Source organism: Cervus canadensis, chromosome 7 (assembly GCF_019320065.1).
Source record: "Cervus canadensis isolate Bull #8, Minnesota chromosome 7, ASM1932006v1, whole genome shotgun sequence".
Lineage (NCBI taxonomy): Eukaryota > Metazoa > Chordata > Mammalia > Artiodactyla > Cervidae > Cervus > Cervus canadensis.
The window spans coordinates 28,927,613-29,215,970 of NC_057392.1; the positions used below are offsets into that span (position 1 = coordinate 28,927,613).

Below are 288,358 nucleotides of genomic sequence, written 5' to 3' on the forward strand. Positions count from 1 at the left end.
TGTGACTAAATTGAAGCACCACTGACAAATCACATGTCCAGGTTACACAAGGGGCAAAGCCGGAGTTTAAAGCCTCACTGCTTAATTCCTGTCCTTGGCTTCTGATCCTGGTGGTCCCTCTTGGGTGGTAACAATCTAGTCAAAACCAGCAGCCCACAGGGCCTCAGCAACAGGTCATCCATGGCCTCTGGGTGTGTGTCTGGACAACCCAGCAGATCCTTCAGAAAAAAAAAAAAGAAGATGAATGTCCTCCTGCAACTTTTCTGACTTCTAAATTATACCATTTTTAAATTACACCCCACCCCCCGCCCCACCAAATCCCTTTGGCCTTCCTGTTAATATTTTCATCTTCTACAGCTAATGGCTTTTGTCTCCATGATAGCCAATTCTTAGGAATTTTTTTTTAAGAGCAATACACAGAAAGAGAAATAGAGCCAGTTCATCAATCTTTCTCACAGTATTCTTGTATGTGTGTGTGTGTTACTCAGTCTGACTCTTTGTGACCCCATGGACTGTAGCCCACCAGGCTCCTTTGTCCATGGGATTCTTCAGACAAGAATACTGGAGTGGGTGCCATTTCCTTCTCTTGTATAGATAAAACTAATTAATATGCAGGAGGAGCTGAGAACTTCTCGATTATCTTATTTTCCTATTTTTGACTTTTGGATTAAAATCTCATTGTGAATGGGGATTCCAGACCCTGAGAAACTTATTTTCTTCTCTGTGCCTCAGTTTTATCATCTGAAAAAACATCAGTTATCTATTTGAATTGTTGTAAGGATTAAATGAATCTATACATGGGAAGATCTTTGAATAGCACCTGGATCAATAAATGTGAGCTATTTTAAAAGCTATTGTTTCAAAGGAACAAATGCTAGATTTTTCATAAAGAAAAATGAAATTTAAAATGAGGCACACAAGTTGCATTTCCCCTGTAATGCTCCATTTTTAGACTTTAAAAGGGGGTGCAAATTAAGTCTTATGTTTTAGGACACAAGACAACTGGACAGTTCTTAATGGGATTCGACACAAATAGCCCAAGTGTTATAATACTGCTTTATTTAGAGCTCAGGTTGATAAAATGGATGGCTTAAGAAATCTTGCCAACATGCCCCACAACTTCCAAGCATGTTTAAATGGACTGAGAAATTAGGGGATCAGTTAAGACAATCATTTTAAATTGAACAACCATCATTTTTTGAGAAGCATTAGAATAATAAGTTATTCTAAAAAATAAAATAACATAGAGATGAAAGACAAAAAGCCCCACAGATCACCACAGGGAGCCCTCAGGCAGATGATTCAGAAGGAAAATTACAGGATATTCTCACTCTCCTAACTCAATTCCACAAAGGATAAAGCACAGAGTGGGGGAGGTTATGGGATGCAATCTGCCCAGTTGTGAAGAAATGAGGATTTTCTAAAAGGCTCTGAGGATGTGATTATTGTTTTTATGGTTTATCTCCTTGCCAATGTCACCAGAAACAAGGTCATTCGCTACATTTGAGCTAGCAAGTACTGCTTAACATCCTTCCTAAATGTTAAATTTAAGGCACAGAGTGATTCCTCAGCATCTTGGGACAAGAATATGTCTAAGGAATGAAGAGGAGAGTGGAACAACAACAACAACAAAAAAGGATAGAACTGAGATGCAAGTACCTTTCAGCTGGCAGTGAAATAAAAAGCTTTTGCACAGTGAAGGAAACTATCAACAGAAATAAAAGGCAGACCACTGAAGGGGAGAATATATCTGCAAATCGTATATCCAATGAGTATAGAAAGAATGCATATGACTCAGCATTGAAAAAACAACCTGACTACAAAATGGGCAGAGGACCTGAATATTTTTCCAAAAACATACAGATGGCCACGTATGAAAAGATACATGAAAAGATGCTCAACATCACTAATCACCAGGGAAATCAAAACCACAATGAAACGTCATTTCATACCTGTCAGAATGGTATCGTCAAAAAAAGAACAGTCATTGGTGAAGATGTGGAGAAAAGGGAAGCCTCATGCACTGTTGGTGAGAATGTAAACAGGTGCAGCTACTGTGGAATCAGTATAGTGGTTCCTCAAAAACTAAAAATACAACTACCATATGATCCAGCAATTTCACTTCTGGGTTTTTACCCAAACAGAACAAAATACAGATACAAAAGATACATGCACACTTGTGTTCGTGGCAGCATTATTTACAACAGCTATGAAATGGAAGCAACCCAAGTATCCCTCAACAGATGAATGAATAAAAAAGATGTCGTGTGTGTGTATGTGTGTGTGTGTCTTCCCTGGTGGCTCAGAGGGTAAAGAATCTGCCTGCAATACAGGAGACCCAGGTTCAATCCCTGGGTCAGGAAGATCCCCTGGAGAAGAAAATGGCTACCCACTCTAGTAGTCTTGCCTGGAGAGTTCCATGGACAGAAGAGCCTGGCAGGCAGGCTACAGTCCATGAGGTCACAAAGAGCTGGACATAACTGAGTGACTAACACTTTCCCTTTCACACTTTCATATATATCCGTGGACAGAGGGGACTATATACATATATAGGCTTCCCAGGTGGCACAATGGTGAAGAATCTGCCTGCCCATGCAGGAGGTACAAGAAACACGGATTCAATTCCTGGGTTGGGAAGATTCCCTGGAGTAGGAAATAGCAATCCATTCCAGTATTCTTGATAAGAAAACATCATGGACAGAAGAACCTTGTGGGCTACAGTCCATGGTGTCACAAAGAGTCAGACACGATTGAGTGACTGAACACATTGCATGCGCATGCACACACACACACACATACAGATATATATATATACACATACACACACACACATAGAGAGAGATATGTATACACATGCACACAATGAGCTATCAGTCATAAACAGAATGAAATCTTGCCATATGTGACAACAACATGGACAGACCTAGATGGTATTATGCTAAGTGAACTAAATCAGATGGAGAAACAAATTACAACCTGATTTCACTCATGTGTGGAATCTAACAAATGAACAAATGTAACAAAACAGAAAGACTTGTAGATACAGAAAACAAACAGGTGGTTGCCAGAGAGGGGTGTGTAGGGGGATGAGAGAAGTCGGTGAGGGAGGTTAAGACGTACAAACTTCCCATTACAAAGTAAATGACTCACAGGTATGAAATGTAGAGTATGGGGAAGATAGTAACTATGCAATATCTTTCATGGTGACATATCATGACTAGACTTACTGTGGTGATCATTTTGTAATGTATAAAAATATTGAATCACTATGTTGTACACACTTGAAGCCAGTAAAATATTGTTAAGTCAATTATACTTCAATAAAAATAAAAATAATAAGGCATAACTTGTCTCTTGGAAAAATTCTTTTTGCCTTTTTCTTGCTTCATTTTGTGCTCCAAGGCCAAATTTGCCTGTTACTCTGGGTATCTCTTGACTTTCTACTTTTGCATTCCAATCCTCTATGATGAAAAGGACATATTTTTTGGTGTTAGTTATAGAAGGTTTTGTAGGTCTTCATGGAACTGGTCAACTTCAGCTTCTTCGGCATCGATGGTTGGGGCATAGACTTGGATTACTGTGGTATTGAATGGTTTACTCTGGAAATGAACCAGGATCATTCTGTCTTTTTTGACACTGAACTAAGGCACTGCATTTTGGACTCTTTCATTGACTATGAGGGCTACTCCATTTATTCTAAGAGATTCTTGCCCACAGTAGCAGACATAATGGTCATCTGAATTAAATTCGTCCATACTCATCCATCTTAGTTCACTGGTTGCTGCAATAACCCCATGAACAGTACAAAAAGGCATTTTAATTCACTGATTCCTAAGATGCCAATGTTCACTCTTGCCATATCCTACTTAACCATGTCCGGCTTACCTTGATTCATGGACCTAACATTCCAGGTCCCTATGCAATGTTGTTCTTTAGAGCAACAGACTTAACTTTCACCACCAGACACCTCCACAACTGAGTGTCATTTGCTCTTTGACCCACTGGCTTCATTCTTCCTGGAGCTATTAGTAACTGTCCTCCCCTCTTCCACAGTAGCATGTTGGGCACCTTCTGACCTGGGGAATTCTTCTTTCAGTGTGACATCTTTTCGTCTTCGTGTACTCTTCATGGGGTTCTTGCAGCAGGAATACTCGAGTGGTTGCATTTCCCTCCTCCAGAAAATCATATTTTGTCAGAATTCTCCACTATGACCCATCCATCTTGGGTGACCCTGAATGGCATCGACTCATAGCTTCATTGAATTATGCAAGCCCCTTCACCACTTCAAGGCTGTGATACATGAAGGGGAGAACCACGCCAAAAACATGCTCTGGTCATAATAAACACCATTTTCCAACAACAACAAATCCTTCCCAACAATCCCTTTCCCACACCTTCTTCCAATACAAGAGATGACTCTACACATAGACATTACCAGATGGTCAATACCAAAATCAGATTAATTATATTCTTTGCAGCCAAAGATGGAGAAGCTCTATACAGTCAGCAAAAACAAGACTTGGAGCTGACGGTGACTCATTTCATGAGCTCCTTGTTGCAAAATTCAGGCTTAAGTTGAAGAAAGTAGGGAAAACCACTATGCTATTCATGTATTACCTAAATCAAATTTCTTATGATTATACAGTGGAGGTGATAAACAGATTAAAATGACTAGATTTGGCAGACAGAGTGCCTAAAGAACTATGGAAACAGGTTCCTAACATTGTCCAGGAGGTGGTGACCAAAACCATCCCAAAGCAAAAGAAATGCAAGAAGGCAAAGTGGTTGTCTGAGGAGACTTTACAAACACCTGAGAAAAGAAGAGAAGCAAAAACAAGGGAGAAAAGGAAAGATATACCCAACAGAATGCAGAGTTCCAGAGAAAAGCAAGGAGAGATAAGAAGGCCTTGTTCAATGAACAATGCAAAGAAATAGAGGAAAACAATAGAATAGAGATCTCTTCAAGAGAATTGGAGATATCAAGGGTACATTTCATGCAAGGATGGGCATGATAAAGGACAAAAACAGTAAAAACCTAACAGAGATTAAGAAGAGGTGGCAAAAATACACAGAAGAACAATACAAAAAAGGTCTGAATGACTGGGATAACCAGGGTGGTATGGTCACGCACCTAGAGTCAGACATCCTGGAATGTAAAGTCAAGTGGGCCTTATGAAACATTACTATGAACAAAGCTAGTAGAGGTGATGGAATCTCAGCTAAGCTATTTAAAATCCTAAAAGAAGATGTTGTTAAAGTGCTGCACTCAATATGTCAGCAAATTTAGAAAACTCGGCAGTGTCCACTGGACTGGAAAAGGTCAGTTTTCATTCCAACCACAAAGGAGGGCAGTGTCAAAGAATATTCAAACTATTGGGCAATTGCACTCATTCCCCATGCTAGCAAGGTTATGTTAAAAATCCTTTAAGCTAAGCTTCAGAAGTATATATACTGAGAACTTCCAGATACACAACCTGGGTTTAGATAAGACAAAGGAACCAGAGATCAAATTGCCAACATTTGTTGGATCATACAGGAAGCAAGAGAGTTCCAGGAAAACATCTACTTCTGCTTCATTGACTAGGAGAAAGCCTTTGACTATGTGGATCACAACAAACTGTGGAAAACTCTTCAAGAGATGGGAATACCAGACCACCTTACCTATCTCTTGAGAAACCTATATGCAGGTCGAGAAGCAACAGTTAGAAACTTACATGGAACAACTGATTGGTTCAAAATTGGGAAAGGACCTTGATAAGGCTGTAGATTATTTAACTTACATACAGAGTACATCATGGGAAATGCTGGGCTGGATGAATCACAAGCTGGAATCAAGATTGCTGGGAGAAATATTAACATCAGATATGCAGATGATACCACTCTTACAGCAGAAAGCAAACAGGAACTAAAGAGCCTCCTGATGAGGGGAGTGAAAAAGCTGCCTTAAAACTCAACATTAAAAAAATCTAAGGTCAAGGCATCTGGTCCCATCTCCTCATGGCAACTAGAAGGGGAAAATGGAAACAGTGACTGATTTCTTTTCATGGGCTCCAAAATCACTGTAGATGGTGACTGCAGCCATGAAATTAGAAGAAGCTTCCTTCTTGGAAGGAAAGCTATGACAAACCTACACAGCATATTAAAAAGCAAAGACATAACTTTGCCAACAAAGGTCCGTACAGTCAAAGCTATGGTTTTTAGAGCAGTCACTTATGGATGTGAGAGTTGGACAATAAAGAAGGCTGAGCAACAAAAAATTGATGCTTTTGAATTGTGGTGCTGGAGAAGACTCTCGAAAGTCCCTTGAACTGCAAGGAGATCAAACTCATCAATCTGAAAGGAAATCAGCCCCCAATGTTCATTGGAAGAACTGATATTAAAGCTGAAGCTCCTATATTTTGGCCATCTGATATGAAGAGCTGACTCATTGGAAAAGACCCTGATGCTGGGAAAGATTGAAGACAAAAGGAGAAGAGGGCAGCAGAGGATAAGATGGTTGGATGGCATCACTGAGTCAATGGACATCAATTCAGTTCAGTCGCTCAGTCATGTCCGACTCTTTGCAACCCCATGAACCGCAGCATACCAGGCCTCCCTGTCCATCACCAACTCCCGGAGCCTACCCAAACCCATGTCCATTGAGTCGGTGAAGCCATCCAACCATGTCATCCTCTGTTGTCCCCTTCTCCTCCTGCCCTCAATCTTTCCCACCATCAGGGTCTTTTCCAATGAGTCAGCTCTTTGCATCAGGTGGCCAAAATACTAGAGTTTCAGCTTCAGCATCAGTCCTTCCAATGAACACCCAGGACTGATGTCCTCTAGGATGGACTGGTTGGATCTCCTTGTAGTCCAAGGGACTCTCAAGAGTCTTCTCCAACACCACAGTTCAAAAGCATCAATTTTTCAGCACTCAACTGTCTTTATGGTCCAATGTATGTATGTCTCACATCCATACATGACCACTGGAAAAACCATAGCCTTGACTAGACAGATCTTTGTTGGCAAAGTAATGTCTCTGCTTTTTAATATGCTGTCTAGGTTGGTCATAAGTTTCCTTCCAAAGAGTAAGCATCTTTTAATTTCATGGCTGCAATCACCATCTGCAGTGATTTGGGAGCCCAAAATATAAAGTCAGCCACTGTTTCCCCATCTATTTGCCATGAAGTGATGGGACCAGATGCCATGATCTTAGTTTTCTGAATGTTGAGCTTTAAGCCAACTTTTTCACTCTCCTCTTTCACTTTCATCAAAAGGCTCTTTATTTCCTCTTCACTTTCAATGGACATGAACTTGAGCAAATTCTGGGAGGTAGTGGAAGACAGGGAAGCCTGGTGTGCTGCAGTCCATGGGGTAGCAAAGAGTTGGACACAACTTAGTGACTGAACAAGAACAACTTGTCTCACTCTGTCTTTACTAATCGATTCAAGGCAGTTACTGAGAGTTGCCACCATCCCTTACCCATTCCTGCCCAGACATCCTGGGAGGCAAGAGGGACTAATCCTCAGTATCTTAACTTAATTTCTGAAAACTAAAGATATTTTGTCCATCATTCTCAACAGTTCACAAGCTGTCACAATTTTACCTATTGATTCCTAGAAGTATGTTCACAGCTATGTCAACAAAATCTCTCACCTACCACACAAACTGCACACCCAACCTTCAGAGAAAGCTAAAGAGTCTAGTACAGATGACATTTTTAGCAATTATATTGAACCATATGACATTTCCATTTTTGCAGGTCAGAAACAGTTGAATATTGACAATGGAACATAGCTCCAACTTATATGCATCAGCCTATTGAAATCACTGAAGAAGGAAATCGTCTTTCATTCTTATAAATCATCCCAGATGTCCCATAAGAAGGTTTTACATGGGTTTTAGTTAAAAGGTAAAGTTTAGAGACTAGATCGATGAATACATTGTGGTACATGTAGAAGACTAAAATATGGTTACCAAAGGGGAGAAAGGAAGGAGGGATAAGTTAGGAGTTTGGGATTAGCATATGCACACTACTGTATATAAGACAAATAAACAACAAAGATCCACTGTATAGCCAGGGAATTATATTCAACACCTTGGGGCAATCTATAATGGAAAAGAATCTGAAAAAGACTCATATACATATATATATATGATATGCATATTCATATATATATATATATATATATATATATATATGTATGAATCAGCTATATACCTGAAACACAAAACTATAAATCAACTATCTTTCAATTTCAAAAAATAAAATGTGCTATATACATACAACACTAGAGAACTTTAGGTTTAAAAAATTACTCAATAAAAAATTAAACTATATGGATGAACAAGAGAACAGACAGTAAGTTGAGTGAAAGAAGCCAGATACAAAGAGAGACATGCTGTCAGATTCCATCTGCACAAAGGACCAGATCAGATGAAACCATTCAATGGTGACAGAAGCTGGAAAGGTCATAGGAGGAAACATACAGAATGCCTGAAGTATTCAGTTATCTTGAACTATGTCTTCGTCATTGGGCTTTTAACACATATGAAAATCCATCTTGCTGCATCCTTAAAATAAGCACCCCTTATCCACTTTGTATATGGATATGGATTTTAAGAGTGCATGTGCTGAGTACTTAGTCACGCCCAAATCTTTTGCAATCCCATGGACTGTAGCCCACCAGGCTCCTCTATCCATGGGATTTCCCAGGCAAGAATACTGGAGTGGGTTGCCATTTCCTCCTCCAGGGATCTTCCCAACTCAGGGATTGAACCTGCGTCTCCTGCATTAGCAGGCAGATTCTCTACCACTGAGCCACCAGGGAAGCCCCCATGGGTTTTATACCCCAAGTAAAATAGAGAAGATAAATTACAGTCTGTGGACTGCCTGCCCTGTCCCCTGCCTCATCATACAGGTTAGCAGAGTGGGTAAGCACAGGCTCTCAAGTTAGATAAAAATCAGCCTGCACCTAACAAGATATTTGACCTTTGAAGACATACTTAACCTGTCTAAGCCTCAGTATTCTTAACTCTGAAAAGGAGTTCTACAATGACATCTACCTTATAGAGTTTGAGGGGAATTCAGTAAGACTCTTTAAAAGGCACATGGCATGGAGTATATACTCAAGGATGGCCACTGGCTACCAGCAGTAACACTGGCAGCCGAGTCTGTAATGAGACATCCCTGCACCTGTCTCCCCCACACACATATACATCAGTTTCTGGAGAATTCTTCCTCTGACCAGCTCTCACTCCCCACATGCTAAGCACTAACCCCTGGACCCCTGCCCAGCCTCAGTCCCCCACTCACCAGCAGGGCATCCGGGAGGTTGTGGTCCTCCGTGAAGGTGATGACCACAGAAGTGATGTCCAACAGGCTGAGCTCCAGCATGGCAGTGCTGATAGAACCTGCATCCCGGGTCCAGCCTGCCTGGAAGAACACGGCCACCTTCCTCAGAAGAGGGCCTGCACACACGCGCTTGAATACGTGTCTAGCCACAAACCTCACGGCGTCCCCAAGGTGCCTGCTGCCAGATGAGCCTGCCGGCGAGAGCCCCCTGACCGCCTGCAGGAGCGCGGGCCTCCCCTTGCGATCAGAGAGGCGAACCAGGTAACTGGTTCCATTGCTGTAGGAGACAGTGGCCACCCGGGCACCCGTGGGGCAGTTACTCCTACTGATTTCCATCTTCATCAGCAGAGACAGTAAAATGTCTCTCACCCTCTCAAAATCCAACTGGGAGACGTCATCTGACATGTCCAAGGTGAAGACCACCTCGGTCGGGAACACCTGGCATTTGGAAACGCCCAGACATGGGTGAAGGCCAGAACGAATATTAACAAATGTTATTTACCTGCTGAACACGCTGGAAGGGAAATGATTTGGGAGAGAAAAGAGGACATTGTTAATTGACATAGGCAAAGACATGTTTGCCAGCATCAATATGAAAACCATCTCCTCTGAGAAATTCAAGCCTCTGTGACTCCCGCCTGAGTGTGGCAGAGACCTCAGCTTGCTCTCCAATACCCACTCCCCACTTTTGCCCATAGTGAAAGAACCCCAGTCTCTGACTGGGTGTGTGGCTGCCTGCAACAAAGGCTACATTTCTCAGTGGGATAGCATCTTACTCCAAAAAAGTATACTTTTCCTTTCCTTTACCTACTGGCTGAAGATTGACAGACATCTTGGGTCATGAGGTGATATGGGAAACGGCATCCCCGCCCCAATGCCAGAATAGGAAAATTTATATTATTATAATATATATGATATAATAAAGAGCCTGTACACTCCACCAACTCCAGACTGAACTGTCTCAGGCTCTGATCAAGAACTATGTTTGTGTCCTTGCTTTTGAGTGCTGAGTCACACTGTACTGAACTTAAATATAATACATTGAGCTACTCGGAAACTATACACACACACACATATGTATATACACACCTATCTTAAACCATATATATAGCAAAACATAGTAATATTAGTAATTAAGTATTAATATTGTGTGTGTTAGTTGCTCAGTCATGTCTGACTCTCTGCGACTCTACGGACTGTAGCCCACCAGGCTCCTCTGTCCATGGGATTCTCCAGGCAAGAATACTGGAGTGGGTTGCCATGCCCTTCTCCATGGGATCTTCTGACCCAGGAATCAAACCTGGGTCTCCCACATTGAGGCAGATTCTTTACTCTCTGAGACACTAGTGAAGCTCAAGTATTGATACTATATTATTGTTTATTAATGTGTTATTTATTAATATATTATTAATAACAATTATTAATATGTTGCATGTATTATGTATAAATGTGTGTACACACGCAATGTATTTTTATGGAAGATACTAGAAAACAAAAATTAAAATCACCCTTACTTTATCATATACATGTGTATATATGTATAATTTGTTTGGGGCTGCCATGGTGCCTTAGCAGTAAAGAATCCACCTGCCAATGCAGGAGACTCGAGTTCAATCCCTGGGTCAGGAAGATTCCTGGAGAAGGAAATGGCAACCCACTCCAGTATTCTTGATTGGGAAATCCCATGGACAGAGGAGCCTGGCAGGCTACAGTCCATGGGGTCGCAAAGAGTCAGACACAATTAAACAACAACAACACATGCTTTGCTTTGTTTTATTTTATAAGACTTGGAGCTTATGATATGTTTTATACTGAATCTTTTTTCACTTCATATATGATGAACATCTATTCCTTCCATCAATAAATTTAGAGCAATATAATCTGGAGAACTATGATGTCTCATGCCAACATCCCTTTGTAATGAGAATACTTGAACCTTGCATATCTGTCCAATTACAGCCCCAAATAAGTCTCTACAATTATGGCTTTTGATAAATATGTTGTCCAGTGGCTTTTCAGAAAAGTTGTGCCAATTGACATGCCTACATTTCTCAACCTTGGATAGGGACTTTTTTCTCATCTTAAAAATATTTCCAATTTGAAACAAAAGATATTTTAATTTGTATTCTTTGACTGCTTATGAAGTCAATCATTGTTACAGGTATATTATAATTTTTCTTTCCTGAGTCTTCCATTCATGTGGTTGACCCATTTTCAATCTAAAAGAGTTTTTTACACTCAGGTTTAGCAAATTATGAAATGTCTGTTTTTGTAGATGAAAATGATTGAGTAGCAGTGATTTTATATATTTCAACATGATAGAGTAAGGAAGTTAGGGCATTTCCCTGGGTTCCTGGCTTATATTGCATATGTTTTCCCTTGTTTTTTCTGTTTATTTTTTACTTCACAATGCTTTTGAATGTAAAAGGAGTTTCACTTTTAACTTTGAAACTCTTTTCCTTTGTGGTCAAGATAATAGTATTATTTTTTATGATTTCTAGGAGAAAAAAATTCAGAATCTTTCTGAACAGCAACTGAATGGGAAGGGACAGAACATGGGAGAATTAGTGTAAGAGGGGTGAGATGGTTTTGGAGAAAACCCAAACTAAGCCACTTGCCACGTCAATGCTCACTTCCTATCGCCAGTGGATATTGTGGAGTGCAAGTATCCTGGAGTACATTGAAGACGGTCAATGAATTTCAATCTGGGAATATGACAAACATTACTTCAGATCTGATGATTCATAGTTCCATTTTTAAAACCCAAATGTCAACTTAAAAGGGTCCATTAGTTACTGAAGGCTCATTGTTGATCTCCCTTGTTTAAATGGATGAAATCAAAGAACAGAGCTTCTCTTTGCCTGTTGTGTGTTAAGAAGCACCAAGAAAGGCAGGTATGCAATTACCATTGTGTGAGGGGCCATGCTGTAGTGGAATGATTCTTCGCTGTTGAGATAGCATGCCTTTTGTCCATTTCATTTGTTTTAATCTCATTTTATTGAAGTATGGTTTATTTATAATGTCATGTTCATTTCAGGTGTACAACAAAGTAATTCGGTTATACACACATGTGTATATATATTCTTTTTCATGTTTTTCCCTTGTAGGTTATTACAAAATATTGAGTATAGTTCCCTGTGCTATATACGGTAGGTCTTTGTTGGTTATCTATTTTATATATGAAGTGAAGTGAAGTCGCTCAGTCGTGTCCGACTCCTTGCGGCCCCATGGACTATAGCCTACCAGGCTCCTCTGTCCATGGGATTTTCCAGGCAAGAGTACTGGAGTGGGTTGCCATTTCCTTCTCCAGTGGATCTTCCCAACCCAGGGGTCGAACCTGGGTCTCCTGCATTGCAAGCAGACCCTTTACCATTGGAGCCAGTATATTAATCCCAAATTCCTAATTTGTTCCTCCCCATTTCCCCTTCGGTAACCATAAGTTTGTTTCATATGTTTGTGGCTTTATTTTTATTTTGTAAATAAGTTCATTTATAACTTTTTTTCTTAGATGCCACACATAAGGGATATCATATGAGATTTGTCTTTCTCTGTCTGACTTACTTAACTTAATATGACCACTTCACTATAATACCACATTCTTTTTTATCCATTCATCTCTCAATGGACATTTAGGTTGCTTCCATGTCTTGACTATTGTAAATATTACTGCAATGAACACTGGTGCATGTATTTTTTTTAATTATGGTTTTCGCCAGATACACACCCAGGAGTGGAATTGCAGGATAGTGTGGTGGCTCTGCTTTTAGTTCTTTAAGGAACCTCCATACTGTTCTCCATATCATCCACTTCATTTCTGAGATCATGTTGAAGAAGGTTACTTACCCAAGGGGGAACTGAGCCGAATGTATTATAAATTATAAGACCCTTCCAGGATGGACCATGCCTCTGCAAATCCCGGGTGACTTATGCTCCCAAAGCATGTTCCATCCCCACTTCACAGCGCTGTCTCCTTTCGAGCCTTTCTAACAACTTACGGCAATTTTCACGGGCGAACTTGATGATTTCACAAGGCTGTTAGAAAGATGGTAAAATAAAGAGGATTTAATTTGAAGCATATTCCTCCTCACCCTCGTGACTTAGAAAGCTTATAAGGAATCAGTGCCTATCTGACGCTTTTTAATCCACAGCAGAAAACCCCAAATTTGTCACAGCAGATGAAACTTTCCAGAAGTTATATTTCTGGATCCAGTGGATATTTTAAATATTTTATATATAATACACTGCCCATATTATTAGAGATAGGTAGATAAGGAAAACTCTTCTTTTTTTTTAAATCTGCTTCACAAAGGAATGGAATCAAATCTGATTTTGAAGAAGGTTAATCCAGGAATCTCAGCACAAAAGGCAGAGAAATGCCTTCAGTTCTTGGGTCTCTACATTAGTGACTCCTGTAACATTTCTTCAGAGTGACAGGCAAGACATTCTACCCCCAGCACCTCCCCTAGAACCCTTCAGGCTCCCTTGACCCCTTCCTCTCTGCTCTGTCCTCTTCTCCAATCGACCCCAGTACTTTCTCCTCCTCAGTTGCTCCACGCCCTTCCCTACCTCCCCTCACTGTACTTTTGCACTTGGGACATGAAAAATAATCATAAGGCTGAAATCCTTTTCAGGGGCGCCATAAGACACAGTGGCCTGTATTATACTATGTGTTGGCTTATAAAAACTCTATAAGCAAGTTTTTAAATTAATTTATTTTTTATTAAAGGACAGTTGCTTTACAGAATTTTGCTGTTTTCTGTCAAACCTCAACATGAATCAGTCACAGGTAGACACATATCCCCTCTCTTTTGAACCTCCCTCCCCATCCCACCCCTTTAGGTTGATACAGGGCCCCTGTTTGGGTTTCCGGGAGCCAGACAGAAAATTCCCATTGGCTGTCTATTTACATATGGCAACGTAAGTTTCCACATTACTCTTTCCATACATCTCACCCTCTCCTCCCCTCTCCCCATGTCCATAAGTCTGTTCTCTATGACTGTTTCTCCATTGTTGCCCTGTAAATAAATTCTTCAGTACCATTTTTCTAGATTCTGTATATATATGTTAAAGAGTGAAGTGAGTCAAAAAGAGAAAGATGAATACCAAATAAGCAATTTTTGAGCTTCACAAAAAAGACTTGTTTGTTTTTTGCACAGGGGTGAAAAGTGAAAGAAAGTGAAAGTCGCTCAGTCCTGTCCAACTCTTTGTGACCCCAAGGACTATACAGTCCATGGAATTCTCCAGGCCAGAATACTGGAGTGGGTAGCCTTTCCCTTCTCCAGGGCATCTTCCCAAATAGGCCTCAAAGTCTTCTTTTGATGCCAACTATATTCCTCAAAAACATCCAGATTTAAAATATTATTCCACTCTTTAAAATATTGTTTAAATGTTTAAAATATTATTCTATTCCTTTTACTTGATTTGGCTATAACCAACTAGAGTGAAGTCTATAAACTTTAAAATATCAAGAGACTGAAACTCCAACACTTTGGCCACCTGATGCGAAGAGCTGACTCATTGGAAAAGACCCTGATGCTGGGAAAGATTGAGGGCAGAAGAAGGGGACGACAGAGGATGAGATGGTTGGATGGCATCACTGACTCAATGGACATGGGTTTGGGTGGACTCCGGGAGTTGGGATGGACAGGGAGGTCTGGCGTGCTGCGGTTCATGGGGTCACAAAGAGCCGGACACGACTGAGCAACTAAACTGAACTGGAGTAAAGTCTACAAACTTTAAAATATCAAGAGAACTTACAAGAGGAGAAACTAAAGAATTTTTACAGATTTCTATCTTGCAAAGGTGGAAATTTTTGTGTTTAAAAAAAAATAAAGTTTAGAAATAAAATCTTCACACCCAGGAGAAACAAGAGATTCTGTAGCCATTTCAGATACTGGAATAATCAGAGAATACAAAATAACTATGCTTTGTATGTCTGAAGAAATAAGAAAGATCCCTGAAAATATGAAAAAAAAATCTTCACCTACCATCATGTCTACCATACCTTTGGGACCCTTGATGCCCTGGAAAAGACAGAAATGGGTTTCAAACGCAAGATTTTGGGAGTCCAGCACATTATTCTGAAGACTTGGCAAGAGAACTTGAGAAAGTTTACCAAGGTACAGAGACCACTCTTTGCCTCCCTTCTGGGCCTGAAGTTCTGTCTGACTCCTTAAGGAAGCAAGTCAGAGTGTCTAGGAGAGGTGTCCCAGACCTCAGAGTTCAGGGTGCCCAGGGAGATGGTACAGAAAGACCCTTAAGAGACCAGATCATTTCGAGAGCAAGCCACAGTTGAGGATCAAAATCAGGAAAAGGTCATTTGAGATTCCAGGACCACTGATAGGCAGTGCTAAAGTGGACCCCAGCCCTCCCCTTTCCCTCTCCTCCCACCCACCACCACCCTATCTGTTCTCGAGCACACACAAGTCTCCCCTGGAAACCGTCCCAACAGACCCACCCGGCTCCAGCCACCCTGGGACTCTGAAGTTCTCTGTTCTCATTCGGACTCTGTGAGGTAGTCAGTTGTGACTTCCTGCAGTTCACTATAACCTCCTCAGCCTTTGTTTCTTCATCTGTAAAATGGGCATGGTGGTCCTTCTACTTTTAAGATTTTTTAATCTATGTTTGAGATTTTTGTGCACCTCTCCAGCAAACACTAAACTGGAGTGAAGATCCCGGGTTCGACCCACTGCTGACTCACTGCACCTTCCTTCATGGATGACAGTCTGGCCTCGCAGGATGAAGCAGAAGGCAAAATGACAACCACCTCAAGTTTTTCTCTTTCATACTGAGTGATCTTTCAGGGAATTTTACAAGTATCTGTGGACCTGTAACATTGTCCATGCAGGAAAGATTTTATAAATGTCATATTTTGTTAGGATTTCTTCCTGGTTTTTGCATAAATGTTGTCACTCATCTTGTTTACAAGGACAAACTCACTCTCCAGTGAACTTTATGTATTGTTTTTGCATTTAGACAGATTCATGAATCTTCAGCCACTCTAACATCTGCCCCACATTTAAGTCAAAATATCTATATTTAATAAATACTATGGACTGATGCTGAAGCTGAAACTCCAATACTTTGGCCACTTCATGCGAAGAGTTGACTCGTTGGAAAAGACCCTGATGCTGGGAGGGATTGGGGGCAGGAAGAGAAGGGGACAACAGAGGATGAGATGGCTGGATGGTATCACCAACTCAATGGGCATGAGTTTGAGTAAATTCCAGGAGTTTGTGATGGACAGGGAGGCCTGCGATTCATGGGGTTGCAAAGAGTCGGACATGACTGAGCGACTGAACTGAACTGATACTGTGTAAGGACTTGAAGCTAACGTCCTCTAAAGCAAGTTTGGCTTATTCCCTATAAAGCTTCTCCTGTGCATTTTAAACGTTTATTTCTTCTTGGAGATGCCTCTCATCAAATCCTTATTCACTTTTACTTTCAAATAAAAGAAAGGAGAAGTCTGTATTACCACTGGTCCTGGAGGGCCTGGGTCACCTGGAGTTCCAGCAAATCCAGGAAGTCCAGCATTACCCTGAAAATGACCAGACCAAAGGAGTAAGCATCCCCCTTGAACACAGCTTGATTAAGACCAATAGACCCACTTTGAGATTCCAAGTTGTCCATATATACAAGGTCTAATGAGTCTGTGTGGACCAGTTAGTGGAGTGGGACATAGAGACTGGGGGGAGGTATCTCTTTGTGAGAACCACTTGAGGCCCCACTTTACATATTTAACTGCAGTCAATGTGTGTGCATTCACACAAATACTTCCAAACAGAGCCTTAAACTATGTCTCAGTCCTCAGCTGAGACTCCAGGTCATATAATTAAATGAATGCAAGAAATGAGTATTGAGGGTCAGGCATCAAGAGAATGGAAAAGTTCCTATTCGCTTCTGATCTTTAGTGTCTCAGAAGAAGTCTATGCTGTCCATGGACTCGCTGGTTATCTTACAGGTATTTGAACTGCTACTGAATTATCTGCATGTAACTGACACTTTATCTTTTTAAATTTTAAACAAGAGAGAGAAGTTTAACTGAGCAAGGTGATATTAGCCAGTATAGTCAAGGCTATGGTCCTTCCAGTAGTCATGTACAGAAGTGAGAGCAGGACCATAAAGAAGGCAGAGCACTGAAGAATTGATGCTTCCGATCAAACTGTGGTGCTAGAGAAGACTCCTGAGAGTCCCCTGGACAGCAAGAAGATCAAACCAGTCAATCTTAAAGGAAATCAACCCTGAATATTCATAGGAGGGACTGATGCTGAAGTTTGAAGCTCCAGTCCTTGGGCCAGCTGATGCAAACAGCTGACTCATTGGAAAAAAAAACCCTGATGCTGGGAAAGATTGAAGGCAGAAGGAGAAGAAGGCAACAGAGGATGAGATGGTTGAGTGGCATCACCAATTCAATGGACATGAACTTGGGCAAGTCTGGGAGATGGTGAGGGGCAGGGAAGCCTGGAGTACTGCAGTCCATGTGGTCATGAAGAGTCAAACATGACTTGGTGACTGAACAACAACAATATTAGCCAACAGCAAGTCTGGTTAGACACAGATCAAATTTTTCTTTATGTCCTTGCAAGTGTATGAAAATACCAGTCATCGGGTGCCCAGACAATACACACTCTCTTTCCATTCTTCTTTTCTACCCTGAACCCTAGTCCATGTTCTTAAAGACCTTACTCTCTAATGTGAAAGTGTTAGTCACTCAGTCATGTCTGACTCTTTACAATGCCATGGACTGTAGCCTGCCAGGCTCCTCTGTCCATGGAATTCTCCAGGCAAGAATACTAGAGTGGGTAGCCATTCACTTCTCTAGGAGATCTTCCCAACCCAAGGATCAATCTCCAAGGATCTGTCTCCCACATTGCAGGCAGATTCTTTACCATCTGAAAGCCACCAGGGAAGCCCCTTATCCATCAGCTAAGCACTCCAAGGTGTTGGGTATCCACCAATTACTTTTTCCAAGAAGGGCTGCCAGTGATTGTGGATCTTCAAGACAGAATCTTCCAAACATGAAGGTTTTAATGGTAGACTCCCTAAAGTACAGAGGAAACATGACTCTAAGAACACCAAGAGGGCAGCCACATTCTTAAGAGCCTAGTCCTAGAAAAACTAAGAGAAAGTCAAGGCTTAGAAGAATCTTAAAGAAACAGTAATGTTTGTCCTGCAGCTAATCCATCATTTTTCAAATAATGCCTAGATCTACCAAAGACAAGGGTATCCCTGAAGCTTTTCTTTAAAAAGTTGATACTGCATAACTGAAACTCCAACTTGAATTTTCTGTGTTATGGTTTGGTGAGCTCATTTGCATTCAGATGATAAATGATAATTTATTAATTATCATTAAGTGGGGAGTGACCAACAGAGGTGTAGAATATTCTGAGGAAGACATGGGTTTCCTGCTAAAAAAAATCCATTAACCCAGAGTCCTGTGAGTCACGATGTGGCCTCTGTAGACACGGGGAAATTCCTTTGGTTCTTACCCTCTTCCCTCTGGTTCCCTTTGCCCCCTTCTCTCCTTGGTGGCCTGGGTCACCATCTTCTCCCTTAATAGGATCAAAAGCAGAACCATGAGTGTAAAGAAAAATAAAGGACAAACAAACGATACATGTTGCATACCAGATGTCAGGGCCAAAAAGATATCTTCTTACTTGTGCACCAGGGTAGCCGGGAAATTCAGGTTCACCCTAGTGGCAGAAACGAGATAAGGGCTTTGTTTAGTGTCATATGATTAAAACTTTCTTTGACATTCCTTGGGGAGAAAAGAAGAAACTACAATTTTGAGGAAACAGACTCAGAAACAAGTGCCAGAAAAAACAATGATCACGGCTGTTATCTTCAGCTACTCCCTAGTGGCCATATTTTCCTTCTACAATTTAATGCAAAACACTGTGCACATGACTTTTACAAATTCTTCCTCCTTCCTTGATATATTGTGTAACGAAACTTTCTCCTTGTGCATTTTTTATCTATCAGTTAAAGTAACCAGAGGTATGATCCAATGGAAACCAAGGGAAGGGCCACTAAGTTGCTACAGGAAAGTAGGTGATCACTGTCAGACCAAAGACATACTGCTACCAAGCAAGCATTCAGTCAACGAGTATGTATTTAGCACCTACTGTCTGCCAGACATGTCTCTAGGCATTGGGAATTCCATGGTAAACAGAACAAAGATCCTGCCGTCAGGGATCTCACCTGCTAGTGAGAAAGGGACATACACTCTGCCAGGGTGAGATCAATGCTATTCCGGAAAAAAGGATTAAGGAATAGATATTGACATGTAAGGGTGAGGGGTGTAACTATTTTATATAAGGGTGTAAGGCAAAACCATTTTGGAGAGGTGGCATTTGGGGAAAGAATTCTTCCATAATTCTTCTAGTAAGAATTATGGAAGCGACCCAAACAGGTGTGCCAAAGAAGAGCATCCAGGCAGAGGAAGGAGTATGTGAAAACCATAGACAAGAGTATGAACAGGTGCCAAGTTTGAGGAACAGTGACACAGAATAAGGGGGTGGGGAGGGTGGATTACAGAGAGTCTTGTAGGTCACGGAACAGCACAGTTAACTCTGAATGCCATCAGGAGCCCCGGCTGGGCTTTGGGTAAAGAAGTGACATAGTCTGACTCTGTATTTTAAACATGGCTCTGGATCCTTCAAGCAGAGCTAACCAGGAGGGCAGAAGCAGGGAGAACAGTCAGGTGGCGATGACCGTCATTAAGGTAGCACAGCATGTTGGCTTCGCCTGGGCGGCAGCACTGGCCACAATGAAATGGGATGAAATCTCACCCCATGTATGTATTTTGAAGATGGACTCACCCACATTTGTTGATGGATTAAATGCAGGCAGGGAGAGAAGGAGACATTAAAGATGAAACAAGCATCTGTCGTGAGTAACTGGCAGGATGCAGTCTCTACTTCCCATGCTGGGGAAGGCAGGGTGACGGGCAGGTGAATCAGTTTTGACTGACTGCATGCTTGATATTAAAGGATTGAGAGAGAGAACCCAGGCTGGGAGTCCGGGGCCTTTTCAGGAGGAGATGAACATTCTCGCTCACGCTTTCCTTAAGCTGTGTGCAACAATGCATCTTGCCCAAGAACTGGCCTTTCTTTAGGTCTGGAGTTGATAATTACAGAGTGAGCCAGTGTCTTACTTGTGGAAATGCTTTTCTTAGGCTCTATGTTAATGACTGTAATTGTAACAAATCTTGCCTGGGGACCTCTTTCTCAAGACTTGTCCCCCTGATGACACAGCAACAGTCTGCCTCGCCCCCAGACGTTGCCTCAAACCCGTTCTCCCTGGCTAGTCTCGGGCCAGTTATCTCAGGATGTCTGCCTTGGGGAAGGGTCTGGGGGAGCTCTTACGACCTCGAGGTATTCTTTTTCTCTATTTTCAGCAGCCAGTTGAGAAGTATCCAATGCCCTGCTTAAAATAGTGGGAGTGGGTACTCTTTCTACCACTTTCTGATGTCTGTGCCAGAAACTATTTCTTTTTCACTTTTTCTTTTTCTTTTTTCTTCACGAAAAGTCAGACGTGATTTTTCACTCTTTCTTTTTCACTTTCACTTTAAATAAAAATCTTCGCTTCACAAAGCTTTTGGTGCCTGAGACTGTCTTTGGTCGTGGAGTGAAATTGTATCCTTCAGAGCTCAGAAATCTGGCAGCACCACCCACCGTAAGCTATCAGCATCATTGCTTCCTAGATGGCACTGGTGGCAAAGAAGCTGCCTGCCAGTGCCAATGAAGGAGATGTAAGAGAAACACATTCCATCCCTGGGTTGGGAAGATCCCCTGGAGAAGGAAAGGGCAACCCACCCCAGTATTCTTGCCTGGGAAAATCACATGGACAGAGAAGCCTGGTAGGCTACAGTCCGTAGGTCACAAAGAGTTGGACAGGACTGAAGTGACTTAGCATGCACGCAGGTGTGATGATGGTATTGAACATTTTTAAAGGATATTTAGAAATGCAAGCTGAAATATTTATGCATGAAATATACAGTCCTGAATATTCATTGGAACGACTGATACTGAAGCTGAAACTCCAATACTCTGGCCACCTGATGGGAAGAACTGACTCACTGGAAAAGACCCTGATGCTGGGAAAGATTGAAGGCAGGAGGAGAAGGGGACGACAGAGGGTGAGATGGTTGGATGGCATCACCAACTCGATGGACATGAGTTTGAGCAAGCTCCAGGAGTTAGTGATTGACAGGGAGGCCTGGCGTGCTACAGTCCACGGGGTCGCAAAGAGTCGGACACGACTGAGCGACTGAACTGATACACTATCAGGGATGTACTTTAAAATAATTGGGAGGGGAGTGAAGAAAAGTGGGTGAGACCACAAATAAAACTAAACTGGCCAAGTGTTTCTCATTGTTTGAGCTAGGTAATGTGTACATCGGAAGAGGGATCATTATGTTCGTACCTCCACTTATATATATGTTTGGATTTTTCCATAATAAGAGATTAGAAAATTTAAGAAGTAAAAAGTTGGTTGGGACATGCCAATTTTCATGTACCTATTAGAACCAAGGGAAACATATTTGGAACTTAAGAGACTGGTTCAGGAGAGAAATAAACTGAAGATTGGAGGGCGGATGGCACTTGATGCCATCAATCAGATCATCTCAGCAATAACTAACGGGGGAGCGAAAGGTGATGATATAGTCATCTCGAGTCTTCAACATTTAGCACTCGAGAACATTGAGAAGGTCCAGCCAAGCGCAGCCAGTGAAAACCAAGGAAGTGGTGTGTGCCGGAAGTTGGGTGGGGAAAGGTTTAAAGAACAAGCCCTTGTGATCATCGCTGTCAAATGCTGCTGAGACACGTAGCATGATGTGGGCAAAGAACTGACCGCTGGACTTAGCACCACTGTTCCTCAAACGCGGCACACATTTACCACGACTGCAGCAGACGTCATGAGAGGGGAGGGCCAAGGAGTGAAGGCTCAGTTGTCATCAGCTTCAGAGAACCAGAGGAGAGAAGGAGGTGTTCCCAAACCTTGGCACTACTGACATTTTAGATGTGATGGTTCTTGGCCATGAAGGGCTATCCTGTGTATCACAGACATAAAACGGCATGTCTGGTCTCCACCTACGAGATGCCAGCAGCATTCCTGCCCCAGCTCAGACAACCAAAACATCTCTAGATATTGCCAGATGCCTCCTGGAGGGTAAAATCACCCCTGGGTAAGAACCACTAGTACAGACTGCTCCTGCGGAGAGTTTTATCAGACAGGAATGGGGCAATGGGAGTACATAGTTAAGTGAGAGGGTTTTTTTTTCTTGGTTTGGGTGTTTTTCTTGTTTTAATGTGTTTGTTTGTTTGTTTGTTTGTTTGTTTTAGATGAGGGGTATTTCCACCTCTTTGTATACTAATGGGAATGGTCTATGGCAAGGGAAGAAAATTTAATGACGCAGGGAAGAAAGGTGACTGTTGCAAGAGCCAGGGCTTTAAGGAAACAAACAAACAAACAAAGAATGGAATCTGGTCTACAAGAGGCGAGAGGAGGCTCACAGGCAGATAATGGCAGGGACTCTCATCCAGGGCAAGGGAAGGCGGGATAAGCAAGCACGGAGGCAAGCAGGCGGCCTTCACGGTGGTGGATGCACGCCGCGGTTTTCTCCTCACTGATCTACTTTAATGAAATAGGAGGCACAGTCACCTGCTGAAAACGTAGAAGAGAAAGCAGGTCTTGGAGGCTTGAGCGGAGAAAGGAGGGTATGAAGAAGTCAACTTGGAGAGGATAGGAGTGAACCAATGAGGAAAAGGTCATAGGCCAGGCAGCATAAGGGCCCTGAGGGAGACTGTGACGTCTTGCCAGGAAACAATGCCGGGAAATGTAAACGGCAGCCCTGTGTCCCACAGGGTTAACTGTATCACAGTGACACGGGCTACCCTTGTGCTTAGTTTAAGCTGGCATGCGGCTCCAAACGTGCCGGTTTGAATTCCACCCAGAATACCCTCTCTGCAAACTCTAGCTTAGAGAAGACAGATTTAATTTGCCAGGATGGGCCTCCAAAGGCTAGCTTCTACACTCAGATCTGGCCCAAGCTGTGTGACCTTAGGTAGGTTGCTTCACTTCTCTGAATCTCCATATTCTTATCTGTACACTGACAAGGCTAAACAAGATGTTCCATCATTCCACAGATATTCACCAAGAACTGACAGCATTCGGGGCTCGTTTCTGATTGATAAAACGGCAGTGGTGCCATGTGGCAGCCGCGAGGAAACAAGAGTATTGCAGAAGAGTCAGCCCAGAGTCCTGTTCAGCAGCTGAGCACCATGGTGCGGCCCAGGGGTTTGTTATTTTGTGAGGCAAGAAATGTAACTTGTAGACTGAAGCCCCCAGAATAATGGTAGCGAATGACATTTGATTCAAGCTTCATGTGGCTTCCAAGCTTCAAAACCTCTGTCCCTGAGGTTTTGCTAAAATACTATATTCACATAGGAGGGGAAATATTCAAGTATACTTATTGAGCACCTATCCTCAGTGCCAGGCTCTGTTCCAGCAAAACAAAAATGAATAAAATGTCTAAAAAATGATCAAATGAATTTATTATTAGAAACAGACTCACAGACATAGAAAACAAACGTACCAAAGGGGAAAAGCGGAGTTTGGGATTAACATTTATACTCTACTAAACATGGGGGCTTTACTGGTGGTTCAGACAGTAAAGAATCTGGCTGCAATGCAGGAGAGCCAGGTTCAATCCCTGGGTCAGGAAGATCCCCTGGAGAAGGGAATGGCTACCCACTCTAGTATTCTTGCCTGGAGAATCCCATGGACAGAGGAACCTGGCGGGCTACAGTCCATGGGATCACAAAGAGTCGGACACGACTGAGTGACTAACACACACTGCTAAACATAAAATAGACAATCAACAAGGGTCTACGGTACAGGGTACTATACTCAAAAACTTGTAGCAAGCGATAATGGAAAAGCATCTGAAAAGGACTGGCTTTAGATGGACAGATGGGTAGATGAATCACTTTGCTGTCCACCTAAAACTAACACGGCAGTGTAAAACCAACCACACGGCAATGTTTTAAAGATAGATTAATTTAAAAATAAATAAATAAAACACGTAGCTTTTCTGTCAATGAATACGATGCAAGCCTGCTGGCAAGTTCACAAACTGGAGGTAACTGCAGGGATAAATTATAATCCAATCTAGATGGGGAAGCTTACTGTAGAAACATGGACCCTGGGCTTTAGGAACACAGAGAGCAGCACAGTTTCTGTCCGGGGAAGCCCAACAGGGCATCAGCAGAAAGAAGCTGATGCTTGAGTTGGCCTAAGAAAGTGAGTAAAAATGGTCCAAAAGAAGGAGATGGGGAGGCCATCCCAAATCGAGGCAAGAGCATTCCCAGAGACAAGGAGTTGCACAGTGCCTGGCATGCACAGTGCTAGGGTGGGGCTAGGAATTTTTTTTTTAAATAAGGGAGTGACAAAATCAGCCTTTATTTTTTAAGGAGGGAACTCTGGCAGCTACGATATATGTCATAAAAGAAAAAAAATACACGGAAACCATTTCTGGTACACCACTTGGATATTAACTCTTATTCTAGTCAAGCAAAAAAAAAAAAACTACAGCCTTTAGCTGAGAATAATCTGTAAGGTAACACTCACCTTTGTTCCTTTTCTTCCTGGATGTCCATATCCATTTGGACCGGAAAGACCCTAAGAAAAAGATACGTGATGAATTGTGGAGTCATCCACAACCACACTTGGTCAATAATATTCTCTGAACTCTTGGACAAACCAGCAGGGCAAGGAAGTAGGGAAGGCAGAAGGGGCTTGGTGGAGGTTGGAGGGATTTGGTGGAGATTTCTCCCACGTCTACAGCATAAACACTAGATGTCCTTCACAGGATAAGGAGGGGACAAGGGTTTAAAACTTTAAAAGACCACAAGATAAGTAAGTTCATATGTGTGTGTGTGTGTGTGTGTGTGTGTTCATTTTTTGACCACCTCTTCAGCAAGATTCTGACCTCAGCAAGATGCTATCTTGGTTATAGGAATCCAAGTCACTGTACAAAGTTCCCCTTGGGCTAAACTTGCTTTGTTTGCAGGATAAAATCACAACAGAAGAAGCTTCAGAACTTGTAAATCTCTAGGGATAAAGAAATTTTGGGGGAGGAGGGATGGATAGAGCCAATGTGGTCCATACGATATAAACCCAGACAGACCTGAATTTTCTTCCACTTACAACAGTGGTTCTATAAGTGACCTTGGCCAAGTTACTCAACCTCTATAAACTTCGACCTCCTTGTCTGTTACATGGGAATAATAATAACATCTACACAGCATGATTTTTCTTTTTGGAAAGACTAAGGGGGTGCCGTTATTCTGCCTCTGCAGGTGGCTGTGGTACTGGTAGTGCTGGTAGGGGAGGGGTGATGTGGTGGTGATGGTGATGTCGGTCATGGTGACGGCACTGATGATAGTGGAAGCGGTGATGGTGGAATTCCACACGGAGGTGATGACGATGGCAATTGTGAAAATGTTGACGATTCTACTGGGATCTATGCTGTGCATTTAGACAGTGAGCATCTTGTAATAAAGAGCCAATTCAGAACCTTCCATCTATTCTTTGCTGAATGGACAAAGACTGTACCCAAACCAACTGAGAAGATTTTTTTACATTTTAAGCCACAAAAGTCATGGCAATGACCTGAGAGGGAAAGTTTGAAATTTTAGAAAAGAAAGAAAAAGAATGCAAAAAAAAAATTGCCAGGAATAAATTACTGAAGGTGGAAAAAGATGCGAATGAGGCTCAGTTGCTTTACTCCAGCTCTGCTCTGCTCAAGGACAGGCAAGGCCTTCAGCATCTGTAACTCCAGAGGCCCAAAATGTATGTTTTGGAGATGTCCCCTCTGAGGGGACACCATCCAGAAAGGCACTGCTCTCCAGTGTGGCCTGTTCCAGGGAGAGGCCAGCATTATTTCAAGTCAAGATAGTCTAATCAACAGTGTTAACTTTATCATCTGACTTGTGTGTAGATGCATTTGACAGTAATCCTATTTTCTTCCCCTCTCCACATTTAAGTTTAAGCTTCTTAGGCCTGTTTTTGTTTCTTCTGCTTGCTAAAAAAAAAAAAGAAAAAATGCTAGTTCAATACCGAGGGCAAAACAGCAGCAGGTCCTTCCTACTGTAATGAAAAAATCTCAGAAATATGAGTTAGAATGATGGCCTTACTCTGTAATAGTGAGGTAGAGTTGAAAATGGTCATGAACTAACTAACTTGCTCTCACCTTCAGAGTAATGACTAAGGTGAAGAGGCACAGCATTGCAGATCATCTTTGGTCTCCAGAGATGATGCCAGGCTCTGAATAATCAAACCCAGACCTTTAAAAGTTTGCAACTCTGATTGACTGTCTTACTTGTTTTTCCAGAAAAAAAAAAAATGTTTCATTGAACATCTTTGCATTCTTGAAGACTCAAATGCTCATAAAATATCTGTCAAACAGAAGAGTCTTTTTGGAACCTCCCTCTCCAACAATAAATCCCAAGATAGCTTTGGAGTCTTTATTGGCATAAGGAGTCTGGGAATCTTTGAACTATGGAGATTTACAAGGCTCTACTGATGATTCATGCCATATTCGTAACCCTAAGTCTTCATCAAGAATGTTAGAATTTTGTGTGGAGCAAGAACAAGTGACATGAAATTCTATCAGGAGTCCAAAACAGAGAAACTAGACTTACAGGTTGCCCTCTTCGTCCTTGTAGACCTGGCAGTCCTCTTTCTCCTACATCACCAAGCTCTCCCTTTTATAATAAAAGGCAAACATGAGGTTAATTTTCTAAGTTCAATCAATTTTATGTCATTTTCCTTAGAGATTTTACATTCCTTTTAAGTCCTCGTGACATCATCCTGCAGTCTAATGTCAAATCTTCCTCTAGACTTTGAGAAATACAGATAACTTTATTACAGTAAAGATTTTGGTATTGAAAATTAACAAACCAGGTATGCAGCACCAGTTACAGAATTTTATATTACTATGGCTTTTTCTAGGTGTGAGAATGTGAATCTACACTGGTGGTGAGTCTGTATGTCTATCTAACTATCGATATGTCCATGTCTACTGATGTATGTGACCATCTATCCATCCATCTTTCTATATGGCTGTCTAAGCATCTTTCTTTCTCGGTCTCCATCTATCTAACTACAAGGTAATGAAGAGTCAGTGTCATCACCAAGCCCGTCAGACTCTCACGCTGGAAATGATCATGTAAGGAGACATTCGTATGAAAGAATCCAGTTGTACAAGAAAGAGTGTGCTTTCTGACACTTACCTTCATTCCCCTTGGTCCATCTTTTCCTTTTGAACCATTTGGGTCTGGAAGCCCAGGATTCCCCTGTAGTAAGACCAAAACCCAAATCAGCTCTGATGTTTGATATAATTAATTTTATCCTCCAAAGAGCATAACATGCACATTTAACCTCTGAGCAGGGGACTAAGGTGAGGGAGCAGGGTGATATGCAAGAGGCCACATCCTCCAGATACCAAGAACTGGAGCAATCACCTGGCTACTAGAGAAAGACACCCTCTGACTAAGAAATTTGGAAGGCAAATGTCTGAACTTCTACCCACTCCAAACAGGAAATATGATCAAATGAGAACAAAAATGATACGATCAGTTATAGGACTTGACCTTGGCCAACCAAGAGAGATATGGTGTAGGCCATTTTGAATCTCCAGATACTTTAATACCTGGCTCAAATGGTGCTGCTTGGGTTTTTAAAGCTGTCTCAAAACCTCCTTCCATAGGAAGCCACTTCTCATCACCTGCTTCAACCTCATCTGACCCTTCCATTAACCACGGGATAGCAACTGGGGGAGGCACTAAACAGGCAGTAGAAAGACCCAAGTTGGTGGCCAGTTCAGCCACTTACCATTCAGGTGAAAAATCATTAAATCCCTTAGAGCCTCAGTTTTCTCTTCTATAAAATTGGGATGATTTTAAGTAATGTTTCCTTATATGTTTATGAGGAATAAATCAGCCATTTACGCCCCTTTGATAGTACTATTTCTTGTACGACAGGTAAGCATGAGCTTGTGTTACACACCCTTGTGGCTCAAACTGAATCTACTTCATTACTGTATTCCCACAACCCTACATACCCTGACAGTACAAGGGGAACATAGCTGGTGGTCAGAGTCTATTTCCTCAAATTAACTATTTCTAGAAAGTCCTGATACCCACAGATCCCAGAACAAGCAGTGTATCTTTACATTATTTGTCCGGGGACACACAGGTCTATGAACTGGCCATGGGGAATGAGCAGCTGTGTTGAGCCGTGAGTTTGTCAAACCCACCTGAGCACCCACGAAGCCTTTTTCTCCAAAACCTCCTGGTGGTCCTTGCCTTCCTCTTGGTCCCTAGTCCAGAGATGACATTAAAATTCAACCAGTTTTTATAGAGTTATTTATTTTCCATGTAACCATAAAATCACCTCGGATGCCCATTAAAGCACCAATTAAGGGGCTCTGACCCATCACAGTCGGATTCATCACACTGGAGTCAAGCAGCCACTGCTCCCAGAAGCACCCGCAGCTCATTCATTCCACACTCCCTCTGTCTAAGCAGTATCTATATTCTTAGCCACTTCTCCAGTTGAATCTAAAGAACACTAAAATTTAAAAATCGCTTTTTTCACTCAACTAATTTTAAATCCTCAAAAATTTTAAGTCCTAAAAGAGAAATGAGAAGAGCAGCTGAGATACTGATCTCCTTTGAAAAATCAACTATGTCCTTATCCACACAAGGGCTGAGGGCAAGAGTTTGCATTCTGGTATTATCAAGAAACCAAACACATTTTAACTGGCTTAATCTCACTGGGCAATTGCTGGGGAGTTCTTCATTTTCTCTCCAATCTGTTTGACTTCACTGATTTTTGACATTTTAATTTTTCTTCAGCATTTCTGAGAAATGCTTTCCCACTAGAAGCACTGATCCTGGCTTCTATGCTCCTGAGTGAGGTATTATAATGATCTGTTTAAACAGACCATCCTATCCACACCCCAGTGGGAAGGTGAGAATCAAGTGAGATTTTCTGGATTATCTTACTCATGATCAGCTCCCCTTATGTTCAGCCATATAATAAAGTGAACTTAAAGAGGAAGTCCAGAATACAACAGTGGTGGGAGAGGTGGGGTCCACATTTGAATTAAACCAGTGAGAAAAAGGAAAGCCAAGAATATTTCTCAGTTGTTTTCCCTTAGGTTCAGACAATACTTTCTATTATAAAATATATACAATCTCTAATTACACTTTGAAGACCCATTTCTTTTGTTAGCACCTTAGTCAAGTCAAAAAGACAGCATAAACCTTCTCAAATGACTATCTGACACTCATACAAGTTTCAAAATTATGGAGATTGATTCAATGTGTTAGTAAAATCTTCTCCTTTTGAGGATCCCTGGGAACAATTTAGCTTTCCAAAGAAAGATGCAGAAAGTGTTCCAAAGAGGTTTATAGAATGACAGATTTGGATTACGCTTTGAAGACTGCAAAAGAACTGGCTGGAAGTGTAATTTCTGGTTATACACTCAGTGGTTCACAACGCCCCACTGGACTTGAACTTCTGAACGACTCAGGCATATCTGTAAAGTACCCTCTATATACTTAATGCTCAATAAACACTTTGCTGATTTTTCCTGCCAAACTGAACCCAATTTTAATGAAGTAAATACTATTTAAGTAATTTGCATACACAGCTTCAGAAGCAGTCGTTAAGAGCATAGATTTGTAACTAGGCTGCCTGAATTTCAATCTCATCTCTGTCACTTGGCCAATGTGAGCTTGGCCAATTTACCTGATTTTTCTATCCTCACTGCATTTCTCCCCTGTAAAACGGGCATGATAAAAATTCCCCCACTGAAGGATTAAATGAGCTAATACAAGTGTTGGGGGCCATACACAGGACATAGTAATTGCTTAGTAAATATTAGCTACTGCGATTTAACCTGCCCAGAAGAGAGGCTATACAATTTTCTTTGGGAGGCAGTTTCCTTTGGGAGGGCAGCATCCTGGACCATCCTGATATATGTCAAATCCTATCAAAGAACCTAAGTTAAAATTTCAAGCAAATATTCTTCAGCACTAAAAACAAGCTCAGGGATACAACCTGTGATCCTGGAGACCCAAGCTCTCCCTGGGAACCCTCTTCACCCGATTCTCCATGTACACCCTGTCAGAATGAAGAGAACTTAGTTGAGTTCACTCATACATCTTCAGTATTCCTGCAAGGCAGTTTTCCTTGCAAGATGGCACTTGAAAGCAGTAAGAGAAAGACAAAAAATATCTGCGAGTGTGTTCAGTCATCCTAGGATCAGAGTTGAAGAGGAAATAAGGAGGTCCCACCTACTTGGTTGGGAAAATGAAAAATCATATTCTTACTGTCTTTCCTAGTCTCTTTCCAATACCTAAGCTAGTGATAGAAGCAAAAACACTTTGTTTAAACAACCCTAACTCCTATTTTACATAATAACTGGTTCTTAAAAGTTCATCCACTCCTTTTAAGGGCTGTGAGCTAAATGCTCACTGGTGTTAAGGACCTTTATCCCATCTGAGGAGACACATATGTTGAACTCAGCGGCAAGTATGACATTTTGGAACAAAGCAAAAAAGCACACCAAAAAATCGCCAAAAAAACTGACTTTAAAACCCTACAAATTCTTACACATGAAGCTAGTTTTCTAGGCAAGGGGTGATCTGTTAAAATGATTCATCTGGTAACCGATTTAATACCTCCCTCAAATGAACACTTTCATTTCTACAGAGAAGATACATTTTCCATGACTGAGGGTGATAAACTACTTTGTGAATGATGGTGCCTTCTTTCTCATGCTGCTCACAAGTTGCCCAGATCATTGATCACTCATATAGATTTACAAACAGAAGAAATCCTATACTCAGAATTAATCTATCCATGGACCAATTATTTGTGTTTCATAAGTTTTGAGACCATTCAGATAAATGGGAAGCACATCTGTTAGTCCCTACTGTTAAATCATTATGTTCTTTAAGAGTTGATGTCTATATTTATAAATGTGGACCAGATTTTAGAGGCATGAAGCTAGAAATGTTGAAACTGGTTATGAAATGTTGCCTAATCTGCATATCACATTAGTGACATCCATGGTGTAACACGTCAGAAAATGATGTGGTTGTAGACAGCAAAGCCCAAACTCTTTTTTTGTAATTCCATGCCTATATATTTTTCAATCTTTTTTCATGGAAGTACAGTTAATTTACAATGTTGTGTTAGCTTCAGGTGTACGGCAAAGTGATTCAGTCATAAACCTTACTTTTGAGAATATTGGAGGCAATCAGTTTTGTCAAAGATCTTCATGATTAACTAGTAATAGTTGAACAGAACACAAAGCAAATGGGGAGAAAGTGTGGCTCAAGCAAGACCAAAGTTAAATAGCTATAAGTACTATGTGTCAGCCACCATCTGAACAGCAAATTGATTTGACCAATAGTGGAGAAAATACGTATATTGTAAGATGAGGTGGGGAGCAGCATGTGTAGGAGATGGACAGGTTAAAAATATTCTTCTCCACTGGAACAAATCAAAAGAAACACATCTAAAATTGAAAACCAAGAAATAACAAAGGATGCATGTTCTTTAGGAAAATGGCAAAAAATACCAAAAGGAACAGCCCCACGGGATGAAAATGAATGCTCCTGAATACCTGGGAAAGAACAAGCAGGGAAACATTTTTCACAACATGCTTGTGAGTGCAATTGGATTTTAAATTTATGTACAGGCTCAGCTCTAGTTTAAATTAAATAAAAAGGAAATATACAGGAGGTGGAGTTTAGGGATCCAAAAACCCAAGACCCATCTGAGAAGAAGACCTTCTATCAATGGCTGTTTAGATAAACTGCACATAGCATAGCAAAAGAATTAAATAATTCAAGAGTAGGAAATTCCTTCCACCAAGTAGAGCCACTGAATTTCTCCGAAACTGAGCCTGGTCAACTCACAGTCTATTTCTTTATGCCTTGTGTGGGGATAAAAACAATAGGCTAAAAGGACAGTTCAAGACATTATTTCTTTCACAAGTGTTGAAACTGAATTCAAAGCACAGAAACAGTCTATTTAAGAATTTATTTCAAGTTTTAACATTTTACGAGAAATAATACTTTAGTTGGTGTCAACAAAACTTGTTTGGATGTGTGAGACTTGGGATTTCTCAATAGATATGCTTTTGCAATATGTGTGGCTTGAAGACACACATGCACATTCACTCACTCACCCATTCCCAACCTCAGAGATGACTTAAATCAGTCTCTGACTTTTCCTTCATCCTCAAACAAGAGAATTCTAGAAAAAAATACGAGCACAGCATGACCAGAATCTGTTAGAAAGGAATCTACATAACAAATTTTACTCTACTTTGTACAAAAATTTCCAAGAGTAACCTTGATCTTTGGATTTGAATTCAAAGCTATGTGGCCTCTGACAACAACTTCACTTTGCTAAACTGATATTTCCTCTCTTAGCCATAAAAAGTAACGAATGGTGCTCATAACTCCTGGGGTTGCAGAAAGGTTTACAAGAGGCCATATAAATGAAGATCTAGTGCAGTGAGTGGTACTGGATAAGCGCTCAGTAAAATCACAGAGATGTCCCATTCCACCTGCAAATCCTACCATTCTTTCTTTGGAAATAGCAAACTCTCAGTCTTTTACCTTTATTTAGTGACTATGAGATCCCCTTATGCACCCATTGAAAGTCCCGCTTCTTTAAATGGAAAAATCATTACTTCAGAGGTAAAGGCAACCCTCTGAGGTATTAACTTATTTTCCATCTAAATGAAATAGCAGGTTGGGGAGGCAGCAGAGAACCATATAAACTTTCCTGTCTTCTTGGAAACTTCCCAAGGATGATACAGCCACCAACAACCCAACCAGCATTGGGTCCCCTTGACCCCAGAGAGGACTTAGATGAAATAGCCATGTATGTGGAACAGAAAAACAACTCTCCCAGCAAGCACTGACCTTCAGCCCTGGCAGGCCTCCTCTTCCTCTGGAGTCCTAAGGACGGGAGGGAAGCAGAGACCTTACAGAAGGAAACAAGGCAGGTTTTCCCCCAGCCTACCTCTCTCCTCCACAAAAGCAGATTAAATACATCCCACGAGCAGCCACACCTACCTGAGGGCCGACATTTCCTATTTCCCCCGAAGTCCTTCAATACTGGAACTGCCCTGGAAGGCAAGAGGTAAAGGGAAGATCAGTTTAGATGTCTGGGTTGACTCTCTAGATGTGGGCTCTCCCATACGGAATCCACTAACGAGCCCAACGTGGCTGAAAGTGAAAGAAAGTGAAAGTGAAAGTTGCTCAGTCGTGTCCAATTCTTTGCAACCCCATGGACTGCATAGTTCACAGAATTCTCGAGGCCAGAATCCTGGGGTGGGAGCTATTTCCTTCTCCAGGGGATCTTCCCAACCCAGGATCGAACCCAGGTCTCCCACATTGAGGGCAGATTCTTTAGCAGCTGAGCCACAAGGGAAGCCCAAGAATACCGAAAGGGCAGTCGATCCCTTCTCCAGCAGATCTTCCCAACCCAGGAATCAAACTGGGGTCTCCTGCATTGCAGGCGGATTCTTTACCAACTGAGCTATGAGGGAAGCCCTTGGTAAGAATACGTAAATTGGGAAAGTATATGAAATGCAGAAATGAAAACACTTTATGCAAAGCTGTTCTCCCAACTGTTATTTATAAAAGATGAGATTCTAAAAAGTTTACATATTCTACAATATGAGGGAAGTGTTATTTACATTATGGTAGGAATGCTTATTGAAATTATGTTTATCAGAAGTTTTTAAGGTAAGAAAAAAATGTGCTATCATGTTGTTCTTTTCAAGTATGCTAAATTTTATGAAAAAATAATTTATTCCAAATTAGGAGAAAGACAAAATGATGATTCCTCACTTTTTATATTGTTTTAGAACATTTTTTAATAAGCTCATGTAATCCTCACCTGACTTTCTCATGGAGAGAAACTTTGCCACCAACAAAAGTTCAATAGACTGATGACTTTCTTGGTTACTGGAACTACTGATTTTTATCCCTACATTTTACTTTCCTGAATTTCAAAGTATCTCTAGTAAATAAATTCTCTTTATAATGAGAATTTTTAAAATAATAAAGTAGGTCGTATGAGGGAAAAGCCTTTACTAAAGCACTCTCACAATTGCTCTAGATATAATATTCTTTCTTAAACTATCATTTTCTCATTTCACTATTATTTTTTTTGCAGCCAGCATACTAAAGGAATTATTTGGGCAGATGCTAGAACCATTGGATAAAAGAATGTACAGAAAGAAGAAATACACAGTCTCAGAGTGTCACTTCCCAGACTAGTTAATCCTGGAAAGAGGGAAAAGCATGTTCACCCTGGATAAATCTGGTGAACATTATCTTAATCAAGTGACAAAATCAATGCACCAATAATGAGACAGCCGGTAGAGAATCCGCCTGTAATGCGGAAGACACTGGTTCAATTCCTGGGTCGGGAAGATCTCCTGGAGAAGGGCAAGGCAACCCACTCCAGGATTCTTGCCTGGAAAATTCCATGGACAGAGGAGCCTGGTGGGCTATAGTCCATGGGGTTGCAAAGAGTCAGACATGACTGAGTGACTAAGCACAGCAATGAGATAAATGACAGTGATTCTTCTACTGACTGAGAAGGATTCAGGATTAATTAAGCTTCCAAAAATGTTCAGCCTGGTGGGCTATAGTCCATGGATCACAGAGTTGGACACGATTGAGCACACACACACATTCATAAGAAAACAGTTAGAAAAATCCTCATTAAGGGATATTTAGCAAAATAACTGGTTTGGAATGTCAGTGTCGTGTAAATAGACCAATAACTGGGAAACAGTTGTGACTAGGATACCTCAGAGCCAAGACAGCTCAATGCACCGTACAATGCTTGGCTGGGTCCCAGAACAACAATGGAAACAGCCTTAAGGGCATTCCTGGGACAAGTATGTAAATCTGAACAGAGACTATATATTAGAAAATAATTTTGCATCCATATAGACATTTTTTAATGTGATGACTCTACTGTGCTTATATAGAATATCCTTGCTCTTGAAAGATACATGCTGAATATTCAGAAGCAAAATGCCATACTTCCAATTGATCCTCAAATTGATCCTCAGCAAAATATGTACATATATTATCTATGTATTTACAGACAGACATTTAGCAAATATGGCTCAATAATAACAATGGGTGTTCACAATGCTGTTCTTTGAAACTACAACTTTTTTCTGTAGTTTTAAATTTTTTCAAAATAAAAAAGTTGGGGGAAAACTAATACGTGTTCATCACAGAGTATCTCAACAATTCAGAGAATAAGATTAAGGAAAAGAACTGTATAAACTGCTGGGTGTTTATCCTTCTAAGATAAATAGATATAGATACATTCTACCAATCCGGACCCTTTGTTGAATACAGAGTTTTGTAATCTGTTTTTTTCACTTGAGTATTATACCATGGATGTTCTCCTCATTACAAAATAGTCTTCTAAACTATTTTTCATGGTTTAATAATAGCCTAACGTGTGAAGGTGCCACTGTTTATATGAACAACTTGTCACTGGACTTTCAAGTGTAGAAGTGATTAAATGTCTCTATATCAACCATCCTTGGAGCTAAATCTTTCAGTTGGCCCATAATGAGTTTCTGGGTAAATTTCTAGAATTGTGAAGACTGGGTCCAAGTACATACACACCTCAAGCCATGATAAACACAGTTGTGACTACACAATGCTCTCTCAACCCTTTCTTCCTTGCTAAGAAATCCTCAGGTTTGTTCGCTGCAACAACACACCAGGCTGCAAGGGGCCAGTTTATGACGGGTCTAAACCAATCATCACGATCTCAGGACCTTTGTCAGAGACTTGCTTTCTCTGGCTCTCTTAAAATGGGGTGAGGGTGGGTGGGAAGAACAGAACCCAGCCAATGGGCCAAATGAGCTCTAAAGAGAATATTGCTGGGTGTACTCAGGTGAGGAAAAGCCCCTTTCCTTCTGGCATCTTATGTGCATCTTATGCAAAGGTGAAGACTAAATGCTTTATGGTGTCAAGCCCAAGAACCACGCTGAGGATGGCACTGTGGAAAGGAAGGGGCTGAGTCCCTGAGGACTGGGTTTTGATGACAACATTGAACTGGTGTAACAAGACCTGGAGTCACCCACCCCTGGACTATCAAACACATTTATTAGCTAAACACTGCCAGTCAGGCTTTCTGTCACTTGCATATTTAAAAAAAACAAAAAAACATGAAAAACAGCAGTCCTGATGGATGGGTGTTATCTGATTGCCTTCCAGAAAAGTCATATTGGTTTTCGTTTTCCCCAGAAGTGTGAAGCCATGACCGGTTTTCCCTTCCTTCCCCAAACACTAGGCTCATGGTCAAGTTTCTCTTTCCAGATTACATTGAATCTGCACTGCAAGTCAACTCAGAACTAACACCAAGGCAAGACTGCTCTCTAGAGGGCTCTCTTCTCATAGCACTTCACAGGCTACAATGTCAGCTCAGTTCAGTTCAGTCGCTCAGTCATGTCCGACTCTTTTTGACCCCATGGACTGCAGCACGCCAGGCCTCCCTGTCCATCACCAACTCCTGAAACTTACTCAAACTCATGTCCATCAAGTTAGTGATGCCATCCAACCATCTCATCCTCTATCATCCCCTTCTCCTCCTGCCCTCAATCTTTCCCAGCATCAAGGTCTTTTCCAATGAGTCAGTTCTTTGCATCAGGTGGCCAAAGTATTGGAGTTTCAGCTTCAACATCAGTCCTTCCAATGAACACCCAGGACTGATTTCCTTTAGGATGGACTGGTTGGATCTCCTTGCAGTCCAAGGGACTCTCAAGAGTCTTCTCCAACACCATAGTTCAAAAGCATCAATTCTTCAATGTTCAGCTTTCTTTATAGTCCAATTCTCACATCCATACATGACTACTGGAAAAACCATGGCTTTGACTAGACGGACCTTTGGTGATAAAGTAATGTCTCTGCTTTTTAATATGCTGTCTAGGTTGGTCATAGCTTTTCTTCCAAGGGGCAACCATCTTTTAATTTCATGGCTACAATCACCATCTGCAGTGATTCTGAAGCCCAAGAAAATGAAGTCTGTCACTGTTTCCATTGTTTCCCCATCTATTTGCCATGAAGTGATGGGACCAGATGCAATGATCTTAGTTTTCTGAATGTTGAGCTTTAAGCCAAATTTTTCACTCTCCTCTTTCACCTTCATCAAGAGGCTCTTTACTTCTTCACTTTCTGCCATAAGGGTGGTGTCATCTGCATATCTGAGGTTATTGATATTTATCCTGGCAATCTCGATTCCAGCTTGTGCTTCATCCAGCCCAGCATTTCGCATGATGTACTCTGCATAAAAGTTAAGTAAGCAGGGTGACAATATACAGAGTTTACGCACTCCTTTCCTGATTTGGAACCAGTCTGTTGTTTCATGTGTGGTTCTAACTGTTGTTTCTTGACCTGCATACAGATTTCCCAGGAGGCAGGTCAGATGGTCTGGTATTCCCACCTCCTGAAGAATTTTCCACAGTTTGTTGTGATCCATGCTGTCAAAGGCTTTAGCATAGTCAGTGAAGCAGAAGTGGATATTTTTCTGGAATTCTTTTGCTTTTTCGATGATCCAACGTATGTTGGCAATTTAATCTCTGGTTCCTCTGACTTTCCTAAATCCAGCTTGAACATCTGAAAGTTCATGGTTCACATGCTGTTGAAACCTGGCTTGGAGAATTTTGAGACGCCAGCTAGCTGCCTGCTTACCTAGCTATAGGAGTGACTTCTACTATCTGAATCTATTCAAAGAATACTTAGTTAAGATCTTTCTTTGAGCTCTGCATAGTAAAAAGTATAGGGAACCTAGATGCAATATGTTACAACACTGCATCAGTTGCAGCTCTTGTTTGCACACACAATTTGGGGATCTGGTGTTCAAGGTTAATAACCCTCAGCTAAAGTCAGCCATGGAGGCCTCTGAAGGCTGTGAGCAGGAGGCTCTCTGCCTGGCCGTGGTGCTGTGGTGGACACACACTAGACAGTTTGTACAGGGGCCTTTCTTCCCAGCAGTGAAACAGGAGCAAACCACGCTTTATACGGATCAGGTCCTTTCACCCACTGACTCCTGGAAATTTTGAAAAGATTTCTCTAATAGTCCAACCTTGCCGATGAGGAAACTGGGTCCCACACGGGTTAAGAGTTGTTTCCCTGCTGTTCCCTTAGCTCAACACCATAGCTGATGGAGTGGCTGGCTATTCACAGGGCCTCTGATCTCAATTCACCAAAGAAAATCCTCCCAGCTGGTCCAAAATAACTGCAATTGACAAAAGGATGAGACATTCTTGCAGCAAGTCATGGCAATTTTCTCACATAGCTACATGATAATTATCTTTTTACAAACTGGATTTTATTCAGTACCTGGATGTGTATCAAATGGTTGTGAACCAGTCATATTCCCGGGAGGAGACCCAGGAAGGTTTTGTGAAAGGATGCAAACTGGAGTTCAAAGTAAGAGTGTTTCCTCTATAGTTACATAAGCATGTGCTATGCAGACTTCATTCCTGGAAACTCGGAATGATGAACTGGGAGGACTTGGGTCATTTTAGTCTTTTTCCAGGTCATGCATTTTAGTGTCTAGGACATAAAAATCTAAAATTAACTTACAAAAAACTTAGTGTCTGCCAAGGTGTAAAGTCCTTTTGTTTCTGTGATGACTCCTGTCAGGACACTTCTAGTATTTAGAGCTAGACAAGGGTCTTATCTTTTAAAATGACTGGTACCTGATACACATCAATTAACACAGGCAGTAACAGAAAGCAAGCCAGCAGTGTAAAACCCTGAGCATTGTTCAAATTATAAAATTGGAGAATTTTAAAACTGGAAAGATCTCAGGCATCCTTGAGTCTAATGGTTTCATTTTGGAGATGAGGAAACCAAGGACCAGAAATGTAAATAACTTGTATTATTAATGCTGTGTAAGATAAGATTCATAAACAAACAAACAAAAAACCTAAGAGGCAAGGATATAGGTGGGGATTAGCATTCAGAGTTCCTGTCTCTGTGGATAATGGAGTCCTACAGGTTTGTTCTCTGGTTTTCTGTGTTGATCCAACCTGATGCCCAAGTCTTCTGCAGCAGCTAGCATCTGCTGCCCTGGGCCCCAGGCAAACAAGAGACCGGCTTACCTGGTGTCCACGCCTTCCCTTTTCTCCCTTAGGGCCTTGGATGAAACTATCAACTCCAGGATCCCCCTGAGAAAAGGAAAGTTTCTTAGCTCAACTGGGCAAGAAAGACAGGGAAAGAAAGTACAGGAAGTAAGATTGGAAAAATAAAAGTACCAAAGTGGTGTCTTTTCATTGTCTGGATCCACTCGGTCATCCCAAATACCCAAGGCAACTAAAATTCCAAACTTTTTAAGAACCCAGCTGTTCTATAAGATGGGTTTTCTCTACAATCTCTTATCTGTTGCAGTACTTAGATAGGCTGAACAGACACCTCATTAATTAGCAATTCATTGTTCTCTGCTGTTGTGCCCAAGAAAACAGTTCACAGTCCCTGGATGAAAGCAGCAGAAACCCCTCAACCATAACTCACAGGATCTCCCCTTAACCCAGGCGCTCCACGCTCTCCAGGTTGTCCGGGTGGTCCCGTCAAGCCCTTAAATCACATTGAAAGACAACTGTCACTTTTTAAAGTCACCTGTTGCCTAAAGGGAGAGGAGAAGTGAGACTTAAATTAAAAGAGCAATTTAGGACTTGAACTTTAAAGCATTCACTGCCAAAGAGGTGAGAAGGAGACACAGGGGGAAAAAAACACACTTTTATTGGAAATCTGTGACACCCCTAGCCCTAGATGTATATTACCTCATTTAACACTGACAAGTCAAGAATTAACCCATTTGGCTATGAGGAACTTGGACCTCACCTCCCCACCTCCAAATCCCTGGATCTTTCCACAGCTTCCTGCGCTCCTACGTATATACACATGCAACAAAAAGAAGAAGGCTTTCTTCATCACAGATGTGCACAGCATTAGCAGAGCAAGTGATCTCATGAGAAAAAAAAAAAAGGAGGAGAAAGAGATAAAACATGCTTGCAGAGGTCCTAACTGCTCTAGATGGGGAACGAGAGAGGTGGAACCACTTGCTATGAGACTATGACACGATGAGCAAATGGTTGCTTCTCTTAAAATCTGCCGTTAATGGTGCCATCTCCGTGTCCTAGTTCCTATAGAGCCACAGAGTCGGAGAGAGCCACTCCACCGCAGGAACCTTCTGCGGAGGATGTTATGTACGCGGTGAAGGACAGGGAGGCCTGGCGTGCTGCAGTCCATGGGGTCACAAAGAGTCGGACACGACTGAGCGACTGAACTGAAGTGATGGAGGGTATACACACTCTGAGAATAGTGACATGGGGCACCCCCTCTGAGATCTGGGTCTCAGACACACAGGAAACGGCTATTCTCTGGGCTCTACAAGAAGCCACTGCCTCACGTTACTGGAGACCCCTCCCCAACTCATCCCTGGCCTGAAATAGTGATAAGAGGGAATTCATGACTTCAAATTCCCATCCTGCTGATTAATTTACTAGCAAGGCAAATTTATTTGACTTCTCTAAGACAATCTTCTCTTTTGTAAAACCGATACACCTATCTTATTAGGGCTGTTACAGGGAGTCAATGGAAAATTAAAATGCTAAGTATAAAATCTGGCATATGGTTCCTGTTTTGTTTTGTCCAACAACTAGCTCCTCCTTTTGCTGACCCAGATGCTGGCTTCCAGAGTAATCCTACACATCTATGGCTTTGAATATGTTCTTCCTTGCCTATAAACCTTCCTGCTGAAAGTTTCTAAGCCAGCTGAAACTTAGCCTGAAATACCCTGTATGTGCCTCTCACAGAGGTCAGAGTGAAGACTGTCTTGATTTTCTGTGTTCCCTGAAATGCCTGAGTCCTGCCTGCCCTCAGCACATCCTCAAAGGCCCACAGGACATCAGTAGGGAGGTCTGGTCTCTTCCCCCTTCCTCGTTCCTCATCATTGGGTTGTTACTAATCCAAATTGCCTCCTGTCTTTACTTCCTCAATGAAGGCTTCCTGACTGCACAGGTTGGATCAGATGCCCCTGAAATTTACCTCCTCTTCACTTACTTATCTCAGCAGTAATCTTACATCTATTTCCATGATTGTTTCATTCATGTCTGTCTTTCCCCATGAAAGGCCAGTTCTGAGACACAGAACTCATGCCTGAATTACAATAGATGCTCAGAAAATATGATTGATTGGATGGAGCATACTCTCTTTTAGACTCCTCTCCAAGTCACTGTGTGTTCCCATTCTTCTTCATCTGCACCTTTCTTACAGATTTTATTTTACCCTATCTTGTGTTAGAGCTCTTCCTACACAAATCCAATCTCCTGCACCAGTTAACCAGCTCTTTGTTGGTCATAGGCTTCCCTGGTGGCTTAGATGGTAAAGCGTCTGCCCACAATGCCGGAGACCTGGGTTCGATCCCAGGCTTGGAAAGATCCCCTGGAGAAGGAAATGGCAACCCACCCCAGTGCTCTTGCCTGGAAAATCCCATGGACAGAGGAGCCTGGTAGGCTACAGTCCATGAAGTCGCAGAGTCGGACACGACTGAGTGACTTCACTTCACTGACTTTGTTGGTCATAACCATGACTTGTTTACCTTTGAACCATCTCTGTATCTACCAAAATGCCCTGCAGATAGGAAGCACTTGAAGGGCATTTACTGAGTTGAACAAAATTTGGTGGAAACTGAAGGCTCTCCAGTCTTGAAGGAAGTGTGGTATGCCCCACCTTCTCCGTAATTTTGGTCTACAAACTACAGGTTGGAAATTGAACCTCAATAAAAAGCCACACCTTATAACTCTCCATTTTACTTATCAGGAAATCAACGCATTATTCTAATTCCAAGAGGGGTACAAAGAAATAAATAAATTTCACCCCCTTTATCCAATCAACAGAAGCTGATTATGGTGCTGTGCCCTTCAGGCTGGATTCCATAATTGACTAGTGATGTCTACCAAAGGCACAGCAAGGGGGAGTGGCGATACTGACATCAGGTATCTGCCTTCCCTCACACAGAGAGATAACTTCAAGCTGACAGGGCGAACAGTACACACGGGAAGGACGGACAGAAGGGGGAGACCGCCAGACCGACAGGGCCAAGGAGGGCATCACAAGGGAGAAAGAAAGAAGATGGGAACTGAAGGAAAAGTGATATTCAAATAAGCATTGAAGATGGAGGCCGGGAAGAGATGGGGGAGCAGAGAGTGGGAGCTTGGGGTTAGCAGAAGGCAAACTAGTATCCACAGGGTTAAACAACAAAGTCCTACAGGATCGTACAGGGAACAGTAAATGTGATAAACCAGAATGGAAAAAATATGAAAAAGAATAAATACATATAACTGAATCACTCTGCCATACAGCAGAAGTTATTACAACTTACAATATTACAATTATTGCAAGTCAATTACACTTCAATAAAGTTTTTAAAAATCTTGTAAAAAGATGGAGTCAGGGAAAGGGTATCCAAGGATGGGGAGCTTGGCGCAGGCTGAGACACAGTGGCAGGGATGCAGAAGGAACCCTCAGGAGACGGTAGGAAGCACAGTCTGGCTGGGAAAGACGGGTTCTTGGCCGAGAATAGAGAAGGGTGTGGTTGAAAGGCCTTGGATGCGAGATGAAATCATTGGTGACAGGGAGCCACAGCAAGCTGGTGAGACAGGGAGTGACACATGTAATAAACCACAAAAGGCAGGCAACTTGGTTTACATATTCCTCTAACTATCAGCAGAGCCAGGCCTTCAGTAAAGATTCCAGATACTCACCTAATGTCTATTGCCCTTTAACTCCCAGTCTAGTATAAAGTCACTAGATGATTCTTTCCCAGAGCTTAAAAACAAGCTGTCAAGGTGAGTTTACACAGCAGGAATATGAAAAATAGGAGAGAAGGATATCCTCACACTTTACCCTATTTCCTCAATTTCCTTTTTCTCCTGATGACCCTGGGACTCCACGATCACCCTAGGAAAAGAAAAGGACACATACAAAGAATCCTTGTTACGTGAGTCACACCGGAAGCTTTCACACTCTTTCACATTCTAGCCAAGAGCAGGAAGATCTAACTCTGACTCTACAACAGACTAGATATCCTGAAAAATTATACCTTACCTACATCTATGAGCTGATAAATGAAAAGATAAATCCTTGGAGTTCCTAATAAAGAGAAAGCAGGAATCTAGGGGAGCAATAACCATTGGCTTCCCTAAGGACTTCTGATCATTCTGCAAGTATGTGGTGTGAAAACCACATTTATTTTAACATGCTTCCAGGAGGCAGAGCCACAAAGTACATGGCAGAAGCATTCTACTCAGGCTTCAGTGACTTCTTGCAGATAAAGTTCCATCAAAAATGAGTTTCAATCAAAAGTCACAACACACGTGAGAAGAAACCATGAGGGAGACACCAGCAGAACCAACAGACAACAAATCAGGCTTCAAATGACTATAGATACCAGAATTACTGTATCTTTACTACATTTAAATAACAAAAAGAAAGAGTAAAACAGCCACTATATTTTTTATTTTTAATAAAGATCAAGCAGATTTGAGAGAAAAATCAAATAGAACTTCTTGAAGTGGAAATTAGAATAACCAAAATTAAAAATCCAATTGGCAGGTTAAACTGTATATTAAATACCAGTGACAAAAGAATTGGTGAGCTAGAAACTGTAGAAATTACTCAGAAACCAGCACAGAAAGATAAAGAAATAGAAAATATAAAAGAGAGACCAAGCTATTGAAGATAAAATGAGAAGGTCCACAAATTTTCAATTAGACTTCCAGAAGGAGATCATAGAGAAAATGGGAAAAATAAAAACTTTGAAATGATAATCTGCTAAGGCTTTTCCAAAACTTAAGAGAAGGTAAAAATGCTCAGATTCAGAAGCTTAATAAGTCCCAAACAGGATAAGTGAAAAGTAATCCACACCTGGACACATCACATGAAACGGCGGAAAACTGGAAACAAAGGGAACTTTGTGAAGCAGCCTGATATTTTTTAAAAGACTGCTGACAAAAGAACAACAATTATTTGATGAATAACTTTTTTCCCCATAAGGACCCTTTTAATAAAAGGTACCAATACTCAAATGATATAATAAATATATATAAAACAAAAGTGAAAAAGTAAAATAACTATGGTGAGATGAGGTTCTTCCTAAAAAAAAAAAAAAACTCTGTCCTGTCAAGCACCTTGGGAATCTGAGCCAAGGAGACACTGCTATTTGGTTCATCTCTCCACCCACCCACGGACACTCCCTTTGACCCACCTGTGTCCCCAGCTAACTCCAGTATCTCCTCTGGGGAAGGTTCCACATTAGTCCTGGGCCTTGCAGGGGCCTCGCACGCCAACCGAAATGCCAACAGGTGAACAGTTGTGCAATGCGACTCCTGCGAGGAAAGGTACCGCCTGGCTAAGGAGAACTGGGCCGCAGGCAGTCTTCGTGGGGTCTCCGCCCTGCCACCACCGACTGTGAAACACCAGCAGGATTGGAAAGATCCCTTGGAGAGCCGAGCAGCATCAGATAAAGGCTAGATACAACTCACGGACAGAAGAAAAGCAGCACTGGAAATAAAGCGCAAGGAGCTGTTCTCCTGAAACTTGGCTTTGATAGATGAGAAAAGCAACTTTCCACTGTGCATAAAAGCTTCCCCCACTCAGCTTTGCCTGCCCTGAGTGCCACACTGCCTCAGTTCCTGGGATTCTAACAGCCGGTAGGCACAGCCCAGGGCAGACACTAGACACCCTCAACAGCTTCTCTTCACCAGGTTCTACCTGGAGGATGAATTCACTGTCGCGGTTCCTTTTAAACATTTTCACTCACACAAACTTAAAGCTATAGTTTCAGCTCTTAAAAGGTGGGCATCCACCCCATTCCTCTGTTCTTCCTTTGGAACAGATGCAGAGAAGCTAAAAATGGGGAGCAGTGTTTCCAAAGATGAGTTAAAGGAATGCATTGAAATGAGACCCTGGAAGTCATTTATGAAGATTAGTGAAGACCCCAAATAGACTGCCCACTTTGATAAGAAATGCCATTCTAATTCAGCCAGAGCCAGTGGCGTAGCATGTTGTTGTTAGCGGCTCAGTCATGTCTGACTTTTTGCGACTTTGTGGGCTGCAGCTCGTCAGGCTTCCCTGTCCTTCACCATCTCCCAGAGCCTGCTCAAACTCGTGTCCGTTGAGTTGGTGATGCCATTCAACCATCTCATCCTGTCACCCCCTTCTCCTCCTGCCCTCAGTCTTGCCCAGCATCAGGGTCTTTTCCAGTGAGTCGGCTCTTCATAACAGGTGGCCAAAGTATTGTAGCTTCAGCGTAAGCATCAGTCCCTCCAACGAATATGTGCTCAGTCACTCAATCCTTTGTCTGAGTCTTTGCAACCCCATGAACCACAGCACGCCAGGTTCCTCTGTCCATTGGATTTTTCAGGCAAGAATATTCCAATGAATATTCAGGGTTGATTTCCTTTAGGATTGACTGGTTTAATCTCCTTGCAGTCCAAGGGACTCTCAAGAGTCTTCTCCAACATCACAGTTCAAAAGCATCAATTCTTCTGCGCTCAGCTTTCTTTATAGTCCAACTCTCACATCCATACATGACTACTGGAAAAACCATAGCTTTGACAGACAGACCTCTGCCTTTTCATATGCTGTCTATGTTTATCATAGCTTTTCTTCCAAGGAGCAAGCATCTTTGAATTTTGTGGTTGCAATCACCATCCACAGTGATATTGGAGTGCAAGAAAATAAAGTCTGCAAATTTTTCCCCATCTATTTGCCATGAAGAGATGGGACTGGATGCCATGATCTTAGTTTTTTGAATGCTGGGCTTTAAGCCAGCTTTTTCACTTTCATGAAGAGGCTCTTTAGTTTCTCTTCTCTTTCTGCCATTCAGTTTAGTTCAGTTCAGTCGCTCAGTCGTGTCCTGCTCTTTGCAACCCCATGAATCGCAGCACACCAGGCTTCCCTGTCCATCACCAGCTCCCGGAGTTTACTCAAACTCATGTCCATCGAGTTGGTGATACCATCCAATTATCTCATCCTCTGTCATCCCCTTCTCCCCCTACCTTCAATCTTTCCCAACATCAACTTTTTCCAAGAAGTCAGTTCTTTGTATCAGGTGGCCAAGATATTGGAACTTCAGCTTCAGCATCAGTCCTTCCAGTGAACACCCAGGGCTGATCTCCTTTAGGATGGACTGGTTGGATCTCCTTGCAGTCCAAGGGACTCTCAAGTGTCTTCTCCAACACCACAGTTCAAAAGCATCAATTCTTCGGTGGTCAACTTTCTTTATAGTCCAACTGTCCCATCCATACATGACCACTGGAAAAACCATAGCCTTGACTAGATTAGAGTGGTATCATCTGCATATCTGAGGTTGTTAATATTTCTCCCAGCAATCTTGATTTCAATCCTAAAATTAGCAAACGTCATTCATCTAAACCTTACTACAATCTGACTGCAGTTAACACGACCTCAGACTAACTTAAAGCCATGAGTAGTGCTGCATGTAGGAAAATGAAGGGGAGCCGGAGGGAAGGGGAAGGAGTCACACAGTCAGACCCCCAAGACGCAGAGTACACTGCTGGTGGGTCTCTGGGGAGGATGGGTGTCTAAAGAGAAATGTCTGCAGCTCAGAGTGCTTTGAACATTTCCCTCCACTCAAATGAGTCCCACAGTCCTTTAAGTTATTATCTTGATGGATAGAATAAAATATTTCAAGATTCTGATTTTTTTTTTTTAATATCTGAAGTCAGGCCATAGAGTTCTTCAATAGCTTGGGCATCCATTTTCTCTACCCCATCATCAGCAAACAAAAGCCAGAAGCCATGACTTTTCACCACAGTAATATTGACATAACGCCATGATTAGGAGCACTGCCCCTGTGGACCACCACCACAACCAGCTCGTACATGCAGTCCAGATGTACCACATCACTGCAGGCATTGAAGAGCTGCAGTTCCAGCAGGAAGACCACCTGGTAAGATCGTTTGGTGTGTGTGGAGCACGTACTTGAACTGCTCGAGTTTCAGGGCCAGAATCATGGGCAGCTTTCTGACTCTCAGCCTTTGCTGGGCCTCTGCTGCAACCTGTTTCATGCCAATATTCCTGTCCTCTATGCAGTGTTTCTGTGTTGCTGAAGTCTCTTAGACAGGGAGCAATAGATATACCTGCTCCATGTCGACACAAAGGTCAAGAAAATCTTCATCTCTTGCTACAAACAGTTTCATAGCTCAAGCATCAAGTTTCATGGGTGAGTGCTCCCTGAGAAATCTCATGGACACAAGTGAGTACTGATTAATCATTCTCTGCTGTTCCTTCATACTGCCATTTTTTAATCTCCCATTTTGTTTCTTCTCTTCCTGCAGGATGTGCATGTTTAGCAAATAATTTAAACATTCATGAGTATCCTGCTGCAGGTAGTCATCTAAGAGATTGCTTTCATGTCTCAAACTTGAAATGCACTTCTTTGGTGGGGTCACACTAACCTTCTTCAGAGTGGCAATGCTGTAGAAACGCTCTCCCAGACAGGTCAACAAGTTTTCCTTCCTACTGGGTTGGGCCTTGTGTGCCAGAACATTCTCCCAGAACCTCTGGCAGGAGTTCAAGGCCACAGCATGGAACCACAGCAGCATGTGTTTCCAAAATTGACCAGTTCGAAGCAGTGTTCATTGATTGGAAACTGCACTGAATCAATGTCTTTTTCCAGAGCAGAGGCATTGGTGCCCTTTGAGGCACCACTCAAAATATTTGAGAATGAGGTGTCCTTTTCTGTCAAATCATCACAGAATACTGCAACCATATTATAGATGGAGGCAATGTTTCAGACAGTCATTAGCCTAAAGGTTACAGCGATCCCACACCACCGTCTTTATAAGGTGAAAACAGGCCTGGCTATGGTGGAGTGTTCAAGGGGAGGCCAGGCATGGTGGCCCTGGCCATCGGGAGGTGAGCTGGGGTTAAGTTTTCAGCTTAGTGGATACCTTCTTAACAGTAAAAGCTAACAAGAGAAGACAATAGAAACCCAGGAGAATATGAAATCACATTTCCAAAGTCTGAGAGAAAATAGTTTACCAAAGAACAATCTTTCAAGTAAAAGTGTGAAATCATGAGATTTTTCTTTTCCAGATAAAAAACAACCAAGGGAGTTTACAACCTTTATTAAAGAAAAACTCTAAAAGTTGTACTTTAAGCAAAAGAAACACCATCTTTTCATGTTCGTTTGAAGGTATCAGTGATAGCAACAGAAATGAGGGTAAAGCCACATAAGGATCAACTAAATTAAACTATAATTCTAACAATCTCTCATTTAGTAGAAATTAACAAAATAAAAAGACAGAAATAAAATACTGGACAATAACATGTGAAATGGGAGTTAAGTTTCTAAGGCCCTTGTATTTTGAAGATAATAGCAAATATATAAGCTAACTTTTGACATTGTTAAGCATGCATATTTACTTACATTTCCAGACCAGTCGTGACAACCATAGAGACTATTAATGCCAAACTAGTGGGGGCAGAGAGGGCTGGGGCCACAGAATGAGAGGCTTTCTGTACCTGGTCTCCATGCAAGCCATCAACACCCTCCTCACCAGAGTTGCCCTGGAAGGGAAGATGAGAACATTAGGCAAAGAGGGCCAGGGTACGTGTTCTTGTTCTGATGCTAATTTCTTTGCTAATATTGTTCTCAGTTGGTACAAGAATCTAGACCTCCTGAAACAACATTTATATACTGCATTCAAGCATTAAAAAGCAGTAATTATTTTCTTCCCGAGGTGGATAGTAACTCTATATACTGTTTTTCCTGACACCTCAGCTGCTAAAGAAAAGGAACTCAGATTTTGAATGGACAGAAAGACTTCCTTTTAAATTTTTACACTGGAACAAGTACTGTAACACCCTCACAAGACTGAATGAGACATTCCTTAAAGGATGTCTACATGCTAATGTTGGTCCTTTTGCCGTTGGGTTTCTTTTTTTTTTTCCATAGTTTTACATTCTTTTATTCTAACGCTAAGGCACACAAAAGCAGCCTGAGAATATGCTACTATTTTTTTAGTTTAAAAGACTGGCAAATATCCCTGAATGAATCTGCATAATGGAAACTTGGATCATTGTAGAATAAGTAGGAATTAAATGAGTGTGTATGCAAGTGCATGCATTTTGAAGGACTCACAATTAAAAAAAAAAAAAAAAAACTTCTTTAGAAAAGAACTGAGAAACTGGTGTTAACTAGTGACGAAAGTAAAAACTGGCCGCTGTGTTGTGATGGCTCACCAAGCATTCCATCACTTTCAAATTACGGATACTTCATTTTGCCAACTATCTCAGTGAGTGAAGTCACTCAGTCGTGTCCGACTCTTTGCAACCCCATGGACTGTAGCCTACCAGGCTCTTCCATCCTTGGGGTTTTCCATACAAGAATACTGGAGTGGGTTGCCATTTCCTTCTCCAGGGGATCTTCACAACCCAGGGATTGAACCCGGGTCTCCTGCATTGTAGGCAGATGCTTTCCCGTCTGAGCCACCAGGGAAATGTTTTTGAAGAAAAAAGTTTATAAAGCATCTTTTGAAGAAAAATATTTGCAGTTCTGCAAGCAGAATAAGATGCGTGTCGCATATGTGGGATGGTTGGTTGATTTACTCCTATTGGCCACCCAAGGAAATCAAGTTTCAGGCATTTTTTTTAGCAAACACATGACTGAGTTGGTGAATGAATAGGCACATATGAGCACATGAAACTGCTGGGCTAAAATTACATGCTGTGTTGGGCACAGGCCACAGGGGTAAATCAGTGGTATCAGGAGACCTGAGTAAAGGAGTTCTCTCAGCCACTGTTTGACTTTTCACCACTTTGGAAGCATTCTCAAGGGTAATGTGGGGAACAGAGAAGATACCTAATAAATTTTTCTGAATGAATGAGTGAGCAAGTGGATACTTTGCTTCTGAATACAAAGTCATTCCCTAATAGGGCAGCTCCTTTGCAGCCGTGTGCTAGCATCTCTCTCCTACTTGACACAGAGCTTGACCAGACCCTCCTGACCATGCCTTGATTTCAGGACAAACTCTTCCAAATAAACATGATAAACAGATGGCTCAATTATTACAGAACTAGCAAGGCTTAAAAGTTATCACATAGATCCAGGCTGTGAGCCTGAAATACATGCCCTACAACTAGCCATTCATTAGCATGGCAGTTTGGCCATTCATAGCATCTGACATATTCCCTTTTCTGAAACCTTTAAGTCCCCCCTCACTCAAGGAAGGAAAAACAAGTGAATTCATTATCATGTTTCCCAAAGCGTCAGTTCTCCAGTTTGAAAAGAGTAAGAAAGGTCACTCACTTTTTCTCCTGAAAATCCTCTTGCTCCCTACAGTTAAGAAGAAATAAAAGTGACTGAGATTGAATGAGGCTTTAAAACTATTGTTTCACTTAGAGAACCATATGTCCCTAATTTCAAGAAAATGTCATTTTTTAGATCAAAATGAAGACATCTCCTCCAGTAACCATGACGGACATTGCAGCCTTCTGATCACTACCACTTCCCTGCACCTGTGCTGTGAAGAAAATTGCACCTTGCCACTCCTCACACCGTAAGGGCTGAGCTGGAAACAGCAGTGACCTTCCACTTATAACAATCATATTTTGTCGCACAAAAATGAGAATACACTGGATAACAAGCGTGAGAAGGCTTCCAGGAACAACAGGATAAATTGATTGAAAGAGAAACTTATTAGACTATGCAGAATACGGTCATTGTGGTCAGAAAAACTATATAGGTCTCTGAAGTAGCAGACAAGGCTTTCCAGCCTGAAGGAGACTGTCTAATCCTGGAAGGTTAAGAAACATTTAAGGCAACGATGCCCCACCCATCAGCCTTTAACGTTTTAAGGATCTAAAGCCCAGCCTCCAGCTGGCAGTTCTATGACTCTTCTCCTGAGGGTTCTTTCCTGGAACCAGAGCCTGTCCACACACAAGGCGGTCCAGAAATACTGGGAAATTAATGCCCCTTGAGAGCAGGCCTCAGCTAATGCCTGACAGCATTTGGGTGCGTGAATACCCCAACCTCCCCCCAACCCTCAAGTGGGATAACACTGAAGTGCACGTTTGTTCCACGCCGGCTCCCACCGTTTCCAAGCAGAATTAAGCTCCGTCCACCCACAGTGGTTACTGAACAATAAGGCAGCCTTTTGAGGCCACCTTCCCTTCCGGCTCACTTCTCCACATCTCACACTCCACTTCTTTGGTCCCCTCCCAACAAACTATTTACATTGGATTCCTTTTCTCAGGCTCTACTTCTACTTCTAGGAAACCATCCCTGTGAGAAAGAGAGAAAACATCACAGCTATGTTGGAAAATTAAGATTTTCCTTAAACTCAAGGGATAGACAGAGATAAATCCACGAACCTATGGACACCTTATCTTCGACAAGGAGGCAAGGATATACAATGGAAAAAAGACAACCTCTTTAACAAGTGGTGCTGGGAAAACTGGTCAACCACTTGTAAAAGAATGAAACTAGAACACTTTCTAACACCATACACAAAAATAAACTCAAAATGGATTAAAGATCTAAATGTAAGACCAGAAACTATAAAACTCCTAGAGGAGAACATAGGCAAAACACTCTCCGACATAAATCACAGCAGGATCCTCTATGACCTACCTCCCAGAATATTGGAAATAAAAGCAAAAATAAACAAATGGGACATAATGAAACTTAAAAGCTTTTGCACAACAAAGGAAACTATAAGCAAGGTGAAAAGACAGCCTTCAGATTGGGAGAGAATAATAGCAAACGAAGCAACAGACAAAGGATTAATCTCAAAAATATACAAGCAACTCCTGCAGCTCAATTCCAGAAAAATAAATGACCCAATCAAAAAACGGGCCAAAGAACTAAACAGACATTTCTCCAAAGAAGACATACAGATGGCTAACAAACATGTGAAAAGATGCTCAACATCACTCATTATCAGAGAAATGCAAATCAAAACCATAATGAGGTACCATTACATGCCAGTCAGGATGGCTGCTATCCAAAAGTCTACAAGCAATAAATGCTGGAGAGGGTGTGGAGAAAAGGGAACCCTCTTACACTGTTGGTGGGAATGCAAACTAGTACAGCCACTATGGAGAACAGTGTGGAGATTTCTTAAAAAACTGGAAATAGAACTGCCATATGAGTCAGCAATCCCACTTCTGGGCATACACACCGAGGAAACCAGATCTGAAAGAGACACGTGCACCCCAGTGTTCATCGCAGCACTGTTTATAATAGCCAGGACATGGAAGCAACCTAGATGCCCATCAGCAGACGAATGGATAAGGAAGCTGTGGTACATATACACCATGGAATATTACTCAGCTGTTAAAATGAATTCATTTGAATCAGTTCTAATGAGATGAATGAAGCTGGAGCCCATTATACAGAGTGAAGTAAGCCAGAAAGATAAAGAACATTACAGCATACTAACACATATATATGGGATTTAGAAAGATGGTAATGATAACCCTATATGCAAAACAGAAAAAGAGACACAGATGTACAGAACAGACTTTTAGACTCTGTGGGAGAAGGCGAGGGTGGAATGTTTTGACAGAACAGCATCGAAACATGTATATTATCTAGGGTGAAACAGATCACCAGCCCAGGTTGGATGCATGATACAAGTGCTCGGGCCTGATGCACTGGGAAGACCCAGAGGGAGCGGGTAGAGAGGGAGGTGGGAGGGGGGATCGGGATGGGGAATACATGTAAAACCATGGCTGATTCATGTCATTGTATGACAAAACCCACTACAATATTGTAAAGTAATTAGCCTCCAACTAATAGAAATAAATGAAAAAAAAAAAAAACTCAAGGGATAGAACAGAGACAAGGAAAGAATGCCACAGGTCAAGGTCACACTCACCTTGCGACCTCGTGCACCCCAGCAACCTTCCTCACCTCGGGGTCCAGAAAGGCCTCGGGGGCCTCTTTCTCCCTGTGGAATAAAGGCACACATAGAGACAATCCAGCAACTATCTCAGCCACCACCCAATCGATTCCAACTAGCGATAACAGCCATCACAATGACTAAAATATGGCACGATCCTTATAATTCCTTTCACATCCTCAAAGACCCAATTGGATCACCTGCAAGGCAATCAGAATGTTCATCTAGCAACTGCCCACATTGATGACTCCAAATCATGCAAATCCAAATTATCTAGATTTTTAATCCATGCAGTCAAGCCACACTGGGAAAACTTAAGCATTCAAACAAAACAGAAGGTGCATTTGCACATTCCTCCAGGCAGCTAAAACTAGATGAAAGTTTCCTTGTGTTCCACAGAGAATAAACCACACTGTTTAACTCTCTCTTCTTGGTGAAATCCTGCTCACCCCTAAGGTGTAGACCATATATCACCTCTTCTCCTGAGAAGCTTTTTCTGCTATACTGTGTCACGGTCTGTTTTCTGTGTTACATTCCTGCTATAGTATAAGTTCTTAGAGACAAGGACAATGTCTCATTTCTCTGTCTCTGGGTTTCCAGTGATAGGCATAGTGCCTAGCACACAGTATCATCCAATCAAGATCTGAAGAATGACTTTCTGAATCCTACTAAGTAATAGGACCTCTTGATCTAATACTGGATGTGAAAGGGGATGGTAAATATCATGCCTTTTGCTGAACTGATTCAAGATAAAGTAGAAAGTAGTGAAACCGTGATGAAACCATGAGGTTTTCATCAAAAGAGGGTCTGCAAATATGAACAGCTAACTTTGACTTAATGAGGCCAGATAACTTCCCTACATACACTGCCCAGTAGAGTAAAAGGGAACATGGGAAAGGGAGAGGTACTCTGGGTCTAGAATGAAAGGAGCTGGGTTTGAGTCCTAATGTAATAAAGAAGAAACTTTGTATTCTGTTACAAGTATAGGGCTTTCCAGGTGGCGCTAGTGGTAAAGAACCTGCCTGCCAATGCAGGCGACATAAGAGATGCAGGTTCGATGCCTGGGTCGGGAAGATCTCCTGGAGAATGGCATGGCAACCCACTCTAGTATTCTTGCCTGGAGAATCCCGTGGACCAGAGGAACCCAGCAGGTGAGCTACAGTCCATAAGGTCACAAAGAGTCAGACCAACTGAAGCGACTTAACACACACACACAAGTAAATCACTAAAGGATGTTGCCTATAAATTAGACATGCCAGCCTCTCTCAGGGAATCCTACCTCCCATGCCTGTACATGTACATGCTCAGTGGTGTCTGACTCTTTGCAATCCCATGGACTGTAGCCCACCAGGCTCCTCTGTCCATGGGATTTCCCAGGCAAGAATACTGGAGTGGGTTGCCCTTTCCTCCTCCAGGGCATCCTCCCGACCCAGGGATCAAACCCAGATCTCCTGTGTCTCCTGCATTGCAGGCAAATACTTTACCAGAGAGCCACTGGGGAAGCCCTGAGTGTTAAACTAAAATATACCTGTTTAGCTCACAATGAGAAGGTAACAGGTAGGAAGGCTAGGGGTCCCCAAGCTGAGGAAATAGACAGCAAGTGGCAGATGATTTTTTTCTCTCTTAAGCAGGAGGAGGAAACAAACTGCAAGTGGCAAATTTTCTTTTTTCCTTCTCTATACAAAAATAAAAGAGGTTTCTTTTAAATTCTGTGTTGTCATGATGACACCTGGTTCCACCTGAACTTAACTTTCCTCAAACCTTGCGCTAACCAATGCATTTTTTCTTCTGGAAATGTTCTTCTTAAGCTATGTTAACAAACTATGTATTTGCCTTGGAATCTGCCTTTCTTCAAGTAGGTTCTCAGTAGACTCAAACCTTGAACCGATAATGGCTCAACAAACCACTATGTCTTACTCATGGAAATGTTCTCTTAAGCTATATTAATGAAACTATGCATTTGCTTGGAAATCTGCCTTTCTTTAAGATTCATGTCAATTGTTCTATGCCAAGGGATGACTCACCTTCTGCCAAAGCTGTCTCAAAATGCATGTTTCGGGAGAGGCACCTGATGCAACTCTCTCAGTTTTGAGGTGATTCTTTAACAGATATATAACTCCTTGCTTAAAATTAGCAAGGGGGGCACTCATTCTGCCCCCTTCTGAAGTCTGTGTCAGAAGCTTCCTCTATCCTTTATACTTTATTTTTTTCCCATTTATTTTTATTAGTTGGAGGCTAATTACTTTACAATATTGTAGTGGTTTTTGCCATACATTGACATGAATCAGCCACGGATTTACATGTATTCCCCATCCCGATCCCCTCTCCTGCCTCCCTCTCCATCCCATCCCTCTGGGTCTTCCCAGTGCACCAGCCCTGAGCACTTGTCTCATGCATCCAACCTGGGCTGGTGATTTGTTTCACCCTTGATAGTATACTTGTTTCAATGCTATTCTCTCAGAACATCCCACCCTCACCTTCTCCCACAGAGTCTAAAAGTCTGTTCTGTACATCTGTGTCTCTTTTTCTGTTTTGCATATAGGGTTGTCATTGCCATCTTTTAAAATTCCATATATATGTGTTAGTATACTGTATTGGTCTTTATCTTTCTGGCTTACTTCACTCTGTATAATGGGCTCCAGTTTCATCCATCTCATTAGAACTTTCTAACACCATACACAAAAATAAACTCAAAATGGATTAAAGATCTAAATGTAAGACCAGAAACTATAAAACTCCTAGAGAAGAACATAGGCAAAACACTCTCCGACATAAATCACAGCAGGATCCTCTATGACCCGCCTCCTAGAGTAATGGAAACAAAAGCAAAAATAAACAAATGGGACCTAATTAAACTTAAAAGCTTTTGCACAACAAAGGAAACTATAAGCAAGGTGAAAAGACAGCCTTCAGAATGGGAGAAAATAATAGCAAATGAAGAAACAAAGGATTAATATCCTTTATACTTTAATAAAACTTGATTACACAAAAGTTTCAAGTGGTCAAGCCTCGTCTCTGACCCCAGATTGAAATCCTCTCCTCCGGAGGTCGTGAATCCCGGCATAGCTCACAGCTCACAGTTGCAATCTTTCAGCAGGAAACCTCCTGACCAGGCTCACTTGTGGGTAACTGCAGGGGGATGACTGCAGGGGGAATAAGTTAACACATCCCCTCTGGAAGCTGACAGGAACCTGGAGGCATTTGACTTTGCTCCCTCCCCTTTCAGTATAAAAGAAGCCAGAATTCTAACTCAGGCAAGACAGTTCGTTGGGACATAAGTCCACCATCTTCTCCGTCCACCAGCTATCCAAATAAAGTTGCTATTCCTCGCCCCAACAACTCATCTCTCAATTTATGGGCCTGTCAAGAGGCAAGCAGCACAAGCTTGGACTCAGTAACACTAGCTCTGCTTGTTTTGTGAGCACATGACTCAATAAATTAGTTTCCTCCACTGATAAAATATGAATCTGGATGGTACTGATTCTAACCATTTATAGGATTGCTGCAATGCATACATGAAATACTACATTGGAAGTACTCCTCAAATTGCATGGAGAAGACAAATGAGGTGTTTTACACCTAACAGACAGCAAGAGATAATGAGACAAACACAGGTTCTGGCTTCAGACAGATGTGGGTTCAGGTACATCTCCAGCTCTTTGAAGAGTTCAGGATTTTGGGGTCCTGAGCCACTTGTCTTCTTGGAGGGCCTTGAAATAAACCTTTCTCTGCTCCAAGCTTGGTTTTGGTTTGTTTGGCCTCACTGTACATTGGGCACGCAGACTTGCACTCAGTAACAATTATGCTGAGTGAAATAAGGCAAACATTTTTATGATTCTATTTAATGAGGCACTTAGGGTCAAAGGCATAGAGACAGAAAGTAGAATAGTGGTTGCCAGGGGTTGAGGAGAGAGGACATGGGGAGTTAGCATTTAATAGGTACAGAGTTCCAGCTTGCAAAATGGAAAGATGTCTGGAGATGGATGGTGGGGAATGACTGCACCAACATGAATGCACTTAACACCGTTGAATTGAATGTTTTAAAATGGTGATGATATAAAGTTGATTTTATATTTTACCACAATTAAAAATTAGAAAGAAAATGGTGACGGAAAAGACCCCCTAGTCCTATTTTTAGTTTCTAAAAATAGAAACACTTGCTGTACATACATGATTGTGTGTGTGCTTTTTTTCCCCAAAATCAGTCCTCAGAAAAGAGTATTCCTAATTTTGAATCTTCCAAAGTTTTTACAAAGTTTCTCATATTTGGAAGACTCCATTACTTAACTTTGAACAGCATTGTATTGACACGCAGTCAGAGATAATTTGAGATATTTATGGGATGTTTATGGAGGTCACCCATCAGATTAGTTTAAAAAGGAGAAAAAAGGGTGTGGTAAGGAAATCTAACAGAGATTATTATGATTTAAAATGTTAGCTACCATGAAACAGTGACACTAAGTGGTAAAGAACCTGCCTGCAAATGCAGGAGACATAAGAGACAAGACTTTAACCCCTGGGTTGGAAAGCTCCCCAGGAGGAGGGCATGGCAACTCACTCTAGTATTCTTGCCTGGAGAATCCCCATGGACAGAGGAGCCTGGCGGGCTACAGTCCACAGAGTCACAAGTAGTTAAACGTGACTGAAGCACCTTAGCACACACCTTGAAATAAGACTTCTAACAGTCACTTTTACAAACAATAAATTTGTTTTATAGTGGAAACCATGAAAATATTCTTGGAAGGAAAGTGAGGCAAAGGGTTTTTGAAGCTGAATGCAAAATTTGCAAGGACAGTCTTCAAAAACAGACTTAAAAGTGAACACAATATACTCTAGAAAGCCAGGTGAGATGCTTCCATGAAGTGGCTTCAATAACACTAAAGTAACTGACATAGAAACTATGTGGGAAGAATTTTTAATAAAATGGTTTGATAAAACATGAGAAAGAGAAAAAAGAATAATTTCTAATTTAGTATACTTCTTATATAATGAAAGACTTTAAAATGTTTATGTGTAACTAAGTTAAATATTATAAGTAGACATTGGTCTCATTCACCTACATCTCTATAAATTCATATTTTCTAACTGGGCAAAACAATTTTAGAATGTTCTCATGAGAAAATAACAACTTCCCTGATAGCTCAGATGGAAAAGTGTCTGCGTACAACGGGGGAGAAAATAGGAATTGTCTTAAAATGGGCATATATGTTAAATTGTTTTGAGAAGAAAATTAATGCTTACTGAGTTTCTCATTCAGAATTTAGTTCTATCCTGTTTAAAAATTGGTGTTCAATTGCTCACAGCAGTTGCTTTATTAAAGCTAAAAATTATAGTCATGACTTAATGGAAGGAATTACATCACTAAGAGCTTTTCAAATGTTGGACTGGTGCAAGTTATTACAGGAGAAATGGAATTAGAAGAAGAAAAGTATCTTTATGTTGCACATGAAAAGAAGAAATGTGTATACAATGTATAGTGTGGTACCTATGGCAGGTAGGAAGCTCTCAACGAATGTTACCTGTTTTTGTTACTATGGAAGTAATGTAACTATTTTTTGTGACTTTAGAGAATCTGACTAATTTGACATAAACAAAGACTTGATCTGTGCCTAGTAAACCACCATCTCATTATAGGTTGTTCAGCCACTCAGTCGTGTCCAACTCTTTGTTACCACGAGGACTGCAGCATGCCAGGCTTCCCTGTCTTTCACTGTCTCCTGGAGTTGCTCAAACTCATGTCCACTGAGTAGGTGATGCCATCCAACCATCTCATCCTCTGTCGCCCCCTCTCCTCCTACCCTCCATCTTTCCCAGCATCAGGATGTTTTCCAGTGAGTCAGTTCTTTAGATCAGGTGGCCAGAGTATTGGAGCTTCAGCATCAGTTCTTCCAATGAATATTCAGGACCGATTTACTTTAGGATTGACTGGTTTGATTTCCATGCTATCCAAGGAATTCTCAAGAGTCTTCTCCAACACCACAGTTTGAAAGCATCAATTCTTCAATGCTCAGCCTTCCTTATGGCCCAACTCAGACCCATAGTAAGTACTGGAAAAATCATAGCTTTGACGTTTGTCATATGGACAGCAAAGGGATGCCTCTGCTTTTTAATACACTGTCTAGGTTTTTCAAAGCTTTTCTTCCAAGAAGCAAGCATCTTTTAATTTCATGGCTACAGTCACTAGTCCCAGTGATTTTGGAGCCCAAGAAAATAAAGTCAGTCACTCTTTCCATTTTTCTCCCCATCTATTTGCTATAAAGTGATGGGACTGGATGACATGATTTTTACTTTTTGAATGTTGAGTTTTAAGCCAGCTTATTCACTCTCCTCTTCAATCTTCATCAAGTGGCTCTTTAGTTCCTCTTTGATTTCTGCCATTATGGTGGTGTCACCTGCATATATGAGGTTATTGATATTTCTCCCAGCAATCTTGATTCCAGCTTGAACTTCATCCAGCTCAGCATTTTGCATGATGTACTCTGCACAGAAGTAAGAGAAGCAGAGTGCCAAAATACAGCCTTGATTACTCCTTTCCCTATTTGGAACCAGTCCGTTGTTCCAGACTAACTGTTGCTTCTTGGCCTGCATACAGGTTTCTCAGCAGGCAGGTCAGGTGGTCTCCTCTCTTAAAGAATTTCCACAGTTTGTTTTGATCCATACAGTCAAAAGCTTTAGCATAGTAAATGAAGCAGAAATAGATGTTTTTCTGGAATTCCCTTCTTTTTCTATGATCCAACGCATGTTGGCAATTTGATCTCTGGTTCCTCTGCCTTTTCTAAATCCAGCTTGTACATCTGGAATTTCTTGGTTCACATACTGCTGAAGCCTAGTTTGAAGGTTTTTTGAGCATTACCTTGCTAGCATGTGATATGAGTGCAACTATGCGATAGTTTGAACATTCTTTGGCATTGCCCTTCTTTGGGACTGGAAAGAAAACTGACCTTTTCTGGTCCTGTGGTCACTGCTAGGTTTTCCAAATTTGCTGGCTTTTTTTTTTTTTTGCTTGTTTAATTTATGTTTAATTGAAGGATGATTGCTTTACGGTATTGGTTGGTTTCTGTCAAACATCGACAGGAATCAGCCATAGGTTCCCCTCCCTCTTGAACCTCCCCCCACCTCCCTCCCCATCTCACCCCTCTAGGTTGTTACAGAGCCCCAGTTTCAGTTCCCTGAGTCATACACCAAATTCCCATGGACTATCTATTTTACACATGGTGATGTGTGTTTCCCTGTTACTCTCTCCCCACCTCCCCTTCTCTTCTTCCCCCCTCCCACTGTTTCCTTACATCTGTTCTCTATGTCTGTGTCTCCATTGCTGCCCTGCAAATAATTTCACTAGTACCAGGTTTCTAGAATCTCTTTCTGACTTACTTCACTCTGTATAATAGGCTCTAGGTTCATCCACCTCATTAGAACTGATTCAAATGCATTCCTTTTTATGGCTGAGTAATATTTCATTGTATGTATATACCACATTTTCTTTATCTTTTCATCTATTGATGGACATCTAGGTTTCTTCCAGGTTCTAGCTATTGTAAACAGTGCTGCAGTGAACAGTGGGGTACATGGATCTTTTTCAACTATGGTTTCCTCAGTGTATATGCCCAGTAGTGGGATTCTTGGGTTATATGGTGGCTTTATTCCTAGTGTTTTAAGGAATCTCCATACTGTTTTCCATAGTGGTTGTAGCAGTTTTCATTCCCACCAACAATGCAAGAGGGTTCCCTTTTCTCCACACCCTCTTCATCATTTATTGTTTGTAGACTTTTAGATGATGGCCATTCTGACTGGTATGAGGTGATATCTCAATGCAGTTTTGATTTGCATTTCTCTAATAATGAGTGATGTTGAGCATCTTTTCATGCATTTATTAGCCATTTGTAGGCCTCCTTCAGAGAAATGTCTGTTTCGGTCTTTTTCCCACTTTTTGATTGGGTTGTTTTTTCCTGGTTTTGACTTCTATGAACTGCTTGTATATTTTGGAAACTAATCCTTTGACAGTTGTTTCATTTGCTATTATTTTCTCCCATTCTGAGAGTTGTGTTTTCACCTTGTTTATAGTTTTCTTCACTATGCAAAATTGCAAAAGTTTAATTATGTCCCACTTGTTTATTTATTTTTTTTTATTTCCATTACTCTAGGAGGTGGGTCATAGAGGATCTTGCAGTGATTTATGTCATAGAGTGCCCTGCCTATATTTTCCTCTAAGAGTTTTATTGTTTCTGGTCTTGCATTTAGGTCTTTAATCCATTTTGAGTTTATCTTTGTGTACGGTGTTAGGCAGTGTTCAAATTTCATTCTTTTACACGTAGCTGTCCAGTTTTCCCAGCACCACTTACTGAAGAGCCTATCTTTGCCCCATTGTATATTCTTGCCTCCTTTGCCAAAAATAAGGTGCCCATAGGCATGTGGGTTTATCTCTGGGCTTTCTGTCTTGTTTCCATGGTCTATGTTTCTGCTTTTGAGACAGTGCCATACTGTCTTGATGACCGTAGCTTTGTAGGATAGTCTGAAGCCAGGCAGGTGGATTCCTCCAGCTCCATTCTTCTTTCTCAAGACTGCTTTGGGTATTCGGGGTCTTATGTGTTCCCATATGAACTGTGAGATTTTTGTTGTTGTTGTTCTAGTTCTCTAAAAAATGCCATTGGTAATTTGATAGGGATCACCTTGAATCTGTAGATTGTATTTGGTAGTATAATCATTTTCACAATATTGATTCTTCCAACCCAGGAACATAGAATCTCTCTCCATCTGTTTATGTTGTCTTTGATTTCTTTCATCAGTGTCTTACAGTTTTCTATACACAGCTCTTTTGTCTCCTTAGGTAGGTTTATTCCTAGATATTTTATTCTTCTTGCTGCAATGGTGAATGGGATCAAGTCCTTAATTTCTCTTTCTGATTTTTCATTGTCAGTGTATAGGAATGCAAGTGGTTTCTGTGTGTTGATTTTGTATCCTGAAACTTTGCTAAATTCACTGATTAGCTCTGGTAATTTTCTGATAGTATCTTTAGGGATTTTATGTTTAGTTATATGTCATCTGCAAAGAGAGAGATTTTTACTTCTTCTTTTCCAACCTGGATACCTTTTATTTCTTTTTCTTCTCTGATTGCCATAGCTAGGACTTCCAAAACTATGTTGAATAATAGTGATAAGCGTGGACGCCCTTGTCTTGTTCCTGATCTTAGAGAGAATGCGTCAGTTTTTCAACATTGAGAATAATGTTTGCTATGGGTTTAACATATATGGCCTTTACTACGTTGAGGTAGGTTCTGTCTATGCCCATTTTTTGAACAGTTTTTATCGTAAATGGGTACTGAATTTTGTCAAAGGCTTTTCCTGCATCTATAGAGACTATCATATGGCTTTTATCTTTCAGTTTGTTAATATGGTATATCACATTGATTGCTTTGCATATATTGAAGGATCCTTGCATCCCTGGCATAAACCAACTTGATCATGGTGTATGATCTTTTTAATGTGTTGTTGAACTCTTTTTTGAGAATTTTGTTGAGGATTTTTGCATCTAAGTTCATCAGTGATATTGGCCTGTAATTTTCTTTTTATGTGTCATCTTTGTCTGGTTTTGGCATCAAGGTGATGGTGGCCTCATATGAGGCCAATGAGTTTGGAAGTGTTCCTTCCTCTGCAATTTTTTGAAAGAGTTTTAGAAGAATAGACATTAGCTCATCTCTAGCTGTTTGATAGGATTCACCTGTGAAGCCATCTGGTCCTGGGCTTTTGCATTTTGGGAGATTTTTTTTATCACAATTTTGATTCCAGTGCTTATGATTGGCATCTTCATAATTTCTATTTTGTCCTGATTCAGCCTTGGAAGATTGAACTTTTCTCAGAATCTGTCCATTTCTTCCAGGTTGTCCATCTTATTGGCGTATAGTTGCTCATAATAGTCTCTTATGATCCTTTGTATTTTTGCATTGTCTGTTGTAACCTCTCCTTTTTCATTTCTAATTTTGTTGATTTGATTCTTCTTTTTTTTTTTTTTGGTGAGTCTAGCTAAAGGTTTGTCAGTTTTGTTTATCTTCTCAAAGATAACTCTTCTTAATACCCTCTGCATTTGTTAGCTCCACACCATTTCTGTCCTTTATTGTGCCCCTCTTTGCGTGAAATGTTCCCTTGGTCTCTCTAATTTTCTTCAAAATCCCTAAATCTCATTACAGGTAAAATTTGAAAATATACAGCATCCACGAGTCTGGCAGACTGTATTTTCCAAAGAAGGCCACAGGGAAACCTCCACACTCCTCTGTTCTGTGGCCTTTCACTCCCACATCAAGAGGGGGAGTCTAACCCCCCCCCACTCCGTCTGGAATCTGGTCTGGATTTAGTGACACCCTTGCAACCAACAGAACGTGGCCAGCAAGCTTCAGCCCTGGCTCTTGCATGGCCCCTCCCTGTGAGAACCTGCAGCCTTGCCACTCCCCCTCAGCCTGCCCTTCTGCCTCCCAGCCCCTCCAGGGATGCAGAGGAAGCCACCTCAGCAGCGGTCCTCCAGCCCCAGGCTTCAGGACAGGCGGCAAGTGAACCAAGGGGCAGAGGGAAGTGGGAGAGCCCCCAGAAACCCAGCAAACAGCAGGAAACAGTTCCTTTTTCAGTTTCCCCACCCAGCGTCCCAGGGGGTGACTGTTGTTTTGTACCACCGTGGGTGTTCTTGCTGTTGTTGTTGTTGGGATTGGGGGCAGGGGGAAATAGATACCTGAAACAGTTAGCTACTTGTCTTCTTGTAATAGGGAAGAACAAATCTGACTCCATGTTGGATGGGTTTCTTTTACTTTAATTGTAACCAAGCAGGACCCTACTGGGTATGGATCCCTCTCCTATACCCTCTGTTGTAGCTCCTCTCTACAGTACCTAGATAATGGTATTTGACCATATTTACCGAGTTCCTAAGATGCTAAAACAACCACCAAATGGAAGAAATTAGCTACTAGATAATCATGAGCAGGTAGCCCCCAGGCCTACTGGTGCCTAAGGGCTGATAATGTTAACCTAACAGCCCTGTTACCTCACTATCAGCCAATCAGAGAATTGTGCATGAACTGATCACACACCTGGGATGCCCCTCCCCCATCTGGCCTTTTAAAACACTTTGCTGGAACCCACGCCCTCAGAGAGTTCAGGTTTGGGGGGACCACCTGCCCCTTCTTCCTTCTTAACCTGAGATGAACCTTTGTGTGCTCCAGCTCCAGTGCAGTGTTTGGCTTTGCTCTGCATGCGAACACAGACTTGGGTTCAGTAAAATAACCTTTACATTCTACGGCTTCTGCTGCAAGTTAATCACCAAAGGGATGTTGCCTACAGCTTAAGTATACATAATGGCCCATCTCAGTTAACCCTGCCTCCCACTCCTGTGTTAAGCCAAAATACCTTTGTTTAGCCCAAAGGAAGCATCCTGACCGGACCTACCCATGAATGGATGTGGGAAAGAAAAAATTATCACAACCCCTCCAATCTGGCTTGCAACAATATACACCTCTTTTCCTTGACCTCTTCACTTGGCCCCTCTTCACTCCATAAAAAGAACTGGCATTCAAACCTGGGCTGGATGGTTCTGTGGGACTCTAGTCCACTCTCTCAGTCTGCTGGCTTTCCAAATAAAGCTGCTGTTTCCTGGCCAAACACCTGTCTCTCAGTTGATTGACCTGTCTTGAGATGAGCAGTAGGAACTTGGATTCGGAAAGACTCGGACACTTTGAACTTGAACTTACAAATTCTGGGCACATTCTGAAACCTGTCCGCCTGCAAGTGGTACTTCTGCTGTTAAGCAAAAGTCTAACCTTAAGTCGAACCTGACCTGCTTTGAAGGGAAGCAACTTTAAAAGCCATTCAAAGGACTACATAGTTAGAAGTCGCCTCTCTTGTGAGAAATGCAAAGAAGACAAGCCCTGCTGAGCTATGCTATCACATGGTGATACTGATGGCTTGAAACATGTCTGGTTCATTTGAGATGTGATCTAAGTACAAAATACACACTGGATTTCAAAGGCAGCATATTTCTTAAAGTAAGCTATCTCAACTTTTATATTAATTACATGTTGATTACACTTAGGGTTTATTGAGTTAAGTAAAATGTTACTAAAATTAACTTCACTTTTTTTTAAAGCTTTCTTTAAGGCAGCTACTTAAAATGTTTTAATTATATAAGACTATGTATAGCACTCACATTATATTCCTAGCTCTGTACTAGGGGGTCTTTATAAAATATCTTGATTTTAGGGTGTTAAGACATTAGAGAATGGGGACAAAATCATCACCCATCCTAGACACAGGCAGGCTTGAAGATGGTATTTGTTTGAAATTAGTATCAATGGCCTAACGGCCTTAGGGTTAGCTAAGTTATTCTCTTAAGCTTGACCAGGCTCACTGAACCACAAACCAAACAGAAAAAAATAACACTTAGACAACATCTTAAAACATCATAAAAACAGGAAGCAATATTATCACTACTGCTAAGTAAAATAACAAAAGTTCACAACTCACATTTCTGAATGTACTTCTAATATCTGAGACCATGCTTACCAAGACAAAATAAAAAGTTGAGCAATTCTCCCACAAATGTAATCAAACAGATCCACTTACATAGGTCTCAGCATTTTTCTTTAATTTCTGCTTACTTTGCAAGTTCAAACATTCTAAATGTTCACAATAATAAAGTGACATGCTAAGTGGAGCGATTAAAACATTAATACCTGTGTACACCCGTAGTATGAAAAGTTTGGTACTGGGACCCCTCAGGTCCCCAAGACCTTTTGAGAAAGGGTGCTCACAAAGCTAAAACTGTTTTCCCAATTACAATAAAATGCTGTGCTTTCTTTTTCATTCACATTCTCTCCCAAGTATATATCAGAGTTTTTAAGACGTCAACAGCCAAGCGACATCACAACAGACTCGGGACAGAAGCAGATATAGCGGTGCAGTTGTTCTCTAAGAAGTTAGACATTAAAGATGCTTAAAACTACAAAAAAAACACAGTCACTAAAACATTTTATTTTGGAAAATATATGGTGTTTTCATAAAGGAATGTCTCATTTCTGCAATGGGTTTATTTTTGTTATTTTGAAATAAAATGAATAATTCTAAATTATTTCAGTTTTGACCTCTAATGTGGTAAACTCCAGTCCCCAAGCTGACAGTTCTCTCCACAATACACATTGTTATCCATGGTCAATCACGTTGGAGAAGTTTTCCTCACCCCAGGATGCATCCAGGGTTATATGCAAACCATCAGTGGGTGACTATAACTCCATCACCTTTTCAGCCAGTCAGGACAGGATCTGAGTGATCCTGTAAGAATGGCTTTGGTTCTCTAATTTATTACTTAAGTGCAATTAAGTATGACTAATATTTGACCCCTTTTACCATATTCTTTTAAAGAAAAAAATAAGATTCGGCACTTACATGGCTACCTTCTTCACCAGGGTAACCAGGTAACCCATCAAAACCTCTCTCTCCCTGAGGAAAAAAAGAAATCAAAATAAATAACATGGACTTCAAATCCTTCACTTCTCAAATCTTCAGGAAATAAAAATTATTAGTGATAGACACCCTTGTCTCACTGAGTTGACATTTTATTAATAATCTACTAAATGTCAAGCATAATACACAGAGATATATAGAAACAAATACTCTTGGCCTGTCTTAAAGTGAAACAGTTAGAACTGGACATGAAACAACAGACTGGTTCCAAACAGGAAAAGGAGTATGTCAAGACTGTATATTGTCACCCTGCTTATTTAACTTATATGCAGAGTACATCATGAGAAACACTGGGCTAGAAGAAGTACAAGCTGGAATCAAGATTGCCAGGAGAAAAATCAATAACCTCAGATATGCAGATGACACCACCCTTATGGCAAAAGTGAAGAAGAAATAAAGAGCCTCTTGATGAAAGTGAAAGAGGAGAGTCAAAAAGTTGGCTTAAAGCTCAACATTCAGAAAACTAAGATCATGGCATCTGGTCCCATCACTTCATGGCAAATAGATGGGGAGACAATAGAAACATAACAGACTTTATTTTGGGGCTCCAAAATCACTGCAGATGGTGATTGCAGCCATGAAATTAAAAGACACTTGCTCCTTGGAAGAAAAGTTAGGACCAACTAGACAGCACATTAAAAAGCAGAGACATTACTTTGCCAACAAAGGTCCGTCTAGTCAAAGCTATGGTCTTTCCAGCGGTCATGTATGGATGTGAGAGTTGGACTGTGAAGAAAGTTGAGCGCCGAAGAATTGATGCTTTTGAACTGTGGTGTTGGAGGAGACTCTTGAGAGTCCCTTGGACTGCAAGGAGATCCAACCAGTCCATCCTAAAGGAGATCAGTCCTGGTGTTCATTGGAAGGACTGATGCTGAAGCTGAAACTCCAATGCTTTGGCCACCTGATGTGAAGAACTGACTCATTTGAAAAGCCCCTGACACTGGGAAAGATTGAGGGCAGGAGGAGAAGTGTACGACAGAGGATGAGATGGTTGGAAGGCATCACTGACTCAATGGACGTGAGTTTGAGCAAGCTCCGGGAGATGATGAAGGACAGGGAAGACTGGTGTGCTGCAGTCCTTGTGGTCGCAAAGAGTCGGCCACAACTGAGTGACTTAACAACAACAAGAGCCCATATAACTTATGAGAAATGGTTGTCTATTTCTGTATGACTCAATCCTTCACTCTCTCATTTCACTCTTCTTAGATTTCTAAATACACAAACTATTTCCTCTCAAGGAAGTTTGGCTTACCATTTTATAGTCAGAGATGTTTATTAAGTCTAAAATACAGTAAATAAAATGTGAGAGCCATAGTCTATTTGTAATTAATAAAGATGAAAGTAATACATCCAAGCACTAACAGACAGGGCAGAGAAATCAAGAATTCAGGACGTGTCAATCTTCGGTCTCAAAACAAGTTATTAAAAAAATAATCAAGGTTCCCAAGCTTGATTTTCTGACCTTCCAATCCTATATTTAAGAATAATAAGAGGGGGGGAAAATCTAGTGCTAAGGCATGATTGCAATTTATTTTTCAAAAAGTAATTATGCACTGTTCAAAATTAAGATTGATCTACAAAGTCAGTAAGAGCTCATTCCAACCATCTCATGGAAAACCTTAGAAAAAGACAATGTAAAAACCAATGGGTTTGATTCAACCTTCCACATGAATTTGCGATTACCCACCCATCATGAGGCTCTAGTCCTGTGAGAATGGAACCTTGTGTCCCTGGGTATCTGAAGACCATTTCTAATGAGACAGTCCCCCTTAAGGAACTGTAGGAAGCAGTAATTTTCCTATCACTTAACTACAGAATTAAAAGAGAGATGCAAATCAACCACCAGTAAACCAGTGACTGTATTTATCCTCCGAGGTTTCTGGTATAAAATAGGATATTAGATCAGAGGGGAAGAGGCTTTGAATACCGTAAAGAAAACAGATAGTGGACAAGTGAAAATTTTGTGGACGAGTGAAAACTTCTGTGTAGTGGTAGAACCTGCGAAAGTGTCAAATAAAAGTAAGGAGACAGCATAGTATAGTGGAAAGGATATGAGCCCTGGAGTCAAGCAGACACAGGGGTTGAAACCCTAAAATGCCTCTTTGTAACTGTGCAACTTCAGGAAAATGGTGTTCCCTCTCTGAGCCTCAATTTTATGCCTGTAAAAGAGGTCTGTTAAGAGGACAGAATCAGAAAAGGTGTATTAAAGATCTAACACAGGCCTCGAGTGTAATGGATACAAAATCTCTCTCCCCTCCCCCACACACACCCAGCAAGAACTCACCTTTCCCCCTGGGCTCCCACCATCACCTCTGTGCCCGTCCTCTCCAAAGCACTTAGCATACCTATTGCAGCATGTTCTTTCTACAATTGTGTCCTGAAAACAAAATCCATCTCACATAATGTTTTTTTTTTTTCCCAATGCTGTATTAACCTACAGCACATTACACACTAAAGAAACAAAATTCCCTCAAGGTTTTAGAAATATTAGCATGAACAGACTTAGGAAAGGATGATGTTTAAAAAAAGAAAATTTACAAGTTGCATGCTCGGAAGGGTGTGCAGTGTGATGCTCAGAGGTTGATTATATGCAAATCCTCTGCCAAATTCTAGCTCCTGGAGCTCCTCTAACTTATGGACACCTTCCAGGCCAATAGTCAGGAGTCCAAAGAATCCTTCAAAAGACCAACAGGTGGGCGATTTCCTTGCATGTCTTTCTAATAGTCTGACTTGTTTTGGCCCCAGATATCTGTCCATCATCCCATCCTTCTTATATCCTCATCTGTCTTTTTCTCAAACTGTGTTTTTTCCCTCAAATCAAAGCCACCTCACAACGTGCCTTCCTAAAGAATTGGTCTGATACCTTTCAATCCCAGCAGCTAAAAGGTAAACAGTTAGGTGGAACCAGGAAGGACTCTCAGAGCCCTCTTGTAGCCCATGTTTTTTGTTTCTGCCAACTTAAAAAATATTCGCAACCTAAAAGTTATGTTTTATTCAGTGGGAATTTTCAGAACTTCAAGCCCAGGAGACAGCATCTCAAGTGACCCTGAGAGAACTGCTCCCAGGAGGCAAGGGGAAGAGCTGGGTTATATAGAGGTTTTGCAACAAAGGGTGGCTAGTCTTGTTGCAGGAAGAGCCAATTCTGACTCCACCTTTGGATCTGTTTCTTTTTCTTTAACTTTGGTTTCCTGTTGTGTTTTTTTTTTTTTTTTTCACCAAAAAGATACTGTTTATACATAAGGCCTGCCTCAGGGAACTCTGCCCCTCTGAGATTTGAAGGTTGCACACTGTACTTAGCTTCTTCTATTGATGCAAGCACTAATAGGTCATCTGGATTTTTCCACAAAACGGAAAACACATGGAAAAGAACACTTCTTAAATTTGGCTAAAAAGTACTGTAGAATTTCAGAACAAATAATAGCATTAATATTTTAGACATCAAATTGATACACAGACCCACACACATGCCCATTAGCTTTTTGCTATTGTAAACAGGCTACCATAAAATCTTACAGTTAAAAGTTGTATACATATTCTTAAGTATTCCTTAAAATGAATTCCTAGAAATGGAATTGCAGATCTAGCAGAGAGGCAGAATTTGCAGTCCTTTGTCATTTACTCCCAATTCCCTTCCAGAGAAGTTATAACATTTTACACTTCCAGTGGCAATCTATGCATTAAATTCAGCTGAAAGCAAGTTGTCACAGAAATATTCCATTTAATGCAATACCTACTAAGATACCCATGACATGTTTCACATAACTAGAACAAATAATCCAAAATTTTATATGGAATGACAAAAGACCCTGATTTGCCAAAGCAATCTTGAGAAAAAAAGAACAAAGCTAAAAATACTATGCTCCCTGATTTCAGATGATACTACAAAGTTGCAGTCATCAAAACAGACACACACTGGCACAAAAACAGACACATATATCAGTAGAACAGAATAAAGAGCCCAGAAATAATTCCACATACTCATAGTCAATTAATCTATGGCAAGAGAGGCAGAACTATCTAATGGAGAAAACACAATTTCTTTAGTAATGGTACTGGGAAAACTGAACATGTAAAGAATTAAATTTGAACATTTTCTCACACTATATACAAAAGAAACTCAAAATGGATAAAAAGACTTAAATAGAGAATCAAAAACCATAAAACTCCTAGAAGAAAACATAAGCAGAACACCCTGACATAAATTGTTGTGTTATTTTTTGGATTTATCTCCAAAAGCAAAGGAAACAAAAGCAGAAGGAAAGAAATAGGACCTAAAATCAAAAAAGCCATCAGCAAAATGAAAAAAAACAGCCTACAGAATTGGGAGAAGATATTTGCAAATGTTATGACCAATAAGGGGTTAATATCCAAAATTTATAAACAGCTCATACAATTCAATATCAGGAGAGCAAACAACCCAATCAATAAATGGGCAGAAGACCTGCATAGATGTTTTTCCAAAACATACAGATGACCAACAGGCACATGAAAAGATATTCACATCACGAATCATCAGAGAAACGCAAATCAAAACCACAATGAGGTGTGACCTCACACCTGTCAGAATTGCTAGTATGAGAAAGTCTGTAAACAACAAATATTGTGAGGATGTGGGGAAAAGGGAACCCTCCTACACTGTTGGTGGGGATGTAAGTTGGTATAGCCACTGTGGAAAAGAGTGTGGAGTTTCCTCAGAAAACTTAAATAGAACTGCCATATGATCTAGCAATTCTACATTTTGGTATATATCTAAAGAAGACAAAGACACTAATTCAAAGATAAATTCAACCCAATGTTCATAGCAGCACTACTTACAATAGCCAAGATATGGAAGTAACCTACGTATTCATGGGTAGATAAATGGATAAATAAGATGGGGTTAAATACAGCTGACTCTTGAGCAACATGGCTTTGAACTGCAAGGGTCCACCTACAATGCAAATTTTTTCAATAATTAAGTACTATAATACTACAATGGTGTATAGCTATACATGTACTATAATGATGTATGGCCAGTTGAATCTGTGGATTCAACTGTGGATTAAATTGTGGATACAGCAGGCCAACCATAAAGTTATATATGGATTTTCAACTGCAGGGACAGTTGGCACCCCTAACCTCCAGGTTGTTCAAGGGTCAACTGTATACACAAGGGTATATTACTCAGCCATAAAGAATGGAATCTTGCCATTTGCAACAACATGCATGGACCTAGAGAGTATTATACTTGGTGAAGTAAGTCAGACAGGAGACAAATACTTTATGTTATCACTTATATGTAGAAGATAAAAAATAAAACATACAAGTGAATATAACAAGATAGAAACAGACTCATAGATACAGAGAACAAACTAGTCATTACCAGTGGTGAGTGGATTAAGAAATACAAACTCCCATGTATGAAAATAAATAGGCCACAAGAATATATTGTACCGCACAGTTAATAAAGCCAATATTTTACAACAACTTTAAATGGATCACAATCTATAAAAATATGGAATCGCTATGTTGGGCACCTGAAATAAATATAATAATCTAAACCAACTATATTTAGAGTATATGGATATATGTGTACTTTGGCCACCTGATGTGAAGAACTGACTCATTGGAAAAGACCCTGATGCTGGGAAAGATTGAAGGCAGCAGGAGAAGGGGACGACAGAGGATGAGATGGTTGGATGGCATCACCGACTCAATGGACATGAGTCTGAGTAAACTCTGGGAGTTGGTGATGGACAGGGAGGCCTGGAGTGCTGCAGTCCATGGGGTCGCAAGGAGTCGGACACGACTGAGCGACAGAACTGCCTGACATGTAGGTATATATTGTGCAGCAGCCCCTGGAGTTGACTAAAGAGAAAAAGTCAGGGAGAAGGCGGGAGGAAAGGCAGGGGAAGAAGGCGTAGGGTGACTTTAGTTTAGGAAAAAAGAGACATATGGCTCCCAGAGAGCCTAAAAGAACAGAGGCCACCTACTCCACAAGAAGCAGGAGCTGCCCCTGTAACCCTCCAAAGCAGACGCCAGGCTGGTAATTGGTCAGTTCTGTCTCACTCAGAGCAACCCTTAGCAAGTACTGAGGATGTGGAGTCTGGGGTCTCTCAGCCCTGAATAGTCCCCAGTTCATATGAAGAGGGAGACTGCACGTCAGCTTCAAGGGCATGAGGTCCCACGACCTGGAGTCAGCGTCTGGAAATCTGCAAGACTGTGTCAGCCCTGCGGCAGGAACACGGCCCCCACAGGGCAATGCCCTGCACTTACCTTTGCTGCTGAGAAGCTCAGATACTTCCTTCAGTTTCTCTAGATCATCATCTGGTCCATCTTTAAACACTAACAGGACCTGTTGTTTATGAGAGAGAAAGGGCTTGCAGAAGCTGGGAGAGAGAGAGGAGGAGGGGAGGGAATTGGGAAAAGGCAATGGAGAAGACAGGTGCTGTGAATTGCACCTCTCTTCATTAGGTCTTCTGGTATACCCAGCCTTTCACCCTGTTCCCTTTGGTTTTACCCATTCATCTATTTGTTACTTTATTACACATTCACTTACACTGCAATGTCCTCCCCTACATGCTCCCCACCCCCCAAAAAAGAATTTGAACCGGCTTAATGTATTCACTTAAAAATAGCTTCCAAAAATTTTTACAATATTCATCTTCATCAATGCAAAACTTCCCACATTTTAATGCATTTTCTACAAATAAAATGTGCTACTTCTACCCAGAGAAAATTAACTTAAAAAGTGAATTCCATTATTCAAGAAATAAACCCATTGGATACAGGACTGAAAGAAAAATTCAATGTAACTTTCAAAGTTCAGGGGATGTAATTTCCTAATACATGTTACACGAGACCTTTTCATTCCTGTGGACTCCTGTGGGTGCATAGTTCTGGGGACCCAGGAAGGGAGGTTTAACTGTAGGGAGCTTTTAACTGTCACAAAATATGGTTCAAGGGGGTGGTTAGAAAAACAATGAGCCTTACTCTACGTGACAATGAGTGACCATAGGAACTAATATCTTCCAAGATGTCTGGGATGAATCTGTGCCATGAACAAATCTGGATCACTAGCTGTGGGCAACCTGAGGGCAGGGACTATATCCTTTTATTCCTATTGGCATTCAGCAGAGCCTCCAGGGTTTGGTAAATATTAGATGACTGAATGAAAACACGTCTCTTCTTGGTCTTTACTGAGTAAGAGTACCTAGAGTTCTTCTGGGTAAGCTCTGCAGTGAAGAACAATTTAGTTGGCCTCAGTCACAAAAGTCTTACCCCTCCAACCCTGCCTAATGGCCCCAAAACAGATTTTCTTAGCATTTATTACCTTCACATTGGCATAAGACAGATGGATAGCACTCTCTGTCAGGGACTGCAAAAAATCCACATCCATATGGTTGCTCCTGGCACCCTGGTGAATCAAGAACTTCTGAATGGTCTCATCACTGTACTTTTCAAATCCTGAGTCAAAGATGAGCTGGCCCTTTGATGCTCCGTGGTAGCAGAGCATCACGTTGGTCTGGCCTGTAACATCACAGCTGATATGGGAAAGCACAGCCAGCTCCTGCATCAGCTTTGGCAATAACCACTGAAGCCTCAGCTGAACTAGCCTCGTGGAAGTGGAGAGATCGATTCCTACAGACACATCTACACTGCATCCTTTGAAGGTAGAGGAGAAAGAAGTCAAATTAGTCACCTATGACTGCACAACCCAGCCCAGAAGATATCAGCCAATCTGGTCCTTCAAGGAGAATCTCCAGCCAACCCACAGAAGTATAAGTGAAGTAATGGTGTGATGAAAGAAATTTTCACATATTGAGATATAGGGAAATCTGTCTGGCTTACACATGAGTTAACCTGAATTTTATGCTAACTAAAGTAGCCCATTTGTGGCCTATCAAACAGACGCTGTACATCAGCTTTAATTATTAGAGAAAAGGGACACAAAAGTAAAGAACGCCCTTGTTAAAAATAAAGATTAAATGCCTCTCTTCCTGGGATGCCAATGCTTGTTCTCCTTTGATGATAAGACACCCTTCCCATGTGCCAAGGCCATGCTGATATGCTGTGTCCTTGCTGGAATCTTCTTTTTTATAAACTCTGAAGAAATATAACCCTGACTTGTTTAATGTTCTTTGTTCTGATGGGATATAAAACTATACTGAAAACTCTATTTCTCTGGAGAAGTTTCTCAGAGTAATCTAGAGAGTGGGCTTCCAGGCTAGTCCTCAGTTTGGCTCAAAGAAAAAACTAGAAAACAAAATAGAAAAGACTTCTATTCTTATTGATTATTTTCATTGACAAATCTTTGTTGTTTACTTTGGGTGATGGCTTGTTACGCAGCAAAAACTAACTGATATATACTGTTTCATATAAGACCTGTTTCAAAAGAACCTCTGCACATCCTATTCCTTCCACCTGAAGTATCCTTTCCCATTCCCTCCATTCTAATCTGGTTAACTCACACATGTCCTTCAAGTTGAAGTTCAAAAGCCCCCTCCCTAAAGCATCTGTGATTCATGTCCCCACGCCCTCAAGTTGAGCTATTAAATGCCCCTGCATATCCACTATTACTTTACAAGATCTCTCTCTGAACAAACATTCCCTCATAGTGGAGACTATGTCATCTTACTTTCCCAGTGTCTAACGCAAAGGCTCATTAAATGTTCCCCAAATGAATGAAGACAAAATATAAAACAGCCTTGAGTCTCTTTTAGTACAAGCTGTACTATTCCCTTCTCCCCTGGAAGTTTCATTCATCACCCATGCAGACACCTTGTTTCAGAGAAGCATATTAGAAAAGGCCAAGACTGATTATCACTCTCAACTTTATGTTTCTCCTACCTGAAAACATTTAACCCCTCCTAGAAGGGTGTAGCTAGAATTGGAAGGCCCACTGATCTTTCAGGCTACACCTCAGTTCAGTTCAGTCACTCAGTCATGTCCGACTCTGTGACCCCATGGACTGAGGCATTCCAGGCCTCCCTGTCCATCACCAACTCCCAGAGTTTACTCAAACTCATGTCCATCGAGTCAGTGATGCCATCCAGCCATCTCATCCTCTGTCACCCCCTTTTCCCCCTGCCTTCAATCTTTCCCAGCATCAGGGTCTTTCCCAGTGAGTCAGTTCTTCACATCAGGTGGCCAAAGTATTGGAGTTTCAGCTTTAGCATCAGTCCTTCCAATGAATATTCAGGACTGATTTCCTTTAGGATGGACTGGTTGGATCTCCTTGCAGTCCAAGGGACTCTCAAGAGTCTTCTCCAAAACACCACAGTTCAAAAGCATCAATTCTTCGGTGCTCAGCTTTCTTTATAGTCCAACTCTCACATCCATACATGACTACTGGAAAAACCACAGCTTTGGCTACAGCTACCCATTCATAATAAGACCATCTACAAAATTTCACTAAGGAGGAAAAGTTAATGGTTAAAAATGCATTTGGATTAGAATTTGGGTGAAAACTTCAAAAGGTAACTTATCAATCACAAAAGGACTGCTATTTATTAACTATTTCTTGACAAGCATGATGTTGGATTGTCAAAGCAAGACAGGACATGCAGACAGGCATTTTCTCTTTAGATCAGCATAAACTGCAGTATTTGGCCCAGAATCACAAAACAAAACGGCAAATTTGGGGAGAAGGAAGTTTCAAGGAAAATAAATAAACATTGGACCCTTCACCAGTTAAAATAGTCATAAACAGTGGCTGAAGTTTCTCAGGGATCTGGGATCCAGGGCTGACTCATGAGTATTCAATCCCCTAAATGTCACATTCTGTGCGAGCTGTCCAGATGTCTTTCTGGAATTGAAAAGACAGAATGTGCCTTACTCCCATCCTTCCATATAAAATATCTTGGCTTTGTTTTGATTTTTAAGTCTCTAATTGAAATTTGCCATAAAGAGATTTCACAGATGTAAATCCCATTTCTATATCAGATCTGAATTCAGAAAGAAAAAAAATTTCTGAGTATGGAATATTATTCTGACATTTCTAATTTAAATTTTCCCCAGAAGCATTTTCACTGGGTTTTCCCCTGTAATGCAAGGAGCATTTTCTTTCCCTGTTAACAAAGAGGGCTGACTTTCACCAGATAACCTCTAAAGTTTGTCTGATTCAGCTTTATAAGTCTAGAACCAATTAGGTTTAGCCATTATTAAAGTACAAGATAACACAGAACTGGAGATAACTACAAATCCTAATTTATTAAATGGCTCAAAATGACCTGAGAAGAGAAGCTGGAATCCTGTACCTCTACTCCTCTCCAAGATAATGACAGACAACAAAAATGAAACAGAACAACAGCAAAAATAAATCAAAGTCTCCAGGACTCTGATTCCTGAAGAACTGAACTGCGGAAGGACATTTCATAATCCATGCTTATTTTAAACAAATAATTCTATACATGCACTCTTTTCGATCGATTTTTCTTTTCAACATTTACTTATTTGGCAGGGCCAGGTCTTAGTTGCAGCATAAGAACTCTTAGGTGTGGCACGTGGGAGCTAGTTCCTGACCAGGGATCAAACCCTGGATTATCTACTCTAGGAGCATGGAGTCTTAGCCACAGACCACCAGGGAAGTCCCTCGGTTGATTTCTGAATTTACCAAAAGCACTGCAAAGTAGTGATAATCTTGAGATTCGTTGTTGTTCAGTTGCTAAGTCATTTCTGACTCCAATTCCACAGACGATAGCATGCCAGACTCCCCTGTCCTTTACTGTCTCACAGAGTTTGCTGATTCAAGTCCACTGAGTCAATGATGCCATCCAACCATCTCATCCTCTGTCGTCCCCTTCTCCTCCTGCCCTCAATCTTTCCCAGCATCAAGGTCTTTTCCAATGAGTCAGCTGTTCACATCAGGTGGCCAAAGAACTGGAGCTTCAGCTTCAGCATCAGTCCTTCCGATGAATATTCAGGGTGGATTTCCTTTAGGATTGATTCTTGAGATAGTAGAATCAAAAATGTTCATTTAATACTCTGAAAAATTGGCTCTGGCTTTGACACCAAACTGCTGGGAAGTTCAAACTCTGCCTCCATTATTTCCCATCTGTGCTTCATAACCTCTCTCTTTATTTTTCTCACCTGGAGACTGAGTATAAGAATGAGAGGGCAACAGGTAGGAAGGCTAGGGCTCCCCAGCTGGAGGAAATAAACTTAAGCGGCAGACTTTTTTTCTCTTTCTCTATACAAAACTAAAAGGAGGTTTCTTTTAAATTCCGTGTTGTCGTGAGGACACCTGGTTCTGCCTGAACTTACCTTTCTTCAAACACTTTGAGCCAATCAAAGTGTTTTTCTTATGGAAATGTTTTTCTTAAGCTATGTTAATGAACTATGTATTTGCCTTGGAATCTGCCTTTCTTCAAATCTGTTCCACCTAAGGCTAAACCTTGAACCAATAATGGCTCAACAAGCCAGTACATCTTACTCATGGGAATGTTCTCTTAAGCTATGTTAATGAAACTATGCATTTGCTTTCAAATCTGCCTTTCTTTAAGATTCATGTCAATTGTTTTATGACGGGATGATTCACCTTGTGCCAATGCTATCTCAAAATGTTGTGGGAGAGGCACCTGATGGAACTCTCTCAGTTTTGAGGTGATTCTTTATCTGATTAGCAACTTGCTAACAGATATATAACTCCTTGCTAAAAACTAGCAAGGGGGCACTCTTACTACCCCCTTCAGATGTCTGTGTCAGAAGCTTCCTCTATCCTTTTTATACTTTAATAAACTTTTATTACACAAAAGATTCGAGTGATCAAGCCTCGTCTCTGGACCCAGATCAAAATACGGTCCTCCGGAGGTCATGAATCCTAATGTAGCTCACAGCTCACAGCCGCAACCTTTCAATAATAGCATCTGCCTCACATGGGGGTTGGCAATGGCAACCCACTCCAATACTCTTGCCTGGAAATTCCCACGGACGGAGAAGCCTGGTGGGCTGCAGTCCACGGGGTCACACAAAGTCAGACACGACTGAAGTGACTTCGCAGCAGCAGCAGCACATGGGGTTGATGCAGGATTATTGGGCTTTATGCACTTCGTTTTATATTCTTCCACATTGTTAGAAAAAACGCCGCGGGAGGAAAAAAGCCGCCTCTAAGGACCTGTGGTAAAGGCCTTTATTAAGCGTCGCCCTCGGGCAGAACTCCCGGGGGCAGGTGAGTGAGGAGAAGAAGGGAGTCTGCGAGGTATGAGGGGTGGGGAGGGGTTTTATAGTCAGGGCCCGGCGTCCAAGCCAGGTCTTCCCATATAAGGAAGAAATCGCGGGCTACAGCGGCGGTTGGTGTCCAAGGGCTCCGTGTCAGCACCCAATTGGACCAGGCTGCAGGGGGCCGGCCCCTGGAAGTTTAGCCAGCCTCCGGAACTTGCCTGCGGCACTTTTCCGGGGCATGCCTCAACATGCCCGACCTTTCACACATGACTCTACACTATATACTGTATTGTACCATACTGTACTTTCCTTTGGGCTTCCCAGGAGTCACTAGTGATGAAGAACCCAGCTGCCAATGCAGGAGGCATAAGAGACGTAAATTTGACCCCTGGGGTTGGGAAGATACCCTGGAGGAGAGTATGGCAACCCACTCCAGTACTTTTGCTTGCAGAATCCCATGCTCAGAGGAGCCTGACGGTCTACAGTTCACAGGGTCGCAAAGAGTCAGACACAACTAAAGCGACTTAGCATGCACACATGCACCGTGTCATATAACCTCCTACTCTAAGTGTTATTTGAAGCCCAGCAGGATCAGCATCATGTGGGAGCTTGTTACAAATGCAGAATCCCACCCCAACCTACTGAATCAGAAACTGCATTTTAACAAGCTCTCCAGGTTATTCAAATGCACGCTAAAATTTGAGAGGTTCTGTTGTACCCTTCTGTACTGTACCAAAAGGCAATATAGAACAGTATTTAGTATGCAGACTCTAGAACCAGACTGCCTTAAGTTCACATCTCATCTCTGCTATTTACCTGGACTAAACAACCTGATTCTGCTGTGCCTTGGTTTTCTCACTTGTAAAATATTGATAATATCTATTTATTAATTATTAACAGGGTTATGGGGAGATGTAATGTTTTAACCTGGTCTCTGGAAGTCCAAAGACCAGGCCCTATACAAAAAACACCACCTATGATGGAATGCTACTCGGCCATGAAAAAGAATGAAATAATGCCATTTGTAGCAACGTGGATGGACCTAGCAATTATCATACTAAGTGAAGTAAGTCAGACAGAAAAAGACAAATACCATGTGGTATCACTCATATGTGAAATCTAAAATATGACACAAAGTGAACTTATCTATAAAACAGAACCAGACTCACAGACACAGAGGACAGACTTGTGCTTGCCCTCTGGGCAGGATTGGGAAAGGGGTGGATCGGGAGTCTGGGACTAGCAGATATAAACTAGTATACAGAGAATAGATAAACAAGGTCCTAGTATAGCATAGGAAACTATATTCAATAACCTGTGACAAAACATAAATGGAAAAGAATATGAAAAAGTATATGTATATATATATATATATAACTAAATCACTTTGCTGTGCAACAAAAATTAATACAACATTGTAAATCAATACTCAATAAAATAAATTAAAAAAAAAAAAGATTCCCAGGACAAGGCTAAAAGTATTAGTTTTATTAAGAGAGCCAACCGGGTCCCTAATGCCTACTGTGGGCTTGTGGATCAAGAAACAAGCCCTCTGTCAGTCACCTTGTGGAATGCAGAACTGGTAAGGAATTTCCTTCTCCAGATTTTGCAGGGACTCAAATTTTTCTTCATAATACACTTTGCTCAGGTCATTAATGATCTCCAAAAGCTGGGAGAATTCGACTTTGCCCACCCCAATGGCAAAAATAATTATGTTTCTGTCCCTCAGGGCCTTGGCTGGTATAGCTACATTGTCCCCGGAGACCCCATCAGTGACCACAATCAAATATTGATGGACACTGGGCCTCCCTCCTCTTGAACTCCCAAAAAAAGTCAGAGTGAAGTTCAGAGCTTTCCCAGGGTATGTGCCACCACTGATTTGCATAACATCTGAGATGGCTCTGTGGACGTCCACCTTTGAGGCGTATCGGTTGAGCCTGAATTCTTCCTGGGGGTCTGAGCTGAATTGCAGGAGGCCAATCTGAATTTCATCAGCACCAATATTAGATTGTTTGACCATTCACTTCATGAACTCCTTCATCTTTTCAAAGTCTTTTGGCAAGATGGATTCTGAACCATCCATCAGGAAGATAATGTCCGTTTTCCTATTCTTACAGGCTGGAGGAAAGAAGAAGCAGGACAGAGCATTAAGTCTGAAACAATTAATTACACGTCCCCAGGGAGAGTCTGGGGTGACACATACACAACATGGCAATATTTATAAAGGGGGTGGAAGTGGAAGTCAAGGAAATAAATTTCTGTGACCCAGCACAAATCAGTCTCAAAATAGGACATGGCCATATGATAGAGATCTATCTATAGATCGATAGAGCTATCGATCTATAGATAGTTCATATGATAGATATCTGTCATATGAACCATCTTGGTTTATTCTAGCTCATGGTCACTCTGTGTCCAATACTTTTAGACCTGTGAATCCACAGTTCCAGAATGAAGCCTATTCAAATAGATTAGACATATATACTAAGAGTGAGATTGAAGAAAAAAATTCTTACTCTCTGAGGAACAGATGTCTTGTACCACTTCTTGTTGGATGGCCTTCAAGGACTCAAAATCATGCACAAAAAACATTCTGTCTTCAGCGACCTCTTGAAGCTCAACAATATTAGCATCTCTGACTCCAACTGCATAAATGGTGACTCCGTGGCCCCTCAGCGCCTCTGCAGCGTCAGCCCCCAGGTCCATAGATTTGCCATCGGTGACAATGATGAGATACCAAGGCACGTTGCTGCGAGCAGTGTCTGCAAAGACCTGGATCTTGCTGCCCAGGGCCTCACCTGTCTTGGTGGCCTCTCTCTTCTGCCGGATGCTGTCAACGGCTACCTCCAGCCCCGCCACACTGGAGCGCTGGCTGAGGGTGAACTGACGACTGACTTTATCCGTGTACTGAACGACTCCAAACTGGACTCCGTCGGGCCCAACATGGAACATCCTTATCACCTCATTCATGAACACCTTCATTGCAAGAAAGTCGTCTTGGTGGATACTGCCAGACCCGTCAATAAGGAAGTAAATGTCTGCCTTCTCGATGTGTACATAGCCTAGGCAAGAAGCAGCAGCAGCAAGCCGTCAGAATGGCGTGTGAGAGGGTATGGGACAAGGCTATAGGTCCCGATCCCCCAACACCCTCTCATTGCTGCCTTTCTCCTGACAGCACCTGAGACTCTGTCTGTGTGTATTCTTTGGCCAGAAACATGATCAGCAGTGAGTGAGAGCAGCCAGCAGCCCATGATTGGAAGCGGGTAATGGATAAATACCCCAGCTCCCTCGCCCTTTGGGTGGGACCACTCTGAGGACAGCTCAGCACAATCTCCCTGAGTCCCTGGCAGAGCCAAGCCCCAGGCGCCTCCAGCAATAGCCTGCTCACTAACTCCGCCCATGCTGGCAGGCTTCCCTTCCTCTCTCCATCCCCACTCCCCTAACAGTGTCACCGGAGCTCCACTCCCAGATAAGTCACTTGCATCCATAGTTCATACCCTCATCTCAGAGTCTGCTTCTGATGAACCCCACTGAAGGCATGAGATAAACATTGCTTGACATTTCTCAAATGGGGAAATTGACAACAAGCTAAAAGTAAAATATCAGCGTATATTTGTCAGGAAAGCTATGGCAAACCCAGACAGCATGTTAAAAAGCAAAGACACCACTTTGCTGACAAAGGTCCATATAGTCAAGGCGATGGTCTTTCCAGTGGTCATGTACAGATGTGAGAGCTGGACCATAATGAAGGTAGAGCACCAAAGAACAGATGCTTTCAAACTGTGGTGCTAGAGAAACTCTTGAGAGTCTCTTTGACAGAAAGGAGATCAAACCAGTCAATCCTAAAGGAAATCAACCCTGAATATTCATTGGAAGGACTGATGCTGAAGCTGAAGATCCAATACTTTGACCACCTGATGCAAAGAGCTAACTCATTGGAAAAGACCCTGATGCTAGGAAAGATTAAAGGCAGAAGGAGAAGAGGGTGATAAAGGATAATATGGTTGGATGACATCACGGATTCAACGGACATGAACTTGGGCAAACTCCAAAAGATGGTGAGGGATGGGAAGCCTGACATGCTGCAGCCCAACAAAAAGTTGGACATGATTTGGTGAATGAACAACAACAACAATTTGAAGCTATGGGTTGTCTCAGCATCTAATATTCCTGCTTCCCATGCAAGTTAAACTTTTTAAATACATGGGCAAAAGAGTGCATCTTAGGAAATTTAATTAATTAAAGTTAATATAAAACTTTGTTTTTTATTGAAGTATAGTTGATTTACAATGTTGTGTTTCTACTGTACTGCAAAAAAAACTCAATAGCCAAAGCAATCCTGAGAAAGAAGAATGGAACTTGAGGAATCAACCTGCCTGAAAAACTTGAGGAATCAACCTGCCTGACAAAGCTACAGTCATCAAGACAATATGGTACTGGCACAAAAACAGAAATATAGATCAATGGAACAAAACAGAAAGTCCAGAGATAAATCCATACACCTATGGACACCTTATCTTTGACAAAGCAGGCAAAAATATACAATGGAGAAAAATCAATCTCTTTAACAAGTGGTGCTGGGAAAACTGGTCAACCACCTGTAAAAGAATGAAACTAGGACACTTTCTAACACCATAATAGGTGTTAGAAAATAAACTCAAAATGAATTAAAGATCTAAATGTAAGACCAGAAACTAAAAAACTCTTAGAGGAAAACATAGGCTGAACATTTTCTGATATAAATCACAGCAAGACCCTCTATGATCCACCTCCCAGAGTAATGGAAATAGAAGCAAAAATAAACAAATGGGACCTAATTAAACTCAAAAGCTTTTGCACAACGAATGAAACTATAAGCAAGGTGAAAAGACAGCCTTCAAACTGGAAGAAAAAAAATAGCAAATGAAGCAACTGACAAAGAACTAATCTCCAAAATATACAAGCAGCTCATGCAGCTCAATACCAGAAAAACAAACAACCCAAAGAGTGGGCAAAAGAACTAAACAGACATTTCTCCAAAGAAGATAAACAAATGTACACATGAAAACATGTTCAACATCACTCATTATCAGTTCAGTTCAGTTCAGTCGCTCAGTCGTGTCCAAATCTTTGCGACCCCATGAACCGCAGCACGCCAGGCCTCCCTATCCATCACCAACTCCCAGAGTCCACCCAAACCCATGTCCATTGAGTTGGTGATGCCATCCAACCATCTCATCCTCTGTCGTCCCCTTCTCCTCCTTCCCTCAATCTTTCCCGGCATCAGAGAAATGGAAATAAAAACCACAATGAGGTATCATCTCACGCCGGTCAGAATGGCTACCATCAAAAAGTCTACAAGCAATAAATGCTGGAGAGGGTGTGAAGAAAAGGGAACCCTCTTACACTGCTGCTGTGAAATGCAAACTAGTACAGCCACCATGGAGAACAGTGTAGAAATTCCTTAAAAAACTCGAAATAGAACTGCCATATGACCCAGCAAGGCTACTGCTAGGTGTACAAACCAAGGAAACCAGAATTGAAAGAGACACATGTACCCCAATGTTCATCGCAATAGTTAAGACATGGAAGCAACCTAGATGTCTATTGGCAGAAGAATGGATGAGGAAGTTGTAGTACATATACACAATGGAATATTACTCAGCTATTAAAAAGAAGGCATTTGAGTCACTTCTAATGAGGTGGACAGAACCAGAGCCTATTATACAGAGTGACTAAGTCAGAAAGAGAAACACCAATATAGTATATTATTGCATATATATGGATAATTTCACATATATCTTAATCATATATTTTAATAAATAATATGTATTGACATGCATCTAATTTTAAATATATTTAAGCCATATATATTATATATCCTTATATATGTGCAAATCATATGCATATTTTAATCACATATATGTTATTTATATGTGTCTGAGCCACCACAGAAGCCCTTTATATGTGTGTGTGCATGCCAAGCCCCTTTAGCTGTGTCTGGCTCTTTGTGACTATGGACTGCAGCCAGCCAGATTGCTCTGTCCATGGGAATTCTTCTCCAAGTAAGGATACTGGAGTGGGTTGCCATGCCCTCCTCCAGGAGATCTTCCTGACCCAGGGATTGAACCTGCATCTCTTATGTCTCCCACATTGGCGGGCAGGCTCTTCACCACTAGTGCCACCTGGGAAGCCCTTATATGTGTTCATATATATAGTATTATATATCTTCTCATTTTAAACTTCCATATTGCATATGCATATGTGTGTGTGTGTAGACAGATAAAGACATATACATTAGGATATATGTAAAAGACATATACAATTAGGATATATGTAAAATTATGATATACTATGGAAGTTACCTGCGCACAGTCAGGGCAGACGGAATACAGTCCGGCCAGGAAAGAAGACCAGGACTGATGGGGTCTGCACCGCGGGCACATGAGGGTTTCTAAGAGCACACCGCCACCGTGTGTCGCCCTGTGGAACTACATGTGAGCATTGGAAGATTGCCCTAGGAAGGGCGTGTGAGCCCTTGCCTATTTATTTAATAAACAGTTACGGAGTACCTGCTATGAACCTTGCACTGGGAGAGACTGACAGCATGATTTCCACTGGCGATTTCCAATCTGAAGCCTCCTTGAGTCCCTCCGGGCACATTAGCTCCAACCCCCAGGCAAAGAACGTCAGCTTGAGAAGCCGGCTGAATGGAGGGCCGGCACCAGAGAGTGCAGAGTCCCACAGAGCTAGGACAGCGATGCTCAGCCCTAGACGGTGGCTCCTAGAAGAGAATACGGGGCTGGTGTCTTTTTCCCAAGAGAAGCCAGAAATTCAAATGTTGGTGCGAAAATCCCCGGGTTTTAGATAACAGCTAATTCTTGTTGCTGTTCACTCAGCCGTGTCCGACTCTTTGCGACCCCAGGGGCTGCAGCACGCCAGGCCTCCCTGTCCATCACCAACTCCCGGAGTTTGCCCAAGTTCATCTCCATTGCATCGGTGATGCCATCCGACCATCTCATCCTCTGCCGCCCTCTTCTCCTTCTGCCCTCAATCTTTCTCAGCATCAGGGTATTTTCCAGTGAGTCAGCTGTTCACATCAGATGACCAAAATACTGGAGTTTTGGCACCAGTCCTTCCAATGTGTATTCAGCGTTGATTTCCCTTGAGATTGACTGACTGGTTTGATGTTGCAGTCTAAGAGACTCTCAGGAGTCTTCTCCAGCACCACAGTTCAAAGACATCAAATCTCTGGCACTCTTGTCTTCTTTATGGTCCAACTCTCACAACCGTGTGTGACCGCTGGGAAGATCATAGCCTTGACTATATGGACCTTTGTTGGCAGAGTAATGTCTCTGCTTTTCAGCGCGCTGTCTAGGTTTGTCATCGCTTTCCTGCCGAGAAGCAATCGTCTCCTAGTTTCATAACTGCAGTTACTGTTCACAGTATTTCAGAGCCCAAGAAAAGGAAATCTGCCACACTTCCACCTCTTCCCCTCCTACTTGCCACGAAGTAATAAGGCCAGATGCCACGATCCTAGTTTTTTAATATTTAGTCTTAAGCCGGCTCCTTCACTCTTCTCTTTCAACCTCATCAAGAAGCTCTTTAGTTCCTCTTTGCTTTCTGCCATTAGAGTGGTATCATCTGCATATCTGAGGTTGTTGACGTTTCTCCCACCTATCTTGATTCCAGCTTGTAACTCATGCAGTCTGGCTTTTCTCATGATGTGCTCAGCATATCTGTTAAATAAACAGGTGACAGCAGACAGCCCCGTGTACTCCTTTCTCAATCCTGAATCAATCAGTTTTCCATACAGGGTTCTAACTGTTGCTTCTTGACCCTCGTACAACTTTCTCAGAAGACAGGTAAGATGGACTGGTATTCTCATCTTTTTAAGAGCTTTCTACAATTTTGTTATGATCCACACAAAGGCTTTAGCATAGTCGATGAAACAAGTAGATGCTTTTCTGGAATTCCCTTGCTTTCTCTTTGATCCAGCAAATGTTGGGAATTTGATCTTTGGTTCCTCTGCCTTTTCTAAACCTAGTCTGGACAGCTGGAAGTTCTTGGTTCACATAGTGCTGAAGCCTAGCCTGTAAGATTTTAAGCATGACCTTTCTAGCATGGGAGATGAGTAGAATTGTCCAATGGTTAGAACATTCTTTTTGGCTTCCCTGATAGCTCAGTTGGTAAAGAATCCACCTGCAGTGTTGGAGACCTAGGTTCGATTCCTGGGTCGGGATCTGTGGAAGAAGGGATAGGCTACCCACTAAAGTATTCTTGGGCTCCCCCTGTGGCTCAGCTGATTAAGAATCCGCCTGCAATGCAGGAGACCTGGGTTTTATCTCTGGGTTGGGAAGATCCCCTGGAGAAAGGAAAGGCTACCCACCCCAGTATTTTGGCTAGGAGAATTCCATAGTCCATGGAGTTGCAAAGAGTCAGAGATGACTGAGTGACTTTCACTTCACTGGAACATTCTTTAGTACTACCCTTCTTGGGAATTGGGATGATTGACCTTTTCCAGTCCTGTGGCCACTGCTGGGTCTTCCAGATCACTGCCTTGTCGTGGTGATGGGGCTTGCGTACTTCAATGAAGCTATGAGCCGTGCTGTGTAGGGCCACTCAAGACAAACGAGTCATAGTGGAGAGTTCTGACAATACATGATCCACTGGAGGAGGGAATGGCAACCCACCCCAGTATACGTGCAATGAGAACCTCATGAATTGTATTAAAAAGACAAAAAAAAAAAAAAAAACCAACAACTTCTTTATCCATTCATCGGCCGATGGACATCTAGGTTGCTTCCATGTTCTAGCTACTGTAAATAGTGCTGCAATGAACAATAGGATACATGTGTCTCTTTCAATTTTGGTTTCCTCAGGGTACATGCCTAGGAGGGAGATTGCTGGGTCATATGGTGTTGTTTTTTTTTTTTTTAATGGGTTGTACCTTTTTTTCTTTTTATTTTTTTATTGAAGGATAATTGCTTTACAGAATTTTGTTGTTTTCTGTCAAACCTCAACATGAATCAGCCATAGGCATATGTATATCCCCTCCCTTTTGAAGTTGTGGTATATATACACAATGGGATATTGCTCAGCCATAAACAGGAATGCCTTTGAGTCAGTTCTTATGAAGTAGATGAACCTAGAACCTATTATACAGAGTGAAGTAAGTCGGAAAGAGAAAGATAAGTACCATATTCTAACACATATATATGGAATCTAGAAGAATGGTACTGAAGAACTTACTTACAGGGCAGCAATGGAGAAATAGACATAGAGAACAGACGTATGGACATTGGGAGAGGGAAGGAAAGGGTGAGATGTATGTAAAGAGTAACACGGAAACTTACATTACCATATGTAAAATAGATAGTCAATGGGAATTTGCTGTATGTCTCAGGAAACTCAAACAGGGGCCCTGTATCAACCTAGAGGGGTGGGATGGGGAGGGAGATGGGAGGGAGGTTCTTCTGTGTATTCCTGCCACCTCTTCTTCATATAATCTGCTTCTATTAGGTTCATGCCATGTGGACCTAACCGTATGTTAGCGGTATGTTATTGAGCCCATCTTTGCATGAAATGTTTCCTCGGTATCTCTAATTTTCTTGAAGAGATCTCTAGTCTTCCCCATTCTATTGTTTTCCTCTATTTCTTTGCAATGTTCACTTCAGAAGGCCTCTTAACTCTCCTTGCTATCCTTTGGAACACTGCATTCAGATGGGTATGTCTTTCCTTTGCCTTTCACTTCTCTTCTTTTCTCAGCTATTTGAAAGACCTCCTCGGGCAACCATTTTTCCTTTTTGCATTTCTTTTTCTTAAGAAAAAGAGTCCTTTGAGGCAGGTCATTGTGTATGATTATAGTAACAACAGCAACGAAAAGCAAGTCAAAGAAACATTTTCAAAATGGAGTCAGAACTGGTTTTTCTCTGCAGCACAGGTGTATTAATATGCCCAGGAGTGAAATTGCTGGAGCATGTTGCAACTCTACGTTTAGTTTTTTGAGGAACCTCCATCCTATTTTCCACAGAAGCTGCACCAATTTGCATTCCTATCAAGAGTGTAGGAGGGTTCCTCTTTCTTCACATCCTCTCTAGCATTTGTTATAAAATTTATTACTTCTACTACTGTACAGTATGCATTCCTTCTACACATAATACATGTTTCTGGCAAAACTGGCATTCTGAAAAATTAAGCACTGAATAATTATGGGGAAAAACATGGCTGTGAGTGGATTACTTAGAACCTAAGCAACTTTGTCACCAAAGCCCTACAAAAGAGATCATTGTTACCTTGAAATAATTACCTTGGCAGTTTTCCCTGACGTCTAGAGGCTGCCTCAGAAGATATTGGTAAATGCAGAAACACCCCATGTGGGGATTCTGGATGGCGTTCTGAGACAAGCAGGGGCTGTCTCCATTCTCTGAGCCAGTGGCTGCTCTTACAATAGGGTCAGCAGAGGAAAAGGTACAACCATCAAGCAGGGTGCAAATCATGCAGGCGTTCATTGTCAATTTGCTTAAAATGGAGCTGAAAAGGCTTCTGCCTGGGTAGTAGCCATCTGAGAGCTTTGCCTTTTGTTTCCTGCTGAGGTTTTTAATTCTGCTTATATACCCTGGCTCCCCCTGCCTAGGAAAAAAATTGTGTATAAACCAACACAATTGCAACCAATTGGACAATAGGAATATCTGCTATAGCAAAATACAAGTGCTCTGGGAAAATGGGGAAACAATATTTTCAGTTTCTACTGAATAAGTCAGTTTGAGACCCTTAATTTGATATTATGACACATTTCACATGTGGACAAAGGTCAGTGGCCACGTCAATAAACAAAGGATGCTGAGGCCATCAGGCCATCAAGCCATCAAGCCAGCAGCCACTGCAGCCTGCCCTGACTGTGTACCCTGAGAGGATTCAGATTGGAGAATACTGGCTCCAGGTAGCTGGCGTACATATCAAAAGATGACTTCAATGAGCCCAGACTCTTGCATCCTCCTATACATAGGAAAGCACTAAATTCATTAACTTGAAATGTCTGTTTTTTCTTTAATTAACAGTAATCTTTTGATGTTACAACTACCTGAATTTTGTTGCCAAACTCCTAGGCACCCTGGCTTCTTCCTTACCTCTTCAGAGCAGTTCCCTCAGAGCCATCTATGAGACTGTCTCCCAGGCTTAAGTCCTCAAAAAGTCCACCAAACAAAACATAATTCTCAACTTTTATGTTGTGGTTCTGTTTTTTTTTTTTTAATCAGCCCACCTATGGGAATTTGTAGAGTGGAGGCACTTTTAAGTGGCTACCCAGAAAGAGACTGTGAGTACTATTTTAGATGTCAGCAAGGTGGATGCCATAATTATGAAAACAAGTAGGATCCTATCCCCTATCATCTAGTCCCAGGAAATTGTTACTTTCTTTGCTGGAAACGATGTAAACAATTGTTTATTTGTCACAGATCCTCCAATCAGTTGGCATACTTGACTACATTGTATATTTAAAAATGTATTTACATTATGAGATAGAAGTTACTAGGAGATAGAAACCATATCAGTAATTCAAATAGGAAAATTAAATGTGAAAAAATGCTAGCTCTTAATAGGTGGTAAATGACTAACAGGGAATTTTTAAGGGTTCTCAGTCCTATAGAAGTAATGTTAACCAAAAACTGGGTTTGCCTCTTGGTGGGTGTCAAGCCAATAGGGCACAACCAACCCAAAAATCCGGAGAAGGAAGAATTTGTTATTAGTTGCAGCAAGTAAGGAGAATACCAAAGATCTTTTCCAAAGCAGTGTCTCCCTGAACAACAAAACTGGGGAAGTTTTAAGCTCAGGGTACATGTATCTTCATGAAGGGGCTTGAGCAGAGGAGAATTCAGCATAGAATTCTGGCAAAGGCTGACAGAGTCCAGGCTTGAGTTAATTGAAGTAAGGAGGGCCAATGTCATTATTCCATCCTCCACCTGCGTGTGGGGGGGGAGGGGGGGTCTTCATTTCTGCAATCAAATATGTATTTTTATGAATATCCTTTGATGAGGCACTAGGACTTTGCTTTATCACTGTACTGTTGTTTGGCCACCTCTTTTCTGTTCCCACATTCCTTTGTTCCCTGAAGATCATTAACTACTGAGATATGTTCAAGGGCAAGCAATGAGGCCCGGCTTTGATTATAAAATGACTTGGGCCAGAAGTGACTTCTCTTAGGTCAAGAAAACCATTCCTTGTTCTCTTTGTCTGGGGACCCCCTAACCTATCTGCTTATGGTATCAATTTTGCAAGAAAGCAGTTACTCCTCCTGGGGCTGAGAGAAAGTAAACAAGGGCCATCTGAGAAACTTAGGCAAGAGCCGCCGGCCCTGGAAGGCTGGGCTGCAGGTCTCTTTGCAGAGGGTGTGGCTGCACGGGGATGTGCATCCCATCAGAGCAACTGGCTGCAGGGTCTGGGCAGGGACTGGGCCACGTGAGAAAGCTGTTTCCAGCCATCATGGCATGAGCTTCATCTCACCATCTACATCAGGTTCAGGTGTGGTTGAGACCCGTTGGGTGCAATTCATTGGGTGCTGCTCCTTTAATACGAGTTCTTAAATTAGAGAGCTGTTGATTAAAGACACAAGTAATCAGCTTCCTTTCCCCTCCCCCATCACACCCAACATACACCCTATACAAGACAAGTATGGGATGGTCACTACAGAAAATCCCATTCAAAAGTAGGTGAGGAAGGGAAGCTACGGCACACGCTTACTCTGAATCCCAGCTGTGTGCAAGCAGCTCTTTGCAGGAAACTGCCCTCAGTAGGAGCCCCTTTCCTTCAGCAGAGCTGTATTGTCACTACTTTCAAACCAGACACCCACACACTCTACGCATCTCTGGCCCATGCACACTTTCAAATCTTTTAATCACACAACGCTTTGTCTAAATCGCTGGTTCTTTCCACAGATCCAGGAAGTAGAAAGGAAGAATAAGTAATTAACAGATGACCAGATTTCTTCCCTCACTCTGTCTTCGGTGATCTCACAAACTGCATGAACAAGATAATATCTCGGTGGAGATGGCAAGGAGTGGACAAGCCTGCCCAAAGTGGGGCACGGCAACAGCTCTGACCTCCTGTCTCAGCGATTAACTGAGATGGGTCTAGGGTGGCCGGCTGAAGCAGGATCTCAGTTCCACCAACGAGGAGTGAAGCCAGGCCACGATGGTGACCACACCGCCTCCTAGCCGCTGGACCCACCAGGGCCGGTTAGCCATGAGCAGAGCTCAGACTCTTTGTCTGCTCTGAGGAAGGAATTCAGCAAAGAGAAAGAAAGTAGTGAAATAAGTAAAGTGTTTGTCAGGAGAAAAAAAAATAGTACCTGCAGACGCACACACAGGTGAGTTCAGAGAAAGAACCGAGGCCTGACTCAGGGGAGGTGCTTCTGGGTTTCCTTTGGCCAGTGGCCGTGATTTGTCTGGCTTTGAGTCCCCGTGTGGTCTGGCTCAGGGCCCTCCTCCATGTGCACGTGCGTCTTTTAGCCAACAATGGATTCCAGAGCGAGGGTCTCCAGGAAGTTGACAGAACATATTACAGCGTGACGCCTGCTCCCTTCTCTTACCCCTGAGAAACCTTTCTGCATACGTGTAGTGTGGGAGGTCTCCTTAGCCTCAAGGATGAGAAACATGCGGTCTCTTTCATCCAAGCAGGACTCGGCTCCTCCTTGCCCCAGCTGTTATCTTTATTGTGAAGTATCTGTCCACAGGAGACAGATTCCAGCAGCTCAGCCTAAGACCCATCTATATCTTCGCACAAGATTATTCCTCTTTTCCCTTTAAAATTTTCAGGTTCAAACAAAATCTTCAAAGGTGGTTTTTGGTTACACTGAGTCCACCATCTCTACTCAACTTCCAGCATTCTGATTAAAAGCAACTTTTCTTTCTACCAATATTTGTCTCTTGAGTATTGATTTTTGAGTAGCAAGCAACCAGATCTGATTCAGTAACTTCTGGGCCTCCAATTTTAAGAGGGTTGGGTCCTTTGAATCCCAAATTATGAAGCACGTCTGGCTCCAAGGATGTGGAAGAGGATGGTTGGCCCGCACTCACAGACCATAAAAAAAGGGCCTGGTAAACACTCACATTGCCTATTAATAATGGAGATTTTTCAGATGCTGCAGTTGTGGCTTCTGTTTCCCCACAGAGATCAGTCTCCAGGAAGTGGGATTCCAAGAAGCTCAGAGGCAAGACTGTTCCAGGACCACACTTTCTGCCTCTGCACTGACAGATGATTCCCTGAAACAGCCACAAGAGTAACAAGGGTAGTCGAATGGAGTAGGGCAGAGCCTTGGCAAATGTCTCATAGACTCCAGGCACTGTGCCAAAGGCTTCATCTCACCCAACCTCCCAGAGGCTTTATGAGGGAGGTACTAAAATCCCCGTCTACATCAGCCCACTTGTACCCATTTAGATGAGGAACCTGAGGATTACAGATACTGCAGTGTGCTCAGGTTTGCCAACTAGAAAACTGTCATAAAAATTGTGAACTGACTTTCTCTGTCAATTTTCTGCTCTTTGCTATTCTGGTGGAAATTTAAGATGCTGAACTCTCAACTTTGTTTCATGAAAAACTAAAAGTGTAAGACTGCTGTATTGTTACAATGCCAATTTCCTGCTCAGACATCGCACAGTAGATTTGCAAGATGCTGCCATTAGGAAAAACTGGGTGAAGGGTATGTGGAATCTTTCTGTATCATTTCTTACAACATACTAATTTAAAATTATTTCAAATTAAATTTTAGTTTAAAAAAACTAAAACTGTCCTACAAAGATGACTTCGCTAGACTTCTTTCACACCTTTATGAGAGACAACGCAGTACTTTAGCAATGCAGTGAGAAAACTGAAGGGTGATGTAATAATGGTGATTTCTTTCATTATTACTTCATTGATCTGTGTATTCCATCCACCTTCTGTTTTCTTTTTTTTTTTTTGTTTTCTTATCTTAGTATTGCTTAAGCATCGATTGGAATTAATAATAAAGTAAGTTATAGAGTGATACAATAGCAAAATCTTATAACACAGAGAGAAAGATGCCCAAAGATTGCTTAGATACTAAAAGGTAGCTTTGATCTCTAAAAAGATCCAATAGACCCATGTGATAATTGCTAAATAGAATGATAGATTTTAGATAGATAGATGGATAGATCAATACATGATAGGAATTTTTTTTTTTCTTGGTTCCTTGGAACAACTTAATGAAGAAGAAAAGTCACTGAAATATCAATCCATACAAATAACTGAAATTCCTCGATAAAGCAACTCAGAAACTGAAATTGGGTCTAGTAGTCCGTAATTCGGAGAAGGCAATGGCATCCCACTCCAGTGCTCTTGCCTGGAAAATCCCATGGACGGAGGGGCCTGATAGGCTACGGTCCATGGGGTCACTAAGAGTCGGACACGACTGAGCAACTTCACTTTCACTTTTCACTTTCATGCATTGGAGAAGGAAATGGCAACCCACTCCAGTGTTCTTGCCTGGAGAATCCCAGGGACGGGGAGTCTGGTGGGCTGCCGTCTATGGGGTGGCACAGAGTCGGACACGACTGAAGCGACTTAGCAGCAGCAGCAGTCCATAATGGTGTCCTGAGGGTTGAGATAGAATCCAAACCCTTAGCTTGGCCAACAAGGCCCCGCATGTCAGCCCCTGCTGCCCGCCGCCTCCGTGGGCTCTCTCTGCATCTTGACCTTCTCACAGTCTCTGCTCCGGCCACACTGGCCTGCTCCACAATCTTGCTCAGTCTCGTCACAGGGTCCCTGTACAAGCGGGTCCCTCTTTCCGGAGGCCCGCCTTTGCTGGCCACCAAGCCTGGGTCAGTTTCTTTATCATTAAGCTCTTTCAGGATGCAGTTACTACCTTTGGGGTACTCCTTTCTGTCTGTAACTGTTTGTTCACGAGTGCATTTTTTTTTTTTTTTGGAGGGTCTGTGTCTCCTGGGAGGCCAAAGGCCCTATGAGAAGAGGCCTGTTCCCATTTCCACATGTTATTGCATCCACGGCTGACAGCGGTCACCTGCCTCCTCCCTGAGAAACCTCTAAAATTATGAAGAGGAATAAAGTACAGGCCAGAGGATCAAAATGGCAAGACGTGGCCCGAGGTAGCTGCAGACCTCCACTGTTGACTCATGTCAGAATTTGTGATCATTTAAAGATCAGCGATCTTTAACACTCAATTTCGAATTTCTGGCTTCTCTTGTTTAAAAAAAAAAAAGTTCGGGACCATATTCCCTTGAACTGCCTAGAGCTGAGCAGTGGGGCTCTGGTTAGGAGGGGAACCTACTCTCCAACTCAGACGTCCACTCCCAGCCTGCTTCCCATCTCTACTTCCTGCCTCACAGATGGAGCTGCAAGCCCCATAGAGCTCCAGGGAGTCTTGGCACTGTGAATCATGTGCTCTTTGGGGATCCTGGTCTGCATTTTAAGAAAATGTTTGTTGAAAGAATAAATCATGGCTTCCCTGGTGGCTCAGGGGTAAAGAATCAACCTGCCAGTGCAGGAGACAGTTTCGACCCCCGATCCGGGAAGATCCCACATACTGTGGGGCAACTAAGGCCACGTGCCACGGCTACCGAGCCTGTGCCCTGGGCCGGGGAGCCATGGCTACGGAGCCTGCGCCCTGGGGCCGGAAGCCACGGCTACCAAGGCCCGCGCACTACAGCCTGTGCCATGCGACGCGAGAAGCCCTCACACTGCAATTACAGAAAAGCCCATACAGCAACGAAGACTCACCTCAGCCAAAAATAAATGAAAAAAAAAAAAAAAAAAAACGTAGTAAACTGCAGAAGGAAAAGGCAAACCATCAGTAATCGTTCATCAGGAACCCCGCGGACAGTATGAGAGGCAAAGAGATATGGCACCAGAAGGTGACCCCCTAGACCAGTAGGTGTGCAGGTGCTACTGGGGAAGAGCGGAGAAATAGCTCCAGGAAGAATGAAGAGGCTGGACCAAAGAAGAAAAAACACTCAGTTGTAGAGCTGTCTGTTGGTGAAAGTATAGTCCGATGCTGTAAAGAACAATATTGTGTAGGAACCTGGAATGGTGGATCCATGAATCAAGGTAAATTGAATGTGATCAAGCTGGAGATGGCAAGAGTGACCATCGACATTTTAGGAATCAGTGAACTAAAGCAGATGGGAATGGGTGAATTTAACTCAGATGACCAGTAGTATATACAGTATATATATATATACACAGATGACCAGATATACAGTAGTATATCTACTACTGTGGGCAAGAATCTCTTAGAAGAAATGGAGTAGCATTCATAGTCAACAAAAGAGTCTGAAATGCAGTACTTGAGTGAAATCTCAAAAACAACAAAATAATCTCAGGTCGTTTCCAAGGCAAACCAATCAACATCACAGTAATCCAAGTCTATGCCCCAACCCCTGATGCAGAAGAAGCTGAAATCGAACAGTTCTCTGAAGACTTACAACACATTCTAGAACTAACACCAAAAAAAAGTGTCCTTTTCATCACAGAAGATTGGCATGCAAAAGTGGGAAATCAAGAGATACCTGGAGTAACAGGCAGGTTTGGTCTTAGAATACAAAATGAAGCAGGGCAAAAGCTATCAGGGTTTGTCAAGAGACCACTCTGGTCACAGCAAACACCCTCTTCTAACAACACAAGGGAAGACTCTACACACGGACATCAGCAGATGGTCAATACCAAAATCAGATTGATTATATTCTTTGCAGCCAAAGATGGAGACGCTCTTTATAGTCAGGAAAAAAAAAAAAGGAGATGACTGGGGCTCAGATCATGAGCTCCTTATTGCAAACTTCAGACTTAAATTGAAGAAAGTGGGGGAAACCACTGGGCCATTCAGGTATGATCTAAATCAAATGAAGAATAGATTCAAGAGATTAGATCTGATAGACAAAGTGCCTGACGAACTATGGATGAGGGTTCGTAACATTGTATAGGAGGCAGTGACCAAAACCATCCCGAAGAAAAAGAAATGCAAAGGCATTTTGCAAAGGCAAAATGGTTGTCTGAGAAGCAAATAGCCGGGGAAAGAAAAGAAGCAAAAGGCAAAGGAGAAGGGAAAGGATATACCCAACTGAATGCAGAGTTCAGAGAATAGCAAGGAGAGATAAGAAAGTCTTCTTAACTGAGCAATGCAATGAAATAGAAGAAAACAACAGAATGGGAAAGACTAGAGATCTCTTCAAGAAAATTAGAGATACCAAGAGAACATTTCATGCAAAGATGGGCACAATAAAGGAAAGAAAAGCAAGGACCTAACAGAAGCAGAAGCTATTAAGAAGAGGTGGCAAGAATACACAGAAGTACACAAAAAAGGTTTTAATAATTCAGATAACCACTGATAACTGGAGGTTCATGACATTGTACAGGAGACAGGGATCAAAACCATCCCCAATAAAAAGAGATGCAAAAAGGCAAAATGGCTGTCTGAGGAGGACTTACAAATAGCCGTGAAAAGAAGAGAAGTGAAAGGCAAAGAGGAAAAGGAAAGGTATACATACACATTTGAATGCAGAGTTTCAAAGAATAGCAAGGAGAGATAAGAAAGCCTTCCTCAGTGATCAGTGCAAAGAAATAGAGGAAAACAATAGAATGGGAAAGACTAGAGACCTCTTCAAGAAAATTAGAGATACCAAGGGAACATTTCATGCAAAGATGGGCTCAATAATGGACAGAAATGGTATGGACCTAACAGAAGAAGAAGATATTAAGAAGGGGTGGCAAGAGAAGAACTATGCAAAAAAGATCTTCATGACCCAGATAATCATGATGGTGTGATCACTCACCTAGAGTCAGGCATCCTGGAATGTGAAGTCAAGTGGGCCTTAGGAAGCATCACTATGAACAAAGCTAGGGGAGGTGATGGAATTCCAGTTGTGCTATTTCAAATCCTAAAAGACGATTCTGTGAAAGTGCTGCACTCAATATGCCAGCAAATTTGGAAATCTCAGCAGTGGCCACAGGACTGGAAAAGGTCAGTTTTCATTCCAATCCCAAAGAAAGGCAATGCCAAAGAATATTCAAACTACCACACAATTGCACTCATATCACACACTAGTAATGTTCTAAATTCTCCAAGCCAGGCTTCAACAGTACATGAACTGTGAATTTCCAGATGTTCAAGCTGGTTTTAAAAAAGGCAGAAGAACCAGAGATCAAATTGCCAATGTCTGTTGGATTATCAAAAAAAGCAAGAGAGTTCCAGAAAAACATCTACTTCTGCTTTATTGACTATGCCTAAGACTTTGACTGTATAGATCACCACAAACTGTGGAAAATTCTTAAAGAGATGGGAATACTAGACCACCTGATCTGCCTCTTGAGAAATCTGTATGCAGGTCAATAAGAAACAGTTAGAACTGGACATGGAACAACAGATTGGTTCCAAATTGCAAAAGGAATCCATCAAGACTGTATATTGTCACCCTGCTTATTTAACTTATATGCAGAGTACATCATGAGAAATGGTGGGCTGGATGAAGCACAAGCTGGAATCAAGATTGCCAGGTAAATATCAATAACCTCAGATATGCAGATGACACCACCCTACTGGCAGAAAATGAAGAAAAACTAAAGAGCTTCGTGATGAAAGTGAAAGAGGAGAGTGAAAAAGTTGGCCTTAAGCTCAACATTCAGAAAACTAAGATCATGGCATCTGGTCCCATCGCTTCATGGCAGATAGATGGGAAAACAATGGAAACAGTGACAGACTTTATTTTCTGGGGCTCCAAAATCACTGCAGATTGGAGTGACTGCAGCCATGAAATTAAAAGATGCTTACTCCTTGGAAGAAAAGTTATGACCAACCTAGACAGCACACTAAAAAGCAGAGACATTACTTTGCCAAAAAAGATCCATGTAGCCAAGGCTATGGTTTTGCCTATAGTCATGTATGGATGTGAGAGTTGGACTATAAAGAAATTTGAGTGCCCAAGAATTGATGTTTTTGAACTGTAGTGTTGGAGAAGACTCTTGAGAGTCCCTTGGACTGCAAGGAGGTCCAGCCAGTCCATTCTAAAGGAAATCAGTCCTGAATATTCATTGGAAGGACAGATGCTGAAGCTGAAACTTCAATCCTTTGGCCACCTGGTGTGAAGAACTAACTCATTGGAAAATACCCTGATGCTGGGAAAGATTGAAGGCAGGAGAAGAGGACGACAGAGGATGAGATGGTTGGATGGCATCACCGACTCGATAGACATGATTTTGAGTAAGGTCCAGGAGTTGGTGATGGACAGGGAAGCCTGGCGTGCTGCAGTCCATGGGGTCGCAAAGAGTTGGACACAACTGAGTGACTGAACTGAACTAAACTGAACCACAGATAGTGCTGCACTCAATATGCCAGCATATTTAGAAAACTCAGCAAGGGCCACAGGACTGGAAAAGGTCAATTTTCTTTCCAATTGCAAAGAAAGGCAAGGCCAAAGCATGTTCAAACTCATATACAATTGTGCTCACTTCACATGTTAGCAATCTAATGCTCAAAATCCTTCAAGCTAGGCTTCAACAGTAAGTGAACCAAGAACTTCCAGATGTCCAAGCTAGATTTAGTAAAGGCAGAGGAACCAGAGGTCAAATTGAAAACATCCATTGGATCATAGAAAAAGAGAGAATTCAAAGAATTCATTGTCTATGCTAAAGACTTTGACTGTGTGGATCACAGCAAACTGTGGAAAATTCTTAAAGAGATGGGATTACCAGACCACACTACCTGTCTCCTTAGAAACCTGTATGCATGTCAAGAAGCAACAGTTAGAACGAGACATGGAGTGACAGACTGGTTGAAAATTGGAAAAGGAGTGTGTCAAGGCTGTCACGAGGTGACAAGGCTGTATATTGTCACCCTGCTTATTTAACTTATATGCAGTGTACATCATGCGAAATGTTGGGCTGGATGAATCACATGCCGGGATCAAGATTGCAGGGAGAAATATCAACAACCTCAGGTAGGCAGATACCCTTCTAACAGAAGAAAGAGAAGAAGAACTAAAGAGCCTCTTGATGAGAGTGAAAGAGGAGAGTAGAAAAGCTGGCTTAAAATTCAACATTTAAAAGTCTGAGATCAAGGCATCTGGGCCTATCACTTCATGGCAAATAAATGGGTGAAAAGTGGAAACAGTGACAGATTTTATCTTCTTGGGCTCCAAAATCACTGCGGACTGTGACTGCAGCCATGAAATTAAGACGCTTGCTCCTTGGAAGAAAAGCCATGACTAACCTAGACAGCGTATTAAAAAACAGACGTTATTTTGTTGACAAAGTTCCGTCTAGTCAAAGCTATGGTTTTCCCAGTAGTCATGGATGGATGTGAAAGTTGGACCATAAAGAAAGCTGAGCACAGAAGAACTTTGCTTTCGAATTGTTGGTGTGGTTTCAAATTGTGGTGTTGGAGAAGACTCTTGAGAGTCCCTTGGACTGCAAGGAGATCCAACCAGTCAACCCAAAGGAAATCAACCCTGAATATTCATTGGAAGGACAGATGCTGAAGTTGAAGCTCCAATACTTTGGCCACCTGATTTGAAGGGCCGATTCATTGGAAAAGACCCTGATGCTGGTAAAGATTGAAGGCAGAATGAGAAGGGGCAACAGAGGATGAGATGGTTGGACAGCACCACCGACTCAGTAGACATGAATTTGAGCAAACTCTGAAGGTAGTGAAGGTCAGGAAAATCTGGTGTGCTGCAGTCCATGGAGTTGCAAAGAGTTGGACATGACTTAGAGACTGAACAACACCAGGAACAATTTGTAAAAAAAAAAAAAAAAAGGAAAGAATAAATCAGTAACCAAAAATATCTGTGCGGTTCACCTCCAAACAGCTGCAGTACCATATGAACACACAAGGTGGCAGTATGGTCTTATAAATTCACAAATCCATCGTGGCGGGTAATGCTTTGCAATTAACAGCATAAATTGTCCTACAAACCCTTCTTATTTGGTTTTTGGTTTTCAGTTCTTAATGAACTTGTTTGTTTGGTGAGATGGCAATGTACTGCTGTGTCCACATAAGCCCTTTCTCAATTTTCATTACCAACCAGACTTCAAATTCAGGATCATCTGAGTGTTTGTGCATGTAATTAGGATATGTATAATATTAAGATGATCTAAAGCTAGGAGATGTGAGGGCATGTGTATATAGTGAAGATATATCTTAAAATTAGAATAAAGAAAAAATTAGAAAGCAAAATTAAGATATCTGTATACTTCTGTATATATGAAATATATATATACATACATATTCTGTCTTTCTTTTAATTGTGTGTATAGATGTATACACTCTAGTTTTAGGTATATATTTGATTAGAGTATATAAATAAGATATAAAACATTACATATAATGTGTAAATTACATATATACTCAACTAATATATAATTAATTTATATATAGTTAGGTTATGTATAAAATTAAGATATGGGTATATAATTGGAATATATTTAAGATATATAATTGAATTATAGAGATATGACAGCTATATATACATTTGGGGATATAAAAATAATTAGAATATACATGTAAAATGACTATTTTTCTGGGCTCCAAACACTGCAAATGGTGACTGCAGCCATGAAATTAAAAGACGCTTACTCCTTGGAAGGAAAGTTATGACCAACCTAGACAGCATATTAAAAAGCAGACATTACTTTGCCAAGAAAGGCCCATCTAGTCAAGGCTATGGTTTTTCCAGTGGTCATGTATGGATGTGAGAGTTGGACTATAAAGCAAGCTGCGCACCGAAGAATTGATGCTTTTGAACTGTGGTGTTGGAGAAGACTCTTGAGAGTCCCTTGGACTGCAAGGAGATCCAACCAGTCCATCCTAAAGGAAATCAGTGCTGAATATTCATTGGAAGGACTGGTGTTGAAACTGAAACTTCAATACTTTGGCCACCTGATGCGAAGAGCTGACTCATTTGAAAAGACCCTGATGCTGGGAAAGATTGAGGGCAGGAGGAGAAGGGGATGACAGAGGATGAGATGGTTGGATGGCATCACCGACTCGATGGACATGGGTTAGGTGGACTCCAGGAGTTGGTGATGGACAGGGAAGCCTGGCGCGCTGCGGTTCACGGGGTGGCAAAGAGTCGGACACAACTGAGCGACTGAACTGAACGGTATACTCAGGTTGAACTATAGGAAATTGAAGATTTCAGCAGATATTCAACTGTTTTTGACCTACAAAAATGGCAATTTTATATGCTCAAGCTTAATATTTCATATGGACCAAAGTAATCACATTTGTTGGAAAATTAAGCTCATTTTGTACAGTTTTCCCCTGGAATCTTCTGTTCTCTGTTTCTAGTTCCAGTGTCCTCAATCTGTCAGTGATTTGAAAAACTGGTCCCTGATCATACTTGGGTGCAACTCTAGCCAGAAAACAGGAGCCAGTGATGGTTCTGCTCTTCCTATGTGGGAGGTCTCAGGGTGCTATTTGTAGGAAAGGACATTACTTCATTTTTCCAATATAGGTAGACCTCATTTCATTACACTTCGCAGATAGTGGATTTTTTTTAATAAATTGAAGGTTTGTGACAACCCTGCACTGAGCAAGTCTATCAGCACCATTTTCCCAACAGCATTTGCTCACTTGGTATCTCTGTGTCACATTTAGGTAATTCTCACAATATTATGAACTTTTTCATTATTATATTTGTTACAGTGACCTGTGATCAGTGAAATTTGATGTTACTATTGTAATTTAGGGGGTGCCAAGTACTCTACCCATATAAGGTGGTGAACTTAATCCATAAATATTGTGTGTGTTCTGACTGCTCTCTCCTCCTCTCCTCAGGCCTCAACAATATTTAAATTAAGCCAGATAACAGCCCTGCAATGGCCTCTAAGTGTTCAAGTAAAAGGAAGAGTCGCACATCTTTATTTTAAATCAAAAGCTAGAAATGATTCGGCTCAGTGAGAAAAGCATATCAACAGCCCAGACTGGCCAAAAGCTTCCCTGGTAGCTCAGATGGTAAAGAGTCGGCCTGCAATGCAGGAGACCCGGATTCGATCCCTGGGTTGGGAAGTTCCCCTGGAGAAGGAAATAGCAATCCACTCCAGTATTCTTACCTGGAAAATCCCATGGGCAGAGGAGACTGACGGGCTTGGCGGGCTACAGTCCATGGGTTACAAAGAGTCATACATGACTCAGCAACTAACACTTTCACTTTCATGGGGCCAAACAGTTAACCAAGTTGTGCATGAATACAAATGGAAAGTTCTTGAAGGAAATGAAAGGGGCTGCACCAGTGAACACACCAGTGAAAAGAAAGCGAAACAGCCTTATTGCTGGTATGGAGAAAGTCTGAGTGGTCCGGATAGAAAGTCAAACCAGCCAAAGCCTGATCTAGAGAAAGGCCCCAACTCTTTTCAATTCTGGGAAGGCTGAGAGGGGCAAGGAGGCTGCAGAAGAAAAGTCTGGAGTTAGCAGAGGTTGGTTCATGAGGTTTAAGGAAAGAAGCCATCTCCATAACATAAAAGTGCAAGAAGAAACAGCAAGAGCTGATGTGGAAACTGCAGCACGTTATCTAGAAGATCCAGCGAAGACTTTCATGGAGGTGGCCACACTAAACACAACCCTAGATTAACTCTGTTCTCAGTTACAGCCTCCTGCATTATTTTTTCAGGTGATAAGCATCCCTTCTTCTGGGACACAGTGTAAGGGTCCACTGGGCTGATGTGAGGGCTGCCCAGGCCCCAACTTACCGCTCTCTCAGCAATTATTAAACGCTGTGTGAACTGTGTGAACTGTTGAAAGTGAATGAGGAGAGTGAAAAAGTTGGCTTAAAGTTCAACATTCAGAAAACTAAGATCATGGTATCTGGTCCCATCACTTCATGGCAAACAGATGGGGAAACAGTGAAAACAGTGACAGACTTTATTTTGGGGGGCCCCAAAATCCCTGCAGATGGTGAGTGCAGCCATGCAATTAAAAGACGCTTACTCCTTAGAAGAAAAGTTATGACCAACCTAGACAGCATATTAAAAAGCAGAGACATTACTTTACCAACAAAGGTCTGTCTCGTCAAAGCTATGGTTTTTTCAGTAGTCACGTATGGATGTGAGAGTTGGACCATAAAGAAAGCCGAGGGCCAAAGAATTAATGCTTTTGAACTGTGGTGTTGGAGAAGACTCTTGAGAGTCCCTTGAACAGCAAGATCAACCCTTAATATTCATTGGAAGGACTGATGCTAAAGCTGAAACTCCAATACTTTGGCCACCTGATGCAAAGAACTGGCTCATTTGAAAAGACCCTGATGCTGGGAAAGATTGAAAGCAGGAGAAGGGGATGACAGAGGATGAGATGGCTGGATGGCATCATCGACTCAATGGACATGAGTTTGAGTAAACTCCAGGAGTTGGCGATGGACAGGGAGGCCTGGCGTGCTGTAGTCCATGGGGTTGCAAAGAATCAGACACAACTGAGCGACTGAACTGAACTGAACTGTTGGCTTATGCACTCCAGGGTAAGCTGTTTGAGTCATTTTGCTTTAACCCCAATGTATGGCCAACAGAATTCTTACTATTTGTTGACTGAAGCCTGGATTTCACAAGGATGCTTTGCTCCTTCCTTCTGTGAAGCGTGTGTAGGAAGGGAGCCAGGGATTCGAAAACATCATGGGCTTCCTGAGCAGGGGTGCAACCAGTCTTCTGGAGCTCACCCCTCTCTCTGGGTATCTCCAGTTCTGGGGGGATGGGGGCTCCTACTGCAGGATGAGTGCATTTTGACAAGCACTTCTGAGTGTTTAACATTGAACAAATTCTGCCCTGGTAAATGTCACAGACAGACCTGGTGGAGCAGGTGGAGGTGATAGAGGACATCCTGGGAGATGTTCCCTGGAGGCAGCTGTCATGAGGCTCCACCACATCATTCGAGACAATCCATGAATGCAGAATATATGGTAAAAATAAAAAATCAACTCTATTCCTACATACTAGCAAAAACAATTGGAAATTGAGACTAAAAACAACACCATTTAAAATAGCATTAGAAATATGAAATGCTTAGTGGTAAATCTGTCCAAAGATGGTTATGTAAGACCTGTGCCATATGGAACACTGCCGAGAACAGTAAGAGATGACCTGAATAAACAGGTTTACCATGTTCATGGATTGGAAGTCTAAATGGTGCCAGAGACTGCAGATACTTTTAAGTGTTGACTCCCTTTTACCCAGCTTTATCTTACTCTCTCTTACTGTCTTTGTCTCTTTAATGTGTCACTCTGTGTCTGGCATCAAGCAGGTGTTCAGTGAATAAATGAACAAGGAATAAGGGAGTAAATGAGAGGGTCCTAAGAGGGATCACAACTGCCTGGGAAAGCTAGAAAAGCCGCCTGCAAGGTGAGCTAGGAGTTCTATAAGCTGAGATGAGGGGGGGGACACTAGACACAGAAGTCCTCTTATGAGCAGTTAAAACTGCATTCATCTGCTGTAGCTTGGGGATCAGCTTCTACAAGACAGTGGCTGCAGACACCTTGGGAATACACCCTGAGCTCCTGTTCTGAAGGCCCTCCTACCCTGTGCTAAGGAATTTCTCTATCATTGTTCAAACTCCAAGATGCAAAAGGGCACAGAGTATATTTAGTAGGGGAGTTCATTCACTCAACATTTTGAAATACTCATTCAACACTTGCACTGGACAAAAGCTTGGACTTAATTCTGGGATAAAACTGGTGAAGACAGAAACCATCCCTGCTCAGTTATAAAACTGTTGTAGCTAATGATAGGAACCATCGTTGAGCCAAGCAGAGTTGAATTCTCCACCTGTGCTCTTTACAACAGTCCAGTAAGAGTTATTATTAATAACATCAGTAAACATGGACAGCTAAAATACACATTTAAAATGCACAGTGTGATGGATTTTACACAAGTGGATGTAACTTTCGACATCACCCACCAATAAGACATGTAACATTTCCATCATATCCAAAGTTTCCCTTATCCATTCTCAATCACTGATGTGATTTTGTCAATGGATGGGACCTCTTTGAGGGCCTGAGAGTGGGCCCTTGTCTAAGGCTCAAATGAATTGTCCAAGGAGCTACGGTACTGACAAAGCAAAAGACTTTATTGAAAAGTGGCGGTGGAGTGGAGAGCAACAGGATAAGGGAGACCAGGAGAACTGCTCTGACTTGTGGTTCGCAGTCTCAAGTTTTCTGGTGGGTGGGGTTAGGTGAGTTGGGATTGTCTCTGGCCAGTCATCTTGCTCATGCCTTCATTCAGTCCAACACAGGGCCCTTCCTGGTGGCATGTGCATCCCTCAATCAAAATGATTTTCAGCATGAGAGAGTCTGGGAGGTTGGCAAGAGACTTTATGGACTGGTCTCTTCTCCCCTTCTTTGGGGGAAATGGCAAACCACTCCAGTATTCTCGCCTGGAGAATCCCATGGACAGAGGAGCCTGCTGGCGGGCTACAGTCCAAGAGGTCACAAAGAGTCGGATGCAACTGAAGTGACTAACACACACTTCTCCCCTTCTTGGCCCTTCCTGGGTTTTCCCCAGGTTGGTTTTGGGCCCTTCTTTGGCTTTATGTTCTTTGAAGCATCCTGACGTACGAGACTTAAGGTGTTATTATGGTGCCCTGCAGTCAGGGCAGTCAGTATTGGTCAACTGTTCCCTAACAACTTCTCACATTATTGGTAAGATTTGTATTTGCCAGTGTTCCTTGTAAACAAAATAAAAGTCTGTTCTCCCACATCTTGCTTCTTTGACTTACAGTGAATTTTGAGTTTTGTTCACATCATGGTGTCTTTCATTTTATTGTTGTTTATATATTTATTTGGTTTTTGGCTGTACTGCGTCATTGCTTCGCAAGAATTTTCTCTAGTTGCAGTGAGGAGGGGCTACTCTTCAGTTGCAGTGCTAGGGCTTCTCATTGAGTGGCTTCTCTTGCTGTGGAGTACAGGCTCTAGATGCCAACCGGGTTTCAGTAGTTGTGGCACACCAGCTTAGTTGTTCCCCAGCATGTGGGGTCTTTCTCGACCAGTGATATTGAAGAAGGAGAGGAACAGGCCGTGCTGACTCCATCTTGAAAAAAAAGGAAACTCCATCTTGCACTTTCAGTGAGCTTTGGACTATGTGCCTGGTAGCCATGGGCATAACATACCTACAGCTGAACTGGCTTCCCAGTCTGATAGACACCAGATTCCATACTAAGATTTCCCGTCGCCAAAAAGAATACAATAATCCCCTATGTAGTCAATCACCTTTGTAATCTTTATGGTACCCATTGGTGTAGGCTACAATGTATAACCAGCTGACCTTTCTGATTATGAATCATGGCTGTGACCTGATTGTATCTCCCTTTAACACTTTCCAGGCTAGGTTTAAGGAATTTGGGGATGTGGGCTTCAGCAGTACTTATATACTTAAGGTATATAAGGTTTTCACAAAAGTCGGTCGGGGTTCTTCGCTAAGAGGACACTCTGCCTTGGGCACCCCCGGTGTAATAAATTGCACTCCACTATCTGCATTGTCCTTCTGGGTGAGTTTGTTTCCTGGAATGCGCGGCTACAACAATACACCCTGTGTCCCCTGCACTGGCAGGCAGATTCTTATCCATTCCACCACAGGTGAAGTTCCTTCATTAGTATTGCTGAAGTCAGAGTTTTGAGAGAGAAAGAAATTAATCAAATAATCACCTAACTGAGTCATGACAACAGCATTAAGTTAACCTAAGGATAAGTACACAAGAAAACGCATTACCTTGCTTGTCGACAATTCACTCAATACCATACACTCAGGGAGGTACACATGGTTAGAAACCTTATAAAAGTATCACATAAGGACCCTCTGTCCTTACTTCACGTCCCTAATTTTAAAAAGTCAGCTCAGAAGAGACCGGTAATGCGACGCTATGTCTTTACTTCACTTCCCTGACTTAAAAAAAAGCCAGCTCAGATGAGGGCGGGAAGCGCGACTCACCTTACCCGGATAGTAAGTGGGGACAAGGTTCCCTGAGGCGCATGCGCACCTGCACCCCAGTCTGGCCAGCAACAGCCCTCACACTTACATTTCCGTCAGACAGTCGGCGAAGCCCGCGGCCGCGCCGACGTGGCGCCGCTTGGGCCTGCCCAATCCCCGGAGCCCTGGTGGTCACGTGCACACGGCGCGGCGCAGCCGGGCCCCGCCCACCGCCCGCGCCCTCCGGCGAGCCGGGGCCTCCCTCAGTCGCCGTGGCTCCCAGAACACCTGCGCGGGCCCGGTTGCGCCTGCGCAGTGTGGCCGGTGGGCCGGTCTGGGAGTGCGGCGGCCTCGGCGCGAGGGTGCCGGCGGGCTGGGAGCCTGAGGTGGGCTGTTGGCCGTCCTCCCTCAGTCGGCGGAAGTGAGCTCTGGCTCGCCTTCCGCGCGGCCCGGGACCTCTCGCGGCCCCTGGGGGCGCGGCGGTCGGCGACGCGAGGAGGGCTCCGGCGCGGGGCGGCCATGGACTCGGCGGCGCTGGAGCGGGACGCGGTGCAGTTCGCGCGGCTGGCGGTTCAGCGCGATCAGGAGGGCCGCTACGCGGAGGCCGTGTTTTACTACAAGGTGGGCCGGGGGCGGGGCCGGGGGCCGGGGGGCGGGCCTGCTCGGGCCAGGGGCGGGGCTGAGGGGCCATCCCGCCGGGGGCTGGGTCGCCGATCCCCCGGCTCGGCGCTCCTGAGGGCGGCGGCGGGGCCGGGCGCTCGGCTCCGCAGACGTGGGTTCACCGCCGCAGACGGGCTGGAGGCACGCGGGAGAGCGCCGCGAGTCAGTGAAGAAGAAAGCATTGCGCGTCCTAGTGCTTGACTTCCACACGTCTTGATCTCCCCAGTGTCTGTGTACACATCCTTTTTCAAAAAACAAACTGGGGTCAGATTGTCTATGATTTTTTTTAAACCTGTCCTTTTGAACTTTTAAGAAAATTACGAATTTTTTAAAAGTTTCTTGATATGATCTTGTTATCAATAATAATATTAAGGGCTAGATGCATAGTATCCCATGGGTATGCCATCGTTTGTTGAGAAACTCTCCTGGCCATTTTAACGTGCATTCTGTTTCTTCAGCATCATAATATCCTTGTAGCTAATGCTTTACACGTTTCTGTGATATTTCTTTTGGATAAATTTCTAAGGCCAGAATTAGAGGCTCTCCCAGTTCACTGCCTTCTCCCCAATTCTGAGGATTTGCAGACGCACACCTCTCCAGCTCCAGTCCTGGCCCATACCCACTCCTGTGGAAGGAGCTGTATCCTCTAGAGACAGTCACCTTTTCTTTTAGGAAGAATGTCAGACTTTGAAAATACAGTAGTAGTCATTTTTCTTCCACAAACCTATATGCTGCAATAATGTGTAATTTATTGTTCTCAGATTAATGTTTGATTGCCTTCATTTTATAACCTGTATTTAGAGACTTCGGTTGTGTTTCAGAGTCATTCTTTTTGAACTTTATTTTCTTTGCAATTTCATAATGGTGGTATTTCTTTAAAAGTAGAACTGTGTTTTATTAGTTTCGTGAAATAATGACAAACGTTCGTAAGTAAACAGTGCCACATGAAATAGCTTTTTCTAAAGTGAAAGGAAATGCTGTACAGCACCTCTTGTTTTGCTGTAGAATTGCATGCATGTTGTTATGAAGAATTTCTTTTCCTTGAGAGAATCAGAAAAGTGGTGGTGTTTCTAGGAGCTGTTACGTAAACTGTTTCAGATATTTAGTGTTTTTGGTCTTCATGCTGATCTCTTTGGGATTCCTTGTTAATCACTTTCAAGTGTAAATGAAATGAACAAAATAAAGTTGATACCAACAGTTATAAAAATTGGCTGCAATATTTAAATATACAGTTGTATTTTCCTCCCTTGAAATATCTGAATTGCAGGATCTGAGGAAAACACATCTTTTCTACCCCCAATTTTCATTTGGATCAAAGCTGTACTCTTCTTATTGATTTTGTAGGTTCAGAGAAAGGATTCCTCCAGTAACTGGATTCAAAAAGGGATGACTTCTTTGGATGCAAATAATGAGGCTTGAGTTTCCTTGAAATGCACGGGCTTAGATGACTGCACGGAAGGTGGTGGTGCCTGAGGGGTCTCTGTGGTAGCTCTGGCCACCCTCCTGGAATGGTGATGGCGAGAACGGAGACTTTTCCTCTCTAGCATGTCCTGACTGGCTGAGGAGGTCATGGAATAACTGGAAAATGAATCCGGGTGTTCTTAATTAAGTTTCTTTCACACAACTGAAATCTGCCTTAAAATGTCTCCCCCTTTGACAGTGTTTTCTTTGGAGAAAAAACTTTTCTTTCACAAAGAGACAATTAACCTTTATAATCTTTTGTTGATATTTATGAGTATTGTCTGTTCTAATGCTTTCAGGACTCAGATCACCTTTTCACAGTATGTAGTTTTGTCTGACCTACTGCATTGAGAAAAAGGAAAACAACATAAATCACAGTCATTCTAAGAAAATGTTTAAAATCAACCCCTTCTATTTGACTTTGTAAATTTTCAACAGTCTGAGAAAATTGAGAGCATCGAGAACTGAAAGAAGAAGTAAAGGACTATATTATTCACTTAACGTATGAAAAAAATTTCTAGTATCTTAAAGACATTCTTGTTTTATCATTCATAGAAACCCAACCATGAGTTAGAAAGCAGTAAAGAAAATTCAAATTATAATTCATCTGTTAGATTCCTTTGAATTCTTTTTTTTATTTTTAGGAAGCTGCACAAGCTTTGATTTATGCTGAGATGGCAGGATCAAGTCTAGAACATATTCAAGAGAAAATAAATGAGTATCTGGAAAGAGTGCAGGCTTTACATTCAGCAGGTTGGTAAAGACTAACCATGTCACTATTTTTTTTTTTCTTCTTTCCTATCCCATCTTACTTTTCCCTCATGTTTCTCTTTCCTTTTTGTTTTCATCTTTGATTCTTGATCTTCACTTGTTTGTTGCTCATTCCTCTTTTGGTAATCACATCTTTGAAAATCATAATATGAAAATAAGTGATCTGTGAAGAAGAACCTCAGAGGTCATGTAAGGTGATATCCTAATTTCCCAGAAATGGACATTCAAACAGTGTATCATTGGCAGAATCGGGATTAAAATCCTGTTAAAATCTGGCTTTAAATATCTGTCACATGCCCTCTCCTGCTATTAAAATTAAATGACTCTTTTCCCTTCAGTGTCTAAAGACTTCAGCAGTGGGTTCATAGTCTTTACCGTATCAGTAGCCTCAACCTCAAGACCTTAGTTAAACTCTTATTTTAGAGAGTTTGCCAGCAGTATCTTGGGAAAGTGACATGTAAGCAGAGACCTGGGACAACCTGTATTTAATTTTGTAAACAGCATGGCAAATGCTGTGGCACAAGTTCCCAGGCTTAATGTTCATAGTTCTGTTAGAAGTAGGTGGGTTCTTGGCAAAATCTGTTGTTTACATGATAGGAAAGAAAATGATCATCTGTCGATATTTTGTTTCAAGAATGTATTCATGTCATTGAGGACTCTTTTTTGACCTTTTTTCCCCCTGTGGCTATCTAATAAAGCTACAAACTTAGAGAGGTCTTATTCAGCCTTCTCTGACAGACTTTGTGCTACTTTCCACCACTTACTCTGAACAGATAGGAGCAGTTACCAACCAGCTTATAGTTAAGATAAAGTAGATTTAATTGTTGGGTTTCTCGTTATGACAGTCCCCTTACAGACACAGTATTTCCTTTTAAGACAGTGCCCAGAAACTGCATGCACTGAAAACTAAACTGCTTATGTGTCAAGCTCTCACTTGATACAAGTTTATACTGATCCATATATTCAAAATACCATGGAATTCAGAGACACTTCATTTTCCTTGCTAAGTAAATGAAGTTTTTAAATTTATAAATGTGATGTTTATATGATTCTCAGGCACAGAATGAGACAGCCCTAATCTCTTGAAGAATAAAAACTTGTCAGCGAAACAAAGCGCCATACATGGTTCAGAGAGGTGTTACTGAGGGTTATAGTTTTTTTTAAAAGATCAAGCACAATTTTGAGACAAAATCTAAAGCTTTTTGAAAAAACATTTATTGAGATATAATTCACACATCATAAAATTCAGCTTTTTATAGTGTACAGTTCGGTGGTTTTTAGTGTATTCCCAGAGTTGTACAACCATCACCACTATCTAACTGCAGAACATTTTCCTCACCCTAAAAGAAACCTCTTAGCCTTTAGTAGTCACGCCCCATTCCTCCCATCCCCCTGGTGTCGCTGCTCAATTTGTCACTCGTGTCCAACTCTTTGCAGCCCTGCGGACTGCAGCATGCTAGGCTTCCCTGTCTTTCACTATCTCCTGGAGTTTTCAAATTCATGTTTATTGAGTCAGTGATGCTATCTAACCATCTATTTCCCCCTAGGCCCTAGCAGCCACTAATCCTGCTCATCTTTAATCCTACTAATCTATTTTCTGTTTCCATGGATTTGCCAATTCTAGATATTTGTTGTAAATGGAGTCATCCAGTATGTGGCCTTTTGTGTCTGGCTTCTTTCATTTAGCATAATATTTTTCACATTTATCCTTGTGGTAGCATGTATCAGTGTCTCCTTTCTTTTTATGTTGAATAATATTTCATTGTATTAATATACCACGTTTTATTTATCTAGTCATCACTTGGTGGATGTTGGCTTGCTTCCACCTTTTGTCTGTTGTGAGTAATGCTGTTTTTGTGTGGACATATGTTTTCAGTTCTCTTGAAACCCAGAAGTAGAATTCTACCCAAAAGTAGAATTGCTAGGTCACATGGTAGCTTTGGACATATCAGTGGCTCAGTGGTAAAGAATCCACTGGCGCTGCAGAAGACCCAGGTTTGATTGCTGGGTCGGGAAGATCCCCTGGAAGAGGGCATGGCAACCCACTGCAGTATTCTTGCCTGTAGAATCCCATGGACAGAGGAGCCTGGCAGCTTACAGTCCATAAGGTCGCAAAGAGTTGTACATGTCTGAAGCGACTGAGCATGCATGCACACACACGGTAGCTTTATGTCTAATTTTGAGGAACTGCTAAACTGTTTTCCACAGTGGCTATACCATTTTACAGTTATATCAGCAATGTTCTAGTTCCTTCACATCCTTATCAACACTTGTTATTTTCTGTCTTATTTTAGCCACCATTGTGGGGATAAAATGGCATCTGATTGTGGTTTTGGTATTCATTTCCCTGATGGCAGATGATGATCTTTTCATGTGCCAGTTGGCCATTTGAACATCTACTTTGGAGAAATGACTATACAGATTCTTTACCCATGATATACGTCAGGGTTCTCCAGAGAAACAGAACCAGTAGGGTGTACATAAGGAGATTTATTATGAGAAATTGGCTCATGCAGTTATGGAGGCTAAGACGTCCCACTGTCTACCCTCTGCAAGTTGGAGACCCAGGAAAGCCAGTGGTGTGGTTCAGTCTAAGTCCAAAGACCTGAGAAGCAGGGGACCTGGTGGTGTGAGTTGCAGTCCAAGGGCCGGGGAAGACCAGTGTGTCGGCTCCAGCAGTCCCGCAGTAAGGGCAGGTTCTCCCGCTCTGCCTTTTGCTCAGTTCAGGCCCACAGTGGGTGAGATGATGCCCACCCACACTGGGGAGGGCAGTCTGCTTTCAGTACCAATTCAAAATGCTCATTTCATTCAGAAGCATCCTCGTAGGCTACCCAGAAATCTTGCTTAGCTAAACAACTGGGTAACCTGTGAGCCAGTCGAATTGACACAAGTTGATGAGATTACCACAACACCCATTTTAAATTGGATTTGTCTTTTTATTGTTGAATTGTAAGAGATCTTTATAAATTCTAGATGAAAGTCTCTTATGGATATGTATCTTTATATTAAGAACAAACAGAAGTACTTATGTCGAACAGCAATAAAAATATAGCTTATTCTGTACCCTGATGAATAGGAAACAGCATCAATTTTATCATCAAGGCCTAGTAGATTATATAATTATTGTCTGTATAAAAAAAATTACTTTAGAGCATGACTGAATTTATTTAGATTTAGTGTTTTCTAAGTTTCAGTCTTGTTTTTTGTGGGAGAATGCTAATTTTCATTTTATTTTTTTAAATGATGAAAAGTGTTAGTAGGGACAGAGAGGAGTTCAGGGAAAATTTAAAGATTTCTCTTTTTACCTTGCTAAGTTTTTTACATGAAGGATTACAGAATTTTGGTAAAGAGTGTATTAAAATGACAGGTTATTCCCTGGATGTATATATAGGTATGTGGCTTTTTTCTGATCCTAGTTCAGTCAAAGAGTGCGGATCCTTTGAAATCAAAACATCAGTTGGACTTAGAGCGTGCCCATTTCCTCGTGACACAAGCTTTTGATGAAGATGAAAAAGGGAATGTTGAAGATGCTATAGAACTGTATACAGAAGCTGTAGATCTCTGTCTGAAAACCGTATGTATAATAATACTTACAAGTTAAGTTTGGTGGAATTGTCCTAAGAAATTTCTCCCCATACTAGTGAATTTTATGTAACAAATTCGTTAAAAAAAAAAAAACCTATTATTATACATGTAACTTAAGTTACTCCTCATTAAAAGATAACGGGGAGAAGGAAATGGCAAACCACTCCAGTATTGCCTGGAAAATCCCATAGACAGAGGAGTCTGGTGGGCTACAGTCCATGGAGTCGCAAGAGCTGGGCACGATTTAGCAACTAAACCCTAATAGCATACTCCTATTTAAAAAAAAAAAAAAAAAAAAAGATAACGGGATATGTATATATGTGGCTGAGCCCCAAGACTTCCACATGAAACTATCACAACATTGTTAATTGGCTATACCCCAATACAAAAATAAGTTTTAAAAAAAGCTATTGAAGAGTAGAATTAATAATGGATTTTTAACACCTTGTTAAAAATTTGACAGTGTTAATTGAATCACTTGGCAATTGTTTTTTAAATTACAGGTAGCATTTTTGACCATATTATATTCCTGTAACCAAAATTAACATTACAGGAAGAATTCATCACAATCTGTGAATTTAAAATAAAGTTCCTGTGAAAGGGATGAATTAGGAGTTTGGGATTAACATATACACATTACTGTACATGAGATAGATAACAACAGAGACCCTACTGTGTAGCACAGGGAACTAGATCAATATCTTACAATAATCTATAATGGAAAAGCATTTGAAAAAAAATGAATATATGTATATATATAGCTGAATCAGTCTATTCTACACCTGAAACTATTGTAAATCAACTACAACTTTTTTAAAAAAGGGAAAAAATTTGGTTCGTCATAAAAAAAAATAAATAAAACTCTTCCCCCTTTTATACAGTTTCATACACTAAGAAATCATTAGTGGTTTTGTTAATTTACAGTGTGGAGTCTGTGTGGTGACTGGTTTTTACTGCTTCCCAAGGAGAAGCAGTTAGCTCTAAGGGTCATCTAGTGCTTAAGAGCAAGCAGTGCAGTGATAGGAGGGTGTGAGGTAGTGGAGAGTGGGGTTGTTAGAACTGTTCCGAGGGCCGGCTGTTTGTCCCAGGTCTCTTATCCAGAAGAACCATCTAGCCTCATTTCTGTAGGTACCTGAGACTGCTGGTAAGTGCTGGGGGTTTTCAGTTTTAATTATGTACAGTGCCGCATTATAATTCGACATCTGCGCACACAGCAGAGTGATAACCACTGCAAGTCTGGTTACCTTCTGTCCCACGCAGTTGACCCCCTTCACCTATTTTGCCCGTCCCCAGCTTCCTTCCCCTTCCCCTCTGGAATCCACTAATCTCCTCTCTGTGTCTGTGCATTTGGTTTATTTTGTTTATTTGTTTTGCTTTTGGACTCCACGTATAAGTGGAGTCCTAAGGTCTTCTCCTGGCCTGTTTCACTTAGTACAGTAACCCTGCCCTGCTGGGGCTCCTGCTGCCCAGCCTTCTGCAGCACCGTGATTTTTCAGTCGTGTCCCACTTACCACCCGTCCACATTAAGTGGTCTTGGGGTTTACCTCAGTGATGAGTTTCAACACAATTTTAAGTGATACCTTTAAGGATAAAAATAAAGTGTGCTGGTTTATTCTCATAATTTTTAGAAGTGTAATGTGCATTGTAAGTTTTTTTTCTTGCTTAGAAATATCATGGATCAAGCAGATTAATACTTATGCTTTAGAATGTCTGTCTCTTTTTCTTAAGTCTTATGAAACTGCTGATAAAACTCTGCAAAATAAGCTGAAGCAGCTGGCTCGGCAGGCACTAGACAGGTGAGTTTGGCTCCTCAGCTTTGGTCCCCACACTGTACGGTGTAACTTCAGTGTGACGTGTTTATCCGAATGTATGGTGGAGCTCGTGGTAACAAACCTGACATCCAGAGCAAGTCTGCCTTCTTTCTCTGAGTGAATTTGCTCCTCCCTAGTTCCCTGCTGTTTTTTTTCCCTGTCATTTTGGCTTATTAGATGGTAAACTCCTTAGGGGAACAGAGAGCTAATTCATCTCTGTGTCCTTATCCCTGCTTTAAACTCAAAAAGTAGCAAATCAGTCAAGAAACGTTTCACTTAGTTTTTGTTGTGTCTAAAACAAAGATGGTTATGGTATTTAAAACGGAAGACTTCCCTTGTGTTGTGTAATATGAAACTTCCAAAGAGAAAGCTTGTGAGAGCCCTCCAAAGCCACTACTAGAAATGGAGACGTTGAGAATGAGCCAGCCATTCACATACCCCACATCATCACATACCCCACATCATATGTGCGTGAGGCTCCCTTAACTCTGCTCGAATGTCAACTTTTCAATAAGGCCTGTGCTTGGCTTTTTGTGTAAAATTGAAATCTCCACTGGTACTTCCATCCTGTTTCCTCTGTTGTAATATTCTTTCCCATAACTCTTTACTATTTTCTAAGGTATATAAAATTGATCAGTTTATCATATTTGTTAACAATGTGTGTGTCTTTCCTAACCCCTGTCCTCCAAATAGAAGCTCTGTGAGGGCAGAGAATTTTGTCTTTGTTCCTTGCTGTAACCAAGCACCTAGCAGACTGCCAGACATCCAGTATGTGCTCAACAGGCATTTGTTGAGATAATGAGTGTATTTGCACAAGAGGATTGTACCTCTTGTACAAAGCATTATAGACAAAGGAAAAGAGTGGAGTGGCATTTATAGTTACAGCATGAATTAGTACAGTACCTCCTTCTGAGGCTCAGACTAGGGAGCTGTGATACCCCCAGCCCTTCTTTTGCATTGAGATATAGGGGTCACCCCTCCTTTTCATTGCTATCATCTAGCATCATTTGTTTCTCTAAATTCATGAAGCTGTGGGCACTTGACATATCGTTAGCTTCTCCCTTTTGATGTCTGTCACCAGTCAGAATCATGGATGGCCCCTGCTGCCTCTGTGGGTAATTCATTTCGTATTCTCTGGGTGCGCCCTCAGCACAGGGACATGTTCAGTCACGAACGCTTCCTGTGAGGACTAGTTCAGAAGAATGGATACACTCTAGGGAGAAGATAGCATGACATTTTATCTGCATACCGTTTCAGAGTGTTAACAAGACTGCTAAATCGCATATAAGGACCTCAGATTAAAAACTTCTGTTTTTTAGCTTGTCAGTTCTCTGACAGGGCAAAGTCCAAAAGCTCTTACATACCAAGCGAGGTCTTCCGTGATCCGTCCCTGCCCCTGGCCTCGTCTCCTGCTGCCTCGCTTGTGCCCTTCTCACAGGGGCTCCCTACATTCTTCTGAAATCACAGTAACTCACTCCACTGTTTCACAGATGTGCGCGTTTGCTCACGCTCTTCTCTCTACTTAGAACCCTTCCTAGCTCCCCAGGTCGACTCAGAGCTCAACGCCAAGTATAGCTCAAATGTCAGTTTGGAAAAACGCTCCCTCACTTACCCTCTTCCCTGCATTAAGTCAGTAACTTCTGCTGTGCATTCACCTGCATGGAACGCGTCCAGCCTCATGTCCCACTTTTGATGCAACTGACTTTCCCTGCAAACCTAGGGGTACCTTGAGAGTAGGGATTGTGTTCTCTACATTCATATAGGCCCCTTGCCTTTCGTAGGATCTGATAATGCTGTAAGTGCTAAATTACTGTTTCAGTAAAATGTTTGCAAAAATACCTTACCTCTGGGAGTAGCTTAAGTAGTGAACTATTGACTAGAATGTAAGAATTTTAGATAGTAATTTTACCTTAGGGATGCTTGACTGTTCTCAAAGTAAGTACTGTGTGCCGAAAAGCTTAAATGTGAGGAGAAAAACTAGAATGGTGTTTTTGTACCTCTATTATAGAGCAGAAGCATTGAGTGAGCCTTTAACGAAGCCGTCATGCAAAATCAAGGCAACAAATATAAAGCCAAAGCCACCTCCAACGAGAGCACACTTTCCACTAGGAACTAATCCCTTCCTTGAAAGACCTCAGCCGTTTATAAGTCCGCAGTCATGTGACGCACAGGGGCAGAGATACACAGCAGAAGAAATAGAAGTTCTCAGGTAAGTCGGTTTATGCTTTGTTGTGATGAACAATTTTGTTAACATCAGTGCAGATAAGGTTATGCTCGTTAGGTTTGATGAGTCATACATCTTTGTTGTAATGTGTCATGCTATTATCATGTAACTATAAATTGTCACACAGTCACAACTTGAAATATTTGAAATCTGTTCTAATGTATTTTAGTATTTGCATTTCCTCTAGATGTTTTGTTTTTTTTTTTCTGAAAATCTTAACACTCTTCAAAGTTGAATAATTTTATGGGGCAGAGTAGAACTATGGCGGCCCTTTCATCACCTCTGCAGCCTTCTGACCAGAGCCCTAATTGCTACCTTGAAACAGCAGTCTAGGCCAGTCAGCAAAGGGCAGCCTTAAGCTTTGAATGCCTTTGTATATTTCTTAAAAGGGTTGCAAAAAAGAAAGCAGAAAGAGCCAGGATATGTGATAGACCTCATTGCAAAGCCAAAACTTATACTGTCTGGCCCTTTAGTTTTAGAAATAGCTTGCCAGCCCCTGGGCTGGGAAGCCAACTCAGTGTCTGGAAGCAGCTTCAGGGGATATTAAAAATGCAAAAGAACAAGATTGTGGGACTCTTTGCTTGCATCCTGAGCCAGCGCGGCTGCTCCTCACTTGGGCTCTGAAAATCAGCCAGCTTAGAGCGGTGTGTGCTATAAAGTTGCTCTTTCTGTTAATTTCCTGCAGTTGTGGAATGGTTCCTTCCTCTATAGCAGCCGCCTGAGGGCGTTTCTCTCTTTTCCTGCTGAAGATTTTAATTCTGCTTCTAGAAAAAGTGGCGCTGCCTGCCTAGAAAAAAATGCTTATGAAACCACACAACACAAAGCAGGAGAAAAAGAGTGGTTTTGGACCTGTACAGTTAATAACTGTACAGCACTTTGGCTACTCAGCGTCCACTTGTTCCCTTCTACACACCTTTGAAATTCCACACTACTACAGAACAGCTCTGAGTTTCTACTAACAGGACGCAGCTGTCCTTCACACAAGTCAAAAGCTCTCTCCATCTCCAGATGGGAATACACACAAATGTTATATTCATGTGTTAATTAGCCCTCAAATTCACAGTCTCACTGTATATTGTTACCTGGAGGCTAAATTGTGAAGTTACTCTGCCACTCCTCCTGAATAAAATGCGGGGAAGGAACTGAAGGAAATAGCTAATATGTACAAATAAACGTGTGACACAAAATAGGAAGAGAATATACAAAGCTACTACAAGCCACATTTCTTAAATTTGTCAAGAGGCCCTAACTGTTATCTGTGCCTCTTTCTTCGTCACTACCCATTCCTTAGTCTCATAACCAGAAAATATAAAGAATTTATTTCCAAGAATCCTTCGAATCCTCAAATAATTAAGCAACTAAGCAATTGCTTTCTTTCCTTAGGCTGAGGATACAATTCGCTTTGTGTCCTGGGGACAGTTTCATTGCCTCTGGTGTAAGCCTATTTTGAAACAGTTGTTTTGTTGTAAAGGATGGTAGTCTCAAAAGAATAACTTTGGGATTAAATTGGATTAATTTTTTTTGGTATACAACTATTTCATGAAAATTTTGTTCAAATAAAGTTATCAACATTACATGAGATTATCAGTTTAATTTTATTACAATAGCATACCTTGTCATTTAAATTTTAAGCAGTTTAAATAAAATTGGTGATTAAGGTTGACTTGAGCATTTACTTTGGATTTTTTTCTTATTTTTTATAGGACAACATCAAAAATAAATGGTATTGAATATGTTCCTTTCATGAGCATTGATCTGAGGGAACGTTTTGCTTATCCAATGCCTTTCTGGTAAGTAAGCACTATTGCAATTCTTACTTTTCAAAATTAATTTCATAATTTTTCAGTACTTTTCCCATCTGCTGAAGTCTAATTAAATCCATAGCCTTGAAATTAAAATTTGTAATAAAAATTCTGATTGGAAAAGCGATGAAGCTCAGGGAAGGAGGTGGGACAACGTGGCAAGAGTGCCTCTGACCTTTTCCTGGGGACAGGACTTGTGGGTCTTCTTTAGTCTAAGGTCATGCTCATAGTGTCTAACACAGTACCTAGTACCAGAGAAGTAAGCAGTGAGTAAATATTTGTCCAGTTTGGGTTGGATCACACAGAAATGCAAGTCAGCCAAGGCATTGAATGGAAAGGTGGAGAACAATGACAGGATTGTTGTTTACTAAGAAGATCCAGTTCAGAAACAGGGTTCATTATGAAAGTGTTAGCATAGCCTTTCAGGACAGTGGCAGCTTATGTCAAGAACCCTAAAATCATTGTTTCAGGACTCCCAGGTTCTAGTCGTCCTAAGGAAATTAAAATTGGGCCAAAGATGTCTATCATAAGAGCACTTATCAGAGTGTTGTTACAGCAAAAAATTATTGAAACAAACTTGGTATCCAGTAATATCGGAGTGATTGAATAATGGCATATTCATATTATTCTGTTATATACTATGCTAGCCATAAAAAAATAACTCTGAAAAATATAAGGGAAATGTTTGTAATATATAAAAATTTTAAAAGATAGAAAATTATAAATACATGATATCCAAATTTTATTTTTTTATGTATTTATACATATAAAGAATGAAATGATGTAAAGTGATACATCAAAATGTTTACAATGTTTATCTCTAAGTAGCAAAATTAGGTGGTTTACTTTTTAAAACATTTTTATTTTTTAAAATTTCTGCCATCAGCATATTTATTATAAGAAAGCATCAGGGAATTAAATGCTTATTGTGTACAGAATACATAAAGACTATAAAAACAGAAGACCTGCTCTCACACTTCTAGTGTTTGTTGTTCTTGGATGGGCAGAAGGTAGACATCTCAAGGCCAGTAAGTTACCAGCATAATGTTTTCACTCAGGCACCTGTGTGATGCTAGTGGTTAATCTGGATCTAGGAAATGTTCATATGCAGATGACACCACCCTTATGGCAGAAAGTGAAGAGAAACTAAAAAGCCTCTTGATGAAAGTGAAAGAGGAGAGTGAAAAAGTTGGCTTAAAGCTCAACATTCAGAAAACTTAAGATCATGGCATCTGATCCCATCACTTCATGGCAAATAGATGGGGAAACAGTGGAAACAGTGTCAGACTTTATTTTTGGGGGCTCCAAAATCACTGCAGATGGCGATTGAAGCCATCAAATTAAAAGACACTTACTCCTTGGAAGGAAAGTTACGACCAACCTAGGCAGCATATTAAAAAGCAGAGACATTGCTTTGCCAACAAAGGTCCGTCTAGTCAAGGCTATGGTTTTTCCGGTGGTCATGTATGGATGTGAGAGTTGGACTATAAAGAAAGCTGAGTACCAAAGAATTGATGCTTTTGAACTGTGGTGTTGAAGACTCTTGAGAGTCCCTTGGACTGCAAGGAGATCCAACCAGTCCATCCTAAAGGAGATCAGTCCTGGGTGTTCATTGGAAGGACTGATGCTGAAGCTGAAACTCCAATACTTTGGCCACCTCATGCGAAGAGTTGACTCATTGGAAAAGACCCTGATGCTGGGAGGGATTGGGGGCAGAAGGAGAAGGAGACGACAGAGGATGAGATGGTTGGATGGCATCACCGACTCGATGGACATGGGTTCGGGTGGACTCCGGGAGTTGGTGATGGACAGGGAGGCCTGGTGTGCTGCGATTCAGGGGTCACAGAGAGTCTGACGTGACTGAGCGACTGAACTGAACTGAACTGAAGATGCTTATAGCACTAACATTAAGGGCACAGATTCCAGACCCATGCTGTCCAGTGTCGTATCCTGTGTGACACCATGCAAACTTTCTAAACTGCTTCAGACTTTAAAGTAATAACAGAATCCACCTTCTGGTGTTACTGTGATGATTAAATGAGTTAATGAAATGTAAAGCACTTATAGTGGTGCTTGTTCTATAGAAAGCACTTTGTAATAAGAATTAACTGTTAGGAAATAACTATCTTGCAGAATACTAAGTTATATAATTTAGCTGTACATTTCAAATACTTTAAAAACGTTTGACCTGTGATTTTACTTCAAGAAACCAATTTTAAAAAGTATTTACAGATCTAGTCAAAGATTTATATAAAAGATAGTTAGCAATATTATTATACTTATGAAAATGTAAATCAATTATTCTAGGATGCTCTTAAATGGCAATATCCAAGTAGAGATATAAACTTGTAGTTCCAATCTTTGTGTAACAGATGAAGATAAATCATATTTTTAGTGCTCATACAACAGAATGTCCCTAGAAAGAATTTTATACACTCATGAACAATCAAGTTTTCAAAAAATTAAGTAACACAGGAAAATGCTTACACTGTAATTAAAAATATAACTGTCTTATAACTATCCAAACAAAAATATAACTGTCTTACCAAAGTTGTTAAAATGTAGCTCCTCTAATTACTGTGCCCTTGGCAAAGCTGGGATTTTACGTTGTGTTTGACCCCGTGCTCTCTGCTTGTCCTGCACGTGGGACCCTGAGCGCCGTGAGGACAGAGAGTGCACGCCTACACGGTGTCCCGCGTGGCGGTGCTCAGTGACTACTTACCAAGTTAGTTAAATTTTAAGAAAAATCAAGTAAAATTAAATGCTGTAACTGGCAAGATTTTTCCTTTCTTGTTTTCTGGGTTATTTTACAGTGAGAATAATCAGAAGAAATAGTGACAGTAAACATTTTAAAATTCAAAGATAGCAGACTGATGGCAAAAAGCTCCCCAGTGTATGAATGTTTGGTTAGAAAGACTCAGTCCAGTTCAGCTCAGTCACTCAGGCGTGTCCGACTCTCTGTGACCCCATGGACTGCAGCACGCCAGGCCTCCCTGTCCATCACCAACTCCCGGAGTCCACCCAAACCCATGTCCATTGAGTCGGTGATGCCATCCAGCCATCTCATCTTCTGTCGTCCCCTTCTCCTCCTGTCCACAATCCTTCCCAACATTAGGCTCTTTTCCAATGAGTCAGCTCTTCGCATGAGGTGGCCAAAGTATTGGAGTTTCAGCTTCAGCATCAGTCCTTCCAATGAACACCCAGGACTGATCTCCTTTAGGATGGACTGGTTGGATCTCCTTGCAGTCCAAGGGACTCTCAAGAGTCTTCTCCAACACCACAGTTCAAAAGCATCAATTCTTCGGCACTCAGCTTTCTTTATAGTCCAACTCTCACATCCGTACATGACCACTGTAAAAACCATAGCCTTGACTAGACGGACCTTTGTTGGCAAAGTAATCTCTGCTTTTTAATATGCTGCCTAGGTTGGTCATAACTTTCCTTCCAAGGAGTAAGTGTCTTTTAATTCCATGGCTGCACTCACCATCTGCAGTGATTTTGGAGCCCCCAAAAATAAAGTCAGCCACTGTTTCCACTGTTTCCCCATCTATTTCCCATGAAGTGATGGGACTGGATGCCATGATCTTAGTTTTCTGAATGTTGAGCTTTATTTAATCTTTTTTAGGAAGATTGGGTGACGAATTTTTTTTCTTTTCTGGTCATGTATTATAAATTATAAAGTATTTTAAATATTTCAAAGCTCTAAGAAATGAACGTTAAATTTGGTAATTCAGTGGTGACTTTTGAGAGAACAAGTACTAAGGAGTCTTGGATTTACTGAATTATGATTCATATGGTGGATTAATAATATTGAGTAATGTGATTTTAGATTTGAGTCAGCCTTATTTTTTCTCCTCAAACTTTTGTGATGGCAGTTCTTAAATTCTTCTAAATTCATTCAGCTCACTGTATGTTTCCAGTCAGGTCCTGTTACTACAAAGGTACAAAATGCTGCCTAGACTGCTAGTGGTTCTATGAGATGTATGAGGTGATCATCAAAAAAGTTTGAGAAGTGTTGTATACCATATTATACTCCAAGAGATTTCCAGTAAATACTGGCTTATTAAAGGTTTAGAGGTGTCCTTCCAATGGAAAAAAAGAAAAAATACTTCAGCCAGGAGTTTTCAGATCACACATCACCACAAAACCCTCTTTCTCCTAATGTCTGTCAACATTCTGTTTTTTAAAAAAACATATTTTTTTCAGGTTGCGAATCATTCACCTTATATTAGCCTATAAATCTTTCAAAACCAAAGATTTGTTGCCCTTGCTCTAGAAGCACTTTGAAGAATGGCAGACTTTTGTGCTGTACATTAATTATAGAGAAATACTTCATATATATTCCCTACACATTTTGAGTAGAGAGTAACGGATAAGATGCTGGATTTGACACCAAAGACCAGGAATCAGATACCCTTTCTTCTGTGTCTTAGCTCAACAGTGTCACAGCTTATTTGATCACTTAAAACTTTTTCTAAAAAATTTGCTCTAATAAGGAATCGTTTTGAAGGTTAAATGAATAAGATATGTAAAATATTTTGTGTGATGCCTAGCACATGTTTCGTGTGTGGGTACGTGCTCAGTCGTGTCTGACTCTTTGTGATGCCATGGATTTGTAGCCTGCCAGGCCCCTCTGTCCATGAAATGCTCCAGGCAAGAATACTGGAGTCGGTTGCCATTTCCTATTCCAGGGGATATTCTTGACCCAGGTATCAAACCCGTGTCTCTTGCATCTCCTCCTACGTTGGCAGGCAGATTCTTTACCACTGTTGCCACCTGTGTATTACTGAGTAACTAGGTATTCTCGTTATTAGTCCTGCAGAGATGAGTTTGTCAAGAGCCAACATAAAGATCTATAGCTTTCGTGCTTCTTTTGAATGAATCAAATGGCTCCATTTTATTGAAACTGAATTTCTTGAATATAACCATGCTCAATTTAACTTTTAAAGTATATTCTTAAAATAAATATAAGAGTTTAGTTGCTCTTCTGTTGTCAGTTATCTGTGTACTTTTTTTTTTAATTGGGTTGGATGATCAGATTGAATTCAAGGTCAAGTGTAAAGAACCAAATTTGACCAGAGAGTTTTTTTAGAATTTGCTGTATAGCTGTGATCACTATACGAAAAAAAATTCTCTGGGAAATTTATTCTTGTTTCTAAGTCATTTTTTAAGGTTAATTTTATTATTTAATTTTTATTATCATCTCAGTGATAGATGTGGCAAGTTACCATTATCACCTAAACAAAAAGCTACATTTTCTAAATGGGTACGACCAGAAGACCTCACCAACAATCCTACAATGATTTATACTGTGTCTAGTTTCAGCATAAAGCAGGTAAACATTTATTTTGTATAATTTTATATGAAAAACTAACATCTTAAAGTAATTTGAATATACATTTGCCTTTTTTCTTAGGTTTTTATTTATTCAGATACATTAGTATGATTGGAAAAATTATTCATCTTACATTTGACTTTGACATACTGAGATATAACTCTTGAACAGTTATAGATTTTTGTGCACCCTATTGATATATGCTTGCAGATGAGAATAACTGAGAATCTGAATTTTATGTTTGATGAGAGAATAAATAGAAAAGACAGAAAGGTATTGGGCTTATTTAAAACACTTCGGCAGTAGAACAACTCTGTGACTTGATTGTAGACTTTATTAATGACACATTAGCCCTGAAGTCATAGATTTTTTCACATTAGTATGAAAATAATGCTCCTGAAATACTGTGATTCAAATTTTTTGATGTGCGTATTGATTTTAATTTGTCATTGTAATTAACCAACGTTTTTAAAATGCCTATAATTTTTTTGTCATTAAAAAGTGTAATTCAATTGAATATGCTTTTATTCATGTAAGAATGCATCATGCATATTTAATTATTCTAAAGTAACTTAATTGAAATGCTTGTTTTTCTGGGGATTTGTATGAACAAAATATGTTAGTTGGCACTATGGCATTTCTATTTTATTGTTTTCCTGTTCAAGCAGCAGTCAAGATATTTAGTATAAAAAGTTAGACTCTGGATGCAATGCTTAAATATTGTGGTAATGTTGAAATTGCATGAGTAAATGAATGTATTAATAATTCTTATTAACAGACAATAGTATCAGATTGTTCTTTTGTGGCATCACTGGCTATCAGTGCAGCTTATGAAAGACGATTTAATAAGAAGTTGATTACCAGGTAGGATTTTATATTTGTCCCTTTAGCCCTTTTCATGGAATTGTCTCTTAATTGGAAATTAGAAGCTTAGGGTTTGTCTGCACATATCACTTAGAATGTTACGGCCTTTGTGTGTTAAGCAGATGGTTTGTGAATGTGGAAGGATTTGCTAAGACAATCTAAGAACATATGCACATATAGTTAGAATAATATAAATGAAATAAATGAGTGGTCAGATTAAAATCACATTTATAATTTGACTTACTACATAGTAGCCACAAGTCTCGTGTGGATATTACATACTTGAAATGAGCTAGTCTGAATTTGGATAGGCTGTAAGTGTAAAATGGATTTTGAAATCCATTTTGATTTTGAAATCCATTTTGATTTTGAAAACTTAACACACAAAAACATATCTATTGGAAAATATCTCAAATTTTTATATCATTTACTGAAATAATGTTTTTAATGGGTTAAATAAGACATTAATATAAAACATTATATAATACAGCATTATATGGGTCTGTAATATAGTACAACATATATAACATTTTTGATGGCCAGAACAGTGTACTGAAATGTTACCATGAAATACTTTTTCTTTCAATTTTTGGAAGTTTTATTAGCTTAAAGCTATTCATTATAAAAATTAAGCATTATAATTTTTTTGTACTGCTTTTCCTGACTTGTTTTTGTTATGTTAAGTCCTGAAAGAAGAAAGGTAAATAGATACAGACCTTAGTTTGAAGTCATTTGCCATCTTGGATAAACAGAGCATGTAAATGAATAGTATGCAGTTTGAAAAAGGAAATTGATACTGATAGTTTCTACAAGTATCTCACTAGATAATTCTGTGTACTTTATCAGTGCTCTGCTAACTTTATCTCTGTGTCAGAGTTATAGTTTCCTTAGTTGTGGTTAACTGAAATGGTCTCTTTATGTTTTAGAGCCAATAGTAGATTATTCTAACTAGTTTAAAATATATCCACTTACTAGAAAATTTATTAGAGGATATAATTAAAAATGAGCATTTTTCAGAATATTATGAAATGTATGCCCTACTGTATGATCTCCTAAGATACTGTCTTCATTTGTTTATATTAAATAAAAACTTTGAGGTGAAATTCTTTTTCTGTTACAGGTCTATTATAGACAAATATTCTTACATTTATTTTCGTAAAATTACTAAGACAATAGCATATGTCTAAATAAAATTAATATTCTGCATAGTAGTTTATATTGAATATTAATGTTGGTATTTCACCATTTCTTTCCTTTACTAAAGCATAATTTACCCTCAGAATAAGGATGGTGAGCCAGAGTACAATCCTTGTGGAAAGTACATGGTGAAACTTCACCTCAATGGTGTCCCCAGAAAGGTGAATAATGTTTCTCTCCATATCAACCCCTTCTCTCTTCCCTACCTTTGAATCTTGAGTAGAGTCATTAAGCAATGTTATTTATGTAAACATTTGAAAAGTCAGTTTAGTTGATTTTGGCTCTGTGATATTATACATGTTACTACCAATAACATCATCAATAATAATTAAAAATGAAAAATCATGACAAGCATAAAGTCTTTTAAAAAATGAGTTTGGGAAAATTTATAGAAAGCTCCAAGAAGTAGCATTGAGCTTATGATTGCTTATGCTTAAAATGAATTTTAATCTGGTGGTCATTAGTTACCTTTTTGATTAAAAAGACATCAGACACACTAAGTCCATTAGAACAATTTATGTGTGTAAATCAAGATGTAAGACACCTTTAATATTGTTTTCCTTTGTGAAATAGATACATAGTTTTAAATTGCAAATCTTTCTTTAAGGATTCCGAACCATGTTGTAAGGGCCTTGTTTTGTTAGGATTCTCTAGCTCCTGTCTACTCATTAAGTCTGGGGATCAATGTTAGTATCACTTGGGAATTTCTTGGGCTTCCCAGGTGGTGCTAGAGGTAAAGAACTCTCCTGCCAATGTAGGAGACACAGGAGACATGGGTTCAATGCCTGGGTCGGGAAGATCCGTGGAGGAGGGCATGGCAACCCACTCCCAATATTTTTGCCTGGAGAGTCCCATGGACAGAGGAGCCCGGGTGCTACTGTCCATAGCGTTGCAAAGAGTCGGACACGACTGAAGCGACTTAGCCTTCATGCATACAGGAATTTGTTAGAATTTCTGAACTTGGGCCTCATCCTGGACCTGCTGAATCAGAATGCGCATTTAAACAAGATTCCATACCAATTCTAGTGTGGGAAGCTTAGAATTACTCTCTAATTGAATAAGAATCAAACTTTAGCGTGCACAGAATCATTTGGAGTGCTTGTTAAAAAAGATTCCTGGGCTCCACCCCCAAAGCATCTGATTCAGTAGGTCTGCAGAAGGGCCAGAATTTGCATATCTAACAGGTTTCTAGGTGATAGTGGTGGTGATGTTGTCCGAGAACAACCTTTCAGAATGACTGCTCTAGCTGACTTTAAGAACTAAACAATTTCCCATCTAAACAAAATTGTTGAGAATGGTTTTTCTGAACTCTAATTTGTAAATAATCTCTGGTTTAAAGAATCTTTGAAAATGCAGTTGCATAGTTTCTCTATTAATAGATCAAAATTCTTTTTATCCTCTTGTTTCCCAAATCACTCTATAATGTGAATTAGAGGCTGCATGTTTGTGGTGATTACTTCTATGCTTCCATATTATTTAAATATATTTTTTTAGTCATAATGTTTTACTACTAAGTACAGCATGAATCTTTTTGCAGATTTAGGGTACTGTTGTTACTTACCTTAATAGTGAGAGGTCCTTTTATAATTATTTTAGATATAAAGTACATTTCTAGAATCCGTAATAATTTTGTTGGTAGATCCATAACATTTTCCAACCGTTGGCTCAAAGTTAATACCTGAGAGGGAGATCAAATTGTAAACCTTAAGAAAGACATCACAAAACATTTATAATTGATCAGTTTCCAGAAATATGAAACTACCATTATCTTAGTAATTGACATAGCATACCTTTTATCATGTATTTTATCAGTATAAGAGGTGTGGAAGTTTTTTGATAGAAAAGATTTTAAGATATTTCGTACCACCTAAGGAAATTATTGTTCTCTTTCTCCAGGTGATAATTGATGACCAGTTACCTGTTGATCACAAGGGAGAATTGCTCTGTTCTTATTCTAACAACAAAAGTGAATTATGGGTTTCTCTCATAGAAAAAGCTTACATGAAAGTCATGGGAGGATATGATTTCCCAGGATCCAATTCAGTAAGTAGTAAGATGATCCAGACACAGGCTTATGCTATCTAATATAATTATTCTGAGTTTGAAAGATTATAGATTATGTGTTTGGCTTAAATGAAGACATTATCAGCCCCTGAAAAATATTGATCAATCACTTATTATGGGAGTGCATGTTTTCTTTTGTAAGATTATTTGCACATTGTATAGATTTAGTATTCAGGAAAGCCTATAGTGTATGTGTCTACTGTTCTGGTGGGACACAGGGCCAAATAAATGTAGTGTCCCTTTCCAAAGAAGCCTCTGCAAATCAAATGGGTGAGTCATATTGTCATCCTTGTGTATTTTTTTTTTTTTAATTTATAAATTCAGGTTCAAGGAGTTTGGGGTTAGTTTTTCCCAACCTTAACACAACTTTATCTGTAAAATCAAGGTATCTGCCAGTGTCCTTTAGTTGTCAACTATTGCCCTATGCCAGAAATTATTCAGACTAGCATGACTTTAAATTATAACACTAATCAGCCTGTAGCCTTAGAAAAGGTATTTACCCTTTCTTAGGTTCTTTGCTTGTCTGTAATATGAGGATAATACCCACCTCTAAAGAACTGTAAAGATTAAATGAGGTAATATACCCAAATCACCTATTTCTTATACCTGGTTAGTGTCCTCACCTAGTACCTGGCCTCCTCCGTCCTGCTGGTTCTTATAATGCTACTCAAAGAGTGTATAGGTCATAGTTAAAGGTAGAAGGATGTTAAAATTTCTTCCCAACTTCCGTGTTCAATTGCTCTGTCCTTCAAATGTTTTTAGTTTAGCTTTCTAATCCATTGCCTGTTGATTTACCGAGTCAGCTTAGAGAGGGAATGAGCATAAATGCAACTGTCGTCATCATCATCAAAGCAGTTTTTTCTATTAAATGGTTTGAGTTTTCATCATATTTATCAGTAAATGTATTCTGGAAAAGCAGCAGAGATTGTAAGGAAAAGACAGGCTTGTGCTTAAATCCAGATGGGAATTTGAGTTAAGTAAGAGGTTTATTTTTCTGGAGAAAGAAAATGCAGCCCACCCAGTAATAAAAGATTTATTATCCCTGGAGAAGGAAATAGCAACCCAGTCTAGTATTTTTGCCTGGAAAATCCCATGGACCGAGGAGCCTGGTGGTCTATAGTCCGCAGGGTCGCAGAGTCGGACACGACTGAGCATACACATACAAGAGATTCATACTGATTTTCCCAACCTTACTTAATACTTACTTACTTACTTACTACTTACTTACTACCTTCTGATTTATTCCTATCAGAATCATCGTGTCAGATGAGTGAGATTTAACAGTTTACCCTGGGGACTTATTTAAGAGCTTAAAAACCACAGTGACAGTGCTGACTGTGTTTATGTTGCAGAACATTGATCTCCATGCCCTGACTGGGTGGATACCAGAAAGGATTGCCATGCATTCAGACAGCCAGACTTTCAGCAAGGATAATTCTTTCCGAATGCTTTACCAAAGGTAAACACTTCTCTCTCTTTTGTACTAAAAGAGGCCATTTAAAAACTTCATGTCTTGTTGAGAATGGATCCTGCAGAGGCTGTCATTTTCAGTTATTAGGGACGTTGTGTTTTTAAAATATTCACTTTATGCACTCGCTCCAGCCAGCCCTCAGTGACGCTTACAGTTAATCCAGATGGTAGATAATCCAAAACATTTGGATAAAGGAATATTGGAAAGGCTATTTTGTACTTCCTGAGTACTTACCAATTTGAGGGAAGGTGGGAAAAGAGGAGGGTGAGAACATAAAGATAGCTTAAGCCTTAAATGGATCATCCATGTGAAGAACTGGAAAACTGTCTTGAAACCAGAAAGCTCAGTGATTTGATAAATAAAATGATATGGCTTTGGGAGAATGCATTTGGTATTTCCCATCTTCACCTTTATTTGTAAATCATTTGAAAATTTAGCATTTATTTTTTCTTCATTGATAGGTTTCTGAGAATTAGTTTGTCTAAAACAGGGAGGGAAAACAAATAAATGTGATAGTTTTTTCTGATTTGCTGTAAAATAAAAATGTACTTCACTGGTGGGTGTTGAGAATAGCCTGTATTAGAGAAGATTTCCACTTTGTGGAAATTTTCATGTAAACCACAAGACGAAAGGAAGGATGGTGTAATCTGAGATACAGATGTGTTTACCTTTGGTTATTGATCTGTTGGGTCCATTCCAGATTTCACAAAGGAGATGTCCTCATCACTGCATCCACTGGAGTGATGACCGAGGCTGAAGGCGAGAAGTGGGGCCTGGTCCCCACACACGCGTACGCTGTGCTGGACATCAGAGAATTCAAGGTTCCGCCTCACATTTCATTTCCCTTGCTTTTCTCTTTTGCTAGTAAAACATTGCAAGCATTCCAAATAACATATGAGCTTTTTAAATACGGATAAGTCAAGATTTAGACCAAGTTTGAAAACCATTCTACCTATTAAACGACTTGACTACCACTGGAGATTATGAATAAAAAGGTGGGAAATGTAACGACAGTGGCGGTACAGATATTGACAATGGAACAGGGACGTTGTATGCCTCTTTTTTTTTTTTCCCATAAAAGTAGTAGGGTTGAGGTGAACACAAGTCCCTCAAGGTTCTGGGCTGTCTGTTGGCTTTGGAGCTCAGTCACAATGTCAGACTGTAGAGCATTCAGTGAATACTTGTGCACAGACAAAAAATAAGAGGATACCTATGAATAAGAAACATGCAAGTGGATTTGCAAGTGTCTTCCTAGTAGCCCTTGCATGCTGTGAGGCCTTTTTCAGACCCTTTCTCTGTGTTCTAATATTGGCACAGTTGACTTTATTACTTCTCGTGTTACTGGTTAGTTATTTTTCACTGAAAAATATGTCTGTACAATGGATTAGAAAATATAAAAGTCATTAAGGAAAGAGCTCTCTTTCCCTCATGGTATAGAAACTAAGCTGTCTAGTTACTGAAAAGTTTAACTAGCTGTATATTCCAGTCTTCCTGCTTAAACTTACAGAAAGAAGTAGTGATCAATCACCAAGAACAGGGTACTACTGTGTATTTAAATTGATTTTCTTATGTGGCACATGGAACTGTATGAATTATGAAGGCAATAGGGATGTGCTGCAACATTTAAAAATTTATAGTCTTAAAGCCACTATTGTGCCACTAACCATTCTGTATAGAATTGTCTCTCCCTTTAAAAGTGGCATAAAAATTCACTGTATAAAGCAAAAAAATTAAAAAATTTATGTGAGATTAAATAAACTGAGATATCTGTGTTTGTTCAGGAATGTATTTTGCCACAAAAACCAAGTAAAACATTGAGAATAACAGTTGCTATTATTTAATAATAATTTTACTGTTAGAATATCCTTTGAGATAGTTGTTAATGAATATGTCTGGCAAGAGATTTAAATTTAGACAATGAAACAGTATGAAAGTAAGCTTGAATGTGAGGAAAATTTCTGTAAAGATACATCATTTATTTCAAGAAATAAGTATTTGTTCTGATTGTTTAAGAGAAACTGGAAAAATAACATATTTAAGAGAAAAATAGGTACCTGTGGTTTGACTTGAAAACAAAGCATTAAAAAATTACTAAATTTCAGTGAAGTAAGCTTCTCAAATAATAGCCTTGTTAAGAATCAGTAGCATTATTCACACAGTATCAGTTTGATGTGTCAGTTATTGTGTAGTGATTAAGGTTGCTTGTTTTTTTTTATACTTCATTTTAAATTGAGGTGTGACAGATGTGCAGCCCTGCGTTGTGAACGGCATGGTGATGTGATGGTTCCGTACATCACAAAATAGTCACCGCAGTCAGTCACCATCTGTCACCATACGAAGTTATCCCAGTATTATTGACTGCATTCCCAGTGCTGATGGAGAAGGAAATGGCAACCCACTTCAGTATTCTTGCCTGGAGAATCCCGTGGATGGAGGAGCCTGGTGGGCTAACAGTCCACGGGGTCGCAAAGAGTCGGATACGACTGAGCGACTTCACTTTCCCAGCGCTGAACATTTCATCCCCATTGCCTGTTTATTTTGTAGCTAGCAGTTTGCCTTTTTATCTCCCTTGCCTATTTTACTCACAGTCCCCCCACCCCATCCCACTCAGGCAACCACCTATTTTTCTTCCGTATCTGTGAATCTGTTATTGTTTGCTGATTTGTTTTGGTTTTTAGATTCCACACATAATTGAAATCATATGGTATTTTTCTTTCTCTAACAGTTTCACTTAGCATAATACGTATTCCCCAGGATCCGTGACAAATGGCAAGATTTCATTCTTTTTTAACATACAACATTTCATTGTATATATGTATACCAGTTTTGTTTTATTTTTATCCATTCATCCATCAATGGACACTTAAGTTGCTTCCGTATCTTGGCTCTTGTATATAATGTTGCAGTGAACATTGGTGTGCATATGTGTTTTTCAGATTAGTGTTTTTATTTTTCTATGGACAAATTCCCAGAAGTGAAATTGATTGATCATATGGCAGTTGTGTTTTTAATTTTTTTAGGGGTCACCATACTGTTTTCATAATGCCTACACCCAGTTTACATTCCCACCAAAAGTGCATTTATTTACATCCTTGCCAACATTTGTTATTTGTTGTCTTTTTTACTGTAGCTGTTCTGACAGGTGTAAAGTGATATCCCATTGTGGTTTGCATTTACATTTTCCTGATTAGTGATGTTGAGTATCTTTTCATATATGTGTTGGCCATCTGTCTATCATCTTTGGACAAAATGAATGTGCAAGTCCTTTGCCCAGTTTTTAAATTAGGTTCTATTTTTCTCATGTTGAGCTATATGAATTCTTTGTATGTTTTGGATATTATCCCCTCATCAGATATATTATTTGCAAATATTTTCTCCCATTCAGTAGGTGGCCTTTTCATTTTGTTGATAATTTCCTTCACCTTACAAAGTTTTATAGTTTGAGGTAACATTATTTGTTTGTTTTTGCTTTTGTTTCCCTTGCCTGAGGACACAGATTAAAAAATACTTCTAAGGACCATACTGCTTATGTCTTCTGTCTTCCTCTAGGAGTTTCAGGACTTACATTTAAGTCTTTAAATCCATTTTGAGTTTATTTTTGTATATGGTGTAAGATATTGTTCCTGTTCATTTTTTTAACGTGTAACTGTCCAGGTTTCCTAACACTATTTATTGAAGAAACTTTTTTTCCCTATCTGTATTTTTGGCTCCTTTATCATAAATTAGTTATGATATAAGTATGGGTTTATTTCTGGGCTCTGTACTGTTCCATTGATATATGTGCCTGTTTTTGTGCCAGTACCATATTGTTTTGATTACTGTAGCTTTGTAGTATGGTTTGAAATCAGAATTGTGAGACTTCATAGCTTTGCTTTTCTTTCTCAAGATTGTTTTGGCCATTTGGGGTCTTTTATGTTTCTGTACAAGTTTTAGTTATTTGTTCTAGTTCTGGGAGAATTGTCCTTGGTATTTCAACAGGGATCGTAGTGAATCTGTAGATTGCGTTGGGTTGTATGGTCATTTTAACAACATTAATTCTTCAGTCCATGAACCTGATACAGCTTTCTGTTTGTTTGTGTCATCTTTAATTTCTTGCATCAGTGTCTGAGTTTTCAGAGTGTAGGTCTTCCACTTCCTTGGTTAGTTTTTTTCCTCGATATTTTATTATTTTCGTTACAATTGGAAATGAAGCTATTTTCTTAATTTCTCTGATCATTGTTAGTGTATAGAAGCATAACAGATTCCTGTATATTAATTTTGTATCCTGTAGCTTTACCAAATTCATTTAGTAGTTCTAATAGTTTTTTGGTGGCATCTGCGGGATTTTCTGTGTATAGTATCATGTCTTGTGCAAACAGTGACAGTTCTGTTTCTTACTTAACAATTTGGATTCCCTTTATTTATTTTGCTTGTCTAATTGTTGTGGCTAGGGCTTTGAATAAAAGTGGCAGTATCTTGTCTTGTTCCTGATCTTAGAGGGAATGTTTTCGGTTTTTCACTGTTGAGTGTGAAGTTAGCTGTAGGCTTGTCGTATACGGCCTTTGTTATGTTATGGCCCCTCTGTACCCACTATGCTGAGAGTTTTTATCATAAACAGATGCTGAATTTTGTTAAAGCTTCTTCTGCCTCTGTGGAAATGATCATATGATTTTTATTCTTCAGTTTGTTACCCCTTGATTGATTTGCAAATGTTGAATCGTCCTTGCATCCATGGGATAAATCCCACTTGATCATGGTGTGTGACCTATTAATGTATTGTTGAGTTTGGTTTGCTAATACTTTGTTGAGGATTTTTGCATCTTATGTTCATCAGTGATACTGGCCTGTGATTTTCTTTTCTTGTAGTATTTTTAGTTTTGGTATCAAAAATACTGGTCTTTGAGAATAAGTTTGGACACATTCCTTCATTTTCAGCTCTTTGGAATACTTTGAGAAAGATAGATGTTAATTCTTCTTTAAACGTTCAATAGAATTCACCCAAAAACTATCTGGTCCTGGACCTTGTTTATTGAGAGTTTGTAAATTACTGGTTCGACTTCATCACTGGTAGTTGATTGATTCATGTCTGGTAGTTGATTGGTTCATGTCTTGTGTTTCTTCCTGATTCCGTCTTGAGAGATTGTATGTTTCTAGGAATTTATCCATTTCTTCCAGGTTGTCCATTTTACTGGTGTATAGTTGTTTGTAGTAACTTCTTATGATCATTTGTACTTCTGTGATGTCAGTTGTAACTTCCTTCTTATTTCTTATTTGACTTATTTGGGCTCTCTTTCTTGATTAGTTTAATTAAAAATTTGTCAATTTTGTTTATATTTTTAACAAACCAGGTCTTAGTTTCACTTTTCTTTTTTCTTTTTTTTTTTAGTTTCTATTTCATTTATTTGTGCTCTGATCTTTATGATTTCTTTCCTTCTACTAACTTTGGGTTTTGTTTGTTTGTTTTTCCTAGCTCCTTTAGGTATGAAGTTAGGTGTTTGAGATTTTTCTTTATTTCTGAGGTAGTCTTGTATCACTATAAACTTCCCTTTTAGAATTGCCTTTGCTGCATCCCATAGATTGTGATTGTTGTGTCTCCATTTTTATTTACCTCAGGATATTTTTAAATTTCCTCTTTGACTTCTTCAGTGACATATTAGTTGTTTAGTTGCAGATTGCTTATCTTTTATGTGTTTGTGGTTTTTGCAGTTCTTTCTTGTGGTTGATTTCTAGTCTTAGATTCTTGTGGTCAGAAAAGATGTTTGATGTGGTTTCAGTCTTTTTAAATTTATTGAGACTTGTTTTGAGGCCTGGTGTGTGATTTGTCTTGCAGAATGTTGTATGTGCATTTGAAAAGGATATGTATTCTACTGTTTTGGGATGGGATGCTTTGTAGATATCTATTAAGTCCATTGGGTCTAATGTGTAATATAAGTGGTTTTCTTAATGATGATTTTTCTGCCTAGGTGATTTATCCATTGATACAAGTGGCATGTTACTTCCTCCTAGTAATACTGTGTTACTGTTCATTTTTCCCATTATGTCTGTTAATATTTGCTTTATGTATTTGGGTGCTCTTATGTTGGATGCATATATATTTAAAATTGTATCTTTTTCTTGGATTGACCCTTTTAAAATTATGTAATGCTTTTCATTGTCTGTTATTACAGTCTTTGTTTTAAACTCTATTTTGTCTGATACAAAGTACTGCTATCCCAGCTTTCTTTTTCTTTCCATTTACATGGAATACCTTTTTCCATACCCTCACTTGGAGTCTGTGTGTGTCTTTAGATCTGAACTGAGTCTCTGTACAGGCAGCACTTAATATGGGTCTTGTTGTCTTTATTTTTTTATTATTTATTTTTATTATTTTCTTTATCCACTGTATGTCTTCTGATTTAGTCTGTTTACATTTAAAGTAATTATTGATAGGCATTTGTTCATCGTTTAGGGTTATTTTTGTAGTTTTTTTGGTTCCTTTCTTCTTTCTTTCGTTCTCTTTCATTGTGATTGATTACTGTCTTTAGTGTTATGTTTGGATTCTTTCCTTGTCCTTTCTGTGTGTATCTATTAGAGGGTTTTGATTTGTGGTTACCGTGAGGTTTGTGTGCTGTAAGCTGTGCTCAAACGCTCAGTCGTGTCTGACTCTTTGTGACCCCATGGACTGTAGCCTGCCAGGCTCCTCTGTCCATGGGACTCTTCTGGCAAAAATACCATAGTGGGGTCCCATTTCCTCCTCCAGGGGATCTTCCTGACCCAGGGATTGAACCCATATGTCTCATGTCTCCTGAATTGACAAGCAGATTCTTTACCACTAGCGCCACCTGGGAAGCCCCAAGGTGTGCGTATAACAATACATACACATGTGTGTGTGTATACATATATTTATATATGATTATTTTAAGTTCACATCCTTTTAAGTTCAAATGCATTCTAACAGCTATGCATTTTTACTGACACTGTCCACATTTCATGTTTCTGGTATCATATTTGACATCTTTTTGTTTTATGTATCCCTTCAGTTCAGTCGCTCAGTTGTGTCTGACTCTGTGACCCCATGGACTGCAGCATGCCAGACTTCGCTGTCCATCACCAGCTCCGGGAGCTTGCTCAAACTCATGTCCATTGAGTCAGTGATGCCATCCAATCATCTCACCCTCTGTCGTCCCCTTCTCCTCCTGCCTTCAGTGTCCCAGCATCAGGGTCTTTTCCAATGAGTCAGTTCTTCACATCAGGTGGCCAAAGTATTGGAGCTTCAGCTTTGGAATCAGTCCTTCCAATGAATATTCAGGACTGATTTCCTTTAGGATGGACTGTTTGGATCTCCTTGCAGTCCAAGGGACCCTTAAGAGTCTTCTCAAACACTACAGTTCAAAAGCATCAATTTTTTGGCGCTCAGCTTTCTTTATAGTCCAACACTCACATCCATACATGACCACTGGAAAAACCATAGCTTTGACTAGACAGACCTTTGTTGGCATGTATGTATCTTTACCATACTTTTATGTATGTATCCCTTAACCGTACATATTGTGGATATAGATGATTTTACTGCTATTGTTTATTAACCTTTCTACTAGCTTTCTCAGTAATTTATCTACTGGCTTTACTCTGTGTAGTGTGTGTGTGTGTGTGTGTGTGTGCATGCACGCATGCGTGAGTTGTTCAGCCATGTCCGACTCTTTGTGACGCCATGGACTGTAGCCTGCTGGGCTCCCGTGTCCGTGGGATTCTCCAGGCAGGGTTGCTGGAGTGGGTTGCCATTTCCTTCTCCTGGGGGATCTTCCCAACCCAGGGATCGAACCTTGGTCTCCTGCATTGCAGGCAGATTCTTTCCCATCTGAGCCACCAGGGAAGCCCCCTTTATTGTATACCTACATTTACCAATAAGATTTTTCCTTTTGTAATTTTCTAATTTCTAATTGTGGCCTTTTCTTTTTCACTCAGAGACGTGCTTAGAGATGTAAAGTGGGTTTAGTAGTGCCAAACTCTTAGCTTTTGTTTATCTGTGAAACTGTCTTATCTTTTCCTCAAATCTAAATGATAACCTTACTTGGTAGAGTATTCTTGGCTGTAGGCTTTTTTTCCTTTCAGTACTTTTAATATATTGTGCCTTTCCCTTCTGACCTGCAAGGTTTATGCTACAAAGTCAGCTGATGGTCGTATAGGAATTTCCTTGCTCTTCTCTTTTGACTTTAAGATTTTAACAGTTTTTCCTATTTTAATTGCAGTGTATCTTGGTGTGGACCTTTTTGGGATCATCTTGTTTGGGACTTTCTGAGCTTCCTGCACCTGAATGTCTGTTTTCTTCCCCAGACTAGGGAAGTGTTTCAGCTATTATTTCTTCATTTAAGTTCTCTACCCCTTTCTCTATTCTCCTTCTCAGACCCCTGTGATGTGAATGTTAGGTCAATATGTTTGATGTTGTCCCAGAAGTCTCTGAAAGTATCCTCATTTTTTAAAATGCTTTTCTTTCTTCAACTAGGGTGGTTTCCACTTCTCTGTCTTCCATCTCAGCGATTCATTCCTCTGTATCATCTAATCTAGCTTTGATTACCTCTAGTGCGTATTTTTTATTTCCACTATTGTATTCCTCAGCTGTTTGTTTCTTCTTTGTCTCTTCTAATTATTTATTAAACATCTCACTGTGTTCATGCATTCTCCTGAATTCTTTGAACATCTTAATGATCATTACCTTGAACTCTTTATCGGGTAGATTGCTTAGTTCTTCTTCTGGGGTTTCTTTGTTCCTTCATTGGGGACATTTTCTTCTTTTGCCTCTTTCTGCCTCGTTTTGTTTTTATTTTTATGTATTAACTATGTCACTTGTGTTTCTTGGTCTTGGAGAAGTGGAGATGTCCTTGTGGAGGAGACGTACTGTGTGCCCAGTGGCACACCCCTCCACTCACCCAAGCTCTGTGCCCGAGAGGTGCCCTGCACGTGTTGCATGGGCCCCTCTGTGGGGCTGACCACTGCAATCCCAGTTGGACGCCAGGCCCTGCCTCACGCATAGGCTGCCAGCCACGGGTGGGCACAGTCAGGTCCCAGAACAGCTGTCTGAGCAGCCCAGGGGGAGTGCCTAGAGCTGGTGTTGGCCTGCTGATGGGTCGGGCTGTGTCCCAAGATTAAGGCACTTCAGAGCGTGTGAAGGTGGAGTGAAGTGTGGCCTGGTGATGGGTTTCTTCACTGTGATAATGCTCACATTCACGTCAAAATTCTATGAAAGTTACTGAGCAGAAACAAAACCAGCCTGAGCAGGCTTCTCACACCATGGAATTGGCGCCGGTTTCCTTCTGAAAGGTTGCTGCTGCGAGCCGTGTGTCATGCCAGTACTTGTGATCTGCGGAGGAGAGGATTTCCATCCGAGTTCAGAGATGAAGTGTGACTACTTGGAGCTTCTTGTGTAGCAGAGTTTTATTAAAGTATAACAGAGGTAGAGAAAGCTTCTGACAGACATCAGAAGGGGACAGAAAGAGTGCCCCCTTGCTAGTTGTTAGCAAGGTGTTTTATGTCTCTTAGCAAGCCATTTATCAGATGAGAGAGACACCTCAAGGCTGAGGGAGTTTCACCAGGCCCCTCTCCCACAGTAGGCGTTTTTGAGATAGGATGGCAGAGGTGTGTCATCCCCCAGCCATCAATCAATTGACAGGAATACTGGTTTATTGAGCCATTATCAGCCCAAGGTTTGAGAAAAATAAAAAAGTTAGTCTTAGGCGGAACTATCTTGAAGAAAGGCAATTTCCAAAGCAAATACATAGTTTCATTAACATAGTTTAAGGATTTCCATGAGAAACACATTGGTTAGCTCAAGGCAGAACCAGGTGTCCTCAACACAATTAAAAGACGCCTCTTTTAATTTTCATCTGCCACTTGGGAACCTCTGGCTTTCTTGCCTGTTACCCTCTCCCTTTTCTTTATGTGATCTCTTTGTAGTCAGGGTTGATCTTGCCCTAAACGCTTCTTCATCTGTGTTAAAATTTACAAGGGTTTCTTTATTATCTTCGGGTACAGATTTGAAGAATTTCCTGGGTTCATCATTTGTGCTATCAGTTTTGAGATACCTTTTCTATTTCAAAATATTTCCATATTGATCTATTCAGGCTTTTTTGTCTAGAACTCTTTCATACAGAATTGCCTCATCTTTGACTAAAACTACTCCTAATCTTATATCATTTGTGACTTTCTTTATTTAGTGATGTTTTCTTATTAATACTTGAGTGAAAGTGTTATCCTTTTGTTTGACTGCCTCAAACCTCTCTTGTATTTTATAGTCTTCACCTTAGTCTCAATTATTCTTGTTTGAGTAATTTTTTTTGTCTACTTGGGTTAATGTTCCATAGTCCGTTTTGATGATACATCTCCATTTTAAGCTGCTGTCTTTAAATTCAGACAAATCTTACCAAGGGATCCCTGAGGCTGTCCAAGGCTTTTTCTTTGTTGCCACTTGGAACTAACTGCACATGGAATGTTTCATCATAAACCTGATTATTTTTTTTAGTTCTCTAGCATTTATTGCCCCATTCAGGTCCCTCTGAATTGCTGGTTTTCTCTCCAGACACAATTTGCAGCCATGTCTTTGTGCCCTTAAATGCTAGTGATACCTGGAACCTTCCTCTGAAAAGCTTAGCAGCAATTCTTCTTTATACTTTTTACTCCTTTATACTCCTTACGCTAAGGAGTGGTGAAGTCCTGAAATAAAGAGATGTTCTGCTCATGTAGAAATAAGTTTCATGAATTAGAAAGGAATTTAGTGTTTGTTGGTTGATGTGTGGCAGGGGCAGGGTGAGGCACAAGTGATACAGAAGAGACTGAGAACAGAAATTGTGTTGATGAGCTTCTTGGGAATATGGCCTTAGAGAATTAAGTCTGATTTATGTCCAAAAATCACATCTACTCCAGTCCATAATTTGCCACATTTAAAATAGCAAAGAAATGTGTGTGTGTGTGTGTTTTTAGTATCTTCCAAATTGTTTGGTTTGTGACATCATTAGAAAAAGAATGCAGGTTTCTAAGTTGATTTGTTGAAATAAGACAAATCTTTTGGATTTACAAGCTCTTTTATTTTTCTGAGTCAATATGATCTACTCTGTAGACACACCCAGTATTTATTGTGCATATATGGTGTTCTATAAACTCAGTAGAGACTTCTGAAACAGGATAATAATGTTAACCGTTTCAAGGATTTTATAGTCGCATTGGGGAGACGAGGCTCCTGCATTAGAAGTAGGAAATGATGTAAGATAGGATATTGTTCGTTGTAAACTAACATAATACAGATTGTTAGTCCTGTGAACTTTAAAGGAGAGCTAGTAATTAAAATGAAAAGGGGATTCCCTGGTGGGCTCAGTAGTAAAGAATCCGCCTGCCAGTGCAGGAGACGCAGGTTTGATCCCTGGCTGGGAAGACTCTGCATGCCACGGGGCAACTAACTCCTGCCCCGCAACTACTGAACTTGTGCTGTGGGAGCCTGGATACCGCGACTGCTGAGCCCACACACTACAACTGCTGCAGCCCGCAGGCTACAGAGCTGGTGCTCCGCACCAAGGGAGGCCTCCACCGTGAGAGGCCCGTGCAGTGCAGCTGGAGAGTAGCCCCCCTGCCACAACTGGGGAGGCCTGTGTGCAGTGTCTGGTTACTGAGTGCTGGGGAGTGTGCCTATGTCCCCCAGTTAGTCTTCACGGCAGCTCAGAGAGCGCAGTGACCAACTCGGGCCCGTAGAGCTGACATTCGGTACCATTTCATTCTGCCGCCAAAGTCCATGTGCCCTTCACTGCTCCAGTCTTCACTGAGAGACAGTCAGTGGAGGGAGGTGCTACAGAGCATCTGAGAGAAGAGGGGACCAGAGGGAGCCTTCCAGGAGCAGGGGCAGGATGAGCACAGGCATTCGGAGGGGAAACCAGTGAGGGTCGTTCGTGGGGCTGAGAGAGACAGGACCAGCTAGAGCCAGATATGGGGATATGGTACTGGAAGATGGTGAGGCCAGAGTAGAGGAGGCTTTGAGAGGACAGGAAATACCTAACGTTCTAGGGCAGCCTGGCCCAGAGGCACTTCCTGCCAGGATGAAAATGCTCTGTGCCTGTGCTGTGCAGTGATCTAGCTCCTAGGACGCTTGGTCCTTAAACTCTTGAAATATGACTACTGCCACTAAGGAGCTGATTTGTAAACTTAATTATATATAACCACGTGTGAGTAGTGATTACATGTGGATAGCATAGCTCTAGGGATAGGTAGACGTTTACAGTTTTTGATCGGATATAGAACTCAGGCAAGTGCTGATTAAAGAATAGTAATTTCAGATGTATTTGAAAGGAATTGATAAGTATTCCAACTGCATCCTCACTTGGAGAATGATATAACTAATAAAAATGTGGTAAAACTGTTTTGTAACTTTGTTATCTCCTGGCTTTTTAAATAGGGGCTGAGGTTTATCCAACTGAAAAATCCTTGGAGTCATTTACGTTGGAAAGGAAGATACAGTGAAAATGATGTAAAAAACTGGACCCCAGAGTTGCAAAAGTATTTAAACTTTGATCCTCGAACAGCTCAGAAAATAGACAATGGTAAATATCTTTTTAATAATATGTGCTTAACATGCCTTAACAGTGTAAAATGTACTCAACTGACAAGTCATTAAGGTTTTTTTAGACTAACAAAGACATCTAATTTTTAGGAATATTTTGGATTTCGTGGGACGATCTCTGCCAGTATTATGATGTAATTTACTTGAGTTGGAATCCAGGTCTTTTTAAAGAATCAACATGTATTCACAGGTAAGTTTTTTGCACATTTCAAAATATGCTTCATAGTAGTATCCCTTCTTTCATTTAAAATGAAATTATTTGGGAAGACTAGTATTCCCTCTTTTTATTATGCCCATAGAAGGCTTCCTTAGTAGCTCAGCTAGCAAAGAATCTGCCTGCCATGCAGGAGACCCTGGTTCAATTCCTGGGTTGGGAAGATCCGCTGGAGAAGGGACTGACTACCCACTCCAGTATTCTTGGGCTTCCCTGGTGGCTCAGCTGGTAAAGAATCTGCCCGCAATGTGGGAGACCTGGGTTCAATCCCTGGGTCGAGGAAGATTCCCTGGAGAAGGGAACAGCTACCCACTCCAGTATTCTGGCCTGGAGAATTCCATGGACTGTATAGCTCATGGAGTTGCAAAGAGTCGGACACGACTGAGCGACTTGGGCTTCCCTGCTGGCTTCCCTGGTGGCTCAGATGGTAAAGAATCCGCCTGCAATGCGGGAGACCTGGGTTCGATCCTGGGTTGGGAAGATCCCCTGGACGAGGGCATGGCAGCCCACTCCAGTATTCTTGCCTAGAGAGTCCTCAGGGACAGAGGAGCCTGGCAGGCTGCAGTCCATGGGGTCACAGAGAGTCAGACACGACTAAGCACACAGCATGCATAGAGGACTATCATGTAATAGTCACTTTCTTTGTATGCTTCTTGATCATGCCAAAAACTTAAAAAACAAGAAAACTTTATAACCTAATTGTGTTTGAAACAAAGCTTTTTAAAATAGCGTTTCCACTGAGCTCTGTGAGAAGTTTAATCACGGCCTCCCTGCTGATGTTGTCTCTTAGCACCTGGGACGCTAAGCAAGGCCCAGTGAAGGACGCCTACAGCCTGGCCAACAACCCCCAGTACAAGCTGGAGGTGCAGTGTCCGCAGGGGGGCGCCGCGGTCTGGGTTTTGCTTAGTCGACACATAACGGACAAGGTACTGGTGCCCTCCTTACATCCCATACAGACATTCCTGCAAATATAATTAGACCAACAAGAGCAAGGTAGGCAACTCGATCACCAGCCTGTTCCCTTTAAGAGGTGGCTCGAAAATAGTGTTTTCTTAGATAAATGAATATTTTCCTCAAAGGAAATTGGTAATTTATAATTATACACTTCAAATCTCTTGCAGAAATCCTGTATGAAGAACAGCATGAGGGAATCTATGCTTTCTAGTGAGAGTTTTAGTGTTGATTATATACTCTTTAGATCTTAAGAATATTAACATAAAAATATGCTAAAGGGGTTTTGGAAATGTTAATTCATTAGGCCTGGTTTTGTAAAGGGTAACCATAATTTTAATGGTTTTTAGAGTGTTTTTGTAGTATATTCCTTCATACAGCATGCTCATCTACTGAAATTACAGTTTAATTGACATATTTTATAACAGTAATAGACCGCTCTTAAACTTAGAAACAATCTCCTTCTCCTCCCCTACCCACCTACAGACACACACACACACAGGAACTCTGTGAGTCGATTTTCCTAATCATATTGAATTCTTTGTGCCTTTAGGATGATTTTGCAAATAACCGAGAATTTATCACAATGGTTGTATACAAGACTGATGGGAAAAAAGTTTATTACCCAGGTATGTTTAGTAAACAGACATTCAAACAAACGTTAAAATTCTATTTGTGTGATTAACTTGAAAAATGACAAATTTTATGTAGGTAATAAGCATACATTAATAATTATGCTGATAAGACTGATAGAAACCACTCAAACAGATGTGTGGCTATTGCTGCTACATGTGTTTTATTTTTTTTTAATTTAGAGACCTCAGGTATTTGGAATTTCTGTACTCTCACACATTGCTGTCAGAGCTTTATTTCTAAAATTTAAATCCTGTCTTTTTCTCTGACCAGAAATTCTGTGGCTTTCTACAGACTCTTGGATAAAGTCCAGGCTCTTGAGTGAGATGTCTGAGGCTTTTATACTCTGGCCTTCTCCTTAAGGCATCCTCAGCGCAGGTCTAGCTGCTTCTGAACACATCACGCCCGTGTTGCCCTCCTCTCTCAGTTCTTCCGCCAAGAGTCTCTTCTCCCTGGCTTCTGCCCACATATTCCTTTTACTCTATTCTTTGTAGTGAATGTGATTAAGATCCAGTTTATGTTATTTCCTCTGACAACCTTCCTGCCGGATACAGTGAATCTTTCCCTGAGGCATTAACTTAACTGTGTTGAGACCATTTTGCTTTCATATCAAAAGAAAATTTTTTATCATTTACTGAGTGATAGGAACTATTAGTTTATGTTCTAGTTTGGGAGACAAAAAGGAAAAAACCCTTAATAATGACACCCATGTAGAAAGAAATAACAGGGTGTTGGTGACTGCTTGGCCACTTTGGGTGGGTGGCCATGGAAGGCCTTTGGAGAAGGAAGAAGAGAAACTGAATGACGAACAGGAGTCAGTCATGCAAAGACGGAGGAAAGAGCATTGCAAGCAGAGGGAACAGCCAGTACAAGGACCCTGACATGGGCCAAAGATGGATGTTTTCTGGGAAGAGAAGGAAGACCAGGAGGCCTGGGCAGTGTGGGGGTCAGAAGTGTTAGACGTATGCAGGCTCAGATCACGTGAGGTGCTGTCAGCCCAGCCCAGGAAAGAGTTGAAATTTTGCTCCAAGCACGATGGAAATCTTTGGAGGGTCTCAGGAAAATGACATTATCTGGTGTGCGTGTGTGTTTTAAGAAAATTCTTTGCAGAATGTATTGGAGGGGACAAAACTTGGAAGCAGAGGACCCAATTAGGTGATTTTTATTTCTGTGAGAAGCGATGGTGGTTTGAACTTGTGGTAAAGTGGAGATGAGAAGGGCATAGGTTAGGGTTTGGTTAGGATTGTCAGGACTTGCTGGGTCAGTGGGGGGTGGTAGGAGTCCAGGACCACGTCTGAATTTTTGGCTTGGAAAACAGAAAGGTGTAACGGTGACTGCGATGCGGGAACCAGGCAGGGAGCAGATCTGTTGCAGAGTGAAGCAGAAGTTACTTTTGGGTTTTGATAAATGTGAGATCCCTGTTAGCGCTCCCGTTGCCGTGACCTACTGAGGTCGGGTTAGAGACAGGTGGACTTCGTGCGCCGGCAGCATCTTTGACCTTGACGAGGACAGAGTGGCCACAGGTGGGCTGGGATCCCAGGGGAAAGGACTGGGTGTGCCTGAGATGAGGCTGTCAAGAAGGCTGTGCAGAGAAGCAGGCGCCAGTGGCTAAGGTGGGATCAGAAGTGGTCTTGTTGAGTTTCGTTTTGTTTGATCTTAGGAGAAGGTGGCTTTCTTCCCCCATTATGCTGCCTGGGGGCATCCTGAGGGTCTCTGGGATGGGCACGGCACACAGTCGGTCCAGAGATAAACATCGAGTTAAACGAGCCACGTTTTCCATGTTGGTCATTATACATCCAGAACACAAAGGTTGTGAGTTACATTCCTAGCATTAACATGTTACACGGCTTTTGAATTTCGAAGAACTTGTTACTCTTTGTACTTGGATTTTTTAAAAAACAATTTCCTTCCTCTCTTACACAGAGTGACTTTGCCATTCCAGGGTACTTAGTGGTTCACATTTTTATTTTGATCACGACACTCAGAAGTAAATTGGACTGTTCTCCATCCAACAGAAAAGTAAACTGAGACGCAGGTCAGACTGTCCAGGATCACAGACATGCCAGTCCTTTTCCCCTCAGAGTAGGTCACACCACCTCTAAACACAAGAGACTTACTACATTTGAGATACTAAAATTTTTCCACAAGTTACGTTATAGATTCAGTGTTCCCGAATAATGTCAGCAATATAGCATTGATCTTAAATTACTTACTTGATATGCATAAAATGACTTTATTGTATCAGCCTTGATTCATGAGCCTGTCAAAGAATATCTCAGGCAGCGTTGCCTGTAGCAGCAAAATACTGGAACCAAACCAAATCTCCACATTGTCTGAACAACTAGATGGGGAAGCATAGATACAGTGTCCGCTTCACATGATGGGGTATGCTGTTGCACACGCAGATTTGAAAAGAGTAAACCTGTGTAGACACCAACATGGATCTCAAAAACCTGAGTGAAAGATAAGGTGTAAAACAAGACACATACTGCTTGTTTTTTTACATACATGCTCATGAGTGTGTGTGTGTGTCTGTGTGTGTAAAAGTCTGCAAAGATGCCTATCAGATCCATCAGAGTGGAATGGAATAAGACTTAATGGTGGTGGTTAAAAGGAACTTTGTTTTACAAAGAAGCTAGTATGACAAAAAAAGATAATTGAATCCTGAGTGGTGGAGAATATAGATAACATGTTTATATACTTCTTTGTATCTTTTTAAAAACTTCCTCAAAAGGAAAAAAGAAGTTAATCTTGATTTTAAAATCCTCTGTCAGGAGAGAAATATGACACAGGGCAAATAGCAGGGATTATCGTATACCTCGTTGAATGTATTCCAAAAGATTGCTTTCTGTGTATTAGAAATTATTTAATTTACAAGTTTTAAGTTGTTTAAAGTTTTAAATTGAAATTGTAATTCTTTAATACCATTATATTTTAAAGATAGAATTAATTAAGGGAATGTCCATCCATTTAATTATTTTTCCTACCATCAGCCATAAAACTTTTTTAAAAACTACCGAGAATAAAGTCCCATCTTCTGTAAACCTACTTGTTTATTTGCAGCTGACCCACCTCCATACATTGATGGGATTCGAATTAACAGCCCTCACTATTTGACTAAGATAAAGCTAACCACACCGGGGACCCACACCTTTACGTTAGTGGTTTCCCAGTATGAAAAACAGAACACAATCCATTACACAGTGCGGGTAAGTAAACCAACATGACAGAATAATGATAGAAAGCACGTAATGTCTCTGCTTGTGAGATTATCTACAAAAAGGTTCATTTATAAAGACTGATCTTTATATACTGCTGAGTGTGCTTATCTGTATAACAGTTGTGTTGAATTATGATGATGATTCGTGCAGAAAATGCTTTTGAACAGTAATGAAATGTTTTTATTTTGAATAACATTTTGAATGAATATTATAGGTTTCAGAGTAGTGGTTTAGTCCTGAGGTAATGTGGTATATTGGACCAGTAAACTCACAGAGCAATAAAAACTCCTTTAGTCTACATAATACTTTTATTGACTTAAAAAAGAAAACCTTGAACTTAGTGAAAGGAAATTGACTGCCTATAAACATATTGCTCTCATGTAACGGGGAAGGTCATTGTGATTGTGTTCTTCATAGATTTGTTTGCCGTAACTTAGTAAAGAGGCTGTTTTAATAGATTTTTAGTGATGAAAGGGACACCGGGGAGCTGCTCTCTTAAGATGCAGAAGCCAAGGCCTGGGGGGTGTGGTGTGTCCCGAGCTGCAGTCCGCAGGCAGAGTCAAGATAAGCACCCTGGCTGCCCACCTGCAGTCCTTTAATCCTGCCCTGATACAGGAGGCCCGAGGAATCGGGGCTGTCAACTACCCCAGCTGATTTCTTAGTCTTCCAGAACATTCTAAAGTGTGTTTTTGTAAGTATAAATTGTATCACTATAATAATTTTTTTTTTTCACTCTAGGTATACTCAGCATGCAGCTTTACTTTTTCAAAGATTCCTTCCCCATACACCGTATCAAAACAGGTAAAAGATTTTTTTTTCTTTGGGTCACAGTCTCATTGAAATCTTAGAATTCTCTTTCTTTTTGTCTCCCCCCCTTTTTTTTTTCATATTTAAGAGTTTCTTACAAAGTAAAAACATTCTAGGATTTGACTGTCAGTATACTCTCCAGTCTGGGTTGGAACACACAACCTTCAGTGGGCACTGAGTGATTCTGTGGGGAAAAGTGAATTCAGAGAAAGAAGATTCATGCAAACCCTTGGTCAGCAGAGAAGGCGGTGTGGATGAACCTTTTAAGCAGAATTTGAGATTGACTCTGCAGGGTGGGCTGGACATGGGCAAGAGGATTTGAGGGAGAATTCTTGGCAGGGAGGACTCGAAGACTGGGGGTGGAGACAGGTCTGAGATAGCAAAGTGGCTGGGCTGACTTGGAGAGTTACCCTGAAGAGTTGATGGAGCCACAATGGAGCCTTTTTTCTTTTTAAAGGCGCAGAGGAATTTTATTGTCTTTAAAGCAGAATTCTAGAATGTGAAGTTTTGTTAATACAAAGGCTTTGTTTTATTAGATTAATGGCAAGTGGAGTGGTCAGAGTGCCGGAGGATGTGGAAATTTCCAAGAGACTCACAAAAATAACCCCATTTACCAATTCCATATAGAAAAGACTGGGCCGCTACTGATTGAGCTAAGAGGACCAAGGTTTGTGATGTTAACTTTCTTAAATTAATGGTATTGTGTTAAAAATGAGCTTAGTGGAACAGGATTTTGAAACATATATTTGTATGGACACTCGATCTGTGATTAAAGACGGCATTGCATAAAAGTGAGGAAGAGGTGCTGGAATAATTAATATCCATGTACCAGAAAGGTGATCAGACCTCTGACTCACATCCAGTCTAAAATTCAGTTCCAGGTAGTTTACTGATAACAGGAGATAATAGCCTCAGGATAAGGAAAGACATCTCAAGACACAACAAGCCCATGAAAAGATTTGTAAATATCCTATGCTAGTAAGAAAAGTCTATAGGCTTTAAAAAATAACAAAAATAAAAACTTTTAATAGGCATGTCATAAGAGAAACACATTCCAAACAGCCAATAGATTGTAAGAGCCAAACTTTAGAACAGCCAGGGTTCATCAGTGGCGTTTAAGATTATAAAAAAGTCGTGCGGTAGAGTCCTATGTAACAGTGAAGATAAATTACAGCTCCCTACAACATGCTGGGTGGGTCTCAGGACTGAGGCTGAGCTGAGCGACAGAAGCCACACAACAGAGAATATACTGTGATTCCACTCGCATGAAGTCAAGAGGTGAAACTGAGCTGAACTGTCGCTGAAGGAGGCACACTTAGGTAGTCACACCGTAGACAGAGCAGGAAGGGGATCAGTAGACAAGTTGGCTCTGGGGACAGAAGCTGTGATCAGAGGGCCGCACAGACTCTGTTCACGGTGCTGAGAGGCTTTTGTCAACTGACAGAGTAACTGGGCGTTTCTTCACTTTTGTTAAGCTACGTATGTTTCATGTGCATTGGCTCATATTTCTTGTGTATTGTGTTATATTTCACAGTTTTAAAAGGTTTAAAAAAAGAGAATACAAATAAAAATAGTACCAGCTTCTAAATAAAACTAGGCTTAATTTTGCCTGCCTGTAATTACAAACTGTTTTGAAAGAAACTAATAATCCTTTAGCTAGGACTGAGCTATTTTTCTACAGTCATTTTTAAAAATGTCACCAGTTTGATAGGCAAAACAAGGTACATAATTGCCCTTTTGTATTTCATTTCTAGGAAGCTTGAATATGGAAAAATGTTTATTGACTGTGTATTTTTTCTTTATATATTTATTCATATCTTTTGCCCATTTTTCTGTTGTACTTGTCACGTTTTTCTTAATTGTAAGCATGAATAAGGAAGGGTATGTAGAATATTAACTCCTTCGCATATTTGCAGGTATTTTTCCAAAATTTTTTTCCTCACATAACAAAAAAATTTTTTTCATTATAAAGTAATCAAATGTTTCTTTTGGTTTATTTTCCTGTGGCGAGGAAGTCTTGCCCTAACATTAAATAAAGTTTCACTGTATTTTCTTCTAGTTCTTTCATGGTCTTAATTCTTTTTTTAAATACATATGAATTTTATTTTATATTTGTTGAGAAATACAGTTTAACAATTTTTTCCCTAAGTTTTTGTCATCACCACCTGCGTAAATAATCCTTTCCCTACTGATTTGCAATGTTACGTCTACCATAGGCTAACTCTTCTGTAAATTTAGATTTTATTTCAGGGTTCTCTGCTTTTTCACTTTTTTTTGCCTAATATACTATTTTAACATTATTTTCTGAGAGCCTGTGATAAAAATACAGTCTCTTCTAAAGTAAATTTCGTAAAATGTCCACCTTTATGGCTTCAACTTAAAAACATAAATGATGTTTTCTGTAATTAAGAGTAAAAATAGTATGCATGTGCCTCAGAGTGCTGTTCCCTCCTACTGAAGCTCTAGAAGCATGTACTTAATGGTCTGTCGGCACTTTAGGTATAGTTGTTTTGGGTATATGTTTGAGACAACTTAATAACAGCAGTAATTTACTCTTTTTTTTCTTCTAGGCAGTACAGTGTTGGATTTGAAGTGGTAGCAGTTTCCGTGGTGGGAGACCCTGGTCCCCATGGGTTCCAGAGGAAATCTAGCGGTGACTACAGGTAATGTTGGCCTTTTGATTGCTAATTCATACTCTACTTTCTGTGGCATCCTCACTTAAAAACCTTGTTCTCATTTTCCCTGAACGTAGGTGCGGGTTTTGCTACCTGGAACTGGAAAATATACCTGCTGGGATCTACAATATCATTCCCAGTACTTTCTTGCCTAAACAAGAAGGACCCTTTTTCTTGGACTTTAATAGTATTATCCCCATCAAGACAACACAACTGCAGTGACAGAAACTTCAGCGATCGCTGGATCTTATACTCACCAAACATCATCTCTTCAACCGGGGACACAGATCTCCAGGACACTGTAACCCAAGTCAGAACAGAATGACATCTCTAAAAACGTTCCTGTGGAATCTGGTGCTGAAGTCAGGGTGTGTGGTGAGAACTGTGTGTAGTCAGAATTGCCCTCCGTCAGTCAGAAGTGCTGTTTACGTGGTTTTGTGTGTATACAGAGTGGGCTTGCACTTAGGGGCCCTGTTATATAAAAAAGTATAGATGGTTATAAAGGTTAGACGCAGTCAAGCACTGAGATAGCCCTTACCCGAGGCCAGGCGAGGGAAGTGAGGGTGCAGACACGTGGAGTGGAACAGCGGGCTGGGGTGCTGCTCTGGAACATGCACGCTGTTTGTCTTCTGGCAGCACATGTCGTAAGGTAAACCTGCTTGTGGTGTTAACTCTCCTGTGTGTCTTGGACAACAAATGACCAAATGAATCGTGTTACCATGAGATGTTAGTTCTGTGTTATTCATGACTTTAAGTGTTTACCGTTGCCCAGAGGTCATGAAAGGATAAAGCGTTTAAGAGACACAGTTCACTCTATAGCATAAAGATGCTCATGCTTAAGAGCGAAGGCTGCTGAGGCTGGACACCTGTCTCCCCTGGCTCATGTGAAGAGGACTGAGGTGCAGCTTTATCAGGTTGAGGAAAGTAGTAGTCTGAGACATCAAAGACATTACAGTTTAGTTTCTATAGTCTTTCTTTAAATCGCTCCATATAGTTCAGTGTTCTTATGGTAGGCGCACTCTAAAAAACATGATCAAGAATTTATGGTCATTGGGTTGCAACATACTACTGTTATGTGTAAATTCCCAGTTGTTTACATAAAAATCCATTAGAGTAGAATGATGCTCAGTCAAGATCTTAAGATCTAAAAATAGTGGAATTTTTCATCTCTATTAAAACTTTTGTATTTCTATTATCTTTAATCGAAATAAAATGTTTATACTTATGGAAACTGCATAAAATGTTTATACTTATGGAAACTGCATAAAATGTTTATACTTATGGAAACTGCATAGTTTAACCTAGAGAAATTATTAAAGAACTTCATGTGGTATGTTCCATCTAAAAGAGAACTCATTACTTGCATGAAAATTAACATTTTTACCAAAAAAAAAAAAACGTCTGTTTTTCATTCAGGCTAATGGCAGGTTGTTGTATTAGTGAGATTTCATTTTGGTAGATGAAAAGTGCTTTCACTTTTAACATATTTTAGGTGGATTAATTTTCCGTGACTTTAAAGAAAAATCTAAAGCATTAGAGGTATATTTATTATAGACATGATTTGAGCCTTGTGTGTTAAAGATCTTATCTTAGATTCAAACTGAGACCTAATCCCTGCCTTCAAAAACCCAATGGAAAAAAAAAAAAAGGGGAAAAAAAAACCCAATGGAGGAGACCTACATAAACAATTACTGTGTTGTAACCCTGAGTTCTGTAACAGAGCTCTAAACAGAGCACGATGACTAACTTTGGTTGGACCGACACAGAAAGAGAATAGAATCATCTGGGGAGATTTTCAAAGCCCAGTGCCCGGGGCTGCCTGCATCACTCACCAGCCCCTACGGCCGAGACCCGGGAGACGCCCAGGCCTCGCCGAAGCGCGTCCTCTTTACTTTGCGACCACTGCGTCTCCATACTGCTCGGCTTCAGTAGCAGCAGAAGTGGAATTCTAACTCACACCTGCTAATCAGGGCATACACTGTTAGGACCCAGGGCCTTAACTGAAAACAAGAATGGGTGACCACTGCACTCCAAGCTCTTCCTGATGGCAAGAAGGCTGCCTCGAGCAGAAGATTCGGGCAGTATCAGGATTCTTTATCTGAACTCACAGAAAGACATTTTCTTAAGCCATTTTTATTACACTCAAGGTATTAAGACAAGTACAAAATAACCTTGTAATCAGGATAGTGTATCAGTCGTTAAAAAAGGAGAGAACAGGACAGTGTGAAGAGATTTACAAATGACATATATATAAGTTGACAGGTTGTGTTTTTTTTCTTTTAGATATGCTGTTTTCTTAACAAAAAAGGACAAATAAAATACAATGCTCTAAATACGGGTAGCCATGAAAACAAGAAAAGCAGTCCTACAACACTTAACACTATTAGCATAACAGACACCATTGCTTCTATTAACAGCCTCTGCCACCGTGTGCCCGCTCCCTCTCCTAGCCTAAGGAATAGCTTCCTCTTAAGAAATACTAGTGCAGCATAACCCTTAAATAACTGTTTATTTTTAAAAGTTACAGCCTACAGAGAAATCAACACCTTGTCAATCTAGAACAACACTGGCCACCATTCCTCATGCACGGGTCTTAGAATAAATCCCCTTGGCTGGTGGGATGAGGTTTACGCGACAGGGCTTGTTCCCCTCCCCACAGCCACAGACCCCATCCACGACAGGCCCCTGCCCGAGTCCCCCCATCCCCACGCGGCATTCACCCTTCCCACCCCAAAAAGTGCAGCTCATGGCAACCTTTGATAAAGAAAAAGATTTTAACGGGCGTCCCAGCAAACACACTTTTTTTTAAAGCCCCCGTCTGAAAACTGGAGATAATGCAAATGAATTCTGTTCTTGGATTTTTCTTTTTTTTAAGCCTTCACTGGATCAGAAAGTGTTGTTGCGAATATTTGAGTTTCATCTTGCATGCACCTGTTTTCCTTTAGATCCCCTCTGCCTGGGATCTAAAGGAGGGAACAAGGCCGTTTTCCCAAACAAGTGGGCCCTTGAGGCCGCTGGGGGCTCAGCTCCCCAGGCCCCAGCTGGCTCAGGGTCTTTTCTGGGAACAGGTTACTGCTTGCATGACACTGTGACAGGGACCGTTTGAACAAAGGCCCGTGGACCCGGTCACAGCCCACCTGCAGCAACTGACTCTGCACTGAGAAACACTCTAGCACAGGAGCACGCGCTCACCCCGCAGACAGACCTCCAGCCCGCGAGCCCACTGAAGCGTCATTCGTGCCGTTTAGAGGAAAGGGCTGGGATTTGGCATATATTTTGTGATTATTGGCACAACGTCCTCCATCCGGTTCATGTATAAATGCTGACCCACGCCGGGGCCAGGGCGTGTCAGCCGATCTGCACCACGTGTGTGTCCGTGAGGCCCGCACGCCCGGGGCCCCGAAGGGACAGCCGCCGCACCCCTTCCTCCAGGGCCTGGCCCGCGGGCTTCGAGGGGCTCCTGCTGCCATCGCCGCTGCTGCTGCCCAGCCCCCGGTGGCTGCCCGCCTTGTCACCCGTCTTATTCTCTGCCCCCTCTGCTCTGTCCCCTGTGGAAACAGAAAGACCCTGCAGTGAGCCTTGACAGCCCCAAGGGTCCCCCGGGCCCCCCACGGCCGGCCAGCCAGCTGCACCTCCAAACACCCAGGGGGCACCGAAGCGCCTCAGCCACAGCAGCGCCCCCTGCTTTCCCTCCCTGAGAAGCTGCAGACACCCCCGACCCTCGGAGATGAGACCTGTCATACGCTAACAGCTAGAAAACGGAAGCCTCCCCAGTGGGTGCGCATCAAGAGGACTGTTGTGGTGAGAGACCAAATGATGTCAGGAGCCACACCGTGGCGCGTCCACAGAGGCCCTGATCGCAGCATCCAGGCTGGGGTCCCCGCCCGCCCCCACCCCGGGGCCGGGGGCTGCACTCACCTCGCTCCACCTCACACTCAGGGGACGAGGCCCCGCTGCACTCGCTGCGGGGGCCCAGCCCCGGGAACAGCACCCCGAACTCCGACAGGGACACGGGGCTGGGCAGGTCCAGGCTGGCGGGACGCACGGCCGCGGGGAACTGCTCGGGCGTCTCCGATGGGCTCGTGGGCCCCGAGCTGAAGCTGGACAGGGACTGGGTTTCCGAGTCATCCTCAGACACAAAGGCGCTGCAGTTGTCATCTTCGAAGGCCTCGGAGGCCACTGGGAGGGGAGAGAAAGAAGAGCCGTCACTCAGCTCTGACCGAGGGCCACCCAGCCCCCGACACACCTCCGGGCATCCCCGCTGCGGAGATGGGGCCAGGCCGCTGCAGGACCCAGCCACCGGACCTGAGAAAAGGGCCGTGGGCCTCCTCAGCTCGCGAGCCCAGACTCCAGAGCACCCTGGAGGGAGAAGGCTGGACCCACCGGCGGCCCGGGGCCTTAACGTTACTCTGCAGCCCCTGTCCCAGGAGTCGCCACTACCAGACACGGCCTGAGGTGGAATGGAAGGTGAGTTCAGCCACAGGTCGGGTTTTTTCCTCCACCCTGGGCCCCAAAACGGAGCCCCGCGGGCCCAGGAGGAGGGCGGGCCTGCGCAACGCGTCCTGATGGAGCCGGCCAGGACTCGGGGATGCCTCCTCCCACGGGAGGGGCCGCGGGAGTGCTGACAGACAGCCCTGCGCGGGGTGTCGGCTGGGACCTCCTCGGTCACCTTCTCTGTAACCCGCCGTCTCATGAGACCCGCTCAGAGTCCACTGAGATCACCGCTTGCCGCAAAGGAACACAGTTCCCAGGCGGCGCTCTGGGGCTCGTGCCTCACGTGGTTTGTGGAACTCATTCTAACGAGGCCAGAGGCACAGCCTGCAGGCCACCTCAACTCTGAACAACAGCCCGGTCCCCTTTCCTCCTCCCCTGGCTGTAAAGACAGTCTGTAGCGTCCCATGGAAGTACTGGAATGCTGGGCACAGAGAATGGGCTCAGGTCTGAGTTCACAGCCCACCTTCACTGCCTTCTGTGTACCCTTGGTTAAGTTAACTCAGCGTCTCTGAGCTTCATGTCCCTCTCCACACAGGGCTTAGAGGATGATGTACGCTGAAGGACTCATCCCTGCTGTTCAAATGACAGTTTTCTTTGACCTGGGGCCTCACGCTTGAATGTTTGTTGGCTGAATTAAGGTGCTGGGCTGGAGGAAGCACAAGCTGGAATCAAGATTGCCGGGAGAAATATCAATAACCTCAGATATGCAGATAACACCACCCTGATGGCAGAAAGTGAAGAATTAAAGAGCCTCTTGATGAAAGTGAAAGAGGAGAGTTAAAAAGTTGGCTTAAAGCTCAACATTCAGAAAACTAAGGTCATGGCATCCAGTCCCATCACTTCATGGCAAATAGATGGGAAAACAGTGGCTGACTTTATTTTTGGGGGGCTCCAAAATCACTGCAGATGGTGATTGCAGCCATGAAATTAAAAGATGCTTACTCCTTGGAAGGAAAGTTATGACCATGTTAAAAAGCAGAGACATTACTTTGCCAAGAAAGGTCCATCCAGCTAGGCTATGGTTTTTCCAGTGGTCATCTATGGATGTGAGAGTTGGACCATAAAGAAAGCTGAGTGCTGAAGAATTGATGATTTTGAACTGTGGTGTTGGAGAAGACTCTTGAGAGTCCCTTGGACTGCAAGGAGATCCAACCAGTCCATCCTAAAGGAGATCAGTCCTAGGTGTTCATTGGAAGGACTGATGCTAAAGCTGAAACTCCAATACTTTGGTCACCTGATGCAAAGAGCTGACTCATTGGAAAAGATCCTGGTGCTGGGAACGATTGAAGGTGGGAGGAGAATGGGACAACAGAGGATGAGATGGTTGGATGGTATCACCAACTCAGTGGACATGAGTTTGGGTAAACTCTGGAGTTGGTGATGGACAGGGAGGCCTGGCGTGCTGCAGTCCATGGGGTCAGGAAGAGTCGGACACGACTGAGTGACTGAACTGAACTGAGGAAGAATCATGGGGAAAAAGCCAACAGCCAGTATTCCTCAGAAAAGGCAAAGAAGGGCATGCAGACAGACAGGGCTGGGGCAGTCGGTTTCTGAACTGACATGGAAGGAACTACAGCAGCCCTCTGTATTTACTTCCCAGGGATGGCCCTGGTAAATAGGTCCCGGTGCTCAGACAACACGTGTGGAGTGACCCGCGGGGACATCGCGCCTTCACAGGGGAAGGAACGGGAAGTCAGGCCTTGGCCCACGTGTGTCCTGATCATGGCGGGACGGCCAGGACTCAATCAGAGCTTCTCCCAAGTCCCTGCGCCCGAGGGCGCGCCTTCCCTGCAGGACTTCTCACAGCCTGGGATGCCCTGATAAGGGCTTGGAATCTCGGGGGTGAAAGCGCGTCCCTTCCCAAACTTATCTAAGCACAGCTTGCTGACTCAGGATGCTAGCAGCGCCCCAGTGAACGGTGTCCCGCCCGCGGGGAACACGGGGCCCCAGACTAACCGGAAACGGCGTCGGCTTCAGGCTTGCGCCCTGCCAGGCCCTCGGCCGGCACAGCTCCGCCCTCGGCGCCGACGCCGCGCCCACGGGGCCCCATGGCGCCAGAGCGCCGCCGCTCGTGGATCTCGTCCGAGATGGTCTCCAGGTTCCGCAGCGCAGTCTTGTACTCGCCCTTGGCCAGGGCCAGCTTGGCCTGCAGCTCGTCCACCGTCTTTTTCAGCTGCTGCTCGGGAGAAGCGGGGGGAGCAGGTGAGCGAGGCCGCGCCCCCGCCGGCCCACCCAGGCTCCCGAGTGACTGGGTCCCTCACCCCCAGGATGCAGTCGGGGTCCTGGTCCCCCTTCCGCAGGTCTGCACGCACCAGACATCAGCTGCCAGTCCGGTGACAACCCCGGCTCTACGCCCAGCAGCCCCCCAGAAAGGCAGCGGTAGGGGTCCAGGTCTACACGGTCCCACCGCGCGGCCATCTGAGCCCCGAGCCGTAGACCTCACGCCTGGCTGTGTCAGAAGCCCCCGGCGGGCGTGTGAAAAACCGGAGGGCTGGGCCTCAGTTCGGTCGGTCTGGGGCGGCCCGGAATCCACACTGCCGGCAAGCTCCCCGGGGCTGTGCGGAGGACCACTGACCGAGGACGCTTCGGCCAGAGACGATGCAGAGGCTCCGCGGGCAGCAGACAGCACCGAGCAAGCAGCCAAAGCCTCGGTCAAGAACGTGTCCCCCGACCTGGCGGCCATGGGGCCATCTGGAGGCCCACTACAGAAGGGTGGGGGGTCGGGGGGGCGCCTCAGAAGACAGACATCGCCGACCCACCCGCTTCAAAGCCGAAGGCCACACGTACCTCCAGCTGCAGGTAGTACTTTGCCTTGAGTTCAAAGTAAGGCCTGTGGGAGGCAGACAGAAGGGACGTGAGAGCCTGGGCAGCAGTGACCCCCATACGCTCCACGGGGGCGTCCGGGGCAGCGACTGAGCCGCCCTCCAGCATTTACTCGGCTCCAACGGGGCCGTGAGGGGAGCGGGGAGAGATCCAGCTCCCGGGCCTGACCCATAACTGAAGCTCACCCAGGGCAGAGGTGCCAGAAGGCCCGTCTCCAGACACAGGAGCCCCATACATGGGCACACGCAGGCCGGGGCCCCACCCCCGGGCCCCGTCCTCCCTGCGGGGTGTTAAGGCCACTCGGGGCGCCCGGCAGGGAGGGCTCCCACCTCCCCTCCTGGGAAGGAACCGCAGAGAAGAACTTGCCCCAACGCACGCCAGCTGCGCCGAGCTCACTCGGGGAGGGAGAGAGCCGCCCGCACAGAGGGGCCGCTGCCAGGCCGGGAGCTCGGGTTGGCCTCCGGGACTCCGCGCGGGACTAGAGGGAGCCGATTGTACGTAGAACCCCCAGGCCACAGGCCGGGGAGAGGCCAGCACGCCCCGGGCTCTGGTCCAGCAGGCAGGGACACACCCGCTCCATTCAGGAGCCTGGGGGTCGGCCCATGAGGTGGCAGCCCTTCACCCACAGCGAAGCTTGGGGGTCTGTCTGTGGCTGAGCAATGGAGGCCATTCCAGGTCTCTGCTTGCAGGCCCAGCAATTGTGAGGGACGCAGGGAGTCTTCCCCAAGGTCATTGTCAGATGATAATACAGGAGTGATGAGAAGAGCTGGAGAAAAGCTCCATTGCAACCAGTCTTCACAACATTGTAAATCAACTAACAAACAGTTCAAATAAATATATACATACACACATATATACACGCACACATTTAAAAAAATTATTCCTCTGGGCCCATCTGTGTGTGCATGTAATTTGTGTCAAACAAATTGTGCTTTCCATGTGTTTTGTGGCCTGCCTTTATTACATATAAATGTTACAAACATATTCATATAGTAATGAAGGCAGAACCTATGTCATCATGATTTTAACTGCTATAAACTAGTCCGATGTTTGGAAGTATCACTACGTATTTAACCAAAGACCCTACTGTTGGACAAATTTAACTGTTCCTAGTTTTGAATACTGTAGGAAACTGGAAATACACATCCTGTCACCAAAAAAGGCAGAGAAGAAAGCAGTCTTACGCCACTTCATCAGCTCTGCGTCTATGAAGGATGTGTATTATCTACAAAGCTCACCCCCATCGTGCGGACAGGTAACCTGAGGGGAAGGGCCGTTTCCACACCGTCAGCCACAGCGCCAAGGGCACACACCCCTGAGTTCCCCAGAACGCAACCGCAGCCCAGGGCCCAGGTAACGCTCTGCCCTTGAGATTCCTTCCGGTGCTCGCAGCTTGGTCACGCCTGGAGGCGCCCCACCCGGGGGTGCAGAGAACGCAGAGGGAGCCGGGGCAGGCGCAGGCGCTGCTGGGGCCACGGGAAAGGCTGAGATGGTGTGTGAGGAGAGCAGCCCAGCCCCGGGGCCCACGCGCCCCGCTCACTTGGACTTGTTGATGGCCCGCTTGAGCTTCTTCTCCAGCTGCCGCATGCGGCCCATGGCCGCGTTGTAGCGCGCCGCCGTCTCCTTGTGCACCAGCTCGCTCCGCGTCTTGGTCTGCTCCGCCTCCATTACCTGCGGCGCACAGCAGAGGGGCGGGGTCAGCGCGGCCACACCCAGAACGGCCCCCTGCGGCAGGACCACTTACTCCATTGTTTCAAAAAGATGAGGAATCTGGGGTTAACACATACACGCTACTATGTAAAGCACATCAACCACAAGGACCTCTGTATGGCATAGGGAACTCTGCCCAATATCTTGTAATAACCTATAACAGAAAAGAATCTGAATATATATATATATGTTTGTGTATATATACACACAAACATACATATACATGTACACACATACAACTGAATCACCATGCTGTATACCGGAAAAGGACACGTTATAAAGCAGCTGTACTTCAATTTTTTTAAATAAAAATGTAAAAATTAAATGAGGAAATTAGTGGGGAAACTTAAGATTAAACAAACTTGCAAAGAGAAGAGGGTCACCCTTCCCGACTCATCTATTCTAATGTAAAAGTCATTTCAGACAAGACTCAACTGCCAATCAGCTGAGGCGACTAGCAGGAAAAGGACAGAACCATATGAAGCATCCTCTGAGCCAGTGGGCGTCCACTTCCACGGAGTGTCCACCATGGGCTCCTCCTGGTCCCACCGCAGGTCAGGAGCCAGCGGGCGGGCAGGAGACACGAGAGGGACTCGGACCTCAGGGGCCTGGGAGCCCTCCAGAGCCAGGTGTATGCAGCAGGCCAGCGGGAGGATGAAGACCTCGGCGGTCCGGCACCTTCCCAAATGTTCCGGCTTAGCTGGTGGACGCAGAAGAATCCAGGACCCAGAAGGATTAAGCAGAAACGGATTCTGGGGCTCACACAGATTTTCGTGGCCAGAAAACTAGTCAGCTAGAATGCTAGGGGGAACATTTTCAAAATGGATTCAAAACCCAAGAGTCCTGTGCCCTCTATGCGGGCTCAAAGGCACATTCCCAGAAGCAGGGACAGTGTTGGTTCTCTCCCCACTGACCTAGAAACACATCAGAACAAAGCTGGCTGGGAGGAGAGAGGACGCAGGAGAGAAAAAGCAGTTTGGGCCATGGAAACAGCTAGCACTTCCTTCCCACCTTCTACTTACAAGTCACCCAAGTATGGAATGAACTAGAAAGGGGGACACAGGGCCAACTTTTAATTTTACCCAAAGAGCAGCACGGAGGAGCCCAGAGGGCCCTCAGATTGCTGGTCCACCGTCTCAGACCCAGCAGGACTGTTTCAGGAGGACACCACCCAAGAGGCAGCCTGCAATCCATCACCCGCTCCAGGAAATGGCCACAGTCAGCCCAGGGCAGTTTCCTTATGCACTTAAAATTAGGTGTTTTTTAAGAATCAGGAGAAACTCTGAAAGACTCTGACATGAACTGGGAAGACCCAGAGGAATCGGGTGGAGAGGGAGGTGGGAGGGGGGATCGGGATTGGGAATACATGTAAATCCATGGCTGATTCAAAGAATAAAATAAAAAAAAAAAATTAAAAAAAAAAAAAAAAAAGACTCTGACATGAGCAGAAAACATCTAGGCATCCTGTCTATTGCCCCCTTCTCCAGGATATCTCTGCCTTTCCTTGTCTTGGAGCTATTTCATGGCCCTACAAGTTGTGGGAAACTGATAGTAATACAAATGATTCTTATCCCTAGAAATCAAGCGGAAGTGTGTGGAGATGCATTTGCTCATTGCCTGCCCTGTAAATACTGACCAATGCTGTATCTGTCTGTAAATTCACCTTGGCACTCTTGAACTTAAACATGAGTGCTTTTTTCTGAATTCTCCTTTCAAAGAGCTGTAACATCAGATTCATTCCATCCTTAATTAATGCGTTAAATAAAATCTTTTATAAGAGAACACTTTACACTTACCAGAGTTAAAGCTTTACCTTCTTCTAAAAAAAAAAAAAAAAATTATATATATATATATATATATATGCTTTTAACAATGGTTTTAATGCTTGAGATACTTTTAAAAACAGAATTAGAACAAAGTCAGAGAGGGAAATAGGGAACCAAGACAAGCTTGCCAAAATGACCTCTCAATCAAGATCAGGAGGCTTGGGAAACCCTTCCACTTGGCTGCTCACATCAAAGACGTCAGAGAGACATGAAATGAACATAAAACCTCACCAGCTTCGTCACTGAGGGAAACAGCAGTAACTCTTCAGTCTAAAGCTGTAAGGATTTACTGCTGTAACCTTTATGAACACGCAAAACCCAAGCATATCAGACAGATGAAGACATGCTGTGGTGATTGGTTCTACTACAAGGGGATTCAGCGCAAAGTTCACCTTTAAGGACCTCTCTGAAAGCATTTTATAAGGATTTTTTTTTTGAATCGTTTTTTGATATGGACTGCTTTTAAAGTCTTTATTGAATTTGTACGATACTGCTTCTGTTTCAAGCTTTGGTTTCTGGCCGCGAGGCATATGGGATCTTAGGTCCCCGACCAGGGATGGATCCTGCACCCGCTGCCCTGGAAGGTAAAGTCTTAAACACTAGACTGCCAGGGAAATCCCTGAAAGCATTTTAAAGAGAGACCTACAGAAGCTGTGATTTGAGGCTACGGTAAAGAGCATCCCCTGCAAGAAGCAGGGTTCCCACCAACTGCACGCACAGGCCCTCGTTTTTCCTTGGTCCTTAGTCTGTGAAAAAGCTTTCTAAAGTTAAACCCTCGGAAGAATCCAAGCACTTGGCAATGCTGCCAGCGCCGACTGAGACAGCAGCAAGCACGCTGCCCTCTGCCTCACCCCCACCGGCCACACCGACCACCCCCTGTCCCAACTCCCGGACCCCACGTGCACACAAGCGCCTGCTGTCAGAGGAGAGCCCCTCGCTCTGCTTCCTGCCTCCAGGGAGAAAGTCGCCAGGGGTGCACCTTGGTTACACCCCTCGGTAACTCAGCAGCCCCTAAAACCTGGACTCGGGCGTGAACTGTGTGCCCAGGGCTGAGAAAACAGCGGGCGGGTGCTGGGAAGGTGGAGGCCACGAAAGCGGAATGAAGAGGTCCCTGCAGGCCTCGAGGTGCCCAGACACACCTGCAACCCAGACCCGAGGAGCCAGTGCGGCGCCCAGACCTCCACGAAGACCAGGCTCCCGGGCTGGACTGCGGGCTCCCGCGGCCGCTCTACACCCTGCTTTTCAGTGTCCACCAACCGGCTCAACTCCAGGCCAAGCACACCGACGAAGCGCGTCCTGGGTGCTCGGAGCAACTGGGGACCGAGCCCTGGGCCGCCAGCCTCACAGTGCAGACACTCAGCAGCACCACGTCACTCAGGCAGCTGAGATCCAAGCTGCTAGGGCTACCTCGGAAAGGGGTGGGGGGCCGCGAGGGGGAGGCAGCACAGGCTGCGCTGGGCGGCTCGGTGCAGGGTGCTCAGTGCAGGGTGCTGGGGGCTCGGTGCAGGGTGCTGGGGGCTTGGTGCAGGGTGCTGGGGGCCTGGTGCAGGGTGCTCGGTGCAGGGTGCTCAGTGCAGGGTGCTGGGGGGCTCGGTGCAGGGTGCTGGGGGCTCGGTGCAGGGTGCTCAGTGCAGGGTGCTGGGGACTCAGTGCAGGGTGCTGGGGGCTCAGTGCAGGGTGCTGGGGGGGGGCTCGGTGCAGGGTGCTGGGTGGCTCAGTGCAGGGTGCTGGGGGCTCAGTGCAGGGTGCTGGGGGCTCGGTGCAGGGTGCTGGGTGGCTCAGTGCAGGGTGCTGGGGGCTCAGTGCAGGGTGCTGGGGGAGCTCGGTGCAGGGTACTGGGTGGCTCAGTGCAGGGTGCTAGGGGACTTGGTGCAGGGTGCTGGTGGAAAGGCATGAGTGAGGAAGCCCTTAGGGGGGCTTGGCACAGCCAAGCATCCACTCTCCACGGGAAGCGTGCAGCTGCCTACCTCCTTCCCAGGGCTGACAGGCTCCTAGAGAAACCACTCTTTTCTGGCTCCCACGTCCCCCAAGGGAACTGTGTTCCTGGGCTGACCCCTGGGTGCACCAACCTCTGTGGATTCTAACGACAAAGAAGTCAGCCTCACTGGGGTTCCCCAAAACTCACAGACATGCACTCCTGCCCCTACAGGTTGGTTCCAGATGTCCAACAACCGACCACCCACTGCCACCCACCGGGAGGGTTTGGGGCCCGAGTGGCCAGGCCCCGGGCCCGGCGGGCAGCAGGCAGTGAGTGGGACCTGGGGGGCATGCCACGCAGCCGCCCCCGGTGCTCGGGAGCCTGAGGCGCCAGAGGCCTCCTCCAGGGCCAGCAGGACAGGGAGCACAGGGGCCAAGCAGGCCCCCTCCCGGGAGGGACAGGACAGCCCAAGCCCTCTGCTCACAGAGACACACAGATGCTGCTCAGAGAGACACTGCCTGCCGGGACACCAGCGGGCACTGAACGGGTGTGTCAGTCGGGCTGGGGGCCCTGCCGGCAGAACAACCCGAACTGGGCTCCTCACCTCACTGTCCATCTCGCCTAGCCCTCTTGAAACACTCACTCTCAACCGGAGCATCCCAAAGCCAAGAGCAGGGCCCCCCACTCCCAGGAAGGCAGCATCGTGGCCCGCTCAGCCCATTCAGGCCACCTTCTGATTCTTCCTGCAGTCCTGGGCATGTGAGCCCGAGGAGGTGGCATCTCAGGGCCTTGGGGACAGGTGGTACCCGCCCACCAGCACAGAAAAGCAGGCCTGATGGCTCAGGTGCCTCCCAGGGCGCAGGGCACACCCAGGCCTCTCCTCCCAGCAGCCGCTGGTTCTAACAGTTCACGCCTCCCCACGACAAGCCACGTCCTCCTCCTCCTCCTCCTCCTCTTCCTCCTCTCTGGCCTGTCTGCACAAACAGAAAGACCAACGGCTCCCTCCTGGAGGGTGGAAACCTATCACCTCCCTTTCAGGGCCGCCACTCAGCAAAACCAGGTGGAGCTGGGGAGGCAGGGGGCGTCGGCTGCCTAAAGCCCAAGTGGGAGCAGCAGGGACCGCGCACCCCCAGGCAGGCCTCTCAAGCACACTGGAGCTCAGCTGACCCCAGCACTGAGCGCAGGACCACTCCTCTGCCCCCGCCTGGGGCCCTGCAAGTGGCTGAGCAATACAGACCCCGGGGCTCCCACGGCGACCACAGCTGGGGCCGTCACTAGAAGTCTGGAGGAGCAGAAGGGACACCCAGAGGACTCTGGGGAAGGGGATGTGGGGACCACAGGGTCCTTCCACCGTGCCTGGGGTGGGGGCCACCCCGCCCAAAGCAGGGCCGCTTTTTCAAGATGGCCTGGACCCTGCTGAGCTCCGCATCCTTCTCTGGATGCTTCCTTGGCACTTTCTTCACAGAAGAGGTCCCTTCTCCTGAAGAAACAGGCTTCCCAGAGGACTGAGAAGTCAGCTGAGGGCAAGGACACATTCTAGACCTTTTGCTTCGTCCACCAACACTCAAGAAGCCCAGGTGTGCCAGGGCCCCGGGACGGCAGCTCACAGCAGAGCCACCCACGAGCATTTCTGCCCCACCCGTCACGGCCACAGAGTGTGCCCCCTCCAGGCTGCGCTTCTCAGGGACACGGGGACACGGTCCCAGACAGCTCTGCCGTGTGCTCTGCCTCTTGCTGGTGCCACTCTGCAACCCTCCTTCTCTCTCCTCGGGTCAAGGAGCAGCCTCTGAGCCCCCTGAAACTGGGGAGGAACTGAGGGAAGAGGGCCAGGAGCCCCCCAGGGTGGAAATCCTGGCCCGTGACCCAGGAAGTCTGCTCATCTGCAGAGGTCGCCCCCACAAGCAAGAAACCATGGGCGGCCTCAGTGAGGGTACACATCAGATGCCCTCCCACATGATGTCAGGAGGCCCAGGGCTGCCTTGGACAGCTCCACGGGTTGCGCACTGCACAACCCCAAGGAGCACCATTCCCAAACATGGGTGTGAATGGTGTTCTTGGCCACGGGATGTGGAGGTCCTGGGGACACCTCTCTGGGACTTGCCATCACAATCTACTACAGCCCTGGAATTTAACAAGTAGGAGGAGAAAAAGCAGAAATATGGTCTGTTATTTTTGTAAAGAACACATTAAGTGATTTCTGCAATGATTCCTAACTAGCTGATATGGATCTTGGTTGGGGTGAAAGGGAGGGCGGGAAGAAAAGGCAGGCCTTTAGTGAAGTTCTTGGAAGGAGGTTTTTTTTTTTTCCCCTCCCCCATCCTTTTTACTCTGTCAGGCTACTTGTAAATTTCCAAGATTCCCGACCTCCCCTGTGGACACTCCCCAGTGGACCCAGGAAAGCTGTCCCGGCCTGCATTTGGCTGTCCAGGCCTTGTGTCCACCAGGGGGCAGGAGGCTCCAGGCCACACAAGCCCACTTGGGAGTCTGGGCTTTAGGGGGTTGGCGGTGGTGGAGTCAACGTGGATTCAACACCAAGTCCCAGCCCTTTGTGAGTCAGGTGTTCTACTTAGGGAAGCTCAAGGCCATCTTTAATCACCATGTCCTCCAGGACCTGAGCCCACAGTGGCAGGTGACACTGGAAAAAGTTCTGTTCTAGCCTCGCAGGCGGCCTCTCGGGAGCCCCCACCCCTACGTCACCCCACATCCAAGGCCTCAGCAAACCAGCTGGAGGAGGGGGAGGAGCACTGAACATCCCGCAGGACCCTTTGGAGCCTGGGCGAGTCAGGGAGAGGCGAGGCATCCAGCAACACCATCACTGCTGATACTCAGGCCTGTGGTCAGAGAGCAGGTCCCGGGAGCTGCTGAATGATGCCCCATGATGACCTCAAAGCCAGCAGGCACAGCCAGTGAAGCCCAGAGCCTGCAGAGCCCGCTTCCTGCAGGCACTCTGGTTCCCCAGACCGCACCCAGCCTGGGCACCCCCGGGGTTCAGGCCTCAGCCGCCATGTCCCACCTCTCACTGAGGGCACACACGCCCCAAGGCCAGGCCCGCCAGGTCATCCAGATCGTCCACCCCGAGCTCCAAACCCTGCCGGACCCCGGGGACTCAGAGAGAGGAGACCCTGGAGAAGGACCGGGGGTCCCCTGAGGAAGCCCCCACTGGTCAGGACTGTCGAGGATGATCTGAACCAGAGGGACCTCAGCTGGCAAGGATGGGGCCGCTACGCCTGGCATCAGGAGGCTGCCACCAGGGAGGACGGCTTAGTACCAGGCCCGTGGAGACCCCCCCAACCCCACCCCAGAGATGACCACTTGTGGGTGTACAACATGCCTGTTTGCTCTGCTCAGGGAAACCAGCGGGAAATCGGGGGTCTGAGAGGCACACGCACCCCAGGGATGCAGGAACCCCAGGAGGGGGCAAGCCCAGCCCCCTTCCCGCCGCAAGCCCGCCCACACGCAGGTGAGTGCACACAGGCGCGCCCCGCAGAGACTCGTACCCTCTGGGTGGCGTGGTTCAGCATCTCCTGCCAGGCCGAGTCGAACTGCCGCTTGTCGTCCTCCAGCAGCCGCTGCTCGGCCAGGGAGATGGTCTCCTTGGCGGCGCGGAGCACCTCGGTGGCCCTCTGGAAGTCCTGGGTGGCCCGCTGAGCCTCCAGCTGCGCCTGCGCAGGAGAGACCTCGTGAGACCGCGGACCCGGCCGGGCCCGTTATAACTCCCGCCCCAGGAGGTGGGCGTCCCGAGGGTCTGCACGGGCGCGGTCCTTCTCTGCATGTGCAGCCGGGAGCGGGGACAGGCCGGGCACCCGCAGGCACGTGGAGACGCCAGATGGGGCGCGTGGAGGGTCTTCCAGCCTGGGACCCAGCGGACCCAGATGCACCAGCCGGCTCTGGATCGGAGTTAAGAGGCAGCAGAGTAGCCCACGTGCGGCAGGTGTGCCAACCGCGGGCCTTCACAGAGATGCTCGCATTTGCCGGTGGGGCCAGGGCAGTGTCCCCAACCGCCCCCCCCACCCCCTGCCCAGACCCGTGGTCTAGTTCACAGCTCGGGAGAATCCAAAAGGCCCTGGAGAAAACAGTCCAGCAGCAGCATCATTCTGGGTGGGGACCCTGGCTCCAGGAGGCCCAGGCTGACTCCCAAGCTCACGCAGCTGTGACCTGACTCCAGCCGCTCGGAGTCCTGGCCCCTGGAGTGGGGATGCTTCAGAACAGGACCCCACTCACATCACACGCACCCACACCAGCGACCGGGTGCAGGGAAGACCCTAATGGTCACAGCGCCGTCCCTGCTCTCAAGGACCCTCAAGTGGGAGAATCAATAGAAACAGCGGCCAAGCTCTGGACCTTTTGAGAAGGTAACACGTCATTAATCTAAAATGAGTGTGAACACCCCACCCTTTAAAGTCTCAACCCAGAGAGAGAAAAGTGATCTCCTTAACTAACATCCGTGTTGCCTACATGATGAAATGACAGTATTTTGTACCTACTGGGTTAAAATATACTATTAAAACTAATTCCACCTGCTATTTTTTTTTTTTTTACTGGGACTAGAAAATTGAACGTTACTTAGCTCATTCACAGTCAGGGAACCAGGCCCTCCCCCATCCCAAGCCAGCCTCCTGTGACCCAGAGCAAGTCTTTGGAAACCACCGGCCTTTTTCCAAAGGTGGTTAAGAAGAGCAAACTCAGACTTGGAGTCCATCAGCCCCGGGGCGGGGAGGGAGGGATGTGTGACCCCCACCTCGGGGCCATCACTTTGCACTTCAGGTCACACCCAGCCTGGGGGCGCGGACCCAGGATGGCTTCTTAAAGGACAATCCTGAACTGAGGGCTGGGAGTCAGGATGATTTGAAAATTCAGGGTTGGCTGGAGTAGGGGTGTGTGCTGAGAGGAAGCAGAGAGGGAACAGAGCGTCTCCAGGAGGCGTGACAAAGACCCTGATCAGGATTTTAAAGGGGAATCAAGGACGGAGGCCTTGGGGGACTTCCCTGGGGGTCAGTGACTGAGAAGACATCTTGCAAGGCAGGGAACACGGGTTCCGTCCTTGGCGGGGTAGCTTAAGATCCCACATGCCGCCGGAGAGCTAAGCCCATGTGCTGCAAATTCAGAGTCGGATGCCACAAGGAAGACCCAGCACGGCCAAAATTAAAAAAAAAAAAAAAACAACGGGGGCCTTGAGCGCATGTCAGGTAACCAGGGGACCTGCCTTCTGCGACCCACTCCCATCGTGTGGCCCCGGGCCCTCCCGCTGCGCCTCTAGCAGCCGGGGGCCACCCTTGAGAGCTGACAGACCTCCCAAGAAGACAGCGCGGTCCGCTGCCAACAGCAGACTCACCACTGCAGGGCCTGGGCCCCAGCTCCACAGTGCCCCTCCAGGGCGGGGACAGCCCTGGACCGCCGGCCCAGACGTGCTGGAAGGCCCGCAGCATCGAGACGCAGCCCGACACCGAACCTCAGGCCGACCTACAGGCTGCAAACCAGCGCCAGCAGACCATAATTAACCACGCGGGACTTTTTCTAAGAAGGGATTTGTATGTAGGGAAATTTTAGTTTAGGGCTTCCCTGATAGCTCAGTTGGTATCCGCCTGCAATGCAGGAGACCCCAGTCCGACTCCTGGGTTGGGAAGATCTGCTGGAGGAGGGATAGGCTACCCACTCCAGTATTCTTGGGCTTCCCTGGTGGCTCAGCTGGTAAAGAATCTGCCTACAGTGTGGAAGGCCCGGGTTCGACCTCTGGGTTGGGAAGATCCCCTGGAGAACGGAAAGGCTACCCACTGCAGTATTCTGGCCTGGAGAATGGACTGTATAGTCCATGGGGTTGCAAAGAGTTGGACGTGACTGAGCGACTTTCACCTTCACTTTAGTATTTCAATTCAGCAACATTTAAGGATAAACTCTCTTCTCCCAGGTTGTCCTGCTTGAGTTATAAAACTTTTCTTTCTTCAAACAAACAAAAAAAGATGATGCTCTCACGGGGACCTTCTGAAATGTGGTTACTGTGATCTGGGTCCAGCCCATCGTCACCGGCTGCCGTGTTATCTGCTGCCTTCCAAATAAGAGAACCACACCCTGCAAGGAAGGAAAAGAGGAAGGCCACCTGAAGTGGCCCTGCAGAAGAACACGAGCTCTGTCAAGTCCCTGGGGAATTTCCCCAAGGTTCCTTCCCTCCTGTGATACCAGAAATGGGTTTTCCTTGTAGTATCGCAGATCCTGCTAACATGATGGTTTGGTCTACATTTAACCCACAGAAACCAAACGGCATCTTTCCATCACTTATCCCCTCATCCGTTCATTCACTCAAGTTAAGTGCTGGGCCTGTGTTCTGTACCCACTGTCTGTTCTTTGCATCTTTCTTGGAAATAGAGCCTTCCTGTCTCCAGGTGAGGCAATGTCCCAGCTAAGACCCTTCTTCCCAGCTGTCACTATAGTGAGTGCCTCTGTTACTTTTACCTAATGAGATATAAAAGGACATGGAGTGAGACTTCCAGGATTGTCTTTCCATCTGTGACATGAATACAATGGCTGGTGCTTCAACAGTCGTATTGTATCATGAGGCAATTCCCTTAAGGATGAAAAAAACAGAAAATTAGGCCCTGCCCTGACTTTTCACACAACAGAGAACATAAAGTTTCATGTTTAAGCCAGTGTCATTTGAGGGTTTTCTGTTAACATTCCACCAAAGTGAAAGTGTTAGTCGCTCAGCAATGTCCAGCTTTTTACGACCCCGTGGACTGTAGCCCACCAGGCTGCTCTCTCCATGGGACCCTCCAGGCAAGAACACTGGAGTGGGTTGCCATGTCCTTCTCCAGGGGATCTTCCCAACCCAGGGATCAAACTCGGGTCTCCTTCATTGCAGACGGATTCTTTACCATCTGAGCCACCACATGAGGAAGGATAATCAGCCAAATCTAAACCTACATGATAATGTATCTTTCCCTCCACACAGCTGGGCTATTCTGCAAACTTGATAGACATGACTACAGCAGCCTGCACAGGCCGGTCTAATCTCTCTCAACGTCCTTCTAGCTGCACACAGCCCATGTTACACCTTTAAGTCCAAGGAAACAAACTGGGCGCTTCCTAAAGAACCCCAAAGTGCCTGACCTCTTTGTAGGGAATTTTGTAAACATTTTCACATACATGAAGAAGAGCCAGGAAGGCACACACATGGGGAGGGGAACAGGCATCAGACCCCGCCCCCCGGCAGGACACGGGCCATCAGCCGTCGATGAGGCACCTCCTGGACGCTAAGTTCTGGGGGCGAAGGGAGATGCAGCCCACAGCAAAATAATGAGTTCCAGCTCAGCTGGGAAAACAGACGCATTCATTACAAATTCCCAGACAGACAGTGACAAGTGACAGGTGTAAAGCACATGGGATCGTTGCTAAGAGTGAAATCAAAGCTTTCTTAGGGCAGAGTCCTTGATGGAGAGGGAGTGAGGCACCAGGCTCGGCCATGGAAATACGGGGGCATCTGAGAGCTCACGCCCATGTCAGAGTGAGGAGGCTTCACTCAGACTGCTTGCCTGCGTCCTAACAGGACACGTGACCTCGAAAATCAGAAGCCAACTGAGAGTCCAAAAGTGAGTCAGAAAGAGAAAGATAAATACGGTATTCTAACTCATATACACGGAATCTAGAAAAAATGGCACTGAAGAATTTAGTTACAGGGCAGCCATGGAGAAACAGACATAGAGAACAGACTTATGGACATGGGGAGAGGGGAGGAGAGGGTGAGATGTATGGAGGGAGTAACATGGAAACTTACATTAGCATATGTAAAACAGATAGTCAATGGGAATTCATTGTATGATGCAGGGAACTCAAACAGGGGCTTTGTGTCAACCTAGAGGGGTGGGATGGGGAGGGAGATGGGAGGGAGGTTCAAAAGGGAAGGGATATATGTCTACCTGTGGCTGATTCATGTTGAGGTTTGACAGAAAACAGCAAAATTCTGTAAAGCAATTACCCTTCAATAAAAAAAAAGTAAAAGGTTAAAAAAAAAAAAAGCAGGCGATCCGGTTTTCACCATCGTATGAAAGACGACACCTAGAAATCTTTGGCACAACCAACTGAGTTTTACCTTCAAACTCCAACAAAGGACTCCAGTCCTGATGTTAATTCATTAGCTGATTCAGGGCTCCCTGGTGCGCACAGGGGCCCGAGCCAGTTAGCAAACCAGACCAGAGCGAGGCCCGCCCAACACGGCTCTGAGGAGGAAACACCAGCAGAGGTGTCAAGATGCAACATGGGAAAAAGGTGACAGGCCTTCCCGACCTGTGAACACGTAACGGCTTTCACAGATACCACTCTATGCAAAGAGCATTAAAAGGCAGCCCGTGAATAGATCTGGTAAGGGGCCAGCCATGAAATAAAAAGATGCTTACTCCTTGGAAGGAAAGCTATGACCAACCTAGACAGCCTATTAAAAAGCAGAGAGATGACTTTGCCAACAAAGGTCCGCCTAGTCAAGGCTATGGTTTTTCCAGTAGTCATGTATGGATGTGAAAGTTGGGCTATAAAGAAAGCTGAGTGCTGAAGAATTGATGCTTTTGAACGGTGGTGTTGGAGAAGACTCTTGAGACTCCCTTGGACTGCAAGGAGATCCAACCAGTCCATCCTAAAGGAGATCAGTCCTGGGTGTTCATTGGAAGGACTGATGTTGAAGCTGAAACTCCAATACTTTGGCCACCTGATGTGAAGAACTGACTCATTTGAAAAGACCCTGATGCTGGGATAGATTGAAGGAGGGAAGAGAGGGGGACGGCAGAGGATGAGATGGTTGGATGGCATCACCGACTCAATGGACATGAGTTTGAGTAAACTCCAGGAGTTGGTGATGGACAGGGAGGCCTGGCGTGCTGCAGTCCATGGGGTCGGAAAGAGTCAGGCATGACTGAGCGACTGACCTGAACTGAACTGAAAGGGACCTTCATTAGACACTGGCCCCGCCAGCTTGGAAACTGTGGATTCCCGCGGTCTTCGGAAGAAGGAGGTAGGGAACCTCTGCCGAGGCCGCAGTCACGGCCTTGACTCCGCCCCACACCAGCCCACAGCTGGGCACCAGATGTTCATGCTGGGTGCAACAGAAGTGGAGGTGGTTCACGGGCCATCCAACTCAACCGTTCATTTATAAAAATAAAAGGCCCAAAGGAGCACGGCCACCTGTTAAATATCACAGAGCTCCTTGGGAGCTGGGCAGCACCAGGAAACCAGGGCCCCCCGACCCTGGGCGGGGCTGTTTCTGTTCTACCACGAGGCGTCTGCTCCCTGGGCAGTGTCACCAACGGCACGATCGCGGGCAAGTGGACGGTCTATCCGTGAATCACACACAGTCAGAGGGGCCACTGAGGACCAAAGACCGCACGGGAGCCCCACCCCGGATGCCCCCCAGCCAGTCAGCCGCAGAAACCAAAGACGCCTAGGGGTCGGGTCACTGGGCCGCCCAACACCGTGGTCCTGCTGGGGGCGGCTCCAGATCCCGGAGAGAGTCTGCAAGACGAGACCGGCCCAGTACCTGACTGCCGACGGACGCTCAGTGTGGGTTCAGATAACTGTGAGGAAGATCACAGCAGCTACTGTTGGAGCGTCCACTCTGAGTCAGACGGCACAGGATGAGATGTTCTGGGACAGGCCGCACTAGGATCTCAAAACTACCCTGGGAGCTAGTCCAAGTGGCATCCCACCTCGTGAAGGAGACCAAACTCAGAAAGGTTAAAGGAACTGCCTGAGGCCACATAGAGTTCAAGGGTGGGTCTAGAGTCAAGCCCTGATCCAGGGCCTTCCAGCAAAACTTCTAAAAAAAAAAAAAAATGCCGCTCGCTGGGCTGCACACTGCTGAGCAAGTGGCGCTGCTCCAGCGAGGGCCCTCTTGCTTCTTCTCCTAATCCCGGGGCCACATTGGCCACTGCTGAATAGACGGGGACGGGTTGGGGGGTCGCAGGGAGAAAAGATGTTAGCCCCCAAGGACAGCACAGTTCCCTTCCACAAAGTGGGGGTGCAGGAGAGCGGGACCCCCCACCTCCGTGTAAGAGCTCAGCTCCTTCCCAGTCAGGAACCAGGGGAGCTGATGGTGGGGTGTGCAGAGGCTGAGGCTGCATGCTTTTGAGATGGACTTCTCCTGCACCCCAACACTGCTCCCTCCCCTCAGACCCCACTCCTGCGCTGCAGGCCGTCACCAGTTCTATCTTGTCACCATTTCTATCTTGCTCCGGATAGAGCAAGATATCTATCGTCCTCCGGACGGCTTTCCCTATCCCCTTCTGAAAGCCTGTAGCACTTGAAACCCAAAAGGATGCTCCGGGTTTACTTAAGGAACAAGTAGGCTCCATCTGTACACACCTCCCAGCGCTCGATGGGAGCAGTCACAGATCCACAAGAGGCTTCTGGAGACTCTGGCATGAAATGGACACAGGGCACCCACTGCCTCCCAGAGAGGCCTGGCAAGTCCCTGGCCTGGGAGGGCAGAGACCACCCCAAGTGCGAGGGCATCATTGGCCCTTTACTGGCCGTGGGGCCTCCAGGAAAACACAGCCAGGAGGCCTGGCTTCTGCAGCCCGAGGGCTCCAGCTGGGACGGCTCCTGCTCCTCAGGGCTCAGGACAAGGGCCAGGTGCCCACTGCACCAGGCAACCGCTGGGGAGAAGCCCCGTCTTTGCTTTTTCACCCTTGCCTCTTTTTAAAAAAAAAAAAATTATTCATTTGGCCGCACGTGGTCTTCGCGGTGGCACACGGGGTGGAGTTCCCGGACTAGGGATTGAACCCAGGCCCCCTGCGCGGACCAGGGATTGAACCCAGGCCCCCTGCGCTGGGAGCACGGCAGAGTCCTAAGCCACTGGAGCACCAGTAGCGTCCCGCCCTTGCCTCTTCACGGGGACTGTTGCACGTGCTGCTGGGAGAATTCACCCCCAGGCTAGAGGCTCGTGGAGAAAAGCCAAGAGGCTTCTCCAAGCCACCCGAGGAAGAGGAGAGGCCCTCAGAGAGGGAGGGACATCCAGGGGGAAGGTCCAAGCGGGCGGCAGGCAGGGCAGCTGTTCTTGCTTTCACTCGAGCTCCAGTTGTCCGTTCTGAGTCATCCTAGGGATGGGCAGTCGCCAGAGTCTGGGACGTTCGAATGCAGAAACTTCCCCTTTCCACGCCCTTCCAGACGGATCTGAGGTTAAGGGAAGAGTAGATGGAGATGGGCAGCGGCCGCCTTGACCCTGAAGATGTTCTGGACACAAACACTGTGATCAGAAGCATCTTCCGGAGAGAATGCCAGGCAGTCCTTCTAGTTGCCTGGCATTTTCATATCCAGTGCTCCTAATGTTTTTCATGTTATTTAGTCAAAATGATTTTCACGTGGATCAGTTCTTTTCAATTTCAAATCAATCTGAACCATTGAGTAGTTTCATTGACAAACTTTACTCATTACAGCCTGTGCCATGGAGTTCTCCATTATTTCTGTCAAACAATTTTCCTGGACCAATTTTTTGCAGATCTAAAAATTGGTTGAACATATGGGACATCAAGTTTTAATCAGTCCCAAATGTCAGCATGTACAGTTTGAGCCATAATCAGTTAATATTAAACTGTATAATATAAAACATATTAAACAATATTATTACAAATTAAATAAGAGATCCGTGGTGCATATTTCTCATTACAGAAATATGAGAAAGCCTCGAGCAGTCTTCAGAGACATCATTCGGGGCCTGCAGCTGGTTTAGTGGAAGCCCACAAAGCTCTTCAATAAATGACAAAAAAAGCCACAAGGGATGAGAAAAAAATCAAGGTCAAATAGTTTTATTCTATCCTGGGGTTAAAGATGAGCTGTTTAAAAACAAAAATTCAAAAGCTATTGTCTGCTTCAAAGAAACACAGAAGTGAGAGCTGGGGGTGGGGTGGTGGCGAGGTAAAGGTGAAGTAAGATTGGCCAATGGATTAGTTTTTACAGAAGCTGGATGAAGGGTATATGCGGTCATACTACTCAATATATATGTGAAACTTTCTATAGTAAAAAGTAAAACTACTCTCACTTGCAATTACCTACTTACTATTCTCTAGAACTGCAGCGTCAGGAGCCACTGGTCACAGGTGACTACTTACATTTAATTACAATGAAATAAATTAAGTTTTCAGTTTTCCTGGTTGCATCGGCCACACTGAGGGGATCCAGACTGATGAGTACTCGTGAGTCACGTGCGGCCAGTGGTCCCACCCTGGTCAGCGCAGACACAGAACATTTCCAACATCACAGAAGTTTCACTGCACAGGCTGTCTGAGACACGGGCCCACCACGAATGAAGGCTGGTGGGAGGTCTCAGCTGCCATCCACCAGCTCTGGTGTGTGTCCATCAAAACAGCACCTTTGTGCTCATCACCACCAATTATCAGAGAAATGCAGATCAAAACTACAAGGAGGCACCACCTCTCACGGGTCAGAATGGCCATCACTAAAAAGTCCACAAATAGTACATGCTGGAGAGGGTGTGGAGGGAAAGGGAACCCTCCTACACTGTTGGGGAGAACGTAGGTAGGTGCAGTCACCAGGAGAATAGCCGGCACGCTCAGTCGCGTCCGACTCTTTGTGACCCTATGGATGGTAGCCTGCCAGGCTCCTCTGTCCACGGGGATTTTCAGTCGGGAATACTGGAACGGGTTGCCGTTTCCTCCTCCAATGGAGAATAGTATGGAGGCCCCTTAAAAAAAACTAAACATAGAGCTGCCATAGGATCCAGCAATTCCTGGGCATATATCCAGAAATGAAAGTTGCTCAGTCATGTCCGATTCTTTGTGACCCCATGGACCAATACAGTCCATGGAATTCTCCAGGCCAGAGTACTGGAGTGGGTAGCCTATCCCATCTCCAGGGGATCTTCCCGACCCAGGGATCAAACCCAGGTCTCCTGCACTGCAGGCGGATTCTTTACCAGCTGAGCCACAAGGGAAGCCTGGGCGTATATCCAGAGAAAACTAATTCCCAAAGATACACGCACCCCTCTGGCCACACAGCACTATACACAACCTAATCGCTGCTCAGGAAGCAACCTAAAGTCCATGGACAGACGCATAGAAAAAGGAAGACGCAGTACACACACACAATGGAATATTACTCAGCCGTTAGAAAGAATGAAATAATGCCATGTGCAGTGACATGGATGGACCCAGAGAGTGTCATCCTGAGCAAAGTCAGAAAGATAAGTAGCACATGATGCACTTATCTGTGGACTCTAAAATATGATATAAACGAACTTATTTACAAAACAGAAACAGATGCACAGGCTGAAGGGGAAGGGGTTGGGGAGGGGTGGAGTAGAAATCCGGGATCAGCGGATGCAAACTGTTCATATTACATGTATCGATAGCACAGGTGAACAAGGCCCTACTGTATAGCACAGGGAAATATATTCCAGGCCCTGTAATAAACCATAATAGAAAAGAACACGAGAAAGGAGAGATGTATCATTTCTCTGCACAGCAGAACTTAACAAGGGCATTCCCAGGTGGCACAGCGGTGGAGAATCCAGCTGCCAATGCAGGAGACCCAAGAGACGCGGGTTAGATCCTTGGGTCAGGAAGATCCCCTGCAGAAGGAAATGGCCACCCACTCCAGAATTCTTGTCTGGAAAATTCCATGGACAGAGGAACCTGGCGGACTGCAGGCCATGGGGTCGCCAAGAGTCAGACACGACTGAGCATTCACATACACACACAGAAATTAACAAAACACTGTAAATCAACTATACTTCAATAAAATAAAAATGTATAAAGCAGCATTTTCATCCTTGCTTTGTATTATAAATAATCACACAGTTAAAAACCTATAAGAAGGGAACTCTGGGATATACCGTGCTGAGACCCTGGGTGGGGAAGGCCCAGACACCCAGTAGGGTGCTATGACCCAGTTTCTGGCAGGACGATGCCCGCCTCCCCTGGTCATCCAAGGCTCCGGACTGACCAGGGCTGGGTCTGACTCGGTTTCAGCTGGGAGCTTTGGGGAAGTTCACCTAGGACGGAGCCCAGCACCTTGTTTCCTGGGCCATGCATGGCTCTGCTCCTGACCCCTGGGACCAGCATGCACGTCCACACCCACCCCACTCAGGGGCCACTTGCCCCGGGCCGCCGGTGGGCACCACTGCCTTCCTATAGGAGGCTCCCAGTCCAGCCAAGAGGTGCCGGCGGGAGTGGGCGCAGGGCGCTTAGGCCAAGTCAGCAGGTTGAGCGGGTCAGCTGCGGCGTCCCCGACCTTCACACGCTGCTCCCCCGCACGATCACGGCAGCTCACACAGCCTGCCAGCCACACAGGCTCCCCGAGCAGAGCCTCGCTGCTGCGACCCAGAACAACAGACGCTAAGCCTCTCCCACCCCCACCCCAGCCAGGAGGGCGCCCCCACATACCCCCCACCCGGGGCTTCCTCTGCCTCTCTCGCTCCAAGCTGGTTGGGCTCCAAGCCAGCAAGAGTTATCCCAGGGCAGGCCCGGGGCAGGAGACGGTGCCCGAGGCCAAGGCCCCCATGACCCAGCAGCACCCAGGAAGCCACCATCACACCCAGACCCCCGGCCCAGGGGGCTCAAACCACCAAGTCTTTGGGTCCAAGGAGACACAAACAACGGAGACCAAGCATTTTCATTTTACAGAAAAGAAACCCAGTGCCTAATAGTGCTGAAGAACTGATGCTTTTGAACTGTGGTGTTGGAGAAGACTCTTGAGAGTCCCTTGGACTGCAAGGAGTTCCAACCAGTCCATCCTAAAGGAGATCAGTCCTAGGTGTTCATTGGAGGGACTGATGCTGAAGCTGAAACTCCAATATTTTGGCCACCTGATGCAAAGAGCTGACTCATTGGAAAAGATCCTGATGCTGGGAAAGATTGAGGGCAGGAGAAGGGGACGACATAGGATGAGATGGTTGGATGGCATCACCGACTCGATGGACATGGGTTTGGGTGGACTCTGGGAGCTGGTGATGGACAGGGAGCCCTGGCGTGCTGCGGTTCATGCGGCCGCAAAGAGTCAGACACGACTGAGTGACTGAACTGAACTGAAGACGTGAACTGGCCTGCTCAAAGGGACAAGTCATGTGCCGCCTCTAACTCCTGCAAACGTGCGCTAACTCAGGGAGCCTCTGCTGTGGAGGGGTCCCCAGACTCGGCAGTGCTGTACCGTCCTCCCACCGATTTCCAGCTCTGCCTCCCCCATCACACCCATCATCCCCAGAACACAAGAAGCATAGCACCTCCAAGCCTCAAGGTCAGGGAAGCTTCCCAGGAAAACGCAGCACAGACCCAGACATGACAGGGGGCCTGGTCACACCGGGGAATTTGGGGGGGAGAGTGTGATGCTGAGTGTGGGCCCCCCGCCCTGCAGTGATGCCTCGTGACAGCCCTTCGAGCTCATGAATACGCTGCTGGCTTCCCAGGGGGAGGAGGGCGCATGGGAGCCGGGAGGAGCCTGGATAAAGCACCGTGTGCCAGGGTGGGATCCACACTCCCTCAGCTAAGCCACGGCTGGTCACGCCCCCGAGACTAGAGGCCTTGGCAATGCACCCCCCCTGCCCGCACCCCCTACTTCCCCTTCTTCCCCCGTAGGGGCCAGCCGGCCCTCTGGGGGCACACAGTCCTCCTCCATCTGCGGGCTGTGAGCAGAGATGCCAACCTTGCCAGGGCCTGCTCTCCAGAAGGTGGTCCCAGCAGGGCCACGTGCACAAACAGGGCCCCTCACGGCTCTCCAAGCCAAGGGACCCGGGCTCTTCATGGACCATGGTGCCAACAAAAGAAACCTTCCTGCCCCGCACAGAAGAGGCACTGACCGCCCGCACAGCTGGGCCTCTGAGAGGCAGCGTCCTGCGCCCAAAGAGTGGGAGCAGCAGGCGTCAACAGTGACCACGGACTCAGGCCTTCGACCTTGAGCAGGGCACCGGACTTCTCAGACCGGCGGCCAAGGCCGCCGCTAACTCCCAGGGGGCCTGGTTCCAAGAACTGAAGACGCGTAATTACAGCAGGAATTTTTGAGGCCACGGTCTAGAATGCAGTTTTCTGGCGGGTGAGTCTACCACTGAGCTATTGCGCTTTTGCTGTCATCTTTACTGTCTACACTGGCAAATTTTCCATAATAAAAAGCTTATAAAATTGCTTATTGACGCACTTCTTAACTGGCTGTTGCTTTATTATTTATCGACCACACAGTTCTCTCCTTACACTCAGAGTTATGTCAGTGGGTTGAGTAACAGCATCACATGAGGGAAAAAGGGGGGCCCCCCCCACCATTTATCACATGAAAAATATAACCGCCATTTCCAGTCAAATGTTTTAAACCAACCATGAGAAAGGACGCTGTTTAAACAGCCAGGGAAATCTGAAAAAGAACTGGGTAGGAGATGGTACAAAAAAGAACTTTTATCCATTTTGTTAGATGTAAAAATGTGATACTTTTAAGGTTTCTTATCTGTTAGAGAAAAAAAATTAAGTATTTATGGGTAAAGTGATACAATATCTGTGAACAGCTTTAAAATAAAAACTGGGGAGTGTCGGGAACACAGACTGCAAGATATTAACCATAGCTGACGCTGGTGAGAGGTGCTTGGGTTCACTAATAACTCTCTCTACTTTCGTGTACACTTCAAGCATTCCATAACAGAAAGGGGTAAAGTACTTTTTGAAGCCTTTGGTCCATCAGTTACCATTTTTGCTATTTTACCTGCCAAGTAATTTTTTTTTCAGTAGTCATGTATGGATGTGAGAGTTGGACTATAAAGAAAGCTGAGCGCCAAAGAATTGATGCGTTTGAACTGTGGTGTTGGAGGAGACTCTTGAGAGTCCCTTGGACTGCAAGGAGATCCAATCAGCCCATCCTAAAGGAAATCAGTCCTGAATATTCATTGGAAGGACTGATGCTGAAACTGGAACTCCAATACCTTGGCCACCTGATGCGAAGAACCGAGTCTTTTGAAAAGACCCTGATGCTGGGAAAGATTGAAGGCAGGAGGAGAAGGGGCTGACAGAGGCTGAGATGGCTGGATGGCATCACCAACTCGATGGACATGAGTTTCAGTAAACTCCAGGAGTTGGTGATGGACAGGGAGGCCTGATGTGCTGCAGTCCATGGGATAGCAAAGAGTCAGAAACGACTGAGCAAATGAACTGAACCTGCCAAGTAATTATAAAACTCCAGAAAATGCTGCTCACTATCAATAATAAATCTGGGAAACCAAACGTATTTGTCAAGGGTGGTCTTCACGAAAGACAAAATTTAAATAAATAAAAATTAGGAAAAATAAAACACCTACAGGATTGCCAATAAGGGGAAGTAAAGGGCCAAGAAAGAGACAGATATACAATACCAAGGGGCTCCAGATCTGTCAAAACCCACCCTGCCCCTCTGCAATCTTGAAATACAATGTATCAAAACTGTGGAGAGTCCTACAGGAGCCTGACATCCTGTGAGTGGCCAAACCACCGCAGCTGTGCAGAATTTGTCATCTCTAATCTTGATCTGTTCTGCTATGACTGAAAACCTCAGCTCTCTCTCTGTCCTGGGCAGAGATGGAGGCAGGGGAAGGAAAACACCCACTTACAAGGAAAAAGCACATCATCGCACAAAAAGGGCAGTAATCAAGCCTGCCCGCCCCGCACCTCACTCCTGTTGCCAGGAGGACATAAGGAACCAATGCAGGAGTGTTTATCGGACCTCTGCTGGACCAGGATTCACTTACGGAATCCAGCCTGCAGCCCTGCTGTTAAATATTGCCATATCCATTTGACACTCAAAGAAATAGTGATTAAGCAATTGATCCAAGGTCACACAGCTAGAAAGGAGACTGCAGCAACCTAAATGTTCATCAAGTGATGAATGGATAAAGAAAATGTGGTGTAGATACGCAATGGACTATTACTCAGTCATACAAAAGAATGAAATAATGCCATTTGCAGCAATATGTATGGACCAAGAGATGATCATACTACACGAAGTAAGTCTGAGAGAGAAATAAGACATAATATCACTTACACGTGGAATCTAAAAAATTATACAAATGGACTTATTTACAAAGCAGAAAGAGACACAAAGACACAGAAAACCAATTTATGGTTAGCAAAGGGGGTTACACCCTTTGGTAAATTTATGGTTACACCTCCAGCTCTATACCAAGGACCAAATGGGCTCCAAAGATGTTTGCAGCATCTACACGATGAAAAGAAATGGGTTCAAGAACAGGTTTCCTGCCTCTGAGATAGGAAATACTCAGATGCTGTTAAGAGGAGTATCTGTGGATGGCCCCTTCCCTGCCAGGCTGGGATCCAGAGAGAGGCTCATCACCTGGACAGCTTCCTGACACAGGCCGGGACTGGCCTCCACCAGTCCGTGTCTCCCTCACATAGCTGCCTGGTTTCACTCCCAAGGGGCAGGGGACACACCCAGTCCAGACAAAGTGACTTCCCTTAACTCACTGGGCAATGCGGGACGGACGGTTGGGAAGCCTTCTCAAAGCTTTCTAGCCTTGACCTAAAAGCCTGGAAGTCACCCACAGGGGGGCCCTGAAGGGAGGTGAGGAGGAGGGGGAACAGCAGGAGGCCTCAACCCCTGGACCCCCAACACACGCTGGGTGGCCAGACACCCAGGCAGCTCTCCAGGCCGAGGGCCCACGGAGCTGGTGCTGCAGCATTAAATAAGCTCTCAGGGAGCTGCAGGATCTCTCTACAGAGCATCACCCAGCGACCCGGGGAGCCTCCATGATGGAGAGACCATTACTGAATGGTTCATTCCCCAAACCTAGCCAATGTACACTGCAGACGCCTAAGAAATGCCTGTTTATTACTCAGCCACAGAAAAGAACAAAATCGGGTCACTTGGAAGTGATGTGGATGAACCTAGAGTCTGTCACCCAAGGGAAGGAAGTCAGAAATGGAAAACTACTGGGTATGAACGCATGTATATGGAGTCTAGAAAAATGGTGCCGATGAACCTGCTTGCAGGGCAGGAATAGAGACACAGACATAGAGAACAGACTTATGGACACGGGAGGGGAAGGAGTTCAGCTCAGTCGCTCAGTCGTGTCCAACTCTTTGTGACCCTGTGGATGCAGCACGCCCGGCCTCCCTGTCCATCACCAACTCCCAGAGCCTACTCAAACTCATGTCCATCGAGTTGGTGATGCCATCCAACCATCTCATCCTCTGTCGTCCCCTTCTCCTCCTGCCCTCAATCTTTCCCAGCATCAGGGTCTTTTCCAGTGAGTCAGCTCTTCGCATCAGGTGGCCAAAAGATTGGAGCTTCAGCTTCAACATCAGTCCTTCCAATGAACACCCAGGACTGATCTCCTTTAGGATGGACTGGTTGGATCTCCTTGCAGTCCAAGGGACTCTCAAGAGTCTTCTCCAACACCACAGTTCAAAAGCATCAATTCTTCAGTGCTCAGCTTTCTTTATAGTCCAACTCTCACATCCATATACATGACCACTGGAAAAACCAAAGCCTTGACTAGACGGACCTTTGTTGACAAAGTAATGTCTCTGCTTTTTAATAAGCTGTCTAGGTTGCTCATAACTTTCCTTCCATGGAGCAAACGTCTTTTAATTTTGTGGCTGCAGTCACCATCTGCAGTGATTTTGGAGCCCCAAAAAAAATGAAGTCTGTCACTGTTTCCCCATCTATTTGCCATGAAGTGAAGGGGAAGGAGAGGGTGGGACAAGCGGGGAGAGTAGCAGGCGTGCACAACCATAAGATGGGCAGCTGGTGGGAGGCTGCTATGTGGCACAGGGGCTCAGCTCGGGGCTGGGTGACGACCTGGGGGGTGGGATGGGGTGTGGATACAAACAGCTGATTGTTATGCAGCAGAAACACAACACTGCAAAGCCGCTATCCTCCATACTAAAAAAAAAAGTAATGCCTGCTTAATTCAGGTACAAATGATAAGCCACAAATGACTTCCTGGTGGTCGGCCATCCTAACGCACCTTATGATTTTCTTCTGTCTCCCACTATTAAATCAACGTCTCTCTGGGCGCACGTATCCTCAGAAGTGTCCGTTGCCATGACGTGAAAAGGCAGGAATGCCATTCTCTCAAGATCTAAACAGTTCTCCTTCCACTGGACCTCACCTCCTCCAAGCTGAACAATATACCATGCAGGTCCCAGTGCGTCTTTTGAGAAATTCCGTCCTGGGTGACATCTTACCCCTTCAGAATTCATGGGACCAAATGTCTATACTTGTATTATAGCATTTTGCCATGTTATAAGGTAGTATAGGTGGAAAAACCCTTTGGAAATTTCCCAAATATACTGACAGCACATCTTGAATGACGTCATCCTTCACTTGGCCTTCTTGACCAGACAGCCAACTCCGTGAAGGCAAGGATGCTTTTTGTACGTCCGTGAGTCCCTGCCAGCAGGACTGCGACGTGAAAACAGGTGCTGTTCCCAGCCCTTCATCAGTCAGGGACCTTGGCTGCCCCGTCCCACCTCCTCCAGGCCTCGGCCTGCCCCGGATCGTATGGCACCAGAGGTTGCCGGGGACACTTAAGCACAGCCAAAGGAGCAACTGATTCACTCAAAGGTCATCCCCTCCCCACCAGGCCCTCTTCCGCCTCTGGGTCAGCGTGACTTGGCTCAGTTTTAACTACCAGCTCAAGACGAACCCGCAAAGGACTCAAGGTCAGGGGGACACAGATGAAAAAGGAAGGAAGGAAGGAAGCGAAAGTAAACACACACACCCCTCCTCCCTGGCTCAGCATACGGGAGAGCCGGCTGCCCCTGGCCCGAGGAGGCCATCGCCACAACAGGACATGGGAGCACACACGCCCAGAGGCCACGCCGCTTCGAGCACCGAGGCCTCTGGGGCAGACAGGAGGCTCGGGACAGGGCACGGTGGGGCCCCTGGCTTAGGAGGGCCAGCTGGGCACCGGCTGGCTTTCCACCAGGGATTGCCAGGCGAAGCCGGTCTCGGGGACTCGGAGTTTCTCCCAGCCCTAGGGGCTCAGGAACAAATCACAGCCAGTGGAAGGAAGAGAGGAAAAGACACGCAGCAGGAGAATCCAAGGTCTTGGGGCTGAGACCACTCTACCTGAAGCTGCTGCGAAACCGCAGCAGACCCAGGACCCCCTTCCCCCAGCAGCCGTCTCCCCTCGACGGAACCCCAGGCACCACGGAGACCCGCAAAGGCCAGGGAGGCAAGATGCAATCTGAGTCCTTAGGAGCTCACATGCAGGGGCAGGCAGCTTTCTCAGCCCTGTCGGAAAGGTTAGGAACCCCGATGCAGAACTCAGGCTGCCTGGGTCAAACCCTGGCCAGGCCACTCACTAGCTGAGGGACCCTGAGCATTCGAATGCTCTGGGCCTCAGTTTCCTCCCCTGCAAAACGTGGACAGCAGAAGCCACCTCGTGGGTTGCTCTGAGAAGCAAGTGAGTTAAAACATGTGAAGGAAAAGAAAAATAAAACCACCACCACGTAAAATACAGAACAGGCGGACGTGAGCAGGACAGAAGCATCAGCTTTTTATACCAGCAAGCAGGTCTCAGGCTGCAGTATTAGCTTATCGTGTGGGTTATTATTAACCCACGGGACAGGCCTGACCCCTAAGGGGAGCTGATGATTACACCTTGAAATGCTGTTTATGATGTACGCACCCACACGCATGTGTGTGTTCTCAGAGAATGACATCCACAGCTTTCAGCAAACTCTCAAAGCAAAGCTGAAGGAGACCTCAGTACAGGAGGGAGCCTGCAGGAAGTCTCCAGAAGGTGCACTGACCGGTCTCTTCATTTTATCAGGCCATCAGGCAAAGGGTGAAAGCTTCCGGCAGAACTGTCTACAATGATGGAAAGGCCCTCTGTCTGCAACGTCCTCAAACAGTCACCGCCAGGAACCTGTGCTGAGTGAGCATGTGACGTGTGGCTGGTGAAACTGACCTTTGAGTTACATTTCATTTTATGATTTATATTTAAGGGGCTACTGGCCACTGTTTTGAACTTCACAGTCGTCAGCCTGGCAGGAAAACATCCCAGGCAAAGAGAACAGGGTGGGCACGGATGTGAAACCCCTTGATGGACCCAAAGGTTGTGCGTGAAGCAACACGATACGGCTGGCAGCTAACAGAGGTGGCCGGGGCAGGGGGTGGGCCCACGCGGGCTCAGCACGCACAGGAGCAGACGTGGAGGTGAGAGGGGCTAGGAAAAGCCTTGCGTGCTCCAGTCAGATCTGGGCTGGTCACCAAGGATGGAAGAAGTGCTGGGTCAGGCAGCTTTCTCTGGAGAAACAGAACCAACGGGCCATGTAGACACCGCTGATCCTCGACTCACGACGGTTCAACTTATAAGTTACCTGCTTCACGACGGGGCAAACGTGATGCACAGTCAGTAGACACTTACTCTGAAGGTGGGCCTTTCTCGGGGCGAGAGATGTGAAGCACGGCCCTCTCTCTAACCATACGCAGGGCAGACACAGCCCCGAGACCACAAGGGTGAACCACCCACGCTCTGACAACCATCTGCACCCACACTCTGCTCGGTTTTTCCATTCCAGTATGGTGTTTCAGAAATTCCGTAAGATGGTCAATCCTTTATGATAAACTAGGCCTTGAAGACTCTTGAGAGTCCCTTGGACTGCAAGGAGATCCAACCAGTCCATCCTAAAGGAGATCAGTTCTGGGTGTTCATTGGAAGGACTGATGTTGAAGCTGAAACTCCAATACTTTGGCCACCTGATGTGAAGAACTGACTTATTGGAAAAGCCCCTGACGCTGGGAAAGATTGAAGGCAGGAGGAGAAGGGGACGGCAGAGGATGAGATGGTTGGATGGCATCACCGATTCAATGGACATGAGTTTGAGTAAACTCCGGGAGTTGGTGATGGACACGGAGGCCTGGCGTGCTGCGGTTCATGGGGTCACAGAGAGTCAGACACGACTGAGTGACTGAACTGCCTGCCTGCCTGAGGCCTTGTGTTAGAGGGTCCTGCCCACCGGCAGACTAATGTGCGTGCTCTGGGCACACGTGGGGGGCTGGGCTGAGCGGGGATGTGTGGGAGGCTGGGCGTGTTAGGTGCACTTTCAACTGATATTTTCAACTGATGATGGATTTATCAGGATGTCATCCCATTATAAACTGAGAAAGATGTGTGCATATAAAGAGATTTATTTTTAAGCAACTGGCTCACATGATGATGGAAGTCAGAGGTTCAAAATCTACAGGCTGGACCAGCATGCTGGAGACCCAGAAAAGGGCTGATATTGCAGCTGATATTCCCAGATATTACAGGTCAAGTCCACAGGCCTCTGCTGCACAAATCCCCCTTGTTCACGGGGAGAGGGTCTTCTGCTCCAGTCCGGGCCTTCAGCTGATTGGGTGAGGCCCACCGCAGCACGGAAAACAATCTGCTTACTGGAATTCCATGGGTATAAGTATGACTCTCATCCAGTAAATCCCCTCACAGAAACATTCAGAATAATGTCTGACCATGTATCTGGGCACTGCAGTCCAGCCAAGTTGACACACAAAAGTAACCATCACATCCACCATAGTTTCTGAGCAGGATTATCAGCAGAACTGTCTCTGTCAAGAGTCAGTGGGGAAGTTAGGGAGGGATAAGTTGGAGAAGGGGGCTCCAGGAGGCAGGAATATCAAATGACAGGCGGTTTCAAGAACCAGGCAAGAAACAAGGGCTTCCCCCAAAGAAGTGACGATGGTCAATGAGTCATTTTAATTTGTATGTACTCAAAGGAAGTCTGAATGGGTTCTGTGACTTGACAAAACCACACACACACACCCTTTATGAGAAGCTAGCATTTCCTCCCAGGAGTCCAACACAAAACAACGGGAAGGAAGCTTTCTGCATAGCAGAAAGGGACAGAAGTGATGCAGCAGAAAGATACAGGGCGTGCGGCATTTGCCGCCTCCGAGGAGTCCTACTACACTGACTCTGGGTCACCTTCACCCACTTCAAACTCTTTCCAACCCAGAGCCTCTCTAGGAGATAAATAAACCACAGCATAGATGTGGCAGAGTTGGTTAGCTGCCTCCCAAGACCCACGCTTCCCTCCACCCTTAGCAACAAGCTGCTAGCTAAAACCCTCCAGGCCAAGCCTTTTTTCAGCCCCCATGGCTGTGGCCAGGCTCAGTGGGGAAATACCCCTCAGCCTTCTCTGTTCAAAGGGAACCTCTGCTCTGGCTGGCTTGAGCCTGAGATCAAGAGACTTAGGTTCAAAGAATGAGTGGACCTGCAATGAAAGGGAAGCAGCGTGGTTCTCTGGGACTTTCAGGCAGATGCTTTCATTAGAAGGGGCATCCCTTCCTTCCCCTTCGGTCCTGAAACACAGAATGTGACAGTTGGAGCTATCTGGACCATGAAGGGACTTTTGAGAATAGGACTTACGTGCTAAGATTGAGCAATAAGGATGAGGCTGGATCTCAGATGACCCTGGACTCACAGCATCAGTCGAGATTGCCTCATTCAGGTCTTTTTTCAGGTGGGAGAAAAAAAGAGGATTCTTGTGTGTTTTGGCCACTGTTTTTCAGTCCTCTGTTACTTGCAGCAAAATGCAGTTTCCATTTGATAGAGCATGAGGCCATTATTTTGTGCATAAGGCAACTTAAATTTCAGAATTGTAGGCTGTAGAGGTTAATCTAGGTATTTTCTTACAGGCTTGGGGTGGAGATGGGGACAGACTGAAGAGGAACCGATATAAACTAATATAGTACACTTAATTTCCTTCCAATAACCGCCCTCAAGAGAGCCCACTACAGATGCCTGCAGCTTCCTTGCTTGAGGGCCCAGGCCAGTATGAAAACACCTCCCAGTAGTCTCTGTATCAAGAGAACTGGTTTCAGCCTGAGATCAAGAGACCTAAATTCAAAGAAATGAGAGAATCTTGGGAGATACACCATGATTTTTAGAAATAAAAGAGGCCTGGTGCCATCTCTGCAATATGGCGCTTTGCCAAGAGGCTGAGGAAGACACTTGAGACCAGTAATGAATCGATGAACACGTGGTATTTTTGGTTTTTACTTCCATTTAATACATCTTTGAAGTGAGGCTTCCTAAGTCAGCCGATCACCAGCTTGAAAGTGAAAGTGTTAGTTGCTCAGTCATGTCTGACTCTTTGCGACCCCGTGGACTGTAGCCTGCCAGGCTCCTCGGTCCACGGGATTCTCCAGGCGAGAAGTCTGGAGTGGGCTGCCATTCCCTTCTCCCGGGGATCTTCCCGACCCAAGGATCAAACCTGGGTCTCCTGCATTGCAGGCAGATTCTTTATCACATGAGTCCCCCGGGAAGCCCCAGATCACTTCCTTAGTTGAAACAAAGAAGCACTCTTTACTCTATGAGAATGCATGTTCCCAAGGGCCTAAGTAAGTTCCAAATGGGAAAATGAATAAATAAGCTAATGAATAAATGATTAAACTAACAAATAAAGGCACTCAAAGACAGGAAAGGGGAGAGAGCTGGAGGGAGGCTGACCACGGGCAGAGGCTGCAGAAGTCGGAGGAAGAACAGCTGGGAGCCCGCCAGAAGGTCCCTCAGAAGAGACCCAGCGGGTGTGGCCTCCCACCAACCCCCGTGAAAGGCAGCGATCAAGCCAGGGAGGGTCAGGAAGGGACAGAGGGGCTTCCCTGGAGGGTCTGGGGTTCAGACTCCACACGCTCACTGCCTGGGGAACTCATGAGTTCCATCCCTGGTCAGGGAACTAAGATTCTGCATGCCTCGGGGTGCAACTGTAAAACAAGAATTCACTATGAAAAAGTAAATACTGATAAATTTAAAAATTTCTTTAGAAAGGACAGAAAAAAATCTCAGACTCAGGCAGCTATCTGAGAAACCCCATTTCCACCTAGAAGCACCAAAAGCTGGGCATGCTTTCGTTATTTGGAATCCTAACACGTGAGCCTGCTGGGTGGCAAGCTGGGAACACACCTCCACGGCTCTGAGTGCTGTGACTTCGGGGGCCCTGAGAACGGAGGCTGAGTCTGAAACTACTACTGTCTCCATCTGGCTGATGACTCAAACCACAACTTACCTCCTTGGCAGGGCTGCCAGATTTAGCAAATAAAAACACCGAACTTCCAGGTCCACTTGAATTTCAGGTAAACAATCTGTTTCAGTGAAGTGCGTCCCAAGTAACGCATCGGACAGAATGATGCTTAAAAAACCAACAGTGTTCCCGGGCGGCGCACCAAAAAAAAAAAGAAAAAAAAAAAAAACCAACAGTGATTTGAAATTCAGACTGAACTGGGTGTCCTGTGTTCTTTCTGCTGACGTTACCTTTAGGGCTTAAACTTCACCAGGACCTTCCACCACGCATAAAAGGAAACTCGCCTGTGGCCCAGACGCCTCACCATCTCCTCCTTGCTGTGACAGGGTGGTTCCTTCACACACGTTTCAAGAAGCTCCCGCTATGTGATGAGCCCCAAGCTGGGATTCAGCCGCACCACCAGGCCCAAAGCAGAGCATCCCAAGCCATGGGGGTGTTTCTAAGCAGAAGGACTTGAACATCCAAAGACCGTAAACCTCGAAACCTTATCAGTCATCTACTTCTCAGCGTGAATAAGTCCATCAGAGTCTTTGACGGGAAGTCTTCCTAGAAGGGAAGTGTGGACATGAGGTCTTACCAGGAGGGGTGAGGAAGGAGAGAGGAAAGGAGCAGAGCAGAGTGGGCAGGGGGCATCCCCAGGTGAGGAAAGGTAAGTCAAAATGCTCTGGAGGAACGCTACCATTGGCTGGGGACCAAATCCCGTTGCCTGGCAACATAAAAGGCCTACTCACGTTGACAAAACTGGTAACAATAATACTCTGCTATCCATCAACTGAGAAGCCAGTCACCCTGCTGCTCCCTCCCAGGGAAGGCCCATGATTTACAAGAGGGGGCAGAGAAGAGAGAACAGAAAAAGAGAAACGTTCAAGGAGACTCGTGGTTTCAGATTCGGCGCAGATCTCCACCCCCGCTGGTCTGCGGTGACAAACCACAGCCGTCACCTTCGAGCAGCACTTACGGGAAGGAGGCAGGCCTCAGTGAAAGGCCACTAAAGGGAAAGGGACAGTCCCCGAGAAGTCCCCCCAACCGACCAGGCGTTGGGGGACAGCGCTCTGGGATCACAGCTGGCCACCAGCCCTGAGCCTGGCTTCCCGCTGCCCTGACAGGCAGGAAAGAGTCAAACGCAGGTAGAGACAGCCCTCGAACCGTGGGAGAGAAAACCTCAGATCAGCCCCCGCCCTCCCAGCCATCAGCCAGGGGAGGACATCCAACCATCAGAGGCCCAGCCATCCCAGCAGGACGGGCGACGGCTCCAAGGGGGGTGGAGGGGGTGGACCCTTCCCAAGGGAGGCTGGAGACCCGCTGCCCATCAGCGGTCTTCATCCTGGGTCAGGGGGGCCGCCCCTCCTCCCCCCGCCCCCCAGGACCCCATCGCGACACGAGAGTCGAGGTTTCCCAAACACAGCTGCTCCTTCCCCGGAATCACCCACCAGGACTGCAAGGCAGGACCCAGTCCTGCGGGCCCGGGAAGGTCAACAGCACCCCCCCTGCCTGCTGTAAATCACCAACCCCATCACCCAGCCCTCAGCCCGGGCGACGCCGTTCCCAGGACCCGGCCCGCAGCCACCCCGTGGGAATGTGATCAAGGACGTCAGTGACCCAGACCTCCTCACCCGGGCCCCGGGGAGCGCTGCCCACCCCAGGCAGACGCGGGCTCAGCAGAAACACAAGCGACAGGGACCCAGGGAGGCAGGACGGAAGGACACTGGGGTCCCGGCGGGGGAGGGAGTTTCAAAGGGCCCGATGGTTGGCAAGAGCCCCCCAGTTACCCCAGGGCAGCAAGTACGGCCCTGCGCATCAATCACTTCTCGTACCTGCTCCCCCAGGACATGCCAGGCTGTGCTCAGGCCTGCCAACCATCCCTAAATGCTGTCGAAGCATCAGCAGTGGCCTGCCGCCAGGAGGAGGGAGACGGGGCTTCAAATCTCAGCTCCTCTCCACGGGGCCTGTGGTCCGGGCGCTCTCCCTTACCTCCCAGAGCCTCAGTCCCTGTCTCCTCTGCTGCCTGGCAAACCTGTGTGGCCCTGATGGGTTCATGCCCATAAGGGACCCACTCCTGTAGGCCTGGGAGCCCCGTAGATCCTAATAAACAGGGACTACGGGGGCCCTTTGATTCACCCAACTCCTCTAAGCCTGTTTCCTCCTCTGGAAAATGTTTTTTAAATGTGCTACCTGGAGCTTGTGCAGCACTTGAGAAAGGGCCTAGGGTACAAAGAGCCTTGCAACTCTCCTTCCCCTCCTCCCACTGTCCTTGACCTCTGACCACACACCGTCCTCCAGGTAAGTGTCCCCTCCCAGCTGCTGACGCCCAGCCCCCATCATCCAACCATCTCATCCTCTGTCGTCCCCTTCTCCTCCCGCCTTCAATCTTTCCCTGCATCAGGGTCTTTTCAAATGAGTCAGTTCTTTGAATCAGGTGGCCAAAGTACTGGAGTTTCAGCTTCAGCATCAGTCCTTCCAATGAATATTCAGGACTGATTTCCTTTAGGATGGAATGGTTGGATCTCCTTGCTGTCCAAAGGACTCTCAAGAGTCTTCTCCAACACCACAGTTCAAAAGCATCAATTCTGCTTAGCTTTCTTTATAGCCCAACTCTCACATCCATACATGACTACTGGAAAAACCATAGCCTTGACTAGGCGGACCTTTGTTGGCAAAGTGATGTCTCTGTTTTTTAATATGCTGTCTAGGTTGGTCAAAACTTTCCTTCCAAGGAGTAAGTGTCTTTTAATTTCATGGCTACAGTCATCATCTGCAGTGATTTTGGAGCCCAAAAAAATAAAGTCAGCCACTGTTTCCCCATCTATTTGCCATGAAGTGATGGGACCAAATGCCATGATCTTAGTTTTCTGAATGTTGAGCTTTAAGCCAACTTTTTCACTCTCCTCTTTCAGTTTCATCAAGAGGCTCTTTAGTTCTTCTTCACTTTCTGCCATAAAGGTGGTATCATCTGCATATCTGAGGTTATTGATATTTCTCCTGGCAATCTTGATTCCAGCTTGTGCTTCATCTGCCTGGCATTTCTCATGATGTACTCTGCATGTAAGTTAAATAAGCAGGGTGACAATATACAGCCTTGACGTACTCCTTTCCTGATTTGGAACCAGTCTGTTGTTCCATGTCCAGTTCTAACTGTTGCTTCCTGACAGGCATACAGGTTTCTTAAGAGGTAATTCTCCACTTAAGGAAGATCTTCTGCAAACAAAACCAATGTCCAGATTTCCCAAAAAAGAAGACTACAGTAGGGATTAACATGGGAATTCAGGGTACTTGACTGGTTTCCTCTCATTGAAAACATGATTTCCCTGCCGTTCAAGGTCCCCAGCACTTGCCCGTCCCTTTGGGCTTGGAGGGCTTTCTATCAGGAATAGAGAGCTACCCTCTTATTGTCCTCTGCCAGATTTCATCTTCACAAGCAACTGAGTTCTTACCTGCTCTGCCTGGAGTCACCCTTCTATCTACATCTTCCACGTCCCCACCAACCAGCAGAGGACTATTTCCTCTCCTACCCATGGGCATTTTGGGGGTGGCAGTGGTGGTTTGGTTTTGTTTTTTAATGTAGCAGATTCACCTTAGAAAGGTATTATTTGATGGAAAAATACATCTGGGGAAATAACTTACATTCCTTTTCTTTCATCCAACGCTTTAACATGAACTAACTTATAATCATTGTGTGAAACTGCAAGAATGGCCGTAATCCTTTGCAGGTGCTGTGCGGATGGAGTTTATCTTTTTTCCCCCACCTCTTGCCTTTGGACTGGCCATGTGACTTACTCTAACAGGACATTAACAAATGTGATGCAAGCGGAGGCCTGAAAAGGGGTTACCCTTTCTGCTCCTGGGGTCGCAAAGAGTCAGACACTACTGAGCAACTTTCACCCACACTCACTCACTTTCTGTTCCTAGAATCCCAGCACCATATGAAGAAGCTTACACCAGCCTGTTGGATGAGTTGCCTGTAGGCCAGCCACCCAATACCTCAGCTGACACCCAGCCAACTCCGTGGCAGATAAAGCCATCCCAGGGGCCTCCCCGATGGTCCAGTGGTTAAGCATCTGCCTTGCAATGCAAGGGACACTGGTTCGATCCCCGGTCCAGGAAGATCCCACATGCTACAGAGCAAGTAAGCCCGTGTGCCGCAGCTACTGAGCCTGGGTTCCAGAGCCCCAGAGCCCGAGAGTCTGTCCTCCACAACAAAAGAAGCCGTGGCAATGAGCAGCTCTCACAGTGCAAAGAGCAGCAGCCACCACTGGCCACAACCAGAGAAAGCCAGCCTGCAGCAAAACCCAGCACAGCCAAAAAATAAAATACATAAATCTCTTACAGAACAACCAACCCCCAGCTAACCCATCAACTGACTGTATACTCATGAGATCAGCCAAAACCTGAGATCAGAAAACTGCCCAGCAAAACCATCAGCTAAATAAACGTATAAAGCCATTGAGTTTAGTTTGTTTCACAGCAAAAGCTAACTGATACACAATTCCATTTTTCTTTTTTTTGGCCACGCTGTGTAGCATGCAGGGTCTTAGTTCCACAACCGGGAGTGAACCCAAGCCACCTCCACTGGCAGCTGGGAATCTTAACCAGTGGACCAGGGAAGTCCCTACAGCTCCATTTTAGAGATGAAGACACTGAGGCTCAAACATTAGGCAGACTGCCCAGGTCCCACAGCTATTACATGGTAAGCTGGGATTCAAAGCCAGGCAGTCTGGCTCAGAGGCCAAGCTCTACCGGCTGTCCTATAGTTAAGTCACCTAAGCTTCAAACATTCCCCTCCCACTGCTTCTCCAAAGGAGGTTAAAGGGCTGGCCGTGGCCCCATAAATACAAAACGGGCAACTGTCAGCCCTGAATGACCCTCACTATTTTGCATTTATTCTGCACTTCAGAGTTTCAAAGTCTCCTGACACACTCTAACCGTTTTAAAAATAACAAAGGCGGCCAGAAGGTTTACGATCACAGGACTGGATCTGACTCATGATAGGAAAATGAGTTGAATGACTAACACAATGTGGTCTACACATGCAGTGGAAATATTATTCAGCCTTAAAAAAGGAATGAAATTCCAACACAGCCTTCATGGATAAACCTTGAAGACATGATGCTTAAGTGAAAAACGCCAGTCACAAAAGGACAAACTCTATACAAGTCTACTTTCATGGGGTACTTGGAGGAGTCAAGATCACAGACAGAAAAAGCAGAATGGTGCTTGCCAAAGGCTGGGGAAAGGGCAGAGTGGGGAGTTATTATTATGAAGTACAGGGTCACAACTTGGGAAAATGATAAAGTTCTAAAGACGGACGGCGGTGAGGCTGCCCAACAGTAAGAATCTACTTAATGTTATTGAATTGTACACTTGGAAATAGTTAAAATGGTAAAACCTATGCTAAATGCAGTTTACCATCATTTTTCAAGAAGGAAAACTATAACAAGGGCTGGGACGGGCAGTGACAATATGATAGGCTTGGAGCCACTGTTAGACTATTTAGATCCCAAGGAGCAGAGGAAGCAGGAAACTGTCATTCAGGGCTGAGTCACAGGGCTCCACCCACCGTCAGAAGGTCCCAGTCACACACTGAAGGCTAGACAGGCTGGCAGATATGTCAAAGCCACCTTAAAGACAAGCTCTGGCTCACAGACAAAAACCCTCAAATAAATCAAAGTCTGTTTCCTGCCCCCGCTCAACCCAGGGGAAAAAAAAAAGTGTCCCGCCTCCTCTTAGCAGAACCCAGATTAGGTTATCAAGATCACAGGACTGGATCTGACTCATGGTAGGAAAATGAGTTGACATCAGGAACAATAAAGTCAGTGCAAATTACTGATGAACAGACACAATTTCTGATGGCCCAACAACCACAGATCTTTGTAAACTCTTTTTGGAAAACCAAGCTGTATAAGTCTTTCCCTTTATAAATCTCCGTTGTTCCCGAGACTATAGATGGATGGATATGTGCATTCCAGACATCATAAAACCAAACCATAGTATTATCTTTTTTTTATTTTCAAGAAAAATTGTGTGTGTGTGTTAGTCACTCAGTGGTGTCTGACTCTTTGCGACCCCATGGACTGTAGCTCACCATGGTCCTCTGTCCATGGGATTCTCCAGCCAAGAAAAAGGACATATATAAATATTAACAGAAGGTAAGGGGACTTATTTTCTTCTGAATTTTCTAAAAACATTTTTTAATGAAGCCTAAGGTCACATGGGGGCTCCCCTTGGTGGCTCAGTGGTAAAGAACCCGCCTGCCAATGCAGGAGATGCGGGTTTGACCACTGGGTCAGGAAGATCCTCTAGAGTAAGAAATGGAAACCCACTCCAGTATTCTTGCCTGGGAAATCCCATGGACAGAGGAGCCTGGTGGGCTACAGTCCATGGGTTTGCAAAAGAGTCAGACACAACCTAGTGACTAAACAACAATAACAAGGTCATGCAGGGATTCCGTCATCAAATACTATCTCATTTAAGTCCTAAGAGGGGCTTCCCTGGTAGCTCAGCTGGTAGAGAATCTGCCTGCAATGTGGGAGACCTGGGTTCGATCCCTGGGTTGGGAAGATCCCCTGGAGAAGGGAATGGCTACCCACTCCAGTATTCTGGCCTGAAGAATTCCATGGACTGTATAGTCCATGGGGTCGGGAAGATCCCCTGGAGAAGGGAATGGCTACCCACTCCAGTATTCTGGCCTGAAGAATTCCATGGACTGTATAGTCCATGGGGTCACAAAGAGTTAGACACGACTGAGCGACTTTCACTTCACAAAGTCCTAAGGTCACCTCCTACCTCTCAGGGTCCACGACCATCACTATTTCACTGTTTTCAGATCACTGTTCCCACAGCGATGAGGATGCTGAGGCTCTGAGAGCACAGTGCCTTATAATGCACACTTGGCGGAGATGCTCTGAGGGCATTTCTGACACCATCGCTGCTACACACAGTCAGAGGGGCTTGTAAACACATACAGGAAGGGGTGGAGGTAAGAGCAGAGGGAGAGAACCGGAAGCCCCAGCTCGCCGCAGCTAGAGGCAGGCCCACCCCCTTCGCCACCAGGAAGGTCTGAGGACTCGGACGCACTGACAGACCCAGCCACCTGGCCAAGCCCAGATGGCCCACCGTCTGCAGAAAGGAAAAAAGGGACATCAGCGCCCAGCCTCGGCCTTCGAGGGCCCTGTCAGCTCCTCGGCCGGAGACCAACAAGGTCCCTGGAGGCTGAGGTGCAGGGGTCACTTTGAGCCTTCTCTGCCCTTCTTCCTGCCCACTTGTAAGGAGGAAGGAATTTGTGGGAGGGTGGTTTGCAGGCATAAAGCTGGGCAGGATTCCCTCGACATTCATCTTGGGCTCTGCCAGCTGATGGAGCGCGCCCAGCCCCAGCGTCTGTACCGTGTGATGAGGCCTGACGACTCCGCGGCTTGCCCACGGGACTCAGTCATTGCATAACCATTGCGCTCACTGGCAATGAGAGCAAAGAGATGAGAGGGAAACGCAAAGCCAGGATTCACGACTGCCCAGCAGGAGTGCCCGCCCAACCCAGCTCCCCCCATCTTCTTCCATCTAAGAGGACTGGGGTGCAAAGAAAAGAGAGTGGTGTGAAATCTATTCCAGATGTGTCAAAGCCAACTGGGGACTCACCCAGCAAACCAGATTTGAATCAACCCAACCCAGATGGAGCCGGATTTGCCAGTCTGCTCACCTGGCCACAGGGCAGGGGAGAAGCTGCAAGGAACGCAACAATCAAAAGGGAAAGCTTGGCATGCCAAGGGAGGGCTGGGAGGAACATCTGGTCAACCTCTCATTCACTTACTGGTTCATTTGCTCATGTCCTCATGACTTGAACACCTTCTGTATGCTGGCCCTGCAGACATGGAAATGACCCAAGCAGATCAAATTCTCTAAGTCTGGAAATCAGTGGGGTTTCACTACCATAAACAAGTAAACGGTAAGAGGTCACAGGCTGAGAACCGCTATGGAGAAAAGGCCTATCAAGGAACGGGGGTTGGGGTGATGGAGATGGTGGGCTGGCAGCTGTCATTCCAATGTGAACCCAGGAAGGCCTCGTTGATAAAAAGAAAAGAAAGGGAAGTTGCTCAGTCATCCCCAACTCTTTGCGACCCCATGGACTATAGCCTACCAGGCTCCTCTGTCCATGGGATTCTCCAGGCAAGAGTACTGGAGTGGGTTGCCATTTACTTCTCCAGGGGATCTTCCCAACCCAGGGATCGAACCCAGGTCTCCCACATTGCAGGCAGACACTTTACCCTCTGAGCCACCATAAAGTGTCATCTGAACAGAAACCTTAAGGAGATGGGATGGACCAGGCAAATCCTGCAATTAAGACAACACACAGAGGGACCCACAAGTTCAAAGACCCTGAGGCGGGATCAGGTTTGGCATCAGCTCAGTCAAAGGAGGTCACCGCCCGTCAGCCAGGGCTGGTAACCTGAAGGGCCCACCTCCAGAGGCCCCTAAACACAGAGGTCCCTTCAGCAGTTCTGCTCCCAAATCTCAGCGCTGGGGACCCAGTGGGGAAACTCCCAGTGGGGACGTCACTACTAAGGCTCCAAGGGGACGCCTTCACAGGCCCCTGCAAAGTCCCCCGACAGCACGGGGACCTCTGTGGCCTCAAAAGGCCCAAGGATTCAAGTGATGAAGACTTTCAGAAGAGATTTCGTGCCCTCCTCAGGACTGACCCAATGTTTACAGTATCAGAAACCTCTCCTCCAATCAAACCAGAACCTTTCACACTACGAGGTCAAGACCACTACCACCCTGGGCTAGGGTGGGTGAGACACGGCCCCCAACAGGGGTCACCCTGAAGGCTGTGACAAAGGGCACCCTGGAGGGGGGATGCCTCAGCGGGGGGGCTTCTGGGGACTGGTGAGCACCTTCTGGAGAAGGACTTCTTCTCCCTGGAAAGCTGCAGGCCCGGGTGGAGCACAGAGGGAGGAGGAGAGCGGTGTGGCTGAGACGCAGGCCAAGGTGCCCAGGCCCTGTGACGTCACACAGCCCAGAGCAGCAGGCCAGGGAAGGGCGGGTTTCAGGCCGCCGCTCTGTTTAGGAGCCGAGGCAGTGTCTGCGTCAGGTTCTGAGCAGAAAGCTCAGCTCAGGGTGTGGAGCTGCAAAACCCAAGTCAGCAGCGAGGATCCTGGCAGGACCACCAAACATCAAAGGGATCCCTGATGAGATGTCTGAGGGGTGTCCGGAGCAGGGCCAGGGAGAGGAATGCCCCAGTCCTGGCCCCGGATCCTCCATGGCTCCAATCTTAACGCATCCCTGGGGCTCCCCTTTGCCCGCTGCCTCCCCACCTCCGGGCCCAACAACATGCGGTGCCCATGCAGAGGGAGCTCGCAGTGGAACCCGCCCTCACTGAGCGTCGGCTTGTAGGCAGGGACTCGGGGAGGCAGCATCTTCCGTCAGCAGACGCACGGCAGGGACAAGACCTCAGTATGGACCAACTCCTGAGCCCACGTGTGCCCCGGCGGTGAGCTGGCCCTCTCTGCCATGTGTCGGGAGCTCTCTTCCCCTGTTCCCAGGGCCTCGACCTGACCCCGGGAGGTCCTCACACCACTGACGACCCACGGAAGACACCCTCTGAAGCCGGCAACCCCAGCAGCCGCCCCCCTTTCTGATCTCAGGTCCTCTGTTGCCTATCTATGCTCTCGGGACGAGGAACCAACGTTTCAAGAGAGGGAAGCGGTCAGTTCCTCCTGAACCTAGAAGGAGAATTCGAGGGAAGGCGTGTTCTTCCTGGGGCTGACACTAGGGAGACAGAGGATAAGCCGGATGTTCTAATCACAGCCTCCCGTCCACACGAGTGGGCCTGGCCGTCTGGGAAGTGGACCAGGTACCAACGCCAGCAGCAAGGCACTACCCAGCAGTGACCAGTGACCCTGCTCAGTCGTGTCTGGCTCTTTGCGATCCCATGGACTATAGCCTACCAGGCTCCTCTGTCCATGGGATTTTCCAGGCAAGAGTACTGCAGTAGGTAGCCTTTCCCTTCTCCAGGGGATCAGGATCGAACCCAGGTCTCCCGCATTGCAGGCAGATTCTTTACCATCTGAGCCACCAGTGAAAGTGAAGTCTGCTCAGTCGTGTCCAACTTTTTGCGACCCCATGGACTGTAGCCTACCAGGCTCCTCCATCCATGGGATTTTCCAGGCAAGAGTGCTGGAGTGGCTTGCCGTTTCCTTCTCCAGAGGATCTTCCCAACCGAGGAATCGAACCCGGGTCTCCCACATTGTAGGCAGACGCTTTATCATCTAAGCCACCAGGGAAGTAATTACATACTGTTGTAAGCTCAATCATGTCTGACTCTTTGATACTGGAGTGGGTAGCCCATCCCTTCTCCAGGGGATCTTCCCAAGCCAGGAATCGAACCAGGGTCTCCTGCATTGCAGGCGGATTCTTTACCAGCTGAGCTATCAGGGAAGCCACCCGTGGGGCATCCAAACGCCAGCACCGACATGGCAGTGCCAGCACTGAGAGCTGGAATGAAGGGAGGCTGTGGGGTGGGAAAACAAGGCACCAACTCCAGACGCGCCTCCTGCTGAAGGCACGGCTCTCCTGCGCCCCGACCTTCAGCAGGGGGGCCTGGAGGTCAGAGGTGCTCACGGCGCCGTGCAGGGCGGCGGGCAGGCCAGGCACACTTACCTGCCTCGCCACCCTCCGAGCCTCCCAGTAGGGCTTCGAGTCTTCCACGGCCTTGCCGATCTTCTTCACCAGCTCATCCAGCTTCACCGTCGCTTCGACCAGGACAGAGCGGAACTTCTGACGGATGTCCTGCGGACAGGAAATTGAGGACAGAGTTCAGGCTTAAGGAGCCTGCGGAAATCCACTTGACCTCCCCAGAAGCATCCAGAAGGGCCTCCACTCAACCATGAAGCCTGTGCGTACAAGCCCGTGTCTACAACAACGGCCCCCGCGAGAACCTGGCGTGACACTGCAACGTCCCAGCACCTGCGCCGGCTGGTATGGCAGCCCCCAGCCGCACGTGGCTACTGAGCACTTGACCCTGGCTAGTGAGACTGACAGAAGGAGCTTTTCACTTATTCCATTTTATTTAGATATGCGGAAGCAATCAACAAGGCCATGACTACCGTATCAGACAGCGCGGGTTAGACCGCAAAGCTCCATCCAGAGGAAGACGTCTAACCTGGTCATCCCTGGCAGTTTCAGTCCATGATGATGGCAGTATTCGTCACACGCCCGTGATGTCCCCAGTCCTGTGACACGGTCAACACTCAACAGCGTGTGCCAATTTCCGACAGGCCAGGCCCTGTGCTCCGCCCTGGGCTCGGTCCCTGCCTTTAGGACGCCTCCAGTCCGGTGGGTGAGAGGGGGTCACCTACAGCCCACCCCCGGAGAGTGTGTGAGGATGGGACCAGCACAGCTGCCATGGGGCCCAGGACCCAGAGCCTCAGCAGGCCAGGTAAGGGGCGGTGGGAGATGCACCCTTAGAGGGGGACTCATGGGGAGCTCCCAGGGTGCCATCTGCACAGAGGCCTGAAGCATGGATGGGCACTAGGGGAGGAGGGGAACACCCAGTCTGGGGCAGCAGCAGAGCCACAGCCACAGAGGAGGGGCGGGATCGGGCTGGCATCTTCCAGAAACTGCAGGAAGCTGGACGTCTGGAATGTGGGGAATGGCTAGAGATAAGGGCGGCCACCCCCTCCGGAGACTCCACGAGCCATGCGGGCCTGGACAGGCGTCTGGGAGAGGGGAATGGAGAAGGGGGTGGGCGGCGCCAGGCTTCACTGCATCGTGAAAGTCAGGAAACCAGGTCCACGGATGCCATGAGGAGAAGAATCACAAAGACAGTCTGGTTCCAGCTCTAGGAGGACACTGGGAGGGTCAGTCGGGGCCTCAGAGACCTGGTCCCCTCCATCCATCCTCCCCCAGGGAGCTGGCCTGGCATGGCCGCAGCCTGGGGAGTCTGCATGCATCGGGGGGGGGGGGGCGGGGGGGGGCGACGTGGGTGCTGGGGGAGGAGGAACAGCACATGACCAGCAGCCGTGGGGGGCACCAGGAGCAGCCGGCCACCCCCCCGCCCCCCACTGGTACACACATGTGCGCCACTGGCTGCAAAGGGGCTGCCTCACTATCTGAAAACTGCTTCTAAGCAGAAGATTATATGGACCTCGTGGGTGAATGGGATAGCTCACGGGAGGTCAGGAAGGCCCCGATCACGCCTAACTTGCTCTTCCCCCATCATTTCATGCCGTGGGCTTTCTAGGCAGGTTTGAAACATATGAACGTGGCCTCTGTCTTACACGGGAGCGTCTCAGCCCCTGAGCACCCACCTCCTGTATCCTTGGTCCCTCCCCCCAGTCCTGTATCCTCATCAGCAGCAGCTGCTCCGCCTTCCCCCTGCCCTGGCCAGGTCTGCAGTCACGTGCTTCAGCTACAGCTGCTGAGGACAGAACAAGCTAGACTTGTCCTCCAGAGGACACGCCGCGCACGCGCGTGCGGGCCGCCCGGGGACAAGCAAAGCCCTGCTGAGCTGCTGTCGGGCTTGACTTGCAGTCCGTGGGAGGCAACGTGTTGGCTGCAGCTCCAGGCTTTCAGCAGAGAGATGGATCTAAACCGGGTTAAACCTCTTTCTGCGAGCTCTGATCGAGTCACTTCTTTATGCATAGTTTTTACTACCTATAAAATGGTTCTTTTCCATCTCATAGGGAGGGCTGTTAGCTCTTAGGAGGGCAACACCTAGATCGGGCAACACGGCACCCCATTCCTACCTGGCAACCAGGGGCTAGAAGTAGAGGAGAAGACATCCCTTAGAGACGGTCCTTTCCGATTTGCCCGGAGCTATTCCTGGCACCAGTGACTATAAAAGCTGGGTGCCTAACAGCTAGCTCCTGGGCACACAGTTGGTACTCAATAAATGCACACAATTTTTGCCCCCCTGGCATAAAAAGAGACTCATGATTCTACAAGGGGGTGGCTCTGAGGGGCAGCTGACCCAAGGGAGGAAAACCCACTTCGCAGATGCGCCCACATGCACAACTGCATCTCTAGGCCACAGACGGGAAAACCGGGGCCCAAATCAGTTGGCACGTGACCGGGGGCGGGTCACACCACCACTCTACGTCCTCTCTGGGACGTGAGAATCGGGCCCCAAACCAGGAGCCCATGGACCCACAGGCTTCATGCCCTTGGCTATATGCTATATACTAAATGGAAAATTAACATAATTTATCCATTTCAGGAAAACTCATATATTTTAATTTAGATTCCAAATTCCTCATAAAAAAAAAAAAAAACAATTTTTTTTTTTTTAATCAGATGATCAGGCAACACTGGGCCCCCGTTCCTACCTAGTAGCCACTGGTAAAAGTGGAGAAGACACCCCTTAGAGATGGTCCTTTCTGGCCCCACGCCCTGTGCCTGAGCCACGCCCAGCCCGCTTCACCCACTGACCTCCCCTACCCAGCCCTCGGAGACTTCCGATTTGCCCAGAGCTACGCCTGGCACCAACGACTATGATGTAAGCCACCTACCCGCGTGAGGGGGCATGCAGGGAACAGATGGCCAGTCTCCCATGGGACAGACACGGATGCTTTTATCCATCCGTGTATGCAGTCACTAGCAACCTTACCAGCTAGGTGCTTCGGCTGCTCTCTCTTTTTAACTGAAGGACAGTTGACTTTCAGGGTTGTGCCAGCTTCAGGTATATAGCACAGAGATCGAGTCGTACCCACTTCTCTCTTCCTCCCAGATCCTTCTCCAGCCTAGGTTACTGCAAAGTACTGAGAACAGTCCCCCGAGTGCCATGGGTGTGCTCCACACTGGACGAGTGTGGCCAGGAGCCTGCCCAGGGAGCCTGCCCATGCTCACAAAGCTGGGAGATGGATGGCAGAGCTAAGACTTCACTTTAGACGTCCTCAAGTGGTAAATAAGGAAGCACCACGTAGTGTGTTAAGTACTAAAGACCTTGGTCTACACTCCACAGCAGACACACACACCCAGGATGGCCACACCCAGAGAGAGAGAGTCATCCCAGCCAGGACGTGGAGAGAGGGGGATCTCACCAGAGAGAGAAGGGGGCATGGCAGCTGAAGGGACAGCAGAGCCAAGGGCGGCAGGTGGGAGGGCCGGTGGGAGGAAGGCCACGGGAGCTGCTCCCAGGCTCTGACCTCGATCCTAAGTGCATTGGGAGACAGGGTAGGTTTTCGAGGGAGCCTCCGTTTACCTCCCAAGCGCGTGCTGTCAGTAATGCCTGAACACCGCTCTGCCTCTTCCCTGGGGGTCCCGTGGTTAAGAATCCACACTTACATCGCAGAGGGGAAATGTGCGATCCCTGACCCCACGGACTGTAAGACCAATAAATAAATAAATGGATACGCACAAAAAAAGAGTTTTGTTTTTGTTTTTGTTTTTAAAAAAAAAAAAAGAAAAGTAAACCTCGGGACTGTGAACACAACTTTCTGGGCCGCAACAATGTACACGCTGAAGGCTGATTGCAACCTGGTCCTGCCTGGAAAAAGGGGGGCTGGGCAGAGGAGGAAGGAGACTGAAGCCTCCTCTTCCAGAGCAGCGTGGTGGGGTAAGAGCTGAAACTAAAATGTCAAGCAGCAGCCACACAAAGCCTGCTGTTTAAGAGTAACGGAAGTAAATACCTAAATAACCAGCTAAAATGTGTTAAACAGATCAATTAAATTGCCTCTGAGAGAGAGAAATACAGGGCTGGGGTGGGAGGATGGGATACTAGTTGGGAGGGGTTGTTTTGTCTTGTTTTTTGCCCTTTTTAAAAATTGCAGGAAATTATCACAGTGGATTTTTAAGCAGAAGCATCCGCAGATCAAACCTGGGTTGGGGTCCCCACATGAATCTGGTGAGCAGACTCAGGGACCACCAGCCTGGTCGAGCGCGTGACCGTCAAAGGCTGCTGAGTCCAAGAGATATCATTTGACATGAGCGTCTCCCTCCATCAAAGAGGCTGTGCTGCCAGGGATGATGACGCAGGGCTGGCTGGCAGCCAACCAACAACAACTATTCATCCAAGACATGTTAAACGCTCAACACAAAGCCAGCTTTCTCCCTGATAAAAGAGAGTGGGCCTAGTCCTTCCACCATTCCACAGAGGGGCATGGCTGTCCGAGTAATAATTCACCATAAAATCCTGAGGTGTGGGAGCCCACAAAACCAACATCTTCCCTGCCTACCCAACGTAACAGCTCTGATTTTATTGGACCTCACCCTGGTCTCAGAACTGATCCCACACCTGGCCATCAGTACGGGATACTCTGAGCTTCAGTGACTGTTAAGGAAGGTCATGGGACCCATTAGACCCAGAAAGATTTCATTCTGGGACTTTTCTGAAACTGTTAAAAGGAACTTTTTGCACTGAGATGGCTGAGAAGATGGAATAAAAGCTGGAGCAGATGGCAGTTGTCTTGGCACCATGAGGGGAGGGTCCACCAGAGGTAGGGAGGGAAGGAGTCCCAGTGACACTTTGAACTTTTGGACCTAGCAGTGCTTTATAGTCTAACCCTAAACTCCACTTCCCCAGAGCCAAATGGCACACACACAGATGCACACAACTGCCACCCCTGCTTTATGGTTTAAGCTAGTTGGAACTGGATTTGTGTCCTTTGCAACTGAACTAAGTCTCTTAAAAAAAAAATGCTGAAAAATACTGTATGCCTTAAGGTAGTCATACTAATGTATTCAGGGAGGGAAAAAGTCAATCACAGTCTATAAGGTAGCAAAGTTCTGTAACTAAATACAGGCAATTGCTGGAGGGCTTCTGTCCCTGACAGTAAAGCCATTCGTACAAGGAGCTTCTAGGGAACTTAATTCAACCTATTCTGTAGAATTTTTTTTTTTTTTCAATCCATCTTAAAGCCAGCTGGCTACAGCTGAACTTGTACTTTTTGCCTTATTTCCTAGTTTGAGAAAGCACTCCACCACGGTTCTCTGTCATCTACAATTACAAGCAATGTGTCTCCCAAGATCAGAGTTGGGGCTGCTTCCTGGGGTGTCCAGGGAGGAGAGCCAACTGTTTCCCTGTGCTAAGCGATCCATGGATAAGTTCAGAAGACATCTCAGGAGGATAAGCAGACCTTTCACCGGTCAAGAAAAATAAGCCACACTCCTGCCAAGGCTGTTTACTCACGGATTTTTTTTTAGATCAGCATCTGAAGGAGTTCTAAGCCATCCTTAGCTTGGAGGAGACCTCAGAGCTTCCAGTCTGAAAATGTGTCACGTCCATTAGGTGACTCAGACCAAGGGCAATTTATGCGAGCAAAGAACTGCTGAAGGTGGCACAGTCTCCCCGTGTGAATGTGTCAGCGTGTCAGAAACTCAGCCTTGGGTCAGACAAGAAACCGCGCCACACGAAGCCTGCACCAGGGCGCCTTGGAAGCAGCAGGCAGGGTGGTCACACCGGGGACAAGCCCTTTTTTCTGGCCAACCCAGCCACCTAAGCTTCAATGATCTCGCCTGGAAGCTGAGAAAGGCAGCCTCTCCCCGGCACAAAGGCATCCCCAGAACCTAGCGAGGTGAGGATGGGACGTCAGGTTTTAAAAATAACTGTCCTACAAACTTAAGACACCAAACTTCAAAAGGTCCCGAGTCACGCCACTTATAAATACACTGTTCTCTGCTTGCGGAAAGATATTGCAGGCATGCTCCAAGAGTCTCACAAAGACCCTGCAGGACAGCATGGCCAGGCTCAGCAAGAAGGCTGGTCCCCAGGCCTCAGATAAGAGACCTCGGCCCCGGGGAGGCAGGCTGGGCTGGCCCGAGGTCTCACACAGGGAGCGTCAGGCTACAGAGCATCAACAGATCCCATCCATCTTTCCCTCACCCGTGGTTCTCAAAGTTTGGTCCGGGGAACACGGGGGTGGGGCAGGGGTTCCCTGAGACCTTCTCTGGGACTCTGCACGGTCAAAATCATGTTCATAATCAAATTCAATTTAATTTACCTCTTCCACTTTCGTTCTCTCATGAGTGTTGAGTGGAGTTTTCCAGAGACTACTTGATACGTGACATCATGAGAATGAATGAATGCAGGAGCAGAAATGAGAATCCAGCTCTCCTGTTAAGCCCAACAGGAAAGAGACTTGCAAAAGGCATAAAATGACAGCTTTCTTTTCACAATTTTTTGGGGAGTTTTGGGAAAAGTTATTTTGATAAGATGTACATATAATAGGTTTATTACTGTCACTTTTAATGAATGGTTTTAAAAATAAAAATTCATGTAAAAATGAATACAGTTTTTTTAAATGGGTAATAGATTCTACCCAAAAAAACAGAATCTCTCTGAAATGCTCAGTGATCACAAGAGTATGAAAGGAACCCAGGGCCCAAAAGCACTAGGTCAGCAGGTGTCACCAAATCACACCCGCCCCACCCACACCCTGGGCTGCCCTGCAGAGACCCCGCCGGAGGGGAACATGGGTGTGTGTTCAGTAACAGCGAAGCAGCTATTCCTTCTCAGGCCTTCCGTTACCCCTTCTGATTTTCCCAAGGAGAAAGCCTGCATTTGGAACCACTATATGTCTTCACTGCCTCCTCAAATTTGCTAATCTCCCTTCTAAGAAAGGGGAGCTGGTCAGGCTCAGAGCGTTCCCTGGAGAAGGGAATCTGCTAAGAATTTGATAAGCAAACCGATAAAGTCACTGGAAACAGAAGAGCGCTGCTCTCAAAGTCAGCAAGCTGGGCTCATCCACGTGATTCTTCACTAAAAACCTTGCTTTAAACAAAGTTATTCCCCTCTGATGGCTGTTCACTTGCAGTCATTAAGTCTCACTTTCAAACAAAGGACAAATGTGAACCCAGGTGGGAAAAAAAAGCGTAGAATAAATACATACAGAACAAGAATAAAGCAGAAATTATGACAGAGGCAGAAGAACAAGAGATTTGGGATGTAAAGTCTCTTGTAGCAGGAACGTTCCAGAATTCCATGGTGCAAGGCACCATCAGACAGGCTCCAACTTCCCAACCAGTTCTAAGGTGACCGACATGTTTTTAATGTTACTAAAGATCCTGTTACTTCCCGCCCCCCACCCCTCCACTCTATTCTTTAAGTGCACTTGTGGCAGCTGCTAAAACACAAAGAAACCACTTTCCCGGGGCTTCGGTGAGAAGGATCAAGCACCCCCCAGCCTGTCTGCAGAGCTTTCTGCAGCACCGGAGATGCTCTGAGTCTGCGTGGGGCTCGACAGAGGCCACCAGCCACACGTGGCTAAATGAAAACTGGATGTGTGCCTCATGCGGCTGACTGGATACTGTACTAAACTGTCATTTTTAAAGTAGAACTCGAGTCACCCCATATGGCTGGTGGCTGCCATTCTGGACGGCACGGGTCCGGCTCCTCAACCCGGATTCCGCTCTGCGCTCCGCCTGCAGGGATCCGGCCACGCTCGCGGGTCCCCCTGCTGCCTGCCCTCCTTGCCTCTCCTGCCCCAGGGAGTGGCCATCACAGCCCTGGGGGACGGAAGGTCAGCCTGGACAATCTGATTTCAGCTCCAGGAATTTTGCAGCAGAGGCAGAAGCGGGAAGACTGTGCCTGGGGCAGAGCCAGGGTCTGGGGCACCAAGGCAAGAGGGCTGCGGAGCTGGGAGGGGGGGCAGAGACGGGGTGCGAGGGCAGGGGCCCCCAGGGAGCCAGGGTCAGCCCCACAGGGACCACAGCAGCCCCCGCCCAGCACCTCACAGGCGCGATCACCATCAGCAGGTTCCACCCAACCAGGGAGCCTGGGAAGACAGGGACAAAGGGGCCAGTAAGGAAGAAGCCAGAGGAGGGCAAGACGAGGACACGGAGGGGACCATGGAGAGGGAAGGGAAAGCAAACCAGAGGAGAGCAGGCAGCAGACAGAGGGCGCAGGAGATGACCTGGGGCCCTGACCCTGATTCTGCAGCCACCCAGCCAGACCCCTTAGCAACCCAGCCAAGGCTCCTCTGCGGGGGAGACCCCCAGCGTGGCGAGTCACTGTGCTGGGCCCACGGGTGCTGGGACGTTCGCAGCGCCTGCTCAAGGCTCTGCAATGCCCTTCCCTTCCCGGGGGTCCCCCACCCTTCCGCCTTTCAGAAACCCCATCTTTTATTTAAGCTGTTTGAGTGGCCTGGGGCAAAGTGGAGGGGATTCTAGCCCCAGCGCCAGGCCCAGGGGCAGGCCCCAGGCAGCTGACAAGGCCGACCCCCGCTTCCTCTTTCCACGGCAGCACACCAGCTGTCCGGGTTCTGCACCAGCAAGAACTTCCTCCCACCGAGAGAGGAGAAGAGGAAAGAAACGGTGCGGGTCAGCACGGTTTCCTGTACAAGCTGGCCTCCTCCGAGGTGTTCAAGCATCTGAAAGCTTTTTTTTAGGCCTAAGCGGAACCAAGTTCCTCCCAGGCAGGAAGGCTGTGCTCTAGAACTCTGACTCGAGGAAGTTTCCAAACAAGCAGGTGAGGACCACTCCCATCCCCAGGACACACACCGCCAGCACAGCGGCCCTGCCCTGGGACACGCAGCCTTGGCCAAAGTCAAGACGCCACTGCCATTTGGAGGCTGGGTTTAGACAGGTGGTAGGTCTGGGAATGCAGAAAAGGCTCTCTTTTAAACATTTTTGATTTAAAGTCGTTCAGACTTGGGGAAAATGAAGGTAAGATGCAGACATGATGGCCTTCAGCCTGAGATATTTCACTGTGTATTTCCTAAAAATGAGGACATTCTCTTACATATCCAAAGTATGATGATTACAATCAGAAACTTAAAACTGATACAACGCCACTAATCTGATCTGTGATTTTGTTCAAATTGCATCAACTGGCCCACCAACATCCTTTATAGTGAAAGTGGTCACTCAGCTGTGTCCACTCTTTGCAGCCCCATGGACTCTAGCCCGCCAGGCTCCTCTGTCCATGGAATTCTCCAGGCAAGAATGCTGGGGTGGGCTGTTGCTGTTCAGTCACTCAGTCGTGCCTTTGCGACCCCATGAACCACAGCACGCCAGGCTTCCCTGTCCATCACCAACTCCCGGAGCTTGCTCAAACTCATCTCCATTGAGTCGGTGATGCCATTCAACCCTCTCATCCTCTGTCGTCCCCTTCTCCTGCCTTCAATCTTTCCCAGCATCAGGGTCTTTACTAAGGAGTCAGTTCTTCTCATCAAGAGGCCAAAGTATTGGAGCTTCAGCATCAGTCCTTCCAATGAACACTCAGGGCTGATTTCCTTTAGGACTGACTGGTTTGATCTTGTAGTCCAAGGGACTCTTCTCCAACACCACGGTTCAAAAGCATCAATTCTTCGGTGCTCAGCCTTCTTTATGGTCCAACTCCACATCAGAGAAGTAGATGTTTTTCTGGAATTCTCTTGCTTTTTCTATGATCCAATGGATGTTGGCAATTTGATCTCTGGTTCCTCTGCCTTTTCTAAGTACAGCTCATATATCTGGAAGTTCTCGGTTCACGTACTGTTGAAGCCTAGCTTGGAGAATTTTGAGCATTACTTTGCTAGAGTGTGAAATGAGTGCAATTGTGCAGTAGTTTGAGCATTCTTTGGCATTGCGTTTCTTTGGCATTGGAATGAAAACTGACATTTTCCAGTCCTGTGGCCACTGCTGAGCTTTCCAAATTTGCTGGTATATTGAGTGCAGCACTTTCACAGCATCATCTTTTAGGATTTGAAATAGCTCAGCTGGAATTCCATCACCTCCACTAGCTTTGTTCATAGAAATGCTTCCTAAGGCCCACTTGACTTCACATTCAAGGATGTCTGGCTCTAGGTGAATGTGAGTGATCACACCATCGTGATTATCTGGGTCATTAAGATCTTTTTTGTATAGTTCATCTGTGTATTCTTGCCACCTCTTCTAATATCTTCTGCTTCTGTTAGGTCTGTACTGTTTCTGTCCTTTATTGTGCCCATCTTTGCATAAAATGTTCCCTTGGTGTCTCTGATTTTCTTGAAGCGATCTCTAGTCTTTCCCACTCTACCCACTGGAGTGGGTAGCCATTCCCTTCTCCAGGGGAATCTTCCTGACCCAGAGATCAAACCTGGGTCTCCTACATTGCAGGAAGACTCTTCACCATCTGAGCCAACATCTTTTATAGCAAAGGAAGAAAAGGTATTTTTCCCTGGTCCAGGATCCAGTCCAGGACTCACACAGGATCTAGTTGTCAAACTCTGTCTAGTCTCCTGAATCTGGAAGTGTTCAGGTTTTCACGGCCTTGATAGTTTTCAATAATATGAATCAGTTATTTTATAGAATGTCACTTTGGGAAAGACTCAGTTTCAAATCACTTTTGTTGACATTACACAGGCAGGAGCCACCAGAATGGAATCAAAGCAATGCAATAAAAAATATGTATGTTTAGGACCTCCCTGGCAATGCGGTGGACAAGAATCCGCCCACCAATAAAGGGGACATGGGTTCGATCCCTGGCCGGGGAAGGGCCCAAAGCCACCAGGCGAATAAGCCCATGCGCCACAACTACCGAGGCCGCAAGCTGCAGCTACGGAAGCCGTGGCCCTGGAGCCCGCACTTCCCCAAAAGAGAAGCCACCGCCGAGAAGCCTGCACACTGCGGAGGAGAGAAGCCACCGTTCCCGGCAACTGGAGGAAGCTGCAAGCAGCGAGGAGGGCCCTGCCCAGGCAAAAATAAACAAACACATTTTAAACTATTAAAATAAATATATTTAACAATTGTAAAGTATTAAATATGCACATATATATATCTAAATAGCCTAAGGTCCAAGCTCCACAAAGGAGAAAACCCTTTCATCTTCAGGAACAAGGGTCAGTGGTTTGAGGCCCTGGAAGAGGGACAGAAGTTACATAACCACACACACACACACACACACACACACACTCTCTCTCTCTCTCTTTCTCTCTCACACAAACATACACACACACACACACTCTAACACACATATACACTCACACATTTATACACACAATGACACACACACACTCTCTCTCACATACACACACTCACACACATACACACACTGACACACACTCTCTCACACAAACATACACACACACTCTAACATACATACACACACATTTACACACACACACTGACACACACACTCTCACATACACACACACACTTACATGCAAACACTGACACACACACTACCTCTCTCACACATACACACACACACATACACACACACTCTAACATACATACACACACATTTACACACAATGACACACACACTCTCACATACACACACTCACACACTTACACATACACACACATTTACACATACACACACTGACACACTCCCATTCACACACACTCATGCTTACACACACACTGACACATACACAAACTCTCACAAACATACAGACACACTCACACGCTTACACACACACACTGACACACACACTACCTCTCTCACACATACACTCTCTAACATACATACACACACATTTACGCACACACAATGACACACTCTCACATTCACACACTCACGCTTACACACAGACACACACATACACACACACACTCACAAACATACAGACACACTCACATGCTTACACACACACTGACACACACACTACCTCTCTCACACATACACACTCTAACATACATACACACACAGACACATACACACACACTCTCACAAACATACAGACACACACGCTTACACACATACTCTCTCACAAACATACACACATGCTTACACACACACACACTGACACACACTCACAAACATACAGACACACTCACACGCTTACACACACACACTGACACACACACACACACAAAGCTGAGACGGCTGACAGGACTTGCTGCTGTTTCATTCCGGGCCAAACAGTGTTTTTAAACCCCCAGGATTCTTTATGTGAGAGGAGGCAGAATTGCTGAAACTGGCATTTTACAGGAGTTCAACCACTAGTGAACTATTTTCCATGTCTACGCTGAGAGGCTTCACATATTTCCTCAACCTGAAGACCCACTTTCCCCCACACTTGCAGATACCAGATCTCAGATGGATCATAACCCTACTGTGCACATTGATCGGGAGTGACGCGTCAGCCACGCATCAAGCGGTCCTGCATCACAAGGTCTGTCTCAGAATGAACACGCGCGCGGGCATCAGGGCGGTGCGCGAGTTCAGGGCCGGCCTCGGGGGCGCCAGGGGCCAGGCAGCACAGCCTCCCCGGAAAGCACGCACCCCCCGCCCCGCACTGCAGGCTAGATGCTGCTGGCTCCTCCTGGAGGACCTTCCTTCTGACCCCCTCACAGAACAGAAGGGAGGGAGGCCGGAGGACGCAAAGGAACCAAAGTCAAAACCCACTGCCGCTGCGGCGAGAGACGCGGAAGAACCCAGAAGGAACGGCTGAAAACGTCAAAAGAGGCTGCTTCAGCAGGCCTGGAAGTGGGAAGGAACGAGGCAGAGCACTTTCATTTTCTCAGGGGCTTCTCTTCAGCTGTGCCCAAGTATGGCTTCAATAAGGATCAGAGTTTGGCTGCAGCACAGATTCACCTACGTGTTTTATTGCCCCGTGATCAAGACTGAGGACTCAGCCCATTCAGCATGTTGCTAGATTCAAATCAAAATCTCTGTCCTGCCCGTAAACTGGGACAGCCACTAAGGAAAAGAGTATGAAAGTTCCTCAGTCAACTAAAAACAGAGCTGCCACCTGACCCAGCAATCCTACTCCTGGGCATTTATCTGGAGAAAACGAAAACTATAATTCAAAAAGCTGCATGCGCTCCTGTGATCATAGCCACAGGATTTATGACCTGGAAACAATGTAAATGTCCATCAACAGGGGAACGGAAGAAAAAGACGCCTGTGTATGTGTGTATATGTGGGGGGCTTCCCAGGGGGCTCAGTAGTAAAGAATCTGCCTGTTTGATCCCTGGGTTGGGAAGATCCCCTGGAGAAAGAAATGGCAAAAGTCTTCTCTTGCCTGGGAAGTCCCACGAACAGAGGAGCCCGGCGGGCTATAGTCCCTGAGGTCGCAAAACAGACAGACACAACTTCGTGACTAAACAATATATGTGTGAGTGTATACATGTGTGTTCATATATATTAATACACACCCAGTGGAATACTACTCAGCCATAAAAAATGAAATAATGCCACTTGCAGCAACATGTTTGGACCTACAGATGATTATACTAAGTGAGGTAAACCAGACAAATACCACATGATATCATTTATATGTGTGATCTAAAATATAACACAGGGTCTTCCCTGGTGGTCCAGCAGGTAAGACTGCTGCTCTTCCACTGCAGGGGGATGGGTTCGATCCCTGCTTGGGGAACTACGATCCCACATGCTGCACAGTGTGGCCAAAAAAATACAAGAATAAAAAGGACTTCCCTGGTGGTCCAGTGGCTAAGCTTCCACACTCCCAATGCAGGGGGCCAGGGTTCAATCCCAGGTTAGGGAACTAGATCCCACATGCAGTAAAGATCCCACACGGCATGGCCGAGTAAAACAAACAAGTAAAATATGACAAAAGGAACTCACTTACAGAAAGAAACCAACTCAAAGGCACAAAAAACAGGTCTATGGTTGCCGAGGGAGAGGTGGGGGAGAGACAGATGGAGTTTGGGATGAACGGGTGCAAACTCTTACATATAATGGATAAACAACAAGGTCCTGTTGTGAAGCACAGGGAACCATATTCAATATCCTGTCATAAACCATAAAGGAAAAGAATATGAAAAAGAATGTGTGTATATATCTATATATGTATAACTGAATCACTTTGCCATGCAGCAGAAATTAACACCACATTGCAAATCAACTATATTTCAATAAAACAGATTATTTTTTAAAGTCTCAGTCATTCACTATCAGGGATGGAAAAGCCTCTGCCCCTCATCTAACTCAGAGGCTGCCATTGCACAGAGAGGTAACTGAAGCCTCCCCCACTCCCAAGGATGTGTATCTGGTGAGTGTCAGGGCAGAGACCGAACACCTGGTCCCCAAGTCCTAGATCAGCGCTCCTCCACCTCACCAGCCTCGGTGGGGACCTCAGAGGATGCACCCTCCAAACCCACAAACACACATTTTAAAACTACTTCAGCGCCTGGGCTCCAGCCTCAGACTCCTAGATTGAAATCCTGGGTCCTCATCCCACCGGCCATGTGGCCCAGGAGAACTGGCTCAGTCTCTCAGCCCCTCTGTGTCCCAGCAATATCCTCAAGAGCTGCTGCAAGAACTAACCTACATAAACCCTTGAGGACAATGCTTGGAATGCAATCAGCTTTCGATAAACAGTAGTGATTTTTATGGAGGTGGTGTTATTCAATAAACAGCAACGGTTCGACAGGAAAGGACCTAAGCTGGCTGAACACTTTACATGCTAGGTACAGGGCCAGGCACTTTACAATCATCACCTTATTTAATCCTTAATAGCTCTGCAAGATAGGTACTGCCCTTCCCCCTTCTGAGAGAAGGAAAGGAAAAACCTGGAAAAGCTAAAAACCTTGCCAAGACTGCACAGCTTACAAAGAGGCAGGGGGAGGATTCAAATTCAGATTTCCTGAAGGCCCCAGTCCACACTTTTCCTCTATCAGCTCTAAAACAAGTTTTCCTATGCTTTTTCGATCCCAAGTTTCATAGCATACAAATACGATTTGCTTGAACAAGTTCCAACCTCAGGGGGGTGGATCCAATTTCTAGCCAATGCGGAATCCTATTTCTGCAGTGGGAATGCTAGCAAAATCCAGGGCAGGGGAAGAAAAGCTGCCCAAGGGATTTAAGAACCTTCCCCCTGAATTTACAAAGTGTCTGTCTAGCTATTGTACTCCGGGCCCCTGGGCGCCACTAATTTTTTATAATAGGTGTTGAAGCCGCAGCATAATATTCTCTCAGACAAAATTTCAAAGAAATGGGGCAAAGCAGCGAAGAATCCCTTATGGCAGAATCCATGGCACGGCTCAAAACGGCGCGCTGTTGCTGTAATTGCCACTGGCTGGTTTAAGGGTCACCAAGAGGAATAATCAAAGTCCTTGCTCTGCTGGCTGGTTATCCATTAAAGCAACTCGGCAAGGTCCTGTGAAACGAGGCTGTTCCTGAAGCCAAAGGACTTCTGCTGGCTTCGGTCTCGGTGTGACCACCCGGAGCATGGCCACTCTAAAGGGGCTCAATTGCCTTGGCATGGACCCCGTCCAGAGATGGACTGTAGGCCCGTCCTCCTCAATCTGCTGGGCTCCTGGCTGCCTGGACCAGCAGATCACCACGGAAGTGCCACTGTGGGACCCCCAAGGCTCTGGTGTTTCCACATGGTCATCCTGAGACACCCACTGGGGGCAGTCAGACACCGCAAGGAGGGCAAGGCACACCCAACTGACATCTTGGCTACAAGTGCATGAGACTCCTCCAGCGAGGACCACCCCATGGAGCTCACTCCAAATTCCCCATCCACAAATCATGGGCAAGAGAAAGCATTTGATTTGGGGTAAAGAAGCTTGGGGGTAATTTGTTAGGTACAAACAGGTACTAGAACCATGAGGAAGGACAATCTCTCTTCCATCTCTTCTTCTTCAAAAAAAAAAAGCTAAAAACCAGGGAGAAAATGTCAAATCTGCCAGTTTCAAATTTATCAGAATGAAGCTGAAGCCTTTTGTGTGCTAGCAACAAAACGGTCAGGTAGACAAAGACACCCAAACTCCAGTCATCAGGTTGCGGGGTGACTCTGACCCCACACGACAGGCATTTACATTAAGCGGATTTGGCTGCAGTGTGAATACACAGCTGACGCTTCTGTGATTGTCTTCCTGATGGCAATTCCTTTCTGTCAGAACAAACGCTACTGGCTCTCGGATAATCCAGCAAAACACAGCAAAGGAAAAAAGTCAGGCCAGAAGAGATCAAAATTGTTTTCCACCTTCCTTTAAGGAAATGAAAGAGGCTGATTCTCTGAGCTCTCTTAAGAGCACCTTTGCAAATCTGCAAACGATCGTGAGACTCTTGGTTAAGATGTGTTGTATAAAAGGGATACAGCCTCTACTTTAGAAGCGTCTATGTGGTGATAGGCAGATTAAGTAACTTTCAGAGACCAAGCGCTGGGCGAAGATACTGGGATGCCTGCCAAAGGATGAGGTTCAAGAGATGTTTAATTCATCCAGCCAACACACACACACACACAACACACTGCTATGTTAAAAGGCTCTACAATAAACGCTCAGAGGGAAAAACAATAGTTCAATATTAAAAGGCCACAGGGACCCAGCTCTCTGCCAACAGGGGGATCTGAAGATTCTCTCAACCATGGGGCCGACAGCTCCACCAGTCCTCAGATCCTGTCTTCTTTTGAGGTGACGACACCCCGAGACACCCTGCAGTCAGAGGGAAGGTATCAGGATAAGGCTGGGGACACAGTCGGGTCACTGTACTGCAACTGCAGGTGCCCAGGTTCCCACAATGGTGCCAGGAAAGTTTACATACTATCTGTATAATTGTTTAAAAGGAAGACAGCTGATTTGTTTTAAGGCAGCAGACTGCATCTCAACACTGACAGCTATTTCTATATTCTAGCCAACAGCCCACACTAATATCATTTTCCCTAAGTGACACTACAGTATCAGCGCTGTCCAAGGGCTATACATACCCACAAGTCTTTATCCACATAGAAAGGATGCTACTACTCAAATCCATCTAGTAAGTGTGAATATCTAAACATCCTTAATGTTTGGAATGTTTCCCACTGTTCTATCTTGGTGACTGTTTTGTATTTTTATAGATGAGGGTGTCTTGGCTGCAAACAATCCTAAAAGGCCTTTAAGGCTCTTTTCAACCCTCCATGAATTACCATGTGAGAAGTTAACAATACAATAATTCATCAAGCAAACCCACCAACATCAGGGTTTATCTACAGGTAGGGCAGGGACTACCAATCTAGAAATTTTTTTCCCACCAGCCCGCATCGTTCCTAAAATTCCTTCCATAGAAATTCATTTCTTTGATTCATAAAGGTATCTTTTTATAATAGCGCTGCATCCTCCACCCTCATGCCCTGCCTATGAAAATGATAAAACATGGTCATTGCAAATAATGCAGAAAACATTGAGAAATGAAAAAATTAAAACCCCCAGCATTCTTAGCAGTAACCATTAAAAACTTGTGAGGCTACATGCTTCTGAAACTATGATATTGCATCCCCCCAACCCCACCATCAACCAACATGAATCAACATTTTTGCAGAATACAATGAAATAGAAAAGTGAAAAGCCACTGGGATGTCACAGCAATGCCAAATGGCTAAAAAGAAAAACTTCTAAAATCTTACTCTCAATTTCTGTGGGTACTTCACCTTAGTTGGTAACAAGCAGATTAGAGTCTGTGGACCAGGCTATGAGTCTCTCCTAGACCTTTTTTCCTCTTATACGTCCATGTTCCTTTATTGCATGTATATATGCTTTTACATAAACTCTATGCATAGTCTTATACAAGCATTTTTCCCACTAGATTTTTTCCCACTGAACAGATTATGGCCATGTGTCCATATCCACACGTCATCCTATTCCAGTGTGAAACACTCTTAAAACCTGAGCATCTCCAAGCAGGGCAGAGTCCTACACCTCCATGACTGAGGGACTTGGGGGAGGGCAGAGGTCACAGGCTGTACTTTACCAACGCTGCCTCTGTGCCCGGCATCAAGGCTGCCCAGGCACGGCCCAGGGGGCGATGCAGTTTCAGAGCAGGCACAAGGGAAAAGGGCCCTGCCCGTTCTGCGGGATGCTGCTTGTGGCAGGAGCCACAGTGAGTCCACAGATCATCAGGCTCTAAATGCAACTCCAGCCATTCATTCCCCAACTCATCATGAGTAGGCACTGTGGGAGATACTGGGGTACAAATATGGGGAGGCCAAGCGCTTCCTTCCAGGGGCTGAATCCAGGGCAAGGAGAGCCAGACCGGTACAGAAATGACCAGAATACAACCTGAGAGACATGCGTGAGATGGCTAGTGCTGCCTTAAACAGACTCCTGGGGGCCTCGCCTCCAGAGCTTCTGAGTCAGTAGGTCTGGGTGGGCCCAGGACCAGGCAATCCTAACTTGGTTCTGCAAGGACCAAGGCTTGATGGCATTTCTCGAGGGCAGGGGATCCCCCCGCCAGGCAACCCCGTCCCCTTTCCCCAGGACACTTTCAAGGCTGGAGATGTGCGTGGGTGTCACAACTGTGCGGGGGGCGCAGGAAGTGGTCTCAGTGAGTGGCTGCTTGCTAAACCTTCTACAATGGACAAGACAGCCCCCCACAACAAAGAATGTCAACAATATCACTAGCACAGCTGGGCAATTCCTTGAAAGCAAGATACTCAAGGCCTCGGTTTTATCAGCAGAACAGGGATGATCGGCTCTATCACACAAAGTCCTGCTGTGGATTCAGGGATCTTACACAAAGTGCTTGGAACAGGGTCTGGCACACGGGAGGCACTTTTTATTGCCATTATTACTATTATGAGCTCTCGTTATTACTGAAGAGCAGCTAGGAGTCAAGGACATGCCAGGATGGACACAAGTCCTTCCTGCAAGGACCCGCCATGCTATAGCCCTGGCCTTCCCTCTCCCAGTAACAGCAGCAATGATACTGATGGCTTACTATGCGACATCAGTGGGATGAGGAAACTGAGGTTCAGAGACATTGAGTAACTTGCCCCAGGCCACACAGCCATCAAGGGGCACTCCGACAACTTTCATCCGCTCGTACATCAACCGAGCAGCCACTACGTGCCAGGCAAATCCCAGGAGGAGACACAGCCTAACACAGCGCAGCTCAGGCAGAGAAACAGCTGATTTCCAGAGCCCAAGGTCCGCGGCTCCAGACCCTCAGAGTCCGTCCCGCTGTAATCCTGGCCCTAGGAGCCCTCTCTCTGGCCCCTTGCCCGGAGCCTGTCTCTGACACAGGGTCCTCATGGCAGGGCCCGGGGAAGGAGAGCGGAGCATCTCGCTGGAACCTTCCCTGCATCCATCCTGAACATCCAGGGGGTCCCCACGCGCCTGGCCAGCCCCGCCAGCGGGAAGCCACACCCGCACCTGGGGCTGGGCAGCAAGCAAAGCCCGCCCACCCACAGTGTCTCCTCCTACCCCCCAGGCCCCCCAGACCCCCCAGGAGAGTCACGACTCCAATTCACGGACGGGGTGACTCAGGCTCCAAAGGGGCAAGTGCCCCCAAAAGTCAGCAGAGCTCAAGTTCTAGCCACACCACCTGAAGTCAAGATGTCGCTCCATGCGCCCCTTTCCCGTGACTTTGGATTTTCTTTTCCCCCTCTGACTATGAAGTGAAGTGAAAGTCACTCAGTCGTGTCCAACACTTTGCAACCCCATGGACTAAACAGCCCATGGAATTCTCCAGGCCAGAATACTGGAGTGGTAGCCTTTCCCTTCTCCAGAGGATCTTCCCAATCCAGGGATCGAACCCAGGTCTCCCGCACTGCAGGCAGATTCTTTACCAGCTGAGCCACAAGGGATCAAAGCAAATAACTCAGAAAATATAGAAAAATATGAAGAGAATACATCTCACTAATCTCTCCACCAGATATAATAGCTGGCAGGTAATTCTTTCCAGATCTGTTTATGCACATAAACATATTTTTTAGCATAGCATCATGATTCTAAATCATGAATCCATGCTCTTGGAACCTGCTTTTTCCCATTCAGATGCATTTCTTGGTTAATAACAAGCTGGTCAACACATGAAGCCTGGATTCTCTCAACCAGCGTCTGGGCTTGGTATTCATCTATTTCAGCAACCCCCTACTGACAGTCAGGTGGAGTCACAATTTTCCAACATTTTCAAACAAGGCTGCGGTGAATCCTGCCAGACCCGGATCTGTGCCCAGTTACCCCCTTAGGATCAATTCTTCCAAGTGCAATTGCTGGGTCAAAAGTCACAGACATTCCAGCAGCAATGTGGGGACTGTCACCCAAGCAGGCAGCCCCGAGTCCTACTGGTCCGATGGCCAAACTTCGGGTCAGAGCTGGGTTCCCCAGAGGCCCAGAAAAGCCCTCACACACAGCCAGTGACCAAAGGATCTTCCCCCCCAGGCTCCCCTCCCCGTCGTGCCGTCCAGACTGTGGAGCGTCTGCACCGGCCACTCTCCACCCTCCCCTGCCGGCGGCTGGCCCTCCCAAAAACCCGAGCCCCCAGGCCTTGATGCCAAAGCCCCCGTTACATCAGAGCACCCTCCAGCTCCCAAGACCCTGCACGGGGCCCCCACTCTGCGGCCAACGCCTCCAGCACGGTGAGGACCCAGCAGGACGGAGCCACAGGAGGGCCTCGGGGCGGGCTACACGGACGCCTCCAGGACATGGCACCCTGCAACCGGATCCCCCCGGGGACAGAGAGAGTCAGCCTCACCCTGCAACACACAAACACCACACCACACACACACCTCAGAGTCATGCAACACACACACAACACACACACACACACCACAGACACATACACACACTCATGCAACACACACCCCACACACAAACACACACACATCTTAAAGGAGAAAGTGCTACAACACTGTCCTCTGAGAAAAGAATTTCTCTTCCCCTGACTTGTGCTAATAATCCATTAGGAGACTCCAGGCTGCTCCCAATTCACCCCCTCTTCTCCCCCACCCCAAGTTTCCAAGCTCGGGACAGTTTTTTAAAGAGAAATTGTTTGCTAGGTTTTGGCAAAGGAGAAGGCTGATGCTGGTGCAGGCCTTCTGTGCGTCTGAGGAACACAGATGTCCGGAATCTGGATGCTTTTTCAAACCGCCTCCACCCAAGCAACGAGGGAAAGACCATGGCCGTTTACAGTGAAGCGCCTCTGCCCCCGCTGGGAAGGGCAGGCTGAAAAAGTCAGCGAGCGATGGCTGTTCGGAGCCAGAAAAATGTGAGTGGTAACTGGGCCTGGAGGGCCCTTCCTGCTCCTCAGGGGCCGTTTCAGCCCAAGACAAGCCCACCTTCAGAGCAGCAGGGGATAAGGAAACACTATACACGGTGGAAAAACGAAGGAACTGGGCGTGGAGTTTTACAAATCTTGATGACAGTGACTTAGAAATTCTCTGTGCTGCCTCTTGTTTCAAACCTGAGAACAGATCGCTGGGGCGGGTACACCGCGTCCAAGTGCATCGGCCTCCCTGCCTGCCGCAGCCCGGGGCAAGGCTGCCGGGACAGAAGGGCTGCTTCTTTCTCCAGCCGCAGCTCGCCCCACCCTCAGGGGGTGCTCCTGTTCCCCTGGGGTTGGAGTGCCCTTCCCAGCCCAGGCCTGCCCCCTTCAGACAGGCCTTCCAGGAAGCACACAGTGGGTGCTCAAGAAAGACTCCGTGAGTTAATGGTTAAAACTGATTAACCGATGTGCCTGTGGGAAAATACGTGTGCTTTCTTAACTTGAAACATCAGCTCATATTCGAGAGCCTCTCTGATAAAAGGCTGGGATTCCCTGGTGGCTCAGAGGGTAAAGCTTCTGTCTGCAATGTGGGAGACCTGGGTTCGATCCCTGGGTCAGGAAGATCCCCTGGAGAAGGCAATGGCAACCCACTCCAGTACTCTTGCCTGGAAAATCCCATGGACAGAGGAGCGTGGTAGATTACAGTCAATGGGGTCCCAAAGAGTCGGACAAGACTGAGCGACTTCACTTTCTTTCTGATAAAATGTTACTCCCTTCAACAGCCTTGAAAAGGCTGGCTCTCCCGACAGAAATCAGAGGACAAAGGGGTTACCACACTGTCCAGACAAGGTCAGAGGCAAACCAACATGGCAGGAAGGGGCGGATGTCACCTGACAACAGTCTGGCATCAGACACCTTTGATCATCTCCCATTTAAATCACCAAGACACGGAATGGGATGCAGGGGTGCATTCCAGCTGACGCCTCAGCTATGACGCCCAGAGGCAACCATGCCACAAACTGTCACCAATTCTTTTTTTCTTTAAAAAAAATTGTATACAATTTTGAAAAATTACTTTCTACTCAATACTTTGGCCACCTGATGCGAAGAGCTGACTCATTGGAAAAGACCCTGATGCTGGGAAATATTGAGGGCGGGAGGAGAAGGGGACGACAGAGGATGAGATGGTTGGATGGCATCACCGACTCAATGGACATGAGTTTGAGTAAACTCCGGGAGTTGGTGATGGACAGGGAGGCCTGGTGTGCTGCAGTTCATGGAGTCGCAAAGAGTCAGACACGACTGAGTGACTGAACTGAACTTTCTACTTCTAGTTAATACAAAATATTGGCTATATTCCCCACGTTGTACAAACATCCTTGAGGCTAGTTTACACCCAGTACTCTGTACTGATAACCACTAGCTTGTGTTCTCTATACCTGTGAGTCGGCTTCACTTCTGTCATATTCCCCAGTTTTTTTCAGACTCCACATATAAGCAGTATCATACAGTCTTCGTCTTTCTCTGTCTGACTTCTTTCACTTTCACGTAATGCCCTGCAAGTACAGCCATGTTGCTGCGAATTTCATTTTTCACGGCTGAGTAACATTCCATTATGTGTATACGTACCAAAAATTCTTTGGCCGCACCACGTGCAGGATCTTAGTTCCCAACCAAGGATCAAACCTGTTTGCAGTGCAAACCTGGATTAACTCCTGGGCCACCTCTTCTTTACCCATTCACCCGTCAGTGAGCACTGGGCTCACCAATTCACCTGAATTGCTCCAAGCCACGAGGGGTGCTGGGCCCCACGGACTGTAATCAAAAAGCAGAGGAAAGGAAATGCGGACAGCCGAAGACCCGCCCCTCGAGGCTCTGAAATATAGACAGTCAATCGTCATTATCTGTGAATCTGTCTACTCACTTAATTCCAAAAAATACTGTGCTAGTCTACAGCCACCTGTGGACCTGCTCAGACTGGCAAGATACTTCGGTCGCCTGCGGGGCCTGTTCCCGGGGAGGAGGGACAGACACCCTCTGCCCCGTTCCAGCTCTCATGCCGTAAACAGGCATCCTCGACACAGTCCATTTAGTGCCACACTTTCTGCATTTCTGGGCTTTGTGTCCGTGACTTTCCTGCTTAAAACGGACCCCAGGCCTAGGGCTAAAGGGCTGGCTGGTGTCCTAAGCCCAGGAAAGCTGTGAAGAGCCTAACGGAGAAAATACATGTTGAATGAGCTTTGATCAGGCTGAGTCATGGTGCTGATGGCCAAGCTCAACATGAATGAACCGAAAATACACATTAAATAAGGTGTCTTTAGGGACTTCCGTGCTGGTTGAGTGGTTAAGACTTTGCCTTCCAAAGCAGGGGTGCAGGTTCCATCCCTGGCTGGGGAACAAAGATCCCACAGGCCAGAAACTCAAAACAAAGAACAGAAACGCTATTTTAACAAATTTAATAATGACTTTAAAAATGGTCCACATTAAAAAAAATCTTTACAATAAAATCATGGGCATATTAAAAAGCAGAGACATTACTTTGCCAACAAAGGTCCGTCTACTCAAGGCTGTGGTTTCTCCAATAGTCATGTATGGATGTGAGAGTTGAACTATAAAGAAAGCTGGGCGCCGAAGAAGTGATGCTGTTGAACTGTGGTGTTGGAGAAGACTCTTGAGAGTCCCTTGGACTGCAAGGAGATCCAACCAGTCCATCCTAAAAGAAATCAGTCCTGAATATTCATTGGAAGGACTGATGCTGAAGCTGAAACTCCAATACTTTGGCCACCTGATGCGAAGAACTGACTCATTTGAAAAGACCCTGATGCTGGGAAAGATTGAAGACAGGAGGAGAAGGAGACAACAGAGGATGAGATGGTTGGATGGCATCACCGACTCAATGGACATGAGTTTGAGTAAACTCGGGTGATGGAGAGGGAGGCCTGGCATGCTGCAGTCCATGGGGTCGCAAACAGTAGGACACAACTGAGCGACTGAACTGAATGTGTCTTTAAACAGAAACAAAGTTAGGTACTGATCAGTGGACACTGGGGGACCAGAGGCTCACGGGAGCCTAATGAGGTTGAAGTTATTGAAAGCCTTTGGTCACGACATTTCCCTTGGGAGCCACGGCTTCGCGCAAGCTTAGCGGAAACTTGTGCAAACCGGGAGGACCACCCGTGTGCTACGGTGGCTGCTCCCTGGCCCACACCCTTCGGTGCCCGCCCTCCCCTGGCACCCCACCGATCCCTCCATCTGCCGCTCCGCACACAGGCTCCGTTGCACGGCAGCCTTCTGCTCAGTGTCTTCCAGAGACCCTCGTCAGGTCACTCTTCTACTGGACTCACGGCAATCCGTAATTACTAGCCACCCCTCCACGCCCCAGCCTCAACTGAGACATCAACTCTCTGAGGCACGGCCTCTGTCTTGAACAACCCTATCTGCTTGGATCTGCAGAGGCTGCAAGCCCGACACCAGGTGGGTGCCCAGTGCCTGCCCGCAGGGACAGAGCGTGCCAGAAGCTGCCATCAGCTCCCCAGTGGGCTCTGGGAGCGTGAGCAGCATCCAGAGAGCCTGCACAGCGGCTGAAACCCCACTGATTAGACCCGGGCTGCCCTCCTAAACCTGGTTGGTCTGAAGTGAGACGTGCTCTAGGTATAAAAGATGCACAATACTTCCAAGACTTGAAACAAAAATATATGCAAAACATCTCATTCGTGATTTTCCTGTTTTGATTCCACACTGAAATTATTCTATCTCAAAAATTCTGGGTTAAAGGAAATTGGATGGAAATTAGCTTCAGCTGTTTCTTGTTACTTTTTAACATGGCTGCTAAGGAAGTTTTCATGACGTCCAGAGTTTGCACTATAATTGCCTGAGTCCACCCTGGTTATTGGAGAAGGAAATGCAACCCACTCCAGTATCCTTTGCCTGGAAAATTCCATGGACAGAGGAGCCTGGCGGGCTGCAGTCCACAGGGTCGCAGAGAGTCGGACATGACTGAGCGCCTAACACACACACACCCTGGTTATAATAAGGCCACGAAAGGGCAGCCAGTGACACAGGTCAGCCCTGACCCCCTCTCCCGGCGGCTGCCAAGTGCTCTCCAGAGCCAGGCAGGAAACACCTGTCAGAGTTTCCTGTGACGCACAAAGACCTAAGTGTGTCCAGAAAGGGGATTCGGAAATCGGGGCTGAAAAGAGTTGAGATAAAACAACTGTGCCCTCAGCAGGGGAACACAATCTGGACAGGGGCCGGCATGGAGTAGCCCTATAAATATGTGTTGGATGAATAAATCATGCATGCGTGCTGAATTGCTTCAGTCGTGTCTGACTCTGTGACCCCATGGACCACAGCCCGCCAGGCTCCTCTGTCCATGGGATTCTCCAGGCAAGAACACTTGAGTGGGTGGCCATGCCCTCCTCCAGGGCATCTTCCCGACCCAAGGACTGAACCCATGTCTCTCACATCTCCTGCACTGGCAGGCGGGTTCTTTACCTCTAGGGCCACCTGAGAAGCCCTGAATAGATCAGTACTTTGCCAAAAAAAAAAAAAAAAAACAACTATTTCTAACTTATCTGCTGGCATTTGGGATCGCAGAACATGAGAAATGGAAGGGGATCTGAAAAATGACTAGGCTCTGCCGTGTGGCTGAACTGTGAGGACACTGAACCTCCACATCCTCCCCTGGAGAACAGGTGGTCCCTGCCTCCCATCCTGCCTACCAGGACCAAGCCACCCAGCAGAACTGGCTATGATGAGGGGAGTTTTCTCTGATCTGTCCAATACCAGGCCTACTGCGCCCCTGAAAGGTGGCTACTATGACTGAGGAAGTGAACTTTTAATTTTACTTAATTGTAATTAATTTAAGTTCAAATAGCCACACGTGGCAAGAGGCGGCCATCATGAACAGCATAGCTCTGGGCTGCTGTGACAAGGAGGAAGGAGGACCCTTGGGGGACTCCCCTGGTGGCCCAGGGGCTGAGACTCTGTGCTCCCAATGCAGGGGTCCAGGTTCCACCCCTGCTCAGAGAACCAGACCCCACTCGCTGCCACTAAGAACTCGCACGTCACAACTAGAGATCCTGCGTGCTGTAACCAAGACTCACAGCAGCCAAAGAAAGGGAAACATTTAAAAAAAAAAAAAAAACTTTTTGGAAACATCAAATCCTGATAGAAATGAAAGGGGTCGTGCTGCTGAATGAATTCCAAACTTGAGATTCTAAGAGATTTCAACTGCCCAACCAACAGTCCTGATTTATCATAAGTGCAAAAAATTTCCACACACAGAAGGTACTTCATTTGGGGGAGAAGAGGGCTCACAGATGAACCAGAACACAGCAAGAGTCCTTCAGAAGCAGCTCGGCAAACCAGCTTTGCCTCTCCGGGCCACCTCTGGCCTCGACATGCAGGGACAACGCAGGGTTGCCTGGCTGGTGGATGACATTCCTGAGACCTCCCACCCCCTCACCGGGAGGGACCAGTGGCGGCCCGCCCCTTCTGCTGACCTTCCCTGCCATTCCTTCTGCTACTGACGAAGGCCCTCCCACAGCTCGCAGACACAAGCAGGGGTTGTCAAATGTGCTGGGAGGTGGTGGGAAAACCGACCCCTGTTGAAAAGTGGGGCTGAAGTGGGAGCCATGAAGAGCATCTGTTTACTCAGGTGGGAAGATGCCCATGAACTTCAAATAGAGGTCTCAGCTCCCCACATTTTTCCAGGCAGGAAAGCGCTTCCGAGACTAAACAGCTTTTCTTTACCATTAAGGTCATTAATATTCTACACCCAAGCAGACAATAAAGAAAAAAAGCAGGAGAGTGGAAGGGCGGGGGCGGGGTGGGGGGGGGAATGGTTAGGGCCCAAAAGTCAAAAAAGATCTAAGTGTTTTTGAGGAAACACATGATATTTCCAAGTAGCAATGTAAGGAGTCACCGTAAAAGATTTAATAAGAGATTTTGTGAGCTCATTCATTCTTATCCATTAAAGGGCACAGCTAATTTCCCCCCTTACTCCTTCTAACTTTGCAACAGACCACATTAACTTTAGGGCTTAAGAGTGTGTAAAGCCCTTGGTTTGGGCCCCTCCGAGCTTCCAGGATGAAAACCATGTGAAATTGGATCCACATGTGTTCCACCCACTAGCTGGCCTCAGTGGTGTAATTTACTCTGTCGGGCAGCTTGCTGTTGCTCAACTTCAAGGAGGGAACGCCAGCAGCCACTCTGCAGTTATTAAAACAGAGTGAACCAGCCTGGGGTCAGCAGGACAGAGGCCACCTTCACTTCGGAACCCAGCTTTCTATACCTCAAGTTCAGTCTCCCGTCTGTTGATATCATCCGTGGATTGATTGAGCTTCTCCAGTTCCCCCTGATGAAGAAAAGGGATAGAAAAAAAGACTTCAGGGATGCATGTCTTTGGTTTCCACTGTGACTCAGCCCCAAAACCTGCAAAATTACTCTGGCCAGTTTGTAGGAAGAGGAACCAGTCCGTACTAATTGTCAAGGAAAACAGTTGTGCCTTGGCTGGAAGAACAAATGAATGTCAGCATTTCTGAAACCTTTTTCTTGATAGTGGGCTTTTTGAAAATGACTTAAGGTCCCAGGAATTTGTCTTTTCTTAGAAGGTCAATTATTTATTGCAGGTATGTGCCTTCAGGTAAACCCACCTGTTACAAATGGTTTAGAGGCTAAATCAAAATAATGCTTTCTGCTTTAGAGCAGGAATTTTGCAGAAAAGATAATAAAAGAAAACAAAGCCAAGCCTAAAGTATAAACTCAATGAAATCATGCAAACCAAGGGTGGAATTCTGGCATTAACTCACCCATAGTTGAGCATTTTTCTGTAGAGAGCATTTTCTTCTCAAACTGCCAATTATTCAATCTACCTAGCTGTTTACAAAACAACTAAAACTAGCTTTAATCCTAATCTTTAAAAATTTACAAGCTAACATTTTGTAAAAAGCGCCCAGCATGAAGTTAACTCATTTTACTCTGCAAACAAAGGATCTTGTTAACAGAATTCCCCTACCAAGAAAACAAAATTTAGGAGACCGAACTGATTTTAATAGAATTCCTAATATGAAGCTTTTTCCACCTGATTTTTATCTTGCTCACCTGCCATAACAATTCAGTTAAACACAACAGCTGAGTTAAATGAGCTTTTTAATAGATCTGCGCACTGAAAAACCAATTAGGTCTCCAGAAATCGCAGCGCATGCTGAAAAGCAGCATTTTGTTACAAGTGACTTATGGAAGAGTAGAAAAATGGGTCTTGGAAAGGGATGTGCTGTGTCTTTTTGCTTAGAGGGTGAAGAGGTTAAGCTGTCACTTTGAGATCTCGGCTAGGAAATTGCTTTTTAATCATCTCCCGGAGACATGGAGGCGCAGGAAGCAGGCCAACCCTCTCGCCTTCTCGCGCGTCAGCTTTGCGCACCAGTTGGCCCTGATTTCTGTTCACACTCGACCTCACTAGGAGGAAAAGCTGGGTTTTAAACCATTTGAGGGCGGCCGGGGGCGACAATAAACCCTTCGGTTTGCTAACAATGAATCGGGGGTGGGGGGGATGGCTCCGGACGGTCCCCTCTGCCAGGTGAGGGCTCCGACCCCCGGGCAAGGCGGCCGCCCCAGGTGTAGGGGGCGGCCGGGGCCACCGCCCCGGGGGCGCGCGCTACGCCACCGGCCGGGCACCCGGCGTCCGGAGGTTGCGCAGAGCCCGCGGCGCGGCAAGCCGATCGGGTACCCCGAACCCGGCGAGGCGCCCCCGCCCCCTTTCCTCTTTGTTGCACGCCCGCCCCAAGCGCAGGGCAAGCTGCGGGCGACCCCCGGATCCCACCGGGGGTCCCGGCAATGGAGTCGGGCCGCGTCCGCGCGGACACCGCAGCCTCCCCAGGAACCGGGCGAAACCCGGCGCTCGGAGCCTCTCTCCCCCGCAGCCCCGGGCCTCCCCGGGCCGCTCCCCTGCGCGCAGGCACCCGGAGCTCCGAGGCGGGCTGAGCGCGGAGGCCAGGGCCCCCGTGCGCCCCCCGCGCACCCCACCTGGATCCGGGGGTCCACCTCCTCCTCGTCCGCCAGCCCGGGCTCCATCCCGGCTTCCTCCTCCTCCTCCTCCTCCGAGTCCCGGGCAGGCGGCGGGCGCTCCGCCGGCCCCTCCGGGCGGTTCCGCCTCGGCGCCGCGTCCATGCCGGGGGCGGCTGGGGGCGCGCGGGGCTGGCGGCCGCAGGTCGCGCCGGAGCCTCCTGGCCACGGCCGGGCGGGAGAGCTGGGCGCCGCTCGCGGCCGCGGGTCCCCGGGCTCGGGAGGAAGTGGGCGCGGTCGCCCCCTCTCCGCCGCGGCCGTCAGCGCCGCCCGCTCCGCCCCCGGCCCGCCCCGCGCCGCTCCGGCTCGGCCCGGCCTCCGGGGGAACCGTGCTCCGTCACAAAACCTCCCCACCAGCAAGCCCGTAGGTAGTGAAATGGGGGCGCCCTCACCCCAGTTTTAACTTAGCAGCCGGAAGAGATCGCCAGCTCCCCAAGGTCGGCCGCCGGGTGTCCGGGTGCTTTTCCCCCTCCCGCCTCTGCCAAGGCGAAGTGACTCCGTGGAGGGAAATTGTTCATCGCTCAGTCATGTCCGACTCTTTGCGACCCCATGGATTTAGCCCCAGGCTCCTCTGTCCAGGGGATTCTCCAGGCAAGAATACTGGGTGGGTTGCCTTGCCCTCCTCCAGGGGATCTTCCTGACCCGATGACGGAACGCGGGTCTCCTGCATTGCAGGCGGATTCTTGACGGTCTGAGACACCAGGGAAGCACGGTGGAAGGAAAGTTTGGGGTATTTCCACCATCTGAAGTCCCCTTTAGAAGCTTGTCCTCCGTGACCTTGGACCAGTTGCAAGACTCAAACCCCTGTGTACACTCCAAGCACTTCTGTCCCCTTGGGTGAACCTGAGGAAATGTATCCCCCTGATGATTTCCCCAGAAAAGGGAAGGGAAACATGTGCTCACATAGAAACAAACTGACCCAGAGGGGAGCCAGCTCCAGCTCCAGGGGTGGATTCCTTGTCCAAAGGCTGTGCCGGCCCTGAGCAGAGCTCCACGCCCAAGAAGCTCCGCTTTCAGAGTTGTGGGACGGCCCTGCCTGAATAGCTGGGAAGCATGGAAAATCCATTGATCAGGGTTGTGGGCGGTTGCATGTGTGCGTTCAGCCTTCTCCAGGAGATGCGAGTGTTAACCCGTTAATGGGCACACTCCATCCAAGGGGTTACTGACTGAGGAGGTGTGTTGCCCACCCTGAACAGAGTGGGGTGCCAAAACTTGCCCAGCAAACTCAAAAAAATCCAAAGAAGAAGGGTCATGTCTGCGCTTTTATGAAATGTCAGGGCCACTGTGATGTCAGGGGAGCAGAAGGGCAGATGACCTTAGCAAAGCAGGCAAGGACATTGCCACTGGCCATTGCTAATGTCTCTTTCACTACAAAAACACAGAGTGTACACTCTTTCTACGCAAAGGCTTGTGGCCCGTGGGCTCTGTTGAGTTTGGAGGGCAGACTTCCTTGAGAAAGGAGCTTCTTTCTGGGCTTGTCATTAAAGCCAGCCTTGGGAAACCTGTTTATGGTTGGTTTTATCAGAAGCGAAGTTGGGGGGTTACTCCTTGAGCAAGGTTCAACCCTACACACTCTGGTACCATGGTCCCCCCATCAGAGGGAGCTTCACTGTCTCCTGGAGGTAACACAGGTGTATGTTGTGGGTTTGTTTCTGAACAGGTCATACCTGTTCCTTGCTCTTTAAATTAAGAGAGAGTCAGCAGTTCTTTGTGAGATGTTCTCAAATTCCTTGCTAAGGACACAGTTGCTTTTCATTTCCCAGTGATGGATGAAGGCAGGGTCAAGATGGCCATTAAGAGTCACTTTCGGGCACAAGAGCCACCAGTGTTTCCTCGTCGGCTTGGAATCAAGCCTGTACCTGAGCAGACGGCCCCCAGCTGTGGACAAACTGAGACAGGGGCTAAAAACAAGAAAAGTGAGGTCAGCCCTGATCCAAATGCTTCCTAAGTGGTGGAACCTCATCGTCACCATTCGAACAGCAGCCTCCAGAATACGTTTCTCTTTAAGTTTAGATTTAAGAGCAATCAGTCAGTTCAGTTGCTCAGTCGTGTCCGACTCTTTGCGACCCCATGAATCGCAGCACGCCAGGCCTCCCTGTCCATCACCAACTCCCGGAGTTTACTCAAACTCATGTCCGTCGAGTCGGTGATGCCATCCAACCATCTCATCCTCTGTCATCCCCTTCTCCTCCCGCCCTCAACCTTTTCCAGCATCAGGGTCTTTTCCAACAAGTCAGCTCTTGGCATCAGGTGGCCAAAGTATTGGAGTTTCAGCTTCCGCATCAGTCCATCCAATGAACACCCAGGACTGATCTCCTTTAGGATGGACTGGTTGGATCTCCTTGCAGTCCAAGGGACTCTCAAGAGTCTTCTCCACACCACAGTTCAAAAGCATCAATTCTTTGGCGCTCAGCTTTCTTCACAGTCCAACTCTCACATCCATACATGACCACTGGAAAAACCATAGCCTTGACTAGAGGGACCTTTGTTGGCAAAGTAATGTCTCTGCTTTTTAATATGCAATAGGGTAGTTCAAATGCCTCTATGGGACACGGGAAACGGCTTCTGAACATCAGTGTAGACTTTTGTTGCTTTATTTTTAGAAGACCTGGGCCAGCTATAGCAAGGATCCCAATAAGTGTTCTGAAATTTGAAAAAAGGAAAATAAATAAAGGACAGCATTACTATGTACTTCTATGGATACATTATATGCACATCAATGCATAGGAGAGATCTGCAGGGAAGACTCTACCCAACAAAGCGTGGCCAGCCCTGGAAAGGGGGGTAGGGAAGGGCCCAGGACTGGCCAGGATTGGGGGTTGGAGATGTCAAAGGGAACTTTTCATGTCTTGATAATATTTTCATTTTTATCAGGAGGATATATGTATGATTATTTGTGTAATTCTAAAAGAATGCATATTGTATTCATTTTCTATTGCTGTGTAACAAAATACCACAAATTTAGTAGCTTAAAACAGGGCTTGTTTATTAACTCACAGTTTTATAGCGGGGAAGGGGGGCTTCCCTTGCAGGCTCAGTGGGAAAGAATCCATGTAATAAAGCAGGAGACACAAGTTCAGTCCCTGGGTCGGGAAGATCCCCTAGAGGAGGAAATGGCAACCTACTCCAGTGTTCTTGCCTGGAGAACCCCGTGGAGTCCATGGAGTCACAAAGAGTTGACCACAACTTAGCAACTGAACAACCATAAGTGTAGGCCTGACGATCAGGCACAGTGTGACAAGCTTCTCTGCTCAGGGTCTCCCAGACCAAACCTGGGTGTTGACCAGGCTGCAGACCATTCTGAAGGCTCTAAGGAAAAAGTCCTTCCAAGCTCATTCAGGCTGTTGGCTGCATTCGGCTCCTTGTGGTTGTGGGACTGAGATGCCCGTTTCCTTATTGTCAGCCAAGGGCCATCCCTGTCTGCTGGAGGCCGCCTACGTTCCTTGCAATTGTGACCCCCGGCATCTTCAAAGCCAGCAGCAGAGGACCTCCCTTGTGCTGAGTCCATCTCACACTTCAGTCTCCCTTTCCAGGGGAGCCCAGTCCCTTCTAAGGATTCGTGTGGGTAGGTCAGGTCCACACAGGATAAAGTCAACTGTGCCATCTTCACCGCATAATCATGGAGGTGGCTGTCCCATCACAGTCACAAGCTCCCAGTATTTTACAGGAATATGTACAAGAGTGGGGCAAAGGTATACTTCTGTCTACCTCGAGTACTAAGGAGGCAAGCCTTATAAGATGCTTGGAACCCAAATAAATGCTTAATGTTTATTTTGGCTGCCATATTTGATCTGGGTGAATGACTCTATAAAGGATGGGCCGGAGATCCCTGGAAGTCTCTGAGAACTTTCAGGATACACATGCAATCAAAACTTTCAGACAAATACAAAGACAAGACTTGCCTTCCTCACTCTCATTCTCTTATCAGTATTCACTAGAGTTTCCTAAAAGTTACATGACACATGATATCACAATAGATTAAATGCAGAAGATATGAGAATCCAGCTATCATCTGTTAAGCCACACGTTAAAGAGATGTGCAAAAATGGAAAACAATGCCCTTGTCACTATATTTTATTTTCTTTTGGAAACTTTTATTTTTCATTTTGAAAGCTAACGTTATCTTTAATAAAATTATTATATTCACATTAACATGTAATAAGTGTGTTGTTATTTTTAGATGAATTCATGAAAGTTTTTTAAGTGGTTCTCATTTTGACACAGCAACCACGTGTAGACATAACCACATAAACAACAGCTCTTTGAGGTCTTCGGTCACTTAAAAAAAAATAAAGAAGTACTGGCAATAAAAAGTTTGAGAAACATCGAGCTAGAGGAAACATATCCTCTGGTTGGAGCTTTCCTTTTTTATTTCTATTCAAGTGTCCCACAGCCTCCTTCACTCAAAAGATTCGTCACCACTCCCAAAACCTCGAATTTGGCCATTGGTGGAGTAGTTGGGGCACAGTACATTTCTGCCCATTTCAAGAGCCTTTAAATACAATTTAGCAATTAAAGTGATTGTGATCAGTAGATAAGGTGCTGCTCATATGGGATTAGCTCCTGGGATCTACATTTTTTCAGTTCCTCTGAAGAATCCATTGCTCAATTATAGCATTGCCCCCTTTGGAGAAAACAGATTTTTAGTGCTGCGCGTGTGACGTTGGTTTCCAAGGACACAGCTGTGCCTTGCCGGGCTTGGAGGGGTCGGAGTGGTGGGGGGAACACCTGCGCTGCACTGTTGCGGGAAGGGAGACCCCTTCCAGGACCCAAGAGGGGGCTCTGGTCTGGCACTGGGACATGAATCGTCTGAGGAGTCACACAGGCTGGCAAAGCAGGAGACTCTATTGGGAAGGGGCCCCTGGGTGGAGAGCAGGCGGAGAAGGGACCCCAGGGGACTGCCCTGCCTCGAGGCTCACAGTCCGGGGTCTCACTGTGAGGCGCTTAGTTTCCAGGTTTTCTCTGGCCAGTCGTTCTGACTCAGGGTCCTTCCCGAGGCGAGATGGATGGATTCAAGCTGGAGTTCAGCACAGATGGATTCCAGGATCCTGGGAGGCTGGTAGGACATATGCGCTGCCATCTCTTCTCTGTTTTTGACCTTTCCCAAGAAACGGCAACCCACTCCAGTCCTCTTGACTGGAAAATTCCATGGATGGAGGAGCTTCGTAGGCTACAGTCCATGGGATCACAAAGAGTCGGACACGACTGAGTGACTTCACTTTCTTTTCTCACTTTAAATTATTTCAGTTGGTGATCGCTTGTTAGTTGCACCTTCCTTACCGGAATCTCCTGTTTAAGCTGACTCATGCACGTGGTTGCTATCAGGCCTGGCCAGGGTGAGCAGTCTCAGCCCATGGTTTCCCTAACAGTAACCAGAGCTGTGATTTGGGGCAGCTTGATCACATTGGTGCATGGTGTGGGCAAATGTGGGGATGGCTGACAACGGAGCAGAACCCCAGGGACTCCTTCACTTGGAGACATGCTCCCTGCTGTCCTCTGAAGAAAGATGCTCAGCCTATTAAAGTTGCTCTCTCCCCAGGGAGCTCACTGAGGCCTGTGGACGGAGAGGCAGCCTCTCGGATAACTCTGAAGGAACTGCGGCAAAGAGGTAAGGGTGCAGCCAGGACAATAAAAAGTTTGTGCTGGGAGTGGGGGGCAGGTGGCCAGTGTGGTCAAACATCAAAAGATGACTGCTAAGCACGAAAGGGGAACTCTCGAGGTAAGACTTTAGTGCTTAGATGCAAGAGTCTGGGTTCATTGAAATGATTCCTTAGATAAGCATCTTCACTACTTAGGGCCAGTATCTCGGGTTTTCTCCACCTGAATCCCCTCGGGGCTGCCTGGGAGGTGGCTGCATGGCTGATGGCTGCCACATTCTTTGTCCACTGGAATGGCAGGTGACATTCTTTGGCTGCTGGATTCAATTTACTTTCACTATCTCCTTGCAGTTTGGTTAAACTAGGGGGAAGTAGGCCATGTGTGTCTGTTCCCTGTTAGTCCACTTCCTCAAGCTGAAAACCGTCCTGGGTGACAATGGCAGCCTCTGGGTCGTCCCATTTGCCCCTGAGGACAGTTGGCTGACCTTTAGAAAGAAGAGGGAAAAGGGTAGCTGACTGGATGGGCCTGGGTTTACAGATTTCTCCAGAATGGGTCCTTACTTGTCAGGATCTGGTTTCTTTCATGCATTAACATCAACCTCTCCTTTTATAACCCTGCCTCCTCACTGGGGTCGTCCCAGCCTCTTCCTCCCTGAATAATAAAGGAAGCAGGTGTCCAGCAGAGAGAGACAGTCTCCCCATCTCATCTCCCGCCAGAGTGAGTGTGTAGGGATATTTCTATTTCCATGGGTGTGGAGAGGAACTCCAGCTTATGTAATAAACACTCAAGGAAAATCCTGCCGTGTTCAAGGGGCCTCATTCTCCTGTCTTCAGGGGAAGGGAGGGTCTCCAACTGTGTTTAAGTGTTGTCGGCCTTTTTTGTGAAAAGAGAAAGTGACCTTTTCCCCCAAACCCTTGAACAACCTGGGAGCAGAGGCCTGAGAGGAAGCAAGGTGGTCTGCTGACCTCATGGAGCTTGGATGGAGTTCAGGGCAGAGAGGGATGGTCTTGGCTGTTCAAGCCACTGAAGGAGCAGCCTTTCCCTCCTGGCTGCTGCAAAGGGCCCTGCGTGTCCCACTGTGGGAACACGGAGGTCATCCATCTCTTGCCTTCAAAGGCCAGGGTGGTTTTATGGAGAAGACGACATTTGGTTTGAATGACAAAAAGTATTTCCACAAACAAGACAGGAAGTGAAGTGAAAGTCACTCAGTCGTGTCTGACTCTTTGCGACCCCATGGACTCTGTATAGTCCATGGAATTCTCCAGACCAGAACTGGAGTGGGTAGCCTTGCCCTTCTCCAGGGGATCTTCCCAACCCAGGGATCGAACCCAGGTCTCCCGCATTGCAGGTGGATTCTTTACCAGCTGAGCCACCAGGGAAGCCTAACAAGAGAGGAGGAGTTTGTCAAAGAAAGAAAGGGCTTTCCAGACAGGGAATACATGGGGAAATTATGGAGGGGCTGGACCGGTCAGTAATAGCAGGAGGAGAGACCATGTAGACCTGGGACTCAGGGGAGACAGTGTGGGGTGGTTGGAGGAGGAAATAATCCTAAAGCAGAGTCGGGCAGGTCATCGAGGGCCATGGGTGCCAGATTCAACCTCTGGACTCTAGACCATGGACAGCGAGAGGCCTTCATTCATTTGTGGATTTATTCATCCAACGAATATTTACTGAGAACTTCACAGGCCAGAGGTCAGGGTATCACTATGAACAAAAGACACAACCTCCCCTGCTGTTATGGGGCTAACAGATAAGTATACAATATAGGTAGGTCAGGGCGATCAGGACCAAGGGTCCAAGCAGAGGATGGATGGGGAGGGGAAATGGGGGTGCTATTGTGGTTCTAAGGCTCTCTCAGGAGGGCATTTGAAGCCAAGACCCCAAAGAAGTGACAGTGCAAATCCTGCATCCCTTTGGAGAAAGCACTCCAGCACCTGAGGATGTGCGGGGGTCCCAGGAACTTGAGGAGAGAAAGCAAGATAGTTTGGCCGGGGATGAGGACACTGCCCTTTTCTCAGTGAAATGGTGAGCAAGGTCATCAGCCGTGAATAAGGAGGCCATGGGAGGTGCCGGCCCAGCCCTGGAGGCAGGGTAGAGACTAGGGAGTGGCTGTTGGTGGAGCGGGGAGGTGGGAACCGGGGGAGTGTGTTCTAGAAGGCCGGGCCGCGCACGCCCCTCCTGTGGCTGGAGACTTTGGAGACTAGTCAGCAAGGGTGAGTGGTTTTGCCGACCGAGCTTCAGCCTCTGGGTATAGGAGTAAGTTTGTAAGAACACAGGATTTCACCAGGGTTAGGGTTATGCTGGGTTCCCACAGGGGTGGAGAGCAGGGGTGTGTGGCTTGCGGGCAACGGCAGGTGTAAGGGTTTGATGGTGGCTCGTGGGATCTATGGAGAAGGGAATGGCAACCCACTCCAGTATTCTTGCCTGGAAAATCCCATGGACGAAGGAGGCTGGTAGGCTATAGTCAGTCTGTGGGGTCACAAAGAGTCAGACACAACTGAGCAACTTCACTTCACTGATTTTAAAGGGAAGACCTGGGTAGTTTGACTATCTGTTGTATTTGGAAATAGGGATCCGAGTTACCCAAGTGTTGAACCAAACTCTCTGGAAGGCTTCAATACCCTTCCCTGCCACAGCAAGTGAGCGCAACTCTCCTGGTCTTCGAGGGTCACACCGGTTTGACTCCTGACCCTGGGGGACTCCGGGAAACAGATGCAGTGGAGTTTATTTTGGTGGGGCTCTTGGACACTTACAGTAACAAGAATTATATCCACATGGGGTTCAGATCCTGGCTGAACCCTTTCTGAGCTGACTTTGGACAAGCTGTCTGTTCTCTCTGAATCTGAGTGTTCTCGCCTGTGTGCTAAGGGCACCGGTCAGAGACGTGGACATTGAACCAAATGACATTTACAGAATTCCTGGCACACAACAAAGCTTCACTTCATGGGGCTTTCTGTGTTTTCTCCTCCTCCACCCCATGGCTTAAACCTAAGGAAACCAGGTATGTTGTGCAAGAGATTTTTTTTTTAAAGTGTTTAAAAGTGAAATTTGCTGAAAGCCGTCAGCAATACGAATTCAGTAGGTTTTTGAGCACCTCTGACATGTATGCACAATTCCAGGTCCCAGTTCGAGCACCCCAAACATGCAGATGATAAAGTCATAGGGTCTTTCTACTTGGCGAGACACACCACCACTAGACTTGTGCCCCAAGGAAGCAGCCACAGATTTCCTTACTGTGAAATTAAGGCTCTTTCTGCTAAATGTTAATGTCATTTAAGTCAAGAGTCCCTGCAACACAGATTTTTTAAAAAATTGTGTCTGCTTGTTAGCCCCTTTAAAATGGAAAGTGCTTTTTCCAGACTAAAGAACGGGTTGTATCCGCACTCATCCTGGTGGCAGCAGTGGGAGAAGCTGACATCAGCATCTTCTCCTGGTCCACGTGCCATTCTGCATCCTTACCTGTCAGAGGTGGCGAACTGGGAGCTCCTGGATGGATCAGACCGACAGCACGTGTGGTCCAACGGGCACAGAGCTCTCTAGATTGGAGTTAAAATCCAGCAATTTAAATGCAGGCAATACAACAAGAAAATTTGCATTCTCTGTTTTGCAAGAGTCTAGAGATGTGAGGAATGGCTGACCACTTGGAAAGTATATGTTAGCCTCAGAGCCTGGCAGGCCACCCCCGTCACTCTCACAAGCCACACCTTGGCCTAAGGTGATGCCGAAAGATGAGGAAGAGATGCAGGTGCCCTCTGCCTTCCTCCCGCCCTCCCTTCTCTTCCTACCGACTTCAAAGGACTGTGGTACAGGGCAAAGGGGAAGAGAACTTCAAAGCAGACCTCAAACCCTTCAACGATGCTTTGCACGCCCGAGATGACTGGTTCTCGGATCTCAAGGAGCAGCAGAAGCCTGGTCTTTGAAAGGGATCAGGGCCTCCAGATCACAAAGCATCTGTTTAACTCTGTGGCTCAGTGACATGGGTATTTCGCCTGACTGTCTTGCACTGTGGCTGTTCCCCTCCAATGAGAACCTTTATTGTGTCCTAAATGGAATTAAGCTCAAGTCTCTTGACCTGGATAAATTGAAGGCTAGAGTACTTAGAGGACCCAGGAAAGAAACTTCCATTGTTTATCTCTGGTAGTAAAGGGCCCTGCAGATATTTTAAATGGTGGTGGAATCATAGAGACAGAAAAAAGTGTTCCATTAAAAAGACAAAGGTTCCCTATTTGCATTGGAGAGGCAGACAGAGAACAGAACTTATGGACAAGGGCTGGGGAGAGGAAGAAGAGGGTGAGATGAACAGAGAGAGTGGCATGGAAGTATACACACTGTCATATATGAAGCACAGAGACAACAGAAATTCGATGTATGAATCAGGGGACTCAACCTGGGGCTCTGTAATAACCTAGAGGGGTAGGAAAGGGTGGGAGGCAGGAGAGAGGTTCAAGAAGGAGGGGACATATGTACACCTCTGGCTAATTCGTGTCAGTGTATGGCAGAAATCAAACCAATATTGTAAAGGAATTATCCTTCAATTAAAAATAAATAAAAGAAAGAGGTTCCATACACTGCGACTCAGTGAGCATAACAGACTACAGACACACTTCTAGAGTGGATTTTAAGGGGAAAGGGTGTTTCTGTGCCACGGAAGAAAAATGATCACCGTGACCTGGCTTGAGTTAGCCAAGAACAAATCACGTCAGCCTTGCCCTCCCTTCCTTATTCCACAGGTTTATTAGTTCAGGCAAGGAAGGAAACGCGCCAGACAGGAGATCTTCATTGTTCCAAGACAGTTGGTACAGGAAAGGGCCACTTAAATTAACCCACTTATAAAGGAAAGCAAAATTTTACATTAAATAATGAAAAGAGGGTTTTTATTGGGGCTTTACTTGGCAAAATAAGCTTAAAATTATGAAAACAAGTTTTTTTTCTTCTCTTTGAAACACTGTTGACAATTATTTACTGAGCATCGTTTATGGGACGGCCTCCGGCAATGAAGACACATCGGTGAACAAATTAGACAAAAATCTCTGCCTTCATTGTGGCTGAGAGTCTAAGGGAAGAAAAAAACTAAATACAAAAGTAAACAAAATGCTTAACAGTTAGTGATAATGATGAGTTGTTATGATGAACAACTGAAGAGGGAATTCATAGAGCCTGGACTCCATCTCAGGCCTGTCCATGCTGATCGTGCTCGGCCACCTCTCCAATGGACTCTGAACTCTGCTTAGCGCCTATGGAAACGACAACATAAGGGTAAGACCCCCTCTGGACAGAGGAACCTTGAAGAACATATCCAGGTTACTCATCGCCTAAGAGAAAACATAATCTAATCACCCCTGCCTCTGGACAGGTCATACATTTTTTCTGTACCTATCGGAATGTAACCACAGGCTTATCGATTATTAACTGGTTAGAATGTAACCACGGGCTTATTGATTATTAACTGTTTGAACACATAACACAAGAATGATGGGGTTATTGTGGTTGTATTTTCCCTTCCTTTGTTTATGTAAGTCTCAAGGAATGTGGGGTGGTGGGTTTGGACACACACACATGGGGTATAAAATATTTTCACAAATGCTGGTCGGGGTCCTTGGCTAAGAGGAGACTCTGTCTTGGGCCCACCAGTGTAATAAACTGCACTCCACTATCTGCATCGTCCTTCTGAGTGAGTTTGTTTCCCGGAACGCGTGGCTGTAACATTTGGTGCATGGGCCAGGAAACTCCTCACTTTGAGGAGACAGGTCTCATTTGAGGCCACCCTGAGGTTTTGTGGCTTGAATCTCCTAGAGGGGGAAGGCGCCTCGCCCCTCTGGAAGAATTCAGCCTTTCAACGCCCAGTTTCTTCGCTTTGGCAGGTAGTGAACGGCAGCAGGGAACTGAGCGCTCAGGTGAGGAGGAGCCCACCCGGCAGGGTGGAAGAGGGGGCCTGATCACCCCCCTGGGAGGGACCAGAAGGGAGCCGCATAGGAAACTGGTTTAGGTTGGCGACAACAGCTGCTCGGCACTCAGGTCGACACTGTGCCAGGGATAAAGAAAGGGAACTTAGGGTTTAAGAAAGCCAGTCAGAAGGTGCGTCCACGCCGTCCTAGGGAACGTGCCGAGTTGTCGACACAGGGTTTTAGAAAGAGGAGATCTATTTTCGCGCGCTCGTATTCTGCCCTCCCCCAGGAGGTACCCATCTGCTGTGTGACCCATCATCTCCCCTGCCAGTGGAGACAGGTAGATTGGTTTCTCAGGAAGGCCCTGGGACATAGGAATCCAGAGGTAAGAAAATAGGAGGAAGCGGATCTAAGGCCACCGTATTTGAGAATATGATTAAGAATTTTAAGAAAGGATTCGATGGAGACTATGAGAAGAAAATGATGCCCGGCCGGCTCCATACCCTTTGTGAAGTCGAACGGCCTTCAATGGGAGTTGGCTGGCCATCAGAGGGAACTATGGACTTAAATCTCATAAAGGCAGTCTATGCTATAGTTACGGGAAAGCCCGGACACCCCGACCAGTTCCCGTACATAGACTCTTGGCTGGGAACAGCCCAAGACACCCCCAGATGGGCCCGTTTTTACGCTCATGGTGGGGAAGGAAAAATCCTGATGGCCCAAAGGTAACCAAGGATGAGGAGGAAATTTTACAGGACCCTGAAGGAGATGAGCTTCCCCCACCGCTGTATTGGATGATGATCCCGCCAGCTAGTATCACCGCGGCCACCAGAGGCCCAACCAGAGGAACCAGCCCGAGACCGGTAAGCCTCCTGGATTCCTCAAAGGTCCCGACAGCTTCACAGGTTGTAGAGCCACCCTCCCGGCAGGCTCCAGCCTCAACTGGAGGGACAGTGGGCCCACCGGACTCTACCACCCCGATGCTGCCACTACGTTCCCTAAACTCCCGCTAAGTACTCCCGGACAAGGGGGAGGAACCACTGGAATTAAACAAAGGCTCAGCTCTGCCAAAGAGCCAGAGGAAAAAATACCCTTGCAGATGCCCCTCAGAGAAGTCCAGCAATCTCCAATGATATGGGAAGATGGTAATTATCACCAAGCTCCTGTAGCCTATGACTATCAGCCCTTTTCATCAACCGATATACTGAACTGGCAAAAACACACCCCCTCTTACTCGGTGGAACCCCAGGGCATGACTGGACTAATGGAGACTATTTTCTGCACTCATTGACCAACCTGGGATGATACAATGCAATTACTAGCATCCCTCTTCAGTACAGAAGAGAGATATAGGATCCACACTGAGGCGAGGAAATGGTTAGAGGAGATGGTTCCTGAGGGCACTGCTAGCCCAAAGAGGTGGATAGAGCAAGCCTTCCCCACTGACAGACCTAATTGGGACTACAATACAGAGGAAAGAAAAATACAATTAGACAGATACCAGACGGCGATTATACAACGAATTAAAAGGGGAGCCCAGAGGCCGATGGACATGTCTAAACTGGCCGGAATAGTTCAGAAGGGAAACAAGACACCTTCCAAATTTTACGAGAGACTTTGTGAGGGCTACAGACTCTATACACCCATGGATCCAGAAGCTACGGGCTCCCAGATTGTTACCAATTCGGCATTTATCTCGCAAGCACTTCCTGACATAAAACGAAAGCTTCAAAAGACTGAAGGAGTTCTATCCATGTCTAATTCTCAGCTGATTGAAATAGCAGATAAGGTGTTCCAGAATAGGGACACGGAAATAGAAAAGAAATACGAGAAAAGATATAAAGACGAGCAGAGGAGAACAGATGAGAGGTTTGCAATGTTGGCTGCTGCACTTGGAAAGTCTTCCGAAGACTTTTCCACCGCCAAAGCAAAGACACCCCCAGCTTCGAGGTCAGGACAGCCCTCCAACCGGTCCCAACGGAGGCCTTGGCCTCCATTACAGCCAAATCAATGCGCCCAACACCGTGGGTTTAGTCATTGGAAGAATGAGTGCCCAGAAGGAAGAAGAGAGAATAAACCCCTCCCAGTTGCAGAACTCACTAACATAGAGACTGAATAGGGATGCCGGGGCGAACCCATGGTAACTTTGAAAATTGGGGACCAAGATATTGACTTTATGGTGGACACCAGGGCAGAATTGTCCGTGGTAACTAAACCCATGGCACCACTGTCTAAAAGGACCACTGCTGTAACTGGGGTTTCGGGAGAAGAAATGGTTAAGTCATTTTGCCAGCCCAGGAAATGTCAGATGGGGGGGTCACCAAGTGACTCATGAGTTCCTCTACATCCCTGAGTGCCCAGCACCCCTGCTGGGGAGAGACTTACTCTCCAAACTGGGAGCACAAGTGACTTTCTCTCCTGAAGAAAGGCCCACTTTTCAGGTGGGCGCAACAACCTATTCACTCTCCCTCTCTGTGCCCCCTCAAGACGAATGGAGGCTACATGAGCCCCCTGGAGATAAACAAGACCAGGCAACAGAGTTGGAGAGAAGGCTGACTCAGCTGTTCCCTGAGGTGTGGGCTGAAGAAAACCCCCCTGGGCTAGCCAGACACCAAGCCCCTGTAATAATAGAACTCAAACCTGGCGCCACCCCAGTGAGAAAGCGTCAATACCCAATACCTTTAGAAGCCTGAATCAGGATTCTGCCTCACACTGGCAGGCTAAAACAGGCAGGCATCCTGGTGGAATGTCAACCAGCCTGGAACACACCAATCTTACCAGTAAAGAAGGAAGGAGGACAAGACTATAGGCCCGTACAGGATCTCAGATTGGTCAATCAGGCCACTGTAACTCTGCACCCGACTGTCCCAAACGCCTATACCTTGCTTAGCCTCCTCCCACCTAAGACAAGGGTCTATACTTGCTTGGATCTCAAAGATGCCTTTTTCTGTATAAGCCTAGCACCTGTGTCACAGCCCATCTTTGCCTTTGAATGGGAGGACCCCATCAGAGGCAATAAGCAGCAGTTCACTTGGGCTCACCTCCCGCAAGGATTCAAAAACGCCCCAACCATCTTTGGAGAAGGCTTGGCTTCCGGCCTGGAACCTTTCCAGCCTGAAAGGTATGGATATTGGCTCCTGCAATATGTGGAGGACCTGTTGCTGGCCGCTGATACCTGGGAGGAATGCTGGGAAGGGACCCAAGCACTCCTCCAATTGCTGGCAGAGGCGGGATACCGAGTGTTGAGGAAAAATGCACAAATCTGCAAGGAGGAGGTAAGGTATTTGGGGTTTGTCTTAAGGGAAGGCACAAGGTTGCTAGGCCAATCTAGAAAGGAAGTAATTCTGAGGCTCCCCATGCCTAAGACTCGGCGGCAAGTCAGGGAGTTCCTAGGGGCCACTGGATTCTGCAGGATTTGGATTCCAAGGTATTCTCAAATAGCCCAACCCCTATTTGAGCTCCTGACAGGGCCTGAAGAGAATCCAGTAAATTGGACTGAGAAACAGCAGAAAGCCTTTGAGGAGCTAAGACTAGCAACCACCTCCGCCCCCGCCTTGGGATTGCCGGACCTCACCAAACCATTCACCTTATATGTGACCGAGAAAGATAAAACAGCCATGGGGGTTTTGACTCAAACCTTGGGAACATGGGACAGGCCAATAGCTTATCTTTCAAAGCGACTTGATAATGTTGCCACCGGTTGGCCTGGCTGGCTGCGGGCGGTGGCCGCGGTTGCCTTACTGGTACATGAAACCACAAAGCTGACTTTCGGCCAGGATCTGATCGTAAAGATTCCACATGAAGTCAACACCCTCCTTCGAGGAGACCCCCACAAATGGCTGTCAAATTCCCGGATTATTTAATACCAGGGACTGCTATGTGAAAACCCCAACCTCCGTATTGAGCCTTGCCAGGGTTTAAACCCGGCAATGCTTCTCCCAATGGGAGAAGGTGGACCTACCCACGATTGCAAGGATGTCTTAGAGGTCTGTGCTAGCCATCCAGACCTCCAGACAGGCCAATTTCAAATCCTGACTGGACTCTGTGTACTGATGGCACCAGCCTGATGAAGCTAGGACAGTGACTGTCAGGCTATGCTGTAGTTACAGAGAGGACTGTTATCGAGGCCGGCCCCTTACCACAGCACTGGTCAGCCCAATGAGCTGAGTTATGAGCCTTAGTCCGGGCACTGCAGTTGTCAAAGGGCAAGAGAGTGAATGTCTACACCGACTCCCGGTATGCTTTTGCTACACTCCACGTACACGGGGCACTATACCGGGAGAGAGGCCTTCTAACAGCCAATGGAAAGGACATTGAGAATAAGGAGGAGATCCTGACTCTGCTAGATGCTCTCTGGAGCCCCACGGAGGTAGCAGTCATGCACTGCCGTGGGCACCAGAGGGAAGACACCCCACAGGCTCAAGGAAATTGGCTGGCTGATGAGACCACCAGACGAGCAGCCAAGGACAGGAAGGAATCCGGAGAAATCCCCATGAGAACATTTGTCCGAGCTGAGCTACCCGAGCTGGCCCTAGACTCCCCTACATACACTAAGGCTCAAAACCAGCTAGCTGAAGCGGAGGGGGCCACCAAAACAGAGAAAGGATGGTGGGAGCTACCAAGTGGTAAGCTACTAGTGCCCGAAGAGATGGCCCCCTCTCTGGTGAGCCAAGCTCATCGTATGACTCACCTAGGACATGACAAACTGGAGGACTTGATCCGAAGGTATTTTCTGGTTCCTTGCCTCTCCTCTCAATGTAGAACGGAATCCCAAAATTGCAACGCCTGTTCTCAGATTAACGCCGCTCCAGGGTGCAGACCAAAACCCCCAGGCATCCAATTAAAAGGTACCCTTCCTTTTGAACATCTGGAAGTGGACTTCGCTGAGATGAAACCATAACGCCATTTTCGTTACCTGTTGGTCTTGGCATGTACATTCTCGGGATGGGTGGAGGCCTTCCCCACCAGAACTGAAAGAGCATCAGAAGTGGCTCGAAGCCTGCTTAGGGAGATAGTTCCTTGATTTGGATTCCCCACCAGCATAGGATCAGATAATGGCCCAGCCTTCATATTGGATCTGATACAACAAGTAAGGGAGGCCATGAATATAAAATGGAAATTACACACTGCCTACCAGCCTCAGAGCTCTGGAATGGTAGAACGAACTAAACGGATGCTAAAGGAGACACTTTCTAAATGGATTATAGAGACTGACTGTTCCTGGGTGGATTTACTTCCCATGACCTTGCTCAAACTCAGGATGACCCTACGATCCCACGGCTACTCTCCCTATGAAATTGTGTATGGGAGTCCTCCTCCCATAATAAGACAGGTAACAACTGATATACTTCAGGTAGGAGAAGACAGAATACCACAGCAGATGGAACAACTAGGTAAGGTAATTAATCAAGTAACTAACTTTGTGCAAGAAAGAATACCGTTCCCCTTGGGGGAGCAAATGCATGAGGGGGACCAGGTATGCATGGAAGACTGGAAACATGACTCACTAGCCCCCCGGTGGAAAGGTCCTTACACTGTTGTTTTAACCACCCCTACCGCAGTTAACGTTGCAGGCATTGCCCCTTGGATCCATCACACCAGAGCGAAGAAGGCATACCACGCTGACCTGGAAGATGCAGAGTGGACCACCCAGAAGGACCCCACTGACCCACAGGAAACCAAGATCATTCTGAAGAGGAAAAAGAAAACGAGGTCCTGGATGAGCCCTCTACAGGATGGAGCTGGGTAAACGACTCCTGCTGCTCTGCCTCACCAACGCAATGCTGAACCTGACCACTGTCCCTGCACAGGACAATGTCTTCATCTCGTGGGCACATTCTTAACGCGAAATTCCACAACTCCTCGACCTTTTGGGTATGTGGGGCTATGCCCCTGTCAGTAATGGACGGACTCCCCTGGTGGGTATCACCACTTCATAATGGAGACTTTATACCACTGTGCTCCTTTTTGGAACAACAGAAAGGAACTTTTCCTTTCTCTCAACAATCATAACCTTTCTTTGCTCTCCTGGTGTAAGAAAAAGCCATCAATGGGCCAGGGACATAGGGTTACATTTAACATGAACACTAGTCTTATGAAGGTAACAAGGGCTTAAACCTCATATATGAAAAATAAAAAGGTGAAGGGCTCCCTTACAAAAGGGGGACAGGCCTCCGGGTACCTTGAGCAATACTACCAGGTCTGGGATGAATATTTCTGGATGACTCCTGAGAAAGGACAGTTGATTGCTCCTGCTACTATTTGCTGGGAACAAAAAGAACACAAAGTTGGATTTGGAGGCTGCCCCCTAGACCCAAAAGAATTAAAATATATGGGTTATTTATCCCCTGAACAATGTAAACAAATCTTGGAAGTTACCTATCACCCCAATCGGTCTGCTCAGTGGCCCGGTTCCGGCTGGAAATATAATCCCAGAATCCGTTGGGTAGCCCCCAATGGGACCCAGTGGCTCTGTTGGCTTAACTTATGGCCATGGTTACCAGTTGGCTGGGTGGGGGTTGCACATTAGGATTTGCTTTCGCCCATGGCAGTATTAAGCCTAGCCTACCCCAGGCTCCAGTAAACCTGCCTTATCTGCATGCAAGATCGACATGATCCACGTTTCAATGGTATGACTATCTTGCTGCCTTGTTTGTACCCTCTGTAGGGACAACGGATATCATGGTTAGGGTAGAGGCCTTAACTAATTTCACTAAACAGGCCCTCTTAGACAGTTCAAAAGCCATTCAAGCCTTGAATGAAGACCAAATTCAGATGAGGAAGGCAGTAATTCAAAATAACATGGCATTAGACATACTCACAGCAGCCCAAGGAGGGACTTGCGCCATAATTAAAGCCGAATGTTGTGTATACATCCCTGACCTGTCTGGAAACGTATCTACTGCCTTGGAGGATATGCAAAATCAAGTGAAAGCCATGTCTAAGGAAAATATTCCCTTTTGGACTTTGGTCCTGTCCTGGGTAAGGGGAGTCTGGTGGAAAACCATTGTAACTGTTGTTATAGTAATCTTAATCATACTGTTTTGTGGGCCCTGCTTCCTACAATGCCTTGTGAATTTTGTAACCCAGACGTTGATAGTGTTCTCTCATGTGGGTGACTAGGAGGATAAGGTACAACATATATCTCAATGAATGATGCTCGTTATGGAAACTATGAGCATGAAGAGGGGGGAATGAAGAAGGAATGCATAGGGCCTGGACTCCATCTCAGGCCTGTCCATGATGATCGTGCTCGGCCACCTCTCCAATGGACTCTGAACTCTGTGCTCAGTGCCTATGGAAACGACAACAGAAGGGTAAGACCCCCCTCTGCACAGGGGAACCTTGAAGATCATATCCAGGTTACTCATCACCTAAGAGAAAACATAATCTATGGCTGATTCATGTCAATGTATGACAAAACCCACTGAAATGTTGTGAAGTAATTAGCCTCCAACTAATAAAAAACAAACAAACAAAAAACATAATCTAATCACCCCTGCCTCTGGACAGGTCATAAATTTTTTCCATATCTATCAGAATGTAACCACAGGCTTATCGATTATTAACTGGTTGGAATGTGACCGTGGGCTTATCGATTATTAACTGTTTGGAATGTAACTGTGGGCTTATTGATTATTAACTGTTTGAACACATAACACATGAATGATGGGGTTATTGTGGTTGTATTTACCCTTCCTTTGTTTATGTAAGTCTCAAGGAATTTGAGGTGGTGGGTTCAGACACGTACACAGGGGGTATAGAAGATTTTCACAAATGCTGGTTGGGGTCCTTGGCTAAGAGGAGACTCTGCCTTGGGCCCACCGGTGTAATAAACTGCACTCCACTATCTGCATCGTCCTTCTGAGTGAGTTTGTTTCCCGGAATGCGTGGCTATAACACAACAACAACAAAAATAGGATAATCAAGAGGCGTGAGGGTGGGGGCAGCCTCAGGCAGGAACTGGAGAAGGCTCTCTGTGAATGTGGTGTGTGAGCTGACATTTGAGGAGGAAGAGAAGTGAGGCAGTCACACCCTGCAGGAAAGAGTGATCGAGATGGATCTGCAAGAAAGTGATCAAGACGGCACAGACCCTGAGAAGGGGGCCGGCTGACCCGCCCTCAATATGGCCAGAGGGTGAACAGGGAGGAGGCAGTGTTGAAATGAACACGGTGACACATCAGATGATGTGGGGCTTGGGGGGCCACCGGAAAGTGCTTGGATTTTATTATCAGTGTGATATGAGAAGCCATTGGAGGGATTGACGTTGAGGAAGAACAAGATCCATTATATGTTCAAAAGATGATCGTGGCTGCTCTGCGGAAATGGGATGGCCATGAAGGCAAGAGTGGGGGCAGGAACACGAATTAGGAGGCTGTCACAGGGGCCCAAGCAAGGGATGTGGCCCCTAGGCTAAGTGGCAGCGGGGAGATGGACTGAGTTGATTGAGAGCGTATTTTGAAGACAAATCCGATGACACTCTTTCATTAGATGTGGGAATGGGCAGAGGCAGAGGCATTAAGAATGACTGTCAAGATTTTGACTTGAAAAGTGGCTAAAAGGTGGTGTCATTTACTGAGTGATGCAGGGAAGACTTGAAAAAATTTGCAATTAAGAGGTATGTTTTTGTAACCTAAATGTCCATAAACAGATGAATGGATAAAGAAGAGGTGGTACCTTTATACAATGGAATATTACTTGGTCATAAAAAAGATGAAATAATGCTATTTGCAGCAATGTGGATGGACCTAGAGATTAGCATCCATAGTGAAGTCAGACAGAGAACGATAAATATGATATCACGTATACATGGAATCTAAACTATAACACAAATGAACTTATCTACAAAACAGGAATAGGCTCACAGACATAGAGAACAGACCTGTGGTTGCCAAGGGTGGGTGAAGGAGGGATGGGATGGGAAGTTTGGGATTGGCAGATGCAAACTATTACGTATAGAGTGAATAAGCAAGGTCCTACTGTACCGCACATCAAGCGAAACTCAGTTCCCATAAAGGAAAAGGATACGGAAAAGAATGCACACGTGTATAACTGAATCCCTCTGCTGTATGGTATAAACTGACACAACATTGTAACTATACCTCAATAGGATACATTTTTTAAAATGAAGTGTGTTTTTGGACATCTAAGTCCGCGAGGCTGTTAAACACACAAGTGGAGCTGTCGAGTAGATAGGAGGATACCCATCTGAAGGCCAGGTCCACATATATGAATTCGAGAGTCGACAGCATCTGGATAATATTTAAAGCCAGGGGACTGGGTGGGATCACTTAGGACGTGGAAAACATGGAAGGGAAGAGGACCAGGACAAAACTGGGGGCTCCCCAATGTTTGGAGGAAGGGCCTTGGAGAAGAGTTTCGCCACCAGCTCGTTAGAATAGCAACACCCACCACCGCAAAAATGATCGACTGTCGAAGAATTTTTTTCTGATACACCATTAATATCATATAATATGAAATTCTTCAAATACGATTTGACATTTATAGCACAGTCATAATCTGTATAACTTGGGACTTCCCTAGTGGTCCAGTGATTAAGAATCTGCCTGCCAACTGAGAGGACACAGTTTTGACCCGTGGGCTGGGAAGATCCCACCCTCTGGGGGTGGGTGACTAAGCCTGTGCGCCTCAACTACTGAGCCTGACGTATGGAGCCTGCAAGCTGCAACTACTGAAGCTGGGCATCTAGAGCCCATTCTCCACAGCAAAGAGAAGCCCCTGCTTGCCAGAACACACAGGAGCAAAGATGCAGTGCATCCAAAAATAAATAAACTTTTAAAAATAAACGGTATAACTTCAGCAAAAATATTTGAGGAGTTTGTTGATTTTTTTCCCCAGGTGTCCCTTACTCTTTCGACATTAGTATCTTCTCACTCAGAGTGTCTTCATGGGCCCCATCCTCCTGATCTAACACTGCCATTTCCTCATGTGTCAGTGACTTTGCCAGTGACGAGGGCAGTTTCCCAAAATGGCTTTCCTAATCTTGAAATCCTGTTTCTTTTGCAAGACGGACATTCCACGTTGCCGTCAATGCTGATGTTATTTCCCTTGTGTGTGCACTGTGTTCTTGTAGCCTGACTACTCTAGAGAGGGTACTGGGCAAAGATTTCAACCCCCGAGACAGGCACAGAAGCTTGGCTTTTCAGGAAGGGATGTGCGTGGGTGAGGTCGATTTTTAGTGATTAATCTTGTGGCATGATGCCATTAGTTGCCTGTAGCACACTCTACCAGCTCTTCACCAAATCCATTCTCCCTGTCTTTAAGCTTTTAGCTCAACAGCATCTTCCTGCCGCCTGCTTGACTGGACATGGCTTTGCTGAGTGAGCAGCAGTGATAGGCTGTTTTCAGGCCCGACCCACAAGAACTCCCTGCGTGTGCTCTTCTATGCGCTGTGCTCCTCCGGGCTGGATGCCGGTGACAGCGAAGCCCTGAAGAATGGCACCCAGGTCCCACGGGCTGCCTAGATGAGAGTCCCAACCTGAGTGCCCTGAGTGGCTACTTAAGCTATGGATGGAATTCCATTGCCGTTAGCTATTGAATATTTGGGTCTGTGTATTACCGTGGCTTCATTTATCCCAAATAACACACTGCTCCTCTTCCCTTCAGGAATGAGATACAGTGTACCCAGTAATGAGGAGCCCTTTACAGGTTTCAGTAAGACACGTGGCAGATGTCATGTGACTTCCTACAGAAATGCTGAGAAATGTGCTAGGCCAGGACACAGAAGTCGTGACTGACTTAACCAAACCCAACAGCTAATGAGTCACTGTCCAACCACACACTCTCCTTTGGGCTGAACTCTCAGCTCTGTCCCTTTGAACATTTGCAGGGATGACTCAGCTGAGTATAGAGAAGGCATGCTTCTCAAACCTGCAGGGTCCACAATGCTGGAAGAGGTTCATACAGATCTTGGAATTGAATTTCCATCATAGTGGTGTGCTATAGAGAAAGTGATTGACAAAGACTCTGACCTAATGGGCAATGGTCGTCATTCCCTACAACCTTCAGGGAAGGTGGGCTATAGAGAACAGAGTGAAATTCACTGGGGCTAAATACAAGGTCCTGAACTTAGTCTGAGACAATCTAGAACAAGATGGGGAAAAACGGCTTAAGATAGAACATCTGAAAAATAATTTGAATGTTTAGGCTGCATTACAGAAGATATTACATCTAGAATGAAGACCCTGGAGGGAGACCCCTTCCTGGAGTCTGCAGTCAAGTGCCAGCCTGGGCATGAGGTGTGTTCAGGGTGAAGGGACCAGGGTATAGATTTTCATTTTAGAAAAATAATTTTCTGTTGGTTAGCTTGTTTTTTCTTTTTTTGGCTGTGTGACATGTGGTATCTTAGTTCCCTAACCAGGGTTTGAACCCATAACCCCTGCATTAGAAGTAAGGTATCTTAACCACTGGGCTTCCCAGGTGGCTCAGTGGTAAAGAATCTGCCTGCAATGTAGAAGCCGCAGGAGATGTGGGTTTGATTCCTGGGTCGGAAAGATCCCCTGGAGGAGGGCATGGCAACCCACTCCAGTATTCTTGCCTGGAGAATCCCATGGACAGAGGAGCCTGGTGGGCTACAGTTCATGGGGTCGCAGAGAGTTGGACGCAACTGAGCAGTGGACTGCCAGGGAAGTTCTTGTTGATTAAGTTTATCTAAATGTCAGTTGAGCTGTCATAATACATAGTGAGCTCCCTGTCTTTGGAGTGTTTAAATAACTTATCCAGATGAAATTATTGATGTTCAGTCATTTTTTACCTATAAAGACAGCAATTTCATATGGCTTAACTTAACCCTTGATGGAGATGGTGGAGGGTGAGTCAAACAGTTGAGCAAGTGACAGAAATGCTACTCAAATTGGCTTAAGAAATGAAGGGAGGGATGACCATGGAATGGTAGGGTTCACGTAACTTAAAAATCCAGGGTACCTAAGGAGACAAAAGAACGGTACACAGAAAATTATAAGACATTGATGAAAGAAATCAAAGACGACATAAACAGATGGAGAGATAGTCCATGTTCCTGGGTAGGAAGAATCAATATTGTGAAAATGACTATATACCAAACACAATCTACAGATTCAATGCAATCCCTATCAAATTACCAATGACATTTTCACAGAACTAGAATAAAAAAATTCAGAATTCATATGGAAACACAAAAGACTCCGAATAACCAAAGCAGTCTTGGGAAAGAAGAATGGAGCTGGAGGAATCAACCTTCCTGACTTCAGACTATCCTACAAAACTACAGTCATCAAGACAGTATGGTACTGGCACAAAAACAGAAATATAGACCAATGGAACAAGACAGAAAACCCAGAGATAAACCCATGCACCTATGGGTACCTTATTTTTGACAAAGGAGGCAAGAATATACAATGGGCCAAAGACAGCCTCTTCAATAAGTGGTGCTGGGAAAACTGGACAGCTCCATGCAAAAGAATGAAATTAGAACACTTCCTAATACCATAAACGAAGATAAACTCAAAATAGATTAAAGACCTAAATGTAAGACCAGAAACTATAAAACTCTTAGAGGAAAATATAGGCAGGACACTTGGTGACATAAATCAAAGCAAGACCTTCTATGACCCACCTCCTAGAGAAATGGAAATAAAAACAAAAATAAACAAATGTGACCTAATTATGGCAACCCACTCCAGTGTTCTTGCCTGGAGAATCCCAGGGACAGTGGAGCCTGGTGGGCTGCCGTCTATGGGGTCGCACAGAGTCGGACACGACTGAAGCGACTTAGCAGCAGCAGCAGCAGCAGCAAACCTAATTAAACTTAAAAGCTTTTGCACAGTAAAGGAAACTACAAACAAGGTGAAAAGACAACCCTCAGAATAGGAGAAAATAATAACAAAGGAAACAACTGACAAAAAATTAATTTCCAAAATATACAAGCAGCTCATGCAACTAAATAGCAAAAAAGTAAACAACCCAATCAAAAAGTGAGAAAGGGACCTGAAGAGACATTTCTCTGAAGAAGACATACAGATGGCTAACAAGCACATGAAAAGATGCTCAGCATCACTCATTATTAGAGAAATGCAAATCAAAACTACAGTGAGATACCACCTCACACCAGTCAGAATGGCCATCATTGAAAAGTCTACAAACAACAAATGCTGGAGAGAGTGTGGAGGAAAGGGAACCCTCTTACACTGTTGATGGGAATGTAAACTGATGCAGCCACTATAGAAGATATATGGAGATACCTTAAAAAGCTAAGAATAAAACCACCATGACCCAGCAATTCCACTCCTAGGCATATACCCTGAGGAAACCAGAATTGAAAAAGGCACATGTACCCCAATGTTCATTGCAGAAATATTTACAATAGCTAGGACATGGAAGCAGCCAAGTTGTCCATCAACAGGTGAATGGATAAAGAAGCTGTGGTACATATACACAATGGACTATTACTCAGCCATAAAAAGGAATGCATTTGATTCAGTTCTAATGAGGTGGACGAACCTAGAGCCTATTATACAGAGAGAAGTAAGTCAGAAAGAGAAAGAGAAATATCGTATACTGACGCATATGTATATGGAATGTAGAAGGATGGCACTGATGGATTTATTTTCAGGGCAGCAATAGAGAAGCAGACACAGAGAACAGATCTATGGACATGGGGAGAGGGGAGGAGAGGGTGAGATGAATGGAAAGAGTAACATGGAAACTTATGTTACCACATGTAAATAGCCAGTGGGAATTAGAGAAGGGTGGGGTGGGGAGGGAGATGGGAGGGAGGTTCAGTAGGGAGGGGACATGGGTATACCTATGACTGATTCTTGCTGATGTTTGACAGAAAACCACAAAATTCTGTTAAGCAATTATCCTTCAATTTAAAAAATTTAAAAAAAAATGTTTGGGGCGGGGGAAGTAAGCTAGAAAAAGAAAAAAACAGTTTTTCTCTATAAGAAAATAGCATAGAATAAAAAAAAAATCCAAGGAAATTCTAGCATCAAGTCCCGCTCAGTCCGGGCGTCTCTCTCACCACATCCACCTCTCATCTGTGACCTTGTTGGCCTTGTTTCCAAACCTGCCTGCCCCTGGCATGGACAGTTTGGCCCCAGCAGCTCCAGGCTTGGGCTGAACCAGCCTGACAACTCTCAGCCACAATTCCTGCGCCGACTCTCACTGGACTGACCTGGGCCATCCCTGCATCCATCACTGAGGCTGAGGGGTGGGGACGGGGAGAAGAGGAATGAGCCGCTGGCCTGGACTTCACTGCGAGCTGATCCTGGAGTCCAGACAGGGTGGGATGATAAGAGTGGGACTTGCCACACAGCCTGAGCAGAGGAACGGCAGCTTTGCAGAACAAACAGTGAGGTCGAGCTGAGTGATGCAAAGGACCAGCTCCGTGAAGGTCCAGGGGGGCTGCATTCCAGGCAAAGAGCGCAGCTGGAGCTGGTTGGAGGGATGAGCATGGGTGTGAAGGACAGAAAGAAGACCAGTGTATCCATGATCTCTGGCTAAGACAAAGCATCAGAATTTAATGGCTTAAGACGATAACCATTTCCTTCTCACTGTCTGTGAAATGTCCAGTCCTACCAGGCAGCTCTGAGTGATCCCAGCTGACTGTAGTCTTCTGGAGGCTGGGATCTCCCAAGGGGCTCACTCACACAGCTGGGGCCCCCTGGGATGACAGCCCAGAGCAATGTTCTCCTGCACGTGGCCTCTCCATGTGGCTTTTGTTTTTTCATAGCTTGGTGGCTGGATTCCAAGAGAGGAGGCAGAAGTTGCCAAATGTCTTAAATCTTCAGCTCGAGAAGTCCTGGAACATCCCTCCCACCGCATTCCACTGGCCCAAGTCAGCGTGGGGTCAGCATATCCGGGGGGTGTGACATCGGTGTCCAGAGACCAAAGGAACCAAAGGAACCGTGGCAGATGTCTCGGGAGGCTTCCTACTCCAGCCAGGCTGTCTGGTCACAGCAAGGCACAGAGCATGCAGCGGGGTTGGAAAGGCAGAGAGAGGCTAGATGGGGGTCAGCAAACTGTGACCCACAAGCTAGATCCAACCCATAGCCTGTTTTGTAGATGAGGTTTTCTTGGAACAAGCCACACTTATATTCCTGTGGCTGCGATCGTGGTCCAACACAGACCATGTGGTTCACAAAGCTCCAGACAGGTACTACCCCCCGCCCCTTCACAGGAAAGTTTGCTGACTGACCCCCGGGGTAAGCCAGGGGGTGCCTTATACATCATGACAAGGGATTTGGATTTTCTTCTAAGTCGTGGGAAGCCACTGGGGGATTTTAAACCAGCGATTCAGATGACCTGACCTTCATTTCTAAAAGACCTGCTCTGGGAATGGACTGCAGGAGGCTACACGTGAACGTGGAGAAACAGGAGCAGGCTATGGGATCATCCAGATGAGCGAGAACAGAGCGAAAAGCCAAGAGGAGATGAATTTGGCACACATGTGGGGAAGAGGAGGCTCACAGGACTTGCTGGACCATTGGCTTCAGAGATGAGGGGAAAGAGGAATCAAACATGACTTCCAAGTTTTGGCTTAAACAACTGGGCCAGTGGTCCCATTAATGACAAAGAGAAAAGGCCCCAGGAGGAACAGGTTGGGTGAAAAAGAGCTGTCAAGAGTTCTGTTTTGCACATACTACGTTTGAGATGTTTGTGAGGCATCTAAGAAGCAACGTCTTGTAAGCAGTTAAACACTTGAGCCTGCAGCTCGGAGTCTAAGTTTGAGAATAAGCGGTAAATAGATATTGTTAACGGAGAAGGCAATGGCACCCCACTCCAGTATTCTTGCCTGGAAAATCCCATGGACGGAGGAGCCTGATGGGCTGCAGTCCGTGGGGTCGCTAAGAGTCAGACACAACTGAGCGACTCAGCAGCAGCAGGAGCAGATACTATTAAAAGCCATAAGCCGGGGAGAAATATCTCTGGGAGGTAATAACGAGAGACCCCTAGGCTGGGCAAGACCAGAGGCCTTGAGGCAGGGAAATCAATGGAGAGATTGAGACAGTTATCTGGGAAGGCAGGAGGGACAGGGAGGTGACGGGAAGGGGTGGTCCACTGGCTTGAAAGCCCCTGGTTGGTGGAGAGACAGGTAGACAGACAGGTGACCACCAAATCTGGTGACAGGAGGTCTGTCTGAAACCTTGACCACAGGAATTTCAGCGAGTAGGTCCTGGGCACTGGCTGGACGGGATTGACGGACACCGGAAACGTGGATGTGGGCCGGTGGAGACAGCAAATACATAGAAGCCGCTTTTGATGAGTTTTGCTGACTAATGACTCAAAACCACGCACGTTGGCTGTAGGCTCACAGCCAGTCCTTTTCGCTCCTGCGGAGTTTTGACCCCACAAAGCGCCTACTGTGGGCCAGCTTATTACTTGTCTGTGACCCTGATGAGGCATTCTTTTCCTGATGGTTTGTTGGGAAGTTGGACGGGAGATATCAGAAACCCACACGTAGAGATGCAAGAAAAAGGAAAGCTTGCAGGCACGGAGAGATGAGCGTAGATTTTCAAAAGGGTTTCTTCCCGCCGTCAGAAGGCTGCAAACCCAGAAGGCCAGCAGTTTCATTTCTGCTGGGTGGACACACAGCTCTTCTGTCTTCACTTTTCCAAGAAAGCTCCTTCATGCAAACTTCTGAAATCTGCTGCCAAATATAAACGTGCCACCCAAAGGATAAGCAGATTTCTGGAACTGGGACACAAATGTATCTTGCAGAAGGAGACAAAGGATCCTTTTTGTTTTGGTTCTTTTTTTTTTTTTTTTCCCCTGGGAAACATTTAGTTTCTTATGAGGAACATCCAGGACAAAACACTCAGACACTCATGCACACAGAACCTATTGTTATTTTTAAAACTACTTAATCACAGACTGTAGAGGAGATCATTTTGTATCTAATTCTATCCCGCAGGACTTCCAAGAGATGATGTGGCCCTGAAGTCTGAGCTCTGAACCATTTGCAATTCTATTTTATAGAGGTGCAGGCCAATGCTTTAGGCTGCCCGTCTTCCTGTGTCAAGAAAAATGTGCATATACAGTCGTATACATACCGCGTTTCCATCTTGGCCCATGATCTGATTTAGAATCCCAGGTCTGCTCCTTAGAAGGCCGTGTGACCCTGAGTGGGCACTCAACCTCTGAAAGTCATGGTGACCTCATCTGTCAACTGAAAACAGATCTACTCTGCTGTCATGTATTACATAAGCTAATATAAATAAACGTGTTGGTCACTCAGTCGTGTCCGACTCTTTGCAACCCCATGGACTGTAGCCCACCAGGTTCCTCTGTCCTTGGGTTCCCCAGGCCAGAATACTGGAGTGGGTTGTGGTTCCCTTCTCCAGGGGATCTTCCCAACCCAGGAATCAAATCCGGGTCTCCTACATCGCAGGCAGGTTCTTCACCATCTGAGCCACCAGAGAAACAGTCTGTATGCATTCTGAACACAATAAATAGGAGCTATCATGAAGGATTAGTATCTATGAGGACACCCAACCCTCACTGAAAGGGCCAAGCTATGCCATGACTAGTAAGGACCCCAGATCTCCTGCGTTATCCTATCCTACGGTCCAGTTTGTCTGTCTGTGTAAGAATGACCTTGTGCTTTGGGAAGCCTGTGATTAGTGAAGTGAAGTGAAGTCGCTCAGTCATGTCCAACTCTTTGCAACCCCATGGACTGTAGCCTACCAGGCTCCTCCATCCATGGGATTTTCCAGGCAAGAATACGGGAGTTGGTTGCCATTTCCTCCTCCAGGGGATCTTCCTGACCCAGAGATTGAGCCCAGGTCTCCTGCATTGTAGGCAGACGCTTCACCATCTGAGCCACCAGGGAGGTCCTGTGATTAGTAGTGTAGTTTTAAGCCAGCATCTTGCTCTGGAAAGTCACCTGTTGACTTAAGTGTCTCCCGTACGTGGCCCCCAAGGGCTCCTTGCCAAGAGCCCCAAGCTCTCCTCTTCCCAGACCCTAAGTTCCAGGCAGCCCCTGGCCTTGTGTCCGTCGCCCCGATGAAGAGGAACTTCTCCCTCGTTTTCTCTAGCTCTGAGGACGTCACCGTGGGGACTGCCGGGAGGTGGAAATAAGGGAAACCCCAGTTCGGGCCAGTTTGCAGCTTGGCTTTCAATGTTCCCAAAGCCACAGCTTTCTCTGGAGGGAAGGTTCTGTCCCCAAGCCACGTGGGACTCTGGGTCAGCCTCTTAAAGACAGACAAAGGGTGACAACCGGGCTAGGGAGGACCCTCGCTGGGGCCTGGCCGTGGCTGTGAAATACATCTGTCCTGAGAACAGACAGGAGTTGGAAGGCCGGGCCCTCCGGGGGAAAGGCACTTGCCTTGGCCCTGACCTGACCGTATGTGAGTCAGCCACCTTCGCCCTTTCCAGACTCTTGACACAAAGCAGCAGCTGCAGAAGTTATACCAGGTCCTACGGACATTTCCATCTAACAGTCAGGCTTTGTTTTTTGAGGGGGTGAGGATCATGAACAAAAGCCAGGACTTTTCTGGTCCCTGGCTTTTCTGCTCACCTCCCCTCCACCCGTCTGGGCTTTCAGGAGGAGGGGGCATGCTCTGTGCACACCGCCATGGAACCTCAAGCCCTGTCCTCGGGGTGTTTTGCAGCTCTGGTGGTTCACTTCACCCTTACACCAGCAGCCCAACGTACAGGGGGCTGTTACCATTCCCAGGGCAGTCCTCAACCCCGGGGGGAAGGAAAGTCGGGGACCAAAGGCCTCAGTCTCTGCTTCTTCAGGGGGGCAATTCTGGGAGACATTCTACAGCATCCCTTGGAGGGTCCCCAGCAAGAGCAGGCCCCCACGGCTCACAAGGAGAGCCAGTGATGCACACAGCCTCTGCAGGCCTTTCCTCTTCCTCCTCTTACGTCCCCTCACTTCTGGCCCCAGGTCTCCGCCCCTAAAGGCTACTTGCACCCAAGATCCAGGTCTCGGTCTGAGGCTTTGTTTCAGGGAGAACCTGAACTAAAACATGTCTCAGTGAACAGTTTGTTTTCCTTGAACAGTCAGAAACAAAACTGCTCCTCGGCTGAACCAGAGCACAGAGGGAGACTGCTGGCTGGCAAGCGGAGAATCCCAGAGGCCGCGGCAGCGTGCGCTCAACTGGGCCTGCCACTAACAAAGGGAGGCCATCAAGCTGACTGTGGACAGCGAGGGGAAGAAAGTCTGGCCCATCCTGGGCTTGGGGGACACATTTCTCTACGCTGGTTCTAGTGCAGACGGTGTGAAGGGAGAGGCTGTGGATTGAGAGAGAGAGATGAGTGTTCCGAGAGGACCGTGGAGGCCTGGGAGGCCTGGATGGAGGTCCCAGGGTCAGAAAGAAAGTGGGCAGGGCGGACACGTGAAGGGGAGGTGGTCTGGGTTACCTGCAGGGACCAGGGCTGCAGGCCAGGGTGACAACATCTACCCCACCCCCCCATCTGCTGAGGGCCCGGCCCTGAAACAGCAAGCCGGTCAGCCCCTCGTGGCTCCAACAACAAGACTGATCCTGGCTTCGGGGCTGTTTTGTACAGCAGGAAGTGAGAAGGGGGCAGGGATAAAAAACAGTCCAGCAGGGCCTGAGAGAGACACCTGCAGCCCAAGGGCACAGTTTTCACCCCCAGAAAGGAAGAGCAGAACAAAGGGCGACTATTAGCAAAGGGGGATTTCCGAGAACTGTCAACAACAACAGAGAAAACAAAATCACCTGCCTTCCTTCCGGCTGACTCTATGAGGTCGCTGTATTCTTCTTCGGCTCTTGGAGTCTACAGAGAAGACGTAGTTCTAGTCTTACTGGGAAAAGAAATATTTTTTTCAGGTGCTCCAGCAGCAGAGTAATTTTTATTTTTACAAGAAAGCTGGGTAGTCAGCTACAAGTACCATTGTCAAAGTAGGGACAGTGAATATTGCAGAATTACTCAGATTCTCCTGCAACGAGACAGCAGATCAGAACCCATCCATGAATCTAGGAATTTTGACAGTAAGAATTTTAACAGTACTTTAAATGGTTATATTTTCCAATACTGTACAACCTCTATCCCACACCCAATCGAACCAAACCAAAAAAACTCCACCTGAGACCTTCTCAACCTATTGGTCTTTGTCTGTGATACTGTCATTTCTAGACAAATAATTTGAGTTCCATAATGACAATAATCAGATTTATTACTGTAGTTCATCACGGTTGTTCTCTTGTGAGGACAGAATGCAGTTTCCTAGTGAAGGATTAACCTTTTAATCTTAACTAAAATCCTTGCTTCATAATTCCTAGTCTCAAAATGCCTCCACTTAATTTTAAATGCAGCTATGTGTGCTGACCATAGGAATTTAACTGCCAAGACTTGGAATAGGAAACTCACTGAGTACGTTAAAAAATTCTTCAGGACTATGTGAAAAATTAACTTTTTGAGACTTTACTTTTTAACACAATTTTATTATTTACTTTTGGCCGCGCTGGGTCTTCCTCGCTGCTCAGGCTTTTCTCTAGCTGTGGCGACCAGCTGTGTGCGGGCTTCTCCCTGCAGTGGCGTCTCTCGCAGAGGAGCACAAGCTCTGGAGCACGCCGGCTTCGGTAGCTGCGGGTCCCGGGCTCCAGCGTGCAGGCTCAGCAGTCGTGGCTCCTGGCCTCCGGCGCGCAGGCTCAGTGGTCGGGGTTCGTGGGCTCCAGCGCGCAGGCTCAGCAGTCGTGGCTCCCGGCCTCCGGCGCGCAGGCTCAGTGGTCCGGGTTCGTGGGCTCCGGCGGGCAGGCTCAGCGGTCGTGGCTCCCGGGCTCCGGCGCGCAGGCTCAGTGGTCGTAGCTCCCGGGCTCCAGCGCGCAGGCTCAGTGGTTGGGGTTCGCGAGCTCCGGCGCGCAGGCTCAGTGGTTGGGGTTTGCGGGCTCCGGCGCACAGGCTCAGTGGTCGTGGCTCCCGGGCTCCAGCGCGCAGGCTCAGTGGTTGGGGTTCGCGGGCTCCAGCGCGCAGGCTCAGCAGTCGTGGCTCCCGGGCTGCAGCGCGCAGGCTCAGGAGTGTGGCAAAGGGCTTAGTTGCTCCGCAGCCTGTGGGATCTTCCCAAACCAAGGATCGAACCCGTGTCTCCTACATTGGCAGGTGGGATCTTTATCACTGAGCCACCAGGGAAGCCCTGAAAAATTAAATTTTAAAAAAGTGAGGATCACACAGAGTGTGATTTTACGAATCCAATATATACCTTTCTTTGTTTGTTTAGTTGGCAGTGGACGTGTGCATGAAAACCATTCTCTCTTCGAACAATTTGAAGTCTCTGGAGTATCAACAAGATGCCTCTAGGCCTGTGCTGTCCAAGGCCGTAGCCACCTGTGGCTTTCCAACACTTGAAAATGAAGCTGGTCAAACTTGAAACATGCCATTCGACTTGTAACAGACTTTGAAGGCTTCGTATGAAAGAAAGAAAGAAAGATATCGCAATAATTTTTATATTGATGATACACTGAAACGATCATACTTTGGACATACTGGGTTAAAGGAAACATATTGTTAAAGTTAATGCAATCTGTTTCTGCTTCCATTTTCAATGTGTCTGCTAGAAAATGCAGAAGCCCAAATGCTTGGCTCCCCCTCTGTTTCTAGGGGACGGTGCTATGCTGACTGGCTTGTCCTGAAGCAGCTGAGGGTCAGTCTGTTGGAGGGGAGGGGAGGAGGTTCGTCTTGAAGTTCCTTTGCAAAAACAGGTGCTGTTTTCCCCTAGAGGGTGTGTTGGAGGCAAAGGTTTATTTTCAGGGGCTGGCGGATGTCACTTGTGAGTGAAGGTGCTGTAACTCATTCAACAGGGAGCTCATCTACCCTACAGTAACTAGAAGTTGTTTTCTACAATTCCCAGGGCTTTTCTCCCTCCCGCCTTGTTTTTCCTTTTCTTTCTCCCTCAAAAAGCATGATTGTGTCATTGACGTATCATACATTTTCACAACTATGCAACCACCACCACAATCCAGTTTTAGGACAATGCCAGCACCCTGAAGATTTTCCTCACGCTCTTTTATACTCAATCCCTGTTCCCAGCAGCCTCTAGGAAACTACTGATTTGCTTTCCATAGCCATAGTATCTCCTCTTTGCAGAAATTTCATGTAAATGGGATCAAACAATGTGTGGTCTTTTGTGTCTGGTTCCTTTCTCTTAACTATTGGTTTCCAGGTTTATCCATGTTTGCAGGGCCCCAGTGGCCAGCTCCAACGTTTTAGCCTAGAGGAGAGAGAAAGGGGTGGAAGGAAATTTGGGGACATTCCTCAAAGAATTTGTATGAGCTTAGAAAAGTTGCTGAGGGAAATAAAAGCACATTGAGAATTTCATGTCACACTGGGATGTGATGATAAGTCACTGACGGTCTGTCTTTCCTCCTGTTTTAAAAAGAAAATGGACTGCATTGGAAAACAATATTCATTTTTCCATTTTACCTTCCTGGTCTTGCCCGTAAAGTGACATAATTCCTCCACTATTGTACTCATAGTGTAGATAAAATTGTGATATCCTACAGTTCTTCTCCTTTACTGAGTGCTTTTTAAAATAATGATGATAAATCTGCTCCCCAGTATCCATGCTCTCTCACCTGGAAACTGAGCAGACGTAACTGCTTTTTATGGAATTTAACAGCGTGACAGTCACTCATTTGTTCAAAGAAGTACGCGTTCTTACGACTCCACTTACATTGAAATCCAGCCATATGAAACTAACATCCCACGGTCCTAAGATTTCACACTGCAAGTCATAGTGTTTGTTTGATTAACAGACAACAACACAGAAGAAGAAACACTCCGGGAACTCAGTTTTCTTTGCTAATAAGCAGGTACCAAAATAATGAATATATTCTGACACAACCACCCCTCCCCTTCCCCCCCACCCCCTGCCTTCAAATCACTGACAAGTTTAACCATAATAATGGCTCTGAAGTGTGTGGGTGGCTGGGATTTTTGATAAACACACTCATAAAGACAAATCACACATAAGTTGCTGAAGCAATATTGGGGTGAAAATCACAGGCTACAACAAGAAGGGGAGGGCTGGAAGCCGCTGAAAGATGCAGGGTGGAGTTAAACCTCTTTCAGTAACATTTTAAAATCAAATAAAGGACAGACTCATCTGTTTACTGTCTCTTTTACCCGTGATGGCGTGTCTCCCCTGCCATCCCCACTGAAGCGACACCATGCGGGGGCGGGTAGCTTTCAAAGGCAGCGTTCTCCCCCACACACGGGCTGTTCCCCAGGCACCCGTGGCCCGTCTGTGGGCAGCTTCTGCCACTGCAGCTGTCTGGACTCACACGTGAGACCCCCAGGCCAGCCCTCAGAGATGAGGGAGAGTTGCTGGTGGTTGAGCCCACCACCCCTCACCCTGGCAGGACAGCTGGGCGTGTTCTGCACGACCTCTCAGAGGAGGCCTTCTGCCCTCGGAGGCAGCCTGCTGGTTAACCTTTGTAGCTTTGCTCCCTCCTCTCCACCACTTCCTCCTTCCCCTACTGTGCGGGCTGGAATCACTTCCCAAATGCAACCTGCCACAAATCCTTTACCTCAGGTTCTGCTTTTGGGGGACATTAACTAAGACAGCTACCAAATTTTTAGATAAGTATAGACTTTGAAGGGATTCTGTGACTACTTCTTTTTCTTTCTTTTTTTTTTTTTTTTTTGACTACTTCTTTTTCAACTGAGTTTTTCGGATCCTTCTTAGGAAGACCTGAAGACAGGAAACCGAAGCAATGAGAGTCGTAGCAAACAGCAGCTCTGTTCTGGCGTGGTGTCACCTGAGGTTACCATGTTCCCATGTCCAAACTCGCTCTGCTCACCACACAACAGGCCAAGAAATCCGAGAGACAAGGTGTTGAGGGAAGGAACATGACTTTATGCAGAAAGCTGGCGGACTGAGAAGATGGCAGACTAACATATCAAAATAACCATCTTGTTAGGGTCTGGATGCCAGGGTCTGTTATAAAACAGAGAGGGGGAAGAGGTGAGGAGGTAAAGTAAAAGGCCATCAGTCTTGCAAATATCTCCTGGAATGGCCAGCCTCAGGATGGGATATGTTAATTTCTTCCTTCCTGTAGTCATCCAGCATATTAAAAAGCAGACACATTACTTTGCCAACAAAGGTCCGTCTAGTCAAGGCTATGGTTTTTCCAGTGGTCATGTATGGATGTGAGAGTTGGACCATAAAGAAAGCTGAGCACCGAAGAATTGATGCTTTTGAACTGTGGTGTTGGAGAAGACTCTTGAGAGTACCCTCGACTGCAAGGAGATCCAAGCTGTCAATCCTAAAGGAAATCAGTCCTGAATATTCATTGGAAGGACTGATACTGAGGCTGAAATTTCAATACTTTGACCACCTGATGCGAAGAACTCACTCATTGTAAAGATCCTGATGCTGGGAAAGGTTGAAGGCAGGAGGAGAAGGGGCCGACAGAGGCTGAGATGGTTGGATGGCATCACTGACTCGATGGACGTGAGTTTGGGTAAGCTCCAGGAGTTGGTGATGGACAGGGAGGCCTGGCGTGCTGCAGTCCACGGGGTCGCAGAGTTGGACACAACTGAGCGACTGAACTGAACTGAACTGTGGTCTTCCACAGGTGGAGGGAGTCAGGGTCTTTCCCTGAAAAAAGGCAATTTTGGCTTAACATTCAGGCAGAGCAGCAGAGTTCCCTGAGGCAGGCCATTATGTATGATTATAGTAACAAAGGCAATGAAAAGCAAAGGTTAAAGTCAAAGAAACAGATCCTGCATGGAGTCAAAATGGGCTCCTCCCTGTAACAATGTCTCCCTGATTCTACAGTAAACACACTGTGGTCTGGGCTCAGGGGGCTGGACACTGCCCAAAACTTCACATTCATTAGCTGATTTCATTCTTAAAACAGCCCCCTGAAGTATAGGATTACTATTGTCCTCATTTACAAAGGAGAAAATTGGGAGGTGAAAGTTAATTTGGCCACAATCACATGGTTCAAAAAAGCAGCAGCAGGAATCCAGCCCAGGCAGCCTGGTTTCAGATCCTCAGAGCATAGCCTCTGACACAGACCTGAGCCCAGGAGAGGTGTTTGATAAATGATCACTTGACTGAGGAATTACTGCATGTGGAGAAAGGAAAGATGGTCTACGTAGTACCTTCAAATGTTTGATCATGAACCCTTTGGCAGTCTGTAAAGTCCATAGAGCCCTTCCCAAAACTATATATATATATATATGTGTATGTATTTGGCCATGTGTATATGTATATATATTTGGCCATGCTGTGAGACATGTGGGATTCTAGTTCCCCAACCAGGGATCAAACCTGCTTCCCCTGCAGTGGAAACGTGGAGTCTTAACCACTGGGCCACCAAGGAAGTCCCCAAATCAATATTTTCAAGGGCATAAAAGAAAACATACAAGATTACAGAGGAAACCAATTGTATTAAAATGCATCTATCAAAATACTACCAACAATTGTGACAGAGCAGTATATACATCCATCCTATAGGGTTGATTACATAATGCAATGGACTCCATAAATGTCTCAAATCTGCATGTGATGGGAATGGACCGAGCTGCCCAAGGGACTGGGATGGATGCCTTTAGGAAAGACCTCAATGGTTGGCCCAGAATCTGAATTACAAGACCTCTTCCCTCCAAGTCACCCTCCAACCTTCATGAACTTCCTAAAATACAGGTTTGGTTGTATTTCTTACCCATCTCAAACCTTTCAATGCTGACCTTCCATTGTCTCCACAATAAAGTCTAGGATGCCCAAGGTGACGTTCAAGGTTTGCATCACCTGAACCCAAAGATTTAGCTTAATAACCTCTGACCAGTGTCTCCTGTGTTCTTTACACTCCAACTGGAGTTAATTCCCTGCTTTCTCTGTCTAGAGTGAGGGAGAGCCCCATGGCAGAATCCTTTCCCTTCAGAGGAAACTTATTTTCAAAGTCTTCACCCATGGCTCCCCCTCCCAGGTAAAATTAATCACTCCTTTGAGTGCACACAGCTCTTTACACAGGCCTCTACCATAGCCTAAGTAACAGATAATGTTGCGGTTACTGTGGGCATGTGTTCGGGATTACTACGTGAACAATACCTTCTTAATCTTGAACAGGACCCAGCAGAACATCCAGCCCAGGATGAGAGTTCAGTTATCATTGGTTAAAACCGATCTGAGGGTGGGATGTGAGTAGCTGATTTGTCACAAATTTGAGATAAACATGTGGACTGTCTCAGTATTTCCCAGCAAACAATCATGGATCGTTAGATGTCTAGGAACGAAGCTTCAAGTGATCCACCTAAATCAGGAAACTTCCTTGAAAATGGGTTATCTTCAAATTTCATGTGAAGCTGGCTATCTCTTGCATAATAAATTAACATTTGCTATCAAAGTAATGTCACTGGTTTTGCTCAAATTTTTAAGTAAAATGGACATTTTCTTTTTTTTTTTTTTTTTTGACATTTTCTTTTAAAAAAATCTGTCCTCTTACTCCTGTGTCTTCTTCTGCTTCTGATAATCCTGTGGGTGCCGGTACCCAGGCCGACAGCAGGGATCTAGGGCTCCTCCTCTAGACCCAGAGATGAGGGCACCCTTTGGCTGAGTTTTACTAGGAGGCCCAGGAGAGCCCTCCGCCCTCTCCGCCTCCAGACAGCTGGATGCTAAACAGCCGCATCTGGCAGGACTCTGCCTCCCAGCAAGTTCAGATAATTATCCCCAAACCTATCCATTTCTCATCTTCCTCCAAGGTCTTTCGGGGATGACTCACTCTGTGACATGAACCAGCTGGCTGGGTTTTTCCATGATGTTTCTTCGTGTTTGTTACTCTTGTTTTCATGATTCTTTGGTGGCTCTTGAGACTTTATCACCCCTGACCCGTGACTTCCTTCTTGTCCTCACCCTTTTCCTTGACTGAGGTGGGCCTGAGCATGTGCCCAAGTCCTTCCTTTAATCTGAGTTTGATCTGCATTCTTATGGTTTAACTTCGGTGGAGTGGAAAGAGCGTGGGTTTTTGAGCCGAGCAAAGCTGGCCGCCGCCCTGGCTCCGCTGTTGACTGGCTGTGTAACAGGGTCCAGACGGTGTCACCGCTCCTGGCCACGATACACTCATCAGGGCACACGGGAACGATCACATCCATTTTCCAGAATGCTGTGAGGAACAAAGGTGAGGTCTGCAGATGCACGTACCTTATTCAGTATCTGGCACAGAGTAAATAAGAAACGTGAATTCGCATTTCTTTCCTTCTACTGGAGAGAGTTCAGCTCTGTGGTCTGAAACTCTGGTTGGCCTCGATGCCCTGTGAAGTGGCAGTGATATCTGCAGGCGGATACACCCTGGGAGTGGCGGGGGTAGGGTACCTTTCCTTAGTATCTCCACCTTCTACCCAGGGGGCTTGCAGTTGTGATTCAACAAATATCTGTAGACTGAACAAATGGATAAAGAGGCAAGAGACTACTTTCTTCCAGAATGATAAAGGATTGGAGATGAATAAGTTATGTCAAAGCAATCAAATATTAATGATGTGTACCATGTGACAAACACATCTCCAAAAACGTCTGCCCCCTGCATCTCTGACCCTGCCTGCCAGCATCTCGGCAGCAACCACGCTAGGGGAGCGGGCGGAGGCGGCCGAGCCTGGGGGGCGCGGTCAGGCAGCCGCAAGCCCGGAGCCGGTGGGCCACGTGGAGCGTGAGGCTGCAGGGGTCAGCGGTCAGGGCAAGCGGGGTCGGCGGGCGCAGCCCGGAGAGGCGTTGCGCTGTGATTGACGTTGCTGTGTTTTCGTTCTGACAGGTAATTGCTGTTTCTGGGCTGCGGTGGCAGGCTCTGACCGCAGAGGTGTCTGTGACGAGCGAGCTCAGATGACTGAGCTCGGCGAGGCATTACCGCGGTCCGGAGGGCCAGTGACCCTGTCCCCCAGCCTGGGTCCTGCCTCAGTGACCGCCCCAGCCCCTTCCCTTCTCCACACCTCGGCCACGGGGCCCTCTCCCCGCCGAATGTGGTCTTGTTGACCTCCCACCTCTGACCGCCCCCAGCCCTATTCCCGTGAGAGTCCAAAGGCCGCCCTCGGCACTCAGCACCCAGCCCCTGCCCGCCCGCAAGACTGGCATGCACAGACACGCCAAGCCCATGCCCTCCTCGCGGCCTCTGTGGCTCCCCGCCCCTTCCTCCCGGGGCTGACCCTTCCTGCACTCGGACGGTTCGGTTCCCGCAGGGTCCTTCCCCGACTCTGAGCTACGGGAGAGCCCTCCCTGTGTCTCTGAGCCTCCGCACTCTATTTTCTCCATATCCTTATGATCACCTTATTTGTCTGTTTCTGGTCTGCTTTTGTTCATTTTCCCTTCCCCTGATGACATGCAGCGTTCAGGGATTTACATCCACGTGGTTCATTGCTCTCTCCCCGGCCCAAAGGGCCCCTCCGAGGTGCTCAGTCATCATTTGGTTTGGTGAATAACAGATAAAACCTGTCCCACGGAGAACAGACAAGCTCGCGCGGCAGAATCTCTGCCAACCCCTTGCCACCAACGCTGCAGGGTGGAGACAGCGGTGTGAAGGGCGGTGTTCCCCCGGGGCAGGGGCAGCCGTGACTCCGCACAGGGCAGGGCTCCCAGGAGCTCTCAGGGGCCCCTGACACCACAGGGTAACCCGGGAAGCTGCTGACAGCCCCACGGCCACGGAGCCCTCCTACCAGGCCGGGAGAGGGACCGCTCGCAACCGTCACCACAGCGGCGTGAACGCCGAGGTGGAGGCCCGCTCTAGGCGGCCGCCTAGGTCGAAAGTGATGGTGTTGTTCCGGAGAGTTCAGCTGCAGTGAGAATGGACTCTGGGTTATCAATACAATGGGAGCTTCCTGGAATCTTGTAAGAGGCGCGCAGTTCCAGAAAGAGAAATGGAACTGGCACGATTAAGCCAAGAAAGCAAGGAAGCGCAAGGCAGAGCAGACGAACCTCGGAGGACGCCCCCGGGGCAGGAAACCCACCCCGAGTCCCAAGGACGTTAGGCGGGCCCCTGCTGTCTCTCGGCGGCTCCCTTCAGGTTAGGGAAAGGGCCACCTTATCTGAAACGATGCCTGTGGATTAACGAAGCAGCACGCTGAGCCCTGCCAGGTCTGCCTGTTGAGAAGCAGAGGCGATGCTGACACCCACCTCTGAAGGACCTGATCAAACCTGGGCCTTGTCAGGACCATAGGGGCCAAGGGGTCCTAGCAAGTCTGGGACAGGCTCGTTCTGGCAGCCAAGCAGGTGTCAGAGAGTCCCATGCCTTCAGGAGCAGGTCAGGACCTGAGTGAAGCCTGCGGGATGAGAGTCAGCATGGAGGGATGAGGCACGTGCTTGCATGGAGGTGGCGCCTACCCCAGGCAGTCCCCCCTGAACACACCTGTGATGGGACGCTCTCTGACATCACACGTCTCTCCTCTCCAAAGTGCTGATGGAATGGGCTCATGGGGGGGTGTCCTAATTTTGAATCAGTCTCTAGTGGTGTGAGGCAGCGAGCGAGCAGATTGAGAGAGCCAGTTGTTTCATTTTCAGAAATTTTCAAGCCAGTTAAGATCCTGTTGCTAGCTTAAAATTAGCACCATTCTTTGCTAGAAGCAAAATTAGCTTAAAATGAACGATGCTTAAAATTAGTCCAGGTCAGAGTATTTACACCACAAGAATTGACAAAGGCTCCAAATCAGGCCTTTTTAAAAATCTTTCCCAGAGCTGGTTATTAAGCCAGCAAATTATTGCTTGTATTCCTGAGATCAACTCTGCCTGGTCTTACTCTATTTTTATCATTACTGGATTTTATTTTTAATAATAAATGAGATTTGTCTGTAGTTTTGTTTTGTTTTTTGCTTTGAGATACATTCTTTGTGAAATTTCTTTCTTAGTTTTCCATATTTTTCTAAGGCCAGTTTATATCTCTGATTTTCAATCATCTAGGGAATATTTTTAAATGCAGGGGCCCAGGGCATGCACCTGATTAATTAAATCAGAATCTCTGGGGGTGGGACTCAAATGTCAGTATTTTTAAAAAAACTCTTCAGATAATTCCAATATTCAGCCAAAGTTGAGAACCACTGCCTCAGCCCAGTGTTTCTTGACCACTAATATGCATCACTTTCTAGGGGATTTAACTCCTATTGAAAGTGAAAGTGAAGTTGCTCAGTCGTGTCTGACTCTTTGCGACCCTGTGAACTGTAGCCTACCAGGCTCCTCTGTCCATGGGATTTTCTAGACAAGAACACTGGAGTGGGTTGCTGCTTCCTTCTCCAGATTAACTCCTATTAAAACACAGAATTAATTTAACAGCGAGGATGGGGGCCAACAAATTCCCAGGGATGCTGATGCTGCTGGCCCATGGACCACACTTTGAGTAGCAAGGATTTGAATAACATTGTAATTACCTGTATTTTAAATTATTTATTTATTTTTGGCTGTACTAGACTTCACTGTATGTAATGCATACAATGTATACATCGTATGTAATACATACATACAATGAAGTCCAGTACAGCCAAAAATAAATAAAAACTTTAAATAAAATAATTCCAACAAATAAGTAAATTTATTTAATATAACTGTATGTAGGTATACCTGTATGCAGGTCAAGAAGCAACAGTTAGAACCAGACATGGAGCAATGGACTGGTTCCAAATAGGGAAAGGAGTACGTCAAGGCTGTATATTGTCACCCCGCTTATTTAACTTCTATGCAGAGTACATCATGAGAAATGCTGGGTTGGATGAAGCACAAGCTGGAATCAAGATCACTGCAGATGGTGACTGCAGCCATGAAATTAAAAGAGGCTTTCTCCTTGGAAGGAAAGCTATGGCCAACCTAGACAGCATATTAAAAAGCAGAGATATTACTTGGCTGACAAAGGTCTATCTAGTCAAAGCTATGGTTTTTTTTCAGTAGTCATGTATGGATGTGAGAGCTGGACTATAAAGAAAGATGAGTGCCGAAGAACTGATGCTTTTGAATTATATTATAGTGTTGGGGAAGACTCTTGAGAGTCCCTTGGACTACAAGAAGATCCAACCAGTCAATCCTAAAGGAAATCAATTCTGAATATTCTTCGGAAGGACTGATGCTGAAGATGAAACTCCAATCCTTTGGCCACCTGATGTGAAGAACTGTCTCATTGGAAAAGACCCTGATGCTGGGAAAGATTGAGGGCAGGAGGAGAAGGGGATGACAGAGGATGAGATGGTTGGATGGCATCCCTGACTCGATGGACATGAGTTTGGGTAGGCTCCGGTATTTGGTGAAGGACAGGGAGGCCTGGTGTGCTACAGTCCATGGGGTCGCAAACAGTCAGACACGACTGAGCAGCTGAACTGGACTGGACTTCACTGCTGCCTGTGAGCTTTCTTTAGTGGTGGCGAGAGGGGCTACTCTTTGCTGCGTGGGCTTCTCCTTGCAGTGGCTTCTCTTGTGGAGCATGGGCTCTAGGGCTCACAGGCTCTAGAGAGTGGGTTCAGTAATTGCAGCATACAGGCTTAGTTGCCCTGTGGCATGTGCAATCTTTCCAGACCAGGGATTGACCCATGTCCCCTGCATAGGCAGGTAGATTCTTAAGCACTGGACCACTAGGGAAACTCAGTCGTGTCCAACTCTTTGTGATTCATTGGACGGTAGCCCACCAGTCTCCTCTGTCCATGGGATTTTTCAGGCATGAATACTGGGGTAGTTGCCATTTCTTTCTCCAGGGGATCTTCCCGACCCAGGGATGGAACCTGAGTGTCCTGTATTGCAGGCAGATTCTTTACCATCGGAGCCATCAGGGAAGCCCCTCTGTATTTTAAAGATTAAATGAAATCCAGTTACACAGCCATTTCATTCTGATGCCTTTTCCACATCAAATGTTGTTACTTTTCCATTCTATAAATGCTTTATTTAAAATTTTTTCCTACATCAATTTTGGTATTTAACATTTTGTGAGGAGTCTTTTTTCTAGGTTTTCAAATTGACTATCATAGAGTGGCATTTAATGGTCTCTTTCATTATTTTAAACTCTCCTGTATCTGTAATTACAGCAATTCAAAAATAAATAGTTTAAAAAATATTACTCCAATCAACCAAACATCTGTGACTGACTAATCCTTGAGCTCCAGTTTTGTTTTTTTTTTTTTTTTTTAATATTTATTTATTTGGCTGCATGGTGGTCTCAGTTGCAGTACTTGATCTCTTAGCTGAGGTATGTGGGATCTAGTTACCTGACCAGGGATTGAACCTGCATTGGGAGCACAGATTCTTAGCCACTGGACCACCAGGGAAATCACCATTTTTCTGGTTTTGAGTTGAGCTTTTGACTCCAGAAGAGTCTGTTGAGATACACTACCAAAGAAGTAATCTCAGAAACAGTTTCAGAGCTGAATTCTGCTTCAGTTCAGTTCAGTTAAGTCGCTCAGTCAGGTCCGACTCTGTGACGCCATGGACTGCAGCCCGCCAGGCCTCCCTGTCCATCACCAACTCCTGAAGCTTACTCAAACTCATGTCCATTGAGTCGGTGATGCCATCCAACCATCTCATCCTCTGTCATCCCGTTCTCCTGCCTTCAATCTTTCCCAGCATCAGGGTCTTTTCAAATGAGTCAGTTCTTCGCATCAGGTGGCCAAAGTATTGGAGTTTCAGCTTTAGCATCAGTCCTTCCAAAGAATATTCAGGACTGATTTCCTTTAGGATGGACTGGTTGGGTCTCCTTGAAGTCCAAGGGACTCTCAGGAGTCTTCTCCAATGCCACAATTCAAAAGCATCAATTCTTTGGCGCTCAGCTTTCTTTATGGTCCAACTCTCCTATCCATACATGACTACTGGAAAAACCATAGCCTTGACTAGATGGACCTTTGTTGGCAAAGTAATGTCTCTGCTTTTTAATATGTTGTCTAGGTTGGTCATAGCTTTTAATCCAAGGAGCAAGCCTTTTAATATCAAGGTTGCAGTCCACATCTGCAGTGATTTTGGAGCCCAAGAAAATAAAGTCTGTCACTGTTTCCATTGTTTTCCCATCTATTTGCCATGAAGTGATGGGACTGGATGCCATGATCTTAGTTTTCTGAATGTTGAGCTTTAAGCCAACTTTTTCACTTTCCTCTTTCACTTTCATCAAGGGGCTCTTTAGTTCCTCTTCACTTTCTGCCATAAGGTTGGTGGCATCTGCATATCTGAGATTATTGATATTTCTCCCGACAATCTTGATTCCAGCTTGTGCTTCATTCAGCCCAGCATTTCACATGATGTACTCTGCATATAAGTTAAATAAGCATGGTGACAATATACAGCCTTGACGTACTCCTTTCCCAATTTGGAACCAGTCTGTTGCTCCATTTCCAGTTCTAACTGCTGTTTCTTGACCTGCATACAGATTTCTCAGGAGGCAGGTCAGGTGGTCTGGTATGCCCATCTCTTTCAGAATTTTCCACAGTTTGTTATGATCCACACAGTCAAAGGCTTTGGTGTAGTCAATAAAGCAGAAGTAGATGTTTTTCTGGAACTCTCTTGCTTTTTCAATGATCCAGTGGATGTTGGCAATTTGATCTCTAGTTCCTCTGCCTTTTCTAAATCCAGCTTGTACATCTGGAAGTTCATGGTTCACGTACTGTTGAAGCCTGGCTTGGAGAATTTTGACCGTTACTTTGCTAGCATGTGAGATGAGTGCAATTGTGCAGTTGGCAATTGGCATTGCCTTTCCTTGGGACTGGAATGAAAACTGACCTTTTCCAGTCCTGTGGCCACTGCTGAGTTTTCCCAATTTGCTGGCATATTGAGTGCAGCACTTTCACAGCATCATCTTTTAGGATTAGGAATAGCTCAACTGGAATTTCATTACCTCCACTAGCTTTGTTCGTAGTGATGCTTCCTAAGGCCCACTTGACTTTGCATTCCAGAATGTCTGGCTCTAGGTGAGTGATCACACCATCATGGCTCTCTGGGTCATTAAGATCTTTTTTGTATAGTTCTTTGCTGTGTTCTTGCCACCTCTTCTTAATATCTTCTGCTTCTATTAGGTCCATACTGAATTATGCTTAATACTATGTAATTAAACCACTTTATATGGGGAAACTGAGGCACAGAGGGGCATATGACTTACACTTACGACTGAAGTTCAGTTAGGGATAGAAGATACATCACCTCCAGTCCTTAGTGTAACTTCTACAGTTCAATAATTTATTAATATTGCCAAATGTGAATAATATATAGGGCACCCAAGGCCTTTTATATTCAGACCTCTTTGGGGATGTTCCATGATCCCACAGAGGAAGTGCTGTTATTAAGAAAACCAATTACGGAAACTTGTGTACCATTTGTGACAAAGTATGATAGTACTTCCCTGGTGGGTCAGCGGTAAAGAATCCTCCTGCCAATGCAGAGACATGGGTTCAACCCCTGGAAGATCCCACTCCAGTTTTCTTTCCTGGGAAACTCCATGGACAGAGGAGCCTGGTGGGTTACAGTCTATGGGGTCTTAAAAGTGTCAGAGACGACTTAGCTTCTAAAGACCAACAACAACGGGCCTTCATTGCATCAGCTGAGGTCAGGATGGGGCAGGGGAGACAGTTCAGTCCATGACAGGAGCCAGATGGATATCTGCAATTCTGAGAGTAAAGAGAGACTCACTCGGCTCTTAAGGCCCAGTCAGGAATATGCTGAGTCACCCCTGCCCCCATCACTTTATCCCACCGTTACATTTATTTTGTCCTTCCGTTCATTTATGCCTCAAACATTAATCGGGTCTCAGCTGGGCCCAGAACTGTGCAGCTGCTGGAGACAGTGCTGTGACGCCCACACTCAGCCAGCTGGGTCCTGGTCGGAGGCTCTGGTGACAGCGATCCGCTTCCTGGAGAAGGTGACTCTGACTCAGCCCTGAAATATGCAACAGAATCATCCCGTCAAGGAGGAGGGGGCTTGTTTAGACAGCAAGCCTCCAAAGCATCCCTATTTGCCTAGACCTACCTGGGAGGGGAGCTTACTCCCCTGGGAGGGGAGTTCGTGTTAAAAGCTTCTGCTCAATCTGTGGGCCACGGATCAGGAGTAGCAGATCATCTGGGAGCTTCTTACCTAGAAGGGGCTCTCAGAGCCCATCTCAGACTCACTGAATCAAAACCCGTAGCGTAACAAGATCTCTAGCGGATTCGTGTGAGCATTAAAAACCAGAAAACACTGATCAAATACAGTGCCGTTGTTCAGAGCTGGAGAAACCAAGACCCAGAGAGAGGAAGTGATCCTTCCATGATGACACAGCAATTAGAACCAAGAAAGTCCCAGATCTAAGCCCCCAACCCCAACTTGCAAATATCTTTCTTCCATAGATGAGCATATTTGAGATGTTCGAATCACATAACGAGGCTGGCATTTTTACACAACAAGCCCTGGAGGACTCGCCAGGGGCTCTCACCTATCAGGTGAGCGAGCACTCGGGGGCCCTGACAATTCTCCTCTGTTGACAGTGTTCTGCCCGCTGTTTGGGGCGGTTTGACTACTTTCTGGCAGCCTCCCACCGCATTGGTATGCTCCTGAGAGTTCACTGGTCTCCCTGCTCTTGTTGACACAGTCGCTGCCGCTGCAGAGGAGGGATTAAATGCATCCTGGCGCCTGCAGTCCCAGGACAGCCTCTGGCGCAGTGTGCTCCCATCTTCTGTGTTTCTCTCATTTCCTTGGTTCATTCCTTCACACGGTGGGCACTGCTAATCGTCTGGGTCAGGGAATCTCAATCCTTGAATTTGGTTGAAGGTGTTTTGAGACTCATGGTACCTCTATACACCTCACAGAAGCAAAGGCAAATACTTCTTGAAGAAAGGAATCTTCAATTTATGCCTAAAATAATTCAATGAGGCAAACGAAAAAGGCAGTTTTATTGATACCTTTGGGAACCGGAAACTCCATCATGTAGTGTAGTCTTCCCAGAACTAAGTAGAACTTCTAACAACAACAACAGAAAAATGCAGTTACCAAAACACATACCTATTAATACATACATACATACTAACTTTAACGGAAGCTTCATAGCAAGAGAAATACAGCCGAAGAAGGAATTAGAGAATTCACACCTGGGAGACAGGTTTGAAGAAATGACCCAGAGTGTCATTCCAAGAGACAACAAGATGGAAAATAGAGAAGAGAAGAGACATAGACAAAATGTTTTTAAAGCCTAACCAAACGTTTCATCAGAGGCCTGAAAAGAGTGAGGCAGGAGAAGGTCTGACGAGGTGGCCTTTATGGCACTGACAGAGCCAAGGTGGGCTGAAAAAACAAGGAAAATCTCCACGCCAGTGCTTACAGGCAGGTCCCTTCTCCTTGGAATCAGAGAGGCAGATCAAAGGACTGAGTCCCCCTCCAGTCTCATCCTCGGCTATAGCATTTCCCCTCTGGATGTCTTTTTATTTCTCTTTCATCTATTTTCAGTAGGTCCTTATCCGATGTGTGAAAATTTTTTAAAATCCAGTGTTTATTTTGGATTTTACACACAGACATAGTTCCTAGGCAAAAAAATAATATATATATATAGTTCAGTGAATATGAAAGTGTTTTCCCTTTTTCTGGCATTGCTGATGCTAGAGACATCTAGGACGGAAACCAAATCCTTTGTGGAGGCTGAGCGGCAGGCCCGCCCCTGGTGACTGTGTGGTTTGTACACCACATGAAAATACCTGCTAAGACAATGGGGGTTAGAGACCACACAGAGTTCTGCTTGCCAAGCTGTGGGCCCTAGCAAGACATTTTATCAGTCAGAGGGTGCCTTCTACACAAACATACTACACCACGCAACACTCTGGCTGCATTTGCCCTAAGCAGGACTTTTATTAATTTTGCACAAAAGTGCTTATTCCTTAATGGGGTTCCACCAAACTGTCGACTGGAGAAGTGCCTAATAAAAGAAAAATTCCTTCTCAGTTACCTCAAAGGCCTGCCAAAGCTAGGTAGCCCTGTGTGTGCATGCATGCGTGTATGTGTGTGTGTGTGTGTGTGTGTGTATGTGTGTAAGGGCATGGCTTGTAGGCCAACTCATTGTCCAGCTTCACCTGGTCTGAGGGCCCTGTGTTGCAGGACTGTGAATCTGAAACCAGGACAGTCCGGGCAAACTGGCATGGCTGGCCACCCCACTTTGGGGAATTTCCTCTAGCTGGGTGACTTTCCTGGTGGCTCAGATGGTAAAAGCGTCTGTCTACAATGCGGGAGACCCGGGTTCGATCTCTGGGTGGGGAAGATCCCCTGGAGAAAGAAATGGCAATCCACTCCAGTATTCTTGCCTGGAAAATCTCATGGATGGAGGAGCCTGGTAGGCTACTACAGTCCATGGGGTCACAAAGAGTCGGACACGACTGAGCGACTTCAGTTTCACTTTTTCACTTTGGGCACCTTCAGACTGTCACTTCATGATGGAGTGAAATTCCTGGCGTTTCCCCTTTCTCTTTCCCTGTGGTTTCCTTGCCTGGGGGTGACCCTTGTGTTTAAAGGACACAGACATCACAGAGGGAAGAAGCCCAATCCTGCAAAGTGTGCCTCTGCTGGGGTTGCTCTGGCGTCAGTGCCTCAGACCTCCTGATTGACTTAGAAATTCACTCTTTTTCTTCCCATCCCTCTGTCCCAAAGGTGCTGGCTTCACATCTATGCATTTCCTCTCTGCACCACTCTGTTCTTTTTTCCTACCTCTGTCCTGCAGGCCCTCAGAGCACTACTTCTCTGCTCTTTTGATGGCTGAATACAAAAGGCTCCCTTCCTAATCAGACCCCAGGTACACCTCTGAGTTCCTGGTTGCTTTATTTAGTTGCCTTCCTTCCCTCCCTGACTAAAAAAGAATGTTTATTTGTTGTAGAATATTTAGAGTACAGAAAAGTAGTAACATTTTATGGGACTGAATTTCTTACCAGTAATTTTTCTATGAATATTTTTACACAGTTCAGAACAGACTGCATAGTTTTATATTTGGATTTTCTTTTTTTAACTTAACAACATGAACACTCTATTTAAATCCTAAAAACATTTTCCTGTGACAGTCATATCAGCAAGATAGCAGGCTGGGAAGTTATAGATCCTGCTTCCCCCACAGAGACACCTAATTAACCACAATATATATAGACCAGAATCCCTCCATGAGAACTCTAGAGCCCAATTGAGACGCTGTAACACCCAAATCACTGTAAAACCAAGAAGGGATTCCAGCAAACGGGGATGCTAGAATTATGTTGTTGTTCAGTTGCTCTGTTGTGTCCGACTCTTTGTGACTCCATGGACTGCTGCATGCCAGGCTTCCCTGTCCTTTACCATCTCCCAGAATTTGCTCAAACTCATGTCCATTGAATCAGTGATGCCATCCAACCATGTCATCCTCTGTCGTCCCCTTCTTCTCCTGCCCTCAATCTTTCCCAGCATCAGGGTCTTTTCCAACAAGTCAGCTCTTCGCATTAGGTGGCCAAAGTATTGGAGTTTGAGCTTCAGCATCAGTCCTTCCAGTGAACATCCAGGACTGATCTCCTTTAGGATGGACTGGTTGGATCTCCTTGCAGTCCAAGGGACTCTCAAGAGTCTTCCCCAACACCACAGTTCAAAAGCATCAATTCTTTAGTCCTCAGCCTTCTTTATGGTCCAACTCTCAAATCCATACACGACTACTGGAAAGACTATAGCTTTGATAATATGCATCTTTGTCAGCAAAGGAATGTCTCTGCTTTTTAATATGCTGTCTAGGTTTGTCATAGTTTTTCTTCCAAGCAGCAAGCTGTAGACCCTCCTTCCCTCACAGAGACACCTAATTAACCAGAATATATAGACCAGAACCCCTCCATGAGAACTCTAGTACCCAATTGAGAAGCTGCAACACCCAAACCACTGTAAAACCATGAAGGGATTCCAGAAAGAGGGGATGCTAGAATTACATTGTTGTTCAATCACTCAGTCATGTCCAACTCTTTGCGACCCCATGGACTGCAGCACACCAGTCTTCCCTGTCCCTCACCATCTCCCGAAGCTTGCCCAAACTCATGTCCATTGTAACTCCTATAACTCAGCAACAGCAAAATCAAACAACTCAATTGAAAATGGGAAAAAGCCTGGAAGAGTCATTTCTCCAAAAGTGATATATAAATGGTCAATAAGTATTGGAAAAAGATTCAACTTCACTAATCATCAGAGAAATATAAATCAAATCACAATGAGATATCACTTCACACTCATTAGGATGGCTACTATCAAAAATACACAAATGACAAGTGTTTCAAAGGAGGTGGAGAAATTGGAATCCTTGTTCCAAATGGTGGGATTGTAAAATGGTTCAACTACTGAGTTCCAGATCAACATGGCAGAGTAGGAAGATCATGGACTCACCTCCTCCCATGGACACAGCAAAACTACAACTACATATAGAACAAGTATCTCTGAGACTGACCCAAAGGCAAACTGAACAGATTTCCTGTGACTAAGGTGATAAAGAAAAGGCCACAGAGAGATGGAAAGTGGGGCAGAGAGGCAATCCTGTATCTGGTGGAACTTTCTCTGGGGATGGAAGTGCTGGAAAACACCTTTTTTTTTTTTATGGTTATGGAAAACAGTATCACCAATCTGGCCTGGTGCTGGCAAGCACCGTATCTATCACTCCCCATCAACCTAGCTAAAACCATGCACTCTGCTTCAGTGATCCCCCAAGAACCTGTCCCACCTAAAGCAGCTCCCACCCCACCCCACCTGGCAGGTGGCCCTGGCTGAAATCAGGCCCCTCCAAAGTGGCTTCTGCTCTGGGGACCAGCCCCCGACACCCACACACCCACATCAGTTGCGGCCCACCCACAACAGGAGGACACACGCAGGTGTCCACACAGGGGTCACCACGGGGGCATCCGGCTTGGGTGACAGGGGGGAGTGTGCCACTGAGCTCCACAGCGCACTTTCTGCATGAAGCCACTCTTTCAAGGCCAGGAGATATAGCTGACATACCTGATCCACAGGAACAATCCCAGAAAGTTAGGCAAAATGAGATGAAAGATATCTGCCAAACAACTCACCAGATTAAAGAGCTCAAAGTAATAAATATGCTCACCAAACTGGGAGAGGAAAGGATGAGCTCAGTGAGAACTTCAACAAGGAGGTAAAAATATAAAACAGAAGTAGTCAGAAATGAAGACTATAACAACTGAAATGAGACACACACCAGAGGAATCAACTGCCGTTTAGAGGACACAGAAGAATGAGTCATCAGTCTGGAAGACAGAATAGTGGTAATCATCCAACTGGAAAAGAAAAAGACTTCAAAAAAATGATAGTTTAAGGGATCTCTGGGAAAACATCAAGCCTACTAATGTTCACATTATAGGGGCCCCAGAAGGAGAAGAGAGACAGAAAGGGACAGAAAACCTATTTGAAGGAACAACGGCTGAAGATTTCTTTAAACTGGGGAAGGAAACACATCCAAGTCCAGGAATCACAGAGACCCAAATGAAAAGAACCAAAAGACCCACATAAAGACATATTATAATTGAAACGTCAAAAGTTAAAGAGAGAATCTTAAAAGCAGTAAGAGAAAAACAACTAGTTACATACAAGGGAACACCCAAAAGACTATCAGCTAATTTTTCAGTAGAGACTTTATAGGTCAGAAAGGACTGGAATGATATATTCAAAGTGCTGAAAGGAAAAACCTACAGTCAAAGAGTACTCTACCTACCAAAGTTATGATTCATATTTGAAAGAGAGATTTAGAGTTCCCCAGATGAGCAAAAGCTAAAGGAGTTCATCACAACTAAACTGGCCTTATAAAAAAATGTTAAAGGGACATCTTTAAACAGAAAAGAAAGGTCAAAACTAGAAACAAAATTATAAAAGAAAAAAACTCATCAAAAAGGAGGGCATTACAAAGTGATAAAAGGATCACTCCAACAAGAGTCTATAACACTGGTAAATATCTATGCAACCAACATAGGAACACCTAAATACAAATACTAACAGACATAAAGGGAGAAATAAACAGCAATACAATAATAGTAGAGAATTTTAACACTCCACTTACATCAAAGGACAGATCACCCAGCTGGAGTATCAATAAGGAAACATTGGCCTTAAATGGCATGTTGTAACAGATGAATTTGACAGATATCTATAGAACATTCCACCAGAAAACAATAAAACACATTCTTTTCAAGTGCACAGGGAACATTCTCCAGGATGGGTCACATGATAGGCTACAAAACAAGTTCTGATGAATATAAGAAGATTGAAATCACATCAAGAATCTTTTCTGATCACAATGTCATGAGGCTAGAAGTCAACTACAAGGGAAAAACTGCAAACCACCCCTCCCAGTACATGTAGGCTAAACAATATACTTCTTAACAACCAACGGATCAACGAAAATCAAAAGGAAATTTTAAAATGCCTTGAGACTCATGAAAATGGAAACACAGTGTTCCAAAATTTATGGGACACAGAAAAAGCAGTTCTAAGAAGGAGGTGGGTTTATAGTGATACAGATCTCCAACAGGAAACAAGAAAAATTTCAAATAAACAATCTAACCTTCCACCTAAAAGAAGTAGAAAAAGAAGAATAAACAAAGCCCAAAGTTAACAGAAGGAAATAATAAAGATCAGAATGGAAATAAATGAACTAGAGACTAAAAAGAAAATAAAAGATCACCAGATAAACAGAATTGAGAAACCTTTTAGCTACACTCAAGAAAAAAGAGAAAGTGCTCAAATAAATAAAATCAGCAATGAAAGGGAACTTACAACTGACACCAAGAAATATGAAGGACTGTAAGAGGGTTAATACAAACAATTATACCCCAATGAATTGGAAAATCTAGAAGAAGTGGTTAAATTCTTAGAAACATGCACTCTTCCAAGACTAAATCAGGAAGAATTAGAAAATCTGAAGAGTGAGCTCTAGTAATGAAACTGAATCAATAAGTAAAAAATTCCAAAAAAGCAAAGGCCAAGGACAAGGTGGCTTTATAGGTGAATTCTACTAAACTTGTAAAGAAGAATTTAATACCTATTCTTTTCAAACTGCAGTTGACCCTTGAACAATGCAGGTTCAACTGCATGGTTCCACTAATTTGAAGATATTTTTCAATAGTAAATACTACAGTACTATATGGACTGTGGTTGACTGAATCCACAAATGTGAAGAACCTGGATATGGAGGGCTGATTCTAAGTTATATGTGAATTAATCTGAACATTTTCCAAGGGTCAACTATATTCCAAAAAACTAAAGATGAAGGAATGCTTCCAAATTCATTCTGAGGCCAACATCACCCTGATACCAAAGACAGATACTACCAAAAAAAATTACAATCCAAAACTCCTGATGAACATATAGGCAAAAATCCTCAATAAAATATTAATCAATCAAATTCAACAGTACGGTAAAAGAATCATACACTATCAATAAGCAGGATTTATTCCAGAGATGTAAGAATGGTTCAGTATTCACAAATCAATCATTGTGATATCCATATTAACAAAAAAGGATAAAACTCACACTGTAGGTGGATTCTTTACTGTCTGAGCCACCAGAGAAGCCCATAAAACCCACATGATCATCTCACTAGAAGAAAAAACATTTGACAAAATTCAACACCCATTTATGTTAAAAATTCTCAACAAAGTGGGTATAGAGAGACCATACCTCAACATAAAAAGGCCATATATACAAATCTATCACCAATATCATACTCAACAGTGAAAAGCTAAAATCTTTTTCTTTAAGATTATGAACAAGACCAGAATACCAATTCTTTCCACTTTTATTCAACATAGCATTGGAAGGCTTAACAAAGGCAATCAGACCACCAAAAAAAAAAATAATAATAAGATAAAAGGCATCCAAACTAGAAAAGAAAAAATACAACTGTCATTATACAGATGGCATGATACTATATACAGAAAATCCCAAAGACTCCACACACAAAAAAACTATTAGAACTAATAAATGAATTCAGTAAAGCTGTGAGATAAAAAAATCAATATACAGGAATCTGTTGCATTTCTGTATACTAATAATGAGCTGTCAGAAAGAGAAATTAAAAAATCGGTCCCATTTACAATTGCATCAAGAAATAAAACACCAGGCTTTCCTGATGGTCCAGTAGTTAAGAATCTGCCTGCCAATGCAGGGGACATGGGTTTGATCCCTGCTCCAGGAAGATCCCACAAGCCAAGGAGCAATTAAGCCTGTGCACCACTGCTCCTGGGCCCGCGCCCCTGGAGCGGCCCCTGGGCCCGCGCCCCTGGAGCAACGGGAGCTCAGCACCCAGAGCTCACGGCAGGAGAAGCCACGGCAGTGAGAGGCCCCACGCACCGCAACTCGGGATAGCCCTTGCTCACTGCATACAGAAAGCCCACCCACAGCAACCAAGACCTAGTGCAGTATAAATAAATAAATCTTTTAAAAAAAGAATAAAATACCTAGGGATAAATTTAATCGGTAAGGTAAAGGGCCTATACTTGGAAAACTACAGAACATTGATGAAAGAAATTGAAGATGACACAAATAAATGGAAAGATACACTGTATTCATGGACTGGAAGAGTTGATACTGTTAAAATGTCCAAACTACCTAAACCAATCTACAGATTCAATGCAACCCCTATAAACATACCAATGGCCTTTTTCACAGAAGTGGGACAAATCATCTTAAAATATGTATGGAGCTATCAAAGAACCCAAAATAGCCAAAGCAATCATAAGGAAGAACAATACTGAGCATATCATACTCCCTGATTTCAAACTATACCACAAAGCTATAATAATCAAAATTATAGTACTGGCACAAAAACACATAGATCTATGGAACAGAATAGACGGCTCAGAACTAAACCCACATGTACATGATCAGTTGATTTACAACAAAGGAAGGAGGGGAAGAGACGGTCTCTTTAATAAATGGTGCTGAAAAATTAGACAGCTACATGCAAAAAATAAAAAAAAGGAAAAGAAAAAAGAAACTGTACTACTATCATACAGCATATACAAAAATAAACTCAAAATTGATTAAAGACTTAAATGTAAGACTTGAAACCACAAGACATAGTCAGTATGTCTTTGACATTGATCTTAGCAATATTATTTTGGATTTGTCTCCTCAGGCAAGGGAAACAAAAACAAAGATAAACAAATGGGACTACATCAAACTAAGAAGCTTTTGCACAACAAAGGAAACCATCAACAAATTAAAAAGGCAACCAACTGAACGGGAAAAGATATTTGTAAACACTATGTCCAATAAAGGTTCAATGGCCAAACTATAAACAGAACTCACACAACTCAACGTTGAGAAAAAAATAATTAAAAAATGGGCGGAGAACCTGAATAGACATTTTTCCAAAGAAGTTATACAGATGGTCAATAGACATATGAATAGACATCACTAATCATCAAGGAAGTGCAAATCAAAACCACAAGGAGATATCACCTCACACCTGTCAGAGAGCTATTATCTATTATTTTTTTATCAAACAGACAACAAAGTACTGGCAAGATTGTGGAGAAAACAGAACCTGCATGCACTATTGGTGGGAACATAAATTAGTGCAGCCACTATGGAGAATAGTATGGAGGTTCCTCAAAAAATTAAAAACAGAACTATCATATGACCCAGCAATTCTACTTCTGGGTACTTATTTGAAAAAAAAAAAAACTTATTTGAAAAATGAAAACACTAATTCAAAGAGATATATGCACTTCTACATTCACTACAGCACTATTTACAACAGCCAAGATATGGAAACAACCTGTGTCCATCCATCCATGAATAGACAAAGGGTGATATATGCAGTTGACCCTTGAAAACCATGAGTATGAACTGCATGGGTCCACTTACACATTTTTCACCAACAAATAACTGCTATAGTACTCTACAGGATACGGTTGGTGGAATCTGTAGATCTACCTGTAGATTGAATTGTGGATGTAGAGGGCCAAATCAAAAGTGATACACAGATTTTTAAAATTTGCTTTTGGCTGTGCTGGGTCTTTGCTGCAGGAGCGCTTCTCTCGTTCTGGCGAGCGCGGGCTCCTGTCTAGTGGCGGGGCACGGGGTTCTCCTTCTGGAGGCGTCTCTTCTTGTGGGGCACAGACTCCAGGCACGCAGGCTTCGGGGGCTGCAGCCGCAGGCTCCAGGGCACAGGATCATCACGGTGCACAGGCTCAGTTGCTCCTTAGCACGCGGCATCTTCCCGGTGCAGGAACTAAACCTGTGTTCCCTGCATTTGCAGCTGGACTCTTAACCACCGGACCACCATGGATTTACAACCACACAGAGGGTTGGTGCCTATAACTCCTGGGGTTATTCAAGGGTTAACTGTATACACAAGGGTGTATTACCCAGCCGTAAAAAAAAAAAAAAAAAAAAAGAAGGAAAACTTGCCATTTGTGACAATATGGATTAACAGTATTATTCTAAGTGAAGTAAGTCATACAGAGAAAGACAAATACTGTATGGTTTCACTTATATGTGTAATCTAAAAAAAGAGAAATAAACACACACAACAAAATGGAAACTCTTAGATACAGAGAACAAACTGTTGGCGGCCAGAGAGGAGCAGGTGGGGATTTGGGCAAAATAGGTGAAGAGGATTAAGAGGTACAGACTTCTACTTATAAGATAAATAAATTATGGGACTGTAATGCATGTAGCAGCACAGGGGGCATAGTAAATTGTAATAACTTTTTATGGTGGCAGATGGTTACTAGGGGGCTTCCCAGGTGGTGCTAGTGGTGGGGAAAAAAACCTGCCTGCCAAAGCAAGAGATGTTAGTGATGCAGGTTCGATCCCTGGGTTGGGAAGATTCTTGGAGGAGGGCATGGCAACCCACTCCAGTATTCTTGCCTGGAGAATCCCATGGACAGAGGAGCCTGGCGGGCTATAGTGCATAGTCTCAGAGAGCTGGACGTGACTCAAGTGACTTGGCAGGAGTGCATAGTTACTAGATTTATCGCGGTAATCAATTTGTATTGCATATAAATGTCAAATCACTATGCTGTCCATCTGAAACTAACAAGATACTGTACATCAACTATACTTCAGTAAAAAGGGGAGATAGTACAACTGCTATAGAAATAGCACTGAGGTTCCTCAAAAACTTAAAAACAGAACTCCATATGATCCAGCCACTCCACTTCTGAGTTTATAGCCAAAGAATTAAAAGC

The 288,358-nt window shown here is 45.2% G+C and overlaps 5 protein-coding genes, 1 long non-coding RNA gene and 2 pseudogenes across 7 annotated transcripts; 1 reads left to right on the forward strand and 7 right to left on the reverse strand.

The window, feature by feature from the left end:
• LOC122444722 overlaps positions 1–81 on the reverse strand; it is a 10,242-nt pseudogene extending 10,161 nt beyond the window's left edge.
• Positions 82–1,984: 1,903 nt separating this feature from the next.
• LOC122444723 (collagen alpha-4(VI) chain-like) lies at positions 1,985–10,492 on the reverse strand. Its single transcript, XM_043473372.1, has 2 exons — positions 9,293–10,492; positions 1,985–2,023 (listed from the first exon to the last, which is right to left on the reverse strand). Exons 1-2 carry the CDS (start codon positions 9,734–9,736, stop codon positions 1,985–1,987), a joined length of 483 nt encoding a protein of 160 aa, XP_043329307.1. The 5' UTR covers positions 9,737–10,492.
• Positions 10,493–12,570: 2,078 nt separating this feature from the next.
• On the reverse strand, positions 12,571–45,294 carry LOC122444724 (collagen alpha-4(VI) chain-like). Its single transcript, XM_043473373.1, is given in 16 exon segments — positions 12,571–13,363; positions 15,319–15,354; positions 16,806–16,868; positions 18,820–18,882; positions 18,988–19,023; positions 24,965–25,015; positions 27,040–27,102; positions 27,631–27,693; positions 28,656–28,718; positions 30,467–30,529; positions 33,352–33,387; positions 33,505–33,533; positions 33,536–33,557; positions 39,585–39,650; positions 39,994–40,056; positions 45,256–45,294. Coding segments are annotated over 16 exon segments (864 nt in total). The 3' UTR covers positions 12,571–13,255.
• Positions 45,295–46,788: 1,494 nt separating this feature from the next.
• Positions 46,789–108,169, reverse strand: LOC122445499 (annotated as a pseudogene).
• On the reverse strand, positions 80,520–108,051 carry LOC122445500 (collagen alpha-4(VI) chain-like). Its single transcript, XM_043474760.1, has 3 exons — positions 107,738–108,051; positions 81,568–82,113; positions 80,520–81,169 (listed from the first exon to the last, which is right to left on the reverse strand). Exons 2-3 carry the CDS (start codon positions 82,031–82,033, stop codon positions 81,072–81,074), a joined length of 564 nt encoding a protein of 187 aa, XP_043330695.1. The 5' UTR covers positions 82,034–82,113; positions 107,738–108,051; the 3' UTR covers positions 80,520–81,071.
• A 25-nt stretch (positions 108,170–108,194) lies between the features above and the next one.
• On the forward strand, positions 108,195–154,492 carry CAPN7 (calpain 7). Of its 2 annotated transcripts, XM_043474757.1 has the most exons (21): positions 108,195–108,556; positions 110,701–110,809; positions 114,244–114,401; positions 116,141–116,208; positions 118,232–118,432; positions 120,151–120,237; positions 125,458–125,584; positions 126,363–126,448; positions 127,713–127,806; positions 129,542–129,688; positions 131,062–131,168; positions 131,881–132,001; positions 143,572–143,716; positions 143,827–143,926; positions 144,741–144,876; positions 145,455–145,530; positions 148,598–148,743; positions 149,494–149,556; positions 150,099–150,229; positions 152,133–152,225; positions 152,315–154,492. In XM_043474757.1, the coding sequence occupies exons 1-21, from the start codon at positions 108,455–108,457 to the stop codon at positions 152,457–152,459; spliced, it is 2,442 nt and encodes an 813-aa protein (XP_043330692.1). In that variant the 5' UTR covers positions 108,195–108,454; the 3' UTR covers positions 152,460–154,492. The 2 variants fall into 2 exon arrangements, with proteins under 2 accessions (XP_043330692.1, XP_043330693.1); XM_043474758.1 differs by lacking the exons at positions 144,741–144,876; positions 148,598–148,743.
• Positions 154,355–231,064, reverse strand: SH3BP5 (SH3 domain binding protein 5). Its single transcript, XM_043474759.1, has 9 exons — positions 230,787–231,064; positions 229,057–229,119; positions 201,641–201,769; positions 168,506–168,670; positions 161,095–161,225; positions 159,519–159,561; positions 158,688–158,907; positions 156,156–156,416; positions 154,355–155,785 (listed from the first exon to the last, which is right to left on the reverse strand). Exons 1-9 carry the CDS (start codon positions 230,928–230,930, stop codon positions 155,586–155,588), a joined length of 1,356 nt encoding a protein of 451 aa, XP_043330694.1. The 5' UTR covers positions 230,931–231,064; the 3' UTR covers positions 154,355–155,585.
• A 31,041-nt stretch (positions 231,065–262,105) lies between these two features.
• On the reverse strand, positions 262,106–262,869 carry LOC122445501. The gene is made up of 2 exons (XR_006270546.1): positions 262,732–262,869; positions 262,106–262,217 (listed from the first exon to the last, which is right to left on the reverse strand). It is a non-coding gene; the product is annotated as an uncharacterized LOC122445501 (long non-coding RNA).
• Between the last annotated feature and the right edge of the window lie 25,489 nt (positions 262,870–288,358).

Bases quoted from the DNA above. Each gene is read 5' to 3' on its own strand.
- LOC122445500 (XM_043474760.1), bottom strand. From the start codon at position 82,033: ATGAAGGTGTTCATGAATGAGGTGATAAGGATGTTCCATGTTGGGCCC. The intron at 81,170-81,567 runs GTAAGAATTTTT...TCTTTCCTCCAG, and splicing joins AGACATCTGTTCCTCAGAGA to CCTGTAAGAATAGGAAAACG.
- LOC122444723 (XM_043473372.1), bottom strand. From the start codon at position 9,736: ATGTCAGATGACGTCTCCCAGTTGGATTTTGAGAGGGTGAGAGACATT. The intron at 2,024-9,292 runs GTGAGTGGGGGA...TCTCACCAACAG, and splicing joins ACCTCCCGGATGCCCTGCTG to TGCATGAGGCTTCCCTTTTC.
- SH3BP5 (XM_043474759.1), bottom strand. From the start codon at position 230,930: ATGGACGCGGCGCCGAGGCGGAACCGCCCGGAGGGGCCGGCGGAGCGC. The intron at 161,226-168,505 runs GTACGAGTCTCT...TGTGCGCCGCAG, and splicing joins TGAACCACGCCACCCAGAGG to GTAATGGAGGCGGAGCAGAC. The intron at 159,562-161,094 runs GTGAGCGGGGCG...TGCCTCCCACAG, and splicing joins CGGGCCATCAACAAGTCCAA to GCCTTACTTTGAACTCAAGG.
- CAPN7 (XM_043474757.1), top strand. From the start codon at position 108,455: ATGGACTCGGCGGCGCTGGAGCGGGACGCGGTGCAGTTCGCGCGGCTG. The intron at 125,585-126,362 runs GTAAACATTTAT...TCTTATTAACAG, and splicing joins CTAGTTTCAGCATAAAGCAG to ACAATAGTATCAGATTGTTC. The intron at 143,717-143,826 runs GTAAATATCTTT...TCTAATTTTTAG, and splicing joins AGCTCAGAAAATAGACAATG to GAATATTTTGGATTTCGTGG.